Source organism: Cherax quadricarinatus, chromosome 65, assembly GCF_038502225.1.
Source record: "Cherax quadricarinatus isolate ZL_2023a chromosome 65, ASM3850222v1, whole genome shotgun sequence".
Classification (NCBI taxonomy): domain Eukaryota; kingdom Metazoa; phylum Arthropoda; class Malacostraca; order Decapoda; family Parastacidae; genus Cherax; species Cherax quadricarinatus.
Genome location: NC_091356.1, coordinates 3,255,469 through 3,510,031, shown reverse-complemented (window position 1 = coordinate 3,510,031; position 254,563 = coordinate 3,255,469). Strand labels below are relative to the sequence as shown.

At 42.2% G+C, this 254,563-nt stretch overlaps 4 protein-coding genes across 18 annotated transcripts in view; 1 reads left to right on the top strand and 3 right to left on the bottom strand.

Moving 5' to 3' along the window:
- Nucleotides 1-20,698: 20,698 nt before the first annotated feature.
- LOC128700489 (very long chain fatty acid elongase AAEL008004-like) lies at nucleotides 20,699-58,680 on the bottom strand. Of its 6 annotated transcripts, none has more exons than XM_053793731.2 (9): nucleotides 58,608-58,680; nucleotides 50,066-50,203; nucleotides 46,010-46,305; nucleotides 43,031-43,111; nucleotides 39,909-39,965; nucleotides 39,080-39,185; nucleotides 37,449-37,621; nucleotides 36,012-36,137; nucleotides 20,699-21,633 (listed from the first exon to the last, which is right to left on the bottom strand). In XM_053793731.2, the coding sequence occupies exons 2-9, from the start codon at nucleotides 50,145-50,147 to the stop codon at nucleotides 21,427-21,429; spliced, it is 1,128 nt and encodes a 375-aa protein (XP_053649706.2). In that variant the 5' UTR covers nucleotides 50,148-50,203; nucleotides 58,608-58,680; the 3' UTR covers nucleotides 20,699-21,426. The 6 variants fall into 6 exon arrangements, with proteins under 6 accessions (XP_053649706.2, XP_053649703.2, XP_053649705.2 ...); XM_053793728.2 differs by having other exon boundaries at nucleotides 58,552-58,674; XM_053793730.2 differs by lacking the exon at nucleotides 58,608-58,680 and adding an exon at nucleotides 58,539-58,561.
- An 11,363-nt stretch (nucleotides 58,681-70,043) lies between these two features.
- Nucleotides 70,044-145,640, bottom strand: LOC128700490 (very long chain fatty acid elongase 7-like). Of its 5 annotated transcripts, none has more exons than XM_070098869.1 (9): nucleotides 145,502-145,640; nucleotides 91,998-92,172; nucleotides 87,158-87,453; nucleotides 78,779-78,859; nucleotides 76,860-76,916; nucleotides 76,040-76,145; nucleotides 74,665-74,837; nucleotides 74,341-74,466; nucleotides 70,044-73,656 (listed from the first exon to the last, which is right to left on the bottom strand). In XM_070098869.1, the coding sequence occupies exons 2-9, from the start codon at nucleotides 92,062-92,064 to the stop codon at nucleotides 73,396-73,398; spliced, it is 1,167 nt and encodes a 388-aa protein (XP_069954970.1). In that variant the 5' UTR covers nucleotides 92,065-92,172; nucleotides 145,502-145,640; the 3' UTR covers nucleotides 70,044-73,395. The 5 variants fall into 5 exon arrangements, with proteins under 5 accessions (XP_069954970.1, XP_069954968.1, XP_069954969.1 ...); XM_070098867.1 differs by lacking the exon at nucleotides 145,502-145,640 and adding an exon at nucleotides 131,039-131,436; XM_070098868.1 differs by lacking the exon at nucleotides 145,502-145,640 and adding an exon at nucleotides 130,935-131,051.
- On the top strand, nucleotides 102,118-251,763 carry LOC128705543 (very long chain fatty acid elongase 7-like). 6 transcript variants are annotated; one of them, XM_070098872.1, is made up of 11 exons: nucleotides 183,064-183,111; nucleotides 183,627-183,902; nucleotides 216,483-216,570; nucleotides 224,531-224,826; nucleotides 225,637-225,717; nucleotides 226,856-226,912; nucleotides 232,598-232,703; nucleotides 233,049-233,221; nucleotides 243,125-243,250; nucleotides 248,519-248,724; nucleotides 250,712-251,763. In XM_070098872.1, the coding sequence occupies exons 2-11, from the start codon at nucleotides 183,846-183,848 to the stop codon at nucleotides 250,740-250,742; spliced, it is 1,221 nt and encodes a 406-aa protein (XP_069954973.1). In that variant the 5' UTR covers nucleotides 183,064-183,111; nucleotides 183,627-183,845; the 3' UTR covers nucleotides 250,743-251,763. The 6 variants fall into 6 exon arrangements, with proteins under 6 accessions (XP_069954974.1, XP_069954977.1, XP_069954973.1 ...); XM_070098873.1 differs by lacking the exons at nucleotides 183,064-183,111; nucleotides 183,627-183,902 and adding an exon at nucleotides 102,118-102,162; XM_070098876.1 differs by lacking the exons at nucleotides 183,064-183,111; nucleotides 183,627-183,902 and adding an exon at nucleotides 102,235-102,323.
- A 1,004-nt stretch (nucleotides 251,764-252,767) lies between these two features.
- LOC128700493 (nuclear nucleic acid-binding protein C1D) overlaps nucleotides 252,768-254,563 on the bottom strand; it is an 11,808-nt gene continuing 10,012 nt past the window's right edge. The window contains exon 5 of the mRNA XM_053793735.2: nucleotides 252,768-254,563. This exon is cut by the window's right edge and continues 664 nt beyond it. The gene's annotated coding sequence lies outside the window, so the exon portion shown is untranslated.

The following is a 254,563-nucleotide window of genomic DNA, read 5'->3' as shown; positions in this document are numbered from 1 at the left end:
TGGATGAGATGTAATTTCGGTTAATGAAATGTGTACGTGTGAATGAGAATGAAAATTGGTGGGTGTGTTAGAGAAGACAAAATGTTATGTGATCTTAGTAAAAGTATAGATAGTTTTAGTGATCTTCGTTATGATGATGTTTTAAGAGAATGTGAACAAAAAATGTGTGATCTTAGTGGTGGTGGGGTTATAGAATTTGGTAAACGACTTGATTGTGATGATCTTAGATATTGGAGATATAACAGGTTAAAACAAGTAACTTCCTCTCGTTAAGTTAAATGAAGTAAAAGTGGGGTGTGACGTTGCTGATTGCCAAGTAAACACAGGATGGAGTGTGATGTCATGGGAGGTATCCCTATCTGTGCTGGTATGTGTTTGTGGTAGTGAGGGGGGTGTATTAGATATTGTATGGAGTTGGTGATTGTGATTTTTTGTGTGAATGTTTATAAAAATGAGTGTTTTTTCTGCGATCTTAGTGGTTTTGAGGTAAGTGAATATGGGTGTTTGTTGATGGTGGTTGTCTTAGATTTATCTGTGTACATGTTATGTTTTCAGTTGGTGGTGATCCTGTTGTAAGTGTTTCGGTGTTGTTTGGATATGTTCAAAGGTGTTTTTGTGAGTATTCAAATGACTTATGAGTTTTTTTTTGCGCTCATGTTATATAATAGTCTGAGGTGAGTGGGATCGTCTTGGTTATAGTGATTTGAGGGGATTTCTGTAAAATGGGTGTTAGCTGGTGATGCTAAACTTAGTTTTTGGTGATTTTGACGGTGTTTTGGTAGTATTCAGTGGTGATTTGGGGGTGTTCGAATGATATTTTTGGAATATTCAATGGTAATTGTTGGTGTTTTTGTTTGTGTTCAAAGCAAAGTGAGTTGTCTGTGTGTGGGTGTGTTTGTGTTAGTTTTGGTAAAATGTCTCATGTCATAAGTGTATGAGTTAGTTTTTGTGATAATGTTGTCAAGTCTGGAGACTGAGGGAGTAGTATGGTGGATGAGTTGTAATTTAATGAAATATGTAAGTGTAGATAAATTAGAGATGACAAATCTTATTTGGGAGTATTCAAAATGATATTTTGGAAGTGCTTCAGTGTTGTTTGGAAATGTTCAAAGGTGTTTATGTGAGTATTCAAATGATTTATGAGAGTGTTCGAAGTAATCTTGGGGTTGTTCTGTAGTGAGATGATGAAGGTTGTGGATGAGAGAATATTTCTTAAGAGATATTGAGAAAAGGTGGTCTCAAATGATGATGTATGAGAGTGTTTTGAAGGTGTTCACAGTAAAGTTAGGTGTGTGTGTGTGTGTGTGTGTGTGTGTGTGTGTGTGTGTGTGTGTGTGTGTGTGTGTGTGTGTGTGTGTGTGTGTGTGTGTTAGGTGGTCATAGTGTTTTGTGAATATCTTGGTTACAGTGATTTTAGTGGATTTGAGATGGGTGATGAGATGCATTTGTGGATGTGAAATGTGATTTTTGTGTGTGTTCAGAAGAGGTGTGTTGGAAGATGGGTGAGTGGATGTGAAGAAATGTGGGTGAGATGGAGAGGGGTATGGTGAGGGTTGTATTAGAAATTTAATGATATATGGGGGGGGGATTTTACTGAAAATAAAGGTAATGTGTGAATATTTTAAAAGAAATTATAGAAGTGGAAAGTTATGATATATTGAAAAGAATGGAGGGTGTTGAAACATGTCGCAGTAGTTGGGTAGTGAGATTAGTTGTTGTGAGTATAATATCAATTTATGTGGATACAAGGAGATGGGTATGGAGAGGATTTTATTGGAATTTTAGTAATGTAGGGAGGAATGTGTATTACATTTAAGATTCAGTAAAAAGAAGGGGAAAAATTTGTATGGAATAAATTGTGAATAAATTGGTAAGTGATGAGGGTGGTGGGTATTGTTGTCGAACTAGAGATATCGAAAAAGTGGTTATAAGTTGTGGGTTTTTGTTGTGACTTTTTCTGATGAAATTAGTTAAAACGAGAAAAAATTGTGGGTTGTGGGGTGTGGGTTGTGGGTGTTGTGGGTTGTGGGTATTGTTGTCGAACTAGAGATATCGAGAAAGATGTTATAAGTGGGTTGTTGTTGTGTATTACATTTAAGATTCAGTAAAAAGAAGGGGAAAAGTTTGTATCGAATAAATTGTGAATAAATTGGTAAGTGATGAGAGTTGTGGGTATTGTTGTCGAACTAGAGATATCGAAAAAGTGATTATAAGTTGTGGGTTGTTGTTGTGACTTTTTCTGATGAAATTAGTTAAAACGAGAAAAAACTGTGGGTTGTGGGGTGTTGTGGGTTGTGAGTGTTGAACTAGAGATACCAAAATGGGTGTTATAAGTGGGTTGTTGTTGTGACTTTTTCTGATGAAATTAGGTAAAACGATAAAAAATTTGTGGGTTGTGAGTGATGTGGGTTGTGGGTGTTGTTGTCGAACTAGAGATGCTGAAAAGTGGTTATAAGTTGTGGGTGGTTGTTGTGGGTGTTGTGGGGTGTGGGTGATGTGGGGTGTGGATGATGTGGGTTGTGGGTGTTGTGGGTTGTAGGTGTTGTCTAACTAGAGATACCGAAAAGATCTTATAAGTGGGTTGTTGTTGTGGGTGATGTGGGTTGTGAGTTTTGTGGGGTGTGAGTGATGTGGGTTGGGGGTGTTGTGGGTTGTGAGTATTGTTGTCGAATTAGAGATATCGAAAAAGATGTTATACGTGGGTTGTTGTGGGTTGTGGGTGTTGTTGACGAACTAGAGATACCAAAATGGATGTTATAACTGGGTTGTTGTTGTGGGTGTTGTGGGTTGTGAGTGATGTGGGTTGTGGGTGTTGTTGTCGAACTAGAGATACCAAAAAAGATGTTGTAAGTGTTCGTGTGTGTTTGGATTGTGTACATGTTTTTTTTTTGCACTCATGTTATATCTTAGTTGGAGGTGAGTGGGATCGTCTTGGTTATAGTGATTTGAGAGGATTTGTGTGAAAATGGGTGTTAGTCTGTGACGTTGATCATAGTTTATGGTGATTTTGGTGGTGTTTGGGCAGTATTCGGTGCTGTTTTGGTAGTATTCAGTGGTGTATTTGGGAGTACTCAAATGGTGTTTGAGACTATTCAAAGGTGTTTTTGAAGGTGTTCAAATGATGTGCAAGAGTATTTATGAAGGAGTTCTGGGAGTATTCAGTGGTGATTTGGAGGTGTTCGAATGATGTTTTTGGAGTATTCAAAGGTAATTGATGGTGTTTTTTGTTGTTAAAAGTAAAGTGGTGTGTGTGTGTGTGTGTGTGTGTGTGTGTGTGTGTGTGTGTGTGTGTGCGCGCGCGTGCGTATTAACTTCGTAATATGTAAAATTGTGTCTAGTGAATTTATCGAAAAGTGGTTATAAGTGTTGTGGTGATTTTTTCTGATGAAATAGTTAAAACGAGAAAAATTGTGGGTTATGAGTGAAAATTGTGAGATGGTGGGAGTGTGAGGGTTTGGGAGGGTGGGGAGAAGGGGTAAGGAGAGAAGGTTACTTCGTGGGGGAGTGACCCGAGATGTTATCTGAGATCGGTCAGTTAAGATTCGCCGGACTTTTTCTGATGAAATAGTTAAAACGAGAAAATTATCTAGACTTGAGGAGAGTGAATCTTTTGTAAAGAAATTGTGGATTGTTGTGGGTATTAACGAAAAAATGTGGAATTATTTGGGTTATCCTGGGTTAAGAGTGAAAATGTTTTTCCCGATGTTGTATATGAAATGTGTAATATTGAGGTGGTGAGGACGAAGAAGATCCAGAACATAAATGCATAGAATTTCTTCAAGAGAAAAATATGTTGATTTTACTCAATGAATTATACATTTTTTCAATGATTTTTTTTTGTTGGATGTATATGAAATGCATTGGTTGTATAATAACTAAATGAAAATATTGTGTATTAGTGTTATCCTGCATTTTATTGTCTGCTCGACAAGATTCAGCCTGTGTGTGGGGTCATCACGTGACGTCACTGACATAGGGGGAAGTTGACAAGATTCAGCCTGTATGTGTGAGGTCATCACGTGACGTCACTGACCGCCGAGTAAACACAGGTGGGGTGACGTCACACTTGTTTAGACCTGTAGTAAGAGAAAGTACCATGCCCCATAGGAGGAGTTCATTTGAATGCTTACCCCCAGAGGGGAGAATCCAAAAACTGGATGGAGATGGAGAGCACAAGAAAATGAAATTCAAAAAAAATTCGAAAAAAATCGGAAAAAAAATCGGGGAGCGGGGGCGATCCGGACGACGCTGCAGAAGGCGCTGCAGAAGGCGCGGGCGGGCGCGAGGGCGCGGGTGCGCGGGTGGGGCGCGCAGGCGTGTGGCGGGTGGGGGGAGCAGGGGGGGGGCGGGGGTGGCGGCGGGGGGCGGCGGGGGGGTTGAGGGTGAGGTGGTCGAGGGTGAGGTCAAGGTGGTCGAGGGTGAGGCGGTCGAGGGTGTGGTCAATGTCGGTCTGGCGTTCGGGCGGGCGCGCGGGCGCGGAAGCAGACCGCTCAGGAGTTACTGCTCAGGAAGAGCCACTCGGCCGCAGACCTTTTCAGGAGGGACCGCTCAGGAGGGACCGCTCAGGAGGAGCCACTCAGCCGCATGGACCACTCAGCCGCAGCCCTTTTCAGGAGGGACCGCTCAGGAAGAGACCGCTCAGCCGCAGGGACCGCTCAGCCGCAGCCCTTTTCAGGAGGGACCGCTCAGGAAGAAACCGCTCAGGAAGAGACCGCTCAGCCGCTTTGACACCTACTTTATATATATATATATATATATATATATATATATATATATATATATATATATATATATAATATATATTATATATTATATATATATTATATATATATATATATATATATATATATATATATATATATATATATATATATATATATATATACACACACACACAAATACATATACATACTCACACACACCTTTTATCATGCTTAACACAATAATTGAAAAATTTTTGGAACCATGTTTTTTGTCCTTGTATATACTGTAAAATACACAAAATATGAAAAGTACGTAAAACCGACATGAGCTCAAAGTAGTTGGTGTAGCCAAACACTCATAATACGTTGATTATCCCCTCTTTAGTCGTGCTACTGCACAGGACACTTTACCTTAATAATTCTTTGTTAAGCACAACACTGTAGTGTTGCACTACAGTTGCAACATACCTCTCAAAAACAACACCACGTTTGACATACCCTTCCAAACCATACAAACTCTCCAGATAACCTTACTTACCTCTTGCACTCACCCTCCAATACTTATATATCCCCGCTAAAAAGAAAAACGGTCCCTTAATCTGTACTTAGTGTGCCACATTAATGAGCCCCTTTACTGTAATATTTCTGTATGAGTCCGGAAAACGTGTTCTCCACTGTTCCCCATAAATGAGTTTATTTCTACATACCGTACGATATATTCCTGCCACAATCGCCCTAATTCTAATCCCCCACCTTTGTCCCTCAATCCCCAAGAAAAATACAAGAAATCTGCCACTATGTACATAAGAGCTCTTCTCACGTCTTCAGAGACTCTTCTTACTTCAAATGTTAGGGCTCTCAGAATCTCAACATTACCCCCGCCCATCAACCTGGAAACTCTTGCCAACCACAACCGTACCTCCCCCAACTCTTTACAGAAATAAACTGCACGAAAAGCTGTTTCCGGTTCTTCACACTTTTCGCATGTCGCTTCCCTCACCAAACCCATTACACACAAGGCAGACTTTGAAGCTAAAATTCCCATTACAAATCTATAAAATAACTCCCTCACCCTCGGCATTAATCTAAGCTTCCGGAAATCATACCAAATCTTACCCCAATCATACAAGGGGTATACCGATACCCCTTGCATGGTTTCCAGTTTCCTACTCATCTCCACCAACCTTCCAGCCTTAAGTTTTGCTGCCTCTCCGACGACTAACAATAACCTGAGCATAGTCTCGCATTCAATTAATTTCTTTCCTCCCCACCACCGTCTCACATCCTCCATCACTTTCCCAACTCTTACCCCTCTCACCCCCTTCCCTCCCACACAAACCTCTGTTTTACATACATGGCCTTTACTCTCGGCCCCAGTGCCAAAAGTCCAACTCCTCCTCTTCGTACATTTGACATGACCACCTCTTTACTGAGCCATGCCCTCCCAAAACCCCACACATAACGGAGCGCCCTCCTCTGTATCTCATGTATCTCCTGCACCAGTAAAGGATACGCCACAGCAACATTCCACACTTTACTATACACCAATGAATTTATTATAATCGCCCTTTGCAATAAAGTAACATCCCCCGCTCTTAGGCTCCGTATCCTTTTCACTACCTTCTCTCCTACCAACTCTGAGTTCACTCGACGAGCCTCCTGCTCATCAGCCATATATAGAACTCCACAAATTTTCAACCGTTCCGCCACTTCCCATCCAAACTCCAACCTCATATCCCCCCCTCACCCAAGCACCTATCTCTAATAATTTTGATTTAGCTCTGTTGACGCTCATTCCTGACACCCTCCCAATAACCTTCAAGATCCTCCTTATCGTACTCAATCCTTCTACACCAGTGATCAGTGCAGTTGTATCGTCCACATATCCTACCACCACATTAAACCCCGCCCCCTCCCCATGTAAAACCCCCTTTCCCTCAACCATTTCATAAAACGGGTGCTGTATACATGCAAACAAAATTTGAGACATAGGACACCCCTGTCTCAGACCCCTCTCCATTTCCAAAATCCTGCCCAACCTACCATTAATTTGCACCTGTATCACTGCCCCAGAATACAGTATCTCAACCCACTTTACAACTCCCTCACCAAAACCCAGACGTCTCAAGCTGGCTCCCAGAAACTCCCTATTCACACCGTCATATGCATTCTCCCAATCAATACCTAAAATTTCATTCCCATTGCAACCCTTCAAAAATTCCCTAATCCGGCTATGCCCATCTCTCATGCTACGTCCTGGAATCCCCAACTGTCCTTTATGTAGTATACCTCCTATCACCCTCTTCATCCTATTCCCTAGTATCTTCGCAAAAATCTTATAGTCTGTACACATTAAAGATATGGCCCTGTACGTGCTCAGTGTTCTTCCCTCCTGCTTTTTCCTTACTAACAAGACCACACCCGTCCGCTGTGTCATTCCTAACTTACCTTCCCTCAGCATACAATTCATTACCTGTACCAGGCAATACTTTACATGGTCCCATTGAACTCTATAAAAATCATTCGAAATCCCATCTATTCCTGGCGCTTTTCCCATACTTAAATTGAGCACCGCCTCTTTCACTTCATCCATACTAATTTCACCATCCATTCCAACTATCTCCTCCCCACACATCCCCAAGGCTTGCACCCCTTCCCCTTCCTCAAAAACTATCCCAACGTTTCCCCTCGCCCACTTCTTTTGAAACCAATAATCAGCATAATTACTCATTCCTTCAGTTGTCGCTAGCATTTGCCCCTTATAATATCCTCCCAAATCTTCACTAACCTCTAAGTTTAAAATAGTTGACTCCTTTTTGCCTGATTTTAAAACTTCTAAAAACACTTCCCGAAGGCCTATCTCCCCACAGTACTGCTTCTATCCCCGCCCTTACCCTTATCTCATCAAATCTTTCATTATGTATTTCCTTCAATCTATCTCTGAGCAGCAATATTTTTTCGTACTGCCTTCCCTCCCCTTCCTCATAACACTCATTGAGCTGTTGCTCCAAATAATTTTGTGATCCATACCTCCACCTCGCCTCCTCCCGTCCCTTACGTTTATAAAAACCCGCTATACCTGGTTTAGCTTTATTTTCCCACCATTCCAAGATACTCGTCTCCCCCTCCCTGGCACCCCACAAATTTTGCCACCATTCACCAAACTCCACACTTACCACCTCACTCCTCACTAGTCTCGCATTTAACTTCTAAAACCCTGATTGTATCTTAACCACATCCTCCCAATCCAGCTCAGCCAAAACTGCCCTATGGTCAGAAAACCCCACGTCCACTGTTCTTACTTCACTCACACTGACTCCGATGTATAGATTCTATCTAAACGCGCTGAATAACCACTTCTGACAAAGGTAAAGTCTATTCTCCATTATTATTATAATCAAAAAGAAGCGCTAAGCCACAAGGGCTATACAGCACTATTCTCCAGGCCCCCCTCCCCCCCACATCCCTAACCCCCGCATCCTGCAAAACACCCCCCCTTATGACACAGTTCCAATCTCCTCCAATTATAGTGACTAAAGGTAAACCCCGTAAATGATACAACAAAATATCTCTTACAAAATCCTTTTTTATTCTGACTCTGCTCTCCGCTGGCATGTAAACCCCTATAAAACATACTCTCGTTTCACCCCACTCACCATCCACCCTCACCACCCTCGTCCCACTTTATTATACGTAAGGGACTGTTTTCCTTCACAGCCACAGCCACTACTCCTTTTAACCTCATAGACCCACTCACATAACTTATAACCTTTCAGTAATAATGAACAGCCGAGCTTATAATTATGTTCTTGTATAAAACATACATCTACATTATACCTCCTGAGGAACCATTCCATCCAGACTCTTTTTCACTTCATTCCTCAATCCATTTACATTAATTGTTACTACCTTGAATTACTTTAATAGCAGCGGCTTTCCCTTCCGCCTTGGTAGATGTCCTACTATACTTTCCTGGTGAAGAGGTTCTCGTTTGGCAGCCTGCCTGTTCAACCCCCTCCTCCCCCTTGTCTTTAGAACTATTCATCCCTTCATTACCCTTCCCCTCTCCCCTCGTTTGGCTCGCTTCCTTTTTCCAAGACTTTACCCCTGATCTCTGTCCTGGAGTGAGAACGTCGTCCATCTCCGACGTTCCAGCCGATCGCTTATGCGAACTTCCGTCACCACACGCTTCTTCATCTCTCGTTCCCTCCCTATGTACTTCTGCCACAACTGTGTGCACAGTGCCATTAGTGCGCAAATTTTCCCCAACCACCAAATCAGTATGTGATGTCACCGACATGTGTGTACTCTGCTTCCTCCAGACCACCCTCAACTTCACTTAGAAAGGAGTTTATAACCTCCTCCAGCAATCGATCCTGTGGTCCTTCACACTCGTCATCACTCTTTCTCGTCTTCGCTGTTGCAGTCTGTGTCAACCGGTAACGTTACACATTCGTTCATTGCCTCCAACTTTCTCACTCCAACGACAAGGTGCCGTTTTGGGGAGTACCCCAGATTCCGACGCCTTTATACCTTGTTGCCGACTTATAGGCAATGGTATCTGATCCCTCCTTCCTGCTTTCTTATGGCATTGGGCTGCTATATGGTCATAAGACCCACACACAATCTGCATGTCTTCCTCCGTCCTGAGTAATACACAGACCTGAGTCCTGAAGACGTCCAGTAGCACATACGATGGAATTGGCTGCCGCAAGGTCATTTTCAGTGTAAATGATCCCTCAGGCAACCCCTCATAAGGTTCATTTTTCCACACTCCCAACTCAGCCGAGTGGACTTTTCCATAGTTACGGAAAACTGCTACCACATCATGCTAGGTTGCCTCAAATGGTACATTCCTTACTTTTACCCACGTCATGTAACTCGACACATCATGGAGGCATACCTCCACTGCAGTGTTCACGGCCAGTCTTCTCTCTTTATATTTGTGTAAGCGTTCCACGAACCAATTCGACACACACCGTATTTACACTGCGACCATGTCTATCCGCCATTTTGAATATTCAAAACAGGGAAAACTGCGCAGAAAGCCAGCCTAGACAGGAGCGTCTGCGCAGCAGGTCCAAACGGCTAATGCTTGAGGATTAGAGAGAATAAGCCTCGCTTAGACTTCATCAATTGTGAACGATCCAGTGCTTTGAGGAAATAATATTCAGTACTGGCTAATTCTGCCGATTCTAAACATTATCAACAAAAACTTAACTGTTCAGTAATAACTCACACGGAGACAAACACAGGAGAATAGTTGATCTATATATTTCGACCCTCTTCTGGGATCCTCTTTTGGAAGACAGCAGATAAACTACTCTCCTCCCGACACTACACCTAGAAGATATATTACGACTCCTGTTATCCAAAACAGCAACAGCTTTTCCACTACTTTAGCGAAAGCCAACATTCGTGTCACTAATATTCCCCCGAAACCTAAAAAATAAAAAAAACTCAAAGAGAAAGGCAAATGGATGACCACCACTGCTGGGACCTAAATAGTAGAGCGGAGAATACACACGCAAGTCTGTGGAATGACACCTGCAGTCTACACTGCAACACCGAGAACCACCTAGTAATTTCCCAGAGGCAAGACTCATCAAAGATAGTAATGGTTGTTCCAGATTTAGAATCAGCGGTAATAGCCACTACCAGAACTACATATTTCTCAGAACTGAACCGTTCACACATTGCAGTTTCAGCGTAGCTTATTCTTCCTAACTTTGATACTTTATTCATCTTTCGTTTCCTAATTTGTCGACTACAAACATGCATTCTATATTATACTAATGATCCCTCACCATTATATATACCGATATGTTCTGAGAATTGATATAGTTCCTGGACAAAAGTCTTGATTAATGAAAATGTCTCCCCTACACAATGTCTTTACAACAAACATTGGGCAAAAATAGACGCACTGGTCTTAAAAACATTGGTTTTAAGAATGCAGCTAAACATTGGAACCGATCAGAATTATTATTATTATAATCAAAAAGAAGCGCTAAGCCACAAGGACTATACAGCGCTGCAGGGCAGGAAGGAAGCGAGGGCATCAGGTGGCAAAAGGGAGATGGATGAGCAACAGGTTACGGATAACAGCGGGGCAGTGGATGGTGAAAGGGTAAAGGGCAGCAAGAGACTGAACCAGAAAGGGCTGAGGGGAGTGCGAAAAGTATCATCAGAGTTTGTGGAGTAAATCAGTCGTTGTCAAGAAGTCAATGAGAGAGTCAGGATTAAAGGAGGGTCCATCAGCAAGAAGGGAAGGTAAAGAGAGAGTAGGAGAACGAAGACGACGTTGGAGGTAAATTCTGCGTGCTCGTTGATAGAGAGGGCAGTCTAACAGAATGTGGCTAATCGATACTGGAACTTGACACTGCTCACAGAGAGGAACAGGGTGCCTCTCCATGAGATACCCATGAGTAAGACGAGTGTGGCCAATGCGAAGGCGGGAGAGAGTGGTCTCCCAACCTCGGCACTGATGACAAGAAGACGGCCAGTAACCTATGCTCGGTTTAATAGAATGAAGTTTGTTACCGAGCAGAGTTGACCAACGTTGTTGCCAACGGGTGCGAAGGTGGGTAGCTATTGCAGCAAAATAGTCCAGAAATGGAACACCTCGATAGGAAATTGGTAGGTCATATACTGCTGACCGCGCAGCAGTGTCTGCCTGTTCATTGCCCTGTACGTCGACATGACCAGGGACCCAACAAAAAACAATATCTTTATGTTTGGTAGAGATACGGCGTAGCCAAAGTTGGATACGGAGAACTAGGGGATGAGATGTATCAAATTTTCGTATAGCCTGTAGAGCACTAAGGGAGTCTGAGACTACTACAAATGATGACACAGGCATAGATGCGATACGAATAAGTGCTGCAAGAATGGCATACAGTTCAGCAGTAAAAATGCTAGCTGAAGATAGTAAATGCCCTCGTACGACGCTGTCCGGAAACACTGCTGCGAATCCGACGCCGTCTGAAGACTTAGAGCCATCTGTGTACACAGCGGTGGCATGAGAATGAGAGTGGAAGTGATCAAGAAAAAGAGAGCGGGAAGCCACCGTAGGCAGTTGAGCTTTCGAGCAAGGGAGTGAGAAAGAACAGACCCGAACAGCTGGAACTTCCCAGGGGGGTAGGGAAAAGTGAGATGCTACATGAACATATAAAGGTGGTAACTGAAGGGAAGACAAGAGTGAAAGTAGGCGAAGAGAAAAGGGACGGAGCAAACAGGGGCGGCGAACGAATAAAGAATGTCTACTAATATCGGTGACCATTCTATAAATGGAAGGATTGTGTAGATCGTGAGAGCGTACATAGTAACGAAGGCAATGGGCATCACGGCGATCAGACAAGGATGGAACATTTGCTTCTGTATAGAGGCTCTCAACAGGGGAAGAGCGAAAAGCACCAAGGCACAAACGTAAGCCTTGGTGATGGATAGAGTTAAGGCTAGAGAGAGTAGCAGGAGAGGCCGCGGAATAAATCTGGTCGCCATAATCGAGTTTCGATAAAACGAGGGCTGAATGTAGGCGAAGCAGAGTTCGACGATCAGCTCCCCAGGAAAGATGAGCAAGGGTTTTAAGAAGGTTTAGCCGGCTGTGACAAGTTGCCTTCAGAGAGGTAATGTGAGGTTTCCAGGTTAACCGACGGTCAAAGAGAAGGCCTAGAAACCTGACTGTATCACGTTCGGGGATACGGGAGCCATAGAGATACAAAGGATGATCGGAGATAACAGAGCGTCTAGTGAAAGTAATTTGGTGAGTTTTGGTACTTGAAAATTTAAACCCATGTGTGGTGGCCCAAGTGGAAACACGGTCGACCGCATGCTGGAGAGAAACTGCAATAAGGTGACAGTCAGCGCCTGCACAAGCAATAGCGAAGTCATCAACATAGAGTGATGACCAAATATTGGGTGGAAGAACAGAGGCCAAATCATTTATAGCAAGGAGAAAAAGTGTTGTGCTTAGAACACATCCCTGAGGGACACCTTCAGCTTGGACGAAGTCCGGGGAAAGAACATTATTGACTCGAACACGGAAATGTCTGTCAGTTAAAAAGTTCTTAAGGAAGGATGGTAGATTGCCTCGGAGGCCTAAGGAATGGGCCTGGGCCAAAATATTATACCTCCAAGTTGTGTCATATGCCTTCTCAAGGTCGAAAAATATGGCAATAACTGAGTGATTATTCGCAAAGGCATTACGAACATACGTATCCAAGCGTAGTAAGGGGTCTATGGTAGAACGACCCTTACGAAAGCCATATTGACTAGCGGAGAGACTGTTGCGAGTCTCTAAATACCACATTAAACGTCGATTTACGAGGCGTTCCATCACTTTGCAAACTGCACTTGTAAGAGCGATGGGGCGATAGTGGGAGGCATCATGTCCTGTAGTACCCGGTTTGCGGAAAGGGAGAACAATGGCAGATTTCCACAGCTGGGGAAGAACTCCTTGTGCCCAAATAAGATTGAAGAGGTGTAAGAGGACTACAAGGGCTGACCGATGTAAATGTTGTAACATACGAATATGAATGTCATCAGGCCCAGCTGCCGATGATCGGCAAGCTGAGAGCGTTGCCTCCAGTTCTTGAAGTGTAAAAGGCACATTATACTGTTCTTCTCCGAGAGAAGAAAAGTCCAAGGGTACTAACTCTCTGGCAGACTTTGAGGAAAGAAACGAGGGGCCTAGATGGAGCCCTCGGGAAATACGGACCAGATGTGTGCCAAGTTCAATGGCAACGTCGAGAGGGTTTGCTATATCAACACCAGTGACCCGTAGAACAGGAGCCGGGTCAGGAGAGTATTTACCACTCAATTTCCTCACTTTTTTCCAGACTGCACTCATAGAAGAAGCAGAGGTGATGGTGGAAACATAGTCTCGCCAACAAGTGCGTTTAGCTTCACGGATGACACGGCGAGCGATCGCACGCTTCTGCTTAAAATCAACAAGTCTCTCAGCGGTTCTATTGTACCGGTACCTGCCCCATGCAGCACGTTTCAAACGTACTGCACGAGCACAAGCAGGAGACCACCAAGGCACGCACTTCTGAGAATGCCTGCCTGAGGTTTGGGGTATAGAATGAGAAGCTGCGGTATAAACTGATGTCGAGAAGATGTGTAGGAGCTCATCAATGGAGGATGAAGAAGGAACCTCACTAAAAGCAGTGAGGTGTGAGTAAAGATCCCAATTTGCCCGATCAAATTGCCAGCGAGGGCTACGGGAAGGTGGTGAATAGTAAGGAGAAGTAAGAATGATCGGAAAATGATCGCTGTCATGTAAGTCTGGTAGAACAGACCAGGTGAAGTCTAGTGCAGTGGAGGAAGAGCAGACTGATAGATCGATGCAAGAGAGAGTATGAGTACGAGGATCAAAATGGGTGGGAGTACCCGTATTTAAAACATGGAGGGGGTGAGAGGCAAGAAAAGCCTCCAACTGAATGCCACGTGAGTCACAATGAGACCCCCCCCAGAGGAAATGGTGGGCATTAAAATCACCAAGTAACAGAAGTGGTGGTGGTAAGGATGAAACAAGAAAGGCAAAGTCTGGGATAGAAAATGCTCGAGAAGGAGAGAGATATAAAGAACATATTGTAAACCACTTATTCAAGTGGATACGGGCTGCAGTGTAATGCAGCGAGGTATGGACAAATAGTTGACAGTACGGAATATCATTGCGTAGAAGAAGGGCACTTTCATTAAAGGTCCCATCTGAGAAAGGATCCGAAGAATACAATAAATTATAGCCTGAGATAGGATGGAAAACAGCCGAGTGTAATTTTGGTTCTTGTAAGCAAGCACCAACAGGGGAAAACCTGGAAAGCAACATCTGAAGCTCACCCCGATTACCCCTGAGGCCGCGGATATTCCACTGTAAATAGGCCATGATTGGCGATGAAGAAAATATCAGGAATCTGTAGGTAAAGGCACCTACGGACTAGAGGGGTTAGAAAAGTCAACGTGTGGTGGCATTGGAAGATGTTCAAGTAGCGAAGGAACGGAGCGTTGCGAAGAATGGGGTTGTGAAGATGGAGGAGAGGGAAGAGAAGGAACAGGAAGTGAATCAGTGTCCATTGAAGGTTTAGTCTCTGCAATATATTCTGAAATGGCTTCAAGTGTTTCTGAATTCAAAGATGTATGGGAAACCATATTGGAGGTAGGAGGAGGAGGGTGAGTAAAGATTGGGACAGTAATGGACTGTACCAAAGTAGAGGGGGAGGGAAAAGTGTAAGGGACTGGAGATGAAGTGTGGGGGGGGACAGAAGAGGTAGAAACCTGGGAGGTGACAGAAGAGGGAGAAACTTGGGAGGGGACGGGGGTGGAAGGCATAGTACGAGGAGGAGGGTGAATCTCCACACTTGTAATAGAGCCAGAGAGAGGGGAAGAACTAGGTACAGAGACTGGGAAGGTAACGTGTGGAGGTGGAAGAAGGGAAGGAAGGGGCAAAGAAGATTTGAGCAATGTGGATTTTTTGGACTTCTGAGTAGAGGGGCGATTGGTATTAGGTGTCGTACGAGGTCTTGTCGATACTGGGGCTTGTGAGGAAGGACGCGAAGATGTGAGAACAGACTGAGTTGTAGTCGGGACGTCAGAGCCAAGGACAGCAAAAGGATTAGATGCCGTAATGGCTATGGGAGGGGTAACAACAGAGGAGGCTGCAGAAGATGGGACCCCAGAAGTGGGGGGATGTTTGGAAACACGAGAATAAGAAACACGGGGTAGTCTCCCTTGGAGGCGGAGATGAGTAACTGCCATAGCATAAGGGAGACCTTCTGCCTCTTTGAGGCAACGGATTTCACGTTCATTTAAGTAGACCTGGCAACGGCGGGAGTACGAAGGGTGAGCTTCATTACAATTAAGGCAAGATGGAGGTTGACTGCAAGATGTATTAGAATGGTTGTCGGCACCACAGACTGGGCATTCGGCCATAGATCTGCAATATTTCGCTGGGTGACCAAAACGCCAGCAATTTCTACATTGTTGCGGTGTAGGTATCACCTTTCGAACTTGTAACCGATGTCCCGCGACATATACAGAGGACGGGAGTTCTCGGCTGTCAAAAGTTAAACGAGCCACATTGCAAGGGTAACGTCTCCGCCCCCGGGCAGGAAGGACATAAGTGTCTACTTTGAGGATTGGGAGATCCTGGAGTTCCAGCTGTTCAAAAATGTCATTGCCACATGACTGGAAATTCTGTTGGACTATGGTATGGGGCAGAATGACAGTACCACTACAAGAATTGAGAGAAAGATGTTTTTCAATAGTGATAGGAGTAGTATCGATATTCGAAAGGAGAGAAAGATCATGAGCTTGGGTAGCATTCTGGACAGTGACGATGCGCGTACCGCTCTTGAGAGCGTGAAATGAAATATCTCTGCCAACATGACGCAGGAGCGCTTTGGCAATACTATGGTCAGAAAGGTAGGCAGAAGAAGAAGTTGGTCTTAAAGTAAAGAATTTAGTCCATTGTGTGGTCCGAAACTGAGCGTGGAGAGGGAGTGCTTGACGTGTCGGTCGTTTCCGAGTAGAATGGGAAGGTAACGACGGAGCATCATCAGGAGATTGACGTTGGCGTTTAGGAGTAGGACCGGAGTTGGTCCGGCATGAAATGGGTGGGCGATTCGAAAATTGCCTTACCGTAGAGGGAGAAGCCGGAAGCATAGTCAAAGGAGAGCGGAGTTCAGACAAATCGAAGGAGTCAGTCGAAGCCCCGGTACCTGAAGCGGGTGAGGAAACAGCACCAGCAAGAGGTACAGGGGCATCAGGAGTGTCCGAAGAGTGGTCTAAACACAAGGCAGGGTCAGAATGGGGTGCGGTATCAAGAAGGGGCCCGGGGGTAGTGGTTTCATGGACTAGGGCTGCCATGGTTAGGTTACTCCTTTGCTTTTTGTTTTTAAGAAAAAAAAAGAAAGAAAAGAAAATAAAAACAAAAAAAAGAATAAAAAAAGGGGGGAGCGGGGAGGAATAGTTCCCAGGAGGAATGAAAGGGCCGGAAATCTCCCTCCGCGCCCAAGAGGACTCGACACCGCTAGTAGCGCAGATGCAGCATGGAACCCGTGCCATACCCTACCCTTCATGCCAGTAAACCAGCAATCCGGGATAGCAACCTCACATCTGCCGAGCTACCTCGGTGGACAAAAGAGAGGGCGGCCGGATATCCGCCACAAAGCATACCTCCTTCAGCCACCACCCCCGGAATCCGAAAGGTGGCTTCCAGAGATACACCCGTCGCCCAAAAGACACCCAAAGCTACTCCGGGATACCGGAGAGGGATCGGGACATCCCTAGGCAATCCAGATTCCACGGCAAACTACGCCACCGCCAAGAAACCTCAACGGAATGGGATCGACCCCGGTGTCCTTTCCCCTACCTAGGAACTAGCGCGCCTGTGGGAGAAATCACGAAGGCTAAAAAGAGGAAGGGCAAAAGGGAGGGGTGAGGAGGAGGAGGAGGAATGGAAAAAGGGGAGGATGGGGAGGATGGGATAGGGGAGGGGAGAATGGGGGGTAATTAGGTTCGGTCTGAGGAAGAAGACCGACAGGGCTAATTCCTCAGACCAAGAGCCTCTTCACCACGCCAAGGAGCCCCCCTTGAAGAGGAACCGATCAGAAGAGTTGTAGTCGAGTAAATTTAACATGAATTGACTAGAAAAATATTCCGTACCATTAGCAAATGCACACACTTCATAACACTCAGCCTTGGTCTAAGTAGGATTCCCTACTGTTGAATGCTTGAAGCCAATTAAAGTTTTCGTACCAAGAATCTTTTGATAGGTCGAAATGGTATTGACCAGAGGGCCCATTCCAAGAGTTTCGTGAACGGTTTTCCCATTATATTATAATCATAAAGCTCTAAACCCACAAGGATCATACAGCTTTCCCATTGCAATACACCTGACTTGAATATTTGAAGCCGATCAAATGAGGCATTCACATTGCTAAACTCACAAACTAGTATTTAGTCACTTAGCCATAATACCAACTTGCCTCATAATTTGTAATATTTTACAATTAAGAATAAAACTAAGTATGCCCGAAATGCCTAGCCATGCTAAGCTTTCTAGTGGTACACTCTGTAATCACAATTTTACTACATGTAAACCAAACAACCAAATTTCTGTAAACTCAGCATTGTAATCCTTATAGAGAATAAACTTTGAATTTGAAGTTATCCCCTACAACTTTCTCTAAAAAAGAAAGCGCCACCATATGAAAAGTATTGGGAGTAAAAAAATATTATAGAAGGTCAATAGCCGTACATGAACAGTCCCACGAGAAAACCTACAAATCAAAGCTATGTTGGTCTAAGAAAACTGGGAAATCTCCACATAGTCTAGACCTTGATACAAAACGTCAATACTGGAGCTGGAACAACTCACAAGTAGCCAACAATAAGAGTATTATTTTAATCAAGGGGAAGCGCTAAACCCGTAGGATTATACAGCGCCTGGGGGAGGGGATGTGGAAGGTATTCAGGTATAATTCAAGGAATTGGAGAACAGATCCAGTTCCCTAGATCAAGAGCCCCTCACCAGCATCAAGGCACCTTCCTCGAGGGGAGCCAACATTAAGAGAGGAATATTTAGACTACACCACTGTCAATCCTTTAAGATTATCTAAATTACGCTCATTTTAAAATCTACAAATCATCCAAGACAGTAAGAGAACATGAGAATCACACAAGGTGTAGCTTAGAACCCCCCCCCCCCCCCACACACAATCTTTCCGAAGCTACAAATCGGACAAAAGTCCTGGTCAAGTACACGAGGCACAATATCAGGAAGAAGCGCTTAACCTGTAGGTCATAAAGCTCCTGTGGAATGGGGGGTAGTCAAGTTAAAGTTAATAAAAGGGGGAACTAACTTCAGTTACGTTTATAAAGAACTCTTCAACGTCTTAAATGATGTACAATAATAAACGAAGGTGACAGAAGACAGAAGTGGTGGGTACGAAAGTAAAGGATTTACAGACACATTACATGTCACTACTAACGTGTATTATGACCTACATGTATCGTCATAACTGATATGACGTATTGTGACTGACATGCACGGTCATGGCCATGTGAAATCATATGCTTGTCTCTTCCGGGAACCACTCTTAACCACGTGAATTTATTGCCCCGTTTTAGGTGATCGGAAAGTGGAGCAACGAGGTAGACCTTACTTGCCCCTTCTAGGCACGTCTAAAACTTGCCCTGTATATCTCTATGTAATTCCTCTCACTTTCACTTGGGTTTTCACACTGCCAACACATCCGCGACCGCCTGGTGAATGTCCAAGACCACAGTCTGGGAGCATCTGCGGGATGCAATGCTATCATGCAAACGCCCATTCCTTTGTCTTCCACTCCCACGGCCTTTCAGTGATCTTCGTAGATTACCTTTCATCGGGTTCTAATCCTCTTAACTACACGATGGTCACAAGGATTTCATGTAACCTTTCAAACACTGAAGAACATATTACGTCACAAATACCATGACGAATACACTAATAACCCGCACACGGGAGAATTATAATCATAAGTGCTAAACCCGTAAGGGTCATACAGCTTAGAGAAACTTGGGACGTTTCGGGCCGACCGAAACCTCGTCATAGTTTCTTTCCTATGTGCGGATTATACAACACTGACCTCACACTACCTCAGGGTTTTATGCGATTCTGTACACAGATCATTAGTTGAATATTTTCAGCTAATTCCTCTGTTTTATCCCTTCACTTTCGTGTAGCTTTCTCTTTCATGGCCAAGCTGGACCATCTCCATACAGTGGGTGACAAAGTTCAGGATACGGAGAAATGAAAGTGTCGCAACAGTGGGAATAAGATTAACATCGCTGGAGGAGGAAGAGGACATCATGTATCATATCGTACCATATATACAATATAATTTATATATTTATAATTTATATATATATATATATAATATATATTATTCATATATATATTATTCATATATATATTCATATATATAATTTATATATATATTCATATATATAATTTATATTTTTTATATATAATTTATATATATTTATATATAATTTATATATTTATATATATAAATGAAAGTTTCAAATTTTGAACGCCGCTGTACAGTAACAAGAGCAAGATTCTAGGAGCGACTGCCTTGTGACGAAGTTAAAACAGAGAATACCAGCACATACTTTAAATTACACGTGTTTAAAAATATCAACACTACCTCACGATTTTGACAGATTGCACAGATCCAACAGACAAGTGCCCTTAAAAAAACAATAACAGGCCAAGTAACAGTAAGCAAACTTTCGCACACGGAAGTGGGAAAAACCCGACACTAATCTTCGGAACTTCCCAGGAGATGGGGTACCTGCCAAGGAGAGAGGGGAAGCAAGACGCAGGGTGGCCATGAAGGAGGTAAATTACGGGAAGCCGTAAGAGGAATTCTCAATTTCTGAATACAAAGCCATCTTGCGTTAATTTTTCACCACGCAGCCACTGCATATTCTACCCGGAGGGCCACAAGATGGGTTACCACATTTCAGTCCCCTTGGAAATGGGACCACCTCAGCGCTCCAGCTGGGTGATCAGATAGGCAATGATTCCTAATAATTCCCCCAGGAAAAATTTAAGAGGGACCTAACCCAATGAAGAAGGGTGCAAGGTTTGCTGACAAGCTGGTTAATTACTCAAATCCGGCCATCACATTAAGATGACCTCCCCCACCACCAATGGAGAACGGGGATGATCGACACTTATTTTCCTTTTTAAGTAGCAGAGTTACTTTACTGGAAGACTATAGGATGAGGCCCAAAATATTTATTCAAGGCGCCAATTACTTTGCATTCATCACTATCAATGAATATCTTCTTCCTCTTAAAAGTTTATACATGGTGAAACTTCCCTTAGAAGAGGAAGGATAAATTACACAAACTACGTTGGTATTCGTAGTGTTCACATGAAATACAAAAGAAACTAACCTAAACTTTTGTCAGCAGGTTCTTTAAAATCAAAATCTTAGTAATTTATATATTTAATTCTGTATTATACACTTCGGCAATAAATAAATTTATGCAAACTAAAATCATTTGGCCCTGATCAATGCTATTAAATCCACAGTCTTAAGTTAAATTTACTTAGTTTAAAAATAGGTAATTAGCAAGCTGTGTGAATTTAGACTACTGTACAAGAGCGAGGATAACCAGTATCTAAACCTGGTCGTGATTAACAGGCACAGACTCAACATATCGCTGACGCACAATTTTAAACTTATGAAAAGGTGTACTGGGGGGGGGGGGGTATAATTCCTAGACATGGGTGCGGCTAAATACAAAACTACAGTACATTAGTTAAATTCAATAAAACTACCTCTTGCCAGCATTTTAGGGATTGCTGCTTCCTTCCCCCTCCCATTATGTTCCTTTCAAAAGGTAAAAACCCCTTTTTCAGATGCCTCAGTTTTAAATTACTAAGTCGTGTCATGGCCACCTCTGATATAATAAAAGTTAATACATTTAGTTTAAACAACTGCTAAGAATATTATACTTTACAAAGTCATCTTCCCTTAATAAGTAACCATTACATACAAGATTCAAAGTATAAATATATAGATGGTCTATTATGATCATACTTTTGAAGCTCAACAGACCACAATCTTGGGAAGAATAAATTAAACAGGCGAGCTCATTTTACCTATAAATTAGAAAATATTTCTGGACTTAAAATGAACATTTAGACATTTTGCGTCCTTCAGAGTCCTTCAGAGTCCTTCAGACGAATTCTTATCATCATCTCTTCTTCCTGTGCTGAAGGAAGTAAATCAGTCTCTGTGCTGGACAAGATGTCACTCACTCCATCGTCGATGTTAGTTAGGTTTAAAATATCACCGTCTGTACTCTCAGCGTATTTGGACTTTTCCTCAATATCATCCGGCGAACTGATACTTTCAATTTGCATCTGCAAATATATTAATAATTAAATTTTTAATTTTTTTTTAAAATGTCAATAAAGAGTGCCTCACTAAGGTCGAAATTATCATAATATTCAAAAAGTACCAAACCAATTTAGGTCACAATGATTCATTAGAATTTGGGTAGTATACTGCAGGGGCTAGAAAAATGGAGGGAGAGGTACAGCCCAAATGAAAGGTAAAGTATTAGGAATCATCAAAGAAAGCGCTAAATCGACAAGGGTCATACAGCGCTGCGGAGCAGAAAACAGTGCAGTGGCTATAAACAGCTAGCTGGAGAGGATATCAGAGGTGAAAAGAAGGAAGGAAAGGGCTGGAAGGGACGCTAAGGGCTGCGTGTCTAAGTTCATATAGTAAAGCAGTTGCTGACAAAGAAAGTGATTGTAAGTCAAAGGCAGAACTGTCAAGAAAAGATAGGGCAAGAGTGGTAGGGCGGCAGCGGCGGCGTTGGAGGTAAATCTTTGCAAGCTTGCTGGAAACTTGACAGTCTACAAGAAAGTGAAGAGCCGAAACAGGGACCCGACAAACCTTACAAAGGAATAGGGTGCCGATCCGTGAGATGCCCATGGGTAAGGAGAGTATGGCCGATGAGGAGACGGGAGAGCACAGTCTTCCAAGTACGGTAATGGTGGTAACATGGCCACAAACCTTAAAGCAGTTTAATGGAGTGCAATTTGTTATGGTGCATGACCAACCACTATTGTTGCCAACGGCTGCGAAGATGGGCAGAGATGTCAATCTCTGAACGGAATATCTCTATAAGAAACCAGAAGATCATGCACCGCTGACCACGCAGCAGCATCCACTTGTTCATTGCCCTGCACATCGTGTCCTGGGACCCAACAGAAAACAGACTTTTTGCTAGCCACACAGTGCAACCATAGTTGAATACGAAGGACTAATGGATAAGGGGACTAATTGTTTAACGGCTTGTAAAGCACTGAAGGAATCTGAAATGATCACAAACGTCGAAGGAAACATACGTAATACGGAGAAGCGCTGAGGATGGCATACAACTCTGCAGTAAAAATACTAGCCGAGTCTAATAAATGACCTCTGACAACAGTCAGGGAACACCACTGCGAACCCAACACCGTCAGAAGATTTAGAATAGTCTGTATAAACAGTATGATCATGCTACCAGAAGTGATCAAGAAAAGTGCGAGAAGCAGTCGTAGGTAGGAAAACTTTGGCGCACGGCAGTAGGAGAGAACAGACACGAACCGTCGGAACCTCACAAGGGGGATGGGAAAAGGCAGACGGTATATGAACATACAAGGGAGGCAACTGGAGAGAAGACAGGAGTGAAGAGAAAACAGTCAGCAGGGGCGCCAAACAAGTAATGGACTTCTAACGTTTCAGACGGAACACGAAGGTCGTGAGTGGACAAAGTAACGAAGGCAATTAGCACTACAACGATCAGCTAAGGAAGGAACATTCGCCTCAGCGTAGAGGCTTTCAACATCGGATGAGCGAAAGACACCAAGGCAAAAACATAACCCCTGATAAATGGGATCCAGCCAGGGGATCTAACTTTAAAGAGAGTTGTAGGAGAAGCCGCAGAATAGACTTGGTTGCCATAATCCAGCTTGAACAAGACTAGGGTGGAATGCAAACGGAGGAGTGTGGGGCGACCTGCTCCCCATGAACGATGACGTGAATTTCAAGGAGATTTAGCCGACCATGGAAAACTGCCTTCAAAGAGGAAATGTGAGGTATCTATGTCAACCGATGATCGACGAGAAGGCCAAGAAACTTTTTACCATATCACATTCTGGAATATGTGAGCCATGTAAATACAATGGAATATCTGGGACAAGAGAAATGGATTTTCGTACTAGAAAATTTAAATCCATGAGAAGTGACCCAATGGGAAACTCATCGCATCCTGAAGGGAGGCCACTACCAGGCGACAGTCAGCGCCTGCTTAAGATATAGCAAAGTCATCCACAAAGTGACGACCATATATGCGATGGAAGAATGCAAGGTAGGTCATTTATAAGACAAAGGATAGTGCTTAGGACAACCTTGTTGAACACCCTCAGCCTGAACAAAGTCTGAGGAAAGCGAGGTGCCAACACGGACATGAAAATAGTCAGAAAGCAGTAAGGAAAGTTGGTAGATTAGCGTGGAGGCCTAAGGAGTGGGCTTGGGCTAAAATGTAATACCTCCAAGTGGTGTCATATGCCTTCTCAAAATAAAAAAAAAAAAAAAAAAAAAAAAAAAAAAAAAAAAAAAAAAAAACTGCCAAGATGGAGTGTGTTAGCAAAGGCATTTCACACATGCGTATCAAAGTAGAGCAAGGGATCCAAAGTAGAGCAGCCCTTGTAAAAGCCATATTGGTGAGGAGAAAGAATATTGCAGTCACCAAATACCACATCAGAAGTCTATTTGCCAATCGTTCCATCACCTTGCAGACTACACTGGTCAGAGCAATGGGATGACAGCGAGAGGTACAGGGGACTGTTATCGGCCGTTCCACTTATCGGCCAACTGTTATCGGCCGGTTTTTGGCTTCTGGTTAATGGCCATTGTTTCGCTTATCTGCCGTATGGGACACGTCAGCCGCTTGCGCGTTTGAGAGAGAGTGGCTGCGTCTCTGGGCGAGTGAGGACACTTCTGCTCATTCATCCAAACATCAAGGAAGCTAATGTTGTGAAAAGAAGTTTAGCAGGGAAGCAGGGAGTATAACAGGCAGGCAGGAACCCAATGGAATTAAGTCACTGACTGAGTTATCCTAGGTTCTTTACACATGCTGTGAAAAAGGCAGGGATTGTAGCAGGGAAACAGTGCGGAAGGGAGTGTAGCAGGCCGGGAGGAAAGTAACCCCAGAGTGCATTTTGATACCTAAAGTCCTTATGGAAGGGGGGGGATGGGCTCCCTCCAAACAATCAGTCCTCCGTCTCTTGTCCTCAGTCTTTCATAAGCCAAGAAGTCTTCAATAAAGGTATGTAATAGTGATTTAAATGTTCATTTACTTATTTTATTTAGTTCATTGTTTTGTGTATGTAAAACAATAATTAATCTTCAAAAATTTATTTTTGTTAATATTTTTGGGTGTTTGGAACGGATTAATTTTTTTTACATTAATTCTTATGGGGAATTTTATTTCTGCTTTAGGCCGACCTTCTGGAACTGATTACGGCTGATAACAGTTTACCATCAAGCCCCGAGGTGCCTAGTTTGCAAAACTGTAGTACAATTGCAGATTTCCATTGTTGAGATGCAAAAGGACTAAGGGCTGTAGAATGCAGCTGTTGTAGCATTCTGATATGAATATCAGGCCCAGCTGCTGACAACTGGCAAGCAGAAAGCATGGACTTTAGCTCTAGCAAAGTGAAAGGTATATGGCTCCATTCCATTAGAAGAAATCCAAGGGCAATTGCCCCTTGGTAGACAGACGTGAGAAATAAGGGACAGGTGAAGCCCTTGGGAGACACGGACAAGAGGGTTCCCAATTTCCATGGCAAACGTCAAGAGGTTCTACAACATTAACACTAGCAACCCGGAAAATGGGAGCTGGGTCCAGAGCATACGTGCCCCACAACTTCCATGCCTTCTTCCAAACTGCGCACGCAGGTTAAGTCAAGGTAATGGTAGACAGTCTTGCCAACAAGTGCATTACCATTGTGTATGACACGGCAAGCTACTGCCCTTGCCCACTTGACATCCAAAAGACGATCCGAGGTCCAGTTATATCAATAATGGCCTCACAGCACATTTCAAATGCACTGCATGGGCGCACAGACCACCAAGGAATGCGTGTCTGAGAATGCCTGCCTGCCTGAGGCTTGAGAAATAGAACGTGATACTGCAGTCAAAACTAAGGTCGAAAACGGGTCCACCAGTTCATCAGTAGAGGACTAAGTGTTCCCATAAAAAGCGGCAAGATGGGAGTAAAAGTCCCAGTTCTCTCATCCAAATTGCCAACGGGGGCTACGAGGCGGTCAGGAATACGTAGAAGAAAGAATAGGAAAGTCATCACTCATGCAAATCCGGGAGAACAGACCAAGTGTAATCAAGTGTAAATAATGAGAAGATAAAGATCAATGCAAGAGTGCGAGAGTCAAAATGGGTGGGAGTACCCGTATTTAAAACACTAAGAGGATGAGGAGTGAGAAGTCTCTCCAAGTGATTGCCACGAGTCACAGTGGAACCCTCCCCAATGATAGCGCGAGTTAAAATCTAACATAGGAGGCAGCAGAGATCAAGAACGCAATATCCGAGATACAGAATGCACAGGAAGGGGATAGACAAACTATACAATCTGTGCAAATAAATACTGGCCGCAGTATAATGCAGAAGAGAACAAAGGCCTGTTGATACGGTATACCAACGCACACAAGAAGCATGCACTCATTAAATGATTCATCAGGAAAGGGATCAGAAGAATGCAACAGCACAACCCAAAACTGGTTGAATAACAGCTGAACGAATTTTGGGCTCTTGTAACACGACGCATACTGGGGAAAACAGAGCAACACCTGGAGCTCTCCGATTACCCAAGGCCATGAATATTCCATTGTAAACAAGTCATTATTCACAGACAGGTATACTAGCAATAAGAAGCGATAAAATCTATGGGCTGTTAGGGTCAGTGAAATCAACGTGTGGGGGTAACGGGAAGCACGTAAGCAAGGAGGAATCAGAATGCTCTGAAGGATAATATTGGTGTGAGGGTCGTGAAAAATAAGAGGCTCACTGGTGTCCATCGAGGGTTTAGTCTCTGCAATGTAGTCGGAGATAGCATCAAGCATCTCAGCAGATAAGATGCTGGTACCATGACTTCAGACACAGATGAGGTAGAGCAAGTAAAGATCTGGGAGACTATGGAGAGAAACAAGAGGTGAGAGGGGAGGGGAGTATAAACCTAGAGAGATGTGCTGGCGAGGACAGTCCTGTGGTAGAACTGGAGAGGAAGGAGACTGGAAGGTAACTGGGGAAGAAGTCTTCGGGTAAACGGAAGAGGGGACCACATGAAGGGGGGGGTGAACCTCCACTTGTGTTGGAGAAAGGTAGGGGGGGGCGAGAACGAGGTACCGAGGCTAATAGACTTTGGCTTAGACAGGTTCAGCTTTGCAGGTGATAGGTGCAAAGATGCAGGCATGCAAAGCCTTATAGACCGAGAAACTAGTGAGCGAGAAGCAAAGGAAGTAGGAAGTAAGGAGGTGGGGGTTTCAGAGGGGCAAAACCGCAAAAGAATTAAGAGATGGGGGTGATCCCATAAGACACTACACTGGAGGAACTAATAGGCAAGGGGACTGCCAAGATTGGAAGTAAGGTCTTTCCCTCTCTTTAAGACAACCGATTTCTCGTTCGTTTAGATAGATCTGACAGTGGCGGGAAAAAGAAGGACGAAGCTTATTGCAATTAAGACAAGTGGGGGTGGGAAAGACTGCAAGATGTATCTGCATGATCTACAGCACCGCAGACAGAGCACTTCGCCGCAGATCTGCAATATATAGCGGGGTGTCCAAAGTGCCTGCAATTTCAACCTTGTTGGGAGATAGGGACCACTTCTCCGGACTTCTAGGCGATGGCCCACTATATAAATGAAGGACAGGAGTTCACAGCAGTCAAAGGTTCAGCAGGTGATGTTACTGGGAAAGTCTCTCCACCCGAGAGCAGGCAGGACTTGTGTATCCATATTGAGAATAGGAAGGTCCTGAAGGGCTAATCGCTCCAAAATATCACCGCCAAACAGAAAATCACTGTACAATGGTATGCGGTAAAACCACCATACCACTGCATGAATTTAGAGTGGCTTGCTTGTGAACTGTGATTGGAATGTTGTCAATGGAAGTAAGATGGGAAAGATCATGAGCTAGTTATGCATTCTGAACTAACTATGCATGCACCACTTCGAAGAGTGTGAAAGGATACATTTTGGCCAATGTGTTTACCTGGAGAGAGTTCCGGGGGTCAACGCCCCCGCGGCCCGGTCTGTGACCAGGCCTCCTGGTGGATCAGAGCCTGATCAACCAGGCTGTTGCTGCTGGCTGCACGCAAACCAACGTACGAGCCACAGCCCGGCTGATCAGGAACTGACTTTAGGTGCTTGTCCAGTGCCAGCTTGAAGACTGCCAGGGGTCTGTTGGTAATCCCCCTTATGTGTGCTGGGAGGCAGTTGAACAGTCTCGGGCCCCTGACACTTATTGTATGGTCTCTTAACGTGCTAGTGACACCCCTGCTTTTCATTGGGGGGATGGTGCATCGTCTGCCAAGTCTTCTGCTTTCGTAGTGAGTGATTTTCGTGTGCAAGTTCGGTACTAGTCCCTCTAGGATTTTCCAGGTGTATATAATCATGTATCTCTCCCTCCTGCGTTCCAGGGAATACAGGTTTAGGAACCTCAAGCGCTCCCAGTAATTGAGGTGTTTTATCTCCGTTATGCGCGCCGTGAAAGTTCTCTGTACATTCTCTAGGTCGGCAATTTCACCTGCCTTGAAAGGTGCTATTAGTGTGCAGCAATAAGAGTTTTACCATTACTATGGTCAGAAAGATAATCAGTTGGAGGTGTCAGTTGTAGGGAAAAGAATTTAGTCCACTGTGTACTTGTAAACAGTGCATGAAGGAATTGGGTGTCGCATAGCTCATTAAGTGGAACGAGCAGACATCTAGGAACTGTCGTTAGCAAATGGTCTGGAAAGTTTAGGCATAGGATCGCAGGCGGCTCGACCTGAGGTAGGTGGGCGAACTGAAAACTGTCTCGCCATGTTCGGAGAAACCAGACGCATAGTAAAAGGAGTGCAAGAGACAGGTACTAGCAGAACCCAAGTGGAGCCTCAGTACCTGGAGTAGGTGACAGTCACCAGAAGAAGGAACAGGGGTCTGACAAAAGTCTGGAGAATGGTCAAATAATGAATTATTATTATTATAATCAAAAAGAAGCGCTAAGCCACAAGGGCTATACAGCGCTGCAGGGTAGGGAAGGAAGCAAGGGAATTGGATGGCAGAAGGGAGGGGGGATGATCAGCAGGTTACAGAAAACAGCGGGGCAGGGGATAGTACGGGGGTAGAGGGTAGCAAGAGATACAAGTAGAAAGGGCTGAAAGTATCAAAATTTGTGGAGTAAGTCAGTCGTTGTCAAAAAGTCAATGAGAGAGTCCGGATGAAAGGTGGGTCCATCAGCGAGAAGGGAAGGTAAAGAGAGAGCAGCGGGGCGAAGACGACGACAGAGGTAAATTCTGCGTGCTCGTTGATAAAGTGGGCAGTCCAACAGAATGTGGCTGACTGATAATGGAGCTTGGCAATTCTCACAGAGAGGAGCAAGACGCCTCTCCATGAGATATCCATGAGTAAGACGAGTATGGCCAATGCGAAGACGGGAGAGAGTAGTCTCCCAACCTCGACACTGGTGATAAGAAGACGGCCAGTAACCTATACTCGGTTTAATAGACTGAAGTTTGTTGCCGAGCATAGTAGACCAACGTTGTTGCCAACGGGTGTGAAGGTGGGAAGATATTACAGCAAAATAGTCCGTACATGGAATACCTCTATAAGAAACTGGTAGGTCATGTACTGCTGACCGCGCAGCAGTGTCTGCCTGTTCATTGCCCTGTACGTCAACATGACCAGGGACCCAACAAAAAACAATATCTTTATGCTTAGTAAAGATGCGGCGTAGCCAAAGTTGGATACGGAGGACTAAGGGGTGAGGTGTATCAAATTTTTGTATAGCCTGTAAAGCACTAAGGGAGTCTGAGACAACCACAAATGATGACACAGGCATAGATGCAATACGGATAAGTGCTGTAAGGATGGCATATAATTCAGCAGTAAAAATACTAGCTGAAGATAGTAAATGCCCTTGTACGACGCTGTCCGGAAACACTGCTGCGAATCCTACGCCGTCAGAAGACTTAGAGCCATCTGTGTACACAGCAATGGCATGAGAATGAGAGTGAAAGTGGTCAAGAAAAAGAGAGCGGGAAGCGACCGTAGACAGTTGGGCTTTCGAGCAAGGGAGGGAGAAAGAACAGACTCGAACAGCTGGAACTTCCCAGGGGGGTAGGGAAAAGTGTGATGCTACATGTACATAGAAAGGTGGTAGTTGAAGAGAAGACAAGAGCGAATGAAGGCGAAGAGAGAAGGGACGGAGTAAGCAGGGGCGGCGAACAAATAAAGAATGTCTACTAATATCAGTGACCATTCTATAAATGGAAGGATTGCGGAGATCATGAGAGCGTACATAGTAGCGCAGGCAATGGGCATCACGGCGATCGGATAAGGATGGAACGTTCGCTTCTGCATAGAGGCTTTCGACAGGGGAAGAGCGAAAAGCACCAAGGCATAAACGTAATCCTTGGTGATGAATGGGGTTAAGGCTAGAGAGAGTAGCAGGAGATGCCGCTGAATAGATCTGGTCACCATAATCAAGTTTCGATAAAATAAGGGTGGAATGTAGGTGAAGGAGGGTTCGACGATCAGCTCCCCACGAAAGATGAGCAAGGGTTTTAAGAAGGTTCAGCCGGCTGTGACAAGTTGCCTTCAGAGAGGTAATGTGAGGTTTCCAGGATAACCTACGATCAAAGAGGAGGCCCAGAAACTTGACTGTATCACGTTCAGGGATACGTGAGCCATAGAGGTACAAAGGATGATCAGAGATGACAGAGCGTCTAGTGAAAGTGATTTGGTGGGTTTTAGTGCTGGAAAATTTAAACCCATGTGTGGTGGCCCAATTGGAAACACGGTCGACTGCATGCTGGAGAGAAACTGTAAGGAGGTGACAGTCAGCGCCTGCACAGGCAATAGCGAAGTCATCAACATAGAGTGATGACCAAATATTTGATGGAAGACTAGAGGCCAAATCATTAATAGCAAGGAGAAAAAGTGTTGTGCTCAGAACACATCCCTGGGGGACACCTTCAGCTTGGATAAAGTCCGGGGAGAGCACATTATTAACCCGAACACGGAAATGCCTGTCAGTTAAAAAGTTCTTAAGGAAGGATGGTAGATTGCCTCGAAGGCCTAAGGAGTGGGCTTGGGCTAAAATATTATACCTCCAAGTTGTGTCATATGCCTTCTCAAGATCAAAAAATATGGCAATAACTGAGTGGTTATTCGCAAAGGCATTACGAACATACGTATCCAAGCGCAGTAAGGGGTCTATGGTAGAACGTCCCTTACGAAAGCCATATTGACGAGTGGAGAGACTGTTGTGTGTCTCTAAATACCACACTAAACGTCTATTTACTAGACGTTCCATTACTTTGCAAACTGCACTGGTAAGAGCAATGGGACGATAGTGGGAGGTTTCATGTCCCGTAGTGCCTGGTTTGCGGAAAGGGAGAACAATGGCGGATTTCCACAGCTGTGGAAGAACTCCTTGTGACCAAATAAGATTGTAAAGGCGTAATAGGACTGCAAGGGCTGACTGATGTAAATGTTGTAGCATACGAATATGAATGTCGTCGGGCCCAGCTGCCGATGATCGACAAGCTGAGAGTGTTGCCTCCAGTTCTTGAAGTGTAAAAGGCACATTATACTGTTCTTCTCTGAGAGAAGAAAAGTCCAAGGGTGCTAACTCTCTGGCAGACTTTGAGGAAAGAAATGAGGGGCATAGATGGAGTCCCTGAGAAATACGGACCAGATGATTGCCAATTTCATTGGCAACATCTAGTGGGTTTGCTATATCAACACCGGCAACCCGCAGAACAGGAGCCGGGTCAGGAGAATATTTACCACTCAGTTTTCGTACTTTTTTCCAGACTGCACTCATAGAGGAAGCAGAGGTGATGGTGGAGACATAATCTCGCCAGCAAGTGCGTTTAGCGTCACGGATGACACGGCGAGCGATCGCACGCTTCTGTTTAAAATCAAGGAGTCGCTCTGTGGTTCTATTGTACCGGTACCTGCCCCATGCAGCGCGTTTCAAACGTACTGCACGAGCACAAGCAGGAGACCACCAAGGCACGCATTTCTGAGAATGCCTGCTCGAAGTTTGGGGTATAGAATGAGAAGCTGCGGTGAAAACGGAGGATGAGAAGAGGTGTAAAAGCTCATCGATGGAGGACGAAGAAGGAACCTCTTTAAAAACAGTCAGGTGTGAGTAAAGGTTCCAATTTGCCCGATTAAATTGCCAGCGTGGGGTGCGAAGAGGTGGCGAATATGAAGGGGAAGTAAGAATGATTGGGAAATGATCACTGTCATGTAAGTCCGGGAGAACAGACCAAGTAAAGTCTAATGCGGCGGAGGAAGAGCAAACTGAGAGATCGATGCAAGAGAGAGTATGAGTCCGAGGATCAAAATGGGTGTGAGTACCTGTATTTAAAACATGGAGGGGGTGGGTGGCAAGAAAAGCCTCTAACTGAATTCCACGGGAATCACAGTGAGACCCTCCCCAGAGGAAATGGTGGGCATTAAAATCACCAAGTAACAGAATTGGTGGCGGTAATGACGAAACAAGGAAGGCAAAATCCGGAATAGATAATGCCCGAGAAGGAGAGAGATATAAAGAACAGAGCGTATACCACCTATGTAAGTGGATACGGGCTGCTGTGTAATGCAGCGAAGTATGAACAAATAGCTGATGGTACGGAATATCAGTGCGGAGAAGAAGGGCACTTTCATTAAAGGTCCCATCAGGAAAAGGATCTGAAGAATACAATAAATTATAGCCTGAGATGTGAGAAATAACAGCAGAGTGTAATTTTGGTTCCTGTAAGCAAACACCAACAGGGGCAAACTGGGAGAGTAACATCTGAAGCTCACCCCGATTACCCCTGAGGCCACGTATATTCCACTGTAAAAAGGCCATGAATGGCAATGATAAAGATACTTGAAATCCGCAGGTAAGGGTTCCTACGGACTAGGAGGGTTAGAAAAGTCCACATGCGGAGGCAGTGGAAAATGTTCAAGCAGCGAAGGAACGGTGCGCTGTGAAGAAAGGAGTTGCGCAGATGGAGCAGAGGAGAGAGAAAGAGCGGAAGGTGGATCAGTGTCCATTGATGGTTTGGTCTCTGCAATATATTCAGAGATTGCTTCAAGTGTTTCAGAATTCAGAGATGTCGTATGGGAGACAATATTGGGAATGGTAGGGGGAGGATGAGTAAAGATTGGAACTGTATTGGACTGTACCAAGGTAGGGGGGGGCGAAAGGGTGGAGGGAACTGGAGAAGCGTGGCAGGGGACAGAAGAGACAGGAACCTGGGAGGTGGCAGAAGAGGAAGAAACTTGGGAGGGAACAGGGGAGGAAGGTACATTACGAGGAGGAGGGTGAACCTCTGCACTTGTAACTGAGCCAGTGAGAGGGGAAGAACTAGGGACAGAGACAGGGAGGGTAAAATGAGGAGGTGGAAGATGGGTAGGAGGTGTTACCGGACCTTTTTTTGACTTTTGAGAAGTAGAGGGACGATTGGGAAGAGGTGTCGTACGAGGTCTCGTCGATACTGAGGCTTGTAAGAGAGAACTCGAAGAAGCGAGATTAGACTGAGGCGTTGAAGTAGGGACGTCTGAGCCGAGGACAGCAAAAGGATTAGATACAGGAGTGATTATGGGAGAGGTAACCACAGAGGTGGGTGTAGAAGATGGGATACCAGAAGTGGGGGGACGTTTTGAAACACGGGAATAAGAAACACGTGGGAGTCTCCCTTGGAGGCGGAGATGAGAAACTGCCATGGCATAAGGGAGACCTTCTGTCTCTTTGAGGTAACGGATTTCCCGCTCGTTTAAATAGACCTGACAACGGCGAGAGTACGAAGGGTGAGCCTCATGACAGTTAAGGCAAGAGGGAGATCGATTGCAAGACGTATTAGAATGGTCATCGGCACCACAGACTGGGCATTCGGCGATAGATCTGCAATATTTCGCTGGATGGCCAAATCGCCAGCAATTTCTACACTGTTGTGGTGTAGGGATCACCTTTCGAACTTGTAACCGATGTCCTGCTATATAAACTGAGGATGGGAGTTCTCGGCTGTCAAAAGTTAAACGAGCCACATTGCTAGGGTATCGTCTCCGCCCACGGGCAGGAAGAACGTAAGTGTCTACCTTGAGGATTGGGAGATCTTGGAGTTCCAGCTGTTCTAGAATGTCGGTGCCGCATGTCTGGAAATTTTGTTGAACTATGGTATGGGGCAGAATAACGGTACCACTACAAGAATTGAGGGAATGATGTTTTTCAAGGGTGACAGGAACAGTATCTATATGGGAAAGACGAGAGAGCTCACGAGCCTGGGTAGCATTCTGTACGGTAATGATGCGCGTACCGCTCTTAAGAGCATGAAAAGAAATATCTTTACCAACATGGCGTAGGAGTGCCTTGCCAATACTATGGTCAGAAAGATAGGCAGTAGAGGAAGTTGGTCGCAAAGTGAAGAATTTAGTCCACTGTTCAGTCTGAAACTGAGCGTGGAAAGGTAGTGAAGGACGTGTCGATCTTTTCTGAGAAGAACGAGAAGGTGAAGGTGGAGAAGTATCATCAGCAGGTAATTGTCGTTGACGTTTAGGCGTGGGACCAGAGTTGGTCCGACGTGGAACGGGTCGGCGATTTGAAAATTGCCGCACCGTAGAGGGAGAGGCCGGAAGCATAGTCAGAGGAGAGCGAAGGTCTGATAAATCGAAGGAGTCAGTCGAGGCCTCAGTACCTGAAGCAGGTGAGGAAACAGCACCGGCAATAGGTACAGAGGCATGAGGAATGTCTGAAGAGTGGTCCAAAGACGAGGCGGGGTCAGAACGGGGTGCGGTATCAAGAAGGGGCCCGGGGGTAAAAGGTTCATGGACTAGGGCTGCCATGGTTAGGTTACTTCTTTCTTTTTGTTTTTAAGAAAAAAAAAGAAAGAAGAAAAGAAAATAAAAATAAAAAAAAGAAAAAAAAAAGGGGGGACCGGGGAGGGATAGTTCCTAGGAGGAATGAAAGGGCCAGAAATCTCCCTCCGCGCCCAAGAGGACTCGACACCGCTAGTAGCGCAGATGCAGCATGGAACCCGTGCCATACCCTACCCTTCATGCCAGTAAACCAGCAATCTGGGATAGCAACCTCACATCTGCCGAGCTACCTCGGTGGACAAAAGAGAGGGCGGCCGGATATCCGCCACAAAGCATACCTCCTTCAGCCACCACCCCCGGAATCCGAAAGGTGGCTTCCAGAGATACACCCGTCGCCCAAAAGACACCCAAAGCTACTCCGGGATACCGGAGAGGGATCGGGACATCCCTAGGCAATCCAGATTCCACGGCAAACTACGCCACCGCCAAGAAACCTCAACGGAATGGGATCGACCCCGGTGTCCTTTCCTCTACCTAGGAACTAGCGTGCCTGTGGGAGAAATCCCAAAGGACAAAAAGAGGAAGGGCAAAAGGGAGGAGTGGGGAGGAGGAGGAGGAAAGGAAAAAGGGGAGGATGGGGAGGATGGGATAGGGGAGGGGAGATTGGGGGGTAATTAGGTTCGGTCTGAGGAAGAAGACCGATAGGTCTAATTCCTCAGACCAAGAGCCTCTTCACCACGCCAAGGAGCCCCCCTTGAAGAGGTCAAATCCCAGAACCGACAGGGTGCCTCTGGAGGTGCACCCAACACCTGCAGGACCCCCCACCCACTTCTCGGAAATCCGGGAAGGGAGCAGGGTGCCTCCAAATAATCCAGATTCCACGGCAAGCTACTACACACCCGAGGAATCTCACGGAGCGGGTTGAACCCTGGAACACTTCCTCCCTTCTAGAAACCGTAATGCCAGAGGGGAGGACTCCAGAGGCTTCAAATAGGATGGGGAAAAGGGAGGGTTGGGAGGGGAGGAAAGGGGAAAAAAAGGAGATGGGGAGGATGGGATAAGGATGGGAGGATTAGGAGATAATTAGGTTCGGCCTGAGGAAGGAGGCCAGAAGGTGTAATTCCTTAGACCAAGAGCCTCTTCACTGCATCAAGGAACATCCCCCTTGAAGAGGTCACCGTGTAATAGCTAAAGTTAAACCCTCAATGCCAGTGTCTAATCTAATTCAGTATTTTTTGGCTTTGTGGGTTCTAATTTGATCAAACTGGTTTCTTAAATTTTTTTTCTTACAGGATTGTAAAGAATTTGAAAATTTGAGAAAAAAAAAATGGAAAATTTTAAATAATTTTCATTTATACATTTAACAAGAAGAGGCTTCTGCGGATGGAGAAGTCTCGGCAAAAAATTTTAATTTTAGTTTATTGCTCGAGAACGCCGCCTTCAATGGGTTTCAAATTTTCAAGGCTGGTGTAATTTTTCTTGGGTTATTGTATAAAAGAACCAAGCTAGGTATCTTATATATTTATAAACTATTTCCACGCAAAACAAAAGCATTATATTAGAGCTGCAGTATCTACATTTACAAGGTGCTGAAGCAAGTCCACCCTGACACTCGCATCTCATACAAAGGTACGTCATGAATTCGTAAGGGCAGCTTACCTCTTTGTTGCCAAGTTTGAGGTAGGCTTTCACATAGAAGTTTGTGAAGAGTATGAAGAAGAGAAATGCGACGAAGCCTATCCAGCTTGAAACTACTAGAGGGACATCACATTCCAAAAACAGGTTCTGAAAAAATGGTCGTCGATTTACACTGTTACTATTACCCCACGAATTTAGAAATCTTTATACTACTGAATGGACCATGACAAACCAAGATGCATCCAGTTTTTTAGACTAGTTTTTCAAAGCCACATTTTATTTAATTTTGCTTTAGTGTCATCTACCTTGATAGTGAACTTACACTTACATCAGTAAACTTCATCCATAGACTATTTTATGCATACATTTTTTACTATAGAATTTAAATTTGGGACAAACTACTTGCAAGTATACACTAATATATTTCCAAAACACATTACCATATATCCACTAAGTTATTTTTCCCATGCTTCCCTTAAATCACAGGCAACAGTGTCAGATGTTTACTTCAATACAAAGTAAATTCTTGTAAATTATCTGGACCTTCCCACAGTACCAGGTTACAATATCTTATAAAGGAGCAGTGTTTGTGATACCAAGTGAGAATTTAAGGACCAAATGTGAAAGATATTAGTGTGTACCTATATGTTAATATTACCATGAAGGAAAACATTACAGTGCACATGTGTGAGAAACTCCAGATCTGCTGTTAGTGCTAAAGTGCTGTGCTAAAGCAATATGTAAAATACAGTACTTAATGATACAATTGGTGGTCACTTCAAAAGGTCCTGACTACCATTCACCGTTTAAGCCGACACATTAACAGTAAACAAACTAACTACTTATTGAATAAATTACACAATTTTGGGAAAAAAAAAATCTTTAGGAGCCATCAAATAAAGCAGTGGAGAAGTAGTCTGTTCATACAGACAAGATGTGGAAAAAGGTACTAATGTACATTAGTGTTTTTCCACTAATAAAGCAGTTATTACTAGATTGTAGTAGTTTGTACGTAGTGTAAATACTTTAGCAGTGCAGTATGTGCTGCAATCTCGGCTATGTCCACTTCCTGGATCAATCTACAATACTCACCTCAATTGCGCTGCTTGGCAGTTTCTTCTAATCCACAATTATTGCTTAATTAGGGTTTTCATCTTAATTTAACCTCACTGCATTACTCAAATATATTATGGCTATATAATCAACATCATATCCCCTTTGTTCAGAGTAATTTTGCAATTCAAATGAAAATGCCATCTACCAAAATACACTTCATCATTTCAGACTCACTTATGGCCTACATTACGCAAAATATATTCAACTTTAAGACCTTTACCTTTGTGGATATCGCTTGCAGATGTACTGGTGTGGTTACATGACCAATGAAAAACATTTATAAAGCATTTATGAAGTTTAAGTCAAAGACTCGTGAATATAAGCAGGATACAGGGGGCTCACCAAAGCGGCTTGGAGAAATATTATGGTAAACTGCATCATCTGGAGGGTAGTGAGGTACTTCTTCCACCAGAGGTAAGGACGGACGTGAGGACCCATGGCAGCCAGTAGGTAGTAAGAGTACATCACCACGTGTACGAAACAGTTCAAGAATCCAAAAAGTGTGTTGTGGCCGCCTGAAACATAAAATGCTTGAGCCATTAACATTTTGCATGACAGCTCTTCAGTTTCCCCGTGCAATTGCTGTGGTCTCCTACCATAATTGCTTGGCTACCTTGAACAGTAAATCAATCAGTTATAAGATTTAACTAATATTAATCATTAAATTTTATAATCCTTAAGGTTGGAGTAAAACTGCAGTTTTGAATTCCTAGAAGCAGAGTATCAGTTTTTTAATATGCATTGTCAAGTGATAAATCCACAGGATCTTGCAGTATGAAAATAGAGATAAAAAAGCAACAGTAAAGGGAGGGTAACTACCTCTCTAGATTATTCAAGACCCTCCTCCCCCCCCCCTTTAAGGTGGGTTATAATACTTTAGTATATTTCAAACTATCAGAAGTTTAGTAAATGTTTTTAGAGCACTATCTTTGTCTAGAGAAATTCTAGATTTAGCAACATAACCGTTTCCGCACCTATTCAGTTTAGATAGAGATTTCAGATTAAGACTATTTTGCGTAAAATTTTCACCTGGTTCCCGTTTATCTTGCAAGCCACCAGAACCATTTGGTTTTTCAGAGTATTAAACATCTAAAAATTAAATTTTACTACTTGCTACTGTCGTGATCAATTCACAAAATCAATCACCAAAGAAAACCGGAGTTCCCCCTCCCCAAATTCCGCATTGTGTACCAAAATAAGTCTGAAGTTTAAGCAAATTTAAATAGGTAACATCCTAGTCATTAATGCCGAACGAGATACAGTGCCCCTGTCAGGGAAGCTCCTTGTGTAGTGGTACTTCTCCCCCAGAAGTCACACAAACCATTCTCCCTGTACCACTGTGTTACGGTGCCCCAGCGTTGGCAAGGGCAAATGCTCATGAATTCAACATTAAAAATTAAACCCTGACAAGAAAACTTAAATAGAAACGAAGCAGAAACGTTGTTCCCCATTAAAGAGTCAGTAAATTTAGAAATCTTTGCAAGTCTCGGAGCCAACCTGAAGTTGAAGTCGAGACTAAGTCATTGAGAACCCGAAAAGTCTTACGAAGTATAAACAATGTTAATACTTTGATATCATACAAATTTATCTAATCTTCAGAACTTATTAACTCCAATAACCGAGAACAAAAACCCAAGAACTTGCCACTTTCTTGAACATTTTTAATTTATGCCATTTAAATACAATAGACTGCTTTTAAGATTGCAAAGAAATTTACACTGTAGTGGCATCTAATGGAATATTTAATAACATACATGGGCTTAATTACACACTTAAAAGTCCTTAAATTTTAGAATTCTTATGTTAATGTACAAAGATCTTAGTGCCCAGAGAACGAAAGACAAATCATGCTTGGTACAAGTAGGACAATAGTTCCAGTATGAGCCCTTCACCAGCATCAAGTCACCCCTATCCCATCTTCCTCAAAGGAGGGAGAAGTCTGCGATAAAATTTAATTAAACAGGCAGACTCACCTGGGTAGTAGCGGACTCCATACCAGGTACTGATAGGCATGAGGCCGTGATGGGTCATGTGTAGCAGCGATATATGCTGGTACTTCTTGTGCAACACGAAGAATATCTGAAAACATCCATAACTAATTCAACTACAAGTATAAAGTAAAAATTATGGTTTGTCAACACTAGACTTCGCAATAAATACAGTATACGTGTAACAGCCAGGACAAAATCGAACATTCGAAAGGATTAATAATAAATGGGTAATATGGTCGAGCCACAACTGACTGGACTGTGATACTAAGTAGGGTTTATCCAATTCCGTGGATCAAGAGCCCTCCACTTGTTAAACAGAGCTAAGGACATTTAAGCGGGGAAGAGTCATGGTGAGTCATGGCTTCACAGACTGTTGGATTCTTGATATTGGATAGCGATATTCACAACAGTAGTGAGAAAGCCAGACAGGTCGAGTAATTTAAGGTAGTCAGGTTAGGTCAAGTGGAGCGACTCAAGCTTGCTTGTGAAAGCCCCTGCAGGAACAGTCATGATTAAGCTGAGCCAATAAAATATGGGTCAAGGGTTACATTTATCCAGTTCAGTGCACCTATAGTACTCTTACCCCGATGATTATAGTTCCATTTTAGTAATTTAAATGTTAATTAAGCTAATGTAAAAATTATCAGTCCGCAGATGCCTACGAGTATCGATGGGACGCAGAGGCGTCGTAAGGGAGGGGCGGGCCGCCCCGGGTGACACCAACTCTAGCGACGCCTCTGATGGGACGTATCAGTACGGAGGTAAGAATGGAAGTCACTTGTGTGAAGAAAAATGGGGAACGTTCACTCACCGTATCTATAAAATCAATGTGTTTGGAGAAGTGGTACCAGAAGGCGCAATGCATTATCTGTAAAAAAATAATATTTATTGAGGAGACTAAAAATTTAAGCAGAAGTTAGTCTTTCTTAGTGGAGAAACAGGATGGTGTAACGAGGTTTCCTTTGCGCTTATTACACTAAATTTGTACATGCCAACCATTCTCCTTGGCTGCAGGAAAATTTAGTTCAGTCAACTATGGGCTCTGAAGAACTTCAGTCTGGCACGCAGCGCGCCATAACCTGGCACGCAGCGCGCCCTAACCTGGCACGCAGCGCGCCATAACCTGGCACGCAGCGCGCCCTAACCTGGCACGCAGCGCGCCCTAACCTGGCACGCAGCGCGCCCTAACCTGGCACGCAGCGCGCCCTAACCTGGCACGCAGCGCGCCCTAACCTGGCACGCAGCGCGCCCTAACCTGGCACGCAGCGCGCCCTAACCTGGCACGCAGCGCGCCCTAACCTGGCACGCAGCGCGCCCTAACCTGGCACGCAGCGCGCCCTAACCTGGCACGCAGCGCGCCCTAACCTGGCACGCAGCGCGCCCTAACCTGGCACGCAGCGCGCCCTAACCTGGCACGCAGCGCGCCCTAACCTGGCACGCAGCGCGCCCTAACCTGGCACGCAGCGCGCCCTAACCTGGCACGCAGCGCGCCCTAACCTGGCACGCAGCGCGCCCTAACCTGGCACGCAGCGCGCCCTAACCTGGCACGCAGCGCGCCCTAACCTGGCACGCAGCGCGCCCTAACCTGGCACGCAGCGCGCCCTAACCTGGCACGCAGCGCGCCCTAACCTGGCACGCAGCGCGCCCTAACCTGGCACGCAGCGCGCCCTAACCTGGCACGCAGCGCGCCCTAACCTGGCACGCAGCGCGCCCTAACCTGGCACGCAGCGCGCCCTAACCTGGCACGCAGCGCGCCCTAACCTGGCACGCAGCGCGCCCTAACCTGGCACGCAGCGCGCCCTAACCTGGCACGCAGCGCGCCCTAACCTGGCACGCAGCGCGCCCTAACCTGGCACGCAGCGCGCCCTAACCTGGCACGCAGCGCGCCCTAACCTGGCACGCAGCGCGCCCTAACCTGGCACGCAGCGCGCCCTAACCTGGCACGCAGCGCGCCCTAACCTGGCACGCAGCGCGCCCTAACCTGGCACGCAGCGCGCCCTAACCTGGCACGCAGCGCGCCCTAACCTGGCACGCAGCGCGCCCTAACCTGGCACGCAGCGCGCCCTAACCTGGCACGCAGCGCGCCCTAACCTGGCACGCAGCGCGCCCTAACCTGGCACGCAGCGCGCCCTAACCTGGCACGCAGCGCGCCCTAACCTGGCACGCAGCGCGCCCTAACCTGGCACGCAGCGCGCCCTAACCTGGCACGCAGCGCGCCCTAACCTGGCACGCAGCGCGCCCTAACCTGGCACGCAGCGCGCCCTAACCTGGCACGCAGCGCGCCCTAACCTGGCACGCAGCGCGCCCTAACCTGGCACGCAGCGCGCCCTAACCTGGCACGCAGCGCGCCCTAACCTGGCACGCAGCGCGCCCTAACCTGGCACACAGCGCGCCCTAACCTGGCACGCAGCGCGCCCTAACCTGGCACGCAGCGCGCCCTAACCTGGCATGCAGCGCGCCCTAACCTGGCACGCAGCGCGCCCTAACCTGGCACGCAGCGCGCCCTAACCTGCTTTCTCAACACCTTACCCAAAAGGGCATAAACGTGCGGCTCGTTAAAGTACTCGTCCATTACCCCAGTTCTGGTACCTGTGTAAATATACCAGCTTCCTCTAATATGTTTCTCATCAACCAGGAAATATGGCTCTGCTCTAATTTCTATTTTGTCATGCCACGTCATGAGTTTTCCAGGACCAGTCTAGTAGCAGACCTGAACTTTTTCCTGGTCTGTACACAAGATTTCAATTGTCACTAGTCAATATTTCATCTAACACGAGGTACATAAACCCGTTTGTGCACAATTTCCCCAAAACAAAGGCTTCCCTACTTGCTCCGGCACAGCTTCCTTTGCAATCTCAAGAGTTTATTCACTTATTTGTCAAATTGCTTCAAGGAAAATGCTCCAAATCCACATTTAACTTTAATAATTTATATTTAAGAACCAGATCCACATGTCAAAAGTTCAAGAACAACAACAACTTAAGGTTTGACCAACGATAAAGGCTTATGAATTTTCTACTGAATTTACAAGTAAACTTCACTCGTGTCATTTCCCTACCAAAGTCTTAAATTTAAATACAAGAATTCAGACTTATTAAATATAAACATACAACACTGTAGGAAGGTATGTGCTGATGGAATATTACAGAGGTCAGCAGAAATGAGTAAACCTGCATCATGTGATTGTGTAATGTGGATCCTCAAACAGCTGTTGCCTATTCTGATACATTTCATCTGACAAGAACTCCGCCACCGTCTCACTAAGCCACTGCCTGCACTGATCAAAAGTGAGACTAAAGTGGCAGGAATGTATGGACTGCTTGTATCACTCGCTTTTCCAGGTGTTTAGTCTAAGTTCCTACAGCAGTATGGATAGTTATTTTAGGGCCTTTTCACTCCTCAAACTCCTAAAATGTCAGCTAAAAGACCAAGCAGCTTTTCAGAATTCATTTTTGCTTCGACTTTCTACTATATACTGGTCTTAAATGTAGAAAGTACTAAAGGGTTAAAAAAAAAAATCAGCAAATTTACGTGTTTGAATACCAGGTATGAGTCACCAATGCCTGGTTGTCACTAGTCCCTAAAGACACCCCGGTAATGGAGAAAAAAAAAAAAAAAAGCTTAAGGCCGAAGTTAAACTGCGCCCTACAGTATGCCGCATGCAACAAGTTGTATAGGAATGGTAGGATCCACAAACCAGGTAGTTATGGGCAAGTGTGCACCCCACTTCCTCCAATAAAGATAGATATATAAAAAAAAAATGTCGAACGCTTCTTTCGGACCCCATTTTAGAAATCCTACATGTTAACCATACATGTTGTCTTCAACATTGTTGAAGACAGTACATTTGTGGTGTTCAGAGCACAATATTCGAACATCGTGAATACACACTGCAAATAAGTTCAACACTTGGTTTATGGAGCGCAGACTTACCCTTATGGCTTGTGGGTTGTCGGAGAAATCGCACTTCTGACAAAGGAAGGAATAGCTACCAAACCAGCCACTCATTCCACCCTGGAACAACCATTGAGAATTGTGGGTCAACATTATTGCTCGTTTTATAAGGACATGTACATCTATAAGAGCAATATTAATATTAATTTAAATCTCTGGAGGGAAGCAAAAACTACAATTATTATTTTAAGGCATTTTTGAACACTAAAGACTTTAAAATTTGATGCATCTAAATGGCTAATTTAATTGTAGTTTTAAACTGGGCTGCTGCCAATTTGCGAGTTTTAGAAACTTCAAATTTGGAAACATTTCAGTGCGATAAATTTTCTACAGTAAAAGTTCCTCGGGAATGATAAGTCATTCATTACGGGTCACAGCATAAGTATAAAACTGAAAATTTGGTATTGATTGTCAGGCCGGTTGCTGGTCTGACCTGGGAAGGGAATTTAAACTGTACAAGGAAATTTTAGTGTTTAGTCTAGTCACTAGCAACCCAATCTTGTAGACTTACCACAAATTACAATAGTAGCTAGCAAAGAATTCCCCCCATTCTACCCATTATGAAAAAACAGGACATTACCTCCAAAGTGAGTCATTCAAGGTTTTAGCTACTGTAAATATTGCAAATTTAAACCAGGATCATACTAACGGCAAGATTTAAAAAGTTTAAAGATTTTGAAGCTACAAGTCGTTAAAGATTACAAAAATTAATCCACATTAAAAACTTCATAGTAAAATGTAAACCTTAAAGTTCCAAGTCTACATCTATATCACACATTTGATCTTATTTCATGATCTATTCTAAAATGTTCTATAGTCTTGAGTATGGCGAGCATTGGGAGAAATCTTCCGTATGTGACCATATGTTCGAACTTACTGCAGTTTTCACATTAAGAAAGCCGACAGTCTGTTAAACGTACTGAGTGCATTCACTGCAGGTGAAAGTATCTTTTGGCTGTACTAAGGAAGATCTAAGTCTGAGCGAGGGGATTTTTTTTTTTTTTTTTTTTTTTTTAAGTTTGACAAGTTAAACCTCTGCCAAGAGGAGCATATATTTCAACACAGTTTACGGACAGCGGGCATGGAAATCCGGTAGCACCAATAGTTTCGACTCCTCCTATCCTGGCCACAAAATAGAGCGAAACACCAACGTCAAAGACCTGGGAGTGATTATGTCGGAGGATCTCACCTTCAAGGACCATAACATTGTATCAATCGCATCTGCTAGAAAAATGACAGGATGGATAATGAGAACCTTCAAAACTAGGGAGGCCAAGCCCATGATGACACTCTTCAGGTCACTTGTTCTATCTAGGCTGGAATATTGCTGCACTCTAACAGCACCTTTCAAGGCAGGTGAAATTGCCGACCTAGAAAATGTACAGAGAACTTTCACGGCGCGCATAACGGAGATAAAACACCTCAATTACTGGGAGCGCTTGAGGTTTCTAAACCTGTATTCCCTGGAACGCAGGAGGGAGAGATACATGATTATATACACCTGGAAAATCCTAGAGGGACTAGTACCAAACTTGCACACGAAAATCACTCACTACGAAAGCAAAAGACTTGGCAGACGATGCACCATCCCCCCAATGAAAAGCAGGGGTGTCACTAGCACGTTAAGAGACCATACAATAAGTGTCAGGGGCCCGAGACTGTTCAACTGCCTCCCAGCACACATAAGGGGGATTACCAACAGACCCCTGGCAGTCTTCAAGCTGGCACTGGACAAGCACCTAAAGTCAGTTCCTGATCAGCCGGGCTGTGGCTCGTACGTTGGTTTGCGTGCAGCCAGCAGCAATAGCCTGGTTGATCAGGCGCTGATCCACCAGGAGGCCTGGTCACAGACCGGGCAGCGGGGGCGTTGACCCCCGAAACTCTCTCCAGGTAAACTCCAGGTATCCTACATGCTGGCTAGGACGCCAGCCCGTGAAGTTGTTTGGGTATTTGCTAATCGTTGTCAGTTTAATCTGACAGTATAAAAACTAATGACAACTGGTGTTAACCAGCGCCACTTATATTAAGCGTCAAGAATTTTTTCCAAGTTTTGGCCCACAGACCTCAGCCGCTTGTGCTTTTGTTGGAGAGTTTTCCTTCTGTCCGTGACTGGAAATTCTGCTATTAGGAAGGGGTGGGAAGGGATACCATGGAGACCTACAACTAATATTTACCCGTTTTCTACTCTTTCCAGTAGTTCAGTGTTAACATTTCTCGTGTTTACATTACCTGGCAGTATAAATTACTTTACCTGCTAGCGTTGTACCCGACCAGGTAGGTCCAGTCTTACTGTAACTGCCGAATTCGTCCAGTCCAAGTTCCTATACCATCGCCGAGGGACGATTAGACATTTAAAAGTTCAGTAAAACTAACCCTAAACTATTTCCATACAACCAAAACTTAAAAAAAATGTCTCATCGACATTGAAGACAATTTCCTCTAAAAGATAACAGCGAAATCGTACTTAAAATCCTGGAAGTTTAAAAAATCCTCTTCAGGCACCATGGAAAACTGTCAGACGCAGGTGTGGAGGTTAGAACAGGACCCATAACCTGTATAAGACATGTTATCCTAACTGTTCTATTGCATTACAACGCATCAAGTTTACACAGTACCAACTTTTTACCCTCTAACAATTCAGTCATTACGCAAAACATAACATTAGTAAAATTCTATATTTTTCCACATTCCACAAGTCGTGTCCATGAAAAGTTCAGCGTCACTGACAAGTTTCAGAAAGCCCTGGTAAAATGGGGAATATTCACTATTTATGCTGAAAGATATTGGTATCAGTCTGACAAGCAATGTTTCTAGAGTGACTCCTCCCAACCACGGGATCACCTACCCTTATTCTATAAACCTCACGTTAGGTTACCCTACGTTGGTGAAAGGGAACTGGGAGAGATTAATCACTAACATTTGTCAATCTAAACTAGAAAATAAGAAAATTAATCTTACCTCATAGAATAACCAAGCAGAAAAGCCGACTTGGAATGTATTGTATGCCATCATAACTTTCCTGAGGCCAGTAACAGGTTTCCTGGAAACCATGTAGAGGGGTCCCCACCAAGTGACTGCTGCTATGTAAACTAACGAGGTTATGAGGGAAGGAAGAGGAGACTTCATGAGGAGCCAGGAGTCTTGACGTGGATCAGGAGCCAGCTGTTTGGCAAAGGTCTGCTGTCCGTACATACAGTTGAGCAATGTGATCACACTAGCCCACAATCCAGTCCACTTCAACTCAGAGAGCTTCTCTGTAAACATTAACAGATAAACATTTTGACAGTAACATGATAAACCATAGGGATAAACCTAGTATGGCTTCGTTAACAACCCTCTCGCCTTTCAGTCCCCCACACTAGTGAAAATGTTGGGCATGTTTCCTTACTCCTACTGTCCCTGTTCACCTAGCAGCACGTAGGTACCGGTGTTAGCCGACTGATGTGGGTCGAATCCTGAGAGACAGACTGAAGGACCCAAATAGAAATAGTCTCCGATGAGGCACTGACTCTTGGGTGACTAACCCTTTCCCGGATTAAAAACTAGAACAAATCTCTATTTTGCTGAAGGTTTCAGTTCTACCGATATATATTTTCTCTCGTTTCCATCTCCATGTACGTTAATGAAATACTGGCTTCAAAGAGTAATGATATCAAGGCTGTGCGTTGATTTTGACTATGCAAGCATGAGCTGTTAACCAGATATTGCACGGTAGTGGAAACGAAAAACGGACCCCAATGGATAGACTTTTTGGGGTTACTCTGGGTAATCTACACCTGTTATGTATAAATTTTTTGTAACTACCTGTACCTAAAACTTTACACTAGAGGCACAGATGTAAAAACTAGCCATTGGAAATTAAATGCTTTGGCTTCAAAGTAGTCAGAAAGAAAAGTGACTTAAGAGAAAATAAGGCAGACAATACGCTGTTTCAAGAATAGGCATGACAGCCCATGTAACAAGAGGTGAACCTAGTCACCGTCCGTAGCTAAGACTAACTCCCGCCCCCACTACAACAAACAAGCTTTATTGCAAACTGCAGATGTCTCCCCGCATAAATATTGGTTCTCTGATACACTAAAGAAAACTACACAATTTTAAATCTATAAGCTAAATCTTGCATAAATTTAAGGTCCGACAAAGTTTCAACCCAAGTCAAAGTAACATTTTCAGAGTTAATTCTTTGATAACCAAGTGGGCCAAAATTCATAAAAAATATTCCTAATGAACTTTTAACGTTCATATGCTAACAAATCATTAATGTACGTGAATTTGTAGTTGGAAAAGAGCCTGTATTATTGTAGTTTGTCCTTTAAGTTAATTTGCTTACACCGAGATTTCACAAGCTAAAATAACATTGGAGTCTTTTCGAAACTGTTCCAAAACATTGTTAATGTCTCCGTTGATTAATATAAAGTGGAATTCTGGACAGTTATTTGCTTATTAATGTAGTTTACTAAAAAAAATCACTTACGTTTTACTTTTACTGTATATTAAAGTCTCATGGATTATGACAGGCATAGAATTTAGCGTACACTAAGATGTACATCGTCGTTTATATACACTAAACTTCATAATCCTTCTTGCCTATGAGAAATTTTAGCTAAGAGATTAACAGACGTACCTATGATCCTCTTGTCTAAAGGCTTCAGCCTCAATTAGGCAATGTAGGTGTGTACAAAAGGGTATATATCTTCCTCGTACCGCGAACTTATTTTAATTATTCAAGGTATTAGAACATTTATTAGCGATAAACAAGTTACAGGATAACAGGTGTAAGGAAACGCTTCGAAATGTTTCCACCCGCCGGGAATCTAAACCCGGGCCCTCGGTGGGTGAACTGAGCTTCAGCCACCAGGCCACCTTACGTTCCTATAGGCTTTCAGCCCAGTTGACCATACAAAGATATATATACAAAGAGGTTAAGCTTACTTCTGTATATATACAACTAATCTCAATGGCGTAGTACAACTGCTTTAAACTATTCACCAACGACTACAGAGTGTATTAATTCAAAAAAAAAAATTTACCGCGGGCGGGGTTAGAACCCGCAATCAGTCTCAAAACTCCAGACCCGTGGTATGGTTTGTTTGCAATCTTGTCATTACGATTTCGCGAGTCAGTTTAGTTACTTATTTTTTACGCTATATATTCCTTAAGTACAGATCATATCCCCACTGTCAATACCGACCCTTACGCATAAATGCACTAGTCTAATTACTGTGGCCGGGCTGACCAACAATGTGACCTTAGATTCACGAGAATTATACACACAAGGAAGGGGTAAAGTTACTGGTGGAGGGATGGGGGGAGAGGGGAAAGAGTCCTACAGCGCCAACAGGAAGTAATAGTTTCGAGCTGACTAAATACAGTCGATTCTTTTAGCTAACATCCTGACCACCAGCATCAAGGCGCATATCTACTTCCCCTGGCGCATTTCCCTCAGCTCTCAGGAAAACAGTAATTGTTCAGTGTTATCTATCACGTCTATTCTTATTGACCCAGACTTAAGCATTTTACTATTCAAAAGAAATGGCTCTTAAAGTGGTAAATATAAAGTGACACTAACCCTCTTAAGAAAAGATAGTTTAAACTAAAAATAAACTTGATTGGAGAAAGTAAAGTCCCCATGACGGTAAATGTTTAAGCAAAGAAAGTTTAGCAACTCAGATTTGATAAAGTAAGTACATATCTCCTTCAGTGAATTTATAAACCAGGCTTGTCTATAAGAAACTACAAACACTGAACCAATAGCTAGTATATTACGGTCCGTCCAGTTCACACTGATGCATGACACGCATGCAGATTACGGTATTAGGTAAGGTGTCAAAATTAAAAACTGTCAAGTGTATGGTTAAAAATGAAAATCCTCATACAGAGCAACCCATATTGGCAGGGAAAGTCACGCAAAAAGAAAGTAAATTTTGATGTGTAATTCAGCAAAGTAGCCTCGTAAACAAACTTATGTTCCGTAGACTTTCCACTACATTAGTCAGCAAGTTAGTCCAATAATTCTGCAACATGCCTAGTTTCCCCAACCAGTATGGGGGAACTTCTGTATCTTTCATTCAGTGGGTGTCTTGTCATTGCTGGGACATCACCCAATAACCCATCGACCTTATTTCCCCTGAATCAGTTAAAACAGTAAACCTGAAGGTAACAGCGCTAATAGTTTCCCCTAACGCGTTTTTTTCTGCTTGTTCACTTAAACAGCGTGTCAAATGCCAAAACTATTATGAAAGTAAAGGGAAACTTGTCATCGCTGCCTCAGGGAGAGGCAGCATGACATTGCCTTAATTCACAGAAAGTTTAACTGCTTCAAATTACTCTAGAGAATCTAAGCAATTATTCTCTGGGTATTACATCCACAACTCTCCAATTTCTAGAATCTGGAGAGTTGTGGCTGCAACTTTCAGAATAGTCAACTATGTCATCAACAAGCAGACTTTAGTGTGAAACCATGAGAAGGGAGTCAGATACTATCGAAAATGAGGAAGATACGAGACTTCCTTATATCTCAGCTTTATATCGCTCCAGACCATGGAGCTGAGCTCCATGTTGAGGTATTGTTTATAGAAGTGGTTTCAAGTGCTCTATTAAGGAAAATTTATGTAAACATAACTAAAGAACTTTTAGGTCCTTCTGGACAATTAATTCCAGATCCTTTCTCCATAATATCCTTACCACTTCAAGTACACACCTGCAAATCTATCAATGCCCTTAATATGCCTGGTCTCAGACTGAGCAGCAGGGGCGTTGACCCCCGAAGCCCTCTTCAGGTAAACTCCAGGTATACCACTAATGCTACTAGATATTAAGCTTTATATCCAGCCACAGGACAATATATATAAATTACAACCCCCACCCACAGTCAAGGGCCAACGTAAACGAATTAGACGCGCTCCTTGCTCTAAGTTTAAAGGGAATACTGGCGGGAAGAGCGGCTAGCGAATGACGAAACCTCAGTCGCATTATGCACTAATTTAATACGCGTTGTGAATATCCTTACTGTACCTTTCTCGTCCAGGTAAGACTGAGGCGCCGTGACCTGGCTGGGTGTGCTGTGGATGGGTGGTGGTACATGGGTGGGCGTCATCCTGCGGTATGTTATTACTGGCCGTCACTCATTAAACCATTGACGCAGATCCTCGTCTGCAAGAATTTATACCTTGTACATGTATGGCATACAACACTGACAAGATGAATTAGACATGTGCAACATCTGGGTATCTATTTTAGAAGTTTCGCCATCCAGTGGCTTAATACAAAGTCTAGGACGTAACTGGAAGACAGTAGAACTATGTACAAAAGATGAGGCAATGAATCTCAGCCTTGGAGTTAATCATAATCGTGAAAAGTCTGAAGCACAACAAAGATTGTTGTACAAGAATGGCACACAATACCGACAAGATGAAGATTCAGACATGTGCAACATCTGGGTGTCTATTAATATAGACTTTTCGCCATCCAGTGGCTTTATCAGTACAGATTCTAGGACATGATTTGAAGAGTAGAACTATACAAAAGAGGTAATCAGTCCCTCATCCTTGGAGTTGGTGTGAAGAGCACCGTAGTTGTGTAGATTCTGGAATCTACGCAACTACGGTGATCTTCACACCAACTCCAAGGATGAAGGACTGATTACCTCTTTTGTATATAGTTCTACAGTCTTCCAGTTAAATTTAATTTTTATCGATAAAGCCACTGGACAGCGAAAAGTCTACAACAATGATACCCAGAAGTTGCACAAGAGTCATTCTTCAGTTCTTAACTTACATATACTTACAAAAAAAAAAAAAAAATTGTTAAAAAAAAAAACTGTCCCTAGTACAAATCAACAAGAACATTTAAACTGAAACCAAAACTTACGATCATTTTTTATTATTTTTTTTTATTTTATTGAAAATACACCATTACAACAATGGACCCTGTAACCAAGGGTGAAAAACAATTAAACCATAAAACATACAATGTTGCAGCATACCGGCATACACAGTTTACCTATAACCCATTACATGTGACAGACAAAAGCTAACAGATACACACTAGGGATACATAAGTGAACATAGGTTATAGAAGAATCACCTGCACCAGAAATACAATACATTAATATACACATCCCTGGCCATATTATGAACTTTGCCTTTGAACAGCACTTACTAAACGTGTACCTATATGGCTAGGTGCACAAAGAAAAAGGTACAGTGTATGTGGTACTAGCCAGTAACTTGGCCCGACACTACATCAGGTCAAACATAACTAGAGCAATTTAATAAGTACATACATGATGCGTGCATCTGTTAAAACCAATAAAAGAGCATAATGCCATATAGTGACTTATACCGGCCTTTCCCACTTCCCTAAACACATTACAAACTCTTACCTAATAATTATTTCCCCTCCGACACACTATGCCAAAACGACACAACGTCTATATCATACATTCCCCAATACACCTAAAACATAAGTATATTATACCACAAGAATACAAATGCATACCCAGTCATACAATTATAAACCCGACATGTATCCAAGCCCTCACCTTGCATATTTAATTTTATCCCTCTCAACACGATCTCAATCATGTTACTCCCTCCCACCCCCCTCCCTGCTATACCCACCCCCCTCCCTGCTATACCCACCCCCCTCCCTGCTATACCCACCCCCCTCCTTTCTATACCCACCCCCCTCCTTGCTATACCCACCCCCCTCCCTGCTATACCCACCCCCCTCCTTGCTATACCCACCCCCTCCCTGCTATACCCACCCCCCTCCTTGCTATACCCACCCCCTCCCTGCTATACCCACCCCCCTCCCTGCTATACCCACCCCTCTCCTTGCTATACCCACCCCCCTCCTTGCTATACCCACCCCCCTCCTTGCTATACCCACCCCCCTCCTTGCTATACCCACCCCCCCTCCCTGCTATACCCACCCCCCTCCCTGCTATACCCACCCCCCTCCTTGCTATAACCAACCCCCCTCCCTGCTATACCCACCCCCCTCCCTGCTATACCCACCCCCTCCCTGATAGACCCACCCCCTCCCTGCTATACCCACCCCCTCCCTGCTATACCCACCCCCCTCCCTGCTATACCCACCCCCTCCCTGCTATACCCACCCCCCTCCCTGCTATACCCACCCCACTGGACATCCCCACACTGTTGCATAAGCCAGGATCACAAGATGTGTTGGACTTTCCATAATATTAACATAACCCTAAGTACGATGATATACCTGAATTGGTTTACAATAGGAGTCAAATCCTATCTTTTTTGCTGTCCCATGCAGCGTTCTCAGACATACTATTGTACGCTACTACAAAGGCCTTCTTCAGAAGGCATTAATTGACAAATATTAATTAACACGAACACATGAACTCAGCACTCCCATGCACATCCCAATTACACACAATCCTTCTCACTTGCACCTATCACTCACCCACACACATGCACGCCAAACCACCTCCCACCAACATCTTTTGTTTGGCAAGCCCGTTTGGTACCCCCCTTTTATCGAACGCTTTACGCAACAATCTAAACCCACTTCCCCCCCCCCTCACAACTCTAGCAACTCCCCAACAGTGATGGACCTGTAACCCTCAGTGAAATCTCCCTCCCATCTCCTCCCATAAATTTCCCGATTCCTATTCATTGTCCTACAAAAAATCCTCGCTAAACAAGTTTCCTCGCCTCCCCATTATCCATCCCTCTCATTCCCCACGATATGTACACGAAATCCACCATTATATAAGCGACTCCCCGTGCTACATTCTTCCCCCCCCCCCTATATCAAGAGGGCTCTTAACACTGACACCCCAGTTCCTCCCATCCTCCTGACCACTTTCCCCAGCCATTCCCTCGCACTCTCCAAATAATAGCAAAAGTATACCACGTGATAGGCTGTCTCCAACTCCCCACATAACCTGCACCAACCCTCCTCTACGACACGTCTATTTCTAAGGACTGATCCAGTAGGCAGAATCCCATGTAAAAATTTAAACATTATCTCTCGCACCCTGGGCCCTAGCTTTAGTTTACCGAACAGACTCCATATAGCACCCCATGCATACATCAGGAACAGCCCCTCAACTGGGAAAGTCTCCTCTACCCTCAATATTCGATATAAATCCCTCGCCTGTAATTTCTCTGGCTCGCACGCCCACAAAAGTGCCCTCAACAAAATCTCTCACTCCCTCCATTCCCCACCTCCATACATTCCCCTCAAAATATCATGCAACCTTTGCTTGCATGGCTCCCCTGTCCCCCTAGTCTTTTCCACTCCCACCTGATGAAAATGCACTTCACCCTCCTTCCCAGGTCCAACAAACCTAAACCTCCCTTCCTCACCGGCAAAGTCACCACCACCCTCTTCATCCCTTCACATCCTGAGCCCCATAAGAACCTAAAAACTAAGGATACGAGTAATATCTCTCAGCAATGGAAAAACTGCTACATACCATACCTTACTGTACAGCAATACATTAATAACAATCGCCAGTTGCAATAATGTCAAGTGATAAGGCCGTAACATCCCCAACCGACGTTCCACGCGTTCCACCATTCTCAACGAATTCGCCTCCCTAGCCTCCCATATGGTCGCCCCATACAAAATGCCACATATTAATAACTGCCCTTCCTGCCTTCTCACCACGTCACAGTCCCAATCAACTCTGTCTCTCCATGCCCCCAGCCCCATGATCTTGTGTTTTCTCAACGTTTACCATTATACCTGTCGCCCCTCCAAACATGCAAACCACCCCTCCCAGCTCTCTCAATCTTGCTCCCTTCCAGACTAGGAGTGTTGTGTCATCCACGTAACCTACCACATGATGCCTAATCAAGCCCTCTCTCTACCCCTCCCCCCCCCACACACACACTGGTCTCTACCAACCTATAAAATTGATCTTGCACACATGCAAATAACTAATAGTGGGCAACCCTGCCTCAAGCCCCTATCCATGTTCACCACACCTCCCACACGTCCATTGATCTGAATTCTCGCTTTTGCCCCCTTATACAACGTTTCAACCCATCCCACAATCTCATCCCCAAAACCTTGTTTGCTAAGGATCTGTCAAACCCTCCTTTCCACCTGATCATAAGCACCCTGCCAATCAATCGCCACCATACCCCCTCCTTCCTGCGTTCCCTCAAAACTCTCAACAAACCCCTTTAGGATTCCATGCCCCATTACCATTGACCGTCCTGGCAACCCTAGTTGACCTTTTGAAACTACTCTTCCCACTACACATTTTAACCTATTCCCCAAAACCTTCGTGAACAATTTATAGTCCGCACACATGAGAGTAATCACCCTGTAATCCTTAAGTGTACTCTGCACATTACCCTTAGGCACAAGCACAACGACCCCTGTACTTTGCGTCTCGCCCAATTCTCTCCCCTTTTTCATTCTATTGAACAGCGTTACTAAAATACCCCTTAACAGATCCCAATTTTTTAAGTAAAATTCACTTTGTAGTCCATCAATACCTGGTGCTTTGCCTTTGCACATGTCTACAAGTCCTCTCCATATCTCCCCCTCTTCAATATCACCACCCAAAGCTTCCCTGTCCTTTCTCCCCAGAGCTACGGGCTCTACAGCACACACCCCATCAAGATCCTCCTTATTTACCCCTTTACTTTTCCAATATTGCCCATACCACTCTCCCGCGAACATACTCATCCCCTCCATTGTTTTTAACACCCGACCCTCCCTAAAACCTTTCATCTCAGAGTGCACTTCCAAATCCGCTATAGTGGTCGCTGTCCTCTGCTGTTGTCTCCGCAACACACATGCCGATGGTTTGTCCCCCCCAAAGCACTTCCTCCACTCCCGCCTGCACCCGCACTGCATGAAATCTCTCCTTCTGCACCTCTCTTAACCTTCTCTTCAGATCATCCATTGCCTCTGTTCGGTATACCCCTCCCACCACTCCTTGCTCATGATAGTATCCTATTCTACTTTCTGAATAATTTGTTAATCCATACTTTAGTTGATTTATACGCTTCCCCTCACCCACGTAAAACCTACGAATCCTCTCCTTGGCCACACTGTCCCACCAACGTACCACATTATCAACCCTTTTTGCCTCCTCAGCTTCCTCCACAACGAAGCAAATCCCCCCTCCACTTCCTCATCCTCAAGGAGTCACGTGTTTAACTTCCAGTAGCTTTCAAACCGTTTCACTAACGAATCCCATGCCACCCCCACCACCACTGCCCTGTGATCTGAATAAATTGCTTCTATGGTGTTAAATGACTGCTGAAACCCCTTGCGTTATATAAATCCTATCCATTCTAGCTGCGTATTCCCTCCTTACATACGTATGTTGCACTTCACCTATTCCACCCCAAAATGCATCTCGTACCCCAATATCTCTACAAAAATCTCTCGACACGTTTGAGAAATATCCCGCCCCCGCTGGCGTCACATCAAATCTCCTTATTATACAATTCCAATCTCCCCCAATCAATGCAACCCTGGGTAGCACTCTCAAGAAATACACCAGATCATCCCTTACAAATGCCAATTTTACCCTCGCATAGTTCTCCGCCGAAGCATACACTCCAACAAAAGACACGTTCAAGCATCCACCACCCGTCCAATCTCATTCTTCCCTCACCCCCCCCCCTCAAACCGTTGCAAAACAAACTGACTTGCCTCACGAATTAGAACACCTACTCCGCCTTCTAAACGTGTCGTTGGCATTACAAAAGCCCTATATCCATTCACCTCTAGCAATTTTCCCCACTTTCAAGTTATGCACTTGTATAAAGGCAACATCTACCTTGTAACGATACAGCAGTCCTCTCAACCATACACACTTACCACTATTACATAAACCATTAACATTGTCATACACCTTAGGCCTGCTTACGTTTTCCACCCACGTTTCCCCACCTCATTTTTCCACTGTCCTGTAGCCCCATACACACCGTCCCACCCCCTCCACTCCTAACCCCTTGCTGGCGTTTCTTTTTCTGTTTGCCTCTACACACCTTCAATCCCCGCCTTTTTCCCTGGTCTTTGTGCAGGAGTGAGGACGTCATCCGAGTCAGACGTGACTGCTGCCCGCTTCCTCGACACTTCCTCTAACACCATGCTTGTCTCCTGACCTTCCTCATTGTGCACCTCCACCTCTATCACCTCATTCCCCTTCTCACTACTTGGCAAAACCGACATATCATTCCTTCCTCCAGACCCACATGCTTCCCCTTGTCCCGGTACCTGTTCTCCCATCTTTACCTCTGTCAAGGTTTCCTCCGATGTTGGGAACATCTCCTGCAAAACTGTCTCAAGCACTCCGTCAATTTCTACATCATTCGTTACGTCCTTGTCCGCCTCGTGCATCACATCCTCTGCAGACACTCAATTGCTTCACAGCACCCTCATGCTCCACCTCACGTTGGCTTTCCTCCACTTCCTCACTCCACAACCGACCACGCCTACGTCCATCCTGACGGTTCTGATCAGTCACCGTAGATCCTCGCCACGAAATGTCACTCCTTGGTATTCCCTGGTCCGTCCTCCGCCTCACACATTCAGCCGCTATGTGATCATATCCATCACACAGTCTACAAGTTCTACGTTGTCCAGCGTAAGTTACAAGTGTGTGTCCTGAATTCTTCTAAGAACACATACGACGGTATTGGTTGCCTCAATCATCTTTAGGCTAAAACTGCCTTCCGGATAACCCTCATAAGCCCCTGCCATCTACTTGTCTTGTTGAGCTACGTGTACAGTTCCAAACTTTCCAAACACTACGTAGGTCAGCTTCATTCGCCTCGAAAGGCACATTACGTAACTTAACATACGTAAATTGACTAAACATCGACCATCTTTACCAGGATGTCCTCATTAGCCTCGATAGCAATATCCTGATAATGATCAAGTAGATCCTCATACACCTGTGATGACAGCAGTTTCACGAACATTCGGTAGTTTCCATTCAAGGCTACACCGTAAAGGTCGCAATCCTCAATCCCAAGTCTCTCTCGAATAATCAGAGGCAACAACGTCAACGCCGAATCTTGATTAATTGTACCTCAGTAATTCTATGCCAACAGTGTTAATTCTGCGGCGCACCTCAACCACGAGTGTGACAGCCTGGCTAGCACTTGCGCCAGCAGCTTGGCGAGGAATGTGGGACTTCCTGTGCAACCGAGCAGTACAATACTTTGTCCTAACTGGTTTAAGATACTACAAACTGTGCTGATTATACTTTACGTCCATTCATGAAACTGCTAGACTGGCCAGACTTGCACCCAACCACACTACCTTTAACCTAATACAAAGACTCCCAAAATTTGCACGTATTATGCTTGGTATGAAGTTTATTCAACTAGTCAAGTGCTGTCCATATATGTCCTTCCAAAAATCTTTACCGAACTTCACTCCGTTATAAAATAAATAGTTGCTATTTATACCGGTCTTCTATTTCTCACTATTTTACTACGGCTTCCAAGAGTTAATCCAGAGAAAAATCTGGATTTAAATTGGAAGGGATTGTCACCTTTTTAATCCCTAACTCACTCGTGTTGATTTTGTAAGGGAGAGACCATAAGTTAGAAACAAAGGATATGTTTCATAGGCTTTCATAAAAGTTTCAATACATTAGGGCAAGAGTAGTTTTAAATACACAAGAATTAACAGAGCCAGGAGGCGACAGCCAGCCTTTGGCCGAGCCGAAAGATTTGACAAGTTATCTTTACCGAGATGGGAGATTAGTATAAGCCTATATTATATTCATGGGAAAATTTCTTTCCCCAAGACCAAAGAAGCTTCACCCACCAGACCAAACTAACCTCTATACATTCTAGACTCCTCAACCATAGCAAAATACCAGACTCCTCCACTACTCTTCATGTAATTACTTCAAGTTACCAAAGTTCCCTCTACCTCTCCCCGACAACTCAAACTAATAAATATTACTTAAAAACAAGTCGGTTAATGAATAATTCCACCATTCCTGGAGAGAGTTCCGGGGGTCAACGCCCCCGCGGCCCGGTCTGTGAGCAGGCCTCCTGGTGGATCAGAGCCTGATCAACCAGGCTCGTACATAAGAGCTGCCTAGGCAACATCACTCATCATCGCAACTCGTCAATCTCTGAGCCCAAACTAAAATGTAAAACTTTGCACGAATTATCCAGTTAAGAGTGGAAACCCAGCCGAAATTAACATTCTAATTTGTTATAGACAACTTTTAAGGGAAACAATAATTATGTACCACTAAATATTCTTAACCCTTGCCAGTTTGACCAAGTCGAGTGACAGTACTAAATGGTTCTACCTGGAGGGTATTCCGGGGATCAACCAGGCTCTTACTGCTCTTACTGCTGGCCGCACGTAGTCCAACTTACTAACCACAGTCCAGCTGATCTGAATTTAACCTCACATTTAATTTCTAATCATCATCATTTGCTTCACCTTAATAAACCGAATTATAAATTAATTTTATCAGGGTAAAAAGCCATGGCTAACCCACCACATTACAGTACCTCAAGAAGGTGACTCGAGTGGCCCCGTGTCCACACACACACAGGACAAGACTTACGCTACCACTAACAACACTCCCTCAACTATTCCTCCACTCAAGCAAGGTTTCAACACACTGAGAGGCCTCACACTAACATAAAACTGGTGTCTCTAGGTGACACTCAAATTGCTGTTGTTCAATTGTTAGGTTTCATGCCTATCAACTACACCATAATGGTTGAATTTGGCTTAACTCTAACATTATGAACTATTTAATCACTAAAATATGGTTTGAAGCAATCTATCAATGAATAAATAGAATGTATATGCATGTATATGTGTATAAATATACACCTAACTATACAGATATACATTCAGCTAAACAGCTACTTAAGTAATATGTCAACCTGTTGTATTGTTGCCCCTTCACTGGGGACCTTTAAAATTTATAAAGGGCTCTTGATCCAAGGACTTTGACCTACAGTTCCCTTCCCTGGATCAGACCTGAAATAATATTTTTTTTTTTTTTTTTTGCTAATTATTGGCAAATATCAGTGGCTTTCGGCTTAGAGCCGAAGGACCCGGGTTTGGTTTAGGGGAGGGTGGAAACGTTTGGCAGAGTTTCTTATTGGTCACCTAGCAGTAAGTACTGGGTACCTGTACTCACCTATATTTGGTTGCAGGGGTCGAGTCACAGCTCCTGTGTGCTAGATGAGTGTCGAGGATCGCATCCTGGGAAAGAGGATCAAAGGATTCCAATGGAAATAATTTTATTATTAGTAGTAGTAGCTGTAGTATCATCATCATCATCATCTTTTTCTTCCCTTTCCTTCTTTATTATTTTTTCATTCTTCCTTTTTCTTTTTTCTATGTCTTCTTCAATCTTCTTTTTCTTATTCATTCTTTATTTTCTTAATTTCTTTTTCTTTCCTTCTGCATTTATTTTTCTGCAACAATAGTTTACCCTCAGCTTAACGTTTTCTGTTATTTAAAATCAAAGAAAACCTCTTCTACTTAAAGGTATTTATGTAAGTTTTTTTTTTTTTTTTTTTCAACAAGTCGGTCGTCTCCCACCGAGGCAGGGTGACCCAAAAAAAAAGAAAGAAAATCCCCAAAAAGAAAATACTTTCATCATCATTCAACACTTTCACCACACTCACACATTATCACTGCTTTTGCAGAGGTGCTCAGAATACAACAGTTTAGAAGCATACACATATAAAGATACACAACATACCCCTCCAAACTGCCAATATCCCAAACCCCTCCTTTAAAGTGCATTCATTGTACTTCCCATTTCCAGGACTCAAGTCCGACTATATGAAAATAACCGGTTTCCCTGAATCCCTTCACTAAATATTACCCTGCTCACACTCCAACAGATCGTCAGGTCCCAAGTATCATTCGTCTCCATTCACTCCTATCTAACACGCTCATGCACGCTTGCTGGAAGTCCAAGCCCCTCACCCACAAAACCTCCTTTACCCCCTCTTTCCAACCCTTTCGAGGACGACCCCTACCCCTCTTTCCTTTCCCTATAGATTTATATGCTTTCCATGTCATTCTACTTTGATCCATTCTCTCTAAATGACCAAACCACCTCAACAACCCCTCTTCTGCCCTCTGACTAATGCTTTTATTAACTCCACACCTTCTCCTAATTTCCACACTCCGAATTTTCTGCATAATATTTACACCACACATTGCCCTTAGACAGGACATCTCCACTGCCTCCAACCGTCTCCTCGCTGCTGCATTTACCACCCAAGCTTCACATCCATATAAGAGTGTTGGTACTACTATACTTTCATACATTCCCTTCTTTGCCTCCATAGATAACGTTTTTTGACTCCACATATACCTCAACGCACCACTCACCTTTTTTCCCTCATCAATTCTATGATTAACCTCATCCTTCATAAATCCATCCGCCGACACGTCAACTCCCAAGTATCTGAAAACATTCACTTCTTCCATACTCCTCCTCCCCAATTTGATATCCAATTTTTCTTTATCTAAATCATTTGATACCCTCATCACCTTACTCTTTTCTATGTTCACTTTCAACGTTCTACCTTTACACACATTCTCAAACTCATCCACTAACCTTTGCAATTTTTCTTTAGAATCTCCCATAAGCACAGTATCATCAGCAAAAAGTAACTGTGTCAATTCCCATTTTAAATTTGATTCCCCATAATTTAATCCCACCCCTCTCCCGAACACCCTAGCATTTACTTCTTTTACAACCCCATCTATAAATATATTAAACAACCATTGTGACATTACACATCCCTGTCTAAGACCTACTTTTACCGGGAAGTATTCTCCCTCTCTTCTACACACCCTAACCTGAGCCTCACTATCCTCATAAAAGCTCTTTACAGCATTTAGTAACTTACCACCTATTCCATATACTTGCAACATCTGCCACATTGCTCCTCTATCCACTCTATCATATGCCTTTTCTAAATCCATAAATGCAATAAAAACTTCCCTACCTTTATCTAAATACTGTTCACATATATGCTTCAATGTAAACACTTGATCTACACATCCCCTACCCACTCTGAAACCTCCTTGCTCGTCCGCAATTCTACATTCTGTCTTACCTCTAATTCTTTCAATTATAACCCTACCGTATACTTTTCCTGGTATACTCAGTAAACTTATTCCTCTATAATTTTTACAATCTCTTTTGTCCCCTTTCCCTTTATATAAAGGGACTATACATGCTCTCCGCCAATCCCTAGGTACCTTCCCCTCTTTCATACATTTATTAAACAAAAGTACCAACCACTCCAACACTATATCCCCCCCTGCTTTTAACATTTCTGTCATGATCCCATCAGTTCCAGCTGCTTTACCCCCTTTCATTCTACGTAATGCCTCACGTACCTCCACCACACTTACATTCTGCTCTTCTTCACTCCTAAAAAATGGTATACCTCCCTGGCCAGTGCATGAAATTACCGCCTCCCTTTCTTCCTTAACATTTAAAAGTTCCTCAAAATATTCTCGCCATCTACCTAATACCTCCCTCTCCCCATCTACTAACTCCCCTACTCTGTTTTTAACTGACAAATCCATACTTTCCCTAGGCTTTCTTAACTTGTTTAACTCCCTCCAAATTTTTTTCTTATTTTCATTAAAATTTCTTGACACTGCCTCTCCCACTCTTTCATCTGCTCTCCTTTTGCACTCTCTCACCACTCTCTTCACCTTTCTTTTACTCTCCATATACTCTGCTCTTCTTATAACACTTCTGCTTTGTAAAAACCTCTCGTAAGCTACCTTTTTCTCTTTTATCACACCCTTTACTTCATCATTCCACCAATCACTCCTCTTTCCTCCTGCCCCCACCCTCCTATAACCACAAACTTCTGCCCCACATTCTAATACTGCATTTTTAAAACTATTCCAACCCTCTTCAACCCCCCCACTACTCATCTTTGCACTAGCCCACCTTTCTGCCAATAGTCGTTTATATCTCGCCCGAACTTCCTCCTCCCTAAGTAACGGGGCTTTTATCACGTAGTGGAATTGTAAGTTTATTCAGGTATACACAAATACTATTACATAGATTATCATACACAGCAGCATATGTGGCAGTAGTCCAGTGGCCTGGTGGCAAAAGCTCTCGCTTCACACGGTGAGAGTCCGGGTTCGATTCCCATCGAAGGGGTGGAAACATCGGACGTGTTTCCTTACACCCATCAATAAAATGGGTACTTAGATGTTAGTCGATTGGTGTGGGTTGCATCCAGGGACAAAACTGACCTAATTTGCCCTAAATGCTCTGAATAGCAAGCGGCTTTCTATATAATATGTCACTGATGTCAGCTAGGCCTGTGTACCTTGTACATGTACTTGTAAGTAAGTAAGTTTATTCAGGTATACACAAATACAGTTACGTAGAATTATCATACATAGCAGCATATGTGTAGAGAACCTGGGATAACCCAAAAAAGTCAGACAGAGTGACTTATTTCCATTGGGGTCCTTTTACCTTATTATTATAATATAGAAGTTATAATATTTTCTTATTATTCTATAATGAAGATAACATCTTATTATCATACTAAAAAGACTATCTACTACACGAGGATCATTAAGACTATCTACAATACGAGGGTCATTACTAGGAATAAGGTAAAATTTACACGTATGTTAGCTAAAAAATAGAAAATTATTCCCCTCCCTTTCTGTAGCTACATTCATCAGACACCTTTTGGCACTCTTCTTGAACTGGTTCATCCTATGAAAGGCTTTGACATGTGTGGGTAGTCTGTTCCATTCCTTTATTGCTGTACAATTGAAGGTGTTTGAAGCCTGGCCACAGACTGTGGGTACTACAATGTTGTGCTCTCTCCACCTAGTACTATGATTGCTTTGGTTTCCAACCTTGACAAAATTGACAGCAAGATAGTCTGGACACTGTTTGTGAGCAATTTTATAAACATGATTTAGCTTCAGTTGTTTTACTCTGTCTTCAACATTCAGCATATCCAACTGCTGTAATTCATCCTGGCCTACATGTTCTCTTTGTCCCAGCCCCAGGATGAATCTTACGATTTTCTTCTGGGTGATTTGCAGTCTATCTTTCAGTTTTTTTGTCAAGGCAGAGTACCATGAAGAGCAAGCGTAATCCATATGGCATTGTACAAGGGCTAGACATAGGGTTCTGCGAGCCTCAGTAAGTAGACACTGTGCTTGTCTATACAGGAACTTCAGTCTGACATTCGCTTTCTTTACTACACTGTTCCCTATCAATTCTCCTGACATGCATGGGTCAAAGGGGATTCCCAGATATTTTACTGATGAAACCAAACTGATGGGTTCCCCATTACACTGGACATTAAAATTATTTACCCTTCTCAGTTTATGTTTTGTGCCAAAGAAAATGGCTTCAGTTTTTCCGAGGTGTAATGATAGTTTGTTGTATACTAACCATTTGCTGCAGGACTCCAGTTCCAGTGTTAAAACATTAGCTATATCTTGTGGGTCTTTACCTGACACTAACAGGGCACTGTCATCTGCATACAGTAAGAGTTTGCACTTGACACTGATAGGCATGTCATTGACTTAACATTAGAATAATATGGGACCCAGAATACTACCTTGGGGAACTCCACATGTTATCGGCAGGGGTTCTGATTCCGTTTTGTTGATTTTGACAATTTGTCTCCTGTTGCTAAGGTAGGACTTAAACCAGTCTACAGAACCTATACCGATAGCTTGAAGTTTCGTACATAATATATTGTGGTTGACAGTATCGAAGGTCTTTTGCAGGTCTAAGGTTACCATACCTATGAGGTTCCTCTTTGACATTTCAGTTCTCAGGTAATCCATCAGATTAATTAGGGAGGTGTCGGTTGAGTAAAATCTTCTAAAGCCCGATTGATAGCTATGGAGAATGTTGTTGTCATTAAGGTACTTAACTACTTGAGAGTACACCGCCCTCTCTAGAATTTTGGATATTATACGGAGTATACTAACAGGCCTATAGTTACGGACATCAGACCTACTATTTTTCTTGAAGATAGGAGTAACTCTGGCCTCCTTGAACTCCTCCTGTACGGTATTAGTGGTGATTGATAGATTTGTTATGTGAGCAATAGGGATTGACAGTTCAGAAGCACCATCTTTTAGGAACTTAGACGGGATGTTATCAGGGCCTGTGCTCTTAGTTGGGTTTAACCTGCTTAGTTCTTTTTGAATAAAGTCATGAGATACACTTACTAGTTGACAACTGTTTGGGGTTATCCCTTTATTGGTATAGTATGTTTGAAACTTATCAGGGTCTGTGTTAAAGGTATTTGATGCAGCTGGTAGTTTACTTACTAGTGTTGATGCAACAGATGTGTAGTAGGAATTAAAGCAATTTGCCACCTTAGATGTTTCGTGGCATACCTCATTATCGATAGTGAGTACTATGTTAGACCTATCTACTGGCTTATGGCTATACCCCAACTGTTTTAGTTGTTGCCAGAGCTTTCTGGGGTTATGCTTATACTCTTCAATTTTTGAGCAATAGTGCTTTGCTTTTGCTCCTTTTATAAGTCTCTGTACTCTGTTCCTCACCTTTGGAATTCGTTTAGTGCTGCAATATCCTGTCTGTTTGCTTTAAATCTTTTTAGCAGCTGGTCTCTGAATTTCATATTATCTACTATCTCAGTATTCATCCAGGGTTCAGTTCTTCGTTTAATCCTAACCTCTTTAACTGGTGCAATATTATCAAGGATGGTAGTGAACATTGTTTTGAATTTTTCCCAGGCATCGTTTACGTCCGTGCAACTTGTTGTCTCTGTCCAGTCACAATTGTGTAGCCTATTTACCAGTGTTTCTTTACTGTAGTTTCTAGTTGACCTCATTTTTATTGTCCTGTGTAGGCCTATCCTATCCCTAGTGATTTTCCTGGTGCAGTAAATGATGAAATGATCACTAAGGCCTGTGGTAATGACGCCTGACTGACTAATGTTCTCAGCGCGGTTACAAAGTATGTGGTCAATTAGGGTGGCTGAGAACTGTAAGATCCGGGTTGATGTATTAATTAGTTGAGTGTAACTATTTAAACCTAGAATTTGCTTATACCTTTTGCATAGCCCGTTATTTTGCTGCTGAAAACAGATATTGAAGTCGCCCAGTATTATTGTCTCGCAATTGTTTTCAAGTCCGAACAAGACTCTGGAAAAGTCTTCAAAGAACTGGTCCTGGGTGGGAGGGCGGTAACTAGTTCCTACTAAGATGGGTTTGGTCTTGGGAAGCAGCACTTCAAACCATAGAATCTCCAGTTTATTGTTATTTAAATCAGGTCTTGGGTTGTAAGCTAATGTAAGCACATACTCCACCACCCTTTCTGTTCCTATCAAAGCGTTTTATATTGTAACCTTCTATTTTGACCTCGTCATCAGTCACCGTATCATCCAACCAGGATTCAGAGATGGTTATAATGAGACTTTTATCACGTAGTGGAATTGTAAGTTTATTCAGGTATACACAAATACAATTACATAGATTATCATACATAGCAGCATATGTGGCAGTAGCCCAGTGGTTCGATTCCCGGCGAAGGGGTGGAAACATCGGACGTGTTTCCTTACACCCATCAATAAAATGGGTACCTAGATGTTAGTCGATTGATGTGGGTCGCATCCCGGGACAAAACTGACCTAATTTGCCCTAAATGCTCTGAATAGCAAGCGGCTTTCTATATAATATGTCACTGATGTCAGCTAGGCCTGTGTACCTTGTACATGTACTTGTAGAAATAAGGATTATTATTATTAGTGGTAGTAGTAGTAATATCATAAGTTTATTTAGGTACAGTAAGCTCTGGAGACTGGTTTTAATCATTTGATGATGTAGCTGGGTTGGTAGCTCACTCACCTCACACACAGATCCTGAGTGCGCGCACACACAGATCCGAGGTCGATCTCCGGTACGGGTGGAAACATTAGGACGTGTTTCCTTAGACACCTGCTGCCCCTGTTCACTCCATCAGTAAAATGGGTACCTGGGTGTTAGTCGACTGGTGTGGGTCGCATCCTGGGACAAAACTGACCTAATTTGCCCGAAATGCTCTGCATAACCAGGGGCTTTCTATATTGTAGTAAGTCACTGATGTCAGCTGCCCTGTATACCTTGTACACGTACTTGTAGAAATAAAGATTATTATTATTATTATTATTATTATTATTATTATTATTATTATTATTATTATTATTATTATTATTAACTAAGAGCCCCTATAGAGATAAGTCACTTTGACTTTTTTGGGTTATCCCAGGTAATTTACACATGTTACCATTTATGATAATTTGTGTAACTATTTATGTGCACCCATACCTAAATAAACTTAATAGCTGTTTAACTGGCTAAATATCCACTAGCTTATCACAACAGATAACAAAGGAACATTACAAACAGTAAATTTATTTAGGTGCAGGTACAGTTAACAAACATAGTGTAAATTATCAAAAATGTCAGATAATGTGACTTATTTCCACTGGAGGTTCAGATAAGATTTGTTCGGATTTTTAACTCGGTGGCTGGTTAGCCACCCAGGATAACCCAAGATAGTCAGTGTGTTATCAAGGACTGTCTGACTTATTTCCACTGGGATCCATGCCCCGAAGTGCATACCAGAGGCCCTCGTAGTCAGTCAGCAAAACACATGACCTCACGATCATCTTCATCCAGAACCCGTGACGCCACGTTCGCCAGCTGATCAGCAGACTACCGCTCGACACTCCGCCTCTAGAAGAGCCGTGACACCACTTTCGCCAGCTGGTCCACAGACTACCGCTCGACACTCCGCCTCCAGAAGAGCCGTGACACCACTTTTGCCAGCTGGTCCACAGACTACCGCTCGACACTCCGCCTCCAGAAGAGCCGTGACTCCACTTTCGCCAGTTGGTCAGCAGACTACCGCTCGATACTCCGCCTCCAGAGGAGCCGTGACTCCACTTTTGCCAGTTGGTCAGCAGACTACCGCTCGATACTCCGCCTCCATAGGAGCCGTGACATATTTCGCTAACAAAGGGGTAGTAGCAGCAGTAGTAATCACATCAGTCACCTGACCGCTCATGTCACCGGCATCAAAGGTGCCTCCATCAAAGGAACATGCATTTGCACCAGGGATATCTATATAAAATTAGTTTGCAAGTTACACTCTTGTGTACATTATTGATATATACAATTTCTTTATGGATTTGTTGGTGGTTAGGTTTCAAAACCAATGACTGCATGAGGATCATGAAGACTCAATTATCCCAGTACACCATTAGCGAAGAATACTTTAAATTCTTAAAATTATGAATAATGAAGACTGTATTTATACATTGAAAAGATATTTATTCTATAATAAAGTAGAGACACCTTGTTCTTGAAGCGCATGCACTGAAAGATACAAACTTATCATATATGCACTGAGAAATACACATTTTTCAGTGTATATGCACTGAGATACTCAGTTCTCTCGGCGTATATATATGCACCAAAAGACACAAACTTCTCTGCCTGTGTATATATACTGAGAACTACACACTTCTCTGTGTATATATACTGTGGGATGCAAGTACGTACTTAAGTGTCAGTACTCCGATAGCTGAACACCTCTCAGCATATATAAGATAAGACTTCGTTCGGATTTTTAACCCCGGATGGTTAGCCACCCAGGATAACCCAAGAAAGTCAGTGCGTCATCGAGGACTGTCTGACTTATTTCCATTGGGGTCCTCAATCTTGTCCTCCAGGATGCGACCCACACCAGTCGACTAACACCCATTTGCTACTAGGTGAGCAGGACAACAGGTGTAAGGAAACGCGTCGAAATGTTTCCACCAACCGGGAATCGAACCCGGGCCCTCCGTGTGTGAAACGAGAGCTTTAGCCACCAGGCCACCGGTGGATGTGGGTAGGTTGATTAATATGGTGTTATGCCTGTCTACTACATGAAGTATATAATACAGTACATTTGATGAATAAGTCACAAATACAACACCTGAGTATCTTTGCTAAGAGACACTTCGCCTGAGCAGCAGCCTTTGTAAATCTTATACAGAGGAACAAGTTATTATCTAAGTCCCGCCTGACTCTATTTAAGTCGCCGTACTGTTTTTTTTTATTAGACTGATAAAGATTACTGCCCACAAGAAACCTCTCTCAATAAAGCTACTGAGATGCTGCACGTGTTTCTCTTTTATCAAAGCAATAGAACAGAGGACCCACTAAGGAAGAGGGGGAGAGGATATGTATTTTAGAATAAGGAAAAGTGTCGGGACTAAACCTAACTCCTAAGCAAATGACGCTGGACAAAATAACATCAACACCTGCTGATTGAACTGTTGAATGACTGAATAATCAATTTAAATTTGTTACGGGTCCCTTTTTGTGCAAATTTCCAAGAAGACAATGCACCAATGCACATCTCTAGAGTTGTTCAAAATTGTCTTGAAGAACATGAAAGTGGAGTCGAGCACTTGTACTGGCAGTCACAATCGCCGGATCTAAATATTATCGAGCATCTGTGGGGTCAATCGGAACAGTAAATCAGGAACCGATTTCCTGCACCGTTGTCTTTAAAGAAGTTAGAGCAGGATTTGCTCTAACTCTTTCAAAGAGTTAAATGCTAAATGAATCAATTCCTCGACGAATTGGTGCTGTTTTAGCTGCGGATGGAGAAACAATTCCACATTCAAAATAAAAAAGTTATAGAACAAGGTGTTCCTATTATTTTGTCCAACCCTTTTTTATACAACCAAATGAAACGGACATTATGCTCATATTTCTTTATAATAAACCTTATTACAAAAGAATTAAAAAATGAAGGAAAAATGTCAATGTTTTTCTATCAAGATTTTATGCAAATATTTGGTCACTTAGGACTAAATACACAAAAAAGCAAAAAAGTTACTATTACAAACCTGCAGTGATGTTGAAAAAAACATTATCATTGAAAAAGTTTTATTTGGTTGAAAGACTAACTGGCAGTTTTGTAAAAAAAAAAAAACAATAAACAAAACTGATGTAAGAGAAAGTGACATTATCAAAGAATAAATGAAAATTATACAAGAATAAATGAAAATTATACAAGAATAAATGAAAATTATTCAAGAGTAAATAAAAAATTATACAAGAATAAATAAAAAATTATACAAGAATAAGTGAAATTTATCCAAGAACAAATGAAAATTATTCAAGAATAAATGAAAATTATTCAAGAATAAATGAAAATTACACAATACTGATTAATATACAATATTAATTAACAATTACACAATACTAACTGAAAACTACACATTATTAACTAACAATTACACAGTATTTCCTCATCATTAAACAAAAGTAACAGTTATACAATGATAACTATCTTATACAAGGATAACTGACAGTTATACAAGAATAACTGACAGTTATACAAGAATAACTGACAGTTATACAAGAATAACTGACAGTTATACAAGAATAATTTATAAAAGAATACTTCACAGTTGTACACAAATAAATGAGAGTTATAGAAGAACAATTGACGGTTATACCAAAACAACTAACAATTATACCAGAATAACTGACAGTTATAGCTGAACTGGTAATTATACCAGAACTGAGTTATATTAGAACTGACAGTTATACCAGAGGTGACAGTTATACCAGAACTGACAGTTATACCAGAACAATTGACAATTATACCCGAACTGACAGTTCTACCAGAGTAACTGGCATACAAGAAAAACTGAATAACACAAGAACAACTAATAGTTATAATGAATAACCAACAGTTACAATGAATAACTAAGAGTTATAATGAATAACATTTCCATAAAAATAACAGACAGGTATAAGACTTATTAGATAGCCAAAAGTCATGTTAGAGAGGCCTAAAATATATTAGAGAGGCCTAAGACGTATTGTACAGGCATAAGACATATTAGACAGGAAACAGATGCCATTTAATGTTCTTGAAATGTTTATAATTTTATTTTTTTTGCTCAAGAAGAACAACAAATCCATCTGTTATTTTGTGTCTATGAGAGTACTAAAGTCTGGCTTCAGGAATACCGTCACGCGATTTGTGGACGAAGGATCGAGCCTCCAACACTCCTTGCGCTGTATGTATTATAGTATTTATTAATATGGCACTTGGTGTTAATATTACTATGGAATAGGATATTTGTTTACTGTTCAGGTCATTTATCCTTAATAAATGGCCAGAATTGTACATAAATATTCCCTTCCAAAGTTCGTCGGTATCGCAATACCATTTACAACTATTTTCACTCTGATTAAATTCAGCCTTCCTCAGAACCACCCACGGAAAACCCTCAACCTCAACAACCCCACCACAACCAAACAAATTAACCCAAAACATCCCACATTCCGCACTCACAGCCTCCTACCATCACAAACTCCACCTTCAAAGCAGCCTTCCATAGTTTTCTGCCAGGTCTCCCACTTCTCCAGCCCCAGACAACAGTACTGGAAAAGAAGCTGAAGGTATGTTACACCAACGCAGACGGAATAATAAATAAGTGTGAGGAGTGGCAAGAAAGAATCACAGTTCCTCACAAGAGATTAGTGCAAAAGCTAGAGGATCAGGCTCACATAACAGAAAGGGCACTGCAATGGATCAGAGAATACCTGACAGGGAGGCAACAACGTGTCATGGTACGTGACGAGGTGTCAGAGTGGGCGCCTGTGACGAGCGGGGCTCCACAGGGATCAGTCCTATGACCAGAGCTATTTTTGTATATATGAATGACATGACGGCGGAAGGGATAGACTCAGAAGTGTCCCTGTTCGCAGATGATGAGAAGATAATGAGAAGCATTAAATCGGATGAGGATCAGGCAGGACTTCAAAGAGACCTGGACAGGCTGGAAGTCTGGTCTAGCAACTGGCTCCTCGAATTTAACCCCGTCAAATGTAGCCATGAAGACCGAGGAAGGGCGAAGGAGACAGCAGACAGAGTATAGACTAGGTGGCCCAAGACTGTAAACCTCACTCAAGGAAAAGGATCTTGGGGTGAGTATAATACCAAGCACATCTCCTGAGGCGCATATCGACCAGATAACTGCTGCAGCGTATGGACGCCTGGCAAACCTGAGAATAGCGTTCCTGACGTATACCGTGTACGTCAGGCCCATACTGGAATACGCAGCACCAGTTTGGAACCCACACTTGGTCAAGCACGTCAAGAAATTAAAGAAAGTGCAAAAGTTTGCAACAAGACTATTTCCAGAGCTAGGGGGAATGTCCTACGAAGAAAAGTTAAGGGAAATCGGTCTGATGACACTGGAGGACAGGAGGGTTAGGGGAGACATAATAACAACATAAAAAATACTGCAAGGAATTGACAAGGTGGACAGAGACAGGATGTTCCAGAGATGAGACACAGAAACAAGTTGAAGTTGAAGACTCAGATGAGTCAAAGAGATGTTAGGTAGTATTTCTTTAGTCATAGGGTTGTAAGGAAGTGGAATAGTTTGGCAAGTGATATAGTGGAGGCAGGAACCATACATAACTTTAAGACGAGGTTTGATAAAGCTCATGGAGCAGGGAGAGGACCTAGTAGCGATCTGTGAAGAGGTGGGGCCAGGAGTTATGACTCGACCCCTGCAACCACAAATAGGTGAGTAAACACACACACACATACACACACACACACACACACACACACACACACACACACACACACACACACACACACACACACACACACACACACACACACACACACACACACATATATATATATATATATATATATATATATATATATATATATATATATATATATATATTCAGAATGAAGTTGATGTATATGGAGTACATGGGATTTATATAGAGATAATGCATGCACAGTACTGAGGGTTTGTGTATATAGCTCTCCTGCAAATACTCATAATTCAATATGACTTACACATACACATTAAATGAGTAAATACATCACGTACGCGTTCACATTAAGTGAGCACGTGCATTACGTACATGTACATATCAAGAGGGAGCATACACCACGTACATGTACACATCAAGAGAGAGCATGCACCACGTACATGTACACATGAAGAGGGAGCATACACCCCGTACATGTACACATCAAGAGAGAGCATACACCACGTACATGTACACGTGAAGAGGGAGCATACACCACGTACATGTACACATCAAGAGAGAGCATACACCACGTACATGTACACACCAAGAGAACGCATACATTGCGTACATGTACACATCAAGACAGACTATACACCACGTACATGTACACTTCAAGAGAACGCATACATTACGTACATGTACACATCAAGACAGAGTATACACCACGTACATGTGCACATCAAGAGAACGCATACATTACGTACATGTACACATCAAGAGAGCATACATGAAGGTCGTCATGGCCTTACAACAATTATCAAAGAAATAAGAATGTTAAAACGAGCTAAAAAAAAAAACATTTTCGAGAACAAATTAAATGTTGACGAAACACAAAAACAAATAATTGTGTCTTTTTAAACATTTAGTTAATTTTTTCAAATTTCGTATATCAACTTTTTATGTTCGCTTTAGCTGAAAAAAGTTATATATTTACAAACCTAGAAGCATTATTTGCTCTAGATTATTATTATTATTAGAATATTAATGGGGAAGCACTAAATCCGTGAGGGGTCATTCATATCCCGGGAAATGGAAGATAAACAAGAGACACTTGATTCTTGGATCAAGAGCCCATCAGCACCATCGAGATGCTCCCTGATCGACTATCAACATCGTTATTCAATATATTCTAATGTTTTAGTTTATTCATTAACTGAAACCTATTGTTTTGTCTTTATTTTTTTTCTTTATTTTTGGTTGAAATATTGAGCGTTTAATACCAAAATTTGCATTACTTTTTATGCTTTTGAAATAAAACCCTTAAATTTTATATTTTTATGTAGATCACCTGAATAAAAGTCTAATGATTCTTGTTTTAAGTCTGGAAGGGAGAGGAAGACATTTTAATCATTCCTTAGCAGATAAAGTAGATGCGGATTAGTAGTCCTCTATCTTCTTTCCACATGTGCACTAAACTACACAGTTTGTACACTTATTTACTGGCAAAATGCAGACGTGGAAAAGGTTAGCTAAAGTTTCCCGTTGGCCAGGTAAATGAACACGTCATTTAGCGTAATTTCTTCTGTTGTCTGTCTTTCCCAAGTACATCAATGTACTCTTTGTACTCGTGTACAGGGCCAAGTACTGGGGTGTCAGAGTAACACTAGTCGATGATATGATTTAGTTTACAAGTGTGTCTTATTCTCTAACTTGCAAACGCCAAAAGAAAACACAACCTTGGAGTGCAAAGAGTTCACAACTCAGAGCTACACACGACTTCTGAACACCAGCTCCTCGTCAATACCCGAAGGAAAATCCTTAGACTTCCCACTGGAAACGTCTATCGATCCATTGCGGGAAATGCCGCTGGAACCACCGTGAAGAAACTCGTTAAAAACGTCTCTTCGCACCGGGTTGTTAGCTCTCTTTGCCTTAGTGCTGGGTTCAGCGCTGGTGTTGGTTCCGTCAAGGCAATTCTTCTTATCCCAGCTCACATCACCAGTGATTTCATTCATTACAGAGCTCACCTGCAAGCATAAACATTAGATTTTCGTATTCATTTCATTGTCTTTAAGAACTTCAAAAACAAAACTGAATTTAAAAATATTGAAATCATTAAAAAACTAATTAACTAAGACTTATCTCCAAAAGGCTTATGGCTGTGTCTAAAAGATTACTTGTACAAAATATAATAAATTATATTTTAGGAAAAAAATAAAAGTGTCTTTCACTAAGATTACAGCAACATAAATACAACACTAGAGCTATGTATTTATGTGAGAAATTTTTAGCCTCCCCATTAATATTGGAAGGGTTGAGAAAGTTGTAATCAATAAATGATTAAGCGAAATATATTTTGAATGTAAGTCCAGAATAGCAGAAATTAGATTAATTTATAATACATTAAATTTACGAGGAGTACAAATTTTGTTTACAAAGTTGGGTTCAGTTTCTGGTAGGTTAAACACTTAATGGGTTCAATATGAAGTGAAAACAATATTTTGTGGCTGTTGAATTAATAATGACACAAAATGGACACAACTGATGAGAAAGACATTTGGATATCTTTGTTACCGGATCGTTTCTGAAATAAAGATACCCAAATACCGCACATGTGTCTTATTCGTCAACCTGATGGTTAAATATCCAGTGGGTTCAGAAGAAAAAAAGGTAGGAAAAGGTACAACAAAAGAGAAAATAAGGGCCCTTACCTTGTGCTTGCCACGCTTCTGGTAAGCCTTGATGTAGAAATCGCTGAAGAGTATAAAGAACATGACAGAAACGAAGCCTACCCAGTTCATCAGTACGGGAGGCACGTCACAGTCCACGAAAGCCAGCTACAATACAGAAAGACCAGTTACTAATACTGACATCAGACTTGAGGGAGTGACCACCTCCTACGTAGGGTGACTGATCACATCAAAATTACTTCTGTTGTTTCCAGTGTTATACTCGACTAATGAAGCCTGTTGTGCAGGCGAAACTCTTGGACAGACCCTGATACAGTAAAAATGTTCATTTTCTTTGAGTCATACCTGCAGTGAGTGCAGGAAGACGAGGGTAAACTGCACCATCTGAAGGGTAGTGAGATACTTCTTCCACCAGAGGAAGGGACGCAGACTAGGACCCATGGCGGCCAGTAGATAGTAAAGGTACATCACCGTGTGCACGAAACAGTTGAGGAAGCCGAAGAATGTATTGTGGCCGCCTGGCGGAGACGAAGAATGAGAGTAAATTAACTGGGACACACAGCATATATGGTCACAGTGTTCGATTTTATAGTTATCCTAGGCTAAATATACACAATGTTTATGTTATTTGTCATTATTGCCCGTGTGCCCTCAGGAGCACTGATTTTTATTTACGTTATGCGCCCATAGCCTAAATAAAGACTTGCTAATTTCTTACCTACGAACTTACTTATTAACTTATTTAGGTATTTACATACTTATTACTTACTAAATTATTTATCTAATTATTATTATCATTATTATCATTAGTATTATTATTTTATTATTATTATTATTATTATTATTATTATTATTATTATTATTATTATTATTATTATTATTATATCCATGGGGAAGAGCTAAACCCATAAAAAGTCATATAACAGCAGCATCAAAACACCGAGGTTCAAGGGGAAAAAACAGACATGAAACAATGAAATTATTAAATTACGATCCGTGTTCTTTTGGTGATTTCAACGAGAACGTAAATAATGATCTTTCGATGACAGTGGCTTGACGCTGGTAAAGGACTCTTGATCCAAGGAATTAGAGCTAACCTGCTAATAAAATACATTTAATAATCCCACCCCATTGGGAAATACTTAACTGAGGTTGAGCAAATTCTTAGACAAGTTTAAATAGAGGAAGGTTCCGCATATACAGCACTTCACAGGAGAGCCCCGCATGCACAGCACCTTCTTTACGGTTGTCCACGTTAACGTTGGTTTTAAGGGGCAAGTAAGTTCCCCAGTCTTCTAATAGCATGTTCAGTTTTCCCACTATAATCTACCTTATCCATAATTACTATCACATTTGCTTTGTCTGTTTCGTAAGGTGAAATCTAGGATCTTTCCTTATTTCTTGCTATAACTTAACAAATCTTTGATGACAATTGTGTTGATGAGGTCTCAGTTATACCATGAATTAAGGAAAGATTCTAGACTTCACCTTACGAAACAGACAAAGCAAATGCGATAGTAATAGTAGAAGTACTAGTAATACCAATAGAAGTAGTATCGCACTTCCTGGCATATAAGGCGCACTAACAAATTAGACATTCAAGACGGTGTTTGCAAGCCTTAACCCTGACCTTGAGCACGTAAGGCGCAGGCTGATTTTCCAAGACTTGTGATGGAAAAAACTGTGCCTTATATGCCGAAAAATACGGTACTATACTTACCCGGGTGATAGCGGACTCCATACCAGGTACTGATAGGCATGAGTCCATGATGGCTCATGTGTAGCAGTGATATATGCTGGTACTTCTTGTGCAACACGAAGAAAATCTGGAAAAAGTAAGTTTTACTCACTATCTTTTTTACTGAAGATATAATAAAAGTCCTCTGAAGAAAAGACACTTTGCTGAACAAGCTTTTATTTATACAACGTTCCACTCTGAGTAGAGCTTCATTAAGCTATGATTTGATAAAGCTCTATTCAGATTGAACTGTTGTTCAAATGAAAGCTTGCTCTGCAACATGTCTTCGTAAACTGAAACACCAAGAACACAACTTCAGCTGCGTAAACAACAAAATAAGACCTGCACTGTATATATATATATATATATATATATATATATATATATATATATATATATATATATATATATATATATATATATATATATATATATATATATGTATATATATATATATATATATATATATATATATATATATATATATATATATATATATATATATATATATATATATATATATATGTATATATATGTATATATATATATATATATATATATATATATATATATATATATATATATATATATATATATGTATATATATATATATATATATATATATATATATATATATATATATATATATATATATATATATATATATATATATATATATATATATGTATACATTGTATTTGAGAGAGGATAATAATCCAGTTTCCATAAGATTATTTTTTAATGTTTTTATGATTCATTTCTAAGAATATTAAAAAAAATAAATGGGTCGTATTTCACTTACCGTGTCGATAAAGTCGACGTATTTCGAGAAGTGGTACCAATAAGCACAGTGCATCATCTGCGGGTATTTGAAGACTCATAACAACCATTATTCTCATAACCAACATGACCTATTATTCCCATATGCAACATGACCCATTGTTATCATGAACAACATGACCCATTGTTATCATGAACATGACCCAGTGTTATCATGAACAACATGACCCATTGTTATCATGAACAACATGACCCTGTGTTATCTTGAACAACATAACCAAGTGTTATCATGAACAACATGACCCAGTGTTATCATGAACAACATAACCCAGTGTTATCATAAACAACATGACCCAGTGTTATCATGGACAACATAACCCAGTGTTATCATGAACAACATAACCCAGTGTTATCATAAACAACATGACCCAGTGTTATCATGAACAACGTAACCCAGTGTTATCATGAACAACATAACCCAGTGTTATCATGAACAACGTAACCCAGTGTTATCATGAACAACATAACCCAGTGTTATCATGAACAACATAACCCAGTGTTATCATGAACAACATAACCCAGTGTTATCATGAACAACATAACCCAGTGTTATCATGAACAACATAACCCAGTGTTATCATGAACAACATAACCCAGTGTTATCATGAACAACATAACCCAGTGTTATCATGAACAACATAACCCAGTGTTATCATGAACAACATAACCCAGTGTTATCATGAACAACATAACCCAGTGTTCTTGAACAACATGCTCTATTATTATCACAAGAATTCATGATGTATTATCCTCATACAAAACATGACCTGTCATTGTAATTTGTCACATGACCTATTATTCTCGATTACACTGAATATTCATGGAGGTGTAAAAATTTTTATAAATTTTAAAAACCCGAGGACGCAGATGTTTATTAATTAAATTAATATTATTAATATTATATATATATATATATATATATATATATATATATATATATATATATATATATATGTATATAGATAGATAGATATGTGTGCGTGTGTGTGTGTGTGTGTGTGTGTGTGTGTGTGTGTGTGTGTGTGTGTGTGTGTGTGTATACACACATTCTGAATTTGATCACAAGAAATATTTTACTTGTAAGTGATATGCTAACCAGAATTTCTTAAATATTTAGTCATTTTAAATATAAACATATGAGGAGAGAGTGAAAAAAAAATGTAATAAAGTTAAGCGTTAAACCCAAAGGGGTTAGGTAAAGTTAGGTAAGAATAGTCAGGAAACGAAGATAAAAATAGTGGCGTATGTTTACAATTGATTCTCGGTGATTTTCAACACAGGGAACGTCTGTTTTACAACGTTTCACCCCTCAGTGGAAATTTATCAAGTTTCACTCACAATGGGGCTTCCCCTTTATGTGTAAAACGCCAAATAAAGCCCCAATTTCGCATAATGAAGACCCACTACAGGTGAAATGTAAAATAAAGTCGTCACTTTGGGTGAAACGTCCCGCAATAAAGTTACATCGTTAATGAAACATTGTATGATAGTTCCACAGTGTGTGAAACGTCGTACAAGTCACACTGTGGGAAAATATCGTATAATAAAACTCCACAGTGGGTGCATCGTCGACACATAAGGTTCTTCCCTGCCTGAAGAATCTCTGAATTACCAGCATATTAGGAAAGCTATATACATTTTGATCTCTGAGGATTGTCTCCTTCAGAAGCCGCAATATGCAACTTCGTGTCTCTTTCCTGCTTCCGAGTGTGTATTAAACTACGAGTGCATGATTCAGTCTGTGTTGACCTGATGATGATAGCTCACCAAACGGGATATTCGTCCCCATGGCCTACTTTTAGGCCTCCCTTGCTATGGGTTGAAAGCCTCCGTTCGGTGAGATGTTTACATTGGGTCATTATGATTTCACAAGCCACTCACCCTGATAGCTTGGGGGTTGTTGGAGTAATCACAAGTCTGGCAGATGAACGAGTAGCTACCAAACCAGCCACCCATTCCAGCCTGAAAAAGAAATACAAGGTGTAAACAGAGAAAGAGACTTGAATAGTAGTTTCGACAGCAGGAGTTCCAGATTGTTCCAATAAAATTACGACTTAAGTTTATATATGTTATAAATAGAGGTTTTGTAATGTAATGTATGTTATACATATTCCCAATGTACATTTCTACTACAGTTCAAAAAAATAATATACACATATATAAAAGGCAAGAGGAAAAGAAAATATTTAACTAACTTCTGGGAGAAATTTCCACCCTTTTTTTTAAGTACGTTTATTCTCTTCTTAGAAGTAATGTCAGTACTAAGGTGTAACTGTAAGTTTTGGCCACAATGGTTTTTATCAGAGATAGTTTAATCTTGTGTTATTGCATCGTAACACTGATAATGGTCCAGGACGAACCGGTAAGTTATTTAAAGTTTCCTCTTTAAGCGTGAGTTAACTGTGAGCTGTTGCAGCCACGACGGGTCCAAACAATGTACTGCAGATAATACTGAGAGAGAGAGAGAGAGAGACTAGTTCCAGAACAAGCTTATATATGGACAACATTTACCTCCGTGACTTAATAAACTGTACACAGTGCGAAACATAACCTAATAAAACTGGAATGCTTAGACGGTGACGACATACACAGGTGGTGAGGATAACAGAAATTTAGATAAAGGAAGATTATATATCAGATTGGAGGAAGGGACTTTGGAGGAAGCGACTATGTTCAGATATCTGGAAGTGAACTTGTTAGCAGATGAGTCTATGAAAGACGAGGTGAATCATAGAACTGACTAGGGGGAAAAAGGTGAGTGGTGCACTGAAGAGTCTGTGGACACAAAGAATCTTATCCATGGAATGTATGGGTTGTGAATGTTGCAACAAGGAGAAGGCTGGAGGTAGTCCAGATGTCGTGTCTGAGGCCAATGTGTGGTGTGAATATTATGCAGAGAATCTGTAGCTTGGAGATTAGACGGAGATCTGGGCTTCCAAAAGTGTTATCTAGAGGGCTGAGGAGGGGTTGTTGAGGTTTTTTAGATATTTAGATAAAATGGAACAAAATGAAAAGACTTCAAGGGTGGATAAATCTGTAGTGGAAGGATAGCGGGGTAGGGGTAGTCTCAGGAAAGACTGGAGTGAGGGAAGCGGGGGGGTTAAAGCAGGCTTTGTGTGCTAGGGACTTAGACTTCCCGCAAGCATGATCGTCTTAGATAGGAGCAAGTGGAGGCAAATGTTTATTTATGACTTGACGTGCTGTTGGACAGTGAGCAGAGTAACATTTATGAAGGGATTCATGGAAACCAGTTAACCGGACATGAGTCCCGGAGTTGGGAAGTACGGTGCCTGCACTCTGGAAAAGGGGTGGAGATATGTTGCAGTTTTTGAACTGTAGTGTTGGCACGCCTCTGGCAAGACAGTGATGGAGTGAGTGATAATGAAAGCGTTTCTTCTTTTTTGGGTCACCTTGCTTCGGTGGGAAACGACCGATGCATTAATAAAAAAAATAATTAGATATCCATAAAAGTGAAACCATCTTAGCGAATGCTCCAAGAAATTATAAGGTTAAATCTCATAAATATTATATAATATTTGCTTCAGGATTCTCAAGTTGCATGTTCCCTGAATTATTAATGACAAGTATTCTGATTCATGTCATAGTTGAAGAGGAGCTTCGTGCATTCATAGTGTATGATGTCTGACACCTGGAAATTCCCAGAGTGGAGAACGTGTCTGACTTACAAGGAGATCAATTTGTCAATTCGATGCGTGTTCAGCCTTCTTCTTCAAACAGGCTTTCCCATTTTCTTTAGATACACCTTAGTCAAAGAAATCTGTCAGACACGTATGCGATTATCAAGGCATTTACCGAGAATACGTTTCGCCAACTAAGAGCTTCTTCGGTATGAACTAGACTGATAAAGCCCTGGTAGGCGATACGTTTCCTCAATAAATGTCTTGATAACAAGTATGTTTCTCTCTCACATTAGATATGACTGTTTCATGCAGGCGGTAGTGTTTACCAACAGTCGAGGTTACGTGAATACAGACATAGGTATTAAAATAAACTAAGCATGTATATATATATATATATATATATATATATATATATATATATATATATGTGTGTATATATATATATATATATATATATATATATATATATATATATATATATATATATATATATGTATATATATATATATATATATATATATATATATATATATATATATATATATGTATATATATATATATATATATATATATATATATATATATATATATATATATATATATATATATATGTATATATATATATATATATATATATATATATATATATATATATGTATATATATATATATATATATATATATATATATATATATATATATATATATATATATATATATATATATATATATATATATATATATATATATATAAATATATATATATAGATATATATATATATAGATATATATATATGCAAAACAACCACTCTGAAAGAATAGAGAAATTCCAAGCGCTTTCGTGACTACTCACATTATCAAGGAACTATATATATGTATATATATATATATATAATATATATATATAGATATATATATAAATATAGATATATATATATATATAGATATATATATAGATATATAAATATAGATTATATATATATATATATATATATATATATCGTGCCGAATAGGCAGAACTTGCGATCTTGGCTTAAATAGCAACGTTCATCTTGCCATATAGGACAAGTGAAAATTTGTGTATGCAATAATTTCGCCAAAATCATTCTGAACCTAACTAAAAAAATATATTTCACTGTGTTTTTTTTAGTATTAAATTACTGTAAACAAATCTAAAATATATTTAGTTGGGTTAGGCTAAAATAAATTGTTTTTGTTAAAATAAGGTTAGGTAAGTTTTCTAAGATTCTTCTGGTGCAAAATTAAAATTTTTTTACATTAACATTAATGAAAAAATATATCTTTAAACGTATAAGAGAAAATTTCAGAAAGGACTTAATTTTAAATGAGTTCTTGCTAATTGACCAGTTTTACATATTCGGCACGACATATATATATATATATATATATATATATATATATATATATATATATATATATATATATATATATATATATATATATATATATATATATATATATATATATGTGTGTGTGTGTGTGTGTGTATACTATATATATATGTCGTACCGAATAGGCAGAACTTGCGAACTTGGCGTAAACAGCAACGCTCATCATGCCATATAGGACAAGTGAAAATTTGTGTATGCAATAATTTCGCCAAAATCATTCTGAACCTAACGAAAAAATATATATTTGATTGTGTTTGTGTAGTATTAAATTACTGTAAACGTATTTAAAGCATATTTAGTTGGCTTGTGCTAAAATAAATTGCTCTTGTTATAAGAACATAAGAACATAAGAACGAAGGAACACTGCAGAAGGCCTACTGGCCCATGCGAGGCAGGTCCAAGTCTCCTACCGGCTTAAGCCAATGCACCCAACCTAGTCAGGTCAGGTCACATTGACTTAAGGGAGGAACACGGCAACCGACCTGGTAGCACAAGCTATCAGGTCTAACTCACACCCACCCACATCCACTCATGTATTTATCCAACCTATTTTTAAAGCTACACAACGTTCTGGCCTCTATAACTGTACTTGGGAGTTTGTTCCACTCATCCACAACTCTATTACCAAACCAGTACTTTCCTATATCCTTCCTGAATCTGAATTTTTCCAACTTGAAACCATTGCTGCGAGTCCTGTTTAGGCTAGATATTTTCAGCACACTATTTACATCCCCTTTATTTATTCCTGTCTTCCATTTATACACCTCAATCATATCCCCCCTAATTCTACGTCTTTCTAGAGAGTGCAGATTCAGGGCCCTCAGTCTATCCTCATAGGGAAGATTTCTGATACATGGGATCAACTTTGTCATCCTCCTTTGTACATTTTCCAGAGCATTTATATCCATTCTGTAATACGGTGACCAAAACTGTGCAGCATAATCTAAATGAGGCCTAACCAAGGATGTATAGAGTTGAAGAACAACCTGAGGACTCCTATTATTTACGCTTCTTGATATGAAGCCAAGGATTCTATTAGCTTTATTGCGAACACTTATGCACTGTTGTCTTGGTTTCAGATTACTGCTAACCAGAACTCCTAAATCTTTTTCGCAATCCGTAATATTAAGATCTACATTATTTAGTTTATATGTGGCATGGTTATTGTCCTGTCCAACATTTAGAACTTTGCATTTGTCTATATTAAACTGCATCTGCCACTTCTCCGACCACTGCATCAGTCTATTCAAATCTTCCTGGAGTGCTCGAATGTCCTCGTCAGAATGAATTCGACGGCCTATTTTGGTGTCATCGGCAAACTTGCCGATGTCGCTCTTTATGCCCTCATCTATGTCGTTTATGTAGATTGTGAACAGCAGGGGGCCCAACACTGACCCCTGTGGAACACCGCTCGTGACGCTTCCCCACTCCGATTTCTCCCCATTTATGCAAACTCTCTGCTGCCTATTTGTCAACCATGCCTCTATCCAGGAAAAAATTTCTCCTCCTATTCCATGTGCCTTAATTTTCCTGAATAGTCTCTGATGTGGGACCCTGTCAAAAGCCTTACTGAAGTCCATATACACAATATCATATTCATTACCATGATCTACCTCCTCAAATACCTTAGTGAAAAAAGTTAATAAATTCGTAAGGCAGGAACGCCCCTTTGTAAAACCATGCTGAGATTCGTTGATTAATTTATGCTTTTCAAGGTGGCTGCGAACTGCCTCGGCAATTATTGATTCCATAAATTTTCCCACTATGGAGGTTAGGCTTATTGGTCTATAGTTCGAAGCTAAGGACCTGTCACCTGCTTTAAAAATAGGTATCACATTTGCCATTTTCCACTTATTTGGCACCATGCCAGTTTGTAGTGATTTGTTGAAAAGATTAGCCAAAGGTTTGCTAAGCTCCTCTTTACATTCCTTTAGAACCCTTGCATACAGCTCATCAGGGCCTGGGGATTTGTTAGGTTTTAATTTATCTATTTGCCTAAGGACCATGTCACTTGTGACCCTAATAGTGCACAGTTTATTATCGTCCTGTTCTACATAATTTATCATTTCCGGAATATCGCTGGTATCCTCCTGTGTAAAAACTGAGAGGAAGTATGTGTTAAAAATTCTACACATTTCCTTATCACTGTCAGTGAGCTGACCCGAGGAACTTTTGAGTGGGCCTATCTTGTCCCTGATCTTACTTCTGTATACCTGAAAGAATCCTTTTGGGTTAGTCTTCGATTCTCTTGCAACTTTAACCTCATAATCTCTTTTTGCTTTTCTAATTCCCTTTTTTATTTCTCTCTTTAACTGAATATATCGATTTCTTAACTGCCCCTCTCCTCTTTTGATTTGCCTATATATGCCTCTCTTTTGACCAATCAGATATTTTAATCTATTGTTCATCCATTTAGGATCATTTTTGTTTGATCTGATTTCCCTATTTGGAACATAATTTGACTGAGCAGCTAGAACTATGCCCTGGAAAGCATCATATCGGCAACCATCACCACCTACCTGACCCTTAGTCAGATCATTCCAGTTCAGCCCACCTAAGTAATTTTTCAGTCCTATGAAATCAGCCAAGCGAAAGTCAGGGACGGAGACTTGATTGCCATTATTAGGGGAATTCCATGATATATTAAAACTGAGTGATTTGTGATCACTTTCCCCAAGCTCATCATTAACCTCAAGATTATTAATTAGTGTTTCCCTACTGACAAGAACCAAGTCAAGGATGTTATTTCCCCTAGTTGGCTCTGTCACAAACTGTTTTAAAAAACAATCCTGGATCGTATCAAGAAAGTCACCTGACTCTAAATTTCCTGTCAAATTGCTCCAGTCAATCTGTCTATAGTTGAAATCTCCCATTAGCACAACATTTTCGTATGTAGATGCCTTACGAATTTCGTCCCATAGAAGTTTACTGCACTCCCTATCAAGATTTGGGGCCCTGTAAATCACACCCAAAATTAGTTTTTCTCGGCCCTCGAGAAGCTGTAACCAAACAGATTCAGTGGCTGACGCTTCTACTTTTATATCTTGTCTAACACAACAATTTAAATTGTCTCTGACATACATCGCTACTCCACCACCCTTCCTGTTGACCCTGTCAGTGTGGAATAATTTATAGCCTTGTATGTGACATTCAGAGGGCATCTCTCTATCTTTCAGATTGAGCCAGGTCTCTGTTATAGCAATAATATCCATGCTTCCTGCACTTGCAATTAATCTTAGCTCATCTATCTTATTTCTTACACTCCTGCTATTAGTATAGTAAACCTTAAGGGAGCTAGTCCCTTACTGTCCTCTGCTGTCCCCATTTGTTTGCTGACCTGATCTATTGTCTTTATTTATAACTTCATGCTGAATGCCTTTTATACATTTACTGTTTCCAACCCTAGTGTTGCAACCTGTTTGTTTCCCACACACACCCATACCTCTATCTTCTATCAGTTTAAAATCATAGGCATTTCATCAATGGCCTTCTCAATTGAGTTTGCAAGTGCTACCACCCCAGCCCCAGAGAGATGTACCCCATCCCTTGCATACATATCATGCTTGCCATAAATGTTGTTCCAGTTGTCAATGAATGGGATTGCAAGTTCCTTGCAGTATCTGTCTAGCCAGCAATTTACACTAATTGCCCTAGACAACCATTCATTTCCTACTCCCCTTCTAGGCAAGATGCTACATATGATTGGGACCCCTCCCTTAGACTTAATGAAATCTATAGCTGACCTGTACTTACCTAGCAGCTCTTCTCCCCTACCCTTCCCAATATCATTTCCACCAGCACTGAGACGAATAATGGGCTTGTTCCCATTACCTGACATGATATTATCCAGCCTGTTAACTATGTCCCCAACACCAGCTCCAGGGAAGCACACTCTATCTCTCATCTTCTTATTCCTATTACAAAAAGCACAGTCAATATATCTTACCTGAGAGTCACCAACCACAAGAATGCGCTTACCTCTGGTTGCAGGGGCAGTAGTACCCTTACCTTCACTGGCCACTGAAGTACATTCATCCTGAAGAACAGAGAAGCGATTTCCTACCTTCAGATCTTCACTCTTAACTTTCCTTATTCTGGTTCTCCTCCCATTACTGGTTACCACTCGCCACTTGTAGCAGGTGCTGGACTGCACCTCACTGCTGGTAGCCGTTGCTGCCTCCCCACCTACAGCCTCCTCACAGCGAGAGACAGACTGCACCTCACTGCTAGAAGCCTCATTCCCCACAACTCCAGCCACCTCACACTCTCTCCCAGACCCATTGAGGTGGACCTTCAGCCTCCTAATTTCCTCTTGGAGAAGCAAGACTTCCTCCTTCAACTCTCCATCCTCAATTTTTAAAACACTGCAGAAGCAAGCCATGCTTTGTAACTGTCCACGCTAATCCCCAAAGCAGCTCAGGGTCTGTGACCTCACGTGACGACTGACCACTGAACACTTTGGTGCAAAATTAAATTTTTTTACATTAACATTAATGAAAAAAATATATCTCTAAACGTATAAGAGAAAATTTCAGAAAGTACTTAATTTTAAATGAGTTCTTGCTAATTGACTAGTTTTACATATTCGGCACGACACACACACACATATATATATATATATATATATATATATATATATATATATATATATATATATATATATATATATATATATATATATATATATATATATACATATTATATATATATATATATATATATATATATATATATATATATATATATATATATATATATATATATATATATATATACCCCTTCAAGTGTACATACAATATTGATCTTAGTTGATTCACATCAGAAACGATAGGAAGTGTGTGACTTATATTTACAGTGTGTTTCCTGTTTGCTGCTTGGAAGTATGTAGATACAGTAATTATCGTAGCTTTGGAAGTTACAAAGGCAGTGAGGATGATTGGTTAATGGGATCAAAGCGTTCGGATTACACAAGGAACAGTTAGACTGCATACCATTTGTTTGCTACCAGCCTAGAATGTTTGAATCCCTATAATAGAGATTAAAATGAACTCCCAGTGTAAATACACTGAGAGTTTATTTTAATCCCTATACATCTCAGCGTATATATATTCCATTTTTTAGTTAATAATAATAACAACAATAATAATAATAATAATACGGTTAATCTCTCCTTGATTCAGAACAAGTATAAATTTGAATTAGTCTCACCTCGTAAAAGAGCCATGCAGAATAAATGACCTGGAAGGCGTTGTATGCCATCATTACGTTCCTGAGTCCAGAGAAAGGCTTTCTGGATTTCATATAAAGGGGTCCCCACCAGGTGACAGCAGCGATGTAGAAGAGAGAGAAAAGGAGAGGAGGTATGGGAGACCTCATGAGAAGCCAGGAGTCTTGCCGAGGGTCTGGAGGTAGCTGTCTGGCCAAGGTCATCTGGCCATATACCGCACTGAGGAAGGTAATGACTCCGGCCCGCCATCCGTTCCATCTCAGCTCGGAGATTTCCTCTGTAAATCAAGAAATATATTATTGTTTTGCAGTTATTTAAATGAAGCCTCAGGTGGGTTTAAATCTGGATTATTAAAGTGGTATTCCAACATTTGTATTCTAGACGGAACATTCCCGTATCTGTACTCCTTTTCAAATCACTTGTTCTCACTAGGCTGGAATACTGCTGTACATTAACATCTCCATTCAAAGCAGGTGAAATCGCAGATCTAGAGAGTGTACAGAGATCCTTTACTGCACGTATAAGTTCTGTCAAGCACCTTAACTACTGGGAACGCTTGGAAGCACTTGACTTGTACTCGTTGGAACGCAGGAGGGAGAGATATATCATAATCTACACTTGGAAAATCTTGGAAGGAATGGTCCCAAATCTGCACACAGAAATCACTCCCTACGAAAGTAAAAGACTGGGCAGGCGATGCAAAATGCCCCCAATAAAAAGTAGGGGCGCCATTGGTAGACTAAGAGAAAACACCATAAGTGTCCGGGGCCCAAAACTGTTCAACAGCCTCCCATCAAGCATTAGGGGAATTGCCAATAAACCCCTGGCTGCCTTCAAGAGAGAGCTGGACAGATACCTAAAGTCAGTGCCGGATCAGCCGGGCTGTGGCTCGTACGTTGGACTGCGTGCGGCCAGCAGTAACAGCCTAGTTGATCAGGCCCTGATCCATCGGGAGGCCTGGTCATGGACCGGGCCGCGGGGGCGTTGATCCCCGGAATAACCTCCAGGTAACCTCCAGGTAAGCACTACAATACGAAATAAGTATAAACATAAGAACATAAGAAAGAAGGAACACTGCAACAGGACTACTGACTCATGCGGAGCAGGCCCATGTCTCATCCCCGGATAAGCCTAATGACCCAGACCCCCCGGATTAGCCCAATGACCCACCCAGTCTGGTCACCTTCACTCAAGGATGGAGCACGGCACCAGACCCAGCAGCACAAGCTAGTCAGGTCCAACTCACACCCACCTACACCCACTCATGTATTTAACTAACCTATTTTTTAAACTACACAACGTTTTAGCCTCACTAACTGTACTCGGGAGTTTGTTCCACTCATCTACAACTCTATTACCAAACCAGTGCTTTCCTATATCCTTCCCGAATCTGAATTTTTCCAACTTGAAACCATTGCTGCGAGTCCTGTCTTGGCTGGAAATTTTCAGCACGCTATTTACATCCCCTTTATTTATTCCTGTTTTCCATTTATAGACCTCGATCATATCCCCCCTAATTCTACGCCTTTCGAGAGAGTGCAGATTCAGGGCCCTCAGTCTATCCTCATAGGGAAGATTTCTGATACATGGGATCAACTTTGTCATCCTCCTCTGTACGTTTTCCAGAGCATTTATATCCATTCTGTAATACGGTGACCAGAACTGAGCAGCATAGTCTAAATGAGGCCTAACCAAGGATATATAGAGTTGAAGAACAACCTGAGGACTTCTATTATTTATACTTCTAGATATGAAGCCAAGAATTCTGTTACTGAATTCTGAATTGCGTTTACTTAAATCATTAGCGTGACGATGCTACCTGGTTTGCCAAGTAACGGACCTACGTTACCTTTCCTTACATTATCAGTGAAGATCACTGAAGTGTTAAATATCAATTTTCTATATAGCAATGCTTCTTTCTCCCTCATGATGTTAGGTAAGACACATAGGCAACAGTTAGACAACTTTATTCCGAAACGTTTCGCCTACACAGTAGGCTTCTTCAGTCGAATACAGAAAATAGGCAGGAACAGTAGAGATGTGAAGACGATGTAATCAGTCCATCACCCTTGTAGTCGTAGAATTTGAGGTTGTCAGTCCCTCGGCCTGGAGAAGTTCAGTTCTATAGTCAGGAACTATCTGAAGATCAAGCGACAGTGCGGAGACTTAAATACTGTCGGAAGGAGAGGTGCAGAGTAGTAGTAGTAGTAGTAGTAGTAGTAGTAGTAGTAGTAGTAGTAGTAGTAGTAGTAGTAGTATTGTATACCATTTTGATGTTCATCTCCCTCATGATGTTTAGCGTCAGGATGAGATTAAGACACATGTGCAACATCTGGGTATCTTTATTGTAGACGTTTCGCCATCCAGTGGCTTTATCAATATAAATTCTAGGACATAACTTGAAGACAGTAGAACTATGTACAGAAGATGAGGTAATCAGTCCCTCAACCTAGGAGTAGGTGCGAACAGCACCATAGTCGTGGAGAATTTGTATTGATAAAGCCACTGGATGGCGAAACGTCTACAATAAAGATACCCAGATGTTGCACATGTGTCTTAATCTCATCTTGTCGGTATTATATACCATTCGTACACAACATGTTTAGCGTCAGTTATAACTTTCATTACTCATTATAGAAGATATATAGGTAAATATATCTACAAGATATATCTAGGTAAATGTAACAATATATTAATCTCAATTATTAATTGTCTTTTGTGTCTGTTCTTTAATAATCAGGTCTTAAACATTCTTTAAATGATTCACTACTATTATAATAACATAAAATATTTCCAGTCATATGAATTAGCACTTACTCATAAGTTTGCAACTCTTCGCCCAGTGAGTAAATCACATACAGAAACAGGGAAGTACAGGAAGTATATATAAAAAAATAACAAGCGTTTTCTCCCTCGCAGTCTGATATGTGATATTTTGCTTTTATCTACAATGGGATTATTTCTCTTTCCTTGACGGTGTCAGTCGATGACCTATTGTGTAGACTTTTTTGCTAGCTCAACCGAGGCTTTTATTAGCTAACCGGCCCACCCAGTCAAAAACAAAAAAAATTATGTTATAAGATGTGATAAAACACTGCACTGGAGCACATGAGGTCCCTAGGGACCTGGTCTAGTAAAACACAGAACACTACCACTGTCCTGTTTGTCCGTTCATGACACTATGACTTAAGCTCCATGTGAGATTTTATCGTAATTAGTAATTTATGCATTTTAGTCGCCTCTTACGACACGCATGGGTTACGGAGGAAGCATTCTTCTCCACTTTCCGCATGGCTTACGGAGGACGGATTCTTCTCCACTTTCCCCGTGGATAATTCCATATGATTAGAAGAAGTTATTTAGTAAAACGTTGTCCTAATGATAGCTCACTCTATGACTTTAGTTTGTATCTTCGTTATGATGCCACAACCACCACCACCACCACCACCACCACCACCACCACCACCACCACCAACACCAACACCACCACCAACACCAACACCAACACAACCACCACTACCACCACGATCATGACCACCACCACAACCACCACCACAACCACCACCACAACCACCATCACAACCACCACCATAACTACCACCACAACCACCATCATCATCTACAGGCCAAATGAAAAGTGACTGGAAAAAAACTGAGTAAAACCTGTTGAGACGTGCCTAGAATTTTATGAGTCCTGTAAGCCACGCCCCCTCCCTCCCTCCCCTCCTTAATGACACCCCTCCTGCACCCCTTCCTTCCCTCCCCTCCTCGTTAACACCCCTCCTGCACCCCCTCCCTCCCTCTCCTCCTTAATGACACCCCTCCTGCACCTCCTCCCTCCCTCCCCTCTTTAATTACACCCATCCTGCACCCCCTCCCTCCCTCCCTCCTCTCCTTAATGACACCCCTCCTGCACCCCCTCCCTCCCTCCCCTCTTTGTTGACACCCCTCCTGCACCCCCTTCCCCTTACTTCACTCTCCCCCTCTCCTTCTCTCCCTGTCTTTTCCTCCATCCTTCCCTTTTGGTGATTATTTATCTAAATTTTCGATTACTTTAAGTTACTGATTTAGTTTATTAAAATTACTAATTTTTTTCAGAATTGTTGCTTAGTTCATTAAAATTATGATTATTTTTTCAAAATTGCTAATTTGTTATTACTAATTATCTTATTTTAATTACTAATTAGTCTATTATTACACCAATTTAAGTCATTGATTACTTTAGATGTTAACTACCGACAACTCATCACATGGGTGGTAGTTACCCCACAACTCATCACATGGGTGGTAGTTATCCCACAACTCATCACATGGGTGGTAGTTACCCCACAACTCATCACATAGGTGGTATTAATCCCACAACTCATCACATAGGTGGTAGTTATCTCACAACTCATTACATGGGTGGTAGTTATCCCAAAACTCATTACATGGGTGGTAGTTATCCCACAACTCATCACATAGGTGGTATTAATCCCACAACTCATCACATAGGTGGTGTTTATCCCACAACTCATTACATGGGTGGTAGTTATCCCACAACTCATTACATGGGTGGTAGTTACCCCACAACTCATCACATGGGTGTTAGTTACCCCACAACTCATCACATGGGTGGTAGTTACCCCACAACTCATCACATGGGTGTTAGTTACCCCACAACTCATCACATGGGTGGTAGTTATCCCACAACTCATCACATGGGTGGTAGTTACCACAACTGGTAACATTGCTCCATAAGAGAGTTTACTAAACTGGCCTACCGTGCGTTTTAAGAGGGTTTACTGCATCAGGTTGGATTATCTCTAAGACTTGCCGTACCTTTCTCATTCTTGCTCAGGCGAGGTGCAGCTGGTTCCTGGCTGTTAATGTTGTAGCAGAGTGCCATCTTGTGGCTGACGACGACTGACCGTGGTTCACTGTGTCTATCTGCAGCTGGCTGCGAGTGACTGTGGCCAGCTGTGGCTTCAGCTGATCCTCTCACCAAGAACCTTCTCTGCAATGATAATTATTATTAATTATTATTACTAATGATTTAAGCAATTTCCATTAAACATACACACACACACACACACATACACACACACACACACACACACACACACACACACACACACACACACACACACACACACACACACACACACACATACGGGCGCCTGGCAAACCTGAGAATAGCCTTCCGATACCTTAATAAGGAATCGTTCAAGACACTGTACACTGTGTATGTTAGGCCCATACTGGAGTATGCAGCACCAGTCTGGAACCCACACCTGGTCAAGCACGTCAAGAAGTTAGAGAAAGTACAAAGGTTTGCAACAAGGCTAGTCCCAGAGCTCAGGGGAATGTCGTACGAGGAAAGGTTGAGGGAAATCTGACTGACGACACTGGAGGACAGAAGGGTCAGGGGAGACATGATAACGACATACAATATACTGCGGGGAATAGACAAGGTGGACAGAGATAGAATGTTCCAGAGAGGGGACACAGAGACAAGGGGTCACAACTGGAAGCTGAAGACTCAGACGAGTCACAGGGACGTTAGGAAGTATTTCTTCAGTCATAGAGTCGTTAGCAAGTGGAATAGCCTAGCAAGTGAAGTAGTGGAGGCAGGAACCATACATAGTTTTAAGAAGAGGTATGACGAAGCTCAGGAAGCAGAGAGGGAGAGTACCTAGTAGCGATCAGTGAAGAGGCGGGGCCAGGAGCTGAGTATCGACCCCTGCAACCACAATTAGGTGAGTACAATTAGGTGAGTACACACACAAATACCAAATAGAGCGTCATGTGAAATGAATAGGGAGAGGACAGACCGGATACATGATACATCATCGGCAGAGAGAAGCTACAGAATGCTGTGAAAGAGGCTAGAGGGTAGTTATAGCACCAAGCATATCACCAGAATAACACATAAACTGAATAATGTAAGCAGCATTTGCAGGATTAGTAAACCTTACAACAGCTTTAAGAGTTGTATAGAGGAGATAAGTTAACAGTTCACAAACGGGCGAAATTATTTACAAACACAATCTCTCAGCCCACAGCAGGATCCGAACCTGCAAACTCGGCATCAGATTATTATTATAATCATGGGGGAGCGCTAAACCCATAGGATTATACAGCGCATGGGGGGGATGGAAAACATTCAGGCCCAATTCAGGGAACTGGAGCAGATTCAATTCTCTAGATCAAGAGCCCCTCACCAGCAACAAGGAACCTTCCTTGAAGGGCGCGGCATCAAAGTACACAGTACTCTGTACTCTGATGCCAAGTCTGCAGATTCGAATCCTATTGTGGAGTGAGAGATGATGTTTGTAAACAAGGCACATATGAGGTCATACACTGAACTGAAAGGAACTGAAAGGAATACACAACGAGGAGACACTGATTCAATTCATATTTAACGATTTAGGCGGAGAGAATTACAAGAGGGAAACATGATTATGATACATATAATGTCTTAAAAGTAATTAATAGGACAAATATAGACAAATTATTTGAATTTAGAGGGTTGGAATTATGGGGACATAAAATTGAAGAAATTGATGAGCCATTGGGATGCAAAATAATATTTTTTTTAGTTTCGGAGTTACTGAAAAGTCGAATGATTTGGATGACGCAGTGATAAAGGCAAATTCAAGACACAGCTTCAGAAGTAGATACGACAGTACTTTGGAGGACAGAAATTAGTGATACTGATCAAAACAGTTTCGACTCCCAGAAACATAATCCACGTACACACCTAGAAACACACACATATAAACACACATAAACACACACACACACATACACAGGGGCTGTGAATCGACCCCAGCAGCCACATATAAGCGAGTACACAAAGAGAGAGAGAGAGAGAGAGAGAGAGAGAGAGAGAGAGAGAGAGAGAGAGAGAGAGAGAGAGAGAGAGAGAGAGAGAGAGAGAGAGAGAGAGAGAGAGAGAGAGAAATAAGAGCTTTTCTGTCTAAACTATTCCAAGAGGACTGTGGCCACCTGTATTCCTTAATGTTACAAGGATGTAACACACGAATAACAACTTGAGTTATTCCAGTGTTAAAGAATAAGTCACAAGACTGCGGCTACAACCCTTCACATTTAATCCACATTCTGGGAAAGAAAATATTGATGATATTAACACAATTTTGCATTTCCGTTCGCCATCCTTAGCAAAACGATCGTTGCCAAATAAGCCAATTCGGTCAGGTCAATATAAAAAGCATCTGTGGAAGAAATTACAATACGACGCGTGGTTGTAAATATGAAAAAAATACCACAGTGAAAGCAGGAAATAAAACATGAGCGCTTTCATGTGCTTATACACATCTTCAGAGGAATAGAAAGAAGTGGCACGAGAAACACAGTTTAAATGTAAAACACCGAGGTGACAACACCTCACACCTCACAACACCTCACAACACCTCACAACAACTCACAACAACTCACAACAACTCACACAAATGTGCTTCTCTTGCCTCATCTTCCTACTCCTCTGAGGATATTGGATATAAACACATGAAAGTGCTCAAGTTATATTTCCTATTCCCACTGGTGTTGTTTTCTTAAGAGGCACTTATATACGCTGAACTTGCGTCAAGCGTAGGATGGTGAAACAATGCCAGCGGTGCCGGGAAATCACCAGGTGGTACATAACTCCTATTATGAACGTGAGTAAGAGTTTCACTTGTGTTACTTAGAGTTTTACTAAAGTTTATAGTCACTCTCACTCGACACCACCACCACCACCACCGCCACCACCACCACCACCACCACCACTGCCACTACCACTACCAACGCCACCACCACCACCACCACCACCACTGCCACTACCACTACCAACGCCACCACCACCGCCACCACCACCACTGCCACTACCACTACCAACGCCACCACCACCGCCACCACCACCACTGCCACTACCACCACCACCGCCACCACTGCCACTACCACTACCAACGCCACCACCACCGCCACCACCACCACTGCCACTACCACTACCACTACAACCACCACCACTGCCATTACCACTACCACCACGATCACCACCACCACCACCACCACCACCACCACCACCACCACCACCACCACCACCACGATCACCACCACCACCACGATCACCACCACCACCGCCACCACTACCACCACCACTGCCACTACCACTACAACCACCACCACTGCCATTACCACTACCACCACGATCACCACCACCACCACCACCACCACCACCACCACCACCACCACCACCACCACCACCACCACGATCACCACCACCACCACGATCACCACCACCACCACGATCACCACCACGATCACCACCACCACCACCACTACCACCACGATCACCACCACCATCACGATCACCACCACCACTACCACCACGATCACCACCACCACTACCACCACGATCACCACCACCATCACGATCACCACCACCACAACCACCACGATCACCACCACCACCACGATCACAACCACCACCACCACCACGATCACCACCACCACTACCACCACAATCACCACCACCACCACCACCACCACGATCACAGCCACGATCACCACCACCACCACCACGATCACCACCACCACTACCACCACAACCACCACCACCACCACCACCACGATCACAGCCACGATCACCACCACCACCACCACCACCACCACCACCACCATCACCACCACCACCACCACGATCACCACCACCACGATCACCACCACCACCACGATCACCACCACCACTACCACCACGATCACCACCACCACCACCACCACGATCACCACCACCAAGATCACCACCACCACCACCACCACCACCACCACCACCACCACCACCACCATCACCACCACCACCACGATCATCACCACCACCACCACCATCACCACCACCACCACGATCATCACCACCACCACCACCATCACCACCACCACCACCATCACCACCATCACCACCATCACCACCACCACCATCACCACCATCACCATCACCACCATCACCACCATCACCATCACCTCCTCCACCACCACCACTATCACCACCACCACCACGATCACCACCACCACCACAACTCCCACCACCACCATCACCACCACCACCACCACCACCATCACCATCACCACCACCACCACCACCACCATCACCACCACCATCACCACCACCACCACCGTCCTGACACACATGACCAAGATACCACATATTGTAATACGCATTTCGCTGTGTACCTCAGTTTCCTGCATACTGATTAAAAGAGTACCATGCATCCCTCAGACAGTTCCGTGAATGTTGAATGCTACAGACAGTTCTTTGTATGGCACAGACAGTTCCATACATACCACAGACAGTTCCTTGTATAGCACAGACAGTTCCATACATACCACAGACAGTTCCTTATATGTCCCAAGCTGTTCCATGATACAAACAGAATATCGCCCAAGTATTGCAACCACGTAATGTTGCTTGGAATAATGGTTAGCCAAAAACAGAGCCTCCAGAGGGCGAAACGTCTAAAGTGTTGCATTTGTGCCTTCATTCTACACTGTGTCGACATTGTCCCACCTGTACTGTATTAGTCGGTACAGTTGTCGACTTGTAGTTGTGTATATTTAGCTGTAGTCCGACAAATAGCACAATCAAAACACAGCAAAAATAAATCTGTAGTGTAAAGCACCCTTCTGGCAAGACAGTGATGGAGTGAATGATGGTGAAAGTTTTTCTTTTTCGGGCCACCCTGCCTTGGTGGGAATCGGCCAGTGTGATAATAAAAAAATAATAATAAAAGAAATACACAAAAAACCGAAGTAATGATGATCTGGGGTCACCTGACCCATAACGCCATCGTCACTAGTGAGTGAAAGGGATGTATTAACTAGATGTAGTTCGGTAGTTGCACAATCCCGGAAAGGTATCCCTGTCTACTATACCTGGAGTCTACCGTGAGGCGACTTTGCACTGTATTTTCGTATGGTGTTTATTGTTGTATTCTAGTTTTCTTGGTCTCATTTTATAGAATGGAAGACATATTACAGAAATTGAGATGATTTTTGACCGGTTTTATAATGAAAAGTACCTTGAAATTGAGCTCAAAGTAGCCGTCACCTTACCTGATATAAATGACTATAATTTCTTGTAGAAACGTCGTAGAACATTCATTCTGGTACCATTGTATTGCCAAAGAGGTAAGCTATTTTTCAGTATATATAACTCAATTTCCATAATTTTTCGATTTTTTTTTGAGAGCGGGCGAAAAACTGCCCGACGCCCCCCGTGTTCCAGGGGTCAACACAGAGTCGTACAGAAATTTCAATAGTTCACTCATTTCTTTGTTTTCATCTGTGTAGGTACCATCTTATCTGACCAAAATCCCGATACTTGATGTGGTTTTTTTTCTTGTTTTTGGCATTTGAAAAGATATAATTTAAATTTTCTTTCAGTTTCGTCAATTGTTTTTAGCTCCTATTTTCTCTCCTGGAGATAAGAGGAGCTAAAAAAGATTAACGATTCCATTATGCTATCCTCCTCTACAACAATGCACGTCAGATGAATTGCGGAGAGCCATAAAATTGTTTTATTGCAAAATATTTAAATATGTATAAGAGTGTTTGTTTCTGTGCGTGTGTGCACATTCATATATATACATTGTTGTTTGTATATATTTTTGAGCATATGCATGCTTATGTGTACTTTTGTATTTACTCGAACACATATACACACACATTATACACACATGTACATACATATATATATATATATATGTCGTGCCGAATATGTAAAACTGGTCAATTAGCAAGAACTCATTTAAAATTAAGTCCTTTCTGAAATTTTCTCTTGTACGTTTAAAGATATATTTTTTTTATTAATGTTAAGGTAAAAAATTTTAATTTTGCACCAAAAAAATCTTAGAAAACTTACCTAACCTTATTTTAACAAGAGCAATTTATTTTAGTCTAACCCAACTAAATATATTTTAGATTTGTTTACAATAATTTAATACTAAACAAACACAGTGAAATATATTTTTTTTCGTTAGGTTCAGAATGATTTTGGCGAAATTATTGCATACACAAATTTTCACTTGTCCTATATGGCAAGATGAGCGTTGTTATTTAAGCCAAGATCGCAAGTTCTGCCTATTCGGCACGACATATGTCTATATATATATATGTCTATATATATATATATATATATATATATATATATATATATATATATATATATATATATATATATATTATATATATTATATATATATATAGTTATATAATAGATATATATCTATATATATATTATTTTATTTATTTTTTTTATTTATTATCACACCGGCCGATTCCCACCAAGGCAGGGTGGCCCGAAAAAGAAAAACTTTCACCATCATTCACTCCATCACTGTCTTGCCAGAAGGGTGCTTTACACTACAGTTCCCAAACTGCAACATTAACACCCCTCCTTCAGAGTGCAGGCACTGTACTTCCCATCTCCAGGACTCAAGTCCGGCCTGCCGGTTTCCCTGAATCCCTTCATAAATGTTACTTTGCTCACACTCCAACAGCACGTCAAGTATTAAAAACCATTTGTCTCCATTCACTCCTATCAAACACGCTCACGCATGCCTGCTGGAAGTCCAAGCCCCTCGCACACAAAACCTCCTTTACCCCCTCCCTCCAACCCTTCCTAGGCCGACCCCTACCCCGCCTTCCTTCCACTACAGACTGATACACTCTTGAAGTCATTCTGTTTCGCTCCATTCTCTCTACATGTCCGAACCACCTCAACAACCCTTCCTCAGCCCTCTGGACAACAGTTTTGGTAATCCCGCACCTCCTCCTAACTTCCAAACTACGAATTCTCTGCATTATATTCACACCACACATTGCCCTCAGACATGACATCTCCACTGCCTCCAGCCTTCTCCTCGCTGCAACATTCATCACCCACGCTTCACACCCATATAAGAGCGTTGGTAAAACTATACTCTCATACATTCCCCTCTTTGCCTCCAAGGACAAAGTTCTTTGTCTCCACAGACTCCTAAGTGCACCACTCACTCTTTTTCCCTCATCAATTCTATGATTCACCTCATCTTTCATAGACCCATCCGCTGACACGTCCACTCCCAAATATCTGAATACGTTCACCTCCTCCATACTCTCTCCCTCCAATCTGATATTCAATCTTTCATCACCTAATCTTTTTGTTATCCTCATAACCTTACTCTTTCCTGTATTCACCTTTAATTTTCTTCTTTTGCACACCCTACCAAATTCATCCACCAATCTCTGCAACTTCTCTTCAGAATCTCCCAAGAGCACAGTGTCATCAGCAAAGAGCAGCTGTGACAACTCCCACTTTGTGTGTGATTCTTTATCTTTTAACTCCACGCCTCTTGCCAAGACCCTCGCATTTACTTCTCTTACAACCCCATCTATAAATATATTAAACAACCACGGTGACATCACACATCCTTGTCTAAGGCCTACTTTTACTGGGAAAAAATTTCCCTCTTTCCTACATACTCTAACTTGAGCCTCACTATCCTCGTAAAAACTCTTCACTGCTTTCAGTAACCTACCTCCTACACCATACACTTGCAACATCTGCCACATTGCCCCCCTATCCACCCTGTCATACGCCTTTTCCAAATCCATAAATGCCACAAAGACCTCTTTAGCCTTATCTAAATACTGTTCACTTATATGTTTCACTGTAAACACCTGGTCCACACACCCCCTACCTTTCCTAAAGCCTCCTTGTTCATCTGCTATCCTATTCTCCGTCTTACTCTTAATTCTTTCAATTATAACTCTACCATACACTTTACCAGGTACACTCAACAGACTTATCCCCCTATAATTTTTGCACTCTCTTTTATCCCCTTTGCCTTTATACAAAGGAACTATGCATGCTCTCTGCCAATCCCTAGGTACCTTACCCTCTTCCATACATTTATTAAACAATTGCACCAACCACTCCAAAACTATATCCCCACCTGCTTTTAACATTTCTATCTTTATCCCATCAATCCCGGCTGCCTTACCCCCTTTCATTTTACCTACTGCCTCACGAACTTCCCCCACACTCACAACTGGCTCTTCCTCACTCCTACAAGATGTTATTCCTCCTTGCCCTATACACGAAATCACAGCTTCCCTATCTTCATCAACATTTAACAATTCCTCAAAATATTCCTTCCATCTTCCCAATACCTCTAACTCTCCATTTAATAACTCTCCTCTCCTATTTTTAACTGACAAATCCATTTGTTCTCTAGGCTTTCTTAACTTGTTAATCTCACTCCAAAACTTTTTCTTATTTTCAACAAAATTTGTTGATAACATCTCACCCACTCTCTCATTTGCTCTCTTTTTACATTGCTTCACCACTCTCTTAACCTCTCTCTTTTTCTCCATATACTCTTCCCTCCTTGCATCACTTCTACTTTGTAAAAACTTCTCATATGCTAACTTTTTCTCCCTTACTACTCTCTTTACATCATCATTCCACCAATCGCTCCTCTTCCCTCCTGCACCCACTTTCCTGTAACCACAAACTTCTGCTGAACACTCTAACACTACATTTTTAAACCTACCCCATACCTCTTCGACCCCATTGCCTATGCTCTCATTAGCCCATCTATCCTCCAATAGCTGTTTATATCTTACCCTAACTGCCTCCTCTTTTAGTTTATAAACCTTCACCTCTCTCTTCCCTGATGCTTCTATTCTCCTTGTATCCCATCTACCTTTTACTCTCAGTGTAGCTACAACTAGAAAGTGATCTGATATATCTGTGGCCCCTCTATAAACATGTACATCCTGAAGTCTACTCAACAGTCTTTTATCTACCAATACATAATCCAACAAACTACTGTCATTTCGCCCTACATCATATCGTGTATACTTATTTATCCTCTTTTTCTTAAAATATGTATTACCTATAACTAAACCCCTTTCTATACAAAGTTCAATCAAAGGGCTCCCATTATCATTTACACCTGGCACCCCAAACTTACCTACCACACCCTCTCTAAAAGTTTCTCCTACTTTAGCATTCAAGTCCCCTACCACAATTACTCTCTCACTTGGTTCAAAGGCTCCTATACATTCACTTAACATCTCCCAAAATCTCTCTCTCTCCTCTGCATTCCTCTCTTCTCCAGGTGCATACACGCTTATTATGACCCACTTCTCGCATCCAACCTTTACTTTAATCCACATAATTCTTGAATTTACACATTCATATTCTCTTTTCTCCTTCCATAACTGATCATTTAACATTACTGCTACCCCTTCCTTTGCTCTAACTCTCTCAGATACTCCAGATTTAATCCCATTTATTTCCCCCCACTGAAACTCTCCTACCCCCTTCAGCTTTGTTTCGCTTAGGGCCAGGACATCCAATATATATATATATATATATATATATATATATATATATATATATATATATATATGTGTGTGTGTGTGTGTGTGTGTGTGTGTGTGTGTTTATAGTTCCTTGACAATGTGAGTAATCACGAAAGCGCTTGGAATTTACTACTCTTTCACAGTGGCTGTTTTGCATATTTTAAAATCACTTGTTTACTGTGATCTTATTGCATATATATATATATATATATATATATATATATATATATATATATATATATATATATATATATATATATATATATATATATATATATATATATATATATGTATATATATATATATATATATATATATATATATATATATATATATATATATATATATATATATATATACTGTGTGTGTCTGTATATGTACCGTTTGATGTACTGCCTCTTCATAATCCTCTTCCATCTCTTGTCCTTCGTCTTTACATTCCTCCTCATAATCCTCGTCCTCTTCCTTCTCTATATATTCATATTTCTCCTGGTTCAGGTAGCTGTTGGACCAGGCAAGAAATGATTATACGCAGTGTACCCTGGTGTTCCTTCCTGGATTGTGCATGATGGAGCATCAACTACGACGTCTCAGGCAGGTATGTACCAGTGTGCTGCGCCTCTCTCCCTTGCTGCTTATGTCAAACTATTGCTGCTAGTGACACCCTGTGTTGTGTTACTATCTCACAAGTGGCACCCTCTTGTAAGTGGCATCGTGTCCCACCTAAACTAAGTGCCAAAGCTCTCCAGTTTACCTGAGGTGCGTTTATGAAGCTTTTATTACTTGTTAATTTTGCCTATGGCTCTATTGTTTGTGCTGTGTATGTAATTTTTTTTATTGGTACAAGTGCTGAGTGACCTTCACGGTCAAACTGCTCTGCAAATATCACAACTACTTCCACTATCATTGTCCCTCACAGGTGAGTGTATTCTTCACATCCCTCATCTATATTATCATCGTTATTAGTTTTATTATTAAACCACGGAACGGGTGGGATTTGAACCCATGGTGAATAAGTCGTAAAACTCACTCGCCATGGGTTCAAATTCCACCAGTTCCCTGTTTTTTTTTCTTTTTTGCAATGGTGTTATTACGATTTCGTGAGATTATTATTATTATTATTATTATTATTATTATTATTATTATTATTATTATTATTAAGTGAAGTGTTAAACCCGAGAGGGTCACTCGTTACTTACACCACCGCCTACCCGTGGTAAGTGTCCTTCAAAAATCCCACCTTCGCCCACCTCACGTTCTGAACCTTGTATAACTCGTTCCTAGTCTGTAGGGCCCACCGCGCCAGCCACTTCCCAGAGATATATCTGTTGATATGACCCATGAGTTCAATGAAAGGCAGAAAGAGACCCTGAGTTCTTAGGAAGGTCCGCGGGCGTGCCGCAGGGATCAGGGTCCCTGAAGGAGGCATAGCATAAATATAACTATTCCTGACTATTTTTTATTGTTATTTTTATTTGTAAAACAAAAAAAAAAGGAGTAGAAAGACGGGTAGCTCCGAGAATAACAGAAACTGTATATCCGGCCTGAACTACGATCGCTCCTGGTATGGCTGCCAGTATTGACCTTGCAAACAAGCCTCCCGTCACCCTACCTGTTATACCAGAATTCCCAGTACACCAGGAAGGCACCTCCAGAAGCGACCAAGACAGGTTCGGCCAACAACAGAAATGGACGACCGGAAATGCCGGGACCCTCGTATCTGAAAACCATCATCTAGTGTGCGTAAGGTCACCTCATGAACAAGACTCGGGCCGGGACTACTTCTGTGAAACACACTCACTTGGCCTCTAGTAATACCTCCACCATCCAAGGACTCGCAAGGCCATCCATCCCATGATAATCGTATTCCCAATTGATGATAGCACTGTCACTGAGGTCCACAATGGAACGGGGCTGATAATCCCTTATCCTTCTGCCTAGGAGGAGCTGAGATTCACAAGATGAATACATCCTGTGAGACCGAATGGATAGAGAGGGAGAGATGGAGTTTACTTACATTCAATCAGAGGAAGGGAAACCTTAAATCAAGAGCCACTTCGCCACTACAAGGAACCTTGTCTTGAAGGAGTGTATCGTTACTAGTCTCCGTCAATGAAAAAATGTCCTCACTACTTCCCACATTGTTTAAACCACTAATTCACTTGTGATGGTAGACTGCCTTGCCTTAATGCCGTAAACTAACTTGTATTACAATTTGCTATTTTCGTTCACTCGTGGCATTGGGTCAACCTGGACCATTAAACTGCAAATGTAAGAGTCAGCAACAAGCAAAACTCCAGATTCCTTTTTTTTTTCTGGGTAGAGAATACTCACTGCACTTTTACTTGCACATTACAGTGTGAGTACAAATACAGTACTTAAGTACCTAAATGTGAGTTAAGGTACTCACGTTTACCAGTAGGATAATTACAAAGAATCCTGAGTTTTTCCCTCAAGTACATATATATATATATATATATATATATATATATATATATATATATATATATATATATATATATATATATATATATATATATATATATTATGTATGGCTAGAGCGGAAATGTAACGTGAAAGACTTGAGAGTAATAATGTAGATGATCTCACTTTCAGAGAGCACAACAGTGTTGTTATTGCAGCCACGATAATGATAGTGTGAATAACAGAAACTTTCAAAAGGAGAGAGAGGCCAAGCCAGTGATGATATTTAAGTCATTCATCCCCTCTCGGCTGGAGTATTGCTGTATACTTAGCGACCCGATCTGATCGATCAGGCCAGCAACCGGGAAGCCTGTTCTGGGACCGGGCAGAGGGGACGGTTTCCCCCTGAAGCGACTACTGGTAACTTACAGGCACCTACAGGTTAGTTAATGGGGATTAAAGCCTATTACATGAGGAGCCATTAAGTTAATCCCTACAGCAGGTATTAATCTCCCAGTACATATATACACTGAGAGGCATACACCTTACGGTGTATACATTGTGATGAAGGTGATCCTAAACAAAGTTGTATTCCTGATTTTTCAACTTACAAATCACATTTTGGTATATGAAGCAAATGGAAAATCTTTATCGCCACATTTTTATGTATTTTCATTTATTTTTATGCATTTTTAAGAGTTTTTGTATTTTGAGATCAAGAAATAAAATGTTTACAGCCCCGTTTGTATGTAACTTGTGGTGTTTGTATGTAACTTATGGTGTTTGTATGTAACTTGTGGTGTTTGTATGTAACTTGTGGTGTTTGTATGTAACTTATGGTGTATGTAACTTATGGTGTTTGTATGTAACTTATGGTGTTTGTATGTAACTTGTGGTGTTTGTATGTAACTTGTGGTGTTTGTATGTAACTTATGGTGTTTGTATGTAACTTATGGTGTTTGTATGTAACTTATGGTGTTTGTATGTAACTTATGGTGTTTGTATGTAACTTGTGGTGTTTGTATGTAACTTGTGGTGTTTGTATGTAACTTGTGGTGTTTGTATGTAACTTGTGGTGTTTGTATGTAACTTGTGGTGTTTGTATGTAACTTATGGTGTTTGTATGTAACTTATGGTGTTTGTATGTAACTTGTGGTGTTTGTATGTAACTTGTGGTGTTTGTATGTAACTTGTGGTGCTTGTATGTAACTTGTGGTGTTTGTAACTTGTGGTGTTTGTATGTAACTTATGGTGTTTGTATGTAACTTATGGTGTTTGTATGTAACTTGTGGTGTTTGTATGTAACTTGTGGTGTTTGTATGTAACTTGTGGTGTTTGTATGTAACTTATGGTGTTTGTATATAACTTGTGGTGTTTGTATGTAACTTATGACGTTTGTATGTAACTTGTGGTGTTTGTATGTAACTTGTGGTGTTTGTAACTTGTGGTGTTTGTATGTAACTTATGGTGTTTGTATGTAACTTGTGGTGTTTGTATGTAACTTGTGGTGTTTGTATGTAACTTGTGGTGTTTGTATGTAACTTATGGTGTTTGTATATAACTTGTGGTGTTTGTATGTAACTTATGGCGTTTGTATGTAACTTGTGGTGTTTGTATGTAACTTATGGTGTTTGTATGTAACTTATGGTGTTTGTATATAACTTGTGGTGTTTGTATGTAACTTATGGCGTTTGTATGTAACTTGTGGTGTTTGTATGTAACTTATGGTGTTTGTATGTAACTTATGGTGTTTGTATGTAACTTATGGTGTTTGTATGTAACTTATGGTGTTTGTATATAACTTGTGGTGTTTGTATGTAACTTATGGCGTTTGTATGTAACTTATGGTGTTTGTATGTGACTTGTGGTGTTTGTATGTAACTTGTGGTGTTTGTATGTAACTTATGGTGTTTGTATGTAACTTATGGTGTTTGTATGTAACTTATGGTGTTTGTATGTAACTTATGGTGTTTGTATGTAACTTGTGGTGTTTGTATGTAACTTGTGGTGTTTGTATGTAACTTATGGTGTTTGTATGTAACTTGTGGTGTTTGTATGTAACTTGTGGTGTTTGTATGTAACTTGTGGTGTTTGTATGTAACTTGTGGTGTTTGTATGTAACTTGTGGTGTTTGTAACTTGTGGTGTTTGTATGTAACTTGTGGTGTTTGTATGTAACTTGTGGTGTTTGTATGTAACTTGTGGTGTTTGTAACTTGTGGTGTTTGTATGTAACTTGTGGTGTTTGTAACTTGTGGTGTTTTTATGTAACTTATGGTGTTTGTAACTTGTGGTGTTTGCATGTAACTTGTGGTGTTTGCATGTAACTTGTGGTGTTTGTATGTAACTTGTGGTGTTTGCATGTAACTTGTGGTGTTTGTATGTGATGGCAACTGCCACGAGGTGAAATTCTTTTTTCAACGTTGCATAGTTTCCTCGTTTATTTTCATTTATTAGTTATTGTTAAAGAGAAATTGTTAGTGCTCGTGTTGGCACTCCATACATAATTGAGCAGTCAAGTGCTAAGCACTATTTACTGGGTTTCGTGTTATCATTGTTAGTTGGTATGGAATGGTGGTTATTGAGAACAATAAAAGGTCTTTCGTCACAGTGGCCACTGTTCTGGGAAGACAAACAATAGTGTTATGGTGTCGAAATAAGCATAAAATTAACCGCATGACCTGTATCTCTGTGGTAGAGCACTGGTTTTACTATCGAATGAACTGGGGTTTGAGTCTTAAGTTGAGTGAGCAGTATGGGCAAGTCTCCTTGCAACTTTTTTATGTGGTAAAGTGTAGCTAAAAGTGTTATAAACAGACATAGAATTCCGAGCAATGTTTCGTTCAGTGTTAAATTTGTGAAGCTTAATACTTAACTACATTCTTAGTTCTACATACAATGTACCATTCTCCTTACATCTGCCCCCGTTAACACTGTAGTAATAAGTACCTGGTCGTTAGTCTCCACGCAGATGCGATCTCTGTTCACTTCACAGCGAATAGGCACCTGGTAGTTAGTCTCCACATGAATGCGACCTCTGCTCACTTTCCAGCAAATGAGTATCTAGTTGTTAGTGTCCTTACACATCTGCTCTGTTGACCTTACAGTATATAATACCTGGATGTCTTCCAGACACGTCCACAATAAACAATATGCTGACCACGTTGACATGCGCACAGGGAGAAGCACAATGCAGTTTAATTATTAACTCTAACAAAACAGGGAACAGAATGTAAATTTTATGATTTTTAAGGAAGATCCAGCTCCTCCTTCCCTCTTCCCTTACTTGCTCATAGCCCTCAACCCTATAGTACTGCACCTCACTCCAACCATACCACTCATCAAAAGACCTAATTTTGCTTCCCCCACAATATCAATAGCACTACACCCTTCTTCTCCTCCTTATCTACAACTACATCTCTAACCCATTCCCCGATCACAATAAACACACAAACCCCTGCCTCATCTTTCCCTCTCCTTACAAATAAACTGTAAACAATAAGCCTGGACATCACAAAAATAGTATAGCAAAATAAAACTTATAATATGGTACACAAATGCAGATGGATTATAAATTAAGAGTGAATAGCACAGACAAACCTAAGCATGATAGCTCTCACAGAGACAAAACTAAGTGAAATGATAAAAGCAAAACAATGGATGACACCATAGTTGAACTGGAATTGAAAATGGAAAGAAAATCAATGGATGAGATGAGGGAAGTACCTAGACAAAAAGTGACGGGAGGCAGTGGAGAACTATGCATCCACAAGAAGGAGAAATGATAAAATCAAGGAGAACCCGTGGTTTAACGAAAGATGAAGAGAGGAAAAAAGAAACGTGCAAGTGCATGGAAAAATCCTAGAAAGCGATCGTTATAAAAAGACGGAGAAGTGAGCAAAAGAGCCAGAAACTAATGCGTAGGAGAAGGTGAACAGTTTAAGAGAGACATAACAGTTAAAACTAAGTCGGAACTGAAACTGCTTTACAGTCACATCAGAAGACAGTAGAAGACCAGATAGAAAAACTGAAGAAGGGAGGAGAGTTCGCGAGAAATAACACGAAATTTGAGAGGAACTAAATAATGGATATAGAAAGATGTTCTAGTGAAAACAAGAACAATACAAGAGACTCGAAGAGAAAGAGTACACCAACGGTTCCTGTTCACCATATACACTACAGGGAAAGATTTTTTCTTTTTTTCTCGGACTGAGCTGGAGACATCAAAGTCAATGGGACCGAGCAAAATATCACCATGGAATCTGCAGGAAGAAGAAGAAGAAGAAGCACTTTCTGAACATTAGCTAAAATCTGCAAGTCACTGAACACGGAACATTTGCGAGGGATCCGAATGACAATGTAGTTCCATTATTAAAAAAAAACAGATAAGGAGTATTAACCTACAAATAAAATTACTGATGCAAGTTAAAGGAGGATAAGACAATGAGGAAAGACGTGAAGCATTAAAAGAGTAATACTTTCATAAGCAGTAATGAGCATAGGTTTAAATATGGAAAATATTGTCTCACTAACCTGCTAGAGGTTTAAAGAAATGGGTGGACTGCATATTCTTGGATTACAGGAAGGGATTTGACACTGCACCTCACAAGAGGCTAAGAGTGAAACGTGGGGACCAGCTCGAATAACAAAGAAGGAACTACAGTGAATCAAAGAGTACCTTATGGTAAGGCATTAAAGAGTGATGGTCTTGAAGGACATGTCAGAATGTGTAATAAGTGAGATTCCACAAGGATAGCTATTAAAACCTGTACAGTTTCTCGTAATTATGAATGACATAGCTGAATGGCGGCGTCATACGTATTCCTGTTTGCATACAATGTAAAATTAATGAGAATAAAGACCTACGTACCATGGAGAGGTTGCAAACAGACCCAAAGCAATCTGCAAGACAGATCAGACACGTTGCTACTGGAATTCAACTCCAGCAAATGCATAGGTAATAAAAAATTGAACAGGTAAGTAGACCAGAAACTGAGTAAACACTCGGGAAACAGAAGCTGCAAAACTTTCTCATGAGGGACATATCACGCCTGAAGAAGCAACGAGTGATGAAGCTTTTCCACCAAGAAATGTCCTGAACTGTACATAAGTATCTTTTTCCACATATCGCATGGGGAGTATATCAACGGAGCCACATGGGCAGAGTATACCGGGCTACCCACGTTGCCCCGTTGATGTAGGCAAGCCTCTGGACAGTCTTGAGTAAAAATAATTAATACAGAATCTTGTCTGATGAAGTACCTGACATGCATCAGACAAGTTACAGAATATACGCCTCACACACTCAACCTGGTAATCCCCGTCTGATAAAATGGGCCTTGAATACTAATACATTCGGGATGTTTGCAACCAAACTGGTTCTGCAACTGAGGGAAATCCACTGTGAGGAGTCCTTAAGGAATTGAATCTAATATTCTAGAAATTCTCTCCCTAAGATAATCCGAGGAGCGAGAAGGGTGGATAGGGAGAAATAGTTTCACAAGAGAAGTCCAAGGACACTTGAACGAGGAGATCAAAGGTAAATGAGCCATAAAGGTTTTAAGAAATAAGTTCGGTCTTAAAGTGATAGTGAAGCGGAATAAACTACATGAGTAAGTAGTGAAGTGAAGCTCTGTAAACAGTTTCAAGAGAAGATATCACAAGGATCAGAACAAGAATCAGTAATGCTAGTCAATATTCTGGGCAATGATTCCACCTCAGCAACCTCCGTCGTTGTTTTGCTTATACTATATAAGCAAAAAACCACGGGGGTAGTTGATTGTATTGCATCTTGTATCGCTTGTACGTGATTTTACCTAATACATATGTATATATATATATATATATATATATATATATATATATATATATATATATATATATATATATATATATATATATATATATATATATATATATATGCAATAAGATCACAGTAAACAGGTGATTTTAAAATATGCAAAACAACCACTGTGAAAGAGTAGGAAAATTCCAAGCGCTTTCGTGACTACTCACATTGTCAAGGAACTATGAAAGTAATACATCAAATGAAGGCAATAAAAGGGCTTAGACCACACCTCACAGTCAACCCCCACAACAAAGAAACACCTGACGCGCGACAATACCGGACTCATAAGAAACGAGGAACACTGCAGTGAATCCGCTAGTCCAACTAGACAGGTCCTCACGACATCATCAACATATCTGAACCATTTTGCTTTAAATTTGAATTCATTATTACTCTTAATAATTAAAACATCTAGAAAAGGCAATGAGTTATTTTCCTCAAATTCAACAGTAAAGTTTATAGAATGGGCTAAGCTATTTAATTTGCCAAGGAAATTGTGTATATCTACATTCTTGGGCATAAGACAAAATATCATCGACATATCTGAACCATTTTGCTCTATTAGGGAGGATTGTGTTAAGCAATCTTGTTTCAAAAAATCCCATGTATAGATTACTAAGAACAGGTGAAAGAGGATTTCCCATTACCATACCAAATTTCTGAGTGTAAAATTTATCATTAAATACAAATTTTGCATCAAAGATGAAATAATTAAACAATTTACTTCCACTAATCCATCTTTACCTTACAAGTATGGACTAATAAAAATACACAAACCAGGTAATCCAATCAGACCAATTATTAGCTCCATAGGATCAGTTTCGTATAAATTATCCAAATGGCTTGTCAACATTTTGAGCCCTATTGTTGGTAAAATTTCTAACTTTAATGTTAAAAACAACTTAGATTTAGTTGATAAATTAAGCACCTTGACTGACTTAAATGATTTTAACATGGTTAGTTTTGATGTTACTTCCTTGTTTACGAAAGTTCCTGTTGATGATTTATTAAGTTTCTTATCTGAAGAACTCGTTAATTATGATTTACCATTACCAGTTCCTACCATCATTAAACTTATTAAACTTTGCATTGTTGATGCAAAATTTGTATTTAATGATAAGTTTTACACTCAGAAATTTGGTATGGTAATGGGGAATCCTCTTTCACATGTTCTTCGTAATCTATACACGGAATTTTTTGAAACAAGATTGCTTAACACAATCCTCCCTAATAGAGCAAAATGGTTCAGATATGTCGATGATATTTTGACTTATGCCCAAGAATGTAGATATACACAATTTCCTTGGCAAATTAAATAGCTTAGCCCATTCTATAAACTTTACTGTTGAATTTGAGGAAAATAACTCATTGCCTTTTCTAGATGTTTTAATTATTAAGAGTAATAATGAATTCATATTTAAAATTTACAGGAAACCTACAAATAACTGTTCCTATGTACACTAATATTCTTCCCATCAAGATAAAGTTAAACTGTCTGTTTTCTCATCAATGTTTTTGAGAGCTTTACGAATTTGTAGTCCAGAGTTCATTGATGAAGAAATATCCAAAATTTATGAAATAATCATTGATCTGAAATACCCGAGAAATGTAATTGATAAATCATTTAAAATTGCTAGAAATACTTTTTACAACCCAAAAAGAGATAACCAACCTTATTCAACTAAAAATATGTTGGTTCTCCCTTACCATGAAAACTTGGTTAATGTACCTTCTCTTCTTAAGACTCTTAATATTAAAGTTGTATTTAAAAATCTTGATACAGTAAGAAAACTTTTGATAAAGAATTCCCCCAAAATGCTGACGGATGTGTCTATAAGATTCCTTGTAAAATTTGCGATAAAGTTTATTACGGTCAAACTGGTAAAAGTCTCGAACTTAGATTAAAACAACATAAATATAGCATTAGAACTGGACAAGATTCCAATGCTCTATTTATTCATGTGAGAGATTTTAACCATCCAATTGATTTTCAAAAAGTTGAGAAAGTTGTATCAAGCAAGTCCATGGTTGACAGAAATATAATTGAATCTTGTTTCATAAAAAGCAAATAACAAATAATAAACCTTATTTCTTGGGTAGAATAATTTGTTAGTGGGATGTCGTGAGGACCTGTCTAGTTGGACCAGCGGACCCACAGCAGTGTTCCTCTTTTCTTATGAGTCCGGTATTGTCTCGTGTCAGGTGTTTCTTTGTTGTGGGAGTTGACTGTGAGGTGTGGTCTAAGCCCTTTTATTGCCTTCCTTTGATGTATTACTTTCATAGTTCCTTGACAATGTGAGTAGTCACGAAAGTGCTTGGAATTTCACTACTCTTTCACGGTGGTTGCTTTACATATATATATATATATATATATATATATATATATATATATATATATATATATATATATATATATATATATATATATATATATATATATATATATATATATAAACATGTCGGCCGTCTCCCACCGAGGCAGGGTGACCCAGAAAGAAAGAAAATCCCCAAAAAGAAAGTACTTTCATCATCATTCAACACTTTCACCTCATTCACACATAATCACTGTTTTTGCAGAGGTGCTCAGAATACAATCGAATCGAATCGAGGACGACGAGAGCTGTCGTAAGATGGGAAGGAAGAAGGATATGGAAGGATGGAAATAACTGGAAAAGGCTGGGGAGGATGGGAAGAGGAGGCATCAAGGCAAGTGGCCCAACCACTTTGGGACATGTGGTACAAAAGTACTGGAGACGTAGATAGAGAGGCTTGACTGATGTCATTGCTTGGCTCACTAGGAGAGGATGGCGAAGGCAGCAGTAGGAGCTGGGAGTGTCAGAAGGCAGCAAGCAGGATGAGTTGGTTATGGTCTTAAACCGTTCATCAGTGCGGTAAATTGTTTTCGAGAGAGTTGTATCACACTTATGGGAGAGCTGTAGTAGTATTCGTTGGTTTGGAGTTGGTGGAGTATCTGGTTGTAGGTAGGGAATGGTCTTTCTTCGCTTTGGTACGATACAGTGTTATCTTGGAGATGCTGGATGAGTTCTAGGCGAGTCATGCTTGCAGGGTATAGCCTCGTAGTGTAGAATATGAGTCCTTTGTGTTTATCCCATGGTGTTCCAGGTAATCGACGTGAGCTAAGTAGAGGCGGTGGTGGAGTAGAGGAAGGTGGTGTTGCTTCGTTTTAACTTCAGTAGACGAATTAGATGTTTCTGGTGGTAAGGCTTCTGATTGGTTGGATTCAGTGAGAGGTGGTGGCGGTGGAGGCTTCTCATTGGTCCTTGTTGGATTGACGTCACTAGTTGGTGGTGTTGATGGAACTTCTGCAGAAGAGTTGGCGATTAAATTTTTGGTGAATTTGAGAATTTCTTCAGAAGGTGGAGATGCTGGAAATGTAAATGAAGGCATGTTATTTAATGCAAATAACTCGTTGATGGTAGAGTTAAATGATCCAGGTACAGCCATGTTTTGCATATGAGCGTATAGTAGACAGTAGTGAATCTTCGTTACGTCACATGTTGGAGGAGTGATGGTAGTGGTGGCGGGCTGAGTAGATGCTTGAAGAAATTTTGTAGTGTTTGATTGTATCTTAGCAATTGCTGCATACGTTGGAGTGTTGCTAGTAGGTTTTTTCTTTGCTGCATCTTGTGTTTTCTTCATAATATCCTTTCTTGTAGGACATTTTGCTGCCAGTGTATGGTGGTCATTACTCTTGCAGTTTAAGCACGCTGGTTGTGTTGGAGCAGCAGCGGTGCAGGAACTGAAGGCGTGTGGAAATAAATGGTATAAAATACCGACACAATGGCAATATAAACACAAATGCAGTATAATGTGATCCTTTATTGACTACGTTTCGCCCACACAGTGGGCTTTTTCAAGTCACAAACAGAACTACCTGGGGTGGAAGGAACGCGAGTATTTATAGTCCGGCTGAGGTCAGGTGAAGAATGCTGCATCTGATGATGTACCGAGTTGGGTTGTAGAGTCTAAAAACTTGGGTAGCTTGGAAAGGAGACTGGACAAGTTTGTGAGCAGACCTTCTACAGTGTTCTTATGTGGGATAGCGATGAAGAAGTTTCTTGGCAAGTGGTTCAGCTATGTTATAGAAGCCACTATTCTGGTTGAAGTTGTCGGATATAGAAATAAGTGATGATTCCAGGATTCTTCGGTATTGAGTGTTGTCTTCTGTGGCGATAAGTCTTGAGTTTCTGTAGTTTATCAAGTGGTTGTGTGAATTACGGTGTTGTACGCAGGCATTCCTTGTGTCGTCAGACCTGCTTGCGTATTGGTGTTCTGAAATACGTGTTTGGAGGTCCCTTGATGTTTCGCCCACGTATAACTTGTTGCAGTCATTACAAGGGATTATGTATACCCCTGCAGAGGATGGAGGCTTGTCCTGCCTACTACTGGTGATGTCCTTGATGGTCGTGGTTGTGGAGGTAGATACTTGGAATGATGTTTTGGCAAAGATGTTGGAAACATGTTTGGCAATGGAGTTGGTGGGAAGGACTATGTATCTCTTCTCGGCAGTGTCTTCTCTGGGTGTGTTGAAGATGTTTAGTGCTCGCCGTCTGCAGTCTCTGATGAAGTGACGAGGATAGTGGAGTTTGGAAAATACCTGTTCAATTATAGTGCATTCTTCCTCAAGGAACTCGTTGCTGCAGATTCTGAGTGCACGCAGGAAGAAGCCTATAATTACACCACGTTTGGTTTTGGTGTCGTGGTGAGAGTAGAAGTGGAGAAGATCGTTTTGGTTGGTGGGTTTTCGATAGACTTTAAAACGAAGTTCGTGGTCAGCTTTGCAGAGTAGAACATCAAGGAAAGGAAGAGTGTTGTCGACCTCTTCTTCAAGTGTGAACTGGATTGAAGGCTCGACCTGGTTGAGCTTGTCTTGGAGAGCTTGAACGTTGAAGCGTTTAGGAGTTATGAGGAGAATGTCGTCAACATAACGGAGCCAGGTGACAGACGAAGGAATAATGGTGGAGAAACGTTCGGCTTCTAGATGTTCCATGTATAGGTTCGCTAGGACTGCACTGAGTGGCGAACCCATGGGTAGTCCAAAAGTCTGCTGAAAGAGGTGATTTTCAAAAGAGAAACACGTAAAGCCAACACATAGTTCAACCAGGTCGATGAAGTCGCTGGCTGGAATGGGAAGATCAAGTGAATCGTCAATTTTCTTGCGCAAGAGATCGATGGCTTGTTTAGTAGGTACTTTAGTGAATAGGGAAGTCACGTCAAGGCTGGAAAGTTTCTTGTTCCTGATGTTGATGTTGCGAATGCGATTGAGAAGATCACCTGAGTGTTTGAGATGTGCTGGACTGATAGTGCCCAAGAGTTTCGAGAGGTGTTTGGCGAGAATTCCTGAGAGCTTGTGGGGAGCACTGCCTATTCCCGAGGATATGGGCCTCAGTGGGATACCAGGCTTGTGAGTCTTTGGCAGGCCGTACATTCTGGCAGGTCTGGGGTTGCTGGGCATGGTGTGCAGAAGTTTCTTCCCTTGTTCTGAGCTCCTCAGAATGCGGCGAGTCCTTTGAAGAAAAGTTTTAGTAAGGTTGTCCACTTGGTTAGTTGTGAGAGGTTTGTAGGTATCTGGGTCATTAAGTAGATTGAGCATTTTGTTCCTGTAATCGTCAGTGTTCATGATGACAACACCACCTCCTTTATCAGCGGTGGTGACCCTGATGGTCGTGTCTTCTGCTAAACCTTTGAGTGCATTGATGTAACGTCGGGGTATGACTGGGGAGCTGCGTGTTGAGATGGCTGCTGAGATGATGCCTTGAAGATAGCCTTTTTGGAAGTCGGAGTCATTGTGTCTGTAGTTTTTGGCGATGAAATTGAGGTCTTGTTTTGGTTTCGTAATTCCTGTTGCGAATTTGAGGCCTAAGCTGAGGGCTTCAGTTTCTGTGGTTGACAGTGGACGAGATGAAAGATTTTGAATAATTTCAGGTCTTCCTAAACTTTTCCAATTACTATTATCGCAGAGTGTTTGTAGTTTCCTAGTAAGTCTGATCTTCTCCTAAAAACTTACTCACTTCGCAACAGACACAATTTTCTTCGTGACTGCATCCAAGAAATGGTCTTACCAAGATCTACTCCTCCTCAAATTGCCAACATCAAACCACCTTTCTCCGCTACAGCTCGGACCTACCTTGAAGAGTGTGCAGATGACTTAAACAATGCTACAAAGGAAGCTTTTCTCCAAGCCAGAACACTAGGCACAACACTCCGGGGCAACATGAACAGACGCACCGCCGAAATCATTCGCAGCAGAGTTACCACAGCGAATGTTCAACAGAAGATCAGACTTACTAGGAAACTACAAACACTCTGCGATAATAGTAATTGGAAAAGTTTAGGAAGACCTGAAATTATTCAAAATCTTTCATCTCGTCCACTGTCAACCACAGAAACTGAAGCCCTCAGCTTAGGCCTCAAATTCGCAACAGGAATTACGAAACCAAAACAAGACCTCAATTTCATCGCCAAAAACTACAGACACAATGACTCCGACTTCCAAAAAGGCTATCTTCAAGGCATCATCTCAGCAGCCATCTCAACACGCAGCTCCCCAGTCATACCCCGACGTTACATCAATGCACTCAAAGGTTTAGCAGAAGACACGACCATCAGGGTCACCACCGCTGATAAAGGAGGTGGTGTTGTCATCATGAACACTGACGATTACAGGAACAAAATGCTCAATCTACTTAATGACCCAGATACCTACAAACCTCTCACAACTAACCAAGTGGACAACCTTACTAAAACTTTTCTTCAAAGGACTCGCCGCATTCTGAGGAGCTCAGAACAAGGGAAGAAACTTCTGCACACCATGCCCAGCAACCCCAGACCTGCCAGAATGTACGGCCTGCCAAAGACTCACAAGCCTGGTATCCCACTGAGGCCCATATCCTCGGGAATAGGCAGTGCTCCCCACAAGCTCTCAGGAATTCTCGCCAAACACCTCTCGAAACTCTTGGGCACTATCAGTCCAGCACATCTCAAACACTCAGGTGATCTTCTCAATCGCATTCGCAACATCAACATCAGGAACAAGAAACTTTCCAGCCTTGACGTGACTTCCCTATTCACTAAAGTACCTACTAAACAAGCCATCGATCTCTTGCGCAAGAAAATTGACGATTCACTTGATCTTCCCATTCCAGCCAGCGACTTCATCGACCTGGTTGAACTATGTGTTGGCTTTACGTGTTTCTCTTTTGAAAATCACCTCTTTCAGCAGACTTTTGGACTACCCATGGGTTCACCACTCAGTGCAGTCCTAGCGAACCTATACATGGAACATCTAGAAGCCGAACGTTTCTCCACCATTATTCCTTCGTCTGTCACCTGGCTCCGTTATGTTGACGACATTCTCCTCATAACTCCTAAACGCTTCAACGTTCAAGCTCTCCAAGACAAGCTCAACCAGGTCGAGCCTTCAATCCAGTTCACACTTGAAGAAGAGGTCGACAACACTCTTCCTTTCCTTGATGTTCTACTCTGCAAAGCTGACCACGAACTTCGTTTTAAAGTCTATCGAAAACCCACCAACCAAAACGATCTTCTCCACTTCTACTCTCACCACGACACCAAAACCAAACGTGGTGTAATTATAGGCTTCTTCCTGCGTGCACTCAGAATCTGCAGCAACGAGTTCCTTGAGGAAGAATGCACTATAATTGAACAGGTATTTTCCAAACTCCACTATCCTCGTCACTTCATCAGAGACTGCAGACGGCGAGCACTAAACATCTTCAACACACCCAGAGAAGACACTGCCGAGAAGAGATACATAGTCCTTCCCACCAACTCCATTGCCAAACATGTTTCCAACATCTTTGCCAAAACATCATTCCAAGTATCTACCTCCACAACCACGACCATCAAGGACATCACCAGTAGTAGGCAGGACAAGCCTCCATCCTCTGCAGGGGTATACATAATCCCTTGTAATGACTGCAACAAGTTATACGTGGGCGAAACATCAAGGGACCTCCAAACACGTATTTCAGAACACCAATACGCAAGCAGGTCTGACGACACAAGGAATGCCTGCGTACAACACCGTAATTCACACAACCACTTGATAAACTACAGAAACTCAAGACTTATCGCCACAGAAGACAACACTCAATACCGAAGAATCCTGGAATCATCACTTATTTCTATATCCGACAACTTCAACCAGAATAGTGGCTTCTATAACATAGCTGAACCACTTGCCAAGAAACTTCTTCATCGCTATCCCACATAAGAACACTGTAGAAGGTCTGCTCACAAACTTGTCCAGTCTCCTTTCCAAGCTACCCAAGTTTTTAGACTCTACAACCCAACTCGGTACATCATCAGATGCAGCATTCTTCACCTGACCTCAGCCGGACTATAAATACTCGCGTTCCTTCCACCCCAGGTAGTTCTGTTTGTGACTTGAAAAAGCCCACTGTGTGGGCGAAACGTAGTCAATAAAGGATCACATTATACTGCATTTGTGTTTATATTGCCAAATTTCTGAGAGTAAAATTTATCATTAAATACAAATTTTGCATCAACAATACAAAGTTTAATAAGCTTAATAAGTTAAATGATGGTAGGAACTGGTAATGGTAAATCATAATTAACGAGTTCTTCAGATAAGAAACTTAATAAATCATCAACAGGAACTTTCGTAAACAAGGAAGTAACATCAAAACTAACCATGTTAAAATCATTTAAGTCAGTCAAGGAGCTTAATTTATCAACTAAATTGTTAGTGGGTTGTCGTGAGGACCTGTCTAGTTGGACCAGCGGACCTACTGCAGTGTTCCTCTTTTCTTATGAGTCTGGTATTGTCTCGCTTCAGGTGTTTCTTTGTTGTGGGGGTTGACTGTGAGGTGTGGTCTAAGCCCTTTTATTGCCTTCCTTTGATGTATTACTTTCATAGTTCCTTGACAATGTGAGTAGTCACGAAAACGCTTGGAATTTCACTACTCTTTCACAGTGGTTGTTTTGCATAATTTAAAATCACCTGTTTGCTGTGATCTTATTGCATATATATATATAAATATATATATATATATATATATATATATATATATATATATATATATATATATATATATATATATATGTATATATATATATGGTCATCTAACAAAGGCTTTCCGCTGGTTTATCCCTCCACCCCTTTAGAAATTATGGTTGTAGATGAAGCAAGTCATGTCGCCTTGTAGTCCCCCACCAAGGTCACTAATGTAGAGTATTAATAACAACGGCGCAAAACCGGTCCCTGTGGAATTTCACTTTGTGACCAGTTCCAGTTCTTTTTCCGTGCCTAGAAAGCAGGTCTTCCCTCTTGCGTCTTCCGGCATTTGCTCTCTCTCTCTCTCTCTCTCTCTCTCTCTCTATCTCTCATAAACATTCACAAACACACATACACACATTAAAAACACTCATTCACAAACTCACATACACAAACACACACAAATAATCATTCATAAACAAATACATATGCACAAGCACACACACAAATACACACACACACACACACACACACGCACACACACACACACACACACACACACACACACACACACACACACACACACCAGAAACACCTGCAGAAAGACTCCAGCCACGACACCCCAAGGCAACTGAACAATCCAAACCAACCATCACACACCGATCCCTCTGTTCCCACCCCCCGCACCACAGTTACAGTATTAGAACAGAAGTTGAATGTTTGGTACACAAATGCGGATGGATTAACGAATGAACATGATGAATGGCAAGAAAGAATCAATGAGAAGTCCCCAGACATCATAGCAGTTACAGAAACAAAGCTCACGGAGACAATAACAGATGCAATCTTCCCACCAGGATACCAGATCATGAGGAAAGATAGAAGGGGCAAAGGGGGAGGAGGGGTTGCTCTGTTCGTAAAAAACAGATGGAAATTCGAGAAAATGGGAGGCATAGGCGAGACAGGAGAAAGAGACTACATAGTAGGTACACTTCAGTCTGGGGAGCACAAGGTGGTCATTGCAGTGATGTATAATCCACCACAGAACTGCAGGAGGTCAAGAGAGGAATATGAAGAGAGCAACAGAGTAATGGTGGACACACTTGCTGAGGTGGCAAGAAGAGCTCACTCCAGCAGAGCAAATTTGCTGGTTATGGGGGATTTCAACCACAGGGAGATTGACTGGGAAAACCTGGAGCCACATGGGGGTCCCGAAACATGGAGAGCCAGGATGTTGGACGTGGTGCTGGAAAACCTCATGCACCAACATGTTAAGGACACTACCAGAGTGAGAGGGGAGGATGAACCAGCAAGATTGGACCTTGTGTTCACCCTGGGCAGTTCAGACACTGAGAACATCACGTATGAGAGTCCCATAGGAGCTAGCGACCACGTGGTTCTGTGCTTTGAATACATAGTAGAGCTGCAAGTGGAGAGAGTAACAGGAGTTGAATGGGAAAAGCCTGACTATAAAAGAGGGGACTACATAGGGTTGAGGAACTTCCTGCAGGAGGTTCCGTGGGACAGAGAACTGGCAGGAAAGCCAGTAAACGAAATGTTGGAATATGTAACAACAAAATGCAAGGAGGCAGTGGAAAGGTTTATTCCCAAGGGCAACAGAAACAATGGGAAGACCAGAACGAGCCCCTGGTTTACGCGATGGTGTAAGGAGGCAAAAAATAAAGTGCAATAGAGAATGGAAAAAGGACAGAAGGCAGAGAACACATGAAAATAGGGAGATCAGTCGCAGAGCCAGGAACGAGTATGCACAGGTAAGGAGGGAGGCCCAGCGACAGTATGAAAATGACATAGCATCGAAAATCAAGACTGACCCGAAACTGTTGTATAGCCACATCAGGAGGAAGACAACAGTCAAAGACCAGGTGATCAGATTGAGGACAGAAGGTGGAGAACTCACAAGAAATGATCAGGAGGTATGTGAGGAGCTAAGCAGGAGATTTAAGGAAGTTTTTACAGTAGAGACAGGAAGGGCTGTGGGAAGACAGCACAGAAGGGAACATCAAGAGGGAATATACCAACAAGTGTTGGATGACATACGAACAACCGAGGAGGTGCAGAAGCTGCTAAGTGACCTTGATACCTCAAAGGCAATGGGACCGGACATCTCCCCATGGGTCCTTAGAGAAGGAGCAGAGATGCTGTGCATACCCCTAACCACAATCTTCAACACATCCCTTGAAACTGGGCAACTACCTGAGAAATGGAAGACAGCAAGTGTAGTCCCCATATTTAAGAAAGGAAACAGAAGTGAGGCACTAAACTACAGACCTGTGTCTCTGACATGTATTGTGTGCAAAGTCATGGAGAAGATTATCAGGAGGAGGGGTCAGTTCTAGGACCAGTGCTATTTTTGATATATGCGAACGGCATGATGGAAGGAATAGACTCTGAAGTGTCCCTATTCGCAGATGATGTGAAGCTGATGAGAAGAATTAAATCGGATGAGGATGAGGCAGGACTGCAAAGATACCTGGGCAGGCTGGACATGTGGTCCAGAAACCGGCTTCTCGAATTCAATCCTGCCAAATGCAAAGTCATGAAGATTGGGGAGGGGCAAAGAAGACCGCAGACAGAATATAGGCTAGGTGGACAAAGACTACAGACCTCACTCAGGGAGAAAGACCTTAGGGTGACCATAACACCGAGCACGTCACCGGAGGCACACATCAACCAAATAACTGCTGCAGCATATGGGCGCCTGGTAAACCTGAGAATAGGGTTCCGATACCTTAATAAGGAATCGTTTAAGTCACAAGCGCCAGGCTCCGAGAATCTTAGTGCTTTTAGGGCGTGTTTTAGCAGCTAGAAGCAACCAGTGTTAGTGACAACGTCAGTAAACAACCCTACAAGTGATAACCAAAGTATTAGCAAAAATAAATAGAGTAAAGGCGAGAGAAAGCTTGAAATTATGCAACAAAATTTCAAAGTGCCAGTTCGTTGAGGCCTAGTTGGCCCTTGTTGCCACATTGTTACAAATATACAAAGTACGAAGCGAGTGACTAAAGAGAAAAGATAAAAAAAAATTAAGAGAGGTTGGCTAACGACAAACTGTGATGTAGCACACAGCGTGAACAAGCTAGCCAAAAAGGGGATATATATATATATATATATATATATATATATATATATATATATATATATATATATATATATATATATATATATATATATATATACATATACATAAATATGTATAAGCAGAGGTGGTGGCAGCAGTAGGCCTGAGGAAGTAGTGCTGCCATAACAGGTTGGGTGTCATCACAAATAAGAAGTGTACTTACCAAAAGTGAAGTGTAAATTATAAAAGTAGCAGTATACAAGTGATAAGTGTGGTAAATGAGGACTCAAAAGGGCAACGAGAAAAGAATAGCTGAAGAAGTCAGCGGCGGAAGGGCGAGGTGCATGAGTCATCGTACAGCGAGCATCGTACAGCGAGCATCGTACATCAGGCATCTGGATGGACGTCCCCTCTGAGGAGTAACGTACAAATCACCTGTTTGTGGTTGGCGGGAAGTTTTGAGTGGTAGAGCCGGCCCTACGGTCACTGGTAGCTATCACAAACCCTGCTCCAGAGCGATTATCATACACACAACACCTAGCAGTAGTAGGAAGATAAAATTTGTAGGAGCAAGGAATAGGCAGGAGGATTAAGTCATGGCTAATGGGACTACAGCCCTGACAACAGTTTCGAGAGATAATGTTTTAGGACACAAAGACAGTACAATCTGAGAAGCAAGTATTGGGTACACATGTAGTAAAAGGTAGTACATAACTGGGTGAAAGAATGACTTGTTAACACACGCTGGTATTATAATTATTAGAATTACTCTCAGTGTTAATGGTATCTTATTAGTATTACGGATACACAGAGGTGAATTGTATTTCTGGGACATATAAACAACTGACGTGCTCACACACACACGCGTGCACACACATACACTCGGGGACAGGAGCTGAGTCTCGACCCCTGAAACTACAACTAGGTGAGTACACACAGCTGATCCTTGGAATTTGACCGCATCCCCTCACCCCCCCACACACCTTTCCCTCCCCCACAGACCTTTCCCCTCCCCCGCTCTTGCCTTCACTCCCTACTCCCTCCTATCTGTCCCTCTCCCCCTCCCTCGCATTTCTCTCTCTCATAGCCTTTTTCCCTCCCCTCCCCCCTACTCTCTCTCTCTCTCTCTCTCTCTCTCTCTCTCTCCCTCACTCCCATAACCCTATCTCACCCTCCTCTCTCTCTATAGGCTTCTCTCTCCATCTCTCCATTTCTCTCTCTCATAGCCTTTTCCCTCACCCTCCTTTCTCCCTCTCTCTCCCTCTCCCTCTCCCTCTCTTTCTCCCTCTCTCTACCCTTTCTCTCCCCCTCACATTTCTCTCTTTCTCCCCCTTGGTCTTATCCCTCACCCCCATACTCTCTCATCTCTCTCCCTCTTTCTACCCTTTCTCTCTCCTCTCTCTCCCTCTTTCTACCCTTTCTCTCTCCCCCTCGCTCCCCCTACCTCCTCTATCCTTCTGGCTGTGGTAAAAAAAAAAAAAAAAAAAAAAAATGGGTGGCCCTAGAGGATGGAAAACCAGAGATCTGGTAGACGAACCAGGGAGGAAAGACTGGGAGTTAGAGCTCCAAAAAAGGGAGGAAGAGTGGGGAAGGAAGATAGTAGAGCTTGGTAAGAAAATGGAGGAGCGGATAGCTGAAGAGTGCAGGAAGTGGGAAGTACAGGTCTTAGTAGCAGAAGCTAGGATACAGTGCTTAGAAGAGAAACTGCAAAGCCTGAAACAGATTAGAGAGACAAATGACAATTCAGATGTGACATCAGGAAATTCAATGTCAGGCGCAGACAAGGGGACGGTAAGCAACAACGGAGACATGACGTACACGAAGGCCCTATCAGACCCACGTGGGGCCAGGGAAAAGACGAGGAGCACACTAAGGTCAAATGACAGGTCCGAAGACAATGAAGGTATGCTATATGCAGAGATTCTAACAGCCAACTGCAGTGGCAAGGGACAGCTGGTCATGAAAGACAGTTCACTGAGAATAGAAGTTTTAGATATGACAGGGACTGAAGGCAAGAACATGTCAATGGAAGGAAATAAAATGCCTCAGAGGAAGCAGATGGAGACTCAGTGGGAGGAGGAAAGGGCGAGGTCAGTTTTTGTGTACGGGCTCCAAGAAGCCAAGGGGGACAACTTTGAAGAAATAAAACAGGAGGAGAAAAAAATGATTGAAGGCATCATGAAAACAATAGGTGAGGGCGATATGACCCAGGTGACAAATTTTCAGAGAATTGGGTGGTTTGCGAGTGGAAGGATACGGCCTGTCAGAGTAACTTTCAAGGAAGAATCAGTTCGAACCAGGATTCTGCAAGAGAAAGCAAGACTGAGGGACAAACAGGGGTACCAGAGAGTATACCTCGACCGCGACAGAACACAAGAAGAAAGGACTACACTGAAAGAGAGGGTACAGAGACGCAAGGAGGAACGAGAGGCAATGACGAAAATGAGCAGGACCCAGACACAGGAGAAAGGGCAAACACACCCCACATAATCTCCCACCAAAAGACTCCAACCGCGACATTCCCAACGCAACTGAGCAACCTATACTACAACCCACTCACTGTTCCCTCTGCCACGAACCCCCATATCAAAAACCTCACCCCAACAGCTGTCCCTTATGGGCATTCTGACCCCACCCCCATCATCACAAACCCCACCAACACCACAGCCCCATATAGGCCCCCACCAAGGCTCTCGCTCCCCCAACCCCAATATTCTTGCATGACCACAATGATAGAAAAGAAACTGAAAGTTTGGTACACAAACGTGGATGGAATAATGAATAAACATGAGGAGTGGAACGAAAGAATCAGTGAAAAATCCCCAGACATCATAGCAGTCACAGAAACAAAACTCGCTGAGACAATAACAGACACAATCTTCCCAACGGGATATCAGATCCTGAGGAAAGATAGAAGGAGTAGAGGGGGAGGAGGGGTTGCACTGCTCATAAAACACCGATGGGGATTTGAGGAAATGGAAGGCATGGACATGATTGGAGGAAGAGACTACATTGTAGGTACAATTCAGTCCGGAGAACATAAAGTAGTCATTGGAGTGATGTATAACCCACCACAGAACTGCAGGAGGCCAAGAGAGGAGTACGAAGAAAACAACAGGGTGATGGTGGACACACTGGCTGAGGTAGCAAGAAGAGCTCACTCGAGCAGAGCAAAGATACTGGTAATGGGCGATTTCAACCACAGGGAGATCGACTGGGAAAACCTGGAGCCACATGGGGGTCCCGAAACATGGAGAGCCAAGATGATGGATGTGGTACTTGAAAACCTCATGCATCAACATGTCAGGGACACAACCAGAGAGAGAGGGGACGATGAGCCAGCAAGACTGGATCTTGTGTTCACCCTGAGCAGTTCAGACATTGAAGACATCACTTACAAGAGGCCCCTTGCAGCTAGCGATCACGTGGTTCTGAGTTTTGATTATATAGTAGAGTTACAAGTGGAGAAGGTAACAGGAACTGAAGGGGACAGGCCAAACTATAAAAGGGGGGACTACACAGGTATGAGAAACTTCCTGCAGGAGGTTCAGTGGGACAGAGAAATGGTAGGAAAATCAGTAAACGAGATGATGGAATATGTGGCAACAAAGTGCAAGGAGGCAGAGGAAAGTTTTGTTCCCAAGGGAAATAATAGGAAGACCAAAACGAGTCCTTGGTTTACCCGAAGGTGTAGGGAGGCAAAAACTAAGTGCAACAGAGAATGGAAAAGGTACAGGAGGCATAGAACCCAGGAAAACAAGGAGATTAGTAGAAGAGCCAGAAACGAGTATGCACAGATAAGGAGGGAGGCCCAGCGACAGTATGAAAACGACATAGCATCGAAAGTCAAATCTGACCCGAAACTGCTGTATAGCCACATTAGGAGGAAGACAACAGTCAAGGACCAGGTGATAAGGCTGAGGAAAGAAGGTGGAGAACTCACAAGAAACGATCAAGAGGTATGTGAAGAGCTCAACACGAGATTTAAGGAAGTATTTACAGTAGAGACAGGAAGGACTCTGGGGGGACAGACCAGATGGGGACACCAGCAAGGAATACACCAACAAGTGTTGGACGACATACATACAGATGAGGAGGAGGTGAAGAAACTGCTAAGGGACATCGATACCTCAAAGGCAATGGGACCGGACAACATCTCCCCGTGGGTCCTTAGAGAGGGAGCAGATATGTTGTGCGTGCCACTTACCACAATCTTCAACACGTCCCTGGAAACTGGGCAACTACCTGAGGTATGGAAGACGGCAAATGTAGTTCCCATTTTTAAAAAAGGAGACAGAAAAGAGGCACTAAACTATAGACCTGTGTCATTGACGTGTATAGTATGCAAAATTATGGAGAAGATTATCAGGAGAAGAGTGGTGGAGCACCTGGAACTGAACAAGAGTATAAATGCCAACCAGCACGGATTCACGGAAGGCAAATCCTGTGTCACAAACCTTCTGGAGTTTTATGATAAAATAACAGAAGTAAGACACGAGAGAGAGGGGTGGGTCGATTGCATCTTCTTGGACTGCAAGAAGGCCTTTGACACAGTTCCTCACAAGAGATTAGTGCAGAAGCTAGAGCATCAGGCGCATATAACAGGAAGGGCACTGCAATGGATCAAAGAATACCTGACAGGGAGGCAACAACGGGTCATGGTACGTAATGATGTATCACAGTGGGCACCTGTGACGAGCGGGGTCCCACAGGGGTCGGTCCTAGGACCAGTGCTATTTTTGGTATATGTGAAAGACATGATGGAAGGGTTAGACTCAGAAGTGTCCCTGTTTGCAGATGATGTGAAGTTAATGAGGAGAATTAAATCTGATGAGGACCAGGCAGGACGTCAAAGAGACCTGGACAGACTGGACACCTGGTCCAGCAAATGGCTTCTCGAATTTAATCCTGCCAAATGCAAAGTCATAAAGATAGGGGAAGGGCACAGAAGACCACAGACAGAGTATAGGCTAGGTGGCCAAAGACTGCAAACCTCACTCAAGGAGAAAGATCTTGGGGTGAGTATAACACCGAGCATGTCCTCGGAAGCACACATCAATCAGATAACTGCTGCAGCATATGGGCGCCTGGCAAACCTGAGAACAGCATTCCGATACCTTTGAAAGGAATCGTTCAAGACACTGTACACCGTGTATGTCAGGCCCATACTGGAGTATGCAGCACCTGTTTGGAACCCGCACTTGATAAAGCACGTCAAGAAACTAGAGAAAGTACAAAGGTTTGCCACAAGGTTAGTTCCAGAGCTAAGGGGAATGTCCTATGAAGAAAGATTAAGGGAAATCGGCCTGACGACACTGGAGGACAGGAGGGTCAGGGGAGACATGATAACGACATATAAAATACTGCGTGGAATAGACAAGGTGGACAAAGACAGGATGTTCCAGGGAGGGGACACAGAAACAAGAGGCCACAATTGGAAGTTGAAGACACAAATGAGTCAGAGAGATATTAGGAAGTATTTCTTCAGTCATAGAGTTGTAAGGCAGTGGAATAGCCTAGAAAATGACGTAGTGGAGGCAGGAACCATACACAGTTTTAAGACGAGGTTTGATAAAGCTCATGGAGCGGGGAGAGAGAGGGCCCAGTAGCAACCGGTGAAGAGGCGGGGCCAGGAGCTAAGACTCGACCCCTGCAACCACAAATAGGTAAGTACACACACACACACCACACACACCACACACACACACACACACACACACACACACACACACACACCACACACACACACACACACACACACCACACACACACACACACACACACACGCACACACACACACACACACACACACACACACACACACACACACACACACACACACAGGGATTATTCACTTCAGTCGAAAGTTAAATAACAGAACCAAGGACTCCTCTTCACTCTCCCTCCCTCATACTTTCACTATATAATAATAACACAAATACTCCCGTCGCGAGTTGAAATATGTGAAAAAATAAGCAATTACTGTACCTAAATGTAAACGTTATTCAATAATAATTATTCAAGGCCTACGAACATAGCTTCGCTCCTGTAGCTACAAATCTTTAAGTAAGTTTACTTAGGCACAGGTACACATAAGCACCATTATCATATACCTGGAGTTTACCTGGAGAGAGTTCCGGGGATCAACGCCCCCGCGGCCCGGTCTGTGACCAGGCCTCCTGGTGGATCAGAGCCTGATCAACCAGGCTGTTGCTGCTGGCTGCATGCAAACCAACGTACGAGCCACAGCCCGGCTGATCACGAACTGACTTTAGGTGCTTGTCCAGTGCCAGCTTGAAGACTGCCAGGGGTCTGTTGGTAATCCCCCTTGTGTGTGCTGGGAGGCAGTTGAACAGTCTCGGGCCCCTGACACTTATTGTATTACCTGGAGTTTACCTGGAGAGAGTTCCGGGGGTCAACGCCCCTGGGATAACCCCCCAAAAAGTCAGACAAATGAAGTTATAAAAGAAGGAATTTATGATAGAAGAGTAAGTCACTAACACCAACGTTAACCAAAACCACATTAGTTATTACACAACCATCCCCCCCCCCACCGCAGGTACCAACGTTCTCTCAGTGTTTATTTACTTTCACGTTAAGGAACCTCATGTACGTACCTGGAAAGGTGAGTGTGCGGTACTAACCTCTCCTCTACACACACTATCTTTCGTTAGTTGCTAAATATTTTTATGATAAATAAGACACATGTATCTTTATTCCGAAACGTTTCGCCTACACAGTAGGCTTCTTCAGTCGAGTACAGAGGTGTTGGCAGAAGCAGAAATATGTGTCCTACTTATCAACATGTCGGTACTGTATACCATTTTCATAGTCACTATATAATTTTAAATTTAAATACTTAAAATTATTTAGTAACATTCTCAATTAACCAATAAATCATGTTTCAACATTTTAATTTGAAATTAATAAGCATAACATAACTCCAGCGTACATGCTCTCAGGACACAACATTCCCCTTCAGTTAAAACATTCTACACTGTACGTGTTTTAAGACATTTTCCAACGACTAAAACACTCCATTGTGCACGTTCCCAGGGCGAAAAAATGCTTTATAAGAGCATAAGAATAGAGGAGTAATGCAATAGGCCTACTGGTCTATGGGAGGCAGGAACTAGTAACAGGATATAAACATGATGAATCAGACACAAGTGAAACACTTGGGTATCTTTTTTGCCGAAATGCTTCGCCTGCATAGCGGGCTTATTTAGTCGAATAAAGCAATAGAAATGTGTTTTGACATTAGTAGTCCGTCACCCTCGGTGGGAGATCAGTCCCACATGCATTAAGCATAGGCAGGTTCATGGTCAGGAAGGTTTGCCAGGACGGGTCCTGTCCCGGATCTTCTTATGTGGCTTCTGAAGGAGTGTCGGAGGTTTTACAAGTGATCCACCTGCCTAGTATGGGCCAGTAGGCCTGCTGCAGTGTTCCTCAATTCTTATGTTAACAGCCCAATGACGGGGCACGGTGAGCTGCCCTCTGGCGGTGGCAGCCTAATGAGAAGGGCACGATGAGAGAAGTATAGCCAAGCTGCCAGAAGTAAGCTGAAGCAGCCGAAGCTGACGTCACAGGTGAACGTTGATGGATGGAAGTAGGTCATACCGAACAGTGGTTCACCATACCCCCGGCCGGGATTGAACCCGCGGTCATAGAGTCTCAAAACTCCAGCCCGTCGCGCTAGCCACTAGACCAGCTAGCCACAATAAGATTCATCCACCTAGGTATATTTCTACACCATAGGAAAGTTAGCACAGGCACCTCTGTGACCACAAATGCAAGTTTTTACAGACGAATCTCCAGCTAGCGTGGCCGTGACGAACTCTAGCTCAAGTCCCTTCACTGCCGTCAACATGACTTAAGAAATCGTAATGACACGATTGCAAATAAACCATACCCCCGGCCGGGATTGAACCCGCGGTCATAGAGTCTCAAAACTCCAGCCCGTCGCGCTAGCCACTAGACCAGCTAGCCACAATAAGATTCATCCAACTAGGTATATTTCTACACCATAGGAAAGTTAGCACAGGCACCTCTGTGACCACATTACGATTTCTTAAGTCATGTTGACGGCAGTGAAGGGACTTGAGCTAGAGTTCGTCACGGCCACGCTAGCTGGAGATTCGTCTGTAAAAACTTGCATTTGTGGTCACAGAGGTGCCTGTGCTAACTTTCCTATGGTGTAGAAATATACCTAGTTGGATGAATCTTATTGTGGCTAGCTGGTCTAGTGGCTAGCGCGACGGGCTGGAGTTTTGAGACTCTATGACCGCGGGTTCAATCCCGGCCGGGGGTATGGTTTATTTGCAATCGTGTCATTACGATTTCCTAAGTCAGTGGTTCACTGTTGTGCAGGGCGAAACGTCTTGGCAATAAAGATATGTGTCGGTATTGTATACCAGTAATAATATGACGCTCCTTGGTGTTTGTAATGAGACAAACTACTTGATTTACTTATGGAACAAAAAAACTTGCTCTCTTGACAGAACTAATAAGTGAAGTGTTTTCAAAAATAGATGTTCCAGTGCTGTACCTGTGGCTTATATACATATTCATTTTAGATACCAAAGATAGCATATCGAGTCACCACCTGGAAAAGACCCGGGCCAGCAAAAGTACTGGCAAGTCTACAACAAGAAGGTAGCATTCTTCTACGACAAGGCTAAGCTCTATTATACTATATACAAACTAAGACAACTGGGCAGGCCGTTAGTCTGAAGTTCATGGGACGAAGCCTGGAGGTTCCACTCCTGCTTAATCACCCACACGAATTTACCTCTTCTTTACCTCTTAGCTGTTTTAACTGTTAAGGTTTAAAAAAGATATTAAATTACAAGGAAACCGTTGGAAATTAGTAACTTTGTCTGATTTGTTGGGGGTTATCTTGGGTATTTTACATTATGTATGATAACTGTATTCATGTGTACCTGTGCTTAAATAAACTTGTTTGCATAAAACACATGACGCTTCCGTGAACTTAGAGGATTGAATGCTACCTGCCTTACCTACACGCGATCCATCACGATCCTTCTTTTATACATCCAGTGAGGCATCAACTGTTTCACTAGAGTTTGAACCAGACACATGACAATATGATACAGCTACGCACCTTTGTTGCAAACTGTCGGCTCGACACCGTAGAGAAACTCTCGGAAATTCCTTGGGGGAGGAGCTGCGACAGCCAACGCTGAATCCTGCTTTCCACTTTCTCTGCGCCACCACTACCTAACAGACTGATTTTTTCAGCGTGGATATGCACTGATATCGTCAATAACTGTAAAATATCACACTGGTTGTACGTTCACAGGTTGAGCTGACATCGTGGGGTCTCACTGCAAGATGAGGAGCTCACGAGATGTGTCCTGGAACCCTGGTAGCGGCCAGGTTTAACGGAGACACTGACGTGCGTCTGGTTCACCCAGCCACCTCGGCCAACGTCTTCAAAAGTGGGGCGGACCCAGAGAGGGAGAGATATACACAGCCTTTCCTTGCTTCACTGCCCTCCCACCTGCGCTTACACCACTGAGCTCGCAGCTCACAGGTAGCGCTCACAACCGAAGAACACGTGATCAATTCTGGCATGGGTAAATCAATAATAAATTAAAATAATTTAGGTAAAGCTCGAGAGGCAGTGGTTCCCAACTTGTGGTCCACGGACCACAAAGGTAGTGTTGGGGGTCCACAAAGGTAGTGTTGGGGGTCCACAAAGGTAGTGTTGGGGGTCCACAAAGGTAATGCTGGGGGTCCACAAAGGTAATGCTGGGGGTCCACAAAGGTAGTGTTGGGGGTCCACAAAGGTAATGCTGGGGGTCCACAAAGGTAGTGCTGGGGGTCCACAAAGGTAATGTTGGGGGTCCACAAAGGTAGTGCTGGGGGGTCAGTGAGCTAAGTTCAAAATTCCAAGAAGCTACAGTGCAAAATGTACACTGTCTTGCAAGATTTCAAGAACAATTTTAGGGATTATTTCTCTCTTTTTGATGTTAATAACAAGTGGATTAGGTCAAACTTGCGATTTTGGCTTAAATAGCAACGCACTTCTTGCCGAATAAGGCAAACGAAAATTTGTGTATGTAATAATTTCACAAAATTCATTCTGTACCTAAAGAAAAAAATTTGTTCATTGTGTTTGCTTATTATTAATTTATTGTAAACTTATCTAAAATATATTTAGTTGGATTAAACTAAATTAAATTAAGCTTATTATAATAAAGTTCTTGAAGCCGCCTGTGGTACAAAATTATTATTTTTTACATTAACATAAATGAAAAAAAAATATTTAAACGTACAAGAGAAAATTTTAGAAAGGACTTAATTTTAAATGAGTTCTTGCTAATTGACCAGTTTTACCTATTCGGCAACACACACACACACACACACACACACACACACACACACACACACACACACACACACACACACACACACACACACACACACACACACATATATATATATATATATATATATATATATATATATATATATATATATATGCATGCGGACAGACCTTAATTATCATTCCTGATAGGGGCCACTACGACAGATTCCATCACTCACGGTAGGGGCCACTACGACAGATCCTATCACTCACGGTAGGGGCCACTACAACAGATTCCATCACTCACGGTAGGGGCCACTACGACAGATTCCATCACTCACGGTAGGGGCCACTACGACAGATTCCATCACTCACGGTAGGGGCCACTTCGACAGATTCCATCACTCACGGTAGTGGCCACTACGACAGATTCCATCACTCACGGTAGGGGCCACTACGACAGATTCCATCACTCACGGTAGGGGCCACTACGACAAATTCCATCACTCACGGTAGGGGCCACTACGACAGATTCCATCACTCACGGTAGGGGCCACTACGACAGATTCCATCACTCACGGTAGGGGCCACTACGACAGATTCCATCACTCACGGTAGGGGCCACTACGACAGATTCCATCACTCACGGTAGGGGCTAGTACGACAGATTCCATCACTCACGGAAGGGGCCACTACGACAGATTCCATCACTCACGATAGGGGCCACTACGACAGATTCCATCACTCACGTTAGGGGCCACTACGACAGATTCCATCACTCACGGTAAGGGCCACTACGACAGATTCCATCACTCGCCATAGGGGCCACTACAACAGATCCAATCACTCGCGATAGGGGCCACTACGACAGATTCCATCACTAACGATAGGGGCCACTACGACAGATCCCATCACTCGCGATAGGGGCCACTACGACAGATTCCCTCACTCACGATAGGGGCCACTTCGACATATTCCATCACTCGCGGTAGGGGCCACTACGACAGATCCCATCACTCGCGATAGGGGCCACTACGACAGATCCCATCACTCGCGATAGGGGCCACTACGACATATTCCATCACTCGCGGTAGGGGCCACTACGACAGATTCCATCACTCGCTGTAGGGGCCACTACTACAGATCCCATCACTCGCGGTAGGGGCCACTATGACAGATTCCCTCACTCACGATAGGCGCCACTACGACAGATTCCATCACTCGCGATAAGGGCCACTACGACAGATCCCATCAGTCGCGATAGGGGCCACTACGACAGATTCCATCACTCACGATAGGGGCCACTACGACAGATCCCATCAGTCGCGATAGTGGCCACTACGACAGATTCCCTCACTCATGATAGGGGCCACTTCGACAGATTCCATCACTCGCGGTAGGGGCCACTACGACAGATCCCATCACTCGCGATAGGGGCCACTACGACAGATTCCATCACTCGCGGTAGGGGCCACTACGACAGATTCCATCACTCGCTGTAGGGGCCACTACTACAGATCCCATCACTCGCGGTAGGGGTCACTACGACAGATTCCCTCACTCACGATAGGGGCCACTACGACAGATTCCATCACTCACGATAGGGGCCACTACGACAGATCCCATCAGTCGCGATAGGGGCCACTACGACAGATTCCCCTCACTCACGATAGGGGCCACTACGACAGATTCCATCACTCGCGGTAGGGGCCACTATGACAGATCCCATCACTCGCGATAGGGGCCACTATGACAGGTCCCATCACTCGCGGTAGGGGCCACTACGACAGATCCCATCACTCGCGATAGGGGCCACTACGACGGAATCCATCACTTGCGGTAGGGGGCACTACGACAGATTCCATCACTCGCGGTAGGGGCCACTACTACAGATCCCATCACTCGCGGTAGGGGTCACTACGACAGATTCCCTCACTCACGATAGGGGCCACTACGACAGATTCCATCACTCACGATAGGGGCCACTACGACAGATCCCATCAGTCGCGATAGGGGCCACTACGACAGATTCCCCTCACTCACGATAGGGGCCACTACGACAGATTCCATCACTCGCGGTAGGGGCCACTATGACAGATCCCATCACTCGCGATAGGGGCCACTATGACAGGTCCCATCACTCGCGGTAGGGGCCACTACGACAGGTCCCATCACTCGCGATAGGGGCCACTACGACGGAATCCATCACTTGCGGTAGGGGGCACTACGACAGATTCCATCACTCGCGGTAGGGGCCACTACTACAGATCCCATCACTCGCGGTAGGGGCCACTACGACAGATCCCATCACTCTCAGTAGGGGCCACTACGACAAATTCCATCACTCGCGGTAGGGGCCACTACGACAGATCCCATCACTCGCAGTAGGGGCCACTACGACAGATTCCATCACTCGCGGTAGGGGCCACTACTACAGATTCCATCACTCGCGGTAGGGGCCACTACGACAGATTCCATCACTCGCAGTAGGGGCCACTACGACAGATTCCATCACTCGCAGTAGGGGCCACTACGACAGATTCCATCACTCGCGGTAGGGGCCACTACTACAGATTCCATCACTCGCGGTAGGGGCCACTACGACAGATTCCATCACTCGCAGTAGGGGCCACTACGACAGATTCCATCACTCGCGGTAGGGGCCACTACGACAGATCCCATCACTCGCGGTAGGGGCCACTACGACAGATCCCATCACTCGCGGTAGGGGCCACTACTACAGATCCCATCACTCGCGGTAGGGGTCACTACGACAGATTCCATCACTCGCAGTAGGGGACACTACGACAGATTCCATCACTCGCAGTAGGGGCCACTACGACAGATTCCATCACTCGCGGTAGGGGCCACTACGACAGATCCCATCACTCGCGGTAGGGGCCACTACTACAGATCCCATCACTCGCAGTAGGGGCCACTACGACAGATTCCATCACTCGCGGTAGGGGCCACTACTACAGATTCCATCACTCGCGGTAGGGGACACTACGACAGATTCCATCACTCGCAGTAGGGGCCACTACGACAGATTCCATCACTCGCGGTAGGGGCCACTACGACAGATCCCATCACTCGCGGTAGGGGCCACTACGACAGATCCCATCACTCGCGGTAGGGGCCACTACTACAGATCCCATCACTCGCAGTAGGGGCCACTACGACAGATTCCATCACTCGCAGTAGGGGCCACTACGACAGATTCCATCACTCGCGGTAGGGGCCACTACGACAGATCCCAACACTCGCGGTAGGGGCCACTACGACAGATCCCATCACTCGCGGTAGGGGCCATTCCTACAGATCCCATCACTCGCGGTAGGGGCCACTACGACAGATCCCATCACTCGCAGTAGGGGCCACTACGACAGATCCCATCACTCGCGGTATGGGCCACTACGACAGATCCCATCACTCGCGGTAGGGGCCTCTACGACAGATCCCATCACTCGCTGTAGGGGCCTCTACGACAGATCCCATCACTCGCGGTAGGGGCCACTACGACAGATCCCATCACTCGCGGTAGGGGCCTCTACGACAGATCCCATCACTCGCGGTAGGGGCCACTACTACAGATCCCATCACTCACAGTAGGGGCCACTACGACAGATCCCATCACACGCGGTAGGGGCCACTACGACAGATCCTATCACTCGCGGTAGAGGCCACTACGACAGATTCCATCACTCGCGGTAGGGGCCACTACTACAGATCCCATCACTCGCGGTAGGGGCCACTACTACAGATCCCATCACTCGTGGTAGGGGCCACTACGACAGATCCCATCACTCGCGGTAGAAGCCACTACTACAGATCCCATCACTCGCGGTAGGGGTCACTACGACAGATCCCATCACTCGCAGTAGGGGCCACTACTACAGATCCCATCACTCGCGGTAGGGGTCACTACGACAGATCCCATCACTCGCAGTAGGGGCCACTACGACAGATCCCATCACTCGCGGTAGGGGCCACTACTACAGATCCCATCACTCGCAGTAGGGGCCACTACGACAGATTCCATCACTCGCGGTAGGGGCCACTACTACAGATTCCATCACTCGCGGTAGGGGCCACTACGACAGATTCCATCACTCGCGGTAGGGGCCACTACGACAGATCCCATCACTCGCGGTAGGGGCCACTACGACAGATCCCATAACTCGCGGTAGGGGCCACTACTACAGATCCCATTACTCGCGGTAGGGGCCACTACGACAGATTCCTTCACTCGCAGTAGGGGCCACTACGACAGATTCCATCACTCGCGGTAGGGGCCACTACGACAGATCCCATCACTCGCGGTAGGGGCCACTACGACAGATCCCATCACTCGCGGTAGGGGCCACTACTACAGATCCCATCACTCGCGGTAGGGGCCACTACGACAGATCCCATCACTCGCAGTAGGGGCCACTACGACAGATCCCATCACTCGCTGTATGGGCCACTACGACTGATCCCATCACTCGCGGTAGGGGCCTCTACGACAGATCCCATCACTCGCGGTAGGGGCCTCTACGACAGATCCCATCACTCGCGGTAGGGGCCACTACGACAGATCCCATCACTCGCGGTAGGGGCCTCTACGACAGATCCCATCACTCGCGGTAGGGGCCACTACTACAGATCCCATCACTCGCAGTAGGGGCCACTACGACAGATCCCATCACTCGCGGTAGGGGCCACTACGACAGATCCTATCACTCGCGGTAGGGGCCAATACGACAGATTCCATCACTCGCGGTAGGGGCCACTACTACAGATCCCATCACTCGTGGTAGGGGCCACTACTACAGATCCCATCACTCGCGGTAGGGGTCACTACGACAGATCCCATCACTCGCGGTAGGGGTCACTACGACAGATCCCATCACTCGCGGTAGGGGCCACTACGACATATCCCATCACTCGTGGTAGGGGCCACTACGACAGATCCCATCACTCGCGGTAGGGGTCACTACGACAGATCCCATCACTCGTGGTAGGGGTCACTACGACAGATCCCATCACTCGCAGTAGGGGTCACTACGACAGATCCCATCACTCGCAGTAGGGGCCACTACGACAGATCCCATCACTCGCGGTAGGGGCCACTACTACAGATCCCATAACTCGCAGTAGGGGCCACTACGACAGATCCCATCACTCGCAGTAGGGGCCACTACGACAGATCCCATCACTCGCAGTAGGGGCCACTACGACAGATCCCATCACTCGCAGCAGGGGCCACTACGACAGATCCCATCACTCGCAGTAGGGGCCACTACGACAGATCCCATCACTCGCGGTAGGGGCCACTACGACAGATCCCATCACTCGCAGTAGGGGTCACTACGACAGATCCCATCACTCGCAGTAGGGGTCACTACGACAGATCCCATCACTCGCAGTAGGGGTCACTACGACAGATCCCATCACTCGCAGTAGGGGCCACTACTACTGATCCCATCACTCGCGGTAGGGGCCACTACGACATATCCCATCACTCGCGGTAGGGGTCACTACGCCAGATTCCGTCACTCGCGGTAGGGGCCACTACGCCAGATTCCATCACTCGCGGTAGGGGCCACTACGCCAGATTCCATCACTCGCAGTAGGGGCCACTACGACAGATCCCATCACTCGCAGTAGGGGCCACTACGACAGATTCCATCACTCGCGGTAGAGGCCACTACGACAGATCCCATCACTCGCAGTAGGGGTCACTACGACAGATCCCATCACTCGCAGTAGGGGTCACTACGACAGATCCCATCACTCGCAGTAGGGGTCACTACGACAGATCCCATCACTCGCAGTAGGGGCCACTACTACTGATCCCATCACTCGCGGTAGGGGCCACTACGACATATCCCATCACTCGCGGTAGGGGTCACTACGCCAGATTCCGTCACTCGCGGTAGGGGCCACTACGCCAGATTCCATCACTCGCGGTAGGGGCCACTACGCCAGATTCCATCACTCGCAGTAGGGGCCACTACGACAGATCCCATCACTCGCAGTAGGGGCCACTACGACAGATTCCATCACTCGCGGTAGAGGCCACTACGACAGATCCCATCACTCGCAGTAGGGGTCACTACTACAGATCCCATCACTCGCAGTAGGGGCCACTACTACAGATCCCATCACTCGCAGTAGGGGCCACTACTACAGATCCCATCACTCGCAGTAGGGGCCACTACGACAGATCCCATCACTCGCAGTAGGGGCCACTAAGACAGATCCCATCACTCGCGGTAGGGGCCACTACTACAGATCCCATCACTCGCAGTAGGGGCCACTACTACAGATCCCATCACTCGCGGTAGGGGTCACTACGACAGATCCCATCACTCGCGGTAGAAGTCACTACACCAGATTCCATCACTCGCGGTAGGGGCCACTACGACAGATCCCATCACTCGCAGTAGGGGCCACTACGACAGATCCCATCACTCGCAGTAGGGGCCACTACGACAGATCCCATCACTCGCAGTAGGGGCCACTACGACAGATCCCATCACTCGCAGTAGGGGCCACTACGACAGATCCCATCACTCGCAGTAGGGGCCACTACGACAGATCCCATCACTCGCAGTAGGGGCCACTACGACAGATTCCATCACTTGCGGTAGGGGCCACTACGACAGATCCCATCACTCGCAGTAGGGGCCACTACGACAGATCCCATCACTCGCGGTAGGGGCCACTACGACAGATCCCATCACTCGCAGTAGGGGCCACTACGACAGATCCCATCACTCGCAGTAGGGGCCGCTACGACAGATTCCATCACTCGCGGTAGGGGCCACTACGACAGATCCCATCACTCGCAGTAGGGGCCACTACGACAGATTCCATCACTCGCAGTAGGGGCCACTACGACAGATCCCATCACTCGCAGTAGGGGCCACTACGACAGATCCCATCACTCGCGGTAGGGGCCACTACGCCAGATCCCATCACTCGCAGTAGGGGCCACTACGACAGATCCCATCACTCGCAGTAGGTGCCACTACGACAGATCCCATCACTCGCAGTAGGGGCCACTACGACAGATCCCATCACTCGCAGTAGGGGCCACTACGACAGATTCCATCACTCGCGGTAGGGGCCACTACTACAGATCCCATCACTCGCAGTAGGGGCCACTACGACAGATCCCATCACTCGCAGTAGGGGCCACTACGACAGATCCCATCACTCGCAGTAGGGGCCACTACGACAGATCCCATCACTCGCGGTAGGGGTCACTACGCCAGATTCCATCACTCGCGGTAGGGGCCACTACGACAGATCCCATCACTCGCAGTAGGGGCCACTACGACAGATCCCATCACTCGCAGTAGGGGCCACTACGACAGATCCCATCACTCGCAGTAGGGGCCACTACGACAGATCCCATCACTCGCAGTAGGGGCCACTACGACAGATCCCATCACTCGCAGTAGGGGCCACTACGACAGATCCCATCACTCGCAGTAGGGGCCACTACGACAAATCCCATCACTCGCAGTAGGGGTCACTACGACAGATCCCATCACTCGCAGTAGGGGTCACTACGACAGATCCCATCACTCGCAGTAGGGGCCACTACGACAGATCCCATCACTCGCAGTAGGGGTCACTACGACAGATCCCATCACTCGCAGTAGGGGTCACTACGACAGATCCCATCACTCGCAGTAGGGGCCACTACGACAGATCCCATCACTCGCAGTAGGGGTCACTACGACAGATCCCATCACTCGCAGTAGGGGTCACTACGACAGATCCCATCACTCGCAGTAGGGGTCACTACGACAGATCCCATCACTCGCAGTAGGGGTCACTACGACAGATCCCATCACTCGCGGTAGGGGTCACTACGACAGATCCCATCACTCGCAGTAGGGGTCACTACGACAGATCCCATCACTCGCAGTAGGGGTCACTACGACAGATTTGGTCCTTCACTTGACAGTGATGTCATCCTACACAATCATGAGTACTAAATTTTGCGTATAAACACGTTTTATATTATCAATTTTAATACTTTAAATCAAACAATTTTATGTATATTGATATTTATGCGTGTGTAATGAGGGTCTTCTTTATTTAGTAAAGACTGGTTAAGAAAACAGATTGCTACAGTAAATACCTTTAAGCGAAAGTTTTAATAATCAAATTATATAGATGGAGACAATGATAGATGGACGAATAGAGGGAAGGAAGGAGGAGAGACAGAGAGAGAAATAAGTACATAAGAATGAAGGAATAGAGATGGATGGAGGGATAGAGAATGCTACAGTAGCACTTCCCGTCTATCCTCAGCAGGTTTAACTTGTCACTCTATTTTTAAGCTAGACGTAGGACAAGGGTGGGGAGGAGGAAGTAATGGGTGGAAGAGAGATAGTGAGAAAGACGTAGGAAGGAAGGTAAGGGAAGGAATGGAAGAACACAGGAAGAATTTATTAATTGCTTTGAGTAGTGAAGAGAGTTCAGTGTTGCTGTGTCCACAATGTGTCAGTACCTACTGCTGCTGCTACAACTGCTTCTGCTGCTTCTGCTATTACTACTACTACTACTACATCTGCTGCTGCTACTGCCGCTGTTACTTATGAAGTCGGGGCCGGATAAGCCGGGCTGTGGTTCGTACGTTGGACCACGTACGGCCAGCAGTAACAGCCTCGTTGATCATTCCCTGATTCTTCTGGAAACCTGGTCGGGACCGGGCTCCAGGTAAACTGCTACTACTGCTGCAGCTGCTGCTGCTGTTGAGAAATGTACCAGCCACACCACACCCACACTAATCTTAACCCATCTGCCTGCCAGTACAACCGTCTGAACGGACCCTCAAGGAAACATCTTAATGCTGGTCAAAGGCTCATAAACTTCACGTGTTCTTCCATTCCTTCGGTCGAACCCTTTACTCTCCCTGGCGCTGTACGACGTCTACGGGTACCGCTCTCTCCTAAATATAAATAATTGTCCAGAGTTCCATCCACAAAAACTGGCTCATCCTCCTGCCTAGAATTTCACCTACCAGTTCATGGTAGAAACCTTGGTAATAAATACCGACAAGCTGGTTTAGAAAAAACGTAGACAAACACTAGGACATATTTATTAGAAAACGCTTCGGTACTAGGACCTTGATCACTTCTAACATATAGAGGTTAAAAAAGACAGTATATATAGGCGGAGAGTGTTGTGTGAGTGACGCATGGTGGCCTGAGGATGAGGACCGGTAGATAATGGGATCATGTGACTCCTGTGTTGTTAGGTAGGTGGTGCTTTGCCTGGTTGAGTATCATGTATGAAGCAGTCATCGTCGGCTTCTAAGGTCCTGTTCGGTGACGACGAGTCGTGCCTCATCCCAATTCATCAAATGTCCCGTGGAGTCCCTATGAAGGATACAGGCGTTCCTGTTGCTGGCATTTCGATGTTCGTTCAGGCGGACCGACAGATCTCTGCCTGTTTCCCCTACAGACAGCGAGTGAGTCGTAAAACTCCAGGCCAGTGCGTAAGCCACTTGGCCAGTTGGTTACAAGATTCATCCAACAAGTTATATTTCTATACACAATAAGGAGCTTAGTATGGGCCACCACTGTGACCACAACTGCAAGTGAGTTCCACAACTCACTCGCCATGGGTTCAAACCCCACCCTACAGTGGCTTCTTATAGACAATATTTGGAAAGGCACCTCCATGATATCACTAGACTTTGGGGGTTAACGCACTGCCCAGGAGAGTGCCAGGCATCAACACCAGCCCTTACGGCGATGAATATTTACATGAATGGTATACAGTACTATTATGTCCCTGAATTTGTGTTGAAAAAGCCACTAGATGGCGAAACGTCTGCAGATTAAGATACCCATATGTTGCGCATGTGTCTAATCCCTCAAAAGGTGAAGATCATGATATACCAAGGGATTTGTCCACGTCCCACGACACGGTTTTTTCATATCCCACGGCAAGGTTTTGTCCACGTCCCACAACAAGTTTTTTCCATGTCCCACGACAAGGTTTTGTCCACGTCCCACAACAAGTTTTTTCCATGTCCCACGACAAGGTTTTGTCAACGTCCCATGACAAGTTTTTTCCATGTCCCACGGCAAGGTTTTGTCCAGGTCCCACAACAAGTTTTTTCCATGTCCCACGACAAGGTTTTGTCCACGTCCCACAACAAGTTTTTTCCATGTCCCACGACAAGGTTTTGTCAACGTCCCACGACAAGTGTTTTTCCGTCTCAAGACAGGGTTTAGCCAACGTTACCCGACAAGGTTTTGTCGAAAAAGAGTGGATGGAAACCGCCTTCATCCAGATACTATAAACTATTATATTTATGGTAAAGCGCTGAACCCGTAATGGATGGGAGGAATGGGAATCAATCAGATTCTACTCAATGAACAGGAGAATAAGTCCGGTTTTATGGATCAAGATACCCTCGCCATCACCAAGAAACTTTCATTGAGAGGAAGACACTAAGAACAAAGTCAAGGTGAAGTGACGCTTGAAAAACTTCTCAGACAGGTTTCTCCTGTCACCTGCCAGTACGTGACATCACCCATTCACCTCAATGAACGACCAATACATCGAGTAATTCACGTATTTTCAGCCAAAGCTGCCACAGTTTACCAACAGATGACAAATAACTAAGACCGTGTGTGTACTCACCTATTTGTGGTTGCAGGGGTCGAAACAGCTCCTGGCCCCTCCTCTTCACTGACCGCTACTGGGTTCTCTCTCCCTGCTCCATGAGCTTTATCATACCTCGTCTTAAAACCATGTGTGGTTCTTGCCTCCACTGTGTGTATATATATATATATATATATATATATATATATATATATATATATATATATATATATATATATATATATACATACATATATATATATATATATATATCAACAACACAGCGCTAGCCAAGGATTCGAACCCATGTTGTACTGGCCTGCCTCATGGTAAGCGAGAACCACATGACGCTTTAAACCACAGGACCACTCAGCCCTAAAGAATGGCGCAGCCAGCACACAGCTAGTTGTTGGGCCGCCATCCGAGGACATACGGAGGTGTAGGAGCTTCTAAGCTAATTTCATTCTCATTCCTGTTTGGTGTACTAGCCTCACGAACAGTATTTATATATTATTGTAACCACTAACGAGTGGTATTGATCAATAACAACACTGCGCTAGCCAAGGATTTGAACCCATATTGTACTGGCCTGCCTCATGGTAAGCGAGAACCTTTAGGGTTGGGTGGTCCTGTGGTTTAAAGCGTCATGTGGTTCTCGCTTACCATGAGGCAGGCCAGTACAACATTGCTTCGAATCCTTGGCTAGCGCAGTGTTGTTATTGATCGATACCACTTGTTAGCGGTTACAATTATATATATATATATATATATATATATATATATATATATATATATATATATATATATATATATATATATATATATATATATACAAGCTTGTGTATATGTACATGTGTCATTAACATGTGTGTGTATATGTCTGTAGTTTAGCAAGTTCCACCAAAGTGCCAGACGCACCCTGAGAGAAAGTACTTCTGGTCCTCTGGGAACGTCAAGGTGCGAACTGTATAATGACAGACTCTAACTACATACAATTCACAAGTCTTTCCTCTTACTGTTAGTGGAAAGACGTAAAGAAGAAAGGAAAAAAACACTTATATACCACTAATGTGTTAAGTTGCAGTTGCAACGTAACTTGCAACTTAAGTGTTCGAAACAAATTGAAACTTCGTCTAAAGTGTCGTTATGTAAAATACATAAAAGAACAGAAGTATCGAACAATAGTGAAGAAAAAGACACAAGTTGCAGAACAAACTTGAATTGGGACAACGTTTCGCTCTATTTAGAGCTTTATCAAGTCACATTTCGCTCTGTTTAGAGCTAGATCTACACAGAGCGATAAGCTGTCCCAAAAAAAGACTTATTCAGCAAGAAGGTTTAACGCTTCTTTTTAATAATAATAATAATAATAATAACTTATTATTATTATTATTATTATTATTATTATTATTATTATTATTATTATTATTATTATTATTCAGCTAGGTAACTTTTCACAATTACAGAGGAAAACAAGGGAACACCTTTCAAGTTACAAAAAAAATAAACAACGATTTTTTTTTACCAAGCTTTTCACTGTTCCAGCCTTTTACTGTTACCATATTATACTGGGAACACAAAGTACATTAATCAGATTTCAGAGAGACTCTGTGTGTCCAGGTGTCTGTCTTCATCATGTGATTGAAAGTTATTGAAACTGTGACACGTGTGTAACATATATATATATATATATATATATATATATATATATATATATATATATATATATATATATATATATATATATATATATATATATATATATATATATATATATATGTATATATATATATATATATATATATATATATATATATATGTGTGTTTGTGTGTGTGTGTGTGTGTGTGTGTGTGTGTGTGTGTGTGTCGTGCCGAATATGTAAAACTGGTCAATTAGCAATAACTCATTTAAAATTAAGTCTTTTCTAAAATTTTCTCTTATAAGTTTAAAGATATATTTTTTTGATTAATGTTAATGTAAAAAATTTTAATTTTGCACCAAAAGGAACTTAGAAAACTTACCTAACCTTATTATAACAAGAACAATTTATTTTAGCCTAACCCAACTAAATATATTTTAGATTTGTTTACAATAATTTAATACTAAACAAACACAGTGAAATATATTTTTATCGTTAGGTTCAGAATGATTTTGGCGAAATTATTGCATACACAAATTTTCACTTGACCTATATGGCACGATGAGCGTTGCTATTTAAGCCAAGATCGCAAGTTCCGCCTATTCGGCACGACATATATATATATATATATATATATATATATATATATATATATATATATATATATATATATATATATGTATATGGGTGTGTGTGTGTGGGTGTGTGTGTGTGTGTGTGTGTGTGTGTGTGTGTGTGTGTGTAGTGAACAACATCTGTTTATGTTGATTGCATTTTGCCTTTATTTTCTTCAAGAAAATAGCAGCAAATCTTATAAATAAATTCAATACTGTAATAATCCATCGGAAATGTGACACCCAAAAAAAACTAGTAACAATGAAGAGAGATGCGGAACTTAATATGATTCTAGAAATATAGTATCTAAATGTGTAACATTAAAGAGACTGGTACTTAAATTATGCAACAAAATCAGTGTGCATGTTCTACATACAATGCAGGTAACTGCCTGTGGCAATAAAGCAAACTGTACACTGCGACAATCTGCTTATCACCCTGGTGAGTGATGGCTGCAACTTCACAACTTAGACCAGGATCATTACAAAAGCTTGCGTCCCTGTCGATGTTCTTGCAAAGACTGACAGTGGTACAACTCCAGCTCACCACGAATAATTCACGAATATCAGGGGTCACCTTGACTGTACAAAAAAAGGGAAGCAAGAAACCTGTCGTGTAACAAAAACTATTTAGAACATCTCGTCAACAAAAAGAGAGTCCTTCATGGAGTTAAGGACGTTGGTCATGAAAAAAACTTTGAAAAGTCGTGCACTCTATCCTTATTTAATGGCTGGTCAAGCAAAACCTATGCACTATTGAGGATCATTAAGGCTTCATGTAACCTGTCCACCACAAGTCAAAGATATTTTAAGGCTTAGTATAAGGATTAAAGTAAATTTTAAATTGTGTGGTTCAAGTACTGTGTTCTCTGATGCCGGGTTTGCAGGTTCGAATCCTGCTGTGGATTGACAGATAATGCTTGTAAATAATTTCGCCAGTGTGCGAACTGCTAAGTGTCCTAACTCTGAGCGAAACAAAGCTGAAGGGGGCAAGGGAGTGTCAGTGGGGAGAAATAAATGGGATTAGGTCAGGAAGGGGTAACGATAATGCTGAAGGATCAATCATGGAAGAAAGAGAGAGAATATAAATGTATAAAATCAAGGAATATGTGGATTAAAATAAAGATGGGATGTGAGAAGTGGGTTATATTAAGTGTTCAGGCACCTGGAAAAGAGAGGAATGTAGGGGAGAGAGATATATTAAGTGAGTGTTTAGGGAGTTTTGATTCAAGTGAGAACGTAATTGTTGGGAGGGATAAAAATACTAATTGGGTGAAACTGTTGTAGAGATCATAGGTAAGGTTGGAGTGTCAGGGGTAAATTATAATGGTGGACCTTTAATTGAACTTTATATAAAATGAGGTTTGGTGAAAGGTAATTCGTATTTTAATAAAAAGAGGATAAATAACTAAACGGGATACGATATAGTGCGCAATGAATTGAGGTTGTCTAAGAGTGAATAATTAGATAAAGATTACTTACAGATTACTTGAAGTTGTTAAAAAGTTTTTATGAGAATAGTGAGGCTCAGGGTAGGGTATATAGGCGAGAATGAGATTATTTTTCAATAGAAGTAGGCGTGTTGTCACCTTGGCTGTTCAATATATTAATAGATGGGGCTGTAAAAGAAGTAAAGGCAGGGGTGTTGGGGAGAGGTGTGAGATTTAAAGATAAAGAATCTAACACTAAGTGGGAGTTGTCACAGCTGCTTTTTACCGATGACACTGTACTTTTGGGAGAGTCTGAAGAGAATGTGCAAAGGTTAGCTGACGAATTTGGGAGGGTGTGTAAAAGAAGGAAATTAAAAGTGAACAATGGAAAGAGCAAGGTGATGAGAGTAACGAGAAAAAAGGTAATAAATGACTGGATATCAGACAGGAAGGAGAGAGTATGGAGGAAGCGAATGTGTTTAGATATTTAGGAGTGAACTTATCAGTAAAGCGGTCTATGAAAGACGAGGTGAATCATAGGACTGATGAAAGGAAAAAGATTGGTGGTGCATTGAGGCGTCCGTAGAGACAAAGTACCTTATCCATGGAGGCAAAGAGAGGAATATATCGGAGTATAGTGGTACGAACACTTATATATGAGTGTGAACCATGAGTTTTAAATGTAGTAACGAGGAAAAGGCTGGAGGCAGTGGAGAATTCATGTCTGAGGGCAATGTGTGGTGCAGAGAATTGGTAGAGTAGAGATCAGGAGGAGGTGCGGGAGTTCTAAAAGTATTATCCAGAAGGAGAGGAGGGGTTGTTGAAGTGTTCTGGACACTGAGAGTGGAACAAAATAGGATGCCTCGGAGGGTGTGTAAAACTCTGGTAGTGGGAAGGAGGGGCAGGAGTCATCCTATGAAAGTTTGGAGAAAGGGGGTAAAAGAAGGTTTTGATACCAAGAGACTTGGACAGCTAGCAGGAGGTGGAAGTATTTTTTTATGATTAAACATGCTGTTGGAGTGTAAGCAAGGTTACATTTATGAATGAATTCGGAGAAACCGGTTAACCGGACTTGAATCTTAGAGACCAGAAGTACAGTACATGTTTTCTGAAGGGTCATCTGAGTTGTAGTGTTGGTGTGCCTCTGGCAAGACAGTGATGGAGTGAGTGGTAGTGGAAGGGTTTCTTCTTTTTCTTTATACCCTATCTCGGTGAATATTTTAGAGATTAAAATATACTTGATAGTCAGTGACGTATAGTGCAACGACCTTCGTGTAGCCGATAAAATTGAAACCCCGTTAATTAACGAAACATCCCTTGCAAGGATATACACGCTGCTATTCCAAGCACACACACACACACACACACACACACACACACACACACACACACACACACACACACACACACACACACACACACATCAAGAGATCGATTTTTCACAATATATACAATGTGGCTCCCTGATCATTCTATTGTAACACATTGTAAATATATTTCTACATTATCATACATGTTTCTACTAAGACTAAAAAAGTTCTATATCGCTAGATCGAGCTTTGAGGTTTTGTACGTTAATAAGGACTCTTCTCTGTAAAGTGTGGGAACCGTTTTTATGTTTTTTAAAGTCTTTCGGTATAACCAACAAATTCTCGTGTTGATTTATCCCTAATTTGATGTTTTGAAATCAGAGTTTTCAAAGCACAAAAAATGCCATCTGCCAAAAAAAATGCCATCTGTCAAAAAATGCCATCTGTCAAAAAATGCCATCTGTCAAAAAATGCCATCTGTTAAAAAATGTCATCTGTCAAAAAAATGTCATCTGTCGAAAAATGCCATCTGTTAAAAAATGCCATCTGTTAAAAAATGCCATCTGTCAAAAAATGCCATCTGTCAAAAAATGTCATCTGTCAAAAAAATGCCATCTGCCAAAAAAATGCCATATGTCAAAAAAAATGTTATCTATCAAAACTAATACCGCCCGTTATGTCTAATCGAATATTTATAACGATAATTTTTGTATTTTTGAGTTAATGTATAAAGAATTTGAGTACATTCCTATAACACTCTCTCTGGACTTAACACCAAAGTGATTCTATCGTATTTTAGTACTACAGCCTTAGGAAAATTAGTAAGTTTCAGTATTCCAGAAATATGCATAAAAAGTGGCAAGCTACTATGTTATTTTGGAGTTGGAAAAATAGCGTGTTAAATTTTTTTTTTTTCTTCTCTTTTCAACGGGCAATCCTCGTCGTCAACATAACCGTTAATGCAGATTACAGTCATCAGCAACGAAAGCTGTGAGTCCAGAATGTGCGTTTGTATTTGCCAAAAAAACTGTAATACAATTTACAGTTCTCATGATGCGATAGCATCAACGTGGAAGTAGAATATAATATAATAATCTTTATATCTACAAGTACATGACACAACGCGTACAGCCCATAGCTGACACCAGTAACATACTACATAGAAAGCCCCTTGTTATGCAGAGCATTTCGGGCAAATTAGGCTAATTTTGTCCCCAGAATGCGACTCACACCAGTCGACTAACACCCAGGTACCTACTTACAGCTAGGTGAACAGGGACAGCAGATGTCTTATGGATACAAGCCCAATATTCCACCCGTACCGCGGATTGAACCACGGACACTCACTGAGTGAGATGAGCGAGCTACCAACCGAGCTACAGTGAGTACATGGCAGTACAGAAAAAAAGACAGGCAGCAGAGTACGTGGAAGTCCACACCAAGACTGTCTGCTGAGGAAAAACTATACACATCTATTGCATTGGCTTATCTTGTTATGATGAACACACTTACGAAGGTGAACTGGAACAATTCACAACTTAGTGAAAAGAACGAACAGACAAAATACCATGACTGGAACAATACACAAATAAGCCAAACCAACAATAAAACACAAAAGCAGTATGAAGCAATTTATAAAGATTAGTCTCTCAATCAGGAGTGATATGTCATTTGAAGCTGCGTGAGCGAGATGTCATAGTGTTCCATACCGCTTTTGTGCCTTATTGTCCAGTGTACAACTAACCTACAACTGGAGGGGAAACTTTAGGTGACGTCTCAATCCATCCTGGAATAATCAAGACTTGATAATGGTCCCGGACAGACCGAAACATCATCTGAAGTTTCATCTCTAAATTGTGAATTGAACGTGAGTGACAGAACTTGACCTAACCTCTGCAGCAGCTAAAGTTCCACAGTCAGCAAAATCAACTGAAACCTCTGAATATTGACTCAAGAGAAGACAGCTTGAAAAAAAAAAATCTGCAGGATTTACCACGAACATAAAATTCATTGTTTTCAGTTAAGTACGTGAAGTGTGTCGACATGTACAAAAATGTCTTTGTTATTATATTCTTAAAAAAAACGCTTAAACCTCTTTTTCTAAGAATATAAGAAACGTGAGGTAATCAGGTAGGATTCGAGACAGAGGATAGCTTCAATTCCTTGGATCACTAGCACGTAGCCAGAAACAAGGTACCATCCCTTTCCCCTTGAAGGAAGCAAAGCTTAACGCTGGTGTTAGAACTCCCGACAAACGGGTAGTGATCTATTCTCTGAGAATTAATGCTTCCCTCTCCTTCTTCGGATCGCACCTAATTGCTAAGACTGTTCCTATCATGCATGAAGGGACTGCCAGTAGATACAGTCAAGAGTAAAGTGAATGAATTCTTAGTCATTCCTGACCAGCAGGGCTGTGGTTTGTATGTCGCACAATGTGGGGCCAGAAATAGCAGCATGGTTGATTAGCATTTGATCCATCAGGACATCTCATCTGGGATTGGACCGTGGGAGCGTTGACCCCCGAAAACACTGTTCAGATATCCAGGCGCTGTATTAAGCTCCAACACCACGTTCAGCAAGCTGCGCTTGTTCATCCATTTTATTAGCGAGGTGGACAACGACTCATCACCACGATAAATAATGGATTCCCGTCAGTGTTGTAGTTCCACCAAACAACAATGTAGCGGGTAATATCTCAATCGTATTTTTTTTTTAGTTGTGGCCTGAGGATGGCGACTGCCACTAGTACCACAGTCAGGGATCTCACATATAGGTAACCTATCGGTAAGCCGGTAAGGCAGCGGAAGGCCTCGCTCAGATAATGAAAAGCTCCAGCTGTGGGTCATCATATTACTAAGACCCGCGGCAGGAAACACTTGTCCTGTTTCCTGGCAAACCTTACCAAACCAAACCATATATATAATATATATATAATACCATGCGAGCAATAATACCATGTGAGCAACACATACTAATAAAAATTTCCTAACATTGCGCATGAGTCTATTATTTATACATGTACTAGTATTATATAAATTGTAATATTTGCTGATTAGGTTAGACCAGGTTAAATATGGTTACTGATTATGTTGTTTAGATTAGCTATATTAATCTAGGTTAGGAATGAATGTTGGCTACATTAACTTAGGTACGGTGTGGTATTTACTCCTGTATTTTTACCTCTGCCATTTTTACCTAAACCAATTTTGCCAGTGTCATTTTAAATTAAGATGCTCATTCTAGCGAGATCACATGTGTTCACCGAAGACGTGCTGAGTGGATTCTCTTTGCTTGTGGCACTGAAGTGTTTAGAAAGTCTTCTCTGAGACATTATTAGTTGTAACTCCAAGTGAAGGTGGTACTGTAGGAACTTCAGCATACAAAACACTTTATTTGTATATATTATACAAACAGTCTAGTAACGAAGGAACCAAGATTACTTAGTGTAGGTAACGTAGATATTATTGCAATAAAGGAAACGTTGTTTAATTTGAATGATCGCGATTTACCTGCCGAATGCCAAAGATTAAAATTATTCCTCACATAGAAACACAAGATGAAAATCGGTAGAGCAGCTCTTTATGTCAAAGAAATCTTGAACTGTTGCATCATCGTTAATAATCTTAAGGCCAAAGAGTTAGTTAGTTTAATATGTTTATTATGCACCCCATACCCATCCAGTGGGCGGTAGTCAAAAGATTACAGAGGTACATAATGGGTCCAGGGACTGGACTCCAAAGTTTTGATAGCTGAGCAAGTTACAGAGGTAATGAATTCACAATTTACAAAGGTAATGAACTCACAATTTACAAAGGTAATGAACTCCAGGTAGGTCTAGTCACAATCATGACAAGTTACAAAGGTATTTACAGATTACAGAGGTACACAATGGGTCCAGGGACCGGGCTCCAAAGTTTTGATGGCTGAACTAGGTACAAGGTAATGAACTCACAAGTTACAAAGGTAATGAACTCACAAGTTACAAAGGTAATGAATACTGTAAGAATGGTTACTTACGTGTATACATGGCTGCAATCATGAACAAATTTTAGAGTAATGAGCAATTCACACTTCCACACCCGGTCACAACTGTAGTGAGTTATTGGTGCAAATGTTGATTGCTGAGTCTCTCTCTCTCACACACACACACACACACACATACAAATTCATACACACACACACATAATCACACACACACACACACACACACACACACACACACACACACACACACACACATACATACACAAACTCATACACACACACGCACACACACTCATACACACACACACACACTCATACACACACACACACTCATACTCACACACACACACACACACACACACACACACACACACACACACACACACACACACACACACACACACTCACACACACACACACACACATACACAAACTCATACACACACACGCACACACACTCATACACACACACACACACTCATACACACACACACACTCATACTCACACGCACACACACACACACACACACACACACACACACACACACACACACACACACACACACACACATATGTGGTAATGCTTTATTTACAGCTAGCAAAGTCAGGGTATTTCTCCAGAATGGTCTGTAATATACCACTGTGGATAAAATACTTAGCCATTTCTTGAACACTTCTGAGTGAGTTGTTTCTAAATTCATTAATTTTATCGCACTTCAGTACATAATGACGCAGGGTGTGACAATAATCCATCTGGCAAAGCTTACATTTCGTTTGGTCTACATCTGGTGGTGGTGATTTAACCTGCCAAAGATACTTGTAACCCAGCCGGAGCCGGGCGGTAGTGACATCCAAGAGTCTGCTTATTTTGTTGGATGCACCATAGACATGTGGCTCCTCCCGATGATATAATGATTCACACCACCGGATTCTCCAACACCCAAAACATTCTTAATCATGTACTAGCCTCGTGTCAGGACCTGGGGTTGATAATCTCTACTGATAAAACAAAGATACTCAATAGGCGTCCTCCTCGACAGAGAGGCACAGTTCGTCAGATCCAATTACATGATGGGTCTCTTCTAGAATATGTAAGCAGATACAGGTATCTAGGCTTTGAGGTTCCACTACTTGGACCTGTTGTAACAAGACTTTGTCGCCAATACAAAGAACGACTAAGAGCACTTAGAGTTGTGGCAGGGCTTCACCCCAGGTATGGTGCTAATGTTAAAATTGTGAAAATGATGTATCTTGCTTATATTAGATCATTGGTTGATTATGCTGCGCCACTACTTGCTCTTGTGTCTGACTGGAAGCTTGGAGGGCTGGAAAAACTGCAGAACGAAGCAATGAGGATCATCCTAGGATGCCCTCGTACTGCCAAAATTTTAAATATGCAAAAAGAACTTGATATTCCAAGCATCAGAGATCGTGTTACTGAAAGAAATATCCTAATTGGGGTTAATATGCTCAGGCAAGCTCATTCAAACCCCTGCACAGAAGCCCTCCAAACTTTCCTCAGCACTGGTGAACACTCCTCCAGATGGATCGAAAAGACTGGAACCGACCTCCGCATGAATCAGATACATGATCTATGTCAAGTAAGGCAACAGCGGCACTTCTCCGCTCCATGGAATATTACCCCATTCCAAACTACCATTCCTCCATTTCCCCCCAAACTACTTCTTAAATCACAACCAAAACTTCGCCTTGAAGCCAAACATGAGGCCTTAAGCTGTATTGATAACTTAGTCACGCAGCACACACTCTCGCAAATTATTTACGTTGATGGTTCTGTTCACCAATCCACTGGTGCAGCTGGTAGTGCTGCTGTTGTCGTACAGAGTGATGGCTCTCTTAAAGAAATTGGAGCACGCATCAATAATTGGGCCTCTACCCTTCAGACAGAACTGTTTGCCATACTCCTTGCACTGAAATGCATCTATGTATCAAAGATTGACAGTTTAATTGTAACTGATTCTCTGTCATCCATAAATGCTCTCAACTCATTAAGCATAAATTGTGGCATGCTTGTGTCAGAAGCCAGACACAGGTATGGTAGGATTGTGGACAGTGGAGTCAGAGTGCACATGCTGTGGATTCCATCTCACATTGGTCTTCAGATGCATGATAGAACTGATAAATTGGCTAAGCTGTATGCTTTCAAAGAGGGAGTAGATTACAATCTTGGCTTGTCAGGTAGTAGTTTGAGAACAATAATACGAAAAGAACTTCAGCTGAATTTTATGACTCAAGGCGAAAGAATAGCTTGAAATATGTGACTATAAATCTGTATCTTTTAATGTGAATATTATCATTATTATTACTATTATTATTATTAGTAGTAGTAGTAGTACTAGTATTAGTATTAGTAAAATACCAATATATTAGATAAATCGACACATGTGCATCTAATATAACATCATATTATAACAACGTTTCACTTACCAGGATCACTATCAAGGTAATGCAAACAGTACATGAACACAGCAGATAAAGTGGGATGATGGCAGAATACTAATTAATTGACTGATCGAATCGTCAAGAGCTCCCTCCTGACATGGATCTTAATCCTAAGCACTTATTCCAAGGCTCTCGAAGGAGATGTTTTTGAGAATCTGATGTTGATAGCTACGGTATCATGACCTATGGAGTAGATGTCGATCTAATTCAGCTGTTTTACGACCGTGATCAGGGCCTTGCAGTAGTCCCTCTGCGTTCCACTGCAAAACAATTTATATACTACAGCTGGGTGAGGTCTTCAGGCCTCCCATGATTGTCTCGGCCCTGTGTAGGGTGGTTGTTTACATTTACAAATAAACGTATGGATTCTGTTTTGTCCTTCATGCATGTATTCAAGTAGATATTCACAATAGTTCTAAATGTCTCTTTGTTTTATATCGAGTCTATCACGTCGCATGTAACCTCGGTGAAGCACGTGATTGTCGACATCATTTGATGGCTCAGGGGTAATACGGGATGTCTTGTTCTGTTCCCTTAGTCTACAGTACTCTTCACCGATAACTTGTGACTTGTAGTATTAGGTAGTTAGAGGTAGTCTACTCCTGCAGCATGGAGCCTACTGGCTGCCGTTGTAGGGTGAGGGATTGAGCAGAAGTGTCCGGAGCCGGCTGAGCTCCAGACACTGTGGCCGGGTGAGTGGCCCTGGGTTCCTTGATACTGTAGCCTTCTCAGGAAGAGGCTGCTGCTCAGTGGTGAGGGCTCTACTTGTTGGAGGCTGGCCAACTGGTGTTTTCCATTCTGCCCTGACACGGCGGAACCTCTCCGAGCAGTGCAGGTTCCAGGCATGATGCTTCTTTCTGCAGTTCAGACACTGACGTTCCACAGCCTCACCTCTCTTTAGTTTATCCAAGCAGTCCTTTGTCGGGTGAGACGCGCTTCAGATGCCGCATATTTCATTAAACTGACATCGGACGCTGAGCTGGTTGTACCTTTGGCACATGAAACACCTCAAAGGTTCCGATGTTACGTTCTAACCTGGTATTTTCCCCAGCAGCCGAGACGGCATATCAAGACCTACCTCATTGAAACGCTGCCGTCCTTCTTGGTTCGGAACCGCTCAGTTTTCAAGATGCGTTGGTGATGTGGATTGCGTGGAGAGGCATGTCTAGCGGATAGTGCATTAGTACGCCTTTTGTTACCCACTCTATTGATTCTAGCTCTGTAAGAACAAGTGGTGATTCGAGGTCGTTCACCCTCTGTAGTACTTCATAGAACTCTGTGTTACGGGGATGAGAATAAACTTCCCTTTCAAATTTGGGGACACTGATATCTTCAGGCCGTATATCCTCTCCAGGTGAATTACAGCAGCATGTGATGGGTTGTGGTGTCCTTTGTTGATCAACCTGAATTTCTTGTCTATGGATAGTTTGCCTTGTCCTATCTGAGGCACGGAAACACTGTCTCCTCTTGGACTTGGGGGATCGTATTTCCAGTCAACCTTTGATATACAGTGTTTCTATGGATGGGATAAACATTTCATGATCCATCTCTGTCTCATTAAAAACATTCCAGTTGTCATTGGATAGTACTGAAACTTCCTTGCAATACATGTTCAGTCAACAATTAATAAAAATTGCTGTAGGCAACCATTTGTTCCTAACCACTATCTATAGCAGAGTGTTACATATGACAGGGCTCGCTCCCTTCGTCTTAATTATATCTACTGCTGTCCTATGCTTTGCAAGTAGGTTCTTACTCCTTAACTGTGCAACCTCATTTCCTCCAGGGCTTAGGCAGATAACAGGGTTGATCCAATTGCCAGTCATGTTGCTTCAGAATTTTCTAGCTATACCCGTCATTTTAGTCCCTGGAAAACACACCCTCTGCCTCCTCTTCCTACCCTTGTTGCAAAAAACTTGTCCAAAAATATATTTGGGAGTCGCCTACTATTAAAAAATCCAGTCTGTTACTAGGTGGCTTTTCATGTGTCCTTAATAACCAAACAACATTCTTCCTGCAACCAAGGAATTAACAGTTTTAACAGCTGTTTCTTCAACCTTATTTATCCTCCTCATTAATCATTTCCTGTATGCTAATTTTCATTCCCAAGACTGATATCTCTGATATACTATTCTTTATTCAGAAGAGGACTCTTCTTACTATCTATAAGGAGTTCTATCTTTTCCCCAGTTTCTCCAGCTCTGACTTCATCTGAAGGAACAGCTGCTCAAAACTAAGAGGTGTCCTTAGCATTTTAACATCACTAGTACGGAAAATCCTTTAAACACAATGATACATTAGACGTCTTCCATATATATTATATATTATACTCGTTTACAGTGTTTATGTTGAATAGATTAGTTAGTGGGTGTGAAGCTCACTGTTTACCTTCTTGAATACTGCTTGAAATTCATGTTATACTCATTTACCAGTTTAATTGTGACATCCGCAGTGACGCAGCCTTGATTTCAACTATTAAGTTTAATTTTGTGTTCCTTAAGAACCCTTGAAAACAGTTCATCAAGACCCTGGGACTTGTTATGCTTTAGTCGATTTATTTATTTAATAACCATGAAGTCTGCTTCCTCAAGTCCACTGTATATAGTCAATTACTGAAAATGTATTTATCCTTTCGTGTAAAGACCGAAAGGAAATAATTCTTTAAAATTCGAACACTTTTCTCGTAATTACAGTAAGCTATCGAGAGTTAGTTTTAAATAAACCTAATTTATCTCTAATTATTGTTTAATATACCTGGAAGAAAAATTTCCGTATATACGAGAAAGCAATTGCGGCACTTCATTGCCTCAACGCGAGAAAAAAAAATGCCACTAGTTACCCCATATCAACACACATCGTGTTACCTCAACAGCTGATGAAATTTACTGCAATTCTTACTTAATTCTGTAGTTACCTGCCTTGGCTGTGAATATTCAGACAAATCTTGCTCATGCAGCCGAGACCAGGATATAACAAACGACGTATATACAAAAAAATACAATTGTTTAAAAAACAGCAAAAACATCCGACACCACTTGCTAACTGCGATGTTCTTTTTTTTTTTTTTTTTTTTTTTTTTTGCTGTTCACGGGGAACCACCCAGGGCAAACCTTGCTGGGCAAAGGGGCTGAAATTTTTTATAAATTTGGCTGTATCCCTTGGACAAAGAGGGTGGAGTCCTTGGGTAAGGTGGTTGGAGTCCTTGGGTAAGCTGGTTGGAGTCCTTGGGTAAGCTGGTTGGAGTCCTTGGGTAAGGTGGTTGGAGTCCTTGGGTAAGGTGGTTGGAGTCCTTGGGTAAGGTGGTTGGAATCCTTGGGTAAGCTGGTTGGAGTCCTTGGGTAAGGTGGTTGGAGTCCTTGGGTAAGCTGGTTGGAGTCCTTGGGTAAGGTGGTTGGAGTCCTTGGGTAAGCTGGTTGGAGTCCTTGGGTAAGGTGGTTGGAGTCCTTGGGTAAGCTGGTTGGAGTCCTTGGGTAAGGTGGTTGGAGTCCTTGGGTAAGCTGGTTGGAGTCCTTGGGTAAGCTGGTTGGAGTCCTTGGGTAAGGTGGTTGGAGTCCTTGGGTAAGCTGGTTGGAGTCCTTGGGTAAGGTGGTTGGAGTCCTTGGGTAAGGTGGTTGGAGTCCTTGGGTAAGCTGGTTGGAGTCCTTGGGTAAGCTGGTTGGAGTCCTTGGGTAAGGTGGTTGGAGTCCTTGGGTAAGGTGGTTGGAGTCCTTGGGTAAGGTGGTTGGAATCCTTGGGTAAGCTGGTTGGAGTCCTTGGGTAAGGTGGTTGGAGTCCTTGGGTAAGCTGGTTGGAGTCCTTGGGTAAGGTGGTTGGAGTCCTTGGGTAAGCTGGTTGGAGTCCTTGGGTAAGGTGGTTGGAGTCCTTGGGTAAGCTGGTTGGAGTCCTTGGGTAAGGTGGTTGGAGTCCTTGGGTAAGCTGGTTGGAGTCCTTGGGTAAGCTGGTTGGAGTCCTTGGGTAAGGTGGTTGGAGTCCTTGGGTAAGCTGGTTGGAGTCCTTGGGTAAGCTGGTTGGAGTCCTTGGGTAAGCTGGTTGGAGTCCTTGGGTAAGCTGGTTGGAGTCCTTGGGTAAGCTGGTTGGAGTCCTTGGGTAAGCTGGTTGGAGTCCTTGGGTAAGCTGGTTGGAGTCCTTGGGTAAGCTGGTTGGAGTCCTTGGGTAAGCTGGTTGGAGTCCTTGGGTAAGCTGGTTGGAATCCTTGGGTAAGGTGGTTGGAATCCTTGGGTAAGGTGGTTGGAATCCTTGGGTAAGCTGGTTGGAATCCTTGGGTAAGGTGGTTGGAATCCTTGGGTAAGGTGGTTGGAATCCTTGGGTAAGCTGGTTGGAATCCTTGGGTAAGGTGGTTGGAATCCTTGGGTAAGGTGGTTTGAATCCTTGGGTAAGGTGGTTCGAATCCTTGGGTAAGGTGGTTGGAATCCTTGGGTAAGCTGGTTGGAATCCTTGGGTAAGCTGGTTGGAATCCTTGGGTAAGGTGGTTGGAATCCTTGGGTAAGGTGGTTGGAATCCTTGGGTAAGCTGGTTGGAGTCCTTGGGTAAGCTGGTTGGAATCCTTGGGTAAGGTGGTTGGAGTCCTTGGGTAAGCTGGTTGGAATCCTTAGGTAAGCTGGTTGGAGTCCTTGGGTAAGCTGGTTGGAATCCTTGGGTAAGCTGGTTGGAGTCCTTGGGTAAGGTGGTTGGAATCCTTAGGTAAGGTGGTTGGAGTCCTTGGGTAAGGTGGTTGGAATCCTTAGGTAAGGTGGTTGAAGTCCTTGGGTAAGGTGGTTGGAATCCTTAGGTAAGGTGGTTGGAGTCCTTGGGTAAGGTGGTTGGAATCCTTAGGTAAGGTGGTTGAAGTCCTTGGGTAAGGTGGTTGGAATCCTTAGGTAAGCTGGTTGGAGTCCTTGGGTAAGGTGGTTGGAATCCTTGGGTAAGGTGGTTGGAATCCTTAGGTAAGGTTGTTGGAAACCCTGAAATGGGTGGCTGGTATCTCTGAGTAAGATAATTGAAATAACTGAACAATATATTTGGAATTCTTGAACAAAATAACTAGAAGAGCCTTTGCACAGGATAATCGGAATCCATGAACAAGGATTTGTGAAGACAATACTTCCACAATGCAGGTATAATTATGTTTGCTAAATGTGATGTAAATGGATTAGAAAGCCAACAAGATAAAGAATTGGGCAATTTTGCAACATTTTGGAATCTTTATTGTGGAAATGTTTCGTCAATAAATGCCACCCTCAGTTGCATTTCAGGCACATCCCTGAAGGTGTGGAGAATGACTACCTCGGAGTTCGTAGTGGAAGGCAAAGTGTTGTCTGCTAAGTTCCTAGTGGAAGACGACATAAAATACTAAGGTGGCCTCCTGATTGGTTTCAGAACCATGTAAGAGCTGGATATCAACATCTAACCCAGGAGGTGACGAATCCTATTTGGGGATCTCAACGCTCCTCTTTTTTCGAGAGGGGGGACGTGTTCCATTTGGTACCATCTCGGTTGATGAACATGTATATTAATTATAGTTTTTAACGTGGAAAATTTCAGAAGTTGTTCTCGGCACACAGACACCAGTTCTTGTGTCCCACAAGAGTGTTCTATGTAAAACGTCTCTTGAAAAATCGGAGCGAAGCTAAGAGGAGAAGGCAGTCTAAGGGAGCTCAGATAGACTTTTACTCTGGCTCTCATTCAGCTCATGGTAGCGCCATTTATCCATCCACACGGGCCTTGTGAATACACCACACGGGCCTTGTGGATACATCACACGGGCCTTGTGAATACATCACACGGGCCTTGTGGATACACCAAACGGGCCTTGTGGATACACCACACGGGCCTTGTGGATACACCACACGGGCCTTGTGAATACATCACACGGGCCTTGTGGATACACCACACGGGTCTTGTTGATGCACCACACGGGCCTTGTGGATACCTCACACGGGCCTTGTGAATACATCACACGGGTCTTGTTGATGCACCACACGGACCTTGTGGATACCTCACACGGGCCTTGTGGATACATCACACGGGTCTTGTTGATGCACCACACGGGCCTTGTGGATGCACCACACGGACCTTGTGGATACACCACACGGGCCTTGTGGATACACCACACGGGCCTTGTGGATACATCACACGGACCTTGCGGATACACCACACGGGTCTTGTTGATGCACCACACGGGCCTTGTGGATACACCACACGGACCTTGTGGATACACCACACGGGCCTTGTGGATACACCACACGGGCCTTGTGAATACATCACACGGGCCTTGTGAATACACCACACGGGTCTTGTTGATGCACCACACGGGCCTTGTGGATGCACCACACGGACCTTGTGGATACACCACACGGGCCTTGTGGATACACCACACGGGCCTTGTGGATACACCACACGGGCCTTGTGAATACACCACACGGGCCTTGTGGATACATCACACGGGTCTTGTGGATACATCACACGGACCTTGTGAATACACCACACGGGCCTTGTGAATACATCACACGGGCCTTGTGAATACACCACACGGACCTTGTGAATACACCACACGGACCTTGTGAATACACCACACGGGCCTTGTGAATACACCACACGGGTCTTGTGAATACATCACACGGGCCTTGTGAATACACCACACGGGTCTTGTTGATGCACCACACGGGCCTTGTGAATACACCACACGGGTCTTGTTGATGCACCACACGGGCCTTGTGGATACACCACACGGACCTTGTGGATACACCACACGGGCCTTGTGGATACACCACACGGGCCTTGTGAATACATCACACGGGCCTTGTGAATACACCACACGGGTCTTGTTGATGCACCACACGGGCCTTGTGGATGCACCACACGGACCTTGTGGATACACCACACGGGCCTTGTGGATACACCACACGGGCCTTGTGGATACACCACACGGGCCTTGTGAATACACCACACGGGCCTTGTGGATACATCACACGGGTCTTGTGGATACATCACACGGACCTTGTGAATACACCACACGGGCCTTGTGAATACATCACACGGGCCTTGTGAATACACCACACGGACCTTGTGAATACACCACACGGACCTTGTGAATACACCACACGGGCCTTGTGAATACACCACACGGGTCTTGTGAATACATCACACGGGCCTTGTGAATACACCACACGGGTCTTGTTGATGCACCACACGGGCCTTGTGAATACACCACACGGGCCTTGTGAATACATCACACGGGCCTTGTGAATACACCACACGGGTCTTGTTGATGCACCACACGGGTCTTGTTGATGCACCACACGGGCCTTGTGGATACACCACACGGACCTTGTGGATACACCACACGGACCTTGTGAATACATCACACGGGCCTTGTGGATACACCACACGGACCTTGTGGATACACCACACGGACCTTGTGGATACACCACACGGGCCTTGTGGATACACCACACGGACCTTGTGGATACACCACACGGACCTTGTGAATACATCACACGGACCTTGTGGATACACCACACGGACCTTGTGGATACACCACACGGACCTTGTGGATACACCACACGGGCCTTGTGGATACACCACACGGACCTTGTGGATACACCACACGGACCTTGTGAATACATCACACGGGCCTTGTGGATACACCACACGGGTCTTGTTGATGCACCACACGGGCCTTGTGGATACACCACACGGACCTTGTGGATACACCACACGGACCTTGTGGATACACCACACGGGCCTTGTGAATACATCACACGGGCCTTGTGAATACACCACACGGGTCTTGTTGATGCACCACACGGGCCTTGTGGATGCACCACACGGACCTTGTGGATACACCACACGGGCCTTGTGGATACACCACACGGGCCTTGTGGATACACCACACGGGCCTTGTGAATACACCACACGGGCCTTGTGGATACATCACACGGGTCTTGTGGATACATCACACGGACCTTGTGAATACACCACACGGGCCTTGTGAATACATCACACGGGCCTTGTGAATACACCACACGGACCTTGTGAATACACCACACGGACCTTGTGAATACACCACACGGGCCTTGTGAATACACCACACGGGCCTTGTGGATACATCACACGGGCCTTGTGAATACATCACACGGACCTTGTGAATACACCACACGGACCTTGTGAATACATCACACGGACCTTGTGAATACACCACACGGACCTTGTGAATACACCACACGGACCTTGTGAATACATCACACGGGCCTTGTGGATACATCACACGGGCCTTGTGGATACATCACACGGGCCTTGTGAATACATCACACGGGCCTTGTGAATACACCACACGGGCCTTGTGAATACATCACACGGGCCTTGTGAATACATCACACGGGCCTTGTGAATACATCACACGGGCCTTGTGAATACATCACACGGGCCTTGTGAATACACCACACGGACCTTGTGAATACATCACACAGGCCTTGTGGATACATCACACGGGCCTTGTGGATACATCACACGGGCCTTGTGAATACATCACACGGGCCTTGTGAATACACCACACGGGCCTTGTGAATACATCACACGGGCCTTGTGGATGCACCACACGGGCCTTGTGAATACATCACACGGGCCTTGTGAATACATCACACGGGCCTTGTGAATACATCACACGGGCCTTGTGAATACACCACACGGACCTTGTGAATACATCACACGGGCCTTGTGAATACACCACACGGGCCTTGTGAATACATCACACGGGCCTTGTGAATACATCACACGGGCCTTGTGAATACACCACACGGGCCTTGTGAATACATCACACGGGCCTTGTGGATGCACCACACGGGCCTTGTGAATACATCACACGGGCATTGTGGATACACCACACGGGTCTTGTGGATGCACCACACGGGCCTTGTGGATACACCACACGGGCCTTGTGAATACATCACACGGGCCTTGTGGATACACCACACGGGCCTTGTGAATGCACCACACGGGTCTTGTTGATGCACCACACGGGCCTTGTGGATACACCACACGGGCCTTGTGGATACCTCACACGGGCCTTGTGGATACACCACACGGGCCTTGTGGATACACCACACGGGCCTTGTGGATACACCACACGGGCCTTGTGGATACACCACACGGGCCTTGTGGATACACCACACGGGCCTTGTGGATACACCACACGGGCCTTGTGGATACACCACACGGGCCTTGTGGATACACCACACGGGCCTTGTGGATACACCACACGGGCCTTGTGGATACACCACACGGGCCTTGTGAATACACCACACGGGCCTTGTGGATACACCACACGGGCCTTGTGGATACATCACACGGGCCTTGTTGATACACCACACGGGCCTTGTGGATACATCACACGGGCATTGTGGATACACCACACGGGTCTTGTGGATGCACCACACGGGCCTTGTGGATACACCACACGGGCCTTGTGGATACATCACACGGGCCTTGTGGATACAGCACACGGGCCTTGTGGATACACCACACGGGCCTTGTGAATACATCACACGGGCCTTGTGAATACACCACACGGGTCTTGTTGATGCACCACACGGACCTTGTGGATACATCACACGGGCCTTGTGGATACACCACACGGGCCTTGTGGATACACCACACGGGCCTTGTGGATACACCACACGGGCCTTGTGGATACATCACACGGGCCTTGTGGATACACCACACGGGCCTTGTGGATACACCACACGGACCTTGTGGATACACCACACGGGCCTTGTGGATACCTCACACGGACCTTGTTGATACACCACACGGACTTTGTTGATACACCACACGGACCTTGTTGATACACCACACGGACCTTGTGGATACACCACACAGACCTTGTGGATACACCACACGGACCTTGTAGATGCACAACAAGGACCTCGTGGATCCACGAGTAGCTGTATCCACGAGGGATAAAATAGCTTTTTCTAAAATATTAAAGTCATTCTGTAAGTAAAGTAAGCTTTAATCTTAACAAAATTTTGCTCTGTGAAGAGCTACATCAAGTATAACTTTAGACTTAAAGCTGTATACAAAGTTCGCTCTATGTAGAGCTTTACCTAGTTTAATCTTAGACTTCATATAGCTCTACACGAAACTTCTTCTGAATATGTATTTCACTCTACTGTCGGCATCCATCTGTTCTAATTAAAATATTTCTTTTGCGTCCCTATCAGGACTTGAGTAGACACTCAGTTATTGTCTTATTCGTAGGAGCAGTGAGGGTTTTAATAATTACCTGACTAGTTTTCGGAGAAAAGTGAGGCTAGTCCTTGACTAGTCCAGTAGGTAGCCACCAGCCACATGAGGCCCAGTTGACTGAGAGCCAGCAGGTACACATCAATCTAACAAGTTTAGTATTATGGTTAGCGGCTCGCCGACTAGGCTTTCCACTGTTTTCCATCAATGCATCCTTATCCTGATTTCTGTGTAATCAGTTAACGTCTCAACCTATGAAGGTGAATTAGAAACGTACAACAATTGGGTATCTTTACTGTGGAAACGTTTCGCAACCAGTTGCTTCCTCAGTCCAATACAGAGATGAATGATGGAAGATCAGGAGTTTGAGGTAATCAGTCCCTCAACCTGGAGTCGATGTGATCAGTCCATCAATCTTGATAAGAGTACAGCATATGCGCGGAAAAGTGGCTAATATAATACAGACATGTGAGGCGAAGCAGTCGAAGGCGGCGTCACCTTGGGCAAATCCACAGGTGGAAGCAGTACATGACTATAGGTTAGGCAAGCGTAGAATTCCCTGTATCAGGATCCCAACATGTTGCTGTGCCTGACAGAAATTGTAGACAAATGCTTCAGAGAACCGACAAGATGATGAATTAGATACACTTGGGTGTATCTAATTCATCAACACTTGGGTGTCTTCACACCCAAGTGTTGCAAGTGTTGCACAGGTGTCTAATTCTTCAACTTGTCGGTTCTCTGAGGCATTTATCTACAGTCTCAACCAGTTACTTACACGTTCCAGACTTACTACTTACTTTCCAGACCTATCAATAACCTTCCTTTCCAATAGCCTGATATATTTTTTTTTTATTTTTGTACCAGATTAGTTAACACACTTCAACTACTGGAACACTTTTGTACTGATAACAATAAAAAATACCTTTTTTAACAACTAACAGTCATTACTTCACTGTAATTATAATTAAAAATGGTAATTAAGACATTTCGCGACTGAACACACACACACACACACACACACAGTTATATCTGTCTGTCTATCTGAAAAAAATAAGACACTTGAACAACATTTGGGAATATTTATTGAGGAATGGTTTCGCCAGCCAGTGGCTTCTTCAGTCCAATACAGAGAATAACAGAGGAAGATGAGAGGTAATCAGTCCCTCAGCCTGGAGTCGAAGTGTTCAGTCCATCAAGAAATCACTGGATATCAAAACATTTCCACAATCAACATTCCCAGATGTTTTCAAAATAATTTTATCACATTTGTCTATATATTCATCTATCTATATATCTATCTCAGCCATCTATCGGCCCAGGAACTGGTGCCCAAGACACCTGTACCAGTGCTCAGAGGGTTTACCCAGTTTTTGCTGAGAGACCAAACTTAATACTGTATTCTCTGGCAGTCTCAACATCCAGGTTTTTGTCACTTTTGCAAAGGAGTTTCTTTTATATATTTCTTAAGGGATTGAGAGAACTTTCTACCCTCTCTGTAATTCTTCCCCTCCTTACCCCCTCCTTCACCCCATCCTTCACCCTCTCCTTCACCCCATCCTTCACGCCCTCCTTCACTCTCTCCTTCACACACACACACACACATTAAGAAGAGGTCTGATAAAGCTCATGGAGCAGGAAGAGTGACCTAGTAGCGACCAGTGAAGAGGCGGGCCAGGAGCTGTCACACGATCCTTGCAACCACAACTAGGTGGGTACACACACACACACACACACACACACACACACACACACACACACACACACACACACACACACACACACACACATACACACACACACCAAGTGCAAAGTCATGAAGATTGGGGAAGGGCAAAGAAGACCGCAGACGGAGTACAGTCTAGGGGGCCAGAGACTACAAGCCTCACTTAAGGAAAAAGATCTTGGGGTAAGCATAACACCAGGCACATCTCCTGAGGCGCACATCAACCAAATAACTGCTGCAGCATATGGGCGCCTAGCAAACCTCAGAACAGCATTCCGACATCTTAATAAGGAATCGTTCAGGACCCTGTACACCGTGTACGTTAGGCCCATATTGGAGTATGCGGCACCAGTCTGGAACCCATACCTAACCAAGCACGTAAAGAAACTAAAGAAAGTGCAAAGGTTTGCAACAAGACTAGTCCCAGAGCTAAGGGGTATGTCCTACGAGGAGAGGTTAAGGGAAATCGACCTGATGACACTGGAGGACAGGAGAGATAGGGGGGACATGATAACAACATATAAAATACTGAGAGGAATTGACAAGGTGGACAGAGACAGAATGTTCCAGAGATGGGACACAGCAACAAGGGGACACAGTTGGAAGTTGAAGGACTCAGATGAATCACGGAGATGTTAGGAAGTATTTCTTCAGTCACAGAGTAGTTAGGAAGTGGAATAGTTTGGGGAGCGATGTAGTGGAGGCAGGATCCATACATAGCTTTAAGCAGAGGTATGATAAAGCTCACGGTTCAGGGAGAGTGACCTAGTAGCGACCAGTGACGAGGCGGGGCCAGGAGCTAAGACTCGACCCCTGCAACCACAACTGGGTGAGTGCAACTGGGTGAGTACACACACACACACACACACACACACACACACACACACACACACAGGTTTTACTGGCTGGAAAAATCCCATTGTAACGCTCTGCTGGTCAAGGCTTCACTGCCAGCACCACAGGTTTAATTTTTCTGCTCTTTACTGTCCTTTTTGTCTCCCCTGCCGATTTTTTCTCTGCTTTTTATGCTTATCTTTCTCCTTCTTTATTATTATTATTATTATTATTATTATATGATATATGGTGTGTTTCAAAATCTATAAGTCAATGATTTATATCTCTTGACTCATTGATGTACAGGAGACCATGATTATGGGATACTGGGGATGCTTTTGTTAGACGGCAGAGCGGCCAAAACATATCCAGTTTTGACTGTGATTTAGAAAATCAACAAGTTGAAGAATGAAACACATCAGTATCTCATTCTTCCACTTACCAGTTTTGTTTACCTTCCTCCAAGTTTACCGTGCGTAATTTTGGAACGGCTCCTCTGGCGAGGTGGAAACTCTCTGCGTTGGTGTGTCTTAGAAGAAGGTTCTGGATGGTATTCAACTCTGTAGGCCCCAGTTTATCAGTTTTAGTGCGTACACATAACACAGCAGTTTCCATCACATAAGTTGAAGATCCCTCAACCGTTCGGTTTCAGTCTTTCAACAAAAGTGTAACCTAAAGAGCAAAAAAGCATAATACCGGAGAAAGAGCCTGGAACTAGGTGAAATACCGGAGACCTTGAACAATGCATAAGGAAGGCAGTAGAGCACTGCTTAAAAGTACAGAACATTAGCCCTAACTTTCCACATCATAAAAATCTTTGAGTGATGAGATGTCAGATTACAAACTTCACGAAACATTGTACAAAATGCATAATCCAAATCAGCATGGTTTTAGAACGGGGCGATCATGCCTGTCACAGCTGCTGAACCACTATGACACAATTACGGAGGCGTTGGAAGAAAACCAAAACACAGAGGTGATATACACAGATTTTGCAAAGGTGTGCTTGCACACAAAATGAGGGCCATAGGCCTTAGGGGGGGGATAGACAGACGAATCTTCGGGTTCCTAACACAAAGATAAAAAAAAATAGTAGTAAACAAAGCAAACTCCAGCATCAGCAAGGTAAAAAGTTCAGTTCCCTAAGGCACTGTCCTGTCACCTCTGGTGTTTCTTATCATCGTAGCAGAAATGTCGCAATTTTGCATCATCATTTGCAGGTGGCACTAAAATAAGCATTCAAGTCACTTCAGTAGAAGATACTGGACAGTGGAGCACAACATGACATTCATTGGTGAAAAATTCCAGCTGCTTAGGTATGGAAAGAATGCGGAACTCAAAAGGGACACTGAATACCAAAAAAACAGGATCATCAAACAGAAGGAAATGAAAAAGTGAAAGACTTTGGAATAATTACGTTAGCTGACTAGATATTAGTTGCATTCGAATAGCTAACTGAAACAGACTTGCTACATAGCCATACTCAGTATCAACGAGAGTAAGAGAAAGCAAAGAAAGTAAGTAGGCGAGTAAAAGTACTCATAAAAAAATGTGGAGCATTGCGCAGAAATGGAAGCACTGCACTGTAAATTATTCACCGATACCGTTTTACGAACAACAGTTCAAGGAAGGTAAAAAAAGTAAAAAAGATTGGCAATGAGGTCCAGTTTTCCAGGAATCAAAGACACCTAGACGAGAATATCAAGGCATCACGAAAACTATCGTACAGCACCATTGAGAGAACAGCAACAACAGCCGCAGCTGTTGAGACAAGGGAGAGAGATTGGACACAATAACAATAATAGTAGTAGTAATAATAATAATAATAATAATAATAATAATAATAATAATAATAATAATAATAATAATTAAATGACCAGTTGTAAAGGCACGATCCTCTGTCCACTAATATCAAAACAGAATGCCTACTCTTACCATTAGGCTTTTCCTGAGAGCAAAGCAAATACACTCGGTATTAATTACAACACATTCAAGGTCAAACAAGGATTCGCAGAGACGCGTCATCATGTCTGAGTTTATTATTCAACTCTGGGGGAAGCTGACACTGTGGGAGCATAATACGAGGAACAATGAGAAGTATAACAAATACTATCTCTTGCCGTGTGTTAGGTAGTAAAAGTGAATGAAAGTTGGTGAGCGGAATAGTCAAACAGAAAGCAGGAGACTAACATGCCTGATTTCTTTTTTTGTTTGAACATAAGAAGTATTGTAAGAATAGGAGGGGAGAAATGAGTATAGTGGGAAAGAGAAATGAGAAACGTTATGGATAAGCAGCAAGAGAGAAGAAAAGGTTCAATGTCTTGATCACTATTGGTGAGCTTCAAGGCTGTATTTTTTTGTCACACAGTAATTTATATTTTCACCGCACTCCATATACAAAAGAGAGAAAAATTCCTTTGGTAAATACAGTATCATAAATCACTAAATGAGAGGAAAAAATAAGATAGGCTTCTTCATTTAGAAATGTGCATAAGTCACAGAAAGTTTCAATCAAAAGCAAGAGAAAAAAGAAAAGTACAAATACAATAGTGATTTATACAATCAATGGTTTCTGGTTGAAGCTTCAAATGCATGTTTCATTAAGATTCAGATGCGTGTTTCATTAAGATGCTACTTGGCTCCTCCGTAAGCCATGCGTGTTGTAAGAGGCGACTAAAATGCCGGGAGCAAGGGGTTTGTAACCCCTTCTCCTGACTACATCACTAAATTTCAAAGGAGAAACTTCCGTTTTTCCTTTTGGACCACCCTCAGGGGCCTATAATAATAAAAGAACAACAGATGGCTAAATATATATAAGGCTGAGATATTTCACGGCCACATCCGTCATTACACCCGACCCATCATGATGCAGGTGGGATGGTCTAATACTTGTCAAATATAGCTTAAAATTCTTCCCAAATTTTATGATTCTGATATGTCAAATATAGATTAAACTTTTTCCAAATTTTCTTAATTATAAATGAATCTAATTTGTAAAATCCTAAACCAATATCAATAAAATAAAAAATATTTATATGAAGCTTGATCCAATTGCATTTCTCTCAACCAGTGACCTGCCTGATACAATATTCATGGCCTTTTGGAACTCAATTGAGTGGTTAAAAATCTCTCACATGAATAAACAGAGCATTAGATTCTAATGCCATATTTTGTTGTTGTAATATTAGTTCAAGGCTTTTCCACTGCTGAGTGGTCCTACTCATCTCACCACAGCAGCACTACTATTACTACTACTACTACTACTACTACTACTACTACTACTACTACTACTACTACTACTACTACTACTACTACTACTATTACTACTACCTCTCAAAACAGAAACGTTGTGCAAGAATGGTATATAATACCGACAAGATGAAATTAAGACACATGTGCAACATCTGGGTATCTTTACTGTATACGTTTCGCCATCCAGTGGCTTTATCAATACAAATTCTAGGACATAGCTTGAAGACAGTAGGACTATATACAGAAGATGAGGTAATCAGTCCCTCAACCTTGGAGTCGTGGAGATTCTGAAGCAGAAGCAAGGAGCCTGGCGCTTATATAGTAACGTCAGGTGTAGCAGACGAGGGCATAGTCACTGGTAGGCGGGATTCCCCAGTGGACGTAGATCCTTCCCAAAGAGATGGGTTAGTTGTAGTAGTAGTTGTCGTAGTCGTGAAGGTTATGTACATGTCCTAAGAATCAAGATTCCATGATGTTGCAGTGTCTGACAAGTTGTGCATGAATGGTATATAATACCGACAGGATGAAATTAAGACACATGTGCAGCATCTGGGTATCCCGCCTACCAGTGACTATGCCCTCGTCTGCTACACCTGACGTTACTATATAAGCGCCAGGCTCCTTGCTTCTGCTTCAGAATCTCCACGACTCCAAGGTTGAGGGACTGATTACCTCATCTTCTGTATATAGTCCTACTGTCTTCAAGTTATGTCCTGGAATTTGTATTGATAAAGCCACTGGATGGCGAAACGTCTACAATAAAGATACCCAGATGTTGCACATGTGTCTTAATTTCATCAAAACAGAAACGCTAGAATATTTCATTTGAAACGTTTCGGTCCTGGAAACTTGATCACATTTGTGTCTTTTTCTAGCAATTTGTATCACATACTATTTGTACCCTTACAACTTCCACCTCCTCCACTGTCCCCAAATGATTCACCTAGGCACAGGGACTGATCACCTCATCTACTTCATGGCTTCTACCGTCTGCAGTATTATTCTCAGCATTGGACCGATAAAGCTACTAAGTCTTATTCATCTAGTTGTCGGTTTTGTAACCATTATCAGGGAGATATCAGAGCTTCTTGGGAAGCGCTGAAAGTTGAGTTGGGCAAATGTCCTAATAGTGTGATGGATTGTGAAAGACCTGCCTAGCATGGGCGAACAGGCCTGCTGCAGTGTTTCTCCTTTCTTATGTTCTTATGTTATATTCTTAATTTATGATATGTTTTAGTAAGAATAGTGAAAAGCTGAAATATGGCGACTGGTCTTTTTACTGCTGTACATTAACATCTCCATACAAAGCAGGTGAAATCGCAGATCTAGAGAGTGTACAGAGATCCTTTACTGCACGTATAAGTTCTGTCAAGCACCTTAACTACTGGGAACGCTTGGAAGCACTTGACTTGTATTCGTTGGAACGCAGGAGGGAGAGATATATCATAATCTACACTTGGAAAATCTTGGAAGGAATGGTCCCAAATCTGCACACAGAAATCACTCCCTACGAAAGTAAAAGACTGGGCAGGCGATGTAAAATGCCGCCAATAAAAAGTAGGGGCGCCATTGGTACACTAAGAGAAAACACCGTAAGTGTCCGGGGCCCAAAACTGTTCAACAGCCTCCCATCAAGCATTAGGGGAATTGCCAATAAACCCCTGGCTGCCTTCAAGAGAGAGCTGGACAGATACCTAAAGTCGGTGCCGGATCAGCCGGGCTGTGGCTCGTACGTCGGACTGCGTGCGGCCAGCAGTACCAGCCTAGTTGATCAGGCCCTGATCCATCGGGAGGCCTGGTCATGGACCGGGCCGCGGGGGCGTTGATCCCCGGAATAACCTCCAGGTAACCTCCAGGTAACCCACAGACCCACACTCACTCGTGTGCCTGTCCAACCTGTTTTTAAAACAATGTTTTCTTTTTAGTTTCTTTTACTCACTTGTCTATTAGCACCATTTAATAACCCTGAATAGATCTAGGGGATAACTCAACCTGATGGGCTGTATGTGAATCTCCTTCCAGTGGAATGAAGATGTGTTCAGTCCATCAATCTTGTAGACTGATGTTCAGTCCATCAATCTTGTAGATTGATGGACTGAACACATCGACTCCAGGCTGAGGGACTGATTACCTCAAACTCCTCCTCTCCTTACGCCTTTCTACTTTGTATTGGACTGATGAAGCCACTGTGTGGCGAAACGTTTCCTGAATAAAGATTCCCATATGTTGCATAAGTGTCTCAATCTTCAACTTGTCGGTTTTTCAAACCATTCATATAGCACTTATTTGTCCAGTTGCCTCTTGAAGATTTCTACACTTGTTCCAGCAGTGTTTCTGATATCTTCTGATAATATCATGAAAACTCTGAGTCCACGGTTGTTGATAGTGTTCCCTTATTGTACTCACTGCACCCTTGCTTTTCACTACTCAGATCTATCACCTGCACTGCATTCTTCTTTAGTTGAAGTGGAGATTTTGAAATGTTCAGTCCCTCAGTCATAGTAGGAGTGGAGAAGATGCTCATCGCTAGGTGAAGATATGGAATCCGACAACTTCCATCTAGGCTGAGGGACCATAAACCTCAACGTGGGTGTTACACAAATAACCTGCACATAGAAATGGTCCAAGTCGAACCGAAACGTCGTCGTAAACTCCTCTATATGTGCGGGTTATTTATGTATCGTTCCAGTCACGGTATTGTGCTTTTTTTGTTATTTACGTGGGTGTTAGGGTACCATCTTTGGGAGTGGTAGTATACCTTAGACAGGCCTGGGTTTCGAAATCAACTGAGGCGGGATAACAGCTCTTAGCCTGTAAAATTTATTCGCGTAAAAACTTCAACACCTGCAACTTCTCCGATATAAATAAAATACCAGAACGTGAAATCTCCAACCCAAGGTAAGCGAGTTCTAAAACTCGAAGACCTACGTAATATCCATGCCGGCTTAATATTCAACCAATGTATTAGTTACTGAAAAAATCTGCTAGGTAGGAGATACGCCTTCACAGTAAAGACAAGTAAATTGTATATGAATGGTTCAAAGAACCGACATGTTGCTAAATTAGACACATGGTATTCTATTCAAGATTGATGGACTGACAACATCGACTCAAGGTTGAGGGACTGATTACCTCATTCTCCTCCTGTTCTTCAAGTTTCTCCTATGTATGGACTGATGAAGCCACTGTGTGGGGAAACGTTTCCTCAATAAAGATACCCAAGAGTTGCACATGTGTCTAATTTAGCAAAGACAAGTAAATGTTGGACCTTTGTAATACGGTGACCAGAACTGTGCAGCATAATCTATATGAGAGTTGAAGAACAAACTGAGGACTTCTATTATTTATATTTCTAGATATGAAGCCGAGGAATCTGTTAGCTTTATTGCGATCACTAATGCACTGTTGTCTTGGTTTTAGATTACTGCTCTGTAAGAATGGTATATAATACCGACAAGATGAAATTAAGACACATGTGCAACATCTGGATATCTTTATTGTAGACGTTTCGCCATCCAGTGGCTTTATCAATACATATTCTAGGACATAACTTGAAGACAGTAGAACTATGTACAGAAGATGAGGTAATCAGTCCCTCAACCTAGGAGTAGGTGCGAAGAGCACCATAGTCGTGGAGATTTTGAAGCAGAACTCCTAAATCCTTTTCGCAATCGGTAATATTAAGATATACATTATTTAGTTTATATGTGGCATGGTTATTTTCCTGTCCAACATTTAGAACTTTGCATTTGTCAATATTAAACTGCATCTGCCACTTCTCCGACCATTGCATCAGTCTATTCAAATCATCCTGGAGTGCTCTAGTGTCCTCATTAGAATGAATTGGACGGCCTATTTTGGTGTCATCAGCAAATTTGCTTATGTCGCTATTTATTCCCTCATCTATGTCGTTTATATAAATTGTGAACAATAACGGGCTTTCGTGATGTATAAGTCACATTCTCAAGACACTCACACTATTTATTCATCGAGTTCCCGGTTAGGTCACTGGGTTATTCCAGTTGACGGAACGAGTTTTGGAGGACGCTCGCTTGTGTTGCTTTTGTTCCTGATTTTAGATTTTGCATTCATCTTTGACCTATTTTTTTGTAGTTCCAATGCTAGCTTACTGTCCTAACATTAGTTTACCCATCAACATGCTTGATATATTTGTATGTTGCCCCGGTTCTTATGTTTGGATCAACAATGAACTGTTATATCGAGAAATGAAGTGTTTATCACTGCCTGACTCACGAAATCGTAATGACACGACTGTAAACAAACCATACCACGGGTGGGGTTAGAACCCGCGATCAGAGAGTCATAAAACTCCAGACTGACATGTTAGCCACTGGACCAGCTGGCTACAATAAGACTCATCCAACGGTCTGGAGTTTTGTGACTCTCTGATCGCGGGTTCTAACCCCACCCGTGGTATGGTTTAAGTGTTTATCATCATGAAGGTCCGGTTATGTATGGGAAAATAGCAGGCAAATTAGCCTATATTCCAGTGTACATTGGCGTTTTATTTCGTATTCTACAGACTTCGCTTTTATATAACAAGTCTGAGCGAATCACGTAATTGTAAAAACATGACTGTAAACAAACCACGGAACAGGTTTGGTAATAACCCAGCTGGTCCAGTGGCTAATGCATTGGCCTTGAATTTCACAACTCAGTCGCCACGGATTCTAACCCCACCCATTCCGTGGTAAGTTTTCTATATGTTGTGGAGATAGATGAGACAAGAATGAACTGTCTCTTTAACGTCGCTTTAACTCAATCAATTTCGCTCTGGAAAAGTGTGAAGCTTGTCTGGGAACATGTAGACTATACAGGGTGTTTCAAAGAGATGGACCCAGTTGGGTCTATGCTTTTGAAACACCCTGTAGTATGGATACTTTTCACTCTTGACCCTGGGATTAAAATGAGTTTTTAGTGAAAATATCCCAATATACACTACTTTATGAATGTAATCTAAGTATTTAAGGTTTGGAAGCCTACACTATATACTGTCCTTGATGCGGCACTTCATCGGGAATACTCATGCAACATATGGGAATCTTTATTGAAGAAACGTTTCGCCCCACTGTGACTTCATCTTTGAACGACGACCTACTTACACTAGTGGCAGGTCCCACTGTGATCCCGCCTCCTCCTGCTTCTACTCACCTGACTGCAGTATATAAGCCACCTCTCTGGCCCTGTACTGTACTTTCTACAAGACTGATGGACTGAACACATCGACTCCAGGCTGAGGGACTGATTACCTCAAACTCCTCCTCTCCTTATACCTTCCTGCTCTGTATTGGACTGATGAAGCCACTGTGTGGCGAAACGTTTCTTCAATAAAGATTCCCATATGTTGCGTTAGTGTCTCGATTCTTCAACTTGTCGGTTTTCAAAACCATTTATGTCATCAGGAATACTTCAAGCCTTACACAAGGATTTAATTTCAGTGTATATACACTGAGAGGTAAACAAACGTGAGATAATATACGCAGAGAGGTATACGCATCTCACTGTATTCTATTAAGCGTTTATTAGCGTTTAATTTATAAAGGAAAGAGCTTTTGCTCTCTGTTGAAAGACTGGAAGAAGTTTCTCACAGATAACAAAGACTTATCATGACATCGTTCGTGTGATGAAGTATTTGTCATTCGTGTAACAAATGTTAATATTTAACTGATTTACAAACTCAAGCCGCACTCTGCACTATTCCAGTTGCAAGGACCGTGGTACAAAGGGCTGGGATTATGCAATACGGGAATACCTTACTATGTGGCCCGGTGGCCTGGTGGCTAAAGCTCCCGCTTCACACACGGAGGGCCCGGGTTCGATTCCCGGCGGATGGAAACATTTCGACACGTTTCCTTACACTAATGTCCTGTTCACCTAGCAGCAAATAGGTACGTGGGTGTTAGTCGACTGGTGTGGGTCGCATCCTGGGAGACAAGATTGAGGACCCCAATGGAAATAAGTTAGACAGTCCTTGATGACGCACTGACTTTCTTGGGTTATCCTGGGTGGCTAACCCTCCGGGGTTAAAAATCCGAACGAAATCTTATCTTATCTTATCGTGCAGTGACATAGATACTTCTAGCTACGCAATGTGTTTCTATCACGATTTGGTGAAATTCTCATTTAATAGACAGAGATGATGGGCACTTGATGAAATAGCACTTCAAGACGTGTGTCTTGATGCCGGAGAAGGGCTCTTGATCTAAGAAAATTTGTTAGGTAAATGAATACAGATGCAACTAATGTGGCATTTTATTGTGGCAACGTTTCGCTCAACATTGCCACAATAAAATGACACAATAGTTGCATCTGTGTCCATTCAACTAACATTTCGTCGGTAATCTTACCATTATTACTAAGAAAATTTGACCTACCATCCCCAGGATCAAACTTTATTTACTCAGTGTCTCCCAGAAGCTGTATAATCCATACTAGCTTCACCCTTACCCGTAGCTTTATTAATAATTGATCCGAACCTGTATCCAGGTGTTTCTGGTGGTGTCGGCAACTCTATATACAGGAGAGTTGAGCGACAGTTGACGCTGGTGATGAATATTATATCAGTTGATGAATAAGACACCGTATCTTTACTAACATAACGGTTCGCCTGCACGGCAGACTTCTTCAATAAAGAGATGATCACAATAATGGAGATGGAAACGAGGAAGTAATTCAAGGTAATCAATCTCTGTGATCAAGCATTTAACTTTTACATTTAACTCTTTAATCTTAGAAAAAATCCATAATATTTATCAGCCTCCTTCTATTTATCAATGAATACGTTAATTTTCTTGTGGGTGGCAGTGTGTACTCGACAAATGAAGCCTCTTTCCCTCTCCCCCTCACGGTGCATAAATCATGACTTACGGTACTGTATAAAGGCACGAGAGAAAGTTGTTTAGCCACTTCTGGAGGAGTTGAAAAAACAACTGAGAATCTCCCCCACCCGGCCAGTGCAGCCTCCAGATGGACCTCGATCCTACTTCCCTCTTTAGGACTTGGCGTTGGTATGGGGTTGCATTCCTTTTATTGCTGACTTTTTTGTTTCCTCATGAAGGTGTTTATGATTGCGGGGATTGTTATGATTATTAAGATTACGATTGTTTTGATTGTTTCATGGTGGCTATAATTATTATGGTTTATAATTATTATGGCCATGATTATGCTTTAGTATTGTGATGATTATGATTACGATGATATATAATTATGATATAATAATGATGTGATAATGAAGATAATATAAATCTAAATTATTATTATTATTATTATTATTATTATTATTATTATTATGATTATTATTATTATTATTATTATTATTATTATTATTATTATTATTATTATTATATAACACATCGACCTATATCCTCTTTGAAGGAAAAAACCACATTCACCATCATTCATTTAAAAACTTGACTCACGAAATCGTAATGACACGATTGCAAACAAACCATACCACGGGTGGGGTTAGAACCCGCGGTCAGAGAGTCTGAAAAGTGTTTAACGCGTCGGTCTGGAGTTTTGAAAGACTCTGATCGTGGATTCTAACCCCACCCGTGGTATGGTTCATTTAATAACTGTATTGCAGAAGCGAGCAGACATTAAAATTTAAATAATCTTTCGTACTGCAATATAAGTGCATTTTACTTACAAGGTGGCAAGAGTGTTGACCACTGATGATGGTATTATTTGCCGTAGTGATAGCAGTAGTAGTAGTAGTAGTAGTAGTAGTAGTAGTAGTAGTAGTAGTAGTAGTAGTAGTAGTAGTAGTAGTAGTAGTAGTAGTAGTGGAAGATGTTGTTATGTTTGAGGAATGTTCTGATCATGTAGGTGATCCAGCGTTTGGTTTATGTAGAGATCCTTGTCGTTGAGCTGGCTAATCTTTTTAATTAAAATTAACCAGAATTAGCATTTATGTGTGTCATCTGGAGGCTGGAGAGTTATGTGTTATTGTAGCGGCAGTGACCATGATCAACATAAAAACTGAGGTAAATGGTATGAAATATCGACACGAAGAAAAAATACACAAATGCAGTATAATTCAATGCTTTATTGACAACTTTTCTCCCACACAGTGGGCGAAACGTTGTCAACAAAGCATCGCATTCTACTTCTTCTGTGTCTATTTTCCCATCATCATACATGCCTTCACTTATACCACCGTCACCATACCTACACTCGCACACACCTCGAAGGCAGCGCTTACACATTGTAACAACACATCATTATATCAACACATCATTATATCAACATATCATTATATCAACACATCATTATATCAACACATCATTATATCAACACATCAACACATCATTATATCAACATATCATTATATCAACACATCATTATATCAACACATCATTATATCAACACATCAACACATCATTATATCAACATATCATTATATCAACACATCATTATATCAACACATCATTATATCAACACATCATTATATCAACACATCATTATATCAACACATCATTATATCAACACATCAACACATCATTATATCAACACATCATTATATCAACACATCATTATATCAACATATCATTATATCAACACATCATTATATCAACACATCATTATATCAACACATCATTATATCAACACATCAACACATCATTATATCAACACATCATTATATCAACACATCATTATATCAACACATCATTATATCAACACATCATTATATCAACACATCATTATATCAACACATCAACACATCATTATATCAACACATCATTATATCAACACATCATTATATCAACACATCATTATATCAACACATCATTATATCAACACATCAACACATCATTATATCAACATATCATTATATCAACATATCATTATATCAACACATCATTATATCAACATATCATTATATCAACACATCATTATATCAACATATCATTATATCAACATATCATTATATCAACACATCATTATATCGACACATCAACACATCATTATATCAACATATCATTATATCAACGCATCATTATATCAACACAGACTATGCTATCATTTCATCATAAAACTTCTCTGAGTCGCTACACAGCTACCACAGACATCTTAGTAATAAAAAATATATATAATACACACTCTGTAATGAAAGATAAAATTAACAGATAATAAATATTACTAATGTGACCAAAACCCTCAACCTAAGTAAGTACTATCGTGTCAAATTAAAATATCAGGTCGTAGTAATGGTGACGGTGCTATTGAAGTGTCTAATGAGCTCGTTGCAACGAGACTGCACCAAGCCCTACCTGAAGTGACGCCCGTTAGTTTATCAAGGCTCCAGATTACGGTGTCCCGTACCTCAGGTGGTAGGGCACTCAGCTCACACAACCAGGTCAGTGGTTCGATCCCCTTTACTTGAGACCCTTACTCTCCCTGTTCACAGTAAATAGGTACCTGAGTGTTAGCCGATTGGGGGTGGGTCGCATCCTGGGGACAAAATTAACCTAATTTGCCTGAAATGATCTGCACGAGAAGGGGCTTTCTACATGTCACTGATGTCAACTAGGTCTGTATAAATTGTTTTATCTACCTGTAGAAATAAAGATTGTTATTATTATTATTATTATTATTATTATTATTATTATTATTATTATTATTATTATTAACCTACATGGAGACAAAAATCATAAAATTTGCTATAATAGCCTCCATGCCAAATTTTAATATTTTACTGAGACAATGAAAAGCAGAAGATATTTCAAAGTTCTGCCTTAAGTATATACCATCACCCAACTTAATACAAAACGCCAGCACGAGATTAGGAATTACACAGTACAGAAAAATTTCTTTCCCAAATTTTAAGTTTTCGAGTCACCTGCTTCAAGATCTGACACACCACACCTACTTGCTCCCTGACCTGACCTCCCGTGCGTTTCCCATACTCACCTGCACGATTGAGAGGTGTAACCTCCCTATATCTTCATGTTCTTTCATTTATGTATCTGGTGAAGAGGACCACAGTAGGGGGATCGAAATATAAAAACATTCATCCGAGCTTCTGTCTCCACGTGGGTTATTATTGAGCTTGACAAGTGTTCATTGTACTTTCATCGGTTATTCAAGGCTCCAGATATCCAGAAACGTAGATGCCACGAGGCTGCTTTAAATTTTATTTCTTACTTGGTAACACAAAACAAGGGCAGCTTCATCATCTCTGAGATATTAACAGAAGTCTTTATTAAAATACACAGATAATCACACACCAAGATTACCACGTATACTACTGCTGCTACCATCTTTTCTGCTGATGCTGCTACTACTACTACTATTGCTACTACTAATACTATTACTACTATTATTATCACTACTACTACTACCACTACTACTACCACCGCTCCTACTACTACCACTACTGCTACTACCACTACTACTACTACTAATATTACTACTACTACTACTACTACTACTAATACTACTTTCAACAGTACACTGCCTTCTGGGCAATTCACCTTACACCCATCATATTCTCTCAGTATCTGTACATTATTCACATTAGCTTGATAGAGCTCCTGGTGAGCTTGATAGAGCTCCTGGTGAGCTTGATAGAGCCCCTTATGAGCAAAACGTATCCGTAATGTCTTATCAGCTGGACATATCCATTTACCTAACAGAAACATCATCATTATTACAAAGGCAAACTATTTTTCCTGGCATGTTCTTTGTCATTCATTTTTATTTTATCCAGTGAAGTACATAAGAAACAGAGCTTTCGCCTAGTCAGCAGAGTCGTGTACAGTGCACCTTTCACTTCGCTAATTGTGTTTAACAATTAAACAATAAAAGTTCTCAGTCATAGTATAAATTAAAAACTTTGGTCTGTGTTTAAGCTTTGCTTCATCTCGTATGCAAGATTGACAGCCAACAGAAATTACGATACTATATCCAGACGGCTCCACATACTGATTTTCTTACGCAGACAGCTGCAGCCAGCTTAATTATTATAATTATGGAAAGAGGTGAACATGAAGGAGTTATGCATCTGAGAAATAGGAGGTAATTAGTTGTGATGAAAGGATAGGGATTGTAAGAGTTTGTGATACATTGAAATTATACGTTGTATAATGTAAATTTAAGAACACCTGACTGAGAGAAAGTTGTTTATAGTACCAATAAGAGAACATAAATTGGATTCTTAAAAGGGTTATGTGCAGTCTTAGAGAGTTTTGGATATATTTAAGATATGCTAAATAAACTGATGAAGTTTCTCTTATTAAATTTAGTAATGTATACAGGAGAAGGGTATACTAGCCCCTTGTTCCCGGCATTTTAGTCGCCTCTTACGACACGCATGGCTTACGGAGGAAGAATTCTGTTCCACTTCCCCATGGAGATAAGAGGAAATAAACAAGAACAAGAACTAGTAAGAAAATAGAAGAAAACCCAGAGGGGTGTGTATATATATGCTTGTACATGCAAGTGTAGTGTGACCTAAGTGTAAGTAAAAGTAGCAAGACGTACCTGAAATCTTACGTGTTTATGAGGTATGAAAGAAACACTAGCAATCCTACCATCATGTAAAACAATTACAGGTTTCCGTTGTACACTCACTTGGCAGGCCAAGATACTGAAAAAAACCTGACACAACACAAGGTAAGACCTGACAGCATATTCCCACAAGGTCACAGGGAAGGAGCGTAGCCACTGTGTGAGGCTACAGTATAGACTGGAAGTTAAGAGATTAATTGTAAGTTGGCTGAGGAAGACCCTGTTTATAAGTAGGGTGACAAACAAAGAGACACTGAAATAAAGGCCTGTATCACTCACACGTATTCCATCCCAATTAATGGAGAAGATTTAAAAGGAGAAACCTACTGGTTTCTTTAAATCCGAAAGAGGATTTGATTCGCCAGAGACTCTAATAAAGCTCTTTTTCTGACAGAAGAAGGAGCTTAGATATACACTATTCAAATGCTTAGATTTCTACAAGCAAGCAATACGTCTCAGTGCACATACATTGCGAAATGTATGCCTTTGTGTACATACACCGAGACATATACACACCTCCCCGTGTATGTACCCCGAAAGCAGCACCATGAATGTTTGTTTATCGTGGATAAATACTATTCCAGCCACTGGATATGTTGGCCTCACACTGGGCCTCTGGCTGCTGGAGTCTTGTTAGAGCACTCGTTCAAATTGTTTTTTTTTATTGTCTCTAGCCCTTCATGGGATGGTGTAGAGATTGTGATGCAAGGAATTTTGATTACCATTTCTCGATTCAAATACATAAATTTTTATCGTTTGCCTGAATTTGTTTGTGCTACCGTTAGTGTTATTATTTGTCTGTGCTCCCGTTTGTGCTATTATTTGTCTGTGCTACCGTTAGTGCTATTATTTGTCTGTGCTACCGTTTGTGCTATTATTTGTCTGTGCTACTGTTTGTGCTATATTCTCAAAAAAATATGCGTTATTCATGAAATAAGTGATCAGTGTCACTCAAGACACTTATCCATAAAAAAAATTCGTGTCATTACGATTTCGCGAGTCACATATCATCTGCCATTCCCCAGGCACCCTGTGACCCCTGCGAGTTTTGATCTTCACTGAGAATATGCTAATCATTCACTCGAGAAAGCAGAATGTTCGATATGGTACCGACAAAATGAAAGGGAAACTGCGGACCAACTCCAAGGAGGACCATTGCCCCGGCCAACATAAATACCTCCCTCCGCCGTCATTGTGAGCTAGACATGGTCGAGCAAGCTCCACAGCAACGTCACGTAAATCTCTGAGACGCTCTCCATAATCAACCAGAGTGGCTAAATGAGTCTCTGCGGATGCTCTTAATTAGCTGTAGTGAGCTTAGGAATTATTTGCGTGAGCTCTTGGTAACTGTAATGGACATTCTGCTAAATAAGCCGTAGTGACTTGTGAATGCTTGCAATAAGCGAGCGTGACCTCAGTACCACCTGTGACCAAGTGACCTCAGCACCACGTGGGACCAAGTGACCTCAGTACCACCTGTGACCAAGTGACCTCAGTACCACGTGGGACCAAGTGACCTCATTACCACCTGGGACCAAGTGACCTCAGTACCACGTGGGACCAAGTGACCTCAGTACCACATGGGACCAAGTAACCTCAGTACCACCTGTGACCTCAAGTGACCTCGGTACCACCTGTGACCAAGTGACGTCTGTACCACCTGTGACCAAAAGTGACCTCAGTACCACTTGTGGATGCTTTCAATAAGACATAGTAAATAATACACGTCTATGCTTTTAATCTGTCATAGCGACTTCAAGCACCATCCGCGGACGCTCTTAACAAATCAGAGCTGAATTAACATTGTGTGAACCCCTCAGTGAACCTGTAAACGCTCTTAATAAAAGAGTGAGATGAATTAACATTGTGTGAACCCCTCAGTGAACCTGTAAACGCTCTTAATAAAAGAGTGAGATGAATTAACATTGTGTGAACCCCTCAGTGAACCCTTGTGTAACCAAGCCTGCGGATGCTCCGGATGTCAACAAGGCGAAGAAGATCTTGTCTGGGCCCTTATCTCTGTGGAGTAAGTTGATACATAATATTGTCATTTTTCATTTTTTTTACATAATGCTCAAGATCATTTGCTAAAACGAATGTAATAAAGTTATTGTTTGGAGTAAGTTGGTAAGTTGTAGTAACGGTGGCTGCTACTGTCTAGCAAAAAAAATTCTGTACCTGTTTTTGCGACGCGATGTTTTATGAGGCATTATCTTGTATTTTGTGCTTAAAACTTACAGATACTGTAAGTTCTCTTAGTGAAAGTACATGAAGGGTTTTATCCACTGGTTTGTAAGTATGAAATGGCGTATAAAACAGAGACTTACCCAATGGTAGGTAGTTTTATTATGGTTTAAAAAGTGTAAGCAAACACTAGGACATGTTAGAAAACGTTTTAGTCCTGGGTCCTTGATCACTTTTAACACAGAGAGACAGTATATGTTTAATCTCTGTGTGTTAGAAGTGATCAAACTTCCAGGACTTAAATTTTTTTTAATAAATATGTCCTAGTGTTTGCTCACGTGTCTTTCTAAACCAATTTATTAGTATCAATTACTAAAGTTTATACCAGTTTTATTATGGGAACGTTTGGCCTCCCTAGCGGCATCATAAAACCCATACAAAACCGTGAGAGTGAAACAGAGAAACACACAGTAGCGCAGAGGGATAACTAAATGATTATAACCGGCCATAATTTTTAAAGGGTTGACCGGTAAGCCAGCGGAAGGCCTCGGTCAAATGACTGAAAGCTCCAACAGCTGGTCATCGTCTAAGACACACGTCAGGAAACACTTGTCCTGTTTCCTGACGAACCTTACCTAAGCGCAGAGGGGCAAGTCAATATAAAACGCGGAGTTGACATTACATTCTTCCTGAGGACCTCCAGGGTTATGTAGCCCTGATAACATTCTTCCTGAGGACCTCCAGGGTTATGTAGCCCTGATAACATTCTTCCTGAGGACCTCCAGGGTTATATAGCCCTGATAACATTCTTCCTGAGGACCTCCAGGGTTATATAGCCCTGATAACATTGAAGAGGAATGTAACTGCACTTATAATAATGAAGAGGAATGTTGCTGCACTTATAATGAATGTAACTACACTTATAATAATAATATCTCCATTTCTACACGTGTGTACAAGGTATACAGGCTTAGCATTTCGGGAAAATTAGATCAATTTTGTCCCAGGATCCGACCCACACCAGTCGACTAACACCCTATTTTACTGATGAGTAGCAGGGACAGCAAGTGTCTTATGGAAACACGTCCTAATGTTTTCCAGCCGTACCAGGGAATCGATCCCCAGACCTCAATGTGTGAGCCGAGTTCACTAGCGATTGAACTGCGGGACACCCGTGTCATTAGCGACTGAAGGCATCGTCCTCTAAGGATCGTCAACACCCGTATGCTTGTCAAATCTCTTGAAAGACTTGTCATAATCTTCAACAGAGTGGTCACTGCTACCAGCACTACCACTGCGAATTTAACCAACAAGAAGCCCAGTCTGGTTGAAACCAAAGCCGGAGTTTGTCCCACCAGGTGGAGGTTGTGAAAAAATATATGTGGGAGAGACAGGCACAGACTTACTCACCTGTGTCAATGATTATATATACACTTGCCGTTCTGATACTGCCAATAACGCCTGTGTTATAGTCATGACCAGTTGAAGTGGAATGATGCCAGAATTATTGTGAAAGAAAAAAAATTACTGAAGTGTCGTTGTTTAGAATTTTCGCGTTATTACGATTTCGTGAGTCATAACTTCAGTCATATGTCTTGACAGTGAAACTGCACTTGCCACTGGAAGCTTGAATATCGCCGGAGTTTCGGCTAAACTGATTTTAGGAGCTCAGCACACGGCTGTCAGGTGATGTCACTAACCATTTTATGTACCATACCTATACTTCAATTGACCTCCACGCTATTGTATATTTCCCTGTTTTACTGTCTCGTCTTTTTGGTGGGCAAAACGTTTCCATAACTGCGTGACCACAGCCAGGGCCACTAATGCCCTGATAGCGTTAGTGCCGCCCCAACCTCCACCGCCGCCGCAAAAGCTGCAGCAGCGGCGGAAACTGCTACAGCGGTATCAGGAAGTGCTGCAGCAGTCACATTAACTACTCCAGCAGCAGCAGCAGAAACTACTACAACAGGAACTGCTGCAACAGTATTAAGAACTGCTACAGTAGTATTAGGAACTACTACATGAGTATTAGGAACTGCTTCAGCAGTAGCAAGAACTGCTGCAGCAGCAACAACCATAGCACCACAGTTGTAATTGCGACGCTACATGACTGTGCAAAAGAATCATTCGTAAGTGGTGTTACACAATAAAAACTTGTCTGCATTTTCATTCTTGATAACCTTGAGATTATCCGGAGTACTTACGTGGAAGTTTTCCTAGCAAACAGCTTATGGCAAACCCAACAGGAAATGTAAATATCTTGTTTCTGTGAGTGACTAGTGTGGTAATGTCCTTTAATGTCCTGATTGTGTAAACAATATGTGAGATCGACTCAAGGTTCACCGGGTAGCCGCTTCACCTTCGCCCTTATGCCACGATAACACGTGAGTACAGTATGCAATTCGAGTTCGTATCATAATTAACTAATGATAGAGCTGGTTAAAGTCCTGGCGTTAATTACCTCATGACACGGTGGTTAGCGTTACATATTGGTAGAATGATCTGTATCTCAGGTTCGGTAAATTGCGGGGTGTCGTTGAATGTTTAAGATTAGAATAGGGAAGCACTGCATTATGCTTAATGAATTAATCGTATACAATACCGCAACCGACAAGTTGATTAGACACGTGTACAAAACTTGGGTATATGCATTAACGAAAGTTTTCGCCTGCGCAGCAGGCTTGTTCACTCGAATAGAGATTCTATACTGGAGACATTGGAAGAGGTAGAAAGGTCATTTTTAAGGTGTTTAGCTCTGTAGCCGTGACTGAAGGTGTTCGATCACATAGCCTAAATGAGGTGCGAGGAAGAAGACTTATACAATGAAGCCAGAGGCGAGGTGTAGCAGTTGGAGACAGCATCACATGTAGGCAGGGTCCACTAGTGGAAGTAGATCCAGTAAACTGTTTAGCATGCCCTCTGCGCCAAGATTCCACGGTGCTGCTGTGTCAGACAAATAGCATTCTGTTAATGACATACAGTACCGATAAATCGATGTATTAAACACATGCGCAGCAATTAGGTATCTTCAGTGTTGAAGCATTTCGCTTACACTGCTCGCTTCTTCAGTCTAATATACATGCGATTTTATACTGAAGACAGAAGGCGAAGTGGATAGGCAATCTTTACGGTGTTTAGTCCCTTAGCTTTGAGAGGTGTTCGGATCCTAAGCCTTGATAGGTGTTCATTTCATTAGTTTTGATTGAATTTGTTCGTTCTCTGAGACTGGAAACTTATTTACTAGAGATAGCCGTTAGGTGCAGCAGTTGGAGACGGCATCACAGGTGAGTGGGGCCAACTAGTGGAAGTGAGTCATGCCAATAAACTACCTGTAAAGTAAAAGGACACAAGTGCAACTAATGTGACATTTTATTGTGGCACCGTTTTGCTCTCCAGGAGCTTAGTCAAGCCGTTACATGGCTTGATAAAGCTCCTGGAGAGCGAAACGTTGCCACAATAAAATGTCACATTAGTTGCACTTGTGTCCTTTTACTTTGCATATTATCGGTAATTCTACCAACATTATTACAATAAACTACCTAGCAGTGGAATTGAAGACGATATCCTCAGTCCCTTAATATAATCAAACAAGTCTAATACAGCAGCATCATGGAATCTTGTCATAGATGCAACAAACAACTGAACAATTGTCATTTTCCAACAAAACCGCCAACATGAATCAAAGTACATATTAAACGTTCTAATAGGAAAACATTTTTCTGCAGACTGTGTCTATATCAAACGTTTCTTTGTAGACTGTCTATATCAAACGTTTCTTTGTAGACTGTGTCTATATCAAACGTTTCTTTGTAGACTGTATTTTTATAAAACGTTTCTTTGTAGACTGTGTCTATATCAAACGTTTCTTTGTAGACTGTGTCTGTATCAAGCGTTTCTTTGTAGACTGTGTCTGTATCAAGCGTTTCTTTGTAGACTGTGTCTGTATCAAGCGTTTCTTTGTAGACTGTGTCTGTATCAAACGTTTCTTTGTAGACTGTGTCTGTATCAAGCGTTTCTTTGTAGACTGTGTCTGTATCAAGCGTTTCTTTGTAGACTGTGTCTGTATCAAGCGTTTCTTTGTAGACTGTGTCTGTATCAAGCGTTTCTTTGTAGACTGTGTCTGTATCAAGCGTTTCTTTGTAGACTGTGTCTATATCAAACGCTTCTTTGTAGACTGTGTCTACATCAAACGCTTCTTTGTAGACTGTGTCTACATCAAACGCTTCTTTGTAGACTGTGTCTATATTAAACGCTTCTTTGTAGACTGTGTCTATATCAAACGCTTGTTTGTAGACTGTGTCTATATCAAACGCTTCTTTGTAGACTGTGTCTATATCAAACGCTTCTTTGTAGACTGTGACTATATCAAACGTTTTTTTTTTTTTTGGGGTAGACTGTGTCTTTACCAAAAAATATTATAACTTTCCTAGTTACTTCATAGAAATAATTTTCCATATAATCCAGCAGAATATTTCTTTGCGATTCAATTAATTTCGAAGTTAAAATTTCCTCTGCTGCTTTTATTTGTCTCTAATTCACAAGGCATAAATTAGAAACTGATGTTTCTGTGGTTCCTGAATCATTACCAAGTCTGGAGTTGGGGAGAAAGCGGAAGAAAGTCAGATGTCAGGCGAGGGCAGAGGAAAGTGCTCGGTGTTTGCTCACTGAAATGCTTCAACAAACTTGAGATTTGCTGGCCAGCTTGTTCTTAGATATTATTCACTGTAACTCACCCCATTCCCATTGTAAGACTTCTGCACAAGTTATCAAGAAAGATGAAGACGTATGACACTACCCCGCATCTCTTCCTACGGTGCCCTGTGGCCTGGTGGCTAAAGCTCTCATTTCACAGGGCCAGGTGTACGGGTTCGATTCTCGGCGAGGGTAGAAACTTTGGGCGTGTTTTCTTACACCGGTTGTCTATGTTCACCCATCAGTAAAATGGGTACCTGGGTATTAGTGGACTGGTGTGAGTCGCATCCCGGGACAACACTGACCTGATTTGCCCGAAATGCTCTGCATAAGCGACCTTCTGTATAGTAGTGTCATTGATGTTAGCTATGTCTGTATACCTTGTACATGTACTTGTAATAAATAAAGATATATTATTATACCTCGTGAGCCAGCGCCTGGTCACCTCAGGGAAGACCCGGACCGGGACCGTACCAGCGAACCATTTCCAATACGAACATAACCCAACCTTGATGTTAGTGGAGGGCTTCTGATTATAGGTGTTGGAACTATCTTTTATTATTATATTAATGGTAGACAGTACCGACACGTAGATGACTAAGACACATGTACAACACCTGGGTGTCTTTATTGATGAATAAGACACATGTGCAACACCTGGGAGTCTTTATTGATGAATAAGACACATGTGGAACTCTTTCGTATCTTTATATCCAGGAAAGATGCCGGAATGTGGTACCTGTGTCGTATTTAGCTAACCTACCTTTCGTTGGATTAATCCTAATTATATCCTATTCACCAGGCGCTGTATATTCCCTACAGATTTAGTGCTTCCCCGTGTTAATATAATATTTGATATAACCCATTTTGGCAGTACTTTAAGCATGTATAAAGACTCTTTAAGGAGGTTCCTCGAGCCTCGTGAAGGGCTCTTCATGCAAGGAATTGTAGTTACTTTCTGTTTCATTGGCTACAATCTGATTGTCGATTTTACAATATGGACGTATCCCATATACAAAAACGACTGTCCTCAGCCCCTTTGATTCCTGGTTCCATGGATGGGAAAATTAGTGTGTACCAGCATCTTCTGCCTCTTACTGTATTAATACTGGTAGAATTACCGACAGCATGTTAGGTAAAAGCACACAAGTGCAACTAATGTGACCTGTGGTCACCTGTACTTAACTCAGTGGTGACCTGTTCTTAATTAGTGGTGACCTGTACTTAACTCAGTGGTGACCTGTACTTTGTGAAGAAATGTCTTGTGTGCTCCCCGTGGACTGAACCAAGATGCCCTCCATCGAGCAACTTAAAGAAGAATTGAGGGTAGCGAAGATGGAGATACGGCGATTGACCGAGGAAAACAAGAGGATTCGTAGTAGTCCTCCTGTTTCGAGTCCTCAGGTCAAGAAGGGATCGTGGTCAGTGGCTGGACAGCAGGGGACGACGAAGTTGACGATCAAGAAGACGAATGGAAAGCCAGAAACGATGAAGAAGAAAGAGACTGCCGTGGAAACACCTGTGGAAATCTCGAACGCATTCTCGGTGCTACCCGACGAATGTGAGTCGACTACTGGGATCGTCACGACGAACGACAACAAGGAAGGTAAGAATATTGTTGTTGTTGGTGATAGCCAGGTTAGATACATGGATAGGGCATTCTGCTTGAAGGACAGGAGTAGGAGACAGAGGGTTTGCTTTCCTGGGGCTGGGATGGAGGACATTGCTAGCCGGCTTGACAACATCATGAACGGTAATGGGATCAATCCTATTATTTGCCTCAGTGCTGGAGGCAATGATGTAGGCAAGCGTAGAAGTGAGGATTAAGTTAGAAAGTTCAGGACAGCTATAGACATAATTAGGAAGAAGGGGGGCGCCCTGTTATATGTGGCATTTTGCCAAGAAGAGGTGTTGGTTATGAATGGTTGTCCAGAGCAATTGGTATTAATTGTTGGCTGGATAAACACTGTAAGGATAATGCAGTACCATTCATTGACAACTGGGACAACTTCTATGGCCGAAATGACATGTATGCCAGGGATGGGGTTCACTTATCCAGGGCAGGTGTGGGTTTTCTTGCTAACTCAGTTGAGGGGGTTGTTAGGACTTTAAACTAGGATTAGTTAGAGGTATGGGTTTAGAAATGATAGATAATGAGTATGGATATATTGACTTATGCTCTGATATTAAGAATCTTAATAGTAACTGTCATGGAGAAACTCTGGGTAATGATAATTTCAGAAATTGTGTAAAAACAAAGATGAATAGGAAAAATGTGCATTAGAAAAAACATATGATGGTATTTTATGCTAACAGTCGAAGTGCAAGAAATAAAATTAATGAACTACGTTTGGTAGCATGTGCTGGAAACTTTGATATCATTGCATTAACTGAAACGTGGTATGATTTAAAGAGTCGGGATATGACTGCTGAGTGTAATATTCAGGGATTTAAGTTGTTCAATGTGGATAGATGTAATGGGAAGGGGGGAGGAGTTACATTGTATGTTCGAGAAAATATTAATTGTTGCATAAAAACAGGTATAAAAATAGATGGAGCAGTAACAGAGTCTGTTTGGGTAGAGTTCGTGGAGGGTCAAGAAAAACTAATTCTAGGTGTAATATACCGACCTCCAGGCTTGGATCACGATTGAGGGAGACTTCTTTGGGACGAAATTGTTAGGGCTTCTGGATACAGTAACATAGTCATAGTAGGGGACTTTAACTTTAGTCAAATTGACTGGAATTCTTTGACAGGTAATCTAGAATCCAGTGGCTTTATGGAAACAGTTCAGGACTGTTTTCTGAAACAGAGCGTAACTGAGCCTACAAGGGGTAATAATTTGCTAGACCTAGTCTTGTCAAATAAGGAAACACTCGTGAATAATCTGGAGATCACTGAAGAGCTTGGCGCAAGTGATCACAAATCCATCACGTTTAGCATTAATTGGGAATGCAAGAATAATGATAATACAGTAAAAATCCCTGATTTTCGTTCTGCCGATTATAATGGACTTAGGGAACATCTATCTAATCTTGACTGGGGTTATCTAGCTAATGATTTTATTGACGATAATCATACTTATGAATATGAAGGGATCTGCTTTTATGATTGTTTTCTTAATAATGTACACAGTGGCCAGAGTATATACATTCCCCAGAGAGAAATTAGGTCTAATAATAACGATCCCAAATGGGTTAACAGGAGGCTAAAGCATCTATTAGGGGAGAAAAGGGGAATTTATAGGCGCATCAGAAGAGGAGAGGTTAACCTTACTGACCAATATGTTCAGCTTAAAAGAAAAGTAAAAAAGGCGATTAGAAAGGCTAAATGTGACTATGAAATTAGAGTTGCTAATGAATCAAAGACTAATCCAAAGGGGTTCTTTCAAGTGTATAGGACGAAGGTGAAGGAAAAAGTAGGACCTCTGAAAACTGGGAATGGACAGCTGACGGATAATGAACTGGAAATGTGTTCCTTATTTAATGACTATTTTTGTCAGTTTTTACACAGGAAGATGTAAATGAGATTCCAGTAATTAACAATTATTTAGTTCCTGATGAATTTAAGTTAACTAATATTACTGTCACGAGGGACATGGTTATTAAACAGATAGACAAACTGAAGCAAAATAAGTCCCCGGGACCCGATGAGCTGTTTTCCAGGGTACTTAAGGAATGCAAGATGGAGCTTAGTCAGCCATTAACGAGTGTATTCAATGCGTCCATCCTTACCGGTGTTGTGCCAGAGTTGTGGAAGATGGCTAATGTGGTTCCTATATTCAAATCAGGGGATAAGTCCACTCCTTCAAATTACCGTCCAATAAGCCTGACATCTATAGTGGGCAAGTTATTAGAATCAATTATAGCTGACATTATCAGAAGTCACCTTGAAGAGCATAACTTGATAAATGAATCTCAGCATGGATTCACGAGAGGTCGTTCCTGCCTGACAAACTTACTGACGTTCTTCAATGGAACATTTGAGGCAGTTGACAGTGATAAGGAATATGATATTGTTTATTTGGATTTTAGTAAAGCCTTCGATAGAGTACCTCACAAGAGACTCTTAAGAAAAGTGGCAGCTCATAGTATAGGAGGTAAAGTTCTAGCATGGATTGAGGCATGGCTTACCAATAGAAAGCAGAGAGTTACCATTAATGGAGTGAAATCTGAATGGGGATTAGTCACTAGTGGCGTTCCACAAGGATCAGTTTTAGGCCCTCTCTTGTTCATAATTTACATTAATGACCTTGATGAAGGGATTACGAGTGACATGAGTAAATTTGCTGATGATACAATTCACTCTGAAGAGGATATCAATGAACTCCAGGACGATTTGGACAAATTAAGGTCTTGGTCTGAAAAATGGCAGATGAAGTTCAATGTGGATAAGTGTAATGAAAATAACCCTCGAAGCTATAATCTAGGTGAAGTAGAGCTTGGTCATACAGAATGTGAAAAAGACTTGGGAGTCATGGTAAGCAGAAATCTAAAGCCAAGACAGCAGTGCCTCAGTGTGCGCAACAAGGCCAACAGATTACTTGGATTTATCTCAAGAAGTGTAAGTAACAGAAGTCCAGAAGTTATTTTACAGCTCTATACATCACTAGTGAGGCCTCATTTAGATTATGCTGCTCAGTTTTGGTTCCCTTACTACAGGATGGATATAGACTCATTAGAGAACATACAGAGAAGAATGACTAAAATGATTTACTGTGCAAGAAACCTCCCGTATGAAGATAGACTCAAAGCCTTAAATCTCCACTCTCTGGAGAGGCGTAGAATGAGGGGAGATATCATTGAAGTGTATAAGTGGATGACGGGCATAAACAAGGGATATATTAATAAAGTACTGAGGGTGTCGAACCAGGTAAGAACCAGGAATAATGGATTTAAGTTGGATAAATTTAGATTTAGAAAGGACATAGGTAAGTACTGGTTTTCTAACAGAGTTGTAGATGCGTGGAACAGTCTTCCCAGTGGGGTGATAGAGGCTAGGACCTTGGGTAGCTTTAAGAAGAGACTGGACAAATATATGAGTGGGAGGGGCTGGGTTTGATTGGTGTCATTGGGTACGGGAGTTATTTCTTGGAGTTATTTAATGGTATAAAATATCGACAGGATGTTAGGTAAGACACATATGCAACAGTTAGGTATCTTTATTTTGAAACGTTTCGCCTACACAGTAGGCTTCTTCAGTCGAGTACAGAAAAGTTGATGGAAGCAGAAGAGACTTGAAGACGATGTAATCAGTCCATCACCCTTAAAGATTTGAGGTGGTCAGTCCCTCAGTCTGGAGAAGAGCATTGTTCCGAATTCTGAAACAATATGAAGTTGAAAGGACAGAATGGAGCCTTATATAGCGCCAGGAGGTGAGACGTAGGTCACTTTGGGAGGTCAGGTCCCTCTCAAATCCTGCCGTTCTCACTAGTAGAGGTTGTCGAAGTTGATTTCAGGTCTGTACCAAGATACCCTTGTGTCGCAGTGTCTGACAGATTGAACATTAAAATGGTATAAAATACCGACAGGATGTTAGGTAAGACACATATGCAACAGTTAGGTATCTTTATTTTGAAACGTTTCGCCTACACAGTAGGCTTCTTCAGTCGAGTACAGAAAAGTTGATGGAAGCAGAAGAGACTTGAAGACGATGTAATCAGTCCATCACCCTTAAAGATTTGAGGTGGTCAGTCCCTCAGTCTGGAGAAGAGCATTGTTCCGAATTCTGAAACAATATGAAGTTGAAAGGACAGAATGGAGCCTTATATAGCGCCAGGAGGTGAGACGTAGGTCACTTTGGGAGGTCAGGTCCCTCTCAAATCCTGCCGTTCTCACTAGTAGAGGTTGTCGAAGTTGATTTCAGGTCTGTACCAAGATACCCTTGTGTCGCAGTGTCTGACAGATTGAACATTAAAATGGTATAAAATACCGACAGGATGTTAGGTAAGACACATATGCAACAGTTAGGTATCTTTATTTTGAAACGTTTCGCCTACACAGTAGGCTTCTTCAGTCGAGTACAGAAAAGTTGATGGAAGCAGATGAGACTTGAAGACATGTAATCAGTCCATCACCCTTAAAGATTTGAGGTGGTCAGTCCCTCAGTCTGGAGAAGAGCATTGTTCCGAATTCTGAAACAATATGAAGTTGAAAGGAGAGAATGGAGCCTTATATAGCGCCAGGAGGTGAGACGTAGGTCACTTTGGGAGGTCAGGTCCCTCTCAAATCCTGCCGTTCTCACTAGTAGAGGTTGTCGAAGTTGATTTCAGGTCTGTACCAAGATACCCTTGTGTTGCAGTGTCTGACAGATTGAACATTAAAATGGTATAAAATACCGACAGGATGTTAGGTAAGACACATATGCAACAGTTAGGTATCTTTATTTTGAAACGTTTCGCCTACACAGTAGGCTTCTTCAGTCGAGTACAGAAAAGTTGATGGAAGCAGAAGAGACTTGAAGACATGTAATCAGTCCATCACCCTTAAAGATTTGAGGTGGTCAGTCCCTCAGTCTGGAGAAGAGCATTGTTCCGAATTCTGAAACAATATGAAGTTGAATGGACAGAATGGAGCCTTATATAGCGCCAGGAGATGAGACGTAGGTCACTTTGGGAGGTCAGGTCCCTCTCAAATCCTGCCGTTCTCACTAGTAGAGGTTGTCGAAGTTGATTTCAGGTCTGTACCAAGATACCCTTGTGTCGCAGTGTCTGACAGATTGAACATTAAAATGGTATAAAATACCGACAGGATGTTAGGTAAGACACATATGCAACAGTTAGGTATCTTTATTTTGAAACGTTTCGCCTACACAGTAGGCTTCTTCAGTCGAGTACAGAAAAGTTGATGGAAGCAGAAGAGACTTGAAGACATGTAATCAGTCCATCACCCTTAAAGATTTGAGGTGGTCAGTCCCTCAGTCTGGAGAAGAGCATTGTTCCGAATTCTGAAACAATATGAAGTTGAAAGGACAGAATGGAGCCTTATATAGCGCCAGGAGGTGAGACGTAGGTCACTTTGGGAGGTCAGGTCCCTCTCAAATCCTGCCGTTCTCACTAGTAGAGGTTGTCGAAGTTGATTTCAGGTCTGTACCAAGATACCCTTGTGTCGCAGTGTCTGACAGATTGAATATTAAAATGGTATAAAATACCGACAGGATGTTAGGTAAGACACATATGCAACAGTTAGGTATCTTTATTTTGAAACGTTTCGCCTACACAGTAGGCTTCTTCAGTCGAGTACAGAAAAGTTGATGGAAGCAGAAGAGACTTGAAGACATGTAATCAGTCCATCACCCTTAAAGATTTGAGGTGGTCAGTCCCTCAGACTGGAGAAGAGCATTGTTCCGAATTCTGAAACAATATGAAGTTGAAAGGACAGAATGGAGCCTTATATAGCGCCAGGAGGTGAGACGTAGGTCACTTTGGGAGGTCAGGTCACTCTCAAATCCTGCCGTTCTCACTAGTAGAGGTTGTCGAAGTTGATTTCAGGTCTGTACCAAGATACCCTTGTGTCGCAGTGTCTGACAGATTGAACATTAAAATGGTATAAAATACCGACAGGATGTTAGGTAAGACACATATGCAACAGTTAGGTATCTTTATTTTGAAACGTTTCGCCTACACAGTAGGCTTCTTCAGTCGAGTACAGAAAAGTTGATGGAAGCAGAAGAGACAATGCTCTTCTCCAGACTGAGGGACTGACCACCTCAAATCTTTAAGGGTAATGGACTGATTACATCGTCTTCAAGTCTCTTCTGCTTCCATCAACTTTTCTGTACTCGACTGAAGAAGTCTACTGTGTAGGCGAAACGTTTCAAAATTAAGATACCTAACTGTTGCATGTGTGTCTTACCTAACATCCTGTCGGTATTTCATACCATTTTAATGTTCAATCTGTCAGACACTGCGACACAAGGGTATCTTGGAACAGACCTGAAATCAACTTCGACAACCTCTACTAGTGAGAACGGCAGGATTTGAGAGGGACCTGACCTCCCAAAGTGACCTACGTCTCACCTCCTGGCGCTATATAAGGCTCCATTCTGTCCTTTCAACTTCATATTGTTTCAGAATTCGGAACAATGCTCTTCTCCAGACTGAGGGACTGACCACCTCAAATCTTTAAGGGTGATGGACTGATTACATCGTCTTCAAGTCTCTTCTGCTTCCATCAACTTTTCTGTACTGGACTGAAGAAGCCTACTGTGTAGGCGAAACGTTTCAAAATAAAGATACCTAACTGTTGCATATGTATCTTACCTAACATCCTGTCGGTATTTTATACCATTTTAATGTTCAATCTGTCAGACACTACGACACAAGGGTATCTTGGTACAGACCTGAAATCAACTTCGACAACCTCTACTAGTGAGAACGGCAGGATTTGAGAGGGACCTGACCTCCCAAAGTGACCTACGTCTCACCTCCTGGCGTTATATAAGGCTCCATTCTGTCCTTTCAACTTCATATTGTTTCAGAATTCGGAACAATGCTCTTCTCCAGACTGAGGGACTGACCACCTCAAATCTTTAAGGGTGATGGACTGATTACATCGTCTTCAAGTCTCTTCTGCTTCTATCAACTTTTCTGTACTCGACTGAAGAAGCCTACTGTGTAAGCGAAACGTTTCAAAATAAAGATACCTAACTGTTGCATATGTGTCTTACCTAACATCCTGTCGGTATTTTATACCATTTTAATGTTCAATCTGTCAGACACTGCGACACAAGGGTATCTTGGTACAGACCTGAAATCAACTTCGACAACCTCTACTAGTGAGAACGGCAGGATTTGAGAGGGACCTAACCTCCCAAAGTGACCTACGTCTCACCTCCTGGCGCTATATAAGGCTCCATTCTGTCCTTTCAACTTCATATTGTTTCAGAATTCGGAACAATGCTCTTCTCCAGACTGAGGGACTGACCACCTCAAATCTTTAAGGGTGATGGACTGATTACATCGTCTTCAAGTCTCTTCTGCTTCCATCAACTTTTCTGTACTCGACTGAAGAAGCCTACTGTGTAGGCGAAACGTTTCAAAATAAAGATACCTAACTGTTGCATATGTGTCTTACCTAACACAGTAGTCGTTTTGATAAGGACCTGCCTCGCATGGGCCAGTAGGCCTTCTGCAATGTTCCTCCATTCTTATGTTCTTATGTTCTTATTGTGGGAACGTTTCGCTCTAGCTTTAAAGAATTACCTTTAAAGTACTACCTACTATCATATTCCCAACCTCCATTATTTGATCATCACTTTATTTGTTCACCACAAATTATTTTAGTCCCTTTTATATTGTCTCCTTTATTTTAGCTTTAAAAAACTACCTTAGCTCATTATTTTTACATTTGTTAAATAATTCAGGTGCTATTTTTTTTAGCTTTAGAATATTTACTTTATTTTTTACTTAATTCTAACTATAGATTCACTACAAATCTTATGATTACAAACATTGATCCTGATACCAACCTCTTATTTAATGACTTAAATTATTCAAACAGTTACTGTAATTACTACACAGCAGAACAATCAAAGGCACTTCTCAGAGCTAACAACAACATAACTATCTTTAACTACAATATCAGATCTTTAAGCAAGCATTATGAAGACCTCCTAGCATTACTAAATTCCTTGCATGCCAATATGTCCATCATTACACTAACTGAAACCTGGCTAAAGCCTGATACTACAGATGTCTATGCCATTCCTGGTTACACAGCCATACACAACTGTAGGCCAGACCAACAAGGGGGTGGCACTGCTATATACTACTCAGACCAACTAGAATGTATCACTAATACTTGCACAAGGGATGAACATGGGGAATATATAATAGCTAAATTCAAATCCAAATACCTACAAAAACCTCTCACAGTGATAAACATCTACAGAGTTCCACAGTCAAACATTAACCAATTTAGTCAAAACCTAGGAAGTATGATAACTGATGCACGCATGAACAAAGATCACTTACTACTCTCAGGTGACTTCAATATAAATCTCCTGCAAGACCAGGACCCACACGTTACTGAATTCTCAAACACAATGAGTAACTGCATGTTGCTACCAACAGTAACAAAACCTACAAGAGTTACAGAGACTAGTGTTTCCCTACTTGACCACATCTGGACCAACACCATATCCCCTTTAAAATCAGGCATAATAACAGATAATACCACAGACCACTATCCTACTTTCCTCATAACAACTCTTGGTAAAATACCCCAAGACACTACTAAAGTCACCTTCAGACTTCACAATGAGGCAGCCATTAATAACTTCACAACAGCAGTAACAAACATTGACTGGCACACTGAGCTAGAAATCTATACAGATACTGACGAATGTTTTAATAATTTTCTAAAAAAGACCCAATACCTTTATAACAAGCACTGCCCTAAAAAAAACTAAACAGATGACAGCTAAGAGACTGAACAGTCCCTGGCTAACACCCAGCATTCTCAAATCCATAAATACAAAACACCGATATGAAAAACAGTACAGAATGGGTCACATAACCAGAGACCAAACAAAACGTTACTCGTCAATCCTAACCAGCCTGATAAGAAGGGCCAAAAAATTTTATTATGAGAACAGATTATCCAACTTACGAGGTGATATAAAAAAGACCTGGAAGACCCTATCAGAAATTCTGGGAACAAAAAAGATATCACGACATAGCGAAATAAAATTAGCAAAATCAGATGAACCCCAACTCCCACCAACAGAAACAGCAAACAGACTCAATGATTTCTTCTCCACTATAGGTCAAAACCTTGCCAATAAAATCCCAAGCTCAGATACCCCACTAAATGACTACCTCACTGGCAACTACCCGAACACACTGTTCCTAGCTCCGACTAACCCATACGAAGTCTCCCTTATTATCAACGCACTGAAAAACAAGACAGGAGATTTAAATACCTTACCACCCTTTATATACAAAAAAGCGTCACAAGTACTATCACCAATCATTGCAACACTCTTTAACAAATCCATTGAATCCTCCACCTTCCCTACAGTTCTCAAAATAGCAAGGGTCACCCCGATCCATAAAGGAGGAGACCAAACAGAGTTGAATAACTATAGGCCAATATCCAATTTACACCCTCTCTCAAAAATCTTCGAAAAATTAATTCATAAACGAATCTACTCCTAGCTCATCTCCCAAAACATTCTCAACCCCAGCCAATTTGGATTCAGGCCCAATAAAAATACTAATGATGCTATTATACACATGCTAGAACATATATACACTGCAATAGAGAAAAAAGAAGTCCCACTGGGGATCTTCATTGACTTACGTAAAGCTTTTGATACAGTTGACCATGACTTGCTCCACGTAAAATTGTCACACTATGGTATTAGAGGGCACTCCCTCAACTACCTCAAGTCTTACCTCAGCAACAGAAGCCAATATGTGTACGCAAATGGGGCAAGCTCTTCCGCACAACTAATTACAGTTGGTGTCCCACAGGGAAGTGTCCTTGGCCCTCTTCTCTTTCTCCTATACATAAATGACCTACCAAATGCTTCGCAATTACTCAAACCCACACTTTTTGCAGATGACACTACATACGTCTTCTCTCACCCGAGCCCAGTCACGCTAGCCAATACTGTAAACACCGAATTACAGAAAATATCTACCTGGATGAGGACTAACAAACTTACACTAAACATTGACAAAACCTACTTCATTCAGTTTGGTAACAGAGCTACAGATGTACCGCTTAACATAACAATAAACGGATCACCTATCATAAAGCTAACAGAGGGAAAATTCCTAGGAATCCACCTCGATAATAGACTCAAATTTCATACACATATACAACAAATTTCTAAGAAAATTTCCAAGACTGTAGGCATACTATCGAAGATACGGTACTATGTTCCACAGTCAGCCCTCCTGGCCCTTTATCGCTCTCTTATTTACCCCTATCTCACCTATGGAATTTGTGCATGGGGCTCAACAACAATTAACCATCTCAGACCACTAATTACCCAACAAAAGCCTGCAGTTAGAATGATAACAAATTCTCACTACAGGCAACACACTCCACCAATATTCAAAACACTCAACCTACTCACCATACAAAACATCCATACTTATTACTGCACCTATTACATACATAGAACACTTAACTCTGATATTAACCCTCCCCTCAAACATCTTGCCAACCTCAACAGAACACATGACCATAACACAAGGCACAGATCACTCTTTGATGTTCCTCGTGTCCATCTCACGCTATGCAAAAACTCAATGCACATAAAAGGCCCTAAAATCTGGAATTCATTACCTGTAAATATAAAAGAAACACTACCTGTTTATAAATTCAAGTCTCTTCTCAAAGATCACTTACTCACTCAAAACCAAATATATACTGAATAACTGAACCTTATGTTACTCACAATTATATCACACAAATGTTAAACCTAGGACCCAATCTAACTTTATTATTTTTTTAAATACACTACCCAACAGAATACTCCATTCGACTGAATGTACAACAATGCAAGCAACCATATGACCTGTCTTTGTAATACTCATTTGTGCTTTATAGTTATCTGTTTACAATAATGATTTATCACTGATTTCATCATTGCTTAGTTAATCTTAAGTTAAATTAAACCAGCCCGTAATGCTATGCATATAAGTGGCTTTGGCATGCTGCTCTTACCTGTATTTTTTGTACCTCTGTATGTATGCTTAAATTACTAAATAAATAAATAAATAAATAAATAAATAAATAAATAAAATGTCACATTAGTTTCACTTTTATCCTTTTACCTAACATACTGTCTCTTACTGTTTCCTACTAACCTTTCTCTTCCCATGTTCCTGACACATTTCTTGCTCACCTTTCTCTTCCCATGAACTTGACTCTCGTGTTTCATTGTCTCAATTATATTCTCGGAACAGCTAGCCAAGTGGGTAGGAATCATTGAATCTGAGAAGTGGCTGCCTTGTGTGGCCTAAGAGGCCTGCTGCAGTGTTCCTCCATTCTTATGTTCTGTAATTCGGTAGCGTATCTGTCCTGTGCTTAGCGGATAGTCGACTGAGCCTCACCACTTCTTGCGTGACGAGCAACATAAGAACGTAAGAATGGAGGAACACTGCAGAAAGTCTACTGGCCCATGCAAGGCAGGTCCTAGCAACAGCAAAATAGTTTTAATCATTCGAATTTTGCATTTGTTATTTCGCTTTCGTGAATTATGTTGTGCAAGAAAGGTATAAAATACCGACAATATGAAAGTTAAGACACATGTGCAACATCTGGATATCTTTATTGTAGACGTTTCGCCATCCAGTGGCTTTATCAATACAGATTCTAGGACATAATAGGAAGACAGTAGAACTATATACAAAAGATGAGGTAATCAGTCCCTCGGTCTTGGAGTTAGTGTTCACAGCATCGTGGTGGAGGAGAATCTGGAGCAAAGGCAAGAAGACTGGCCAGTCTTCTTGCATAAATACACATGTAAAATACACAGCTTTAACAAGGTGTGTATTTCACGCAAAGAAAATCATTCACTTTAGTGAATACAATTTATTGATACAGAGAACAACAGGGTCTGGAGACTATGCTTGGAGGCTGCATTCATACAGACTCCCGATACAGTATAACAAAACAGGGAACATTAAAATGGTATAAAATACCGACAGATTGTTAGGTAAGACACATATGCAACAGTTAGGTATCTTTATTTCGAAACGTATTGTTTCAGACTATGGAACAATGCTCTTCTCCAGACTGAGGGACTGACTACCTCAAAACTTTAAGGGTGATGGACTGATTACATCGTCTTCAAGTCTCTTCTGCTTCTATCAACTTTTCTGTACTCGACTGAAGAAGCCTACTGTGTAGGCGAAACGTTTCGAAATAAAGATACCTAACTGTTGCATATGTGTCTTACCTAACAAAACAGGGAACCTTGAGTACTGCCATTCCACTCGTAAATTTAATGCTCAGGCGTAATGTTATATTATCACAGCTGTTAGGTAAGACACATATGCAACAGTTAGGTACCTTTATTATGAAACGTTTCGCCTACACAGTAGGCTTCTTCAGTCAAGTACAGAAAAGTTGATAGAAGCAGAAGATACTAGAAGACGATGTAATCAGTCCATCACCCTTAAAGTTTGAGGTGGTCAGTCCCTCAGTCTGGAGAAGAGCATTATCACAGCTGTCGACGATACCTGACATCAAGGTCTTCACAACTATTGATGATACCTGATGTCAGGGTCTTCACAACTGTCGACGATACCTGACGCCAGGATCCTCACAGCTCTTGATGATACCTGACTCCAAGGTCCTCACAGCTGTCAATGACACCTATCTTTTTGCACTTTTGTCACTTCATCTAATTCTGTACGTTGCCATGTTGTATTATTCCATGTATTATCTTAATAAATTTCGCCACTCGTGGCGAAACGTTTTCTCTAATAAATGTCCTGAGCTGTACATGGCTGTCTTTTTTCCACACATTATCAGTTGATGAGTAAGACACATGTCCAGCATTTGGGTATCTTTATTCTCAAAACGTTTCGCCTACACGTTAGGCTTCCTCAGATACAGAGAAAAGTAAATAGGAAAAAACAGTAGTAGTGGAGATATAAATATGATATAATCAGTCCCTCAACCTTGAGGAACTGTGTTTGAGGTGGTCAGTCCCTCAGCCTGGGAAAGAGTTAAGTTTCATAATCTGGAACAGTGCGAAGCTGAAGCATGAGACTGGGGTCTTATATACTGGCGAAGGTGAGGTGTGGAAGATCCTGAAGGCGTTGCAGGAGGCGGTGTCCACTAGTAGAAGCGTGAAGGCAAGAACTGAGGAGCACTGCAGCAAGCCTACTGGTTCATGCTAAGCAAGTTCCTGTCGAATTCAACCCTTCTCACTTATGGCATGACTAGTGGTTAAGCCATGAAGTTGTGGAAGCTGTCCTGGCCCGTGCTAGGATGGTCCTCCTCACACCAAACCCATTTTTTTAATTAACACAGTGGCCGTTTCCCACCGAGGCAGGGTGACCCGAAAAAGAAAAACACTTCCATTATCATTCACTGCTCAAAAACTGTAACATATCTCTACCCCTCCTTCAGAGTGCAGGCACTGTACTTCCCACCTCCAGGATTCAAGTCCGGCTAACCGGTTTCCCCGAATCCCTTCATAAATATAACTTTGCATACACTCCAATAGCACGTAAAGTCAAAAAAAATATTTGCCTCCAAGCGTCCCTGTCTAACCAATTTTTAAAGCTACAAGACGACCCCTATCATAGTGGTCGTTCATCTTTTAGTCCGTTCCTTGGCAAGGCGAGAACAACTAGGAATCGAGACTTTCTAGTGCTTAGCGGTCGGAGGATCGAGCCTTCACTACTACTTGAACTAAATAACCCACATTGGTTTAACACATCACATACATATACCAATGTCCTTTTTTGAGAGCACATGTCTGAAAAAAAACTTATGGTAAAAAAAAGTGGTCGAAATCTTGGTGAATGCGAATTTTGGTCATGGTACCAAAAAAAAGTAATTGACTTGGGAATGACTGTACGTTTTTTGTAGGTTGATACGACCATCTTGTGGAGCCCAGAATCATTGTGGAGCACTGAGCTTGTGGAGTCCAGAATCATTGTGGAGCACTGAGCTTGTGGAGTCCAGAATCATTGTGGAGCACTGAGCTTGTGGAGCCCAGAATCATTGTGAAGCACTGAGCTTGTGGAGCCCAGAGTCATTGTGAAGCACTGAGCTTGTGGAGCCCAGAGTCATTGTGAAGCACTGAGCTTGTGGAGCCCAGAGTCATTGTGGAGCACTGAGCTTGTGGAGCCCAGAGTCATTGTGAAGCACTGAGCTTGTGGAGCCCAGAGTCATTGTGGAGCACTGAGCTTGTGGAGCCCAGAGTCATTGTGAAGCACTGAGCTTGCGGAGCCCAGAGTCATTGTGAAGCACTGAGCTTGTGGAGCCTAGAGCCATTATGGAGCACTGAGCTTGTGGAGCCTAGAGTCATTGTGGAGTACTGACCTTGTGGAGCCTAGAGTCATTGTGGAGCACTGAGTTTGTGGAGCCTAGAGTCATTGTGGAGCACTGAGCTTGTGGAACCTAGAGTCATTGTGGAACACTGAGCTTGTGGAGCCCAGAGTCATTGTGGAGCACTGGGGTTGTGGAGCTCAGAGTCATTGTGGAGCACTGAGCTTGTGGAGCCTAGAGTCATTGTGGAGCACTGAGCTTGTGGAGCTCACAGTCATTATTAAGCAATGAGCTTGTGGAGCCCAGAGCCATTGTATAGCACTGAGCTTGTGAAGCCTAGAGTCATTGTAGAGCACTGAGCTTGTGGAGCCTAGAGCCATCGTGGAGCACTGAGCTTGTGGAGCTCACAGTCCTTATTGAGCAATGAGCTCGTGGAGCTCACAGTCATTACTGAGCAATGAGCATGTGGAGCTCAGAATCATTGTGGAGCTCAGAATCATTGTGGAGCTCAGAGTCATTGTGGAGCTCAGAGCCATTGTGGAGCTCAGAGTCATTGTGGAGCTCAGAGTCATTGTGGAGCACTGAGATTGTGATCAATTGAATACTGGAACAATCACTGAATGACTGAATCCCTTAGTGAATCACTGAATCCCTTGTGGATTCTACAAATCATGATTCTACAAATCATGAGATAGACACTCTGCTCAGAGGTGTGCCAGAACCGGTTTCCTGGTTGCGAAAATCAACCTTGAGATGAAGGAAAATTTTAGGGTCGTAAGACAGGACCTTGAGGAACAACAGATTTGTAATGTATAAGACTAAGAAACAACAAGGAAAACAATATGTATATATGAAGAAGATTTATGCTAATGAGTGTACAAGATTATTGTTATTCTGAGGATGTTGAAAATTCCCAAAGGCGAAATGTGTGGACATTGTGGCGATGCTCCAAAAAATCTCGAAGCTCGACTGGTAAAGCAGCTCACACACTTGAGTGTGCGTAGTTCATTCCCCGGTACTGGTGGAAAAAATTTGGGGTGTTTCCTTAAGATACCTGCTGTCCCTGTTCGCCTAGCAGTAAGTAGGTACCTGGGTGTTAGCCGACTAGTGTGGGTAGCATCCTGAGAACAAAATTAATCTAAGTTGCCCGAAATGCTGTGCATATCCAGGGACTTTCTATATTATGTCACTGATGTCAGCTAGGTCAGTAGAAGTTGTGTCATGTACTTGTAGAAATAAAAAAATATTATTATTATTATTATTTTTATTATTATTATTATTATTATTATTATTATTATTATTATTATTATTATTATTATTATTATTATTATTATGATTATTACATACACGATACATAGACTGTATTATAAGCAATGATAGCACCTGTGTCTTGTAACTATTTAATGTATAATATTTCATTCTAAGGTCATTACATATTTGGCGAGCATAAAAAGTATGTAAAACGAATTTTGCTAAAATACTAGACAATTCTGACCTCAGACTCCCTAGTTTAATTTGTTTGTGCAACTAGTGTTCGTAGGTCGACGCTGCTGTCTTTACTAGCAGTTAAGACACTGACGCTTCCTAACTGCACTCAAGAAACAGTGGTGTCAGGTCACACTCTATTCACCTGGAATCATACATAATCAATATATCCTGTGGAGATATGACTTATTTACGTTTATGCTGTCTTTCAGAGTTCTAGTTAACCTCTAGAACTAGGAACAGGATGAGGAATAATGAGGTATCGCATGAAAATTATGTAGAGCATTGACAACGTATGTATCTAGGCGGATTAAGGAGCCGATGATACATAGGGCGAGAAAATTTCAGGCTTCTGAGTACCACAACAGACATTTCATATGTTCCATTACCTTATAAACAGCAATGGTAATTAGCGATGGGTCTGTAATATTCCATTCAAGAGATAAAATCCATTCGGGGCAAATATGATTGAAGAGGTTTATGAAATGTACTGTTGAGTTGAAGTAATGAAGAATATGGACATGGTGGGGATGCCCGGGTGTTGTGCATGTGTCATTTCATCCTGTCGGTATTATATACAATTCTTGTACTACTACTACTACTACTACTACTACTACTACCTCCACCTCTTCCTGCCTATATATAGCCGTCCTGCTCCACCTCTGTTAGTGGGATCGACACCATGCCTAACCCTTCTAGGGTAGGGTAGGTGCCTGAGCCCGAGCCTTTAGCTCATAAGACTGTCATTCCCATTTGCCCCCATGAGGCGGGGATGACAGACCAGAGGGGCCTAGCTTGTGGCTAGGCCTGGGGACAGTTGGTCCCAAAGAAGAGGAGGTACTTGTGCCTCCTCCCATGGGAGACTTAGGTCTCAGACACTCCCTAAAGAGGGAGCCAAGGCCGGGCCACCACTTGGAAAAGGCCCGGGCCGGGAGAATACCGGCTAATCTTTAACTAACTAACCTCTGTTAGTGTGACTTTGTCAATGGTCCAAGTCGGACCGAAACGTCGTCGTAAGCTTCTCTCTTTTATGTGCGGGTTATTTGTGTATGGACATGGTATACTGAAGCTTAGTTGCTGTTGGTTGTCACACGAATGGTGTTGATATGAGTTTGTAAAGTGCGAAGCGGACGTTGTGAGACGTAAAATCTAGTGAGGTAAACTCTCACTAGGGGTTGACCCGAAGGAAGGAAGGCAATATATGTATCTCTTGGGAAAGATGAACGAGGTGATGAGCAAATGCTTTGGTAGATTCGACAGGTCCTCTTCTGGCGATGCCTAATAAGACTAATTCAGTTAATTCTCGCCCCTTTTATTACGTACATTTATTTTCCAATTCTGCTTTAATGACATCTCTTAATTTCTTCCTTGTTACGTTCACCCCATATTTTACTTGTTCCTTCCTCCTTGGGAGGTTGAAACTATTCTTGTTCCTTTCCCCTTCCTTGTCCACTACGAATTTCGAACTTACAATCACTCTTTCTTGAATACTTTATCACCTCGTGATATAGCCGCGCACACTATATAGATGGGGTCCAACTCTGGTGTAAATTGTGGGACCCACAGCCTCGGAGAAGTGGATAAAAAGGCTTCAAGGAAGAATATTTGGATTTCTTCCTGAAGTCGTTTGAATATTCCACTTCCCCTACCACCCCATCTTTTCATTCTTTTTACCAATAGATATATTTTATTGCATAATACAGTACAAAAGATTTAAGTGATACATTGTTAATATAAAGATGGTATATACATTACATGAGGTGTATATATATATATATATATATATATATATATATATATATATATATATATATATATATATATATATATATATATATATATATATTCCGTGTCCCCGTATTGTTTGTAACGACTTTACAAAGCTCCTGGACAGCGAAATGTTGCACAATAAAATAACATATTAGTTGCACTTGTGATCTTTAATTTAACATGGAATGAAGATGTCCGGAGCGAAAAGGAGTATATTTTCTTTGAGTATGGAGTGAAGATCTAAGATGCTATTGGAATTGTAAATTTGTATCTACACAGAGACTCAGAGAAGTCAGTCTGCAGGACTGTAATTTTGAAAGTGATGGGGGGGGGGGAAGGAAAAGTTACGTGATGATCGCTCACTATAGTAAAATGAGGAACTGTAAAGGAGTGCTACCTCAGTCAAGTTAATCACTCGACTGCATTACCCTTTATGGTACTGTGTGTGATGGTATTTGAGAGTATGTGTGGTGTGGTGTGTGTGTGTGTGTGTGTGTGTGTGTGTGTATGTGTGTATGTGTGTGTGTCTGTGCGTGTGTCTGTGTGTGTGTGTCTGTGTGTATGCATGTGTGTCTGTGTGTGTGTGTCTGTGAGAGAGAGAGAGAAAGAGAGAGGGGGGAGGGAAGGCTACTATTTTAGATATGAGTGAACCTACAAATTTCTTTTCTCTGCCCGTTCCTCTCTCAGCGCCATCTCTTTTACAGTTCTTACACTATCATTGTTTTCAACCTGTGTTTCGGAGTCTCCTAACTGCTTTATTTGTATTCTCCTCGTGTATACTTGGCGAGGCCAAATATACACGAGGAGAATACAGATAAAGGAGAATACAAATAATTGTGACAGCGATACGCTGTCACAATTAAAGCACATTCTGCACATATCGCCTTCAACACCACGATTTGCTGCCTTACACTGGCTATCGTCCGACAAATGTAATATTAACCTGCATCACATCATAAAAAATACGAGTATATATATATTATGTACATGTGAAGCGGAAGACTCTTTGGCCTATTAACCCCAGAGGTTTAATAACCGAAAAAAAATGTGACTTACAATCATTGGTGTGTTAAGATCCTCTTCTTTATGACGAATACCACAAAATTCGACTGACCCCTAGATATTTATCTATTTACTGCGAGGTAAACAGTAGCAACAGGTGTTAGGGGACTTACCTACGCCTCTCGCGTGTTTCTAGTACGTCGTGAGCTTAATCTAGGTAAGAAGAGTCGTCAGGAAACATGGCAAATATTTCCTGACGTGGGTCTGTTATATAATGACCCGCCACTGGAGCTTTTGTTCATCTGATTAAGGCCTTCTGGTGGCTTACAGGACCACCCCTTTAAAAATTAAGGCTATAATAAATCACTGAACTATAACATCCCCGCTGTTAGGGGAATGTTATGGTCCGGTGATTTTTTAGTCCTCGTCAAAAAAAAAAAAATCCGAAACAAGATTTTAAAACCAAAATAAGCATCAAGCAAACAAGAGACAATCAGAAATTAACTTCGTAGCAACGTAGAAAAAATAACTGATTTGAATACTGCAAAAAAAGATCACTACCAATTCTAGACGCAGGCTGTGAGACCCAGAAGGAAAGATTAGCAAGCAGTTAGCCTTTGACGGTGAAGGAGGACGCACTTCTACTGTCCAGGTCAGGTAGTCAGCCTCACATACCGCACTGTTACGTTCACGATATTATGAAATTTTACTCCGTGTTGAGAGAAATACCGGGATATACGAACACATTAGGTCACACCCGTGTTCACATTGAGAGTTGGGTAAAATATGGCTTGTGTATCGAATAGTAGCGATTTCAGCTTACATCTAAATAACCTGGATTTGATCCTAGAATCAACAGGAACACTAGGCATGTCCTGCATCTGTTCATCTACCGCTGATTACGTACATGGGTGTTATCCCACTACTCTGAGCTAATGAACCAAAAACAATAAATCTATAGTTCGAAAATTTTCCTTGCTTTCTGTAGATAATCGTATATACGTATATATGTAAATGACCTTCCAGAGGGCATCGAATCCCATATATTCATATATAATGCAAAAATACATACGGGAGAGGATATAAACGTAGATTTATACATCTGGGAGAAAACTATACAAGGACCCCACAGGATATAAGCCAGATATAATGACTTTAGGTTATGCTGGGTAACTAATTCTTCGGATTAAACCGAATCAAATTTCAAATGTTATTTGTAACAAAGACCTTGAAGAATGAGACGCTTGTGTAACAAGTGTCATTCTTCAATTTGTCGGTTTTCTGAACCTTTTGTACCACCAAGAACTTGACCGACAGGAAAGGTCTCGTCTAGTAACACCAGCTGAACGCTGTATTCTCATTCTTTTCAAAATATAGCTGGTTACCCTTCCTGATTTTTTATAGTTATAGGTACAGTTATTTGGGGTCAATCGGTAGCTGAAGGAGTAGTACTTGTTAAGCTTCGCGGGCACCCAGGGATCCGCGGCACGCAGGGGTCCGCGGCACACAGGGGCCCGCGGCACACAGGGGCCCGCGGCACACAGGGGCCCGCGGCACACAGGGGCCCGCGGCACCCAGGGATCCGCAGCACACAGGGGCCCGCGGCACACAGGGGTCCGCGGCACACAGGGGCCCGCGGCACCCAGGGATCCGCGGCACACAGGGGCCCGCGGCACACAGGGGCCCGCGGCACACAGGGGCCCGCGGCACACAGGGTGGGTACCAGTGCTCTAGACAATCACTTTAACAAGAACAATGGACACCATTTCGAGAGATTCACTTCTTTGTCAGAATGCATTCGGGCCGAATAATACGGTTAACATTGCATCACATCACGAGGTTTAAGGCAACTTGCCTGTTATTTACACTCAGGTACACTTGATTACTCACTAAGATTCTTTGCTTATAGCCAGGTTGTTTTAAGTCCTGTTTCATAATATGCTCTTAACTAAACCGTCCTTTCACTGTTTATAGACCTTAACGGATTAGTTCACAAAGCTAGCAACGCAGCAACATTGCACAAGATATCAGACCGAGGATAAATGGTTATCTGCCTCAGTGAATTTCCACTATGAGAAGTATCTTGATATGGACGAAAAGTATTTTAATCAGCTAGGACTGTATACCTTGTACATGTACTTGTAGTAAATAAACATAAATAAGCCTCTCCCTCCTTATATCAAACCTAATTACATCTAATTCCGCGAGCGGTGTAGTGTTTGATAGAGACTAACTAGGTCAAGTGTAAGTAGGTTTGTTTGCCTAATTTCTCTATTATCCTAGAACTGAGATGTCTGCACCATATATGATTCAGATTTCTAGTCTCACTGGTGTGGTTCGCCTGGTGATACGGAGGTTTTAATTTTCTTTCTATTACTTTCATCCTTAACATAGTGACTTCTGACCTACTTCACTCAATCTTGTAGTGCTCCCCTGACACCAAACAGGATTTGACTTCGGTCACCCATACCATGATGGTCTAAGGATGCCTTATATTTATTAGCAACCGCTGATATTGGCTCAGATTCATTAGGAATTGTTAATAGTGGCTCAGATTCTTGTGGAATACGAAAACTGCCTAACTTGCCCTTTGTCTCGTAAGGCGAGACCATCACCTTTAATCTAGGACTCTAGGTCCTTAAAGCAACTTGTTTTTGCTTCTGTCTCGAGTATGAGTTTGCCGACAGATGATCTAAGGTACTGGACACTGGACATACCCTGTGTATATCTCGTAGTGGACCTAAATATTTCAACTTATTAGTAGACTAGAAGACATCCTCACCATCCGAGTGTTTTTTTTTTTTCTAGTTCTTCCACTATTTCTTTTCTCAACAAACCGGCAGTTATCCCACTGAGGTAAGGTGACCCTTGTTCCCGGCATTTTAGTCGCCTCTTGGCTTACGGAGGAAGAATTATCTTCCACTTTCCCATGGAGTGGCCATTATATTACCTTTTTAATTTTGCTTCATATATATGTCGTGCCGAGTAGGAAAAACTGGTCAATTAGCAACAACTCATTTAAAATTAAGTCCTTTCTAAAATTTTCTCTTATACGTTTAAAGATATACTTTGTTCATTTATGTTAATGTAAAACTTAATAATTTTGCACCAAAAGAATCTTAGAAAACTTACCTAACCTAATTATAACAAGCGAAATTTAATTTAGCCTAATCCAGCTAACTATATTTTAGACAAGTTTACAATAACGTAATAAAAACAATGAAATGGGTTTATTTTTCTTTAGGTTCAGAATGATTTTTGCAAAATTATCTCATACACAAATTTTTGCTTGCACTATTCGTTTAAGCCAAAACCGCAAGTTTTACCTATTCGGTACGAAATATATAATCTCAGGTTGGGGGGAAGGGGTAAAAGAGGTTTTGTGTGCGAGGGTGTTGGACTTCCAGCAAGTATGCGGGAGCGTGTTAGAGAGGAGTGAATGGACACACAGTTTTTAGGACTTGACGTGCTGTTGGAGTGTGAGCAAGGTAACATGAAGGAATTCAGGGAAACCGGCAGGCCGGACTTGAGTCCTGGAGGTGGGAAGTACAGTGTTAATGTTGCAGTTTTATAACTGTAGTGTAACCGCGCCTCTGGCAAGACAGTGATGGAGTAAATGATGAAAGATTTTCTTTTTCAGGCCACCCTGCCTTGGTGGGAGACAGCCGATGTGTTAATATTAATAATAAAATTAATACAATTTATCATTTTTCTTTCATTCTGATCGAGAATTTTTTTTTTTCATCTTTGCTACTTGACTTGTTTTTATTTGATACGATTTTTTTTTCATTTTTCCCTTTTTGTCCTTGTACTGTGGTCGGGTTCTCACCCTCACAGTCCTTCCCCAGCAACCTCTGAGTCCTGAGGCGCTGTAAGACACCCGCGGGGGTCGTACAGCGCCTCAGCAACTGGAGGTATGAGTTAAATATGATAATGGTATACAATACCCATAAAGTGATAAGTAACACATGTGCAACAGTTAGGTATCTTTATTCTGAAACGTTTCGCCTACACAGTAGGCTTCTACAGAGTATAGAGGCAGCAGAAACAGGTATAGAAGTTATTATCGTTGGGTAAAAGGTAATCGTACAGTGTTGTGTACCTAATGTAAATCCCTATAGTAGGGGGAAGGGGTTTCCATGGTGCTGATAAAGGGATTTTGATCCCCTTTAATTAAATTTGCCTCCATTACCTTGGGTGCCCTAATTTTTTGTTTCATTTCTATTATGAAACGATTCGCAGGCTTCATCAGTCGAATACATTGATGAATTATAAGCCTGGAAACAGTACACGAAGTGAAAAGGTATTCTGCGGTAATCAGTCCCTCAGCAGCACCATGGTGTCTTGGTACAGGGTAAGTCTTCAACAACTCTATTGCTAAGAGCCGTATAGCATGACCTACTCCCCTGTGACCTCTTTGGAATGTCTCTGGCTTCGTGCCAAAGCTGAGGGACTGATTACCTCAAACTACCTCTTCACTTCGTCTACTGTCTCCAACTGATGAAGTCCACAGCGCAGGCGAAACATTGTATCACTATAAACATCTAGTTTTACACTTGTGCTCTACTTATCAACGTCACGGAATTGTACATACACTATTTACAATATAATAACGATGTTAAGGTCTTCTCTCGAGCACTTCAAATATTGTTTGTTCTTCCTTCAAGTGTGAGATGTCTAATAAATTAGCTTAAATGAGAAAAATGTCTTTGCTGACCCGCGATGCAACTCTAGGGCTAGCCCTGCAATATTCACGGTGGGTAGACCTATGCGTTTAAGGCTTATCTTGCCCTATCATACCGGATGTGATAACTTTGGGTGTTTTGGTGAGCAAAAATCTTATGCCAAGAATGAACTAGCTAAGTGCCCGTAATAAGGTCAACAGACTAGATTTATACTAAGAACATAGGAATAGATGTACACTGTTGTAGACCTACTGGCCTATGCTTGTTAGAACCCATTAACTACCAGATATTCCCTCACATATTTACATAAGCTATCGCTAAATTATCCTAAGGTAATAACTTCAGTCATGCTCCTGAACATTTGTTTTACTCTCCTATGACTCTAATGCAAAATTAGTGCTCTTCTATATACGTTCTTTCTAAATCTTTGTATAACGTACTTGAATTCTAGTTTTTCTTGTTTATAGTCAGCACTATCTTAATATACCCTTTTATTTATATCTGTCTTCTATTCGTTCACCTTCATCACATCATTCCTCATTCTACTCTACATGAAGGTTCAGCTCTGTCTAACGTCATCACAGTCTTCAAGGGTGATGGACTGATTACTTCTTTACATCTCTACTACTTCTGCTAACTCTTCTGAACTTGACTGAAGAAGTCTCCTGTGTAGGCGAAAAGTTTCGGAATATACTTAACTGTTGCACATGAGTCTTATTCCATTTTTATATTCACTCGTCTCAATCTATCTTCAGAGGTTAGATTTAGATTTTGCCACCGAAGTGGCTAGTTTATTGTGCACCCCATATCCATCCTGTGGACGGTAGCGCGAGAGCATATGGATACACAAAAGGCCTAGGAACTAGGCCCCAAAGGGTTAACAGGAATACATATGGATTTATATCTACATATCTTTAGTTCACTTATCTGTTACAAGCAAATTTAGGAAATTTGCTTAGTATATCTGGTATCTTATTTTCATTAATAAGATATCTTGACATGTCACATAGGTTATTATACTGTCTGTCTCTGTATTCCTCAATAAGTGGACAATTAAGCACATAGTGCTCAAGAGAGTGACCATATGCCTGATCACATAATTTACATTTAGTTTGATCATCATCTGTGTGTCTCCCAAACTGCCGGAAGTACTTGTAACCAAGCCTAAGCCTGGCCACTACAACATCAGTCAGTCTGTTCACATTGCAAGTTGCTCCATAAACATACTTATCTACGTCCATGTTATCATAGTGGGTTATAGATCTACTCAGGCTTCTAACTGCATTCCTATAACAATCATTTTCATTATTTACTTCTCTCCTAATATTATTCCTAATGCTAGACACAGATATACCAAAGTTATATTCTACATTCTCCTTCTGGGTACTCTTCTTGGCTAACATATCAACTTTATCATGCAGGAGTAATCCAATGTGTGATGGGATCCATAGCAATTGTACATTAATTCCTTTGTCCCTAATTTTTGAGTATCTATACCTGGCTTCCCCAATGAGCATGTTGTTGGAGTCATTATATGAGTCAAGAGCCTTCAATGATGACATAGAATCAGTAATGATGATAGAGTCAAGCTCAGTGTGTCATAGGTTAGCTTTAGCGCCATTAGGATTGCAAACAATTCAGTTTGCATTGTAGACGCCCAGTTGTTAATTCTTATGCCTAACTCCACAAGTTTATTATTGTTCTTAACTAGGGAGGTGGCAACAAGAGCAGATGCAGCCCTGCCAGAAGACTCCTGTTTAGATCCATCAGTGAATATAACTTGTGATAACTTATTACTACCAGCTAGGTGAGAAATTTCTTCTTGAGCAGTTGCTCTAACAAGAGATTTAAGGAAGGGATTACTAGCAATGAGGTTCTTGGGAGGGACTTGTAGGTATGTGATATTAAATGAACACATCTTCCATGGAGGGGTGAAATGCTAGAGGAAAACTGCTGAAACTGGAAATTTTGTCTTTAATGATGAGAAAAAACTCAAAACATTCTGTATTCTGGTCACGAGAGTTGCGTCTCGTAGTCTGATTAGGACTTACCAGTCAAGCACAGAATTGCAATATGTAACCTTGAAAGTTTTGTTACTTATTAATCTTGATATAAATCCTAGAAATCTGTTGTTGAAATCGGTATAAAATAGAAAGGTTGAAGATTAGGATAAATGTGCAATAGTTAGGTATACTGATGAAACGTTTCGCCTACGCAGTAGGCTTCTTTAGTCAAATACAGAGGAAGCAGGTGTTGTAGTAGTGAAATAAAGATGTAATCAGTCCATCAACCTTGGAGAAAAAAAATTGAGGTGGTCCCTCAGCCTAGAGAAGAGTTCAGCTCCATGGAGCTGAACTCTTCGGTCCGACTTGGACCATTTACAAAGTCACAGAGAAAAGTTGTCATAAGCTTCTCTCTCCTACTTGCGAGTTGTGTCATGTAGGTTCAACTAACACAACTATTCCTAGTCATTTACCTAACCAGTCCCTGAAACTGTTCAAATAGCTGTCAAGTTTGGCTTGACAGCAGTGACAGATGGTACGCCAGAGCTATCACAGCAAATTTTTTGAAAAATCTTTGGAAAACGTTAAGGATGGGTTAAATAAATGAGAATGGTGTTAGATGGATAGGCTTAGAACTGGCAATAGGTCTACTGAACATAAATGGCATACAGTACCGACAAGATGAGGACTTAGGTCTTATGCTGTGCTTATTTCAACCCACCGCCAAGAGCAAGTCAAAAATTATATATAATTTAAAATAATTTATAGAGTGGTACGACAGGTAACAAACCTTAAAACAATTCAGTTTTTTTTCCAGGTGAAGCAGAAAGATTCGGAAATTGGTAAAATCCCGCAAATGGCGCCATCATCACAGTCAACACAACCTCAGGCTCAGCAAGACAAAGGTGCGTAAATAAGACAAGTGTGAATATGATAATAGTTTACAGTGCCGACGAGTTGATAAATGAGACACAGTTGCAACATCTGGGTATCTTTATTCTGGAAACGTTTCGCCACACAGTGGCTTCATCAGTCCAGTGCAGAAAATGGTGGAGTAAGAGGAAGAGTTTGAGGTAATTAGTCCCTTAGCCTTGAGTCGATGTGTTCTTTCCATGGAGTCAATAAATCGACTCTAGGCTGAGGGACTATTACCTCAAACTCTTCCTCAGCTTCCACCGCTCTTCTCTGTATTGGACTGAAGAAGCCACTGACTGGAGAAATTTTCCTCAATAAGCATTCCAAAAAGTTGAACAAGTCTCATTCTTCAACTTGTTGGTTTTCTAAACCGACAAGTATGAATACTCATGTTAGTGATGAAATGGGAAGACAAGAAGTATTTGGTATATACCGGCTATATGTGCACGCGTTCTTGAGGGGCAAGACCCCTCAAGGGAGGTTCCTTGACGCTGGTGAGGGGCTCTTCATCTAGGGAATTGGATCTGTGCTCCAGTTCCCTGAATTAAGCCTGAATACCTTCCATTCTCCCCCCCCCAACCTGCACTGCATAATCCTACGGGTTTAGCGCTCCCCCATGATAATTATAATTAAGGAGCAAGTAAGTACCCCTTAAGTTACTGAAGGTTAAGCACCCTAAATGCTCTCGACATAAACAAAAAGGCTCAGCCTTGTTACGGTTCGAGTAGAAGTACATAGTCATCTCCTATTTGTGATCTACCAACAGACAATTTGTTACTCTCTCTACACAGGTAAGGTAGTTTTTCTTGACACTTATCTCCAAAGGCAATCTTTCTTGAAGGCTCTACTGTGTGGAGCCTTTTCTAGATTTCCTGTAATAAACCTTATGGGTACTATGATCGGAATGTCATCCACGTAGCAATGACGCATCATGTAGATGGCTAGGATGGCCACAAACCTCTGTGTCTCTTAATGTTCTATGCAGGGCCGGATTACCGCATAGGCAAACTAGGCATTTGCCTAGGGCCCCGCGCATTTGGGGGTCCCGCGGTCCAAGGGGTTCAGGGGCTCATCCAAGACTGCGCACATGGTGCAAGTGCAAAGGGGTCCCTACACAAAAAGTTCAAGTGTTTGGAGAGTAAAATTGATTTTTAAAAATTAATCAAAACAAAAATAAATAATGAAATAAAATAAAATAAAAATAAATAAACCTAACCATAGATGGCAACACTCAACACGCCTTTGTTTACATCGGAACAGCTGTGTTTTCCCGCTAATGGGTGAGTATGGGAGATTCCTCTCCAATTTTCTGTAGTAATTACACGTTACCTAGACTTGTACTGTGACAAATTAACTGAAGTGTTGTGATAGACATTGATGTGTATGGATAAATGTTTGTTTTCGCCTCTAAATGTTAAGGGAGGTACCTGATAGGGTTACTTGACCAGTAAAGACGCATGGACCAGTAAAGACGCATTTTTGGTAAAAATACTATAAAGAAAAACCTAAAAACGCAAACTGACTTCCGTTTGTAGGTTTTAAAAGCACTTTGTCCTGTCTTTAAGTCTTTATCATTTCAATAACAGATCTCAATTGATTGATGTTCTACATCACTTCCGTCGCAAATGCTTAGTTTTCAAGTTGCGACGGAAGTGATGTAGAACATCAATTAATTTACTACATATTTCCCCAGAAACACATAAGCCACATCAGAAAATCGTTGGATGGGTGAAATTGAAAATTGTCCCTGCATTCTTTAATTCTCATGTCCTTATCTATGGTGGTAGGCCATATATCATGCAAAACATAATGATTAGTTTAGTTATGAAAATGGTAATATAAATACTATTGTGCATTGTTCTTGGACTCGGTATGATTTCTGTTTAAGTAAATTGGAGATCAAGGAGGATGAATTAGTAAAATATTCGTAGCCCAAATCACTAACCTAATCTATGGTAAAAGTTCTGTATATGACTCCTTTCTGGTAATGTTTTGAATTTTTAGATGCGCAGCCAGAGGAAAGGGGGCTACAAGGACCATATCCCCCCAGTTGACAGAAAAAAAAATTATAATAATTAAAAAATTAATAATTATTGATAATGAAAAATTTGTATTTGCATGATTACAGACAGTGATACATCCTCATTATGGCATCTCGTGAACGTGATGTTGGACGTTCTTATGTGAGTGGGTCACAGAAAAGAAAGAAGAAAATTCAAGAAGAAGAACAGAAAAAGAAAGATGTAGGAAGCTGCAGAAAGATCACAGACATGCTCACGAAAACAGTTTCTGATGTTACCAGTACAGTTGAATCTGCAGATACGTCAGATCATACAGGAAGCCCTCCCTCCATTATTTCTCAGCCAGCATCTACTTCTTTTGTGTCTCCTCTCTATGTCTCAACGGACATTTCATCCACAGGATTTGTCTTAAAAGATCCTGCCTCCTGGCCAAATGTAATCCCAGATTCTCTACGTGATGCTTTCATTGCAGAAAACTTCAGTCAAACTCTGAACATTGACTTTAGAAAATCAGCAAGGATTTATGATGATGGAAGTCGTCGTTGTTTAAAGTCATCTATGTTTTATAGGAAGCTTGCAAATTCAGAAACTGTGAAAAAATCATGGATGGTATACTCTGAAAGCTCAGGAAAAGTGTACTGTTCAGCATGCAAGCTATTTTCTACCAAAGAAAATACCTTCACACAGGGGTTCAATGACTGGAAAAATTCCAAGCGTTTCGAGGAACATGAAAACAGCACCACTCACAGGAGCTGCATTTTAGCCAGTGTATTTCGTGCACAGAAAAAAGGCTTATTGGATTCTCATTTGGAAAATCAAACTGAAAAAGAGCGCACTTATTGGAGAAAAGTTCTAGAAAGAGTTGTTGCTGTTGTAAAATTCTTAGCTCTAAGAGGACTTGCTTTCCGTGGAGAAAATGAGGTTTTTGGTTCGGAAAACAATGGCAATTTCCTAGGGATCATAGAACTGTTAGCACAATTCGATCCATTCTTAGCAAATCATGTGTCACGGATGGGAATGCAGGAAGAGGCACTGTATCTTACATGTCATCTACTATATGCAATGAATTTATTGAACTGATGACTAAGAAGGTCCTCAATAACATCATAGCAGCTGTGAAAACTGCAAAATACTTTGCATTAAGTGTAGATTCAACACCAGATATTTCACATACAGATCAATTGACATTCATTGTTCTCTTTGTCGACTCCAGTGGTAAGCCTGTAGAGCGCTTTATAAAATTCATTCCTCTTTCAGGCCATGATGGAGAAACAATGATGAATGTAGTACTGGATACTCTGCTTGAACATGATCTCTCTATTATGGATTGCCGTGGCCAGAGCTACGACAAAGCAAGTAATATGTCGGGTAAATATAATGGATTGCAAGCCCGTATCAAGCAAATCAACCCACTTGCTGAATATGTGCCCTGCTCAGCACATTCTCTTAATCTTGTTGGGTCATGTGCTGCGGAGTGTTGTGTCGCTGCAGTTTCATTTTTTGGACTTTTACAAGCACTCTTTAATTTTTTCTCTGCTTCAACGCATCGGTGGAGTATACTCAAGTCAACCATTCATGGAGATGTCATCAAATCATTATCAACAACAAGGTGGTCAGCGCAGCATGATGCAACACATGCTTTGAAAGACAGCTTTGCTGAAATACGTTCTGCTTTGATCCAAAAGCAGAGGATGAAGACCAGACAGCAACTACAAGAAGCGAAGCAGCCAGCTTAGCATCAAAATTGGAAGATTTTGAATTGGCCTTACTCTGTGTGCTTTGGGACTGTATACTGGAACGGTTAAATGCCACGAACAAGACACTTCAGAAAATTGAAATTGAAATGGCTACTTGTGCTAACCTCTATGCAGGCTTAATGGAATTTGTAAGCTCACTTCGCAATGATGAAGCTTTTGAAATGTTTGAAGAGAAAGCTAAACTGCTGGTGAAAGACTACAGTTACCGGGCTGATCATCAGCGGTCAAGGAAGAGGAAACGCAGTTTTGAAGAGCCAGACAATGAAATTGTGTTGCTACCAAGGCAGAAATGTAAGACAGCTACATACTTCGTCATTCTGGATTCACTGATTACAGAATTGGTGAAAAGAAAAGAAATCTACCAGAATCTCAGTGACAAGTTTGGATTTCTGTTCAAAATTACTACTATGCCAGATGCAGAATTGAGAGAAGCTGCATTAAAGTTGCAACAACACCTTTCAGCAGATGTTCAGGACACATTTGTTGAAGAAATAGTTCATTTTTCTGGGTATATGAATCAGATTAAAGCTCCACCTGAAAAATGTGCGCCCTCAGCTGCTTTGAAACATTTAAGAAATGCAGGTATCTCAGAAACCTTCCCTAATGTTGACAGTGTATCGCCTTTACCTAACACTTCCAGCTACTAACTGTGAAGGAGAACGTTCATTTTCTGTTTTGAAAAGAGTGAAAAACCAGCTCCGTCCAACAATGAGCCAAGACAAATTGTGTAACCTAGCCTTGTTGACCTTTGAGTCTGATCTAACAAGAAATATTGATTTTCAGAATATAATTGATGATTTTGCCAATATGAAATCCAGAAAAAAGTTTATTTAAGAAGTGCCTGTGAAGATAAACAATTCTTTACTTTCTTGAGTTTATATGATTTGATAGTCTTATGCATGATGCAATGATAATAATAATGGTCAGTGATTTATAAAGGGAATAATAGTGCTGTAGTGGTTATGCTGAATATAATAGGTACATGATGTCACTTCTTTAATAGCCTAATCTAGTAATACTATGCTGTCTTGAGTTTATTCTCTTTAAAATGCATGATTTAACAAGATAGTTATAATGGCTGTTGGTAAATGGTTTTGGTTGTCTTGATGTACTTTCCCTATTAAATTTAATCTAAATAGCCAGAATGTATTTAATTAGACCTTAAACAGGCTCACACCGACCCCCCCCCCCCCACCCCCAAGCTGGAAGGGGTCGCTTCGCTTACCCGTAACTCAAAGGGGCCCCGCCAATCTGAATAGCCTAGGGCCCGGAGACTATTAATCCGGCCCTGGTTCTATGCACAAATTACCCCAAACTACACTGAAACGCGACGCCATAGCCATTCCAGAACATGTTATAGGGAATTACTCAACACAAAAGAAATAATGAGTGAGATTGACAGTCTTTAGCTGGAATGGATTGATTGGCATTGTCACTAAACTTTCTATGCAGGAGTTTCCCCCCTCAAGGGAGGTTCATTGATGCTGGTGAGGGGCTCTTTATCTAGGGAATTGTATCTGTGCTCCGGTTCCCTGAATTGAGCCTGAATACCTTCCATCCCCCACATGCGCTGTATAATCCTACGGGTTTAGCATTCCCACCTGATTATAATAATACGCAGGAGTTGATGGCCAGGACAGTAGACGCCTTGATGAAAAGTGAAGCTACATTCAGACTTCCCATTTTTTTTCATGTCGATATCCTTGACGCAGTTTACCCTTTGACTCAGTTTTTAAAGTGCGCATTACTGAGACTCCTCATAAGGTGTGATGTACTTTGCAAAAAACTTTGCTGAGTATGTGCTGAGCTCTATTAATGCCAAAAGTAATAAACTTTGGAAAAATATACGAATACAGTATAATGCGAGCCTTTATTGACTACGTTTCGCCGAAAGAGGACACTCGGTGTTGCAGGATCTTGAAATCATGACTCGCCTGTATAATTTCAAACAGGACAGTAACTTTTACAACATAGCTGAACACCTCGCCAGGAAACTCCTTCATCGTTATCCTACATAGCAACAAACCCACCTATTCATCCCGTGCAGGTCTGTCTCCAATCCAACCTTCTCAACATTCTCCACCTGACTCTCCACGCCACTATGCCTGTTACATATGCTCATATACTCTCTGCTCAGGTAGCTCTGTTTTTGACTTGGCAAATCCCACTGTGTGGGCGAAATGTAGTCAATAGAAGACCATATATACTGAATTTGAGTATTTTTTCAATCGTGTAGGTATTTATCTCCAGCATTAATGGAACTTGAGTTTAATTTTTATTATTATTATTATTATTATTATTATTATTATTATTATTATTATTATTATTATTATTATTATTATTATTATTATTATTATCAAAAAGAAGCGCTAAGCCACAAGGGCTATACAGCATTGATGGGTCTTTGGGAGCCCATACCTGCACGCTGGTCTAAAATTGCTTGGAATGAGGTGAAGGAGTATTCTCGCCATGTTCTGTACATTTGAGAATTAGACTCATTTTAGAAAGAAATTTTTTGACGAGTGTAACCCATTGGTTGATGCTTAGAAGCTTTTAGGTACTCTGATAGTTGAGAGGAATTAGTGTTGTAATCTTAGACGCTCAAGATGACTCTTCCTGTCAACAGTGGTTATCATGATGGATACATCCTTCTCAAGGTCCTTCACGGAATTAACATACTATTTAACAAGCTGATGAATTAGATACATGTGCCACATCTGGGTATTTTTACTTGCAGACTTTTCGCCATCCAGTGGTTTTATCAGTACAATCCACGGGCATAATATGAACATTAGAAGTATATGCAGCAGACAGTGGAAGATGAGGTAGTCAGTCCCTCAGACACTGGATGGCCAAACTTCTACAAGATACTCAGATGTTGCACATGTCTAGTTTGTTATCTAATCGGTATTGTATACCATTGCTATAAAATGCGCAGAGTCGAAGTATTGTCAGTTCTGAAAATCAGTCTTTTATTCATTTAATAATCATCTGGAATCTACTGTTATTTCTTAAAATACATCTGCAAAAACTCGGTTTCAACCTTTACAACATATTGGTACATTAATGTTGAATCATCATGACATTGTCATTAAGGGACATCAGTGCCATCAACTCCCACATCAACTGATTTTGTTCTATATTACTGCTTTTAGTGGTCTATCTTTACTGGATTGATGAAGCCTTTGGAGACATATCGAGCGGGTGGGTCTCGAACCCGTGGCAAGTGAGTCATAAAACTCATGGTTCTTTTAGCAGCTTAGAAGGAAATATTATTGATATAGGGTTTTCTCCTATTTTTGTGTGTGGCTCGGTTGGCAGCGCACTCACCTCACACACTGAGTGTCAGTGGTTCGATCCCAGGCATAGATGGAAACGTTGGGTATGCTTCCTTACACCTGCTGTCCCTCTTCACCTAACATTAAGTAGGTACTTGGGTATTAGTCGACTGTTGTTGGTCGCATCCTGGGGGTGGTAGTATACCTTAGACACAGCTGGGCTTTGAAATAAGCTCGGATAAGATAATAGTTCTTAGCCTGTAAATTTGATTTTTGTAAAAAAAAAAAAAACCGCATTTATGCCCATTCTGTAAAATAGAAACCAAACATTACTATATAATGTAGTTTTAGCATAGCCTGGCCACTTTGGCTTCACATCAGGAAGTATAAATTAGTCTCCCCTCAAGGAAGGTTCTTTGATGTTGGTGAGGGGCTCTTGATTTAGGGAATTGGATCCGTGCTCCAGTTCCCCGAATTAAGCCTGAATGCCTTCCACATCCCCCCCCCCCTAGGCGCTGTATAATCCTCCGGGTTTAGCGCTTCCTCCTTGATTATATTAATAAAATATAAACCCTAGGTATATTTCTACACCATTTGTGGTCACAGAGGTGCCTGTGCTAACCTTCCTATGGTGTAGAAATATACCTAGTTGGATTAATCTTATTGTGGCTAGCTGGTCTAGTGGCTAACGCGACGGGCTGGAGTTTTGAGACTCTATGACCGCGGGTTCAATCCTGGCCGGGGGTATGGTTTGTTTACAATCGTGTCATTACGATTTCTTGAGTCAAAATATAAACTAGTCTAATAGCCTTAATTAAGGCTGTGTTACTTAAGCAGTTTAGAAAACGTATATCAGTGTCTAAAATCTAATGCTCTTCGCTCTTTTTTTAATAGTTTCTCTGAAAGAGCTGAAGTCCAAGGGAAAATGGGCAGCATGGATCACTATCTTCAGTTACGTGTACGGAGACCTGACGGTGGCCAGCCAGCTGCCTCCTGACTCTCGACAGGACTCCTGGCTCCTCATGAAGTCTTCCCTTCCCGGCCTCGTCGTCTCCCTCATCTACATCGCCATTGTAACGTGGTGGGGACCACTCTACATGAGCAACAGACAACCTGTCAAGGGACTCAAACCCATAATGATTTCCTACAATGCCTTCCAAGTCGTGTTTTCTGCGTGGATTTTCTATGAGGTAAGTTATACATATTCGCCCCCCCCCCAAAAAAAAAAAAACATGAACCATAAGGATGACTTATTGTAACTCTTTATTATAATACTCTATAATAACCCACATGGAGACAGAGACTCGGGAGATTAATTGATTCGTATATTTCGACCCCCTTTTTAGGGTCCTCTTCAGTAGATGGAAGAGTTATTTCCAGTGGGGCCATAAAGCGCCTGGTGTAGTAATCTGGTCTGACCTGAAGAGGAGAATAGCTCAAATTAATTGGATGAAGATCTCTTCACCATCCTCATGGATCTTCTCATGAAGGGTTTTGAGACTAATGATCCTTCCTCACCTTGACTCTGGAGAAGAGTTCTTGAACCAAGAAATTTCTCATTCCTATCTTGTATCAAACCCGTTTACGTTTCATTACTCAGGCGCTGCATGTCTTACGAGCTTAATCTTTCTCTGTGATTTTAATAATAATCGAGGTAGCATCTTTGCTATTCCTGTACTCTTATGATGGAGATATTTTTTTCCCTCTTAGTTTTAATTGGAGCCTGAGGCTGTTATTCAGATTGACTCGTCCAAGTTTTCCTTAAGTATCTAAGTTTAGCTAATATTTAATACAGCCTTCTTCTTTCTTCTTCCTTCTTATGATTGCAGAAATGCGCTAAACTCACATTTACCTATTATTATCCTTAACAATACTTTGCTAAATGTAACAATGTCAGTATAACTAGTCAATAAATCACTGTCTTTGGTTTAAGTAATGTTGTCTGAGTCAGGCAACACGCTCGTAACTTTCGCATTTTTTTATCTGGGTGCTCTTCACAGGGCGGGATGAGCGGATGGTTCGGCAGCTACAAGTTGGTGTGTCAGACCTGCGACTTCTCTGACAACCCACAAGCCATTAGGGTGAGTCTCCCTTACTCTCTGATTCGTCCTAAGACTATATAAGAATGATGGAACATTACAATAGGCCTACTAGCCCATATATGGCACGACCTTCTCAAAACCATCCATTCATACCCACCTATTTGTCCAACCTTTTCCCCAAGCTATTCAAGAATTTTCTTCAGTACCTCGAGTACTAATCAAATCCAGCCCTTTTTACCAATATATTTATCCAGATCCTCCAAGGGCCTTGATGCCGGTGAACGGCTTTGGACCTATCCTGCCCTTCTTTTGACTGAAGATGATCAGGTCCTCAGATCTATAGAGGCCCTGACCCTGATGACTTGAGGTTCCCTAACCATAAAAAAATTATTCATGACAACTAAAGACACCAAATAAAACTTAGACAATTTTAATATTATTTTTGACTGATAAAAGATTTTCTTTCTTCTACGCAAAAGCATTTTAATAATATATGTAAAGTGAGTCTTCCATGGCCAACCCATGAAAACTTTCCTTATCCTTAGTGGATCTGTACTTATTCTAAGACACTGCAGATGTATTCGCCTGAAGCTTCAGCTGTTGGTGAACTGGCAAAATATGCAACGCAGTTTTGGTAGGAGAAACAGACGAGTTAAATTTAAAGATAGTTTCTTACAGTAATTTCTTTGGTATGCTTTCAGTGTTTACAATCTCTTACCTATGGGTTTAGCGCTCCCCTATGATTATAATTGTAAATTACTCTTTCAGCATGTGAATCATCACTCATGACTACAGTCTCTCACCATGTGTATCATCACTCATTACTATTTCTCACCATGTGGTGTATCATCACTCATGACTACATTCTCTCACCATGTGAATCATCACTCACTACTACCATCTCTCACCCTGTAGTGTATCATCACTCATTACTACTATCTCTCACCCTGTAGTGTATCATCACTCATTACTACCATCTCTCACCCTGTAGTGTATCATCACTCATTACTACTATCTCTCACCCTGTAGTGTATCATCACTCATTACTACTATCTCTCACCCTGTAGTGTATCATCACTCATTACTACCATCTCTCACCCTGTAGTGTATCATCACTCATTACTACCATCTCTCACCCTGTAGTGTATCATCACTCATTACTACCATCTCTCAACAGATGTTAAACATTGCTTACTGGTACTACATCTCCAAGTTCATCGACTTCATCGATACGGTGAGTGGACTATAATCAGTTGTTGGTGTGAGGAAACATTAGTGTTATTGAGTTTTATTTTGTATGATATAAATGGCTACAAGCCGTATAGTAGGTTTACCCTGGAGAATAAGTTATTGCTCGGAAACAGACCAACGGGAGTAGTAGTCAGCTTCACTAAATTTGTAAAATAAGGTCTCTCCTTGATGCTGGTGAATGGCTCGAGTTCCGAAATTTGGAACTACCCGACCTTTCCTTGAATAAAACCTGTTTTCCTCTCATTCCCCAGACGCAGTATTAACCACCACTGGTGTAGCACTTCACCTTGCTAAAAAAAAATGATGTGTAATAAGGAAGGCTTTGTTATCCTGCTCTGCAGACCACTCGCAGTGTTGTATTCACAATATAATATGAACTCTTACCCCAAGGTCTGTTGTGCAGACCTTGTGGCGCAGTTACTAAGGTAATATATTAAATTATCCTGTATAATTTACGAAACGCTAGTCATGTGGTTACTTAATGCTTTTAACCCCCCAAAAATTGCTACCATAAAAGTGTATTCTTAACATTAATATAAGTAAAAGAACGCATACACAACTAATGTGACATTTTATTACGACAACGTTTCGCTCTCCAAGAGCATTGTCAAGTTATTACAGACAATACAAGGTTCAAGTTCAGGAAGGTTCGCCAAGACGGGTTCTGGCCCGGGTCTTCTTGGGGTGGCCCGGCAGTGGCTCCCAAAGGAATGTCGGAGTTTGTACGGTTGCTATGCCGTTTATAGCCCCATGGCGGGGGCAGCTCTATGACAAGGGCACGGTTATCATTTTTTTTTTTTTTTTAGTTTTGAGAACAGGTTCAGTAAATTTAGTTAAGACCTGCTAATTCTTAAACCCACACCAGAAGAACGAGTATACCACCAAAACACTGATTATGGAAATTCTTTGGCAAAATGGCCAGTACTAATCATAAACTTTTAACTAAAATACAGAGAATAAGATAAGTGAAAAAGATTAAATGAAAAGGAATCCTAAAAGGATAAACAATAAATTAAACAATTTCATAGGTCAAAAAGAGAGGTATTTGTAGGTAAATCAAAAGAGAAGGGCACTTAAGGGATCAATATATGAAAAGTACATACCTGGAGTATACCTGGAGAGGGTTTCGGGGAACATCGCTCCGCGGCCCGGTCTGTGACCAGGCCTCACATTGGATCACGGCCTGATCAACCAGGCTGTTACTGCTGGCGGCACGTAAACCAACGTACGAACCACAGCCCGGCTGGTCTGGTATTGACTTAGTGCCTGTCCAGCGCCTTCTTGAAGACAGCCAGGGGTCTATTGGTAATCCCTCTTATGTATGCTGGAAGGCAGTTGAACATGCAGTGTTAAAAGTTTGAGGTCGATCCTAAGAAGTCTCCAGTTATTTCTCGGAAACTGAGCCACAAAAGTAGCATTTAAGTAGGATAGTCTCTGTAGGTATCCCCTGGAGACCTTAGGTTACTGTTCGGAAACAAACAGGAGGAGTATCCATCTGTAGGTATGTCCTTGAGGATACCTATTCAGGATTTTCATGCAGAGTCATAGGGTAACATAAGCATTAAAATTTGCATTAGTTATTCCCCTTCAGGGGATACCTGTAATGGTTGTCTGAGCTTCTGCTTTGTCTTATTTCTTTTCTTTTTGTTTTCATTTTCCTTTCTCTTTTTATCTTTTTTATCTTTTCATTCTTTTTCTCTTTTTTATCTTTTCCTTTTCACTTCATTTTTGTCTGGAGAATCGAGATAACTTGAGGCCTCTGGCTGGCTGGTGGCTAAAGCTCCCGCTTCACACACGGAGGGCCCGGGTTCGATTCCCGGCGGGTGGAAACATTTCGACACGTTTCCTTACACCTGTTGTCCTGTTCACCTAGCAGCAAATAGGTACCTGGGTGTTAGTCGACTGGTGTGGGTCGCATCCTGGGGGACAAGATTAAGGACCCCAATGGAAATAAGTTAGACAGTCCTCGATGACGCACTGACTTTCTTGGGTTATCCTGGGTGGCTAACCCTCCGGGGTTAAAAATCCGAACGAAATCTTATCTTATATTACCTGTTCTTAACGTTTAACATTTACATCATCATGAAACGATGTTTTCTGATTGTTATCGTGACTATTTACGTTTTATAAGTAATTTGTGCCGGGAGAAGGGGAAATTACCCATCTGTATATGAAATGCTAATTGGTATAGTCACATTACTAAAGGCCCAGGAGCTGGAACCCCAACCCCCTCAAACGCAGTGGTGCCTGCAGTATTACAGTATCCCCCCCCCAAGCTGCCCGCACGAATGTCATGGGTAGTAAGATGTAGTGTTTCTTTGTAGTAATCCTGCCACCCTGTATGTCCTTGTTCCCATACTACTGTTACTCCTAGTATTGGTGGGTCTCTTACCTTGCATAGTGCAACCTGTGATTGAGCGTGTTACCAGGTATTGTGATTCGTGTGTGTGTGTGTGTGACCTGAGAGAATGACTTAAGAAATCGTAATGACACGATTGCAAATAAACCATACCCCCGGCCGGGATTGAACCCGCGGGTTCAATCCCGGCCGGGGGTATGGTTTACCTGAGAGAATGGTGACAGGTGGTGCGACTCTGAGTATCTTGCAACCTGATGGACAATAATATTTTGGGGAAACTTTGTGTTTTATGCCTTTCCTGGAAGGACAAATACACAAATAACTCTCACTTGGGAGAATGAAACCTAAGACGACATTGCGGTACGACTTGAATCGAAAGAACCAGAACATCCAGTGTGGGGTTAGAAAAAACAAAATGACCTTGATAAACTCTCCTTTTTTCTCCCCTAAGTCCTTACACAGCTGCGTGTTGGCGCTGGCCTGCCCACACACCTTGTCAGTCATCCTCGCAAAGTTCAGTCTCCTGGCCTCCTGATCCACTTTCGACCTAGCAACTGGGTTAAGCCCTAGTACTATCCCTCTCACTCACAGCCTTTCCTCTCGCCAGCTTATTCTTCCCCTATCCCCATTTCCCCGATCACCCCATAAGGGTCTTACCTATACTTTCTCTGATCTTTTTGATCCGAAACGTTAATGGGCCAAGTCATACCAAAACGTCGTTATTAGTTTTAGGACTGTTCAATTGCCTCCCAGCATACATAAGGGGGATTACCAATAGACCCCTGACTGTCTTCAAGCAGGCACTGGACTTTCACCTGAAGTCGGTACCGGGCTGTGGTTCGTACACTGGATTGCGTGCAGCCAGCAGTAACAGCCTGGCCACAGACCGGGCCCCGGGGGCGTTGACCCCCGGAACTCTCTCCAGGTAAACTCCAGGTACCTAAGTGCGGGTTATTTGTATATTGCTCCTACCACGATTCGATCTCTTTTTCGATATTGAAAAGATAATGGATCCCTCTGAGGAACAATCTAAAGCGTCGAAAACGATAATGAATTTCAAGAAAGATACAGAAAAGCAAGGAAGAAAAACAAAATAAGGGCGCCCGGGTAGTCAGGCTCACATGAATCCTTAATACCGTGTCACCATGGTGCGGACAGGTTGCGACTAGGCTTCTCCTTTCTTCTATTTCCTCCTCAAGGGATTCAAGTGTGTGACTGAACTTCCTGAAACACTCGGCTTGCTGCTGAGTGTGTCTGGGTAATGGAAGAAGCAAAGAAACATGCAGGACAAGGATTCAGTTCAGAAATAATGTACTCCACTAAATGTTCGTTGAAAATAACGATGGGTTAATACCGTGTCACCATGGTGCGGACAGGTTGCGACTAGGCTTCTCCTTTCTTCTATTTCCTCCTCAAGGGATTCAAGTGTGTGACTGAACTTCCTGAAACACTCGGCTTGCTGCTGAGTGTGTCTGGGTAATGGAAGAAGCAAAGAAACATGCAGGACAAGGATTCAGTTCAGAAATAATGTACTCCACTAAATGTTCGTTGAAAATAACGATGGGGTGATACAAGACTTCCTTACCACAGACTGTGGAGGCACCATGCTGCCTTGCTTTCAGCTAGTTGCAGACCATTAAAGGATAAATATAAAAAATCTTTGGATACTGTTTATATGCGAATTCTTCCTATTTAACAGAGAATGAACACGTCATTGGGCTCAAATTACTGACAGGCTGCATAACCCAGTTCATTGCCAGCTGGATGTCAGGCTTTCATCTTCCACATATTATTACATACTATATGACTCTTGTGGTTGTAGCGCTTAGTTTTGATATATATTTAACGAGCCAGGAGCATCCCACCGAGGCAGGGTGACCTAAAAAGAAAAAAAATTAAAGTTTCATTTTTTAAATTTAGTAATGTATACAGCAAAAGGGGTTACTAGCCCCTTGCTCCTGGCATTTTAGTCGCCTCTTACGACACGATGACTTACGGAGGAAGGATTCTTTTCCACTTCCCCATGGAGATAAGAGGAAATAAACAAGAGCGAGTAGGAAAAGGGAAGAAAACTCAGAGGGGCGTGTATATATATGCTTGTACATGCATGTGTAGTGTGACCTAAGTGTAAGTACAAGTAGCAAGACGTGCCTGAAATCTTGTGACTAAAAATCGAATGATTTTATATATTAAAGAACTTGCTTCATTCACTCACAGCTCTGCAAAGTTGAGTAAACATGCCACATCAACTTTCTCACTGCATGCTCTTCAGTCTTTCACTGAATGTCCACTGATTGCAATGCTTGGTGATTGGTGTGGCTCGCGATCTACAAACCAACCATAGGATTGTGTTCATATTGTGAATATTAATCTGATTAGAGCGGTATTTAAAAATAAATCTTATTACAGGGGCCTCTAACTCGGACCAGCTACATAACTGCATGTTTCAGTCGCTGAGTGGTCTGAGAGAGGTATACCGTATCTGATAACCCCAGCCCCCTCTACCTCAGCACATGTGACAAGTCCAGTAGCTATGGGAATAAAACACGTATTCACAATCAACAAACCGAAGATGTCTCGCCACCGGTGGCGAAACATCTTCGGTTTCGTCACTAGTGGAGACAATTTTCAGTGTTTTGATTGTGCATAATGTCTCATTCCGCAATTTGTCGGTATTAGCATACCGAAACTTGTAAGAATAAAGTAGCTGTACTTCAAATCTCTCGGTAAGAGAGAAACTTCAGATCAACTCCCTCAGAAAACAGTTAATTTCACTATTCGTAAGAGAACCAAGAACCGAAGATCAATACCTTCAAGAGGCCCAGAAGCTGGAAATAAACCCTATCATTCACCACACAAAAAAAAAACTTGAGATCAATCGGATGAAGCATTATGATAAATTCCAAAATGTCTTGTCAGTCACTACCAAAACTTTAAGATCAATCAGCTGATGGTGAGGACGGAAAACTGGAAGCCATTTTTAAACCAAAAGTTCGAAACCAATAAGAAAAAGCATTTTTTAAGATTAGTTTAATAGTCTTTGCAAGATTCGGGAGCTGTCACTCAATATTCTCAAGAGACCCAGAAGCTGGAACTCAATACTGCCACTTATATTTTAATTTTGAGAAGCATCAGGTGAAACATAGATGACATATAATAATTTCACTGAAGATAAACCTTAAGGTTTTAGCGCTTGATTGTAATAATAATTATAATAATAATCACTGAAGATAAAATCTTTCAGTAGGTGATGCTGAACACTACAGCCGAGCAACTTAAGTCCTCTCATGACTTTTTGACTTGTTTCAGTTGTTCTTCGTGATGCACAAGAAGTATGAACATATTTCAGTTCTCCACGTCTGTCATCACGCCCTCATGGCTACCAGCCTCTGGTTTGGTCTCCGCTATCAACCAGGTGTGTGTTTCCAATAACTGAATACTTATATATATATAATACCGTGCCTAATAAGCCGAATAGGCCGAACTCCCTTAATAATTAAACTATTCCTCAAAATTCCTTTACAGAATAGAGGATTTTTTTTAATTAATACTGATATAAATATGATTTCAGGGGATACCTAATCGTACGATTACATTAAGCTGAGGAATGGGTTGTAATTTGATTTGATTCAAGGAAGGTAAGGATAGCTCCAGTTGTCCTGCGCTGTATAGTCCTTGTGGCTTAGCGCTTCTTTTTGATTATAATAATAATAATCCAGTTGTCCTGGTTGTAATAATGGTTCATTACGTTCTTTGCCAGGTGGTCACATCACGCTGATGGGTTTCCTTAACTCCTTCGTACACACTGTGATGTACCTGTACTACCTGCTGGCAGCCCTGGGTCCCCGCGTCCGTCCTTATCTCTGGTGGAAGAAGTACCTCACTACCCTCCAGATGGTGCAGTTCACCCTCATCTTCTTCCACGCTCTCTTGGTGAGGCAGTTAGTTTAATATGTTTATTATGCACCCCACACCCATCCTGTGGGCGGTAGTCAAAAGATTACAGAGGTACATAATGGGTCCTGGGACTGGGCCCCAAAGTTTTGATAGCTGAACTAGGTACAAATGTAATGTGCTCACAAGCTGATGTGATTTCTGTCGTTAATATTATCACAAATTGGGAACACATAAAGGGGGCACACTTCGGTAATTTTTTTTTTTTTTTTTGCATAGGGTCTTACATGGTTAGGTTGAGGTTCCTAACTCTATTTGCAAACCAAGAGCTGTTACCTACATCAGCTCATTTGAAAGCCTTTTTATTGTTATGAGACATACAAACAGGAAACAGGGTGAAGTTGAACCATCTCTGGGTCAGTGATTTCATTTGGTCAACTGACTTTTATTTCGTTGATGTCATTATGCTATACTAACATGTTTCCAGACTTAAGTCATTGTTGGTTTAAAAATGACATCTTCTGGTAAATGCTGTGTCATAAACGGTAACTGTAAAATAGTTTATCTACGCTTAATTTTTCATTTGTGCTAAACCCAGAAGGATCATGCAGTGCCTTGGGAATAGGAGACACAGATTTGATCCAAGGATGAAGAAGCTATTGTAATTATTATAGTAATGGTGAAGCGCTAAATCCGTAAGGGTTATACAGCGCTTGCTGAAATGCATGTATGTATGTGTGTGTATGTATGCATGAACAAATGTATGCGTGTACATACATATACATGTACAGTCGATTACATTGTAAGATCATCCACGTAAAAAGAGGACAGCACTCCTCGAGGTACAACTGAGGCTAAACCATTAACAAATAATAGAAATAGTTTCGTTAAAAAAGAACACTACAACCATTTTCTTGACACCTCTATGCACCACTACTACTACTAGTACAATAAAACTACTCCCTCCTCCCATTCCCCTCTAGTATATTTTCTCCCTTCCATTCACTCCCCTTTGTGTAAGATAAGATATAAGATTTCGTTCGGATTTTTAACCCCGGAGGGTTAGCCACCCAGGATAACCCAAGAAAGTCAGTGCGTCATCGAGGACTGTCTAACTTATTTCCATTGGGGTCCTTAATCTTGTCCCCCAGGATGCGACCCACACCCAGGTACCTATTTGCTGCTAGGTGAACAGGACAACAGGTGTCAGGAAACATGTCGAAATGTTTCCACCCGCCGGGAATCGAACCCGGGCCCTCCGTGTGTGAAGCGGGAGCTTTAGCCACCAGGCCACCGGGCCACCCTGTGACTAGTTATTGGTCCAAATCGGACCGAAACATTATCACAGTGGGACATACCCCAAAGAAAATGAGGGCAATTAAAATCTAAAAGAAGTACTGGTTCAGGCAAGGCTGAAACTAGGAATTGTAGGGCGTCTAAAGAAAATGGGGTGAGAAGAAAGGTACAAACAGAAGTCTGTGTACCACTTACCTAAATAAACATAGGCCAAGGTATAATGGAATGGACATAGGATAAACAATCATGTATACAAAACGTTAGTGCGCATTAGAACTGCACTTTCATCAATCAATCAAGTTTATTCTCTATAAGGTTTACAATGTGGGGTTTACAGATTTTGGATATTGTGTGGTTTACATGTTTTAAAATACTAATTACAGAGGGGGCCACTAGGACACTTAGCAAGGCTAGGCATTTCGGGCAAACTTAGATTAATTCTTAACTTTAAATTATTACAGATTATGGTATTAAGGCTAAGTGACTACATTATAGTTTGTGAGTTTAGCGATGTGAATGCTTTTGTTTTGGCACAATAGTGTCTATATTGGAGTATCATAGGCAAACTTATGACTAATTAGGATTGATCATCGTAGGATTATTATTATTATTATAATCAAGGGGGAAACGCTAAACCCGGAGGATTATACAGCGCCTGGGGCGGGGGGATGTGGAAGGCATTCAGGCTTAATTCGGGGAACTGGAGCACAGATCCAATTCCCTAAATCAAGAGCCCCTCACCAACATCAAGGAACCTTCCTTGAGGGGTATCATCGTAGGAGATATCGGGTTTAGGATGAACAGACTGTACAGACGGTGAGAGAATGTTAGCCACAGCTAGAGGTCAATAACCTGGCCGGGTTTAACTTCCTGGAGACAACTTCATACAGAAGACAAAATAGCTTTCAGCACCCTGAGCTCACCCCAATTTTCCCTGTACCCTTTAATATTCCACTGTGAAAAAGATGTAACGTAAAAATAAAAGAAGAGCAAAAGTCACGTGGGTGAATGATGAGTGAAGTCAGGCTCTCACGGCAGTGGTTACAAGGCCGCTGAAGATGAATGGCATGTGGATTGCAAAACAGATATAGTAGGCTGTGAGACGGCAGGACTAAAAGGGAGGGAGGAGTTAAAAGTAGTTGGAGTAGATTTTGTAATAATAGGCTGTTGTGAGAGAAACACAGGCCTTATCTCTAGGCTTTATTGAACATAGAATCTTCATAGTACTTCTGCAACAACAAAATATAATGACTAGTACATCTAATAATAGCTTCTACAGGGATGGTGATGTCTTGCATATGTCAAGAGAAAAGTTATAACTACAGGCCACATATTTAAACTCACCATGTAATCTGCATCGCTGATAAATGGATAAAGTAGGAGAGAATCACACACCATGTGTTGGTGCCCATGACACACACCAAACTGTTGTTGTTGTTAAGGGCCCCTAGAGGTGGTGCAGTATTATCCTGCTGCTGCTCCCCACAGGACCAGTATCACTACAATCTCCCCCTTCTAAAATATCAGAGACAGTAATCTCCCAAACTGTTAGGTGGGCGACGTACACGTCCCGACCTTCGTAGCCCTTGAGCCTCTTCACCAGGTTCGATATTTTCCAGCGGGGTTTGATTAACTGCTGGAGCAGAATCCTCTATTTCCATAGGGGTAGTCTCAAGGGGCTTTCCAGGAGAAAACGAAGCATCTTTCACATCTATTGGTGTATCTTGAGATTCCACACTAGTAGGGATTTCAACTGGGGCTAAATGTCTTGTAGATACTGTAGTCTCTTCACCATTTTGGTAGCGAATGTGGGCGTAATGTGGATTAGCTTGCAGGAGCTCTACCTCTTCCACTAAAGGATCCGTCTTGTTCATCCTACGGTGACTCTTCAGGAGAACGGGTCCAGGATGACATAACCAAGTGGGCACGGAGGCTCCCGTAGAGGAACGACGTGAATAGTTGAGGAGTCTTTCATGAGGGGTTGCATTAGTAGCTGTGCACAGCAGTGATCTAATAGAGTGAAGAGCATCAGGTAGGACAGTTTGCCAGTGTTGAACAGGTAGATTGCGCGACTTTAATGTCATTGTAACTGCCTTCCATATAGTACCATTGAACCGCTCCACTTGACCATTGCCTTGAGGGTTGTAGCTTGTTGTTCTGCTGCAGGCAATACCTTTGCTAGCCAAAAACTCCTGAAGTTCGTTACTCATGAACGAGGATCCCCTGTCTGAATGGATATAAGCTGGCATACCAAAAATAGAGAACAACTGTGAAAGACAACTAATAACAGTTGAAGCAGCCATATTTGCACAGGGGAATACAAAGGGAAACCTTGAATATTCATCTACTATGTTAAGGAAATACCTATTCTGATTTGTGCTTGGTAGAGGTCCTTTGAAATCTATATTCAATCTTTCGAAAGGCTGGGTGGATTTTATGAGATGAGTCTTCTCTGGCTGATGAAAGTTTGGCTTGCACTCTGCACATACTCTGCATGCTCTGATCACTTGTCGCACATCTTCCACTGAGTAGGGCATGTTCTTTGATTTGACAAAATGGTACAGGCGTGTAACTCCTGGGTGACACAAAGCCTTGTGGAGAGCTGAGAGTGATTGCAAATCATGACATGCTGCTCCACAGTGGGACCTAGAGAATGCATCAGGTGAGATGTTCTCTTGACCCGGTCGGTACAGAATATCAAAGTCATAACACGATAGTTCCATCCTCCAGCGTAATATCTTGTCATTCTTTATCTTACTTTTGTGCCTCTTGTCGAACATATACATCACGGACCGTTGGTCAGTCCTTATGGTGAAATGTCTACCAGTTAAATAATGCCTCCAGTGGCGAACTGCTTCTATGATGGCCTGGGCTTCCTTTTCTACAGCAGCATAACATTTCTCTGATCCTTGAAAAGTTCTCGAAAAGAAGGCTACTGGTCGTCCTGCCTGAGATAAGACTGCAGCAATGGCAATGTCAGATGCATCCGTTTCCACTTCGAATGGTAGGGACTCATCAATGGCTTGAACTACTGAGTTTTCAATGTCCTGTTTGAGAGTATGGAAAGCGGCTTCTGCTTCCTTTGTCACAGGAAATGTGGTAGCACTCAATGGGCGGACTTTACTTGAATAGTTGTAGATCCATTGTGAGTAATAAGCAAAGAGACCAAGAGTTCTTCGGAGTGACTTTTTGTCTTGAGGCATTGGAAGTTCCCGTAGAGGTCGTAGTCGTTCAGGGTCTGGGAATATTGAACCTCCTTCCACTACATAACCAAGGATGCTAAGCCTTTTAGTTGAAAAAGTGCACTTTTCCTCAGGCTTAGGCTTGGTTACAAGTACTTCTGGCAGTTTGGGAGACACACAGATGATGATCAAACTAAATGTAAATTATGTGATCAGGCATGTGGTCACTGTCTTGAACACTATGTGCTTAATTGTCCACTTATTGAGGAATACAGAGACAGACAGTATAATAACCTATGTGACATGTCAAGATATCTTATTAATGAAAATAAGATACCAGATATACTAAGCAAATTTCCTAAATTTGCTTGTAACAGATAAGTGAACTATAGATATGTAGATATAAATCCATATGTATTCCTGTTAACCCTTTGGGGCCTAGTTCCTAGGCCTTTTGTGTATCCACATGCTCTCGCGCTACCGTCCACAGGATGGATATGGGGTGCACAATAAACTAGCCACTTCGGTGGCAAAATCTAATCTAATCTAACCGATATTTTTCTTCTTGGCGGCTTCCAAAAACTTATCAAGGTTTGCATCATGTTCCTCCTGGGTCTTGCCACAAATGGTAACATTATCTAAATACGCGTAGGTTCCCATGAGTTGCTCTTCCTGAATGAGTGAATCCATAATTCGTTGGAAGCAGGCTACCCCATTGGTGACTCCAAAAGGGACTCTGGTAAACTGATACAGGCCATCACTAGCCTGAAACGCTGTGTATGGTTTATCTTCATTCCTTATAGGGACTTGATGATAGGCACTCTGCAGATCAATTGTGCTAAACACGTAGTACTGAGCAATTTTGTTCACTGTATCGTCAATTCGAGGTAGAGGGTACCCATCAAGAAGTGTAAATTTGTTGATTGTCTCAGAGTAATCGATAGCCAGTCTCCGTTTCCTATAACCATCTTTAACAACAACAACCTGTGCACGCCAAGGGGAATCACTCGGTTCTATAATACCCTCCTTCAGCAGCCTCTGAGTTTCTTTCTCAATGAACATCCGATCCTCATAAGAATAGCGGCGTGACTTAGCTGATATAGGATGGCAATCCGCGGTAAGATTTGCAAACAGCTTTGGTGGGTCTACCCTTAAAGTGCTAAGTCCACAGACAACAAGAGGAGGCAGTTCACCTCCATATGTTAAGGTGACACTACCATGCAGCTTCTGAAAGTCCTGACCAAGGATAACATCAGAGCACAGTTGTGGCAGAATAGCTAAATGTACATCTTGATAATCCTTTCCATTAACTCTGAGATTTACCTTACAAAACCCTAAGGTCTGAATAGAGAGAGATGTTGATGCCATGGAAACGGTACCTGATGAGTGATGTAGAGTCAAGGAGAGCCGTTTAACTAAGTCAAGGTTGATGAAACTCTCTGAGCTGCCACTATCAATAAGACCATCTACTTCTGTTCCTTTGATGAATACTTTCACAACTGCCTTTGACAGTGAATTTGGAGTAGCCGCAGAAGTCACTGTTGCTAGAGTCGCATGATCACTGGAATGTGTGGAGGCACTAGCTCTTGTTGATGCATTAGCACGACATACTTTAGCAAAGTGACCTTTCTTGTGGCATTTATGGCACATTGCTTCACGAGCAGGACACTTTGGACGTGGATGTCTTGAAAAACCACAAAAGAAACACACCGTACCTGCTGCTGCTGTCACTGAGGCAGGTTCCCCAGTAACTTCATTGCAAGAGTCTTGGTCAGGAATTGCAGCACTTACCACTCGAGAAGGCTGAGTGGTACTGTATACTTCAGAATTCTTCTGGGCTGAATCTAGAGCTCTTGCCTGGTCAAAGGCAGCGGCTAAGTCGAGAGTTTTATTCTCCAATAAACGCTGCCTTATTATTGGTGATTGCAGGCCACTGATAAAAGCATCCCTGATGGACTCTTCACAATACTGAGCAGCTGTCACTGCTTGGAAGTGACAGTCCTTACCTAAAATTTTCAGTGCTTGAAAGTATTCCTCTAAGGACTCATCAATCTGCTGGCGGCGAGTTGCAAGGCGATAGCGTGCAAAGATTTCATTTGTAGGTTTAATATACTGAGACTTGAGGGTTTTGATAGCATCTTCGTAGGTATTACACTCAGAAATAGCCTCATATATCTTAGGTGACACAAAATTGATGAGCAGACTTAGTTTATCTAGATCTTCTTTAGGAAGGGCTCCCAAGAAGTTTTCGAAAGTCTTAAACCAGTGCTTCCATTCCTGAGCAGCCGTTGATAAGCTGGGGTCACAGTCTAGCCTCTCAGGTTTCAGTAAACGCTCCATGTTGTGATGTAGTCTAGCGCAGGATCACCACCAGGTAGCCCAGGATTCTATGTTCAATAAATTGTTGTGATAGAAACACAGGCCTTATCTCTAGGCTTTATTGAACATAGAATCTTCATAGTACTTCTGCAACAACAAAATATAATGACTAGTACATCTAATAATAGCTTCTACAGGGATGGTGATGTCTTGCATATGTCAAGAGAAAAGTTATAACTACAGGCCACATATTTAAACTCACCATGTAATCTGCATCGCTGATAAATGGATAAAGTAGGAGAGAATCACACACCATGTGTTGGTGCCCATGACACACACCAAACTGTTGTTGTTGTTAAGGGCCCCTAGAGGTGGTGCAGTATTATCCTGCTGCTGCTCCCCACAGGACCAGTATCACTACATAGGCTTTAACCCGTGATGCTTAATGGTCATGTCAGGCAGACAAACTTTTAAGTGCTTTGAGAGATGATGAGAATCTATGGAGGAATCAGAATCAGCAAAGCAGTGGGTATCATTTATGTAAGCTGCAAAGGCCTTTGCTATTTCTTCTTGATGGTAGTCTAGTAGAATGAGACAGACTCCTGTAAGGAGTAAAATGAGCTATCTTCAACACATTCATATTAGGAGGCTGCGGAAGAGCCGGGACATTCATTGGGTAGTGGGAAGGAAAGAGTAGTTGAAACTTCAGATTTAACAGAAGAGTGTTCAGAATGGATGTGCTAAGGAAGGGAAATAGAAGACAAGGAAGTGGAATCTCGGGAACCAGAGATGACTCAGAAGTAGGATTATTATTATAATCAAGGGGGAAGCGCTAAACCCGTAGAATTATACAGCACCTGTTGGGGAGATGTGGAAGGTATTCAGGTTTAATTCAGGGAACTGGAGCACAGATCCAATTCCCTAGATCAAGAACCCCTCACCAGTGCCAAGGAACCTTCCATGAGGGGACATCAGGACTAGGAGAGGGTGGCTCCACAGGTACCTACCTGGAGTTTACCTGGAGAGAGTTCCGGGGATCAACGCCCCCCACTGCCCGGTCTGGGACCAGGCCTCATGGTGGATCAGGGCCTGATCAACCAGGCTGTTACTGCTGGCTGCACGCAATCCAACGTACGAGCCACGGCCCGGCTGGTCAGGTACCGACTTTAGGTGCTTGTCCAGTGCCTGCTTGAAGACAGCCAGGGGTCTAAAGAACAGATTGTGAAGACTGAATGAAATCGGAAACCGAGGTAAGAGTTTCAGATGGGAGCCCTTTAAATTTTTGGATAAAAGACAGAAAAGATAATTGTGTCTTCAAGATTACGGTGCTTTTCACCAACTCCAAGGCTAAGGGACAGATTACCTCATCATTTTTTATATAGTTCTACATTCTCCACTTTGCGTCCTTGTATTGATAAAGCCACTGGTTGGCGAAAAGTCTACAAATAAAGATAACCAGATGCTGCACATGTGTTGTACATGAATGGTATTGTATATTATTCATGTGCAACTGGTGTATTTTGTTCTGAGGAAGTTTGTTGTTGTTTTTGGCCCATGCAAACCCTAATTTGTTCATTTTAATAAACGAGTTGGGCTGGTTTCCCTGCGATAACTAGAGAATGTCTCTTCTGACTGGCCTGAAACTTTTGAATTATTATTATAATCAAGGGGGAAGCGCTAAACCCGGAGGATTATACAGCGCCTGGGGGGGGGGATGTGGAAGGCATTCAGGCTTAATTCGGGGAACTGGAGCACAGATCTAATTCCCTAAATCAAGAGCCCCTCACCAACATCAAGGAACCTTCCTTGAGGGGTGAAACTTTTGAAGCGGGGTGTATCTTATTCAGTTGGTTATTATTTGTAGAGGTGCCAATTTACTCTTTGTTTTATATAAGAAATCAGGTTATTAATTTCCTTGAAATAACTTTAAAAATGGTGATACTTAATTTCATTAGAAATTTATGGCAGTTTTATTAAGGTATTATTATTATTATTATTATTTATTATTATTATTATTATCAGTAGTAATAGTATAATCAATGAAGAACCCTAAACCCATAAAGCCATACAATGTCTGCGGGAAAGGGAGGCATTAAAGTTCAATCCAAGGGAAGGACATGTCCAGTTCCTTAGATCAGGAGCCCCTCACTGGCATCAAGGAACCTTCTTTGATGGGCCTACTATTGAGTTAAGAGGGGCTGGGCTTACTGGATGTGGGGAAGTACCTTTCTCAGAGGAAACACTTACAGAAACACTTTATCTAATGGTTGTCAAGAAAGCCAAGTGAAAACACTTTTTTAACCCCTAAACTACCCACCATTAATTAACAACTTTTGTGTTTTATTTTACCTACACAGTAGGCTTCTTCATTCAAACACAGAGGCAGCAGGTGTAGTAGTGAAATGAAGTAGCAGTCCATCCATCAACCTTGGTTGATGGCTGTGGTCAGTCCCACAGCCTGGAGAAGAGTTCAATTCCACGGTCTGGACTATTATAATCATGGGTGAGCACTAGACCCGTAGGATTATACAGTGCATGTGGGGGGATGGAAGGTATTCAGGCTCAATTCAGGGAACCAGAGAACAGATCCAATTCCCTAGATCAAGAGCCCCTCACCAGGGTCGAGGATTATTATTATTATAATCAAGGGGGAAGCGCTAAACCCGGAGGATTATACAGCGCCTGGGGGGGGGGATGTGGAAGGCATTCAGGCTTAATTCGGGGAACTGGAGCACAGATCCAATTCCCTAAATCAAGAGCCCCTCACCAACATCAAGGAACCTTCCTTGAGGGGCCAGGGTCGAGGAGCCTCCCTTGAAGGGTCCATGGTCTGGAACGATATCATTCCAGACCGAGGGAATGATTATCTCAAATACTGTTTCTCCAAGATTGACGGACTGACTATATCATTTTCATTTCACTATTGCTATTATTACAATCAAAACCTAGCGCTAAATCTACTGAGGTCACACAGTGTTGATTTCACAACTACACTTGCTGCCTCTGTATTTGACTGAAGAAGCCTACTGTGTAGGTGAAACGTTTTAACAATAAAGATACCCAACTGTTGTACATGTCTTAATCATCAACTTGTCTGGTTTTTTTTTTTTTTTTTTACCATTTTCAACATTCTAATTTTTTTTAGCCGGCTTTCGTGGAGTGTGAGATTCCTACAGCGTTTTTCCGGTGGTTGTGTGTCGTAGCAGCGATGTTCTTCGTCCTCTTCTCTAACTTCTACATCAAGGCCTACCGCAGGCATAGGAAGGAACAGGTCAAGTGCAGTCCATTTTTTTCAGTTGTAATACTTTAGTTTTTTATATTAAATCAGAGAATGGGTGAAACTTGAACCAATGGCAGTTGAGTCTTAAAACTCACTGGCCAGTGCGTTAACCACTCGACTAGCTGACTCTGATAAGATTTTCAACTAGGTATATTTCTGTACACCACAGGGAGGTTAGCATGAGCCACCACTGTGACCACAGGTGCATTTGTGTTCACAGTGGTGGCCCATTTTAACCACCTTATGGTGTATAGATACCTAGTTGGATGAATCTTATTAAGAGCCAGTTGGCATAGCGGTTAACGCACTGGCCTCTACCCATTCTGTGATTTGTTTGCGATCTTAATACGATTTCGTAATTCAAGCTCTTTATATTCTCATATTTCCCTGACATTTAGTTATTATGAACAGTATCACTGCCAACAGTGATTCATTTACTAATCATAGTTTTATGCTAGTTTTATTAATGAACCATATACATTTTTTTTACTTTATTCTCTTATTCAAGTTTAACCCCTAACTTGTTGCAACTTCTGTTATACCGATTGTTCCTTATACTCAGGTGGTGTCACTTTAAATTTAAGTCACAGCTGGTGTCACCTCTTGTGATTATGCTCATAGCTGGTGTCACCTTGGTTATAGTCACAATATTATTATTATAATCAAAAAGAAGTGCTAAGCCACAAGGGCTATACAGCGCTGCAGGGTAGGGAAGGAAGCGAGGGTATTGGATGGCAGAAGGGAGGAGGGATGATCAGCAGGTTACAGAAAACAGTGGGGCAGGGGATAGTACGGGGGTAGAGGGTAGCAAGAGATTGAAGTAGAAAGGGCTGAAGGTATCAGAATTTGTGAAGTAAGTCAGTTGTTGTCAAAAAGTCAATGAGAGAGTCCGGATGAAAAGTGGGTCCATGCGAGAAGGGAAGGTAAAGAGAGAGCAGCGGAGCGAAGACGACGACTGAGGTAAATTCTGCGTGCTCGTTGATAAAGTGGGCAGTCCAACAGAATGTAGCTGACTGATAATGGAACTTGGCAATTCTCACAGAGAGGAGCAAGACGCCTCTCCATGAGATATCCATGAGTAAGACGAGTATGGCCAATGCGAAGACGGGAGAGAGTAGTCTCCCAACCTCAACACTGGTGATAAGAAGACGGCCAGTAACCTATACTCGGTTTAATAGATTGAAGTTTGTTGCCGAGCATAGTAGACCAACGTTGTTGCCAACGGGTGTGAAGGTGGGAAGATATTGCAGCAAAATAGTCCGTAAATGGAATACCTCTATAAGAAACTGGTAGGTCATGTACTGCTGACCGCGCAGCAGTGTCTGCCTGTTCATTGCCCTGTACGTCAACATGACCAGGGACCCAACAAAAAACAGTATCTTTATGCTTGGTAAAGATGCGGCGTAGCCAAAGTTGGATACAGAGGACTAAGGGGTGAGGTGTATCAAATTTTTGTATAGCCTGTAAAGCACTAAGGGAGTCTGAGACAGCCACAAATGATGACACAGGCATAGATGCAATACGGATAAGTGCTGTAAGGATGGCATATAATTCAGCAGTAAAAATACTAGCCGAAGATAGTAAATGCCCTTGTACGACGCTGTCCGGAAACACAGCTGCGAATCCTACGCCGTCAGAAGACTTAGAGCCATCTGTGTACACAGCAATGGCATGAGAATGAGAGTGAAAGTGGTCAAGAAAAAGAGAGCGGGAAGCGACCATAGACAGTTGGGCTTTCGAGCAAGGGAGGGAGAAAGAACAGACTCGAACAGCTGGAACTTCCCAGGGGGGTAGGGAAAAGTGAGATGCTGCTACATGTACATAGAAAGGTGGTAGTTGAAGAGAAGACGAGTGAATGAAGGTGAAGAGAGAAGGGACGGAGTAAACAGGGGCGGCGAACAAATAAAGAATGTCTACTAATATCAGTAACCATTCTATAAATGGAAGGATTGCGGAGATCATGAGAGCGTACATAGTAGCGCAGGCAATGGGCATCACGGCGATTGGATAAGGATGGAACGTTCGCTTCTGCATAGAGGCTCTCGACAGGGGAAGAGCGAAAAGCACCAAGGCATAAACGTAATCCTTGGTGATGAATGGGGTCAAGGCTAGAGAGAGTAGCAGGAGATGCCGCTGAATAGATCTGGTCACCATAATCAACTTTCGATAAAATAAGGGTGGAATGTAGGCGAAGGAGGGTTCGACGATCAGCTCCCCATGAAAGTTGAGCAAGGGTTTTAAGAAGGTTCAGCCGGCTGTGACAAGTTGCCTTCAGAGAGGTAATGTGAGGTTTCCAGGATAACCTACGATCAAAGAGGAGGCCCAGAAACTTGACTGTGTCACGTTCAGGGATACGGGAGCCATAGAGGTACAAAGGATGATCGGAGATGACAGAGCGTCTAGTGAAAGTAATTTGGTGGGTTTTAGTGCTGGAAAATTTAAACCCACGTGTGGTGGCCCAATTGGAAACACGGTCGACTGCATGTTGGAGAGAAACTGTAATGAGGTGACAGTCAGCGCCTGCACAGGCAATAGCGAAGTCATCAACATAGAGTGATGACCAAATATTTGATGGAAGACTAGAGGCCAAATCATTAATAGCAAGGAGAAAAAGTGTTGTGCTCAGAACACATCCCTGGGGGACACCTTCAGCTTGGATAAAGTCCGGGGAGAGCACATTATTAACCCGAACACGGAAATGCCTGTCAGTTAAAAAGTTCTTAAGGAAGGATGGTAGATTGCCTCGAAGGCCTAAGGAGTGGGCTTGGGCTAAAATATTATACCTCCAAGTTGTGTCATATGCCTTCTCAAGGTCAAAAAATATGGCAATAACTGAGTGGTTATTCGCAAAGGCATTACGAACATACGTATCCAAGCGTAGTAAGGGGTCTATGGTAGAACGTCCCTTACGAAAGCCATATTGACGAGTGGAGAGACTGTTGTGGGTCTCTAAATACCACACTAAAACGTCTATTTACTAGGCGTTCCATTACTTTGCAAACTGCACTGGTAAGAGCAATGGGACGATAGTGGGAGGTTTCATGTCCTGTAGTGCCTGGTTTGCGGAAAGGGAGAACAATGGCGGATTTCCACAGCTGTGGAAGAACTCCTTGTGACCAAATAAGATTGTAAAGGCGTAATAGGACTGCAAGGGCTGACTGGTGTAAATGTTGTAGCATACGAATATGAATGTCGTCAGGCCCAGCTGCCGATGATCGACAAGCTGAGAGTGTTGCCTCCAGTTCTTGAAGTGTAAAAGGCACATTATACTGTTCTTCTCTGAGAGAAGAAAAGTCCAAGGGTGCTAACTCTCTGGCAGACTTTGAGGAAAGAAATGAGGGGCATAGATGGAGTCCCTGAGAAATACGGACCAGATGATTGCCAATTTCATTGGCAACATCTAGTGGGTTTGCTATATCAACACCGGCAACCCGCAGAACAGGAGCCGGGTCAGGAGAATATTTACCACTCAGTTTTCGTACTTTTTTCCAGACTGCACTCATAGAGGAAGCAGAGGTGATGGTGGAGGCATAATCTCGCCAGCAAGTGCCTTTAGCATCACGGATGACACGGCGAGCGATCGCACGCTTCTGTTTAAAATCAAGGAGTCTCTCTGTGGTTCTATTGTACCGATACCTGCCCCATGCAGGGCGTTTCAAACGTACTGCACGAGCACAAGCAGGAGACCACCAAGGCACGCATTTCTGAGAATGCCTGCCCGAAGTTTGGGGTATAGAATGAGAAGCTGCGGTGAAAACGGAGGACGAGAAGAGGTGTAAAAGCTCATCGATGGAGGACGAAGAAGGAACCTCTTTAAAAACAGTTAGGTGTGAGTAAAGGTTCCAATTTGCCCGATCAAATTGCCAGCGTGGGGTGCGAAAAGGTGGCGAATATGAAGGGGAAGTAAGAATGATTGGGAAATGATTGCTGTGATGTAAGTCCGGGAGAACAGACCAAGTGAAGTCTAATGCGGCGGAGGAAGAGCAGACTGAGAGATCGATGCAAGAGAGAGAATGAGTCCGAGGATCAAAATGGGTGTGAGTACCTGTATTTAAAACATGGAGGGGGTGGGTGGTAAGAAAAGCCTCTAACTGAATTCCACGGGAATCACAGTGAGACCCCCCCCCCAGAGGAAATGGTGGGCATTAAAATCACCAAGTAACAGAATCGGTGGCGGTAATGACGAAACAAGAAAGGCAATATCCGGAATAGATAATGCCCGAGAAGGAGAGAAAGATATAAAGAACAGAGCGTATACCACCTATGTAAGTGGATACGGGCTGCTGTGTAATGCAGCGAAGTATGAACAAATAGCTGATGGTACGGAATATCAGTGCGTAGAAGAAGGGCACTTTCATTAAAGGTCCCATCAGGAAAAGGATCTGAAGAATACAATAAATTATAGCCTGAGATGGGAGAAATAACAGCAGAGTGTAATTTTGGTTCCTGTAAGCAAACACCAACAGGGGCAAACTGGGAGAGTAACATCTGAACCTCACCCCGATTACCCCTGAGGCCGCGTATATTCCACTGTAAATAGGCCATGATTGGCAATGATAAAGATACTTGAAATCCGCAGGTAAGGGTTCCTACGGACTAGAGGGGTTAGAAAAGTCCACATGCGGAGGCAGTGGAAAACGTTCAAGCAGCGAAGGAACGGTGCGCTGTGAAGAAAGGAGTTGGAGATGGAGGAGAGGAGAGAGAAAGAGCGGAAGGTGGATCAGTGTCCATTGATGGTTTGGTCTCTGCAATATATTCAGAGATTGCTTCAAGTGTTTCGGAATTCAGAGACGTCGTATGGGAGACAATATTGGAAATGGTAGGGGGAGGATGAGTAAAGATTGGAACTGTATTGGACTGTACCAAGGTAGGGGGGGGGGGCAAAAGGGTGGAGGGAACTGGAGAAGCGTGGCAGGGGACAGAAGAGGCAGAAACCTGGGAGGTGGCAGAAGAGGAAGAAACTTGGGAGGGAACAGGGGAGGAAGATACAGTATGAGGAGGAGGGTGAACCTCTACACTTGTAACTGAGCCAGTGAGAGGGGGGGGACCAGTTATAGTCACAGCAGGTGTCACCTCAGTTATATTCACTATTGACACTTCCTGACGAGTTTTGCCCTGTATGCATGTCAGTTTTTTTTTTTCAGTGGAACTTGCACATGAGTAAGTAGATTTATCAAAGCTTATTGCTTGGGTAGCGTTGAAAATGGGTTGAGCAAATTTTATGTTATGTTCTTATATAATGTCATTTTACTGTTACAGGAAGAAATTAGTACTGAAGTAACAAAGCACCTCACCAAGATGTGCTTCATTGGTGCACCATTGCCAAATAGTGTGCATAGTGGTGGTGTCGATAACATGGCAGGAGCTGTTCCCAAGAAAATGCCCAATGATGATGTTGAGGACAGCATGGGCACGGGTGCTTCCAAGGATGCGCCTAACTTGAGATTACGAAGTGGTGTTGGCCAGTAAGTTGCAGGAATTTCACGTGCTTCTCAGCAGGTACCTCAGGTGATATGATGTAAATGGTTTAGAAATCCGACAAGTTGAAGAATGATCATTAGGTTTGAACAAGCTATAAACACACGAATGACCAAATACTCTGGTCATGGCTACGTACCTACTGAGACAACAACTATACACGAAGGGAAAATGTTCATTGCTACAAATCACATCTTTGCTGAAGTTACAACCACAAATGAGGAACACTGAAGCAGGCCTAATGGCCCATACTTTGCAAGTCTGTCAAACTCACTAATAACAACATTCATCTAATCCATTATCAATGTTACACAAGGAATAAACTTTAGCCCTTAAATGGTCCAAACGTATATATACGTTTTTTCAACATCTGAAAGTATGTAAAAAAATGTAGATCATTTTTTTTTTGTTACATTTGAAAATATGTAAAAAAAAGTAGATCTATTTTTGTAGCACTACGAATTTGAACGCCGGTTTGTTTGGACCGTTTAAGGGTTAATAATCCTATTAACTTGTGCAAGTCCCACTCAAATCCAACCCCTCTCGTGCATCTCTCTAAGCTATGACTCACGAAATCGTAATGACACGATTGCAAACAAACCATACCTCGGCCGGGATTGAACCCGCGGTCAGAGAGTCTCAAAACTCCAGCCTGTCACGTTAGCCACTAGACCAGCTAGCCACAATAAGATTCGTCCAACTAGGTACATTTCTACACCATAGGAAGGTTAGCACAGGCACCTCTGTGACCACAAATGCAAGTTTTTACAGACGAATCTCCAGCTAGCGTGGCCGTGACGAACTCTAGCTCAAGTCCCTTCACTGCCGTCAAAATGACTCACGAAATCGTAATGTCCCTTCACGGCAGTGAAGGGACTTGAGCTAGAGTTCGTCACGGCCACGCTAGCTGGAGATTCGTCTGTAAAAAACTTGCATTTGCGGTCACAGTGGTGCCTGTGCTAACCTTCCTATGGTGTAGAAATATACCTAGTTGGACGAATCTTATTGTGGCTAGCTGGTCTAGTGGCTAACGCGACGGACTGGAGTTTTGAGACTCTCTGACCGCGGCTTCAATCCCGGCCGGGGTATGGTTTGTTTGCAATCGTGTCATTATGATTTCGTGAGTCATGTTGACGGCAGTGAAGGGACTTGAGCTAGAGTTCGTCACGGCCACGCTAGCTGGAGATTCGTCTGTAAAAACTTGCATTTGTGGTCACAGTGGTGCCTGTGCTAACCTTCCTATGGTGTAGAAATATACCTAGTTGGACGAATCTTATTGTGGCTAGCTGGTCTAGTGGCTAACGTGACGGGCTGGAGTTTTGAGACTCTCTGACCACGGGTTCAATCCCGGCCGGGGTATGGTTCTCTAAGCTATATTTGAAGCTACCCAAGCTTTTACCTTAAATGACTAGCACAGTATTTTCCATTTTAATATTCATTTTCCTATATCATTTCTAATTCTAAATTTATCCAATTTGAATCTATTATTTCAAGTTCATTCTTGAAGGGTTATCCCCAGAACCTTATTTACTGTATTTTGCGGCTTATAAGACTCGTTTTAGCTTCAATGGCTTGGCATCAGACATAACTGGGAGAGCTACAGCCCATCCCACACCCCAAACTTATAGCTCCTGTCACTGACCTTCAGTTTATAGGATGCAGGGTGGTTTTTGGAGTCATTTTATGGAAAAAACATGCATCTAATAAGCCACAAAATACGGTATACCTCCCTTATTTATGCCCATCTTCCACTTGTACACTCCAGTCATGTCTTCCTTCATTCTGCATCTTACAAGAGAATGTAGGTTAAGGGGTTTCACTCTCTTTGTATGGAAGATTTCTTATGCAATGGATTAATTTTGTCATTCTTCTTTCAATGTTCTCTAATGAATTTATATCCATTCTGAAGTATGGAGAACAGAACTGAGCTTAAGTGAGGCCTTACTAATACTTACTTATACTTCCGCCCCTTAGGCGCGGGTCCCAATTGGTCCACTCGGCTTAAGGCTGGCCCTGGGTGGAAGTGAGAGTCCAAGAGAGATGTTCCTGTCCATGACACCTTCATTAAGTGCCTGAGGTACAGCACTCTTCATCTACTTTCACACACTACAGTACACTCACACCTACCCACCTTTTCACACTGACCCTTGTGTAAACCCCCTCTCATTCATTCACTTGCCATCCACCTTCTCATATTCACCCACCCTCTCACATATCACTCACATTCACATACACTCTCATACCTACTTCTCACACCAACCCTCTCATGCCCCCCCCACACCCCTACCCATCCTCTCACTGTACTGTTTAACATGTAATGTTCTTTGTGTCCAGTAGTATCTCCAGAATTAGCCATCAAGAAAAATAAACTTCGAAATTTGGAAACAACCGACAATCGGCAATAACTTGCATTCCCTCCTTCCTGTTAGTCCATTAATTAGAGTTTTCACTATACAATTTTGAAAATGATGTGTTGCTTACTAATTTTTTTCTGATGCTGAGGCTCTTAGTCTGAATATTTACTCTTTAGGGGGACGTCTAAACTGCCATATCTGCACGCCTCTGGCAAGACAGTGATAGTGTGAATGATGGTGAAAGTGTTTCCTTTTTGGGTCACTCTGCCTCAGTGGGAGATGGCCGGTATGTAAAAAAAAAAAAAAATTACACCATGACAATTCTGCAGTGTGAATTTAAATGGCAAAGGTAAACCACAGCTTCTGGTAGTAACAAAGTTGCTATTGTTAATACTGTAAAAGTAGAATAAGAGGTAGGCAGTTTTTGTACCCTAGTGTGGTAGTGACTTTCAGAAATTACAAAACTCACTCACTCTCTCTGGAAACCTACCATAATTGTATATAAAATGATGTGTGTATTTTGTTAAATGTTAAATTTTTTTATTTAAATATTTTTGGCAATTTAAATAACATTCCTGGGAGCAATACTCTTATCATACACTTTAAAGACAATGCAGTAAATCAGATTTATAATGAGATTATAAATTGCATGCAATAAATGCCAAATTTCCAGAGATCTTTTTTATCCCTTATTGGGCGAGTGTTATAATAACACTGTTGCTACAAGTGTGTGAGAAACAGTTCCTAATCAACTGGGCTGTGCTGCTTATGTTGGAGTGCATGCTGTTAGCATCAACAGATACGAGATGAAGGGGCAGTGGCTCCCAAACCCTCAGCAGGTAGTCTGCAACCTTTGAAGATAATACTGTATCTGAATACAATACCTCAGTGAAACTTTTACTATGCAATACCTTTATAAAACACATGCAGATATTTAAATACCCTTCTTTTATTAAATACTATTTATATGATATTCCTCTCCTTATAATGTATTTGAATTGTTTGTATTCTGCATTCCTGCCATCTGCAATGTGTATATTCCTTACATAACAGCTCATGATTGTGAAGTTAAATGAAGTTTATGAATACCAGTCATATGAAGCTGTGGTGTACTGTAAGTCTCAGAATCCACTCTGAGAAAGCTACCAGTGCTAAAGTAGATAACACTTACTTTAGTAAATTTAAGTGTATTCTGAATGTAACTAATTTGAAAGTTACCTGCCAATTTACATATTCATGACACAGAAAGAAGTGGCCAGCAATTCTGCCAGATCATTTTATTATTATTATTATTATTGTTTTTATCACCACCACCAGTGTAGGCACTAAACCCAAGTGTCATACAAAGCTGTACGGAGGGATATGAAAGAGCAGGAATTTATAATTGTATGCAAAGAAACTGCTCACAGTAATGAGATAAAGATAGGTTGTGACAACATTTCACCAGCCAGTGGCTTCTTCAGTCCAATGCAGAGAAAGTTGGAAAATAAGTTTGAAGTAATCATTCCCTCAGCCTGGGGTTGATGGACTAAACACACTGACTCCAGGCTGAGAGACTGATCTCAAACTTCTCATCTTCCACCTTTCTCTGCACTGAACTGAAGAAGCCTCTGGCTGGCAAAATGTTTCCAAAAATAAAGATACCCAAACATTGCAGAAGTGTCACATTTATCCACTTTTCAGTTTTCTAAACCATTTATTCAAACCAAGTAGAGCTTTATCCAGTCAATGAATTGACAAAGCTCTATAGGACATTGACCTGAAACAGCTCTAAAATCAATGACTTAATAAAAGCTCTACACAGCAAAATGATGCTGCAATAAAAACTTATGCTGCACCCATGTCTTTTCTTCATAACTTTAATAAATCAAACCACCCAGCTTGCCTTAATGCTAGTGAGGGTTCTAGGCACTGAATGACCCCTATGGGTTTAGCACTTCTCCATGAATATAATAAGTGAGGGCTCTTGATCCAAGAAATTTCAGCTACCCTCCCCCACCCTATTATAAAACTTGATATCCCATTCTTCAGGTGCTGTATGGACTCCCTATGGGTCCAACACTCGCCTGAGAATATAATGACGAGTAGTGTACTGTAGTCATAAATACCGAGGTCCATTAATTCTGCAGGAGTGTTATCTATAATTGTTCACATGTGTGTAATCCGGCACTAATTTCGGCTAGAGTAAAGGTCTAGAGCAACACAGTTTTATAAGTGACCAGGAAATAATGAATGTTTACATGCTGCAGGACAAACTAATCAAAGAAAGGCCAAAAATGATGCCAGATTAGCGATGGTCGACCTGTATTATAACATTGATGGTAAGCAATCCTTCAGAGCTGTACACCAGAAGTGAATGATGGTTGCAAGTTAAACATACTGGTATTACTTTAATTAAGAAGCACATCAGAAGAAATGACAGAAGAGACAGGGAAAGTGTCACAGTTTATGCAGTAAATTCATGGGTGGCCACATGTTTTCAAAAATAATATGTGCCAAACCTATATGGGTCATACAGCATGTGACCACATACAGAATCCTCTGTAAAATTTAAATGCCTTACCGTGCTCCTAAGAAGCCTCCATATTTGACATGTTAATTATTAGGCTGATGTACATTAGCTTTCTAACATGTTAAATAGCTATGAACAGATATTTACATAAAAAATTATAACTCTTCATAGTTATTTGAAAAATATGTGACATTATGCACAGCCATCCATATATAACTGCATACACAATGTATCTACAATTTTATAACAACATTTTCCATTTGAGAAAATTTTTCTCATAATTTCGCAACAATGTAGTAAAGATTTGTCATTTATGAATTAGAGTTCTGGATGTGATGTTATCAAACCTTCAGTGACGAAATAAATCGAGAAGTTGCTATTTTGAACTATGAGAGTGGCGAGTGACCTGTAATGACTATTGTAATAAAGATAAGATGTTTTTTCTGAAGTGATCACAACAAAAAAGACAATTCTGTAATGAACACACACACTGTCCATTGATTCTGAATCAACTGACCAGGCAGATTTTATGTATTTCTAAGTCTATTAAACTGAGGGTTTTCTGTATCACATTATAAGATCCACTAACAGTTTTAGCTTTTTATACCAACAATGTACTGGTTTAGCACTTAGTTATGATTAAAATAGTGGTAATAATAATTTACAAACAGTATTCCAGCCCTGGTGGGGTGTTAATGTTGCAGTTTTATAACTGTAGTGTAAGCACACCTCTGGCAAGACAGTGATGGAGTGAATGATGAAAGTTTTTTTTTTTTCTGGCCACCCTGCCTTGGTGGGAAATGGCTGATGTGTTAATAATAAAAATAAAAATTCCAGTCTCAGTAACTAAAGGGATAATAATTTTACAATCAACACTGCTCATTATTGACAGCACTGTATTCCACAAAGCAGGGCTGCTCAACTGGCGGCTCACAGTCCGAATCCAGACCTTCTGAGTGT

What these genes read in the sequence shown, in the direction of transcription:
- LOC128700489 (XM_053793731.2), bottom strand. Translation starts at nt 50,147, where the DNA reads ATGACGCCCACCCATGTACCACCACCCATCCACAGCACACCCAGCCAG. An exon ending in ACATTGATTTTATAGATACG is followed by an intron (nt 39,186 to 39,908) that starts GTGAGTGAACGT and finishes GGATGTTTTCAG; the next exon opens with ATATTCTTCGTGTTGCACAA. An exon ending in TATTTCTCCAAGCCGCTTTG is followed by an intron (nt 36,138 to 37,448) that starts GTGAGCCCCCTG and finishes CCATTTTTTCAG; the next exon opens with AACCTGTTTTTGGAATGTGA.
- LOC128700490 (XM_070098866.1), bottom strand. Translation starts at nt 94,650, where the DNA reads ATGAGGCAAGAGAAGCACATTTGT. An exon ending in GGCAAGAGAAGCACATTTGT is followed by an intron (nt 92,173 to 94,626) that starts GTGAGTTGTTGT and finishes TTATCATTGCAG; the next exon opens with AGAAGGTTCTTGGTGAGAGG. An exon ending in TCTTCCTGCACTCACTGCAG is followed by an intron (nt 74,467 to 74,664) that starts GTATGACTCAAA and finishes TCTGTATTGTAG; the next exon opens with CTGGCTTTCGTGGACTGTGA.
- LOC128705543 (XM_070098872.1), top strand. Translation starts at nt 183,846, where the DNA reads ATGCTCCGGATGTCAACAAGGCGAAGAAGATCTTGTCTGGGCCCTTAT. An exon ending in ACAACCCACAAGCCATTAGG is followed by an intron (nt 225,718 to 226,855) that starts GTGAGTCTCCCT and finishes ATCTCTCAACAG; the next exon opens with ATGTTAAACATTGCTTACTG. An exon ending in GCAGGCATAGGAAGGAACAG is followed by an intron (nt 243,251 to 248,518) that starts GTCAAGTGCAGT and finishes TTACTGTTACAG; the next exon opens with GAAGAAATTAGTACTGAAGT.